Source organism: Xiphophorus hellerii, chromosome 6, assembly GCF_003331165.1.
Source record: "Xiphophorus hellerii strain 12219 chromosome 6, Xiphophorus_hellerii-4.1, whole genome shotgun sequence".
NCBI lineage: Eukaryota > Metazoa > Chordata > Actinopteri > Cyprinodontiformes > Poeciliidae > Xiphophorus > Xiphophorus hellerii.
Genome location: NC_045677.1, coordinates 21,540,950 through 21,792,206, shown reverse-complemented (window position 1 = coordinate 21,792,206; position 251,257 = coordinate 21,540,950). Strand labels below are relative to the sequence as shown.

General features: G+C 39.5%; 3 protein-coding genes and 1 long non-coding RNA gene across 4 annotated transcripts; 3 read left to right on the top strand and 1 right to left on the bottom strand.

Moving 5' to 3' along the window:
* Positions 1-26,449: 26,449 nt before the first annotated feature.
* On the top strand, positions 26,450-211,055 carry LOC116722020 (receptor-type tyrosine-protein phosphatase F-like). Its single transcript, XM_032566101.1, has 35 exons — positions 26,450-26,797; positions 55,942-56,118; positions 68,823-68,968; positions 69,873-70,014; positions 103,405-103,593; positions 105,962-105,979; positions 110,737-110,847; positions 122,653-122,922; positions 125,953-126,534; positions 127,272-127,405; positions 127,875-128,019; positions 133,067-133,372; positions 134,497-134,690; positions 140,963-140,989; positions 145,926-146,043; positions 147,041-147,613; positions 148,993-149,093; positions 149,201-149,425; positions 150,635-150,663; positions 152,226-152,304; positions 154,310-154,534; positions 166,610-166,764; positions 172,361-172,473; positions 178,316-178,413; positions 183,472-183,595; positions 183,750-183,925; positions 191,299-191,418; positions 192,501-192,655; positions 194,064-194,349; positions 196,617-196,795; positions 202,933-203,059; positions 204,628-204,753; positions 205,514-205,668; positions 206,673-206,808; positions 209,243-211,055. The coding sequence occupies exons 2-35, from the start codon at positions 56,019-56,021 to the stop codon at positions 209,309-209,311; spliced, it is 5,733 nt and encodes a 1,910-aa protein (XP_032421992.1). The 5' UTR covers positions 26,450-26,797; positions 55,942-56,018; the 3' UTR covers positions 209,312-211,055.
* On the bottom strand, positions 30,139-30,529 carry LOC116722023 (uncharacterized). Its single transcript, XR_004339707.1, has 2 exons — positions 30,302-30,529; positions 30,139-30,226 (listed from the first exon to the last, which is right to left on the bottom strand). It is a non-coding gene; the product is annotated as an uncharacterized LOC116722023 (long non-coding RNA).
* A 3,843-nt stretch (positions 211,056-214,898) lies between the features above and the next one.
* On the top strand, positions 214,899-216,690 carry LOC116722266 (la-related protein 6-like). Its single transcript, XM_032566474.1, is given in 3 exon segments — positions 214,899-215,584; positions 215,686-215,775; positions 215,777-216,690. Coding segments are annotated over 3 exon segments (1,122 nt in total). The 5' UTR covers positions 214,899-215,356; the 3' UTR covers positions 216,581-216,690.
* Positions 216,691-220,658: 3,968 nt separating this feature from the next.
* Positions 220,659-236,325, top strand: LOC116722341 (neurturin-like). Its single transcript, XM_032566578.1, has 4 exons — positions 220,659-220,799; positions 220,950-221,392; positions 231,965-232,250; positions 232,759-236,325. Exons 3-4 carry the CDS (start codon positions 231,992-231,994, stop codon positions 233,190-233,192), a joined length of 693 nt encoding a protein of 230 aa, XP_032422469.1. The 5' UTR covers positions 220,659-220,799; positions 220,950-221,392; positions 231,965-231,991; the 3' UTR covers positions 233,193-236,325.
* Positions 236,326-251,257: the final 14,932 nt, after the last annotated feature.

Genomic DNA, 251,257 nt, shown 5'->3' with positions numbered 1-251,257 from the left:
CCCCTGTGGCGAAAATGCCAAGCCACTAAGCAAAATGTCTCAACTAATTAGGAGCTGTAGAGGAAAGCTGTAGAAATACATCATATGACTAACTTTCTTTCTTTCCTTTTCCCAGAACTTCCATTTTAGCTGCACATGTTCAGCAAGCAAAACTAAGCAGTTTGTATTCCTGCCTCCCAGATGAACTCCCGTCCTACTACTGGGATATTTGATATGGTTAATATCATGGCGGTTTGGTAATAAACCAGGTCCTTGTTTAAGCTTTCAATGGAAAAATGTCATACAAATTTGATTATCATTATAGTTAAGTTAATTTCTATCACATTCATTGTTCTTTTCGTCGCGTCTCTTATGAAATCCCACCGAGGCTCGTACACTGTTGCAGCTAATAGAATTTCTACGCTCTTCAAGGTCTGTTTCAGCTCCTGACAGACATTTTCCTGGTTCATGATGTCGGTGCTCCCGCTCCCAGATGCTCCGTGGATCTGATCTGGGTTTCAAAGCTGCTTTTTTTTTTTTCTTTCTTTCTTTCTCTCCCTGCTGTCACTTGATCTCCTTCTTTTTTAATATTGAAAGAACTTTCAATTAACTGTGGGCTTTTTTTCATGCCTTTTGGGAGGTGGTCCTTTTGTCTCCCAGTTAACATCTTTTGTTGAGCAAAACAAAGCCACCTAGATTCTGCATAAAACCCACAGAGGCCGGGGGAGGCTGTATCGTTTTCATCATGATGCATGGCCTATCAGAAAGATTTTCAAGTTTTGCTCATTTTACAGTACAGACTGATCTCTCTCTGTCTCTCTCTCTCTCTTTATATATATATATATTGAATTCAATGAGAAGGTGTGTCCAAACTTTTGGTTTGTACTGTATATAGATATATATATAGATATATATACAGATATATATATATCTATATATATATCTATATATATATATATATACAGCACCTTTTAATTCAATGAGCTTCCTTTATTTTCATGACTATTGACATTGTAGATTCACACTGAAGGCATCAAAACTATGAATAACACATGTGGAAATATGCACTAAACAAAAAAGTGTAAAACCACTGAAAATACCCCTTATATTCTAGTTTCTTCAAAGTAGCAACCTTTGCTGTGATTACTGCTTTGCACACACTCTGCATTTTCTTGATGAGCTTCAAGAGGTAGTCACCTGAAATGGTTTTCACTTCATAGGTGTGCCCTGTCAGGTTAATAAGTGGGATTTATTGCCTTATAAATAGTCATGAAAATAAAGAAAACCCATTGAATTAGAAGGTGTGTCCAAACTTTTGGTCTGTACTGTATATGATAGATAGATGGGTATCTATCATACCCTGTATGACAGATGGGATTTATCTTAAGGTCAGAAAACAGATTTTGTAACCAGATTCATACTTGGACTTTGGATTTCTGACATTTTTTGAATTGTCTTTTTATTATACATGTAGTATTAGTACTACATGGTTCATACACATTGTGAATTTTTTTTTTGCCTACAAGTGAGGTAAACAGGTTCTTGGTGGCGCTACATTAAGAACTGCTGAAGGAAACAACATGGAAATTTCAGAAGAAGACCAGCTCAGCTTCCTTCTTCACAAAATGTTAATAAAAATGGAATAGTGTCAAATAATTGGGTTGCTCAGTTTCAGTTAGTAATGAAGGGAAAAGAAAGAAATTAAATTTTTTGAAAAATGCTAGATTCATGAAGAGAATTTGCTGAAAGGAAATGATGAGTATTAAATCCAAGAGAGTAATGCAACATTGATGGATTCAAGTTGTTGTTGAGCAGACAAAGAAGTAGCATCAGATTTTAATGCCCACAAGTCATTCCTCCCTGTAGTTCCACACGCATGCGGGGTTTTTTTTGTTCTATTGGCCCGAACATCAGAGTTTGATACCACATTCATACCTTTCCAAATGAACCAGACTTTCTAGACAAAGTAACTGCAGTTTGATTGACTCCATCTGTCTGTCCATCCGTCCATCTCTTTCTTATCCACCCATCTATCTAACAATCCATCCGTTAGAAATCCACACATTGTAAATCTGCACCAAACTCGTAAACGTGCTCTTCGTCACAATCCTCTCAACTCTGCTGTTGCTTTAGCACTATTTTATTTCACAGGTTTTCCTTCCTCTCAACTTTCTATTAAATTGCTTGGCTGCAACTCTCTGTTATCATCCAATTTAATTAATAATTACCTTTTGGGGCTCACCCTCACTCATTGAGGGTGTCAATGGCTTTGTGTAGTGAAGCTACAAAATATACAAGATTAACTTTTCTAATTGAATTACAGAAAAAAAATACCCTTTTTGTTGGTATTGTCAGTTACCGACATCTTGGTGAACTTTACCCTCTTGCAACAGGGGAACATATTATTTCTTCATTGCCATCCTTATGGGTGTGATCCTTCAGTCTTCTTCGCACCTTTTGCCATTTGCATAGAGGTTTGACAAACGTGACACCAGGAGATAGATTTCCCAGCCAGCCTGGCTCTGAAGTAATGGGAATCTGGAGCGTAACAAATGGTGGTGCCAGTACAGGCCTGGCTCTGCAGGATGTGCAGGTGGTCCCTCCATTCCCCTTGTCAGCTCCCCCACTGCTGGCCATGGAGACTTGAGCAAGATTATTTTGGAGTTCAGGTTACAAACCAGCTCTTTCACAACCCATTAGTCACACTCCAATTTCTGTGATGGGAATTTTTTTTACTGTCTTCTCACATTTTGTAAATGTACACAGAGCCTTTCCCCTTCATACATGAAAGGTCACAGCATGTTTTTGTAATTTCTTGTCTGCTCTGATTACTTTCATCTTAACTGTTGGTGGTGGTTTGTGGCGGTGGTGGTGGTGGGGGGTGTCCGTGGAAAACTGATGTCATTTAGCCTTTTCTGCTGGAAATTACAGCGTACTCTCCATTTGACATGAATTATGAATAAAGGGTTTGAAGTGGAGTTAACAGGAAATGTTCGCTTCACATCTCAAAGAGTTCAAAGGATTTTCCCTTAAGACGGGTTCTTTGTTTCCTTTTAAATCCCGGCCCTCACTGAGCCAATCATGTGTATTGATTGGATTTTACTGCTGTGTTTGCTAATGGATGCCATTGTTATTCGATCTAAAAAAAAAAAGACAAAAAACCCCACAATAATTCTTGCGATTTGTAAAGTTAATTAGCTCCATTAGATGAGATAAGAAAAAACATGAGCTAAAAGCATTTCTGAGCAAGTGTACAATCAAACAACTTTCCAAATTTGTTAATAAATCTCAGCTGTCTGGCTTGTGGAAGATGTTGAGCCACTGTCGGATCTAATTGTTAAGATGTGACATGGCAAACTAAGTTGCTGCTGGAAATTTTAGTCATATTTTGCCTCAGGGACTAACTTTACTCCCTGGCTTGTTGGTTAGTGTGTAGCTACTTGATTTAAATTGGCAATTTAGTTTAGGCTTTTTGACATGTAGACTAATTTTCATAGTCACCTAAGGGACAGGGGATGGTTTAATTCAGCAGTGAACATATTTAGGTGCACGGTAGCTTGTCCGCCCACTAGTCCTGGCCATCTGCTGACAAATTTGCTCCTCGGGAAAATTTGTATGAGGATTTTTCTGAATACTTATTTGTCCCCTAAGAAGATTTTATTGCCATTCGAATGCACAAGGTAGACGAAACATGCAGAAACACCTGTGTAGTGTAACGGTAAATCCAACATGAATGCAGTCTGTATGAGGTTTTTTTTTTACTGCGGCTTTTCAAATTTGCTCATCTGTGTGCATTCCTCTTATGTCAAGGAGAACTCAAACTGCAAATTTACTGACGACCTGATATGACACATTTCTTTCATACCCTTTCTTTATAAACATTGAAGTTACTTTTTATTAGAAGTACATAAATCAAATCGCAGTCATCACCACAATATCAATGTGCAACATCATGGAGTGTTTGGACACAATATTCAGGAGTTACTATATATTACAGAGACCGTTGACTGGACCGACATCTACATATTTGTAAAAAACACAGCATGTGTATGAGTTCTGTCAGTCACACTTGTGTATGCGCTGCTCAATGTGCTGATGGTGGAGAATTCTCAGGACTAACCAGCCTAAGTATTCATGATGGACTCTGTTGGGGTGAACCGGTCATAATGTGGCAGAGAGCAAGAGAGGAGGGTGAGGAGCAGCGTGAATGCAAGCGTGATTGACTGCGCTAAGACACTCCTCCTGGCTCTGATTGGTTGTTTCTGATCGAACGGTCAAGTTTTTTCAGATGGCAGTAAGATCACAGGGAGGAGGCAGAGGAGCTCAGTTATCTGTCTCATGGTTTACTGTTGAGACATAGTGACCGTTTAAAGAAGTATGTAAAAAAAAAAGAGAACATGATTGTTTATACTGCAGCTTTAAGGCTCTGGATATTAAAGGCATTTTTTTTTTTTTTAAGAGATTGTGATATTATGCTCTTTTCTGGGAACTCTGGTAGTAAAACAGAACCACAACATGACAGACATTCTGCTGTATTTAACAGTGAACATGAACGACTTCACCACTTTACCGTCCTTTTATTTACACCCAGGCGATCAAGCATTGTTGGTTCTGACCGTGGCCTGTGGCTATGTCACTATAGTATTAAACTCCACATGTTTATGTGATGGTAGGATGAAATACAACTAATGGTTGCTATGGAGACCTGGTCACTCTGCTTCAGTTCTCCAACAGTGAACTTAAGATGCTAATTTTAATTACAGCTCTCATCATTCTGCTCTCTATTTTGTGGTAGATGGATAAACTTTGGTCCTTACTCAGTCATGTCTAATTTACACCCCAGAGAAATAAAATTAATTTAATGTTCCTGCATGCTTTGATCACCTTACAAAAGTTGAGTATGAATAAAAAACAAAAATTGGGGATTTTTTTCACCAGTGATTTTTATTATGAATTAAGTGTTTCACAGGTATTTTTCCCAACTGCATAACTATACGCTAATTAAAAATAATTTTTTTCTAAAATTTTCACTCTAAGATTACAATATTCAAAAAAGATTCATTTAAGTCAAGGCTTTTTCCACAGGGATGCCATTATCATCTATAACTACTGCTGTAAAAAAATAAACTGCCAGTTTATCACAAAAAACCCAAATAGGAATGTTAATTCAGTTTTAATATTTCTATTACTACTGTGTTACGTCCTATTTGACTTACTAATTCTTGAATTGCTAGTTTTCTAGTATTAAATAAATCTTTAGAAATATGCAGATTTTTACAAACATTATCGCTGGAAATCACACTCGGCTCATGTAGAACTTTTCATCCCGTCTGATCTTATTAACAGCTGGAATAAACTGATTACATTTCATATGTTGGATGTGATTTATATGTAAAGAACATGTTAAAAATGCAAATCTTGCTATAGATCTGTACGCAGAGATGAAATTTAAAAGTGAAATGAGGAAGCATCCGCGCGGCCAGGTGTTTTAAGCTCAGCAACAAAGGTCACATCAACAAGAAAAGTGAAATCCGGGTCTTTGTCACGGTGACAAAGAGAAGCTGTTTGTGCATCACTGTTGTCAGAGATGTAGTGAAACTTCGGATGGAGATCCAAAGAATCTGAAGATCTTTCTGCTGGGAAACAACTCTTGAAGTTCAATTTGGGCACAGTACATCAGGAGATGGCAGGAAAAAAGAAAATAGGATCAGTTAAAAGATCAGAACATGTAAAAGTCTCTTCTATAACCCTTACAGCAGGCAAACCTTAAACCACACTGTACCTCTCTGATCTGAGGCTGTGATGGCACGCTGTGTTTACTGGGAAGCAAGGCACGGCGTGTGACCTTCGGCATGGATTTGACCTTCTTGCTGAAATATTTGATTTCACGCAGGAGGAAGAGGGTCCTTCAGTGTGACCAACATGGTGGCCCACTATATACCATGCTGGTGTGTCAGACAGTTGGGAGCCGTAAAGGAACTCAGTACCTCTAGGAATGCGGCTCCATTTGCCAGACCTATTATGAACACCATGATGGGAAACCTCTTAATAAACAAAGAGCTGTCAAATAAAATAGTAGAAGTATCTGATCTTGACCTCCAGGAACCCTCTAAAATGCTATTATGGGGTTAGGGTTACACCATTAATGTCTAATTCCTCTTAAATTCTTTTCAAATTTGTGTTGGAGCCACAAACAATCAATTCAATGTGACAGAAAAGCTCCTACTACTAAAAAGGAATGAAGTGGAAGCAAAACATTTTTTAAACGAATATAAATCTGAAAACTATGCTCCACCCATCCATCCATTTTTTTCCGCTTTATCTGGGGTCGGGTCGCAGGGGTAGCAGCTTCAGAAGGGAGGCCCAGACTTCCCTCTCCCCAGCCACTTGTTCCAGCTCCTCCGGGGGAATCCTATGCTTTGTAAGCTATGCTTTGAATTTAAATTCAGCTCAATTGTACTAAGATCCCCTAAATAAGATCCGTTGTAGCAAACCACATTCAAAAGTCTTCTAATTAGACTCTACTTGTGGGTAATTTAATTTTTATATATTCATCTGTTCTCTGAAGGCCTCAGATGTTTGCTATAGAACATTAGGGATCAAATAGCATTTATGAAGACCAACGAACACAGCAGACAGGTCAGGCAGGAAGGGCAAAAGTTAAGCTTAAAAAATTACATCCTAACCTTTGATTATCTAACATTTTTAAGCGATATGGCAGCAGTCTTAACTAAACATGGTTGCTTGCCTAAAATAGGCTGGACAAGGCTGTCAAGATGCCCAAGTTAGCTGTGGAGGAGCAGCAGAAATCCACAGCTCAAGTGGGAACATCTGTTGACAGCATGAATCGTGCGCTCCGTAAATCTGGTTGGAGTTGGAGCTAAAAACCTGTTAGAGGCTTTAAAAGACGTGCGACTGGGTGAAAGATTCATTTACACAAGAGCAGCAACAAAATGTGAAAACGTTCAAGCAGTATGAATTCTTTATCAAGGCACTGTAAGTGGAAGCCAATTAGGACTTATGATACAGTTTTTTCCTTTTGTTTTTGAGCTGTACATAAAAAGCGTTTTAAGTAGTTCTTGTGAACTTTGTGTTATTTGTGAGATTAATCAATCCACGTTTAGCTAAAGCTAAAGGGAAACAAAAGCTTCAAAAGTATAAATAAATGGTTTTGCATCTCTTGCTTTGGATGTAGAATAAAAGAAAAGTGTTGCTGTCCTTTTTATCTCTGCTTTGCGCTGCTGTCTGATCCCTTTTCCCACATGAACATTTGTCTGTTGATTCAACTGCAAGCATCTCAGAGGTCCTACAAAGCTTTGACGTCACAAAAGCAACAATTTTTGGGTTGTTATTTCATCTTTCAAACAGCTCACATACTTTTTGAAATCTTCAAAAATGACTAAAAGTTAGTTTGTTCATTATTACCTCTAATAATTTGTGTGCTTTTTTTTTTTTAAGAATATGTACAACTTAAAGATTTTTTGTTGTTGTTTGACTTTCTCCTTGACTTTTCCCTTGCACTTTAATACTTGATTGCTTGGCAAAAAAAATACCCCTTCCAGAGGTAAAAGCAAAGTTTTCTCGACATTTATAAAATTGCACCCTCTCCCTTGAGCACTTAAGCTAAGATCTTTGTCAGTACAAGCTGCCTCCTTTAGGACATTAAATCGTATTTTATGACGAAACCGACCAATGCTGTAAACTCTGTCCAGCTTGTGTGCCAGACACCAGAAATCTCACAGATGAGCATTGGAAGGTATGGCTCTTAGAAATAAAGTTAAATTGGAACATAGAGAGTGCCTTTCTTCTCCATTAGCACTCAGATTAATCCACTCATTTGTTCTCTGCAAATTTATGAAGTGCTGGTGCTATAATAAGGAGTTTTATGTTGAATATTTCATTGCCTTAATTATTTTGGGATGTCGTTTTAGCCAGTGGAAGTCCATTTGTTTCTCCCTGATTTGAATGGATAATGAAGAGCAAAGCACTGACATTTCTTGAAAACTGTGCTATAGGTTTTTGTGGAATCTAGGTTTTGAAGTTAAGTATAATTAATTTATAATGCCAAATTTGACACTATTGGTGTGAGAAAGGTGTTTTTCCCATCTCTTTCCACCTCCAGATGAAGTTCTAGATGCCAGAGACTAATTTTAACACAAAAGACCAACATATATTTTGTGTCTGGAAGCTATAGAGTGATGATGTTGCCATTGTTTTGGTCAACAGTGGGCCCTTATCTTTCCTTGTCAGTCAAGCCATTGTTAAAGAGAGGAGACCCTGCAAATGCAAAATGGCACAAGTGATGGATTACGCTTTCATTTGACAGCCTTTTCATCTGTTGAAAGGGGGTGCGTATGTGTGTGTGGTGCTGATGGAAAGGAGTGTTCTCATGCCTGTTATGTATCAGTTTTAGGATATTTTTGATGTGCATCTTTCTGGTTTTCAGTAGAGTTAGAAGAGAACATCTAATGTTGACTTAGCCAAGACCTAAATCTCTCACTCTATAGGTTGTACTTTACATACATTACATTTTACATTGCATCTTTCCTCACGATGAGACATCGTGAGGAAAGATGTAATGTAAAAATTTACAACAAATAGGAAAACCTTCTTGTCTCTTTATACGCAAGCAAAAGTAGACATTAATACTCAGTACCATGAAAAAGAATTTGCCCCTTTTATAATTTAAAAAAAAAACTTTTTTACACATTTTAAATGCCAGTTAGATGTCAAACAAACCATAAAATCATAAAAAGATCACCTTAGTATATACAAAAAGCAGTTTTCAGCTGCACCAACCTGGCCTTATATAAAAATATAATAGCACACTCATTTGGGTTCAGTTTCTATACTCATATCTAGTCCACACACTATTGGTTGATGTTTGCAGAGCAGCCAATCTAGAAGTGCAATTTATTTTCATCGGCACTGAAGATAGGTAGGTAGTGTTAAAGAGGAAAGTTATTATGTTAGCTTAAATTTTGGAAAAGCATGGCTCTCCTTTTCCTCCTGTTAGCCGGGTCGCGAGCGGATGTCATCACGGCTGCAAAAGTACGGCGAAACAGAATGACGTCACAGATCACAGAGTTTAATCTCATACAAAGCAATCGACAACAAAGCTGCAGAGATACAGAGATATGCATTTTCTCATGAAAATAAAAACACACAAGGGAAGACAGACGAACACAAAACATATAAGACAGACAAAGGCGCCCTCGTGGAGAAAAGATGAAAAAAAACTCTCTCAGCCCCTCTCCGGTGCTGCCCTGAAATTTTAACCAAAGAGGCGTTTCCCTATTTAATATATGCAAAGAAGGCGTTCTGCTCTTCGACCAATTAGAACTCCCTCAGGCCCCCAAAGAAAGTTGTGACTTCCTGATTTATAGCAAAGGTGTCTGTTTTTTTTATCTAAGCAAAGGCGGACCACTTCGTGCCCATCGCTGCCTGATACGGAAGATCCCTGGCGCCAAACGTCCTAAGATGAGATTTCACAGACACCTCCGTAGTCCCCACTTCCATTGGAATGCAAATTTATTGCTCTAGTGTGGGGGAGGCAAAGGGCCCTGCTCTGTCTGCTTACCGCATCTCAGACGAGACCTGTTCCAAATAAGAGTATTGTATATAACTGTTACACATGTCGTAGATTAACTGTATTAAGCGCCAACAAATAATCATTTTCCTTTACAATCCCCCTTTTGAGGTCTTTTTCAAAAGACCTCAATAAATTGAGTAAGCCTTCTAATACCGAACCAAAACTATGTATGAAAAAACGAAAAAACCGAAAAATAAAAAAACAAAAGAGTGACGTACCCTAATTACATACAATCCCCCTTTGAAACAAAACCCAAGGTGTAGAAAGACTTATCCTTACAAAAATATAAAAACATAAAACAAAATTATCACAATCCAACCAAAACACAGGACAAACAAAAACCCAAAGTGTAAAACAAAAATAAAACATAAAGCTGGGACATACATAGAAAATCAGGAAGAAATGCTCTGCAACTTAAAAGACAACATTCACCACAAAATTACAATCTATCAAATGAGAAAGACACAAAATTACAATCTGCTGTTCGTCTTTTTCTGTTTTTTTTTTTTTTTTTTCAAATGTCCATCGACAGTCTCTCAAAAAATACGAAGTCTTCGTCAGGAAATGTTCAAAAAATGCGCGCAAAAAACGAAACGAAAGTCCTTTTCAGAGTTCACAACGAACGAAAAACACGCAATAAAAAGTTAATGATGATCCTCTTGCAGCCTGATCTTCTTCGGTCGGAAACCTCAAGTTTCCACCTGAGCGTCCGTTGCTCACTGAAAATGGGATTATTAGGTCAATATTACAGAGAGATTTCAAGGAGAAAATGAAATCTCCTCGTGAGGAAACTAAATCTCGTGAAGCGACCTGTCACAGGTTATTAAACATACATTTTGTTTTCAACATGAATTTCATTAGCATCAGAAACACAATTACAACATTCTTTATTATCATCTTCATCATTGTCAGCATAATCAAACGACGGTTTCACCTAAAAAATAAATTTGTTTTGTTATCTTCCATCCAGGGAAATTATTTTAAGCCTTTTATCAAAGAACGTAGATTTTGAAGGAGATCACATCCGCAGGGCACCAGGAAACCAGACTGAAACGACAAAACAGAGATCAGATTTGTCCAAGGGCATCATTCATTTTGTGTATTCAACACAAACATCTTAAAGTCACCCCGTGTCAGAGTGAATCCTCCACCGCTCGTGACTCTGTGGCTGCTATCTTCGAAATAAGTGTGAAGCCGCTTCTCCAAGCAGCCCCACCCCCGCCTCGCATGACAACAGCTTGTGTGACAGAGTCCAAAGTCCCACCTGGAGCTCGGAGCTCCAGGGCAGTCTGCGTGTAAAACCATGAGCAACTCATCTCGTGAAGCCTTATCTCCTACTTTGTCCAGTTCTGCTCATCAAATGGTGGATGTGATCCCTTCAATGTACGTTGCTATTATTATATACTATAGCTCCAACCGATGAAAAATACCAAAACCCTGTAATCATTTGCTTCAAAAGACATGTTTCCAAAGTAACGTTTTCCCAGAATGTTAAACAAATGCAGATCTTTTCTTAAACCAATCTTGTAAAAATAGGATCAAACAAACGAAACAAAACAGACACAAAAACTTAAAAATGTAGTTGTAAAGCTTACATTTACCACCAAAATGAATAACAATGTGAATTAAACAGTCCAGTTTAAATGACTTTTATAGAACAAACTAGATCTTACTGGTTGCTTGTCTAAATCATTCTACATGCATTCCTTAAACAAAATTCAAAAGAGTTAGACCTGGAGAAATTATAATGTAACAAATCCAGACTCTTTCAAAATATACCAATTTTTACCTAGGCTTTTACTTGTCGTCGAATTTAAAGTATTATTTAAAATCGTTTTAAATGGATGTAAATCAAAAAATCAAAATCAAGTTTAGAAAAATCATTATAATCCCGCCTTATATACTTTTACTGATTAGTGATAACTTTAATCAAGAACAGATTCTTCAAAACATTTCTTAAAACATTCATGCTCCATTAAATTAATGCTCTGAAAATGGCTAACACAATAATAATTTAATTTCTATAATTATTTTCCCAAGTTAATTAACCAAACTATGCTTCATTATCACTATAAATTCATCTATTTTCTCAAAATATGTTATCCCATTATCAGAACATCCTTTAATGGAGAACAACTCAAATCCATTCAAAATAAGCACTTATCAGACATATTCTTCAAAAGTTTTGTTTAAGTAATAAGTGTTTCAGTAATCTAATTAAGTAATATAAAAATAACCCATAACATATTCTCCCTCTGTATGATACATTACTGGCTAATGTATCATCATTACCTAATATGTTAACTAACGATGTTGATGAAACAGGGTCATTCTTTTACTGAGAAATTCTACCCAATACTGCCCCGTCCTAACAGGCAAACTGTCAAAACAAACAGAACAATTTATTATAGCATGCTTTAAACCTTCAAGATTACTATTTTCAAAAAAACATTTCACATTACAGTTTTAAAGCTCATTATGCAATTTTACTCTCATGATTTTCAAATAATTAATTGTAGAAACGTCTCAAAAATTCTCAGCAGTGTTTGACAAAACGTGTTTACCAATTAAGACTATGTGAAGGTTATGCATAAACCAGCCAGAGAGACGTTGAAGAAAAAAAAATTCAAACACAGTTAACAAAGAAAATCCAAAAATAATAAATTGGGCCCCTACTGAAATCAACATAACAAAAAACAACACAGGTAGTAACAGAACGACGTAAGCACAAACTGACCTAACAAGACATGAGGGGAACTTAGATAATGGCTGATCAGACCATTAACACACTAAGGGGTAATTAAACACACAAAACCCTAACGAATACTGGTCAGTATGTCACTCAATCTACAAATGAAAGAAATTAAACTAAAAACTAAATTTCCCCCTCCCTGGGTGAACAAATGGAATGGCCCGCTAAGGAAGCTAGACCCATATAAGGACACCGATCAGCTGGAGCTCATCAGTGTGACTTTCAGGAACAGGTCCAGAGGAAACTGATAACTCAAAAGAAAGAAAGTAATTCGTTATATTTAACAAAATAGACAAAGAACTGACACAAATAGCCAAATAAAAAGTCAGACTAATGAAAAGAAATGTAAAGATTAAAATCCTAAATTACTCACTACTTAATATATAAAGTAATATGAAAGGAAAACAGAAAATCATTACCAAGAGTGTCTGTGTGTGACAGTCGACTCAGTGTTTCAATGCTACAGACTTATATTTAACATTTTCCACATTATTCCTTGCTCACTATGTATGTGCTTGTTTAAACTATCTACTTTAAAGAGAAAATGTTTCACTAAAGCTAGGAAACCAAACTGCATCAAATTCCTGTCTTATGTAATGAGAAAAGACTCTCTACTCCTTCCTATAATCTATAATGTGAAACAATACCCTAAAATTTAAACAGCCAATCCCTATGTTCCTTAGGAAAAAGAAAAATTAAATCCTTTTGTACTTTTAGATTTCACAATTTAAATTTGAAAGCCACTACACCAGTCTGAGCAATCTCCATTGTAAGACCATAAAACAAATTCCTAAGCCCACCATAAAACCCCCTTTTCACCTCTCGGAGGAACTATTTGTATGGCAGGAAAGAGAGCCAATAAGGATTTCAGGAAGAACTCCCAATTCTTCAACAACAAATCTTGTAAATTTTAGCAAACTTTTCTATATTTAACCAATTTCTATTTAACAAGAGAGTGACTTCTAATTTATCCTGTCTAATTATCCGTAAGTCCTGTAGATTTAACAATATTTTATCTATCTTAAAGTTTTGGTCAGTTTGAAAAAGACTGATTGTGAAAATATCTAGAGTCAGTTGCATATTGCAGTTTGTTGTCATCTGAGCAATTCCTCTTACAGTCAGAGCCTGTGTCTCTAAAAATCTCCGTTTATTCTTATCCTCAACTCATGAAAAAAATCCTGTTTTACTCATTGTAATTTATTCTATTTTACTACTTCCTCGTCAGCCTAAAAGGAATACTTAACATTTAAGCTAATATTTTAGTTGTCTACGCTACATACTTTTTAGTTTATTTATTTCTCTACCCAATCATGTGTGTATTTATCTATTAATTTGCCAAGACAGCATTTCTACAATCCTCTGTGACCTAATTTTCTTGGCTTATTCTTTCTTTCTTTATTTATTTATTCATTTATTTAACCGTAGAACCCATAATTTATTTTCAAGTTGTTAAGATGATTTATTTAATCAAGATTCTATCCTTTAATCACCTTCCAAACTTTTCACTGCAGGTCACACTTACTGCTGTTATTGTTTAATTTTAATAATTTAGTCCAATTTAACACAGAGGATGTTCGTAAAAACTGGAAATTTTGCACCACATAACAGCACTAAAAATTTCTCTGTATTTATAAGACATGAAATACCCAGTGATATTTTATCTCCAATCACACACACTTTCACACCAAAATGAATTGCAACACAACACAAAAACACAAAACATGTTACAGAAAACACAAAACCCACACATCTGGCCAGGTTTTATAGTCAGTCAGAATTTCATCAGTCCCCAAGTGTCAGTCTGTGGTCATTATTCTATCAAATTTTACTGTAATTTATATCAATTTTACTGAAGTTTATATGAAAATTTACTGAAGTTTCAGGAATTGTCCAATGTTTTATTAACATATTTTCATGTGTCAATTTAATTAATTTTAAACTCCAATCGTCAGGAACCTTTTAATTCCCCGTGCACGTTTAAAAAAATCTCAAAGTTATGTTAAAATCAAACCACAACCAATAATTTTGTTTGCTGGTACCAGTTTTATGTACTTAACTCCTATTTTTATTTATTTATTTATTTATTTTTTAAACTAAACGACCACGTGTTCGCCATCGTTCTACTGTCCCCGTTAAGACGAACCCCGACCATAAAATAGCGTATAGCACGTGTCGCAACTCAGTGTCCATAATAACTTTACAATAAAACGCAGCAAAAGCAACTCACGTTCACGCAAACAGCGCTTTGCAAACAACTTACCACTCTGCTCAAACACACAGCCAGCCCGAACTCGCGCACGCGCACACACACGGCCACACAGATACACACGCAGATACACGCATGCACACATACACACACCCAGACACACACCCAGAGCTCTGGAGCACACAGCCTCGTGTCGCGGCAACAAGCACAGATCGCGACACACAGAGAAACACAAAGACGGTGTCGGACAAACGGAAGAGACAACGGGGAAAAAGAAAAATAAAATGCCGGCTTTAAAAATGCATTTCTATTCGTCACCACGGGCGACGCAACCCAGCTCAGTCACTTCGTCTTACTGAAGACAAACGATTTGCCTTGCTAAGGCACTACGTCTGACTGAAGACAGGCGATTCAGCCTTGTTAAGCCAATTGTAAGTCTACTGGAGATGAGTCAGTCTCCGGGCCAATACAAGCCCAAACTACCAAATTGATACACAATTACCAAATTCTTTTTAAATTTAGAGGTACAAGAATAAACCCTCCGGGGAAAAGAACCAAAAACTAAGAAAACCCCAGCCTTCTGACAATAGGGTAAGCTAGCCCTACGTCTGGACCCGCTACGGTCCTCTTGTGTCGTGTATTTATAATCCAATCACTCAACCATCGACTCTTTTATAAACACAATCTCTGTACCTGTGCAGCTCCGTGAACTCCGCGTGGCTGGATACAGCCGCAACAATCTAGCTCGCCTTTTTCCAGCACACGGCGGTGCAAACAACAAAAAATAATCAAAAGTATCTCACCTCACCGAGCCGAACCAGGCCAACGCGTGACAGCTCCACCCGCTCAGAATCCGTAACCGAACGAGCCCCCAAATTGTTAAAGAGGAAAGTTATTATGTTAGCTTAAATTTTGGAAAAGCATGGCTCTCCTTTTCCTCCTGTTAGCCGGGTCGCGAGCGGATGTCATCACGGCTGCAAAAGTACGGCGAAACAGAATGACGTCACAGATCACAGAGTTTAATCTCATACAAAGCAATCGACAACAAAGCTGCAGAGATACAGAGATATGCATTTTCTCATGAAAATAAAAACACACAAGGGAAGACAGACGAACACAAAACATATAAGACAGACAAAGGCGCCCTCGTGGAGAAAAGATGAAAAAAAACTCTCTCAGCCCCTCTCCGGTGCTGCCCTGAAATTTTAACCAAAGAGGCGTTTCCCTATTTAATATATGCATAGAAGGCGTTCTGCTCTTCGACCAATTAGAACTCCCTCAGGCCCCCAAAGAAAGTTGTGACTTCCTGATTTATAGCAAAGGTGTCTGTTTTTTTTATCTAAGCAAAGGCGGACCACTTCGTGCCCATCGCTGCCTGATACGGAAGATCCCTGGCGCCAAACGTCCTAAGATGAGATTTCACAGACACCTCCGTAGTCCCCACTTCCATTGGAATGCAAATTTATTGCTCTAGTGTGGGGGAGGCAAAGGGCCCTGCTCTGTCTGCTTACCGCATCTCAGACGAGACCTGTTCCAAATAAGAGTATTGTATATAACTGTTACACATGTCGTAGATTAACTGTATTAAGCGCCAACAAATAATCATTTTCCTTTACAGTAGGTAGATATGTTTTTCCTTTGAACTATTAAAATATGCAGTTAGGAGTGGTTTTTTGAGGGGGGTTATCAAGCACTGTCGCATTATAGCTATTCGTGGGTGGTTGTAGTGTATAACACTTATATACAAAGGATGCACTGCATTACAATTTGTAAAGGATTACAAAGCCATGTTTAAGTCTTTTGAGTAAAATTAACCATAGTGAGACATATTAAAAACTGGGTAAATGTGGAAGAGTGCACCTATCAAAATAACTCCAAGAGCTCATTGACTGATCCAGAACACTGCAGGTTTCTCTTGCTTCACCTAATGTCAGGATTCATGTTCCAACAAAAACAGCCAAACTGCATCCATGGGAGAGTTTCAAGGCTAAAACAAAGAATGCAAAGATCCGTTTAATGATCTTATCTCCAAGAATTTGGAAAAAATATTGTACAAAACAAATATGAACTTTTTGGAAACTGTGATTCCCATCACATCTGGTGGAATACTAGCTCATTTCAGATGAAGAGATAAAGTGGTAACCTGAGGAACTGGAGTTGCTTCAAGGCTACAATAATTTCATGTGACTGATTGATTGTGAACTCTACTCTCTAGCAAAAGTACCTGAAAGAGAATGTCTGGCCATTGGTTTGTGACTTTTAAGCTCAACTGGCCTTGGGCTAATGATCTAATGTGCACCAGTAAGTCTTCCCCTAAGTTGCTGAAAAAACTCAAAACAAAGGTTTTGGAGTGATCTAGTTAAAGTCCAGACGTATATCTGATTTAGATTGAGTGACATAACCTTAAACATACTGCTCATGTTCAAAAATGAATGTGATTAAATTAAAACACTTCTACAAATAAGAGTTATCCAACATTACTCCCCTGGGATGTAAAACTTATTGCCAGTTATCTCAAACAGCCTTTGTTGCTGCCAAGGGCTGAACAAGTTATTAGATCTAGGGGATTGTTATATTTTCCTTTGGGCCAAGTTGGCTTGGAAAGATATTTTTCCTTTAATAAGTGAAATCCTCATTTGAAATCTGCATTTTGTATTTACTCAGCCCTTTCTATTCAATAAGTGTATTGAACCAAAAGAAAATTATTACTAAAATGTTTTATTTCAAATCTGCTGTTTGAAATCCTATAAAATGATGAACCATGCAGAACCATTGGTGCATATTGACATTTCTTTGAGTGCACAAGAAAAGTAATTGACACTTTTCCCTTTATCCAGTGAAGCTACTTATTTTCCTGAGTGTTACTGTAACACCTTTTTCTTCCTTTCATCTGGAACAGAAATGGATTGAGGAAAAGCATCTGGAAGCTTGTCCTGTCAGAGACAAAGTGGAGCCTCCCCTGGTTATGAGAGACTGCTCTGTGGGGCTTTTATGAGAAAACTCACAGAAAGCTTTTTAGATTTGTCATCGTCATTCTCATACATGTTATACCTGCTCCATCAGGGGGACTGAAGGTACACTTTTCATACACCACGTATTTTCAATGCTTGTTTTGATTATCATTGTATTTCAGTATTTTATTTTGAAAGGAATATGAGCTTTATGTAATTGCCCTTTAAACCAAACACTCAATTGCTATTTGCTTGAAGTCTCAGAACATGTATGTAGATTAAAATGTCAGGAACTAATGTCACTCACTTGTGCATACAGACAAAGAATACAAAAAACATGTTACTTTTTGTAGTCTCTTCAAAAATAAATAAATTAATCAGATTAATTATCTAAAGCACTCCACACCAAATTAATGCAAGGATGGGAAGTAAAAATGTGTCATAGAACGGTGAAAACACGAGTAGTTCTTCTAAATCCATTGTTCAGAGTTTAGATTTCTGGTGATACTGAAGAATTGGATACTGATCAGTGTTTTATATGACATTTATAGGTGTTATGATACAAGATCTCATTATATTGAAATGCAGCATTAATGCTTGTCAAAGTGAGGTCTGTATTGCTAAGAGCAATGTAGTTATCAGAATCTGACTTAGTGTGATGAAGCAAGAGCATGCTACTATGATTGGTTGCCATGTTTTGCTAAAAAAGTTGGTTAATAGACTTGTTTTTAGGCTGGCTGGCAACACGCTAGTGTAATAGCCCTAAAAAAGCTCAGTTCGGTTAAGTTATCTGGGAGAATTTGGTGTTCTGTGTTGAAATAAGAAACAGCAAAAGAGAGTGAAAGACGAGATATAAAGGCAACTAACAACTGCTCTACCAACAAATTAATGTTCTTTAATGGAGAGGAATATGGTTTTAAATATAAGTATTCAAATTTGGCTGTATGAAAACTAAAAGCTTAAAGTTGTTGTGTTGTCAGACCAGCATATGTGTTTTAAATAGACGTTAGAAATATATTAATTTGATTCATTCTCTTGTGCAATTGAATAAAAAGGGCATAAAAGTAATAAAAAATCCAGGAAGACTTTGAGCTTTCTTTTTTACCAGCTTGATTTGTTGACGTTACGGTTGCTAGGTGACAGAACGTACACAGCAGTAATGGCGGGAATAAAAGTGAAGGCCAGAGCGTCCAGTTTCATAGCTGCTTATCTTCCGGTCTTCATGGTAAACCAAGAACTCAACCAGACACTGAATTTGGAAACACCCAGTGACTTAAGTGTACTTTTACCCCTCCTTCTGGTATAAACATTTCTACATTCTAGTAACGTAAAATGTAAATTATTTACTTTGCATAATAAACCCATTCCAACAAATGCTTTAGGCATTTAACAGACGAAATTATCTATGTAGTACTTATATGTAGAGGAAATATTCTCTAGAAACAGACCTTTATATCTAGAGATGGAGTTTTTTCTCTGACAATAGCCGTAGAAACAGGAGGCATTGTAGAAAGGCCTTGCATCTTTGCGTTTCTGTTGACTACAGCCTGTGAAATGTAACACTACTGAACAGCTGCTCGGAGCATACCACATTGTTGCTCTGCCTTTTTCGCCTGCTTCTGAGAATGAAATGGGCTGCTTTGGCTAGAACTCTCATTCCTCCTACACAGAAGGTGAGACATCATGAGATATCCTAGTCTTGTAACCTTTTAACATACTTGAAGGAGTCTGATGAATGGGATTTTTGTGTGTCTGCCAGCGCAGAGATATCTTTTTGAAAAATGCTCTTGACTGTAATCTCAGCGGGATGATCATTGATCAAGAAGACAAATAGTGGACTGAAAATTAAACCGGTGGGAGTCATACACAAGTGGGGAGAGGAGTATGAGGAAGTGGATGACATTAAAGGTCACCAGCTAAAGTATATCTGAATACGTGGAGGGTATTTCCATATCGATTGCCAGCTTCCCCTTGAACTTGGAGAGATGTATTGAGCTCCTTTTCTTGCTTGCAGGTCCTGACCTTGTAATATAGCTTTGAGCGTCTTGTTACTAAAGCAGTCAGTTTTACTCCCAAAGAGCATTGTGCAAAATTTGGCCATTCCATTTGAAGACATATGTCACTTGGGCTCATTATTTCCTCCCACAAACATTACTGCCTTCCATATTCCATATTTCACCTCAAAGCAACTTCTCTGAGCCACCTGCTTCTTTACTTCCTCTGTCACCCCAAAACCCACCACAACATAGTATCACTTAGTTTAGTTCGCAAAGGAAAAAAAAACTCGTAGGGTGTTTCCCCCCCTCCCCCCTCGAGGGCAGGAAGGGGGCAAGATATTGTAAAGTGCTTCGATGTTGCTTCATTTCCCCATTTTAATTGGGCTATCTAAATGCATCCTCGGTTTGTCAATACCCGCCGGGGTCCCAGATAAAAATGATTTGTCCCTTGCATTCGGCGGCATGCTCGGCTGTTCCCCTTCGAGAGCGTGCCCTGCCAGTTGACAGCAACAGAGTGTAATGGAGAGCGCTCATTGTTTTTGATTTTCAATGAGAACCAGGAATAGAGGTCCCTTCCTCTGTCCCTTCAACCTATGTTGTTGTGGCCCTTTTTTTTCTCTTCTCATGCTGCCTGTAACCATACGTCCATATAGACATTGCAGGAACGTCTAGAAAGCAAGGTACTGGGGCTTCAAAGGACAATTAATAAACTAATTCCGAATAATCTATATAAATTTCAATGACCTAAATCAAAGTCTCTAGAAATGTGAGCAAAGAACAGCCCAAAAATCCAGACAAAAGTAGCTAAAAAAAATAACTTTACATTTGGAGCACAGTATAATGGCTACCACCCCAAAAAAGTAACTAAAGCTAAGTATCCGGATCCAAATTGAGTTAATAAATTTGTGAATTATCTCATGAGGAGGAGACTTTGAGATAGTACCTGTACAGATTATAGCTCATCGTCCATATTTGGTAGTGAATATCTAGTTTTAAAGATTTACCTCTTTATGCTTCAGAAATTGCTTTTTGAAATTATTTTTACTTTCAAGGATTTTGGCTCTGAAATATGGCCTTTGGGCTTTATATTTGCTACCTCCACATATGTTGATACATACAGCATCTTTACAGGCCAGTACGCATGCCTGCTCCCACTGAAGGTCAGAACCATTAAATCACTATCTTATCTGTGTTTTTATGTGCTCTTTTTTTCCCATGTCCTTTGTATTTTTTATGCCTCCTGTCGCTTTGTACCATCACCTTCCCCCTCAATGCAGGAGCCAGTGTTATCTGCAGACAGTCCTGGGAAGAAAAAACAAATCACAGCCATAATCGTGTCCTTGACAAATGTTGAGCAAAAGTACAATGTTCAAAAGCTTTTTTTCCCATTGCGAAAGAATTCAGTTTTGCATTCTTGTAGACCATTTTATATTTAACTAGCTCCTCTATGCAGATTCTGCATGTTTTAATGTGAATTAATGAATTCTAATTTGGTGCCTTGCATCAAGAAAATTACATGTGATTAGACATAATTAGATATTTACTCATGCTTGCTGCTTTGCCTGAACTAGCCCACTAACCCATCTCATTCTGCATCTCAGAGTGAGGTTAAATGTTACACTAACAAACTGCAAATATGCCCAACTCATATTTGTAAGCAACAGTGTGGTCTGTGCATTCTATATAAATCCCCCCCCAGTTTCAGCCTGGAAGCAAATTAGCCAACAAAACCAGTGGCAGTAGCCAACCCTGAGTACATTGCAAATTGCCTGGGAATGTTAAACTAACAGGTGCTGCCCAGCTGTGCTTCTGGACATGATGACATAGTGCTAGTCTAAAGAGCCCATCAGCAGCAGCACACTGACTTTCACAGCTCAGTGTTTATGACACGGGTCAGCATTTTTTCACTGGCGTGCAGCCAGTATTGTGTTTGACAACGTCCCCTGGTGAATGAGGAAGTTATGCACAACTGTTTGCATTCCTTTTAAAAGATTAACAGAATTGCATTACTTTAGATAATGCAGCAGATTTATAGCTACAGCGACTTGCAGAGGAATTCATGCTGTTTGAACAAACTTCAGTGTATTCAGTCCAAGCCAACTTTTTATAAAGCACTACAGCCACAGTGGAGCCACAGTACTGTATAGAAAGGTAAGCACAAAAAAAGAATAGAATAAAAGAATGCATTAAAAGATATAAAGCAGATATGTATTTACAATAGTTAGAACTCAATAAAACAAAGTGTAAACGGCTGCAGTAGCTCTGAGAAGTAACTTGGAACCATTTAGAAATTTAGAAGTAAATAAAAGAATTTTAAAACTTAGCCCAAAATGTGTTGGGAGTCGGGGAAGTGAGACTAAAATAGGGGAACTGTGAAGCCCAGATCTACAGGAGGGGGCTCAGTGGTACCACCCAAAACCATCACCACTATCTTGTTAAAATTTACAAAGTTCATAGCCATCCAGTCTTTTATCACATCATAACCCCTAAGTAGTTATGTGACGAAATACATAATTGTCTATTTTGAGTGGGACATAAATCTAACCGTCATCCGCATAACAGTGTACGGAAACACAATAAAATCTCTAAAAACGATAGAAAATATAAATTTTCTTCCAATTCACTATTATTTAGTGCTTTATATTAGTTTATTACATGCAATTAAAAATAAATATGCAGAATTTTGTGGTTGTAATATAACCAAATGTGAAAAAGCTGAAGGGGAGCGGACGGCTCCCCTTCAGCACTGCTTGACTTATAGATGATGATCAGTTCCAACAATGAAGCCGAGTTTATTTCTGCGGTGCGAGTGTCATTCATTCAGATCACTCCGTAAATCTCTGCTGAACTGGCAGCGAGAAACCTGTTTCCCTACCTCCAAGCTTAACCTTGTTAAGTGTTTCTGTAGACTTGTTGTAGACAGGAAAATTGATAAAACCCAGGGCCAGTGTGATTCATCCCCTCCCGCAGTAGCCTGAGTTTTTGGTAGGTTGATTCATGAATGCTTCAACCCTTGAGCCACACAACAAGCTTTGCACAACCTTACCAGAAAACAATACATACTAAACTACTCTTCAATTGTTAAGTGGGGTTTGGTAGTAAAGAGAGGCTGGCTGCTTCAGTTTTGAAAGGTTGTCAACTTCCCTTAAGTCTGATGAAACAAGTGGGGGGATGGATGGTTGTTGTAGTGTTATAAATTGTCTGTCTTGGTAAAGCGGGGGGGTTTCCAACTCTATTCAAGCTCTTGAGAGAGGGGGGTGGGGCTCGATAGAAGCCTTTAAACTGCTTGAACTACCAAACGTCCCTTTGGGCAACAGTTTAAAACTTTCATTGAGGGTTACAACTCAAGAGCCATCTGTGTGCTTTTACATTGCACCCAAATGGGATTACACTCAAAATGAAATGGCTTACGTCGTGCATTTAATAAATTTACCTCCCACTCCGAGGTTCAGTTTGTTCCGGCGATTTTCATTTCAGATTCATGTGACATTTGATTTGGCACAAACATTTTACACCCACAAATATACTACTTTTTTCCTCTCCTTATGGATGTGTGGGTGGACTCATTATCCTCCAGAAGATTCCCCTCAAACTCTTGCGAGCTTGTAATGAAATGAGATGTTTACAGGCTGTCCAGATTGGCTGTTCTTTCTCCTGCAGATAGTTATGGAGTAGATTTTGACAAGTTTCTGTTCACTGTGCATGCCTCATTTCACAAATTTATGTACTATTGTTGCAGCACGGGGAGCTGAAACATATTGTTTATTTTTACAGTTGAAATATTACGTTTTAATAAGGTAACCTAAGTTTCCATGAGATGCAGATTTGAATCATTATTTAGGACAGAAAACATCTTTATTTTTTGGAGTTGCATTTACAGACATGCAGTGTCCAGAGCAGCCACGCTGGACTGCCTGATCTCCACCTTTTGCTGAACACTGCAAATCAGTAGGCTGAAAGAAGGTTTCTACACTTTTCCCTCGTTTATAAGAAAGACAAAGTCTGTTGTTTGGTAATGGCAGGCACATAAAATATATTACCCACACTATTATGAATAATAAACTGGTTTGGATGCTGTGCAGCTTAATGGAGTTCAGTTTTTTGTTTTTTTTTGCTTTAGGACAGTTATTGTGCATAGAAATGTCGACAAGGTATTGTTTTTACAATTGGGAACTGCTGATTAGCATCTCAAAAGCTCAAATAATACCTGAACTCCAATCCCAAATCCAAGAGGAGTTAAAAAGGAGGCTGAACTAATGTAGAACAGGACCAAAAGAACCGAGAGAGAAGGAGAAAGTTCAAACCATCTCTTCCATCGATTATAAAATCCCCAATTCCAACGTATCTCTGTCCGACTTTCTAAGTGTTGGAAAAAGATTCTCTTTCATTTTAGCAAGAAAATGAAAATTCTTACCTGAACTTTGAGGTTTCTAGAAGGCTATCAATGTTTCAGAAACCTTTATGTTCCACAACAAACAGGTGGAAAGCTCAGTTCAACCTTTTCATCATTTGATGAAATTCTTGCTCTCCCTCACTCTCACAGCCTTGATACATCATACATACATGTGGACAGAGAGGTCTGTTTAAAAAAAGCTTTGAGCATTGCACAAGCAAACTCATCAAATTTATTTTCAAATGAAATACAGATATACTGTAAGTTTAGACATTGTGCTCAATTGTGGGTAGTTTTTTATTGCAGTTTTGCTTCAAGGTCCATTCAACCTTGAATAGGATTTTATTCCTAAACAAGAGAAATTAAAAAATCTGAATATATTCAACAAACCTGAAGGATTTTTATTTTATACTTTTATATTCATATCTGTTTTTAAATGTCTTTTGTTGTGCTAATGTATTGAAATCAGTTCCATTTCACAGTCATTATGAATTGCAATAGTCAAGAGCAACGAAATTCTTAAACTGATATTTATTCACTACATCTTGTTTGCACCTGGTGATGTAGATGTGTTGTTTTATCATCAAGGCAACACAATGTTATGCATTGCTTCATCTAAAAATATTTATCACAGTCCTGCTTGCAGTATCAGCAGTGTCACAGACTTATATAACAAACATCATTACGTGGAGGGTGAAACACAGTTGAAGCATCGCTGGATGAGTAACATCGCACCAAGTATTATTGGGGATAAATGAGCAAAACTCCCCCCGAGGTCCCGAGTCTCTGTGATCTATTAAGGCGCACTCGTCTCGGATGGTAGTTTTGGCGGGGGGAGAGAATTGTTGTGCTGACATCCTCTCTTGGTGCAATCCCTTGTCCTTGTAGGACGGGAAAGAAAAACGGCACCAGGGGCTGACTTGGCTGTTCCTCTGAGCTCCGTCATAAATCCGACTGAACATTTCTGAACATCTGTTGTGGATGATTAGCTCCATGGCTAGCGGAGTTTGACCAAAGGGAATGGGGAAACTGTGTGTTTGTGAAAATTATGCATGTGTGTACTCGAAGCCTTGCAGATTTAAGAATGGGGATTTTGCATATTTATCCTCCCGTAACATTATTCTTTCCTCCCTTCTTATGATAAAGAAAGAAGGGCGAATTATTTTCGAAGCCGTTTTATTATCCAACAAACATGTAAGTGGACATATATTATCAGAGTCTCCTGGGGATGTTTGTATATTTCAAGGTTATGCTTTGTTAGTCCTCTAAGTTTTAGCAGCTTATCGAATTGGAAATGCGTCCTGGAATTCCATTTAAAACGGCCAGTGGGAATTATTTATGGTTTATTAACCTGCAAGAGCAAACCCACCTTGAAAGTTAAAGAAAAATGATATTCAACCCAATAACTATTTAAAAATGACTACTATTTTATATGTATACCAAAGTCTGAATCAAAACTAATGGATAGGTTACACTGAAAAACAAAATTTTCAAATGTACTTTTCACCTCATCAAATACATTGTTTTAGACAAAGATGGCAACAGTAAAATCAAAGCCATCAAGTCCATCAATGACTGATCCAGGAGGTCATAGATTAGCACTGTACAATATCTAAAGTAATGGAGTATTCAAGCACTTCAGCCAACATCCATCTTCTTAATTAAACAATAAGAAAGAGACTGAATTCTCCATGGGAGAATACTGAGTTAAAAAACAAGACAGAAAGACCCAACTCCTATTTATCCCCCCAATAAAACATCTTGATGATCCACAAGACTTTGGGGAAAAATATTAAAACTGTAGATGTTTTTGGAAGGTATGTATTCTTATTATATTACATATGGTGTAAAACATAATACCAACTTGTATATTTCTATCAGAGAGTGCTGAAGGAGAATGTCTGTCCATCTGTTTGTGACATACTTGAGTTATGCAGCAGGACATTAAAGGTTTTATAGTGGTCTAGTCAAAGTCTGAATTTAAATGTGATTGAGATGCTCTCTTATGACTTAAAGGCTATTTAGACCTGGAGCCCCTCCAAGGTGAATTAAGTCTCTCAGTCCATTATCGCACTTGCATTTGATGCACTTGATTAGATTTAGGGGTAATTACTTTTTAAAATAGAGCAAGGATGATCTGGATAGTTTTTCCCTTAATAAAAGAAATCATCATTTGAAAATGTTTTTTATATTTATTTCGATTATCTATGTCTGATTTTTTTTTATTATCAAGTGTGATTTTTTTAAAAAAAAAAAGCAAAAACAAAACAATATGGATTGGAATTACAAATTGCAGAGTTTCGTTTAAGATCAACAGTGAGTTTATGATTAACCTCTGTTCATCATTAAACTCTGTTTCTAAGGCGAACAATAGATAATGGAGTCTCTAAGATACACATAAGAACATGTGCTCTTCCAGACTTTTTTTTCTCTACATTCAGGTGTAGCTCAGGTTTGTGTCCCATTAGTCAGTCCTTAGAAAAGGTAAGCCCCTCTTGCAGCCTCCTCCCTCCTAATGCCTGAAATCTGACACTGGTGACATCACACGGGTGGGTTTGGCTTGTCCCGGGCAGTCCCTGAACGCCCAGCTCAGTGTGTGAACAAGCTTTGACTCTGAAGGATCTCTCCTCGCAGCCACAGCTGGAAACCTATTGCCGGGGAAGCCGAGGAGCTGAGTTCCTCCGGTCTAATGAAAACGCTGTGAACGGAATAACTGAGGAGGAACTGGGGACTACTTTCTCTCTCTTTCTTTGTTTTTCTAAAGACATCACTCAGGGATAATCTTTTTCTTTTTGTGGATACTGCTGGAGTTTCTTTCGCTGGATTTGGATTCCGACTTTCCTTCGCTCTCTTGCTGGAATAAGTTCCTCAGAATAAGGAGGAATGAAAAGGATTTTTTTATAAGTGGACGTACTGGACATGCATGGGTGAGTTGGGAGTTTTGAGCATTTTGAGATGAAGTTTTTGCACTTGGAGATAAATGAGGCACAGGTGCATTTTGTGAAACATGCTGACCTCTTTGTGGTGGATTGAACTTTATCCTCAAGAAATCCCTAACATGCCGTTCACAGATTGCCTTTTTTATGATAAAAGTAGCAAAATAAGTTGATGTGTTCCACTTGAGTGGTCAGGTATTTTCTTACCGCTCTTTTGTCTCCTTTACTTTTTGTCCCTGCTCATTCTTGCTTGTGAAGCCAAAACAATAGTTTAACCTCGTCTTGGCTTAGCTCTATTGGCTGGTTCTCTGGCAAATTGCCCTGTCTGGTGCGAGCCCTCCCCTATGTATTCAGAGGACTTTGAATAGGAGGGCCATAGACCGTCCCCTAGCTACCACTGCTAAAGGTGAGACACCCTGCCATTTCCACCGCATTACGCCCTGCATTCTGAGGTCAAACAACCTGTTTTTCCAGTTGCCTTTACCTCCATGGGCAATCTTTGGGGGTAACATTTCAGCGACACAAATTCCAGTGAGGTGGAGACACTGAAAAGCTTTGAAATCCCAGATAATTGTAGAGGAGAACTTTTGGAAGTCATAAATTATGACTTTGTCTCGACTAACTATATCCTGTAATGAATGTTTGTGTGATTTACAGGTTTATTTTCTATCATTGTTGGCACTTTTTGAAAAACTTTACTTGTTCACAAGTAATTTGCCAATTGTTGCACAGGAATACTGTTGCTCAACACAAGCCCTGGATATCTGTGAGAAAATACCCTTTTTGTGTCTTGCCCTTTCCCACAAAAGCTGCCTCAAGCTTTCCAAAAACACAATTCTGACATGTTTTCTGTTTTGTTTGGCCTTTAAGAGACATATTCTTCCCTGTAGGTCGGTTGTTCTGCAATAAGAACCTTTTTCTTCGATCTTGTGAGACTGTTTTTTGGTTATTGTTCTCTTTTAGTTAAAGATTCAACAGAGCAACCCTTTCTCACCCCTCGTTTGTTTTAACACAGAGTGGCATAAACCCCCTGAAAACCTAGTTTGAAACTCAAGATGGTTGAAATGTCTGTTCAGCTGCTGGGCAGCAAAAACGAACATGGCTAAAAGCTGTCCGCTGTGACCATTTGTGCAAACGGAGCCAATCCGAGTCTGCATGTCGTGACCTGAAGTTTGTCTTCCTTCAGCTCAACCATGCCGTCCGCTGAACCATCATTCCAGTTCCAGACAGGGCCTTGGCCACTTTTCAGTAGTCAGGTTCCAGTCAAATATGTGATTTGGATTGAAATTCAGGAAGCACTTTGGATTAAATGACTAAATGTGCAGCACATTCACACACCCTGACTTTTAGTCATGTTACAACCATAAACCTCTGTAGTGTCCTGGCATTTTATGTGATAGACGAACACAAAAAAATGTAAGTAATGAAAACAAATTTTTAGTCATAAACCTTGCCATTTAATTTGGTATCAACTTTCACAATGCCACTTCAGCAAATGAACTGATATAAATCCTTTCATTGTACCTCTGGCTGTATATTTAGGATTGTTTTCATGATAAAACTCCTCCATGTTTCACAGTTATGATGTGCAATGTTAGTTTTCTTCTCATCCTTCAGTCTCTTGTCTGAAGACAAGCATTCCCGTACCCTGACTCCCTAAACACCATGCTGTTCTCAGTTTAGGTGGTATTTTTTGCAGTTGGAATGTATTTTTTTCCATTTTCAGATGAGCTACTGGAGATGTTAAAACCTTGGGATTTGTTTTGTCTCTGACTTGTCTGCTGTGTTCGTTGGTCTTCACCATGCTGTTTGTTCACAGATGGCCTTCACAGAGGACTTAACTCACTAATAGCAAATGTTGTTGTTTTTTTATTTAGGCATGTAAAGAAGGCAGAGTACAAAAGCGTTTTTTAAAAATGCATAATTTTTCTTCCACCTCACAAGCATACCCTACTTTGTGTTTTTCTGCTGCATAAAGTCCCAATAAAATACAACAACATTGTCTCTGAAAAGTTTATCCTAAAAGGAACAGTCAGTCAGTCAACTGCCTTACACTTACTTTTCAAAAGTATTTATTGGTCCAAGCATATAGATCTTTCCAAAGAACTTGATTTCTTCAGTGAGCTGGATGATGTGTAATGGGCCATTGACGCATAATGAATCTTTTCAGTAACTCCCTTTCGAGTCTGAACATGCAAGATGCTCACGATCATAGATCATTGCCAGTGGCGGCGACTCTGTCAGTTATCCATGACACATGCTGTAAGTAAAAACCTGCTTGCTTTTATTGAATTATTAAAGCTCAGCTTTGATGCAGATTTCGAGGTGTCAACTTTAAAATGTCAGCAGTGGGTGTTTTTTTTTGTTTTTTTTTCGTGCATGTGTCAGAGATTGTTCCTCGATGCTGACAGGGTCATGGGTTGTTTCATGATGACAACGCCTAATTGTCAATCCGGCGTTGGGTACCAAATAACATGTTTACACAGCTCTACTTTTGCAAGACTGTCGTATACACGAGCATAATGTGTGTTGTCAATCAGCGGCCACCGCCGTGTGATGTGTCGGTGGTTGCTGATAGTCACTTTCTGGTTTCAGTTGTGACACTTCTTTCTTTCTTCCGGCCTTTCATTCATTTCGACAGGTGCTGACGGGAAGGTTTAGAAAAAAAAGGCCATCTTTACCACTGCAGTCATTGATGTTTTGACAAGACTTCTTTTCTCAGCTGCCCCTAGCATTGAGCTCATTTGAAAGAACTAGGTCTGCACCTCTCCTTTGACTTCTGGATAGTTTGATAAACACTGTATTAGGATTTTGATGAAAGATCAGATCTAAATTAGAAAACATGTTTATTTTAGGTAAAGTGGTGTTATTTTTGTTGCTTATGAGCAGAGGAGCTTTAGCTCAATGTCTCTTTAAAGCGACTTCACGTCTTCTTTCTATGCCTTGTGTTTTGCATTATATATTGTGTGTTTTGTTCCAATTGCATCCTTTGTGGCCAGTGTTTTTTTTTTTTTGCTCGTGGCCTTGCACATTTCATTTAAACCGTAACTCTGAGTTTCCCAAAGGGGGAAAACAAACACACTTTGTCAGTCAGGACATTTCCCTCTTTGCAGAAAACACATTTAAATTCCACATCATCCAATTATACCTCCATGTTGATTGATTGAAATGCCTCTATTTCCAAGGGCAGCTGAATTTTTTTGGGTACACTTCATATGTGATAAGTCTGGACTTGTGTTTCTTTATATATGACCTGTGCCTTGGTGCCAACTGTGTCATATCTGCTTTAACACTACGAACCCACATGCAGAACACAACTCGGGACGCGAAAGATCAGTTAAAGTGATTTATTTACAAAAGATTTCCAGGGTAGGCTCTCAGTCATCGAAGGGACGGCGACAGACAGGTAAGTCAGGACTTCTGGGAACAACAACAGATCGGGAGGTGAGTTCAGGGACCGTGGGGATTTTCCAGAGCTCTAAAGTGTATGCTTACTCGGGGAGGAGAATAAACAACGGCGTGGCCAGGTGTGGAGGCGCTGGAGGTGGAGGTTGTGCTGCGGTGGAGGGCGGACAGGTAATAGGGTCCAGACGGCGTCGCAAGGGAAACTCGGGACTACAGCCAGACTTGACGTTGCAGGAACAGCTGAAAAAAATCCAAACAACAGATGGCGTTAGCTCAGAATCGACAGGAAGCTCGACTAGGTCGCTGGAGAGGGCTCTGGGTTACCATTACAGGCTAACACTCAAGCGTTGGTATGCTGGCAGTCGCCGTCTCTTGAAGTCCCGCTGACGAGTGGATTGGGAACCGGTGTGACGGTGACGTCAGCCATTCAGTCCTCCTATCCTAGCCTCCATGGTGCCATCTGGTGGCGATGGCAAGCCATAGGAATGAAAAAAAACAAAAAAGGCAAAACAAAAAAACCCCAACTCCTGACAGTACCCCCCCCCTAACGGTCGCCACCTGGCGGCCGAGACGACCTGGCAGGCAAAGAAGAGCGATAATCAGCGATCAAATCCAAATCCAAAATGAACGAACCAGGGACCCAGAGGCGCTCCTCCGGGCCATAGCCCTCCCAATCAACAAGGTACTGCCACCCCCGACCCCGCCGACGGGAGTCCACAATCCTGCGAACAGTGTAAGCGGGGTGCCCGTCAATGATACGGGCGGGAGGAGGGGGTTCAGGTGGAGGGCACAAGGTGCTGGTCTGGAGAGGCTTAACTTGAGACACATGAAAAGTGGGATGGATCCGTAGCGAGTCTGGGAGACGGAGACGGACAGCTGACGGATTGATTATGGATTCCACCTCAAAAGGTCCAATGAACCTAGGGGACAGCTTCTTTGACATAGATTTTAACTGAATGTTCTGAGTGGATAGCCAAACCTTCTGACCAGGAGAGTACACCGGAGCCGGAATCCTTCTGCGATCAGCGAAACGCTTGTTCTGAGTTGAAGTTCTATTGAGGGCGTTGATGGTTGATCTCCAGACGTTCTTGCAGCGCCGGATGTGGTGTTGGACAGAAGTAACGGAGATCAGATCCTCCTCAGCGGCAAGAAGTGGGGGCTGGTATCCTAGGGAAACCTCAAAAGGAGATAAACCAGTAGCGGCAGAAACATGGCTATTGTGTGCATACTGAACCCATGGCAGGAAAGTACTCCAGTCAGATGGATTGGTGGATGAGAAACAGCGGAGGACCGACTCAAGTTCTTGATTCATTCTTTCCACTTGACCATTGGTCTGAGGATGATAACCAGAAGTTAGAACTACTTTGGCCTTGAGAGCAGCACAAAAATGTCTCCAAACTTGGGACACAAACTGTGGACCCCGATCCGAAAGTATCTCAACTGGGATGCCATGTAAACAGAAGACATGTTTAATCATCAACTGAGCGGTCTGAAAAGCACTGGGGAGCTTGCGAAGGGGAACTAAATGACAAGCCTTGGAAAAACGGTCTACGATGGTGAGTATAGTCGTCATCCCTTTAGAGGGAGGTAACCCAGTGACAAAATCAATGGCAATGTGAGACCACGGACGCTTGGGAACAGGTAGTGGTTGAAGGAGTCCTGATGGGGGCTGATGAGAGGACTTGTTCCGGGAGCAAACAACACAGGCTCGCACATAGTCCTTAACATCCTTATGGATGGATGGCCACCAAAACCTGCGGTTTATTAGAGAAATGGTGCGACTCGTACCTGGGTGCCCTGAAAACTTAGAGGCGTGGATCCAATGTAGAAATCTGGCTCGGACAGCTGAGGGAACAAAAAGTTTATTAGCTGGGCAATCAACAGGTGTAGATTCAGAGGACTGAGCCTGCTTTATGAGATCCTCAATCTCCCAGGTGACAACACCCACGGTGCAGCTGGGGGGCAAGATGGTCGCAGGAGTCTTGTCTGAGTTATCAGCAGCATATTGCCGGGACAGAGCATCTGGTTTCAGGTTGCGTGAGCCTGGGCGGTAGGAAATGGACAGGTTAAATCTTGAAAAGAACAGAGACCAACGGGATTGACGTGGATTGAGGCGTTTTGCGGATTGAAGGTAGGAGAGGTTCTTATGGTCAGTCCAAACTAGCACTGGATGTTCGGCACCCTCCAACCAATGTCGCCACTCCTCCAGGGCCAACTTGATGGCCAGAAGTTCCCGGTCGCCCACATCGTAATTCCGTTCAGCAGGGGATAACCTACGGGAAAAGAAGGCACAAGGATGTGTCTTATTATCAGTGCTAGATACTTGGGACAGAACGGCTCCCACTCCTGTATCGGACGCATCAACCTCCACAATAAATTGTCTGGACGGGTCGGGCTGAATCAGGACAGGGGCAGCAGAAAAAAGAGACTTGAGTTTTTTAAACGCTGCTTCAGCTGTGGGTGTCCACAGGAATGGAGACTTTGTGGAGGTTAGAGCGGTTAAAGGAAGAGCTGTTTGACTGTAGTTGCGAATGAATCTTCGGTAGAAGTTTGCAAAACCTAAAAATCTTTGGAGCTGTTTACGTGTATCAGGGGTCGGCCATTCCACAACTGCTTTAATTTTGTCCTCCGTAGGGCGAACCTGTCCGCCCTCAAGTATAAAGCCCAAGAAGGACACTGATGATTTGTGGAATTCGCATTTCTCTGCTTTCACATAGAGTTTATTCTCAAGTAGTCGTTGCAGAACCCGGCGGACATGGTGTTTATGTTCAGTTAAATTCTTGGAGTAAATGAGTATATCATCCAGATATACAAACACGAATATATTCAAAAAGTCTCTTAAAACATCATTTACCAAAGCCTGAAAGCAAGCTGGAGCATTGGACAGGCCGAACGGCATAACTAAATATTCAAAGTGTCCCAGAGGTGTCTTAAAGGCCGTTTTCCACTCATCACCCCTTTGAATGCGAAGCAAATGGTAAGCATTTCTTAAGTCTAGTTTGGAAAAGACCGTGGCACCATGGACAGGCTCAAACGCAGACGACAACAGAGGTAAAGGATATTTATTTTTAACTGTGATTTGGTTTAGCCCACGGTAATCTATGCAAGGTCTCAGTGTTCCATCCTTCTTGCCAACAAAAAAAAATCCAGCCCCCAGAGGAGAAGAAGAAGGTCGAATTATACCTGCTGCCGAAGAGTCCTTAATATACTTCTCCATAGTCTCCCGCTCGGGCCGTGAGATGTTATACAGTCGACTTGAGGGTAACGGGGCCCCTGGGAGGAGATCTATGGAGCAATCATAAGGTCTGTGAGGAGGAAGAGAAAGAGCTTTAGCCTTACTAAAGACAGGAGCCAAATCGTGGTAGTCAACAGGGATGGACGATAAATCCAAAGGATCCACTTCTTGTTGCTCTGCCGGTGGCGGACCTGGGGGAACAGCAGACCGGAGGCAGGTGGAGTGACAGTTAGTGGACCATGAAACAATGTTCTTATCTGACCAGTTTATGTGAGGGTTATGTAGTTCCAGCCAATCAAAACCTAGGACGACAGATGATGTGGCTGTGGGAAAAACAAAAAAAGAAATCAATTCGTTGTGGTTACCTGAACTAACCAGGAGAAGCGGTTTGGTTTTGTGAGTTATGGGTGGAAGTGATTTTCCATCTAGAGCAGAAACTCTAAGAGGAACTGGTAACTCGACAGTCTCAATTGACATCTGTTTAACCAATTCAGAGTCAATTAAGGTTCGTTCACAACCAGAATCAATCAGGGCTGTCAAAGGAATGGTCTGGTTATTGTAACTAAGGTTTGAAATTATCGAAAAGCGAGGAGAAGCTTGAACATGTCGGTCCACCAGATCTCCCCCCTCTACTGGCGGACTAGGGGGTTTAACCGAACCGGACAGCTAGCAATGAAATGTCCGGGCGCGCCACAGTATAGACAAAGGCGAGACCTCATCCGGTTTTGTCTCTCTTCGGGGGATAACCGTGTACGTCCAAGTTGCATTGGTTCTGGTTCAGGTGAGTTGAGTGAGGAAAGGGTTGGGGTCACAGGAGCAGAAGTCTGTACGTTTCTGGTAGATGAAGTTCTGCGGCTCCTCTCCCTGTTACGGGATCTGATCCGGTTATCTAACCGAATAGTTAATTTTATCAGATCTTCTAAGGAATCAGGCTCATCGAGCGTTGCCAACTCATCCTTTATCGAGTCACTGAGAGCGTGAAAGTAAGCGCTCTTTAAAGCTGCCGGGTTCCAAGCCGAGGCTGCAGCCACTATTCTGAAGTCAATTGCAAAGTCTGCTACAGATCTTTGTCCTTGTTTTAATGACCATAACTCTCGGGAGTTAGCGGTCTTGTCAGGGTCACAAGTGAAAACCTGTTTGAAGTCCGCCAAGAACTCTGTGAATGTACAGGCAAAATTAGTGGGGTCAGGAAACTTCGCCTCAGCCCAGCTAAGAGCTCTACCTGACAGGTGAGCAATTATAAATGCAATCTTGGCCCCATCGTTAAGAAAGCTCTGAGGAGAATGATTGAAAATCAATGAACACTGCATTATGAAACCCTTACATTTGTTAGAGTCACCATCAAACCTTTCTGGCGAGGGTGGGCGGATCTCCGAATACATGGCGCGGCTCACTGGAGCAGGATCGGGAGTAGGGTCCGGAGCGGCGACTGGAGGCTGTTGGGATGAAGTCTGCAGAAAGTTAGCTATTTCTTCAAGCCGACGGTTCGTTTCTGCTTGACTGGCGCTAAGATCGCGAAGGACCTTTTCATGTGACTGAATCGCTGATTGTTGTTCAGCTAAAGCCCTTCTGATTGTGTCTGCTGGGTTCGGTTGTTGGCTTGAGTGTTCTGTCATATCTGCTTTAACACTACGAACCCACATGCAGAACACAACTCGGGACGCGAAAGATCAGTTAAAGTGATTTATTTACAAAAGATTTCCAGGGTAGGCTCTCAGTCATCGAAGGGACGGCGACAGACAGGTAAGTCAGGACTTCTGGGAACAACAACAGATCGGGAGGTGAGTTCAGGGACCGTGGGGATTTTCCAGAGCTCTAAAGTGTATGCTTACTCGGGGAGGAGAATAAACAACGGCGTGGCCAGGTGTGGAGGCGCTGGAGGTGGAGGTTGTGCTGCGGTGGAGGGCGGACAGGTAATAGGGTCCAGACGGCGTCGCAAGGGAAACTCGGGACTACAGCCAGACTTGACGTTGCAGGAACAGCTGAAAAAAATCCAAACAACAGATGGCGTTAGCTCAGAATCGACAGGAAGCTCGACTAGGTCGCTGGAGAGGGCTCTGGGTTACCATTACAGGCTAACACTCAAGCGTTGGTATGCTGGCAGTCGCCGTCTCTTGAAGTCCCGCTGACGAGTGGATTGGGAACCGGTGTGACGGTGACGTCAGCCATTCAGTCCTCCTATCCTAGCCTCCATGGTGCCATCTGGTGGCGATGGCAAGCCATAGGAATGAAAAAAAACAAAAAAGGCAAAACAAAAAAACCCCAACTCCTGACAAACTGGGAATATATTGGCTATGAAAAAAGGATGTTGCTGTAAATTATTCTATTCTGTGAAAACTGAAATGATAAATCTCTTTCTTTGTTTCTGGGTACCTTTCTGAATAACTTTTAATAAAATAATATTAATTATCTTTTAAAGAGAAACTTTATTATAAAGTAATAATAAATGTCTGAGTTCAGTATCTTGGAGACCTAGCAAACTGGCATCCTATAAAGTTACTTCAAATCGTTGTTGAAATCTTCCATTAATGTAATACAGTGTTGAACAACCAGTTGTGACAGAAACTGTAGCTTGAAACAATAACTAGTGTGATACTATTAGTATTCAGATTAAAGGGATTACTGCACCAGTTCTGACCAGCTTTTTTATCTTGATGTCCACAGGCAGCAGAATAGCTTATATTATGCAACTGTAGTGCAAGTGACACTTTCCTCCATGTAATCTGTCCACTGTTTACCTCCAAGAGCTTGAATGCACTACAGTGGACCCCCACCTATTAGCAGTTTAGTATTCGCACATTTTTCTGTGGAATATGATTCCAAATTATTTGCAGAAAAATAGGCAGTTCTCGCAAATACTTGAGAGTGCGTCTCAAGTATTTGCGGATTTTAGCTATTCACAAGCAACTGTGGTCCCTAACCCGGGGGTTCGCTGTGCTGCTGTGTTATAGTTAAAATATTGTTTCAGTAACCCCTTCAAACCCTCAGAATAACGTCAGGCTAAAGCTGCATATGGAGTGGATGGGAGAAAAGTTAAGATAATGATACACAAACAGACTTCAGCTTAAACTGCACTCAGAGATTCTCTCCTTTATTTGGTTCTGATGCAGAAAAAATTAAGTCGCAGCTAAAGCTAAAGAGCTAATGCATGAAGGAGGAATATTTAGTGATCGGTTATTGATTTAATGCAATCAGCATTTTGTTCTGACAAAAGAAACATAAAATATAAATAAGCAATGTTAAACATTTTCTTACCTACTAAACTTTTCCTTAAGCATTTAGGTTAAGTTTAATATTCCACTTGTATAAAAATCATAGGGTGAAAGTGTTTTGAACAGAGAAACTGGTTTTAACAGGCTGTGTTACAAATACGCAACATCACATGTATTCAACATGTCCCCGTCAAAAATGTTCTTATAATCATCAAACTGTCCTTGTAACCATGTAGTGTATTGCTTCAGAGTGTGATGATATTTACCCTTTAATGATTAAACACTGTGAATTTGGTTGATTCAGGCTTACTTTCATTGAGAATTTAAGCTTGCAGCTTTGCTTTGTGGAGCATGATGGGTAACTGTAATGCTTAGCAGCAGTGAAACAAATACAACTGAAGCTTTGCTGGATTTATTCATAGATCTGTACTCAAAAGTATAATCAAGTATCTGATATACGTATCTCACCACTTTCACCAGCACCCTTGTTTGCTCAGACTCCCAATTTAAAAAAAAAATGCCATGCTTAAACCTGACATTCCACTTCATTACTTCACCAGCCCTCCTGTCCCTTCCTTTATCAGCCCACACATGTCACTTCTAATGGAATAATAAGCCTTCACACTCATTCCTAGGCTTGCATCTGAGCATGTAGCTTTTGTATTCTCGACTGTGTGCTTTATCCTCAAACATAGGGCAATGTCTCTTCTTCCTGCAGAATTCTCAATTCCCCGGCTTGTTTTGTGAAGATGGATGGAGATTCATTTGGTTTCATTATAACGCCTGACTTATTTATGGCCTGCCTGTGCAGCGCCTCTTGGCCCACTGTGGCCTGGTAAAGATGCTGGGGGCTGTGGCGTTGATGAAACATTCCTGTGTCCAGGGGTGGGGGTGTGAGAGGATGGGGGTGTTTCTCCAAGGGAAGCGCTGCTTGTTGAAGGGAGGGCGGAGAGGTGACAGAACAAGAACCACGGACAAGGCCACCAGAATCTAATTCCACTAACTCTGCCTAGCTACAGGAGTCCTCTTTTAAAGCCTTTAAAGTCTTGCACTGCTTGGCACTCGGCTGTTAAGCGAAACCACACAATGCGGTCAGGCCCTATTAAAGCATTTGCAATAAAAGGTAAACCACCCTTTGGAGAAAGTCACCCTTAAACTCGCTTTTTAGTGCATAACTTGTGCACTGTTTTGAGTTCTGCCGCAGCAATCCCGAACCTTTATCTGGAGACCCCCCTCCACCCTTTCCAAGGCGCTCCAGCCTTGGAGATTATTGCTTCACAACCCTAGAGCAGGGATGCTGTCTGCCTGGTAATTTAATAGCTAATCCCCTGCCTCTTCCCTACAAATCTCTTCCCTGATAAAGGGGTTGCTTCTGCATTAGTAAACATGGGAGTCTTGGCTTCCCTGGCTTAAAATAAGACAAGAGAACCAGTTTGGGAAGACAGCTAACCAGTCTCTTTTACAGACTTAGCATTTTGTGTTGTCACCTTCAGCGTTTATTTATGCCATTGAAATGCCTTTAAATTTGCTTAAATTATGTGTCATGCTTTTTTTTTTTGCACTTATTGGTAAGGAGATTCCTAATTCCCCTGGCTCAGTGTCTCATGGGGTTAGCAGTTTTATGGTTTGATGTTGAGGCTGTTACTGCCTCAGAGTGCCATGCATTAAAGGGAGATCCCAGTTCATTGTTAATTTACATTTATTAGCTTTCTGACCCAAATAAGTTATTCTAATGATTTCTATGACTAGACATGATGCCTCACTTAAAAGGAATTTGCTTTCTCAGATCTTCCTTTGCAAGCTGATTCTGTGTGCTGTAGAGAAAACTGCTAAAGAGACCAAGCATGACAAGAAAGTAGGCTGCAGTCCTCATGGGAGCTTTAGGAGGTTATTAGCTTAGGCCATCTGCATAATTTCTGCCTCTTGGTTGGCGGTTCACCTCCTGTGATTGACTAAGAGCTAAGCCTGAAGTTTTAAAATCCGTAAAAAACTAGCTCAGCCAAGTTTAACAGACCCTTGAAAGACGGCATTTAACCAGCCTGTGGAATGACTGCAATGGGACGTCAATTGTTGACCTGACAGAGACACTTTCCACATCAGGGTGGATCTGATGAGGTGAGCGACGGGCTCCTGTACCGACTTGTCTTCCTGTGTGTGGAACAGCCTGGTGTTCAGTATAATTGGTCTCAGAAACTAAGACGACATGTCAGGAGGAGTTTGAACAAGTCTTTCTTTTTGAGTGCGTTGAAAAACTCGTCTATCACATAGAATTGAAATAAAACACACTGAGGTCTGGGACTGTAACATGTCAAAATGCAATCCAATACAAAATGGAGTGTAATTTTTAAATGAAGAGGATTGAATTTGGCTTTTGACTTTTGTTTACAAATTAAAACCTGTGTTGCATGCAGATATATGCACCCTGTTTTAATACAATACCTTTAAATAAATCCAGTTGAAACAATGGCTTTCAGAAGTTATTTATGTATTAAATAGAGCCTTCCTGTATCTAATGTATTTCAACCAGAGAGTGAGGTATGAGATGGGCATCAATATTCAATGTTAACTTGCATACTGGACACTCCTGGTAGAGAATCTGTTATAGGCTCCAAAAATCTTGACCGCAGTGGAGGTTGACTGTCCGTTAAGACAACAGCAGCTAAAGACATGCAGCTAAAGCTACAATGGAATGGTTTGTATTCTTTATGTTGTTAGTGTGGGGAAGTGAGTCACAATTATACACTACGTTGTGGTAGTCTTTCCTTTAAAAAAAACAATAAAGTTAATTGAAGCTTGAGGTTGCAAGAGGACAATAAGTGAAATCTTTTAACAGGTTTGGAAACTGTGATGAGGCACTATTGCTCCCATGTTTGTGCTATTCTATCAATATATTCAACTTGCCCAAGGGTTTTGCAAATCTGCTTTTATTTTAAAGTTTTATCTTAATTAATATGGGCTTTTGCCACATCTAAAGTAACATTTTTGTAACAGTCTTTTCATGAATTGTGATGATTAATTTAATAAAAATTACATCCTTGGTGTCTCTTTTATAATAATAAATTAAAAAATTAAGAAGGCTCACTCAGATCTAAATGCCGGCTTTGCTTGATTGGACGTGTTTGCGCTGAATATCTGGAGGAGCTCTTGCCAAGATTTTTTTTTATGAAGTGATTTGTCAAGCAAAGTATTTGATGAGTCATTCAAATCTCAAGAGCTCAAAATTAACCCAGATTTTCTTTGGGTATATTTTTGAACATGTGTGTCTAAGAAAGTGTATGTGTCTGGTTAGTGAAGGCACTGAATAATGCCTCTTTGTGGGTGGTAATTGATAGTCTGGGGGCAGATATGATTTATCTGAATAAATATAAATAGGTATACAGAGGACAAGCATAACAAGGAGGAAAGAAAGTGGGTGAGCTGTTGAACATGGTGGCGACTTTAAAAGAGGTAGAGGCCTTTGTAAAAAAAAATTAGTTTCTTTTCGATAATTCGATTAAATGTACAGTTCTGCTGCCGTTTCTTTTAGAAAAGCAGTCCTTGTCTTTAGTCTGTTTCTGTTACAAGGCTAGTGCATTAAATATAGTGCTGCTTTTGCCTCTTTTTAAGCTCGTCTATGAGATTGATGGAGTGAATTTCAGTTGTATGCCTTGGCCAGAGAGACCATAGAGAGGATAGAGCAAGAGTGGGGAGAGGGCCAGAGAGATTGGTCCCAGAGAGAGATTCATAGGTAGTAATGAGGACGTTGGTGATGTGCAGGTCAGTGTGTTGTGGCTGCGGCCTGTCAGTATAATGGACCTTGCCAGTCAGTTGGCAATCGATTGCACCGCTCACAACCTCGTCGGCCCGTTGTTCTGCAGTCCTCCTGTCTGTCATGCTGCCATGCAGAGATTGAGGACAAAGCAGAATCTTCCTTCAGACGACAGATGCACTGTCCAGATACTTTCTCATTACCTGAGAGGTGGACTAAGGTGAGGTGTTGAGAAAAACGTGGGTCTGACTTCACAATTTCTGCTAACGTAAGCTCAAGAGACATCCGGACTTATCCAATTTACTCTTGCCTGTGGTAGTTAAACACAAGTAAGCATTCAGTGGGTTATGTATGTTTATCAATGTGGTATGAGGCTATTTTTGTGGTATGAGGCTATTTTTGGGGATATATCTATATCTTGAGGGGAAAGATCTCAAGAAAAGCATGATGTAGTCACATCCAGTGCTTTAGGTTTGACACCTGTTTAAATCTATGCTGAAACCTCTACTTTTAATATTGACTGTGCTTGACTTAACCTGCTGTATTAAAGGGATTTGACTAATGGCTGACAATATCCAGCAACATTTGCAATGAAGAAGTCCCAAATACTTTTAAATCACTTGTGTGGCAGCATTTCATATAGCTAATAGAAAAGTAGGTGACAGGTGATTTGTAAGTAATGTAAGAATATGTTTCCATTCACTGTCACAGACTCACATACTGTTGAGGTGACAAGTTGATGTAAGACTGATTTGTAAGCACTCTTGGAATATTATGGATACCTAACCCTTATTTGCAATAACATCAAATTTAACATCTGTTGAAGAACTTCCTATCAACACGAAAGTGAAGTTTTACTCCATGGTTTTAACAGAGTTGTGTCATACATATGGGGTCTGAGCAAAGCACTATTTTATAGCAAGAATAGAGCAACTGATGAACTAATCATCAATAGCAATACTAAAGAGAGAGATGGCTATCTTATTGTGGGAATACTGCAATAGGTTGACTGTTACCTACTACTTAAGTTACCATTTGCTTCAAAGCTTTTTTGTGTTGAACTAAAAGTTTGGTCACAGTATTTTGAGGCATTTTAACAGATTTAATCTAAGTGGGAATAAGATAAGATAAAATCTTTATTGTCATTGTCACAAGAACAACGAAATTTAAAAGGTGCCATCAGTCAATGCATATTAAAAACAAAAAATAACTGTCTCACAATTCACACACAATGTAAGAATTAACAAATAACTGGTAAAAAAAACAACAAAAAAAACAAATAAATAAGAACAGCCACATTCTCACATACATCATTCATGATGATTAATGGTTGTTTTTGATTGCATTTAGTTTTGTTAGTCATCATAAAGTTGTCAGTTTAATTCCATTCTCCCTTTAAATTTGTGAATATGCCCATGTACCTGGCACTTCAACCCAAGTTTTCTGCTTATCTGACCATTAGTTGAGTGAATACATAAGCTCTAGGAGTGCAGCAGGGGAATGTGACTCATAGTTCACTTTGAGTGGTTGGCATGGCTTGAAAAGTACAGTGTAAGTTTAGTTCATTTAGTTGTATTTTAAAACCAAAAACCCTTGGAGTGGACAAAACTGAACTGGAATGTTCCAGACTGAACAGAGATTCTTTAAAACATTGTTACATTCATGAAGCCTTTATTTTATTTGTTACACAAAAACTAAATCTTGTTTGTTCTGAATTTGTTGCTACAGCCCTAATAATTGAAACTTCTAGTAGCTGACTTTTAGGAGCTTCGGTTTAAGGAGACAGAGCTGATGTATAAGATAGTGTGGTCAAGGATCCACAAGGTGAACAAAAACAAACAGCACTAGTTCCAGACTCTTCCGATTAATTTTATTTGCTTCTGTACTCTGACAACCATCCTTCCCCCCCTTGAGCTTCCCAAAAACACTGTTTTTATAGCCAATTGGCAACACACCTGCACATGAGTGGACCAAGCCACAATTAAACAGGTAAAAAAACAAAGTCTAAACTGAAACAAGAATAATATTATTAATCTAATTTACAAATTCATCAACATAATGAAATAGTCTGCAAAATAAACCCTGTAATACAAGATAACTCAAAAGTTACTTTAAAGAAAAACAAACAAAGCAATACTACAAAGAAAACCCTGTAATTGGTAGAACCCAGCAAGGTAATCAGTGACATCATCCAGCCATTTAAGCAGGAAATACTGGGCCGGCCCGTCCCATACTCCTGACCTGCTGCAGATCTACAAGGGACAAACAATGGTAAGCAAAAAGAAACACAAATACCATGAATATACTTTGAAACAAAATAAACAAGTTCAACCAATACTCCAGAAGTAGTAGCTTTAAACTAAACATATAAATAGATGGAAACTGCAACATAATGCTAACACAAACAAACCCGGGATAGTAAGTGAAGCAAAGTTGCAAACTAATGTTTAAATTTAAGCATTATGACCAGCTACAGAAAGTAAATGTATCAGAAATAAGAATAAGGGACAAGTGGTGAACACAAACTGAACCACTTTGTCACATGATGTATAGGGAAAAATTTGAACCTGACTTAAAGCGTCCAATGACTTTATGGATTTTTTTTCTACCTGGCTTCAAATGTGTTTGTTTACATCTCATCAATTGGGTATTTTGGCATTAGGATTGAACACCTTAATTAGCCTACTATAGGCACAAGGCCTAAATTTTCAGCTTAAAACTTCATGATAGAAAAAGTAAAATGTTATATTATGATGCTTTCTGACTTATCCACCTAAATTGTTTATCAAATCTTGATATTTAGGGCACAATAAAAGGCCTGATTTAACACCATAGAGACACTCACCGGGTTAGTTTAAAGCTGGGATCTTTATAATTTATTGCCCTGTTACAGTGAGATTGATCTAGTTTTATGAACATGGCCTAAGCTCAGAGTTCCTACTTTTCTTGCTTTTTTCATCCTCTGGCCTTTGCCAAATTCAAACTCATCTCTTTTACATTTTAAATCCGTATTCCTCTGGAGAGCAGTGGGGATATATGCTTCCATCTGCTCCAACAGGCTGGCTCATGGCTTAGACAGGGTAAAAGACAGAGGAGGAGACTTGGTCAGGGAGGAAAAGAGAGAGGGGAAGAAGCCAGAGGATGGAGGGAAACACAGACTGACAGAAAGACAGAATAGCTTATTAGGATCTGCCTCTTTTCACTAGTTAGACAGGGACTGAGAGGGCATCCGTCTGGAATAGAAGCCACAGACATGGACAGGAGTTGGATTAGGACCTCTGGGATCCTCTTTGCAATAACAGCTAATGCATGCTGAATATGTTAGGTTTTAACTGTTTCCACAAGGACAAGCAGTCTTGGTTTTCTTTGTGCAAATAATGGACCTTTTGGGGAAAAAGATGGATCTCTCTGTGGCATGTGCTGTTTTAAATTTCCACAAGCCCGTTTCTCTTGAGGAGGTCATCCTTTTTAAACAGAGCCTTATGCATTGCGCCACACACCATAAGGTATGGTGTTTCTGTTTCCCACCTCAAATGCCAGGTTTTACAGGAGGGGCTTTTCCCAGCCCTCCCTGAGTTTGTCTAACCCTTCCTTCAGTCAATATTAAGCTTGTTCCTCTGTAGCTCAGACCACAATGGACTTCTTTTCCATGTGCATTTTACATGCCCTGTTGCAAAGTGAAATAACGCTTTGTGTCAACATACTGCTTCTTCTGAGCTCCGGCACCGACTAAAGACAAGCATTCAATATGGCGTGAGACATATTGTATATCCTGTGTCATAAACTGAACATAGTCCACAGCTAACTCTCCTCGCGTCTGTGTATGTGTTTTTTTATTACCTGAGAGAATATTGTGGCTGACAAAGCGGATTTCTCAGGAGCAAATTTGCATTTAACAGATGCAGTGAGATAAGAAACTGCTTGTTGGATTGCAGTCCGACAACCACAGACCGTCATAGATGAGCGTGTCTGTTTTTAAGAGTAATGCGAGTAAGTTTCACTATTTTGTAAAAAGACTATTTTAAATATCACAATAGTGACTTTGATTCTTAATTCTGAACATTTATTCTGAATAAATGTCATAACTGCACACAAATTACTTAAAACACATCTTGATGTTTATAAAGCTTAAAAATAGAGAACAATTTTATTGCTCAATGAGACCTTGTGGCTGGCTAATGATTAGCGGCTAATGATGCTAAAGTTAGTATCTATTGCTTGCTGTCAGTGTTTGTGTTTGTTTAATGAGACTGGCCCATATTTGATCATCTCTAGTTCAAAATCTTTAATTTTATAGACTGATCTAAGCTTGAATTGGATTCTTCTTGAAGCAGTTTGTAATTTTTGATAACTTAAGTCTATTTTGTCTTGTTCTTGCGAACCCACAACCATATAGGGATTTGTCTTGTGAGTCTGATGCATCGTACATTTCTAGTGTAAGAGCATAAACATTTAACTGTTAGAATATTTGAGCTAAACATCTGTAAATCAAGGCAAACTATTGTACGGAAAATTATCCTTTCTCCAACTAGGTTCTTGATGTATGAGAGGAATAGTCAGTGAGTTGAATACATGAATTCCATTTACTAATACTAAAATACACCTGGTCCATTGTTCATGCTATCCTTATGGGCTAGCAGAGCAAAATGGCATCAAACAACAATTTGTAACTCCAACTCCCTATGTTTGCCCCTATCTAGGCTATGCCGTAAAGAAAGCGTTCCTTTAGCCTTAGCTTTGCACACATGTGCTCTCTCTGTGAGTGCATGTCTGTATATACGAGCATGAGAATAGCTAAAAGAGATGGAGCAAAACACAGAATTATTTATTCTCAACACTATCCACCTTGTAGGAAAAAGTGAAGTGATAATGCCAATCTTACACATTCTTTAATTAGAAGTTATAAAGCTCTGGTAATTTATAGGATCGAATCATCTAGTTTGAGATTACATCTCTATAAAATTCAAACTTTGTGACGATTGTTGCAAACAATGAGCAGAATTGCTTCCCTACAGCAGAACATGGAGGCTGTAGCTTCTTTCTCATGTCCGCCTCTGAGGGGTCCACAACACTCCTCGCTCTTTACAGTTACTAATCTGGCCTGACACCAAGCTGATTTACAATACCCCCCCTCACTCTAAGCATTGACTGACTGGAGGTAATTGATTTAGAACAGTGGGGGCACTGGATGAAAGGCATGGGGCCCTTAAGAACCCTTCTCTTACAAACTTTAGTGCAGAATTACCACCTCAGAGCCAGTTGTTGTGAATGAATGCAATGCAGCCCGAACTCAAACCCAGAGATCGTTCTTTAAATATCCCTGCTCTCGTTTGTATTTCTCTCTCTGGTTCCTAAAATCCATCCATGAAATATCCATGGACTGAGCTCAGTCGGAACAACTGCCTCCGTTTGGCGAGCTATTGATCTACGGAGCTGTGTGTTTGCCAGTCTTTTTGCTCACATGCCTTCACTCTGTTTGTCTTTTACTGGTGGAGGCAAGGCTTTCTGCCTCAGAGGTGGTGGGGGGCAGAGGAGACCAAGTCCTCTGCGTGGTGAGAATGGGGGGCGCGGGGTTGTCCGTGCCTTCTGTGCTGTCTGCCTAGTCATTTTACGGCACCATCTGTCCACAAGCAAACCGTCAAGTGGTGACGTCTCAGCTCATCTCTCTTGCTTGGCAGCTTGAATTTCTTTTTTGATGTTTCCAGGCATCTGTTGTTGAGAATAGATCTAAGTTTATTGGGCTAAATTAATGTTTAACTATAACTCAGAAACAAGCTTATTTATTCATTTTCCGTGGTAAAATTTTGACACAAAGAAATAATGAAACTTCTTTAAATCTTTATGCTGCAGGAAGGCTGTTGACTTAATAGATTTTCAGACTTTAGTCCCAGTCCCATTCTCTAAAAGTTTCTATCCATCCAACCAGCTGGCTATATATCTATTTCCTCACAGTAATGATATCACTGATTCCATCTCTGAAACCTTATTTCTGCAGAAATATCTTCACAGTCAAATTCTATTTATGCTTTAAAATTGAGTAATAATTGTGTAATTTTGTTTCCATTGTTTAGGCCTCAACATGTGGGAGATTAAATGTCATATGGACAACAGACATAAAAAGCAGTAGAAAACGAATTAGGAGCATAATGACTACATAATGAAATCTGAAATTATGATGAGATCAGTCAGATCAAATTTTAGGAGAATTAGTAGAATCAGCCAATTTTGGGGGAATAATAGTCTAAGTCATTGGGAAAATACATTTTAAATGTTTATTACTTGAACTATGCAATTTTATACCACAAATTCTAAGACTAAAGTGAAGCAACTGATTCAGAATTTAGTGCAAGGTCAGACTCGACGCCATGTAATTCTGTCAGTTGACAAGAGATGCTTAAAATAGATTTTTAGGCCTGGTTTGTTTTGAAAGTTTGAATAGATTTAAATACGTATAGGGAAATTTCCACATACCAAAGTTAATTGTGCTTTGAACATGGAAAATTCCCTTTTTGGTGAATATGATTTGTATAAATTTGCCTTGAAAATCTAAATTTTTAAATAGTCCACTGGACACCCAACTATACTTTTCTATACTCCGTAAACACTGGGGGAAAAAAATAAAAGAAAGAAAACTGCTTCCGACTCTTTATTGGTTCAGGTATACACAGCGTTTCTCTCGTTTGATGGATGTCTGTTTTACATTGGGCCTGCTTTTTGATTTATTTGCAAGCCCCCTTTTTCACAGCACTTTGCACTGCAAGCCATTTTTTACCTCGCTCCGCCATGCAACATCGTCAATAATCACTCCTCGATAAATTCAAATGGAAGTGGCACTCTGGTGTGTCTCTTCGAGTCCTTGTAATACATATTGGTGTAAAACATATCGCCCTTCATTCTAGAATGATTTGATGCTGAGAAGATTGCTGGCCTCGTATTAAGGACCCCTCCCCTCCTAACAGACTTGTGGAAATTTATGGTGATGCTTAAATTTTGTTAAATGATCATTCAGCCATACTAAATGTCGATTGACGCTGTATAATGAACTCAATACACAGTTGTCTTTCCAGCATGTTCTGTGGGAAGTAGGCAGAGGGCCATTAGAGATTACATCCTATATGTTTTGCATTCAAGACCATTTGTTTTATTTTTTATATGTTTTCTTGAGTGACAACAATAAACCTGAGTGAATATTACTGGAGTTTTATGCGACAGACCAGGTCAAAGCAAAGCATATTTGTGAAGTGGAGGGCAAGGCATACAAGGTTGTCAAACATTTTACTTCTACATCAGAATCTGAATCTGTATGCTAATGACTACCTAGCAACAGTGAAACATAGTGGTGGCTCCATTATGCTGTGGGGAGAATTTTCTTAAGGAGACTGGAAAGTTGGTTATACTGTAGTTAACAGGATGGAACTAAATACAAAACAATCCTGGAGGAAAACACTTTTCTCTTAACTTTTGATGTTAGAAGTATTTTTTAGCTGCAAATGTATCCTTTGTTAGAAATGGTCAAGCATTCACTAAAGGAATGCTATTTTAAGACACTTTAGGCAAGAAAATGTGCATTTCCTTACTTAAAAAAGGAACTGAATTACTTGTTTATATTTTTTTATGTATTTATAATATTGTGTAAAATAAGATCAAGTGGTTAAATGGAAAATCTGTCAAATATTTTATCAGATTAATCCGTTAATCATCATTTTTATTTTATTAAAATATTTTACATTGAGCAATCAGAGTAAAGGGGGCAAAATACAAATTTGAGATTTTTGATAAAATTCATTTTCCTTCCGCTTAGAAATTATGCACTACTCAGATAAAATCTCAATACCATAATATGTGAAAAAAAAATGTTTGAGGAGCCTTACTTTTGCATGGCACTATTGTCTGTGCAATCCATTGCATATATTTGACCTGTCTGGTAATTAAGACACTGTGTGACATCACTGCATTCCTTAAGGCCATCCACACAGACAGAAACTTCACTCATGTTTAATTATTACTGGAGTTCAGCATAACCAGTGCCGCCTACTTTCTATTGCTCAACTCAAGAAAATGTGCACATCTGTTAGAGGTGCCTGTCAGTCTCAGTGTCCCGGTCGGCAGTAAAGTGTTAACAATTAACTTTGTGGAATCAGCTTGTAAACAGAGGAGCTGTAAAACTCAATAGGTCACAGGACATTACCCTTTGTTGGGTGAAATTCAATGCAGGGTCTTGTTGGGCCCCTAAAAAAGATCTAAAAAAGACACGCATTGTCAAGTCTTTGGACATAGCAAGGTTTTCTAATTTGGAGGAGAGAACTCCATTTGGTTATTTTACACTTTCATTTTACAGTGCTGGCTTGCTGGCTTGCAGTAATACTCCTGGGATCTTGTGGTCGGTGATCACCGCTGAGGAAAAAAAAAGAAGGTGAGGGTGAGACTTCTGAGGCATGGAAAACTAATCAAGAGCCAAAAACACTGCTGTTGAAATTCAGCTTGTAACCGTGTTTATGGAGCTGTTGCAGGCTTCACAAATTCAAACCTCTCTGGTCTGGGTTTATCACCCCCAGAGACGGCCGTGATTAGCTCTCCACGCCGTTGGCCCATATATCTCAGCTGTCCCACCTCCTCGCGCCCGGTATTACCCATTAAATAAGAGACGCAGAAATGGAGGGAACATGAGTGGGAGGGTGGGGGAAACGACAGAGAGCAGAAACGCTACCTGTAGTTAGCGTAATGGTGGTGTTTACTCAGCCGCCGCCTCTCTGTCCCTCTGTCTCCCTCTGCGCAGCTGCGTCTTGCATTGCTTGTCTGTCGACGGCCATTTCTATACGGGTGGCCACTCCCTTGCCACACACATTTACAGGGGGGTAATAAGTTGTTTGCCTCCCTGATGTGGGAGGCAAACAGGATAGGTGTGCTTCAGGTGTGTGCTAAACCTCCCAAGTGAGCTGACTCAAATGCCCTATTGTCCTCCACAGTTTCCTGGTTTAGATGTTCCAATTGTTGCCTTGTTAATTACCTCTCTAAATCCCTTAGTCCTCCACCTATTGCACACTTTATATACCGTATACGCTGTTTGTCACGCTCTATATTCTCAAGAAGTCCCCGAACACTTAAGAATCCGAAGCATCTTTGTTAAGAATTAAGAGCCGATGCCCTGGCAAGTGATTGAAGGTTCAGACAGGCTCAATTCAGCAAACTTGTCTTCTCTGTGTGTTTAGACATAATGTTACCACAACAGAATCATCTCTCCCTAATAGGCCACGCAATCTTGACATATTGACAAATTGGGGACCCGGTGCTGCACGATAAATTGTGTTCAGCCTCTGAATCACCGCCCACATCTTGAATTTGTTGAGTGAGTTGCAAAAAAAAGTCTGGAAAAGGTTGTTCTGGCACAGGAACTCTCACAGCCTACCAAGTTTCAGACTTGAATAAACACGTCACCCCCCTAAGCTGCAATTATCTGAAGCATGCCCTTGTTTTAGTTAATAATTAGTTTTTTTGGCTGTGCTTTATTTAATATTTCCCAAAGAACACTTTCTGTGGAAACCCTTATGTCTTTTAGCCCGTTTAATATGATTGCAGACTGCTGCATCGTATTAATAGTAGTATGGACTGGTATCACATTCATGTAGTATAACTATAGGTGAAAAATTGATGTGTTACATGACCTAATTGCTTTTTTCCATATTGCTCCAAAATTCTTACTTTTTCATTAAAACTAAACTGTTTTCATGAAACTTCCAAGTCATCTTAAGAAACATAAACCTTATGTGCATCACAGGAATTTAAAATCCTTTAAAAAAGATTTCTTTCTATTCTTCTTTCCATCTTTTTCATTTTCACTCATTGTGACCATTGACTGGTTACTTATCTGTCCGATCAATGTGCCTTGTTCTTCATTACTCAATCTGACTGGGCCGCCATATCTGGGATATCTGCTGGCTGTTACAGTCTTCTTTTATTTTAGAGTGATGGGCGCTGCTGAAACTTTTATTGCTTTAATTGCTGCAAAGGTTTTTTTTGTCCTCAATCGGTTTCAAGATATGAGGCTTAATTGTCTCATAAGTGTACAGACAGTTCCTTTCCAATTTATGATTAGGATTTTTTTCCCCCTCTTAACAGCTGCTATGAACTGGGAAATCTTCCAAAATATTTCCTGTGACGAAAGTTAGGTGCAGGTTGGTTTTGCAGAGAGCCTAAATGCAAGGAGTCTACAAATACCGATCAACGGTACAGTCAGTTGATATATTAAATGGGTCATTTTGTTAGTACTGGTTGTGTAACCCTGCATCAATGTTTGACTCCTTTGGCCAAAACTCCACAGGAACAGAGAAATTTGTTCTTTAACCCAAGGCTACAAAAACCAAGTTCATTCTGGCCAGGAAATTTCATACTTTAAAACAGTGGTCCCCAACCACCGGGCCGGGCTGCGGACCAATTGGTACCGGGCCAATGAAAATCCTAAACCGTATTTTACTGGTTACATCTTGCGCGTCAAAATTGAGCCAACTTGCAGCAGAATGAGTAACAAAACAACATCGGAGTACTGCGTGCGCACCCCCCCCCCCACCCCACCCCCACCCCACCCCCGCGCTTTAAAGGAGCTAGCATAGATCTCCTGGGAAGTCCCCTACTGCAGCATACAATCTTAATATTTTTTAGACACCACACAAAACAAAAAAAACGTTCTGCCCAGAAAATGGTGCAAGAACAGAATAATGCCATTTTGTTTTTGCAGCTTATCTGGACTTTCCATTGTAAGAGGTAACTTTTTTGTTTACTTGGCTAATAATCCTCAAAATTAACAAAGTAAAACTTTTCATTGGTCATCAACAGCTTTCTGTAACATTATTGTTAAAACCATGAGTTTTTAAAAACAACTTAAGGTAGTTAGAAAAAAAGAAATGCTGTCAAAAGACGAATACAGATGACTTACTAGTACCATGACAAAAACCGCTAGCCGCTAATGATGATAGCATCTGCTTCAGAAATTCCCATCAGGGCTAAACAGGGTTAACAGTTCTTTTAGATAAGCTTAGACTGCATTTTATCAAACTTGGATTTGAATATTTTACGCCCACTTCAGATTTTTTGAATGCAGTTCAACAAAACAAAGCAAAACGTTTCTCAAATCTCGTCGCGTACTGTTTGGACTCATGAACAGACTATTGTGTTTAGGTTTATCCAGTGAGCGGGATGATGGTTAATTATTCAAGAGACTATAAATGATATATAAGTGATTTGTAGGCATTACTAAAAAAAACACAACTGGCTAATCTTTTACCTTGAATGATACTAAAGTTTCTGGTTCAATTGTCCCCAACAAATTTTAACTTAATCAGACTACATTTAATTATGTAAAATTCTTAGTGATCAAATCTGAACTGGATAATTTTACAATGAGCAGAGAATCCTTTATTAATACAAGTATAGCAAGGAAGCAGCTTCATTGATTTATTTATTTATTTTTGGAATTAAAAACTTAAAGTTTGTGATATATAGACAAGTATAAAACAAACTGAATTTACACAAATTATGATTTGGGATTTGTAAAGCCTTGTCAAAGAAGGGGGGATTCTAACTTTTCCTAATTTGAATCTTCTCTCATTTAATGTTTGTGACGATATCATTCATCATGTCTTTTTGTGAGCAGGATATGTTGCTGCAGCCTGATTTACAGTCATTTGATTTATTTTAAGAGTATTTTGATTATGGGATTACAAATCACAAACTTATTTTGTGCACTGTGTATAACCCTTGTAGCTGTTTAAACATTTTGCAGTTTCTCAGTTACTATTGAAAAAATCTGGCTGAGCATTTTAGCAATAATTATCCACTTGCTCACTTGTTTGTCTCGTTCACTCAGTCTTACCAGACTTTGGAGGGAAATCATTACAGAAGGATTCATTTATTCTCCCAAGGGCATTTATCCACACCTACATCTTCACACTGTTTTGCCATTGCTTCTCACAAATACTTGCACACAATAGCAACAATATCTTCTTGTTTGCTGAGCCATTTTGGTTGGATTTTGGATCACACCGTGCTCCATTTCCAGGTTGACGCCCTGTCCTTTTCCAAGCCGCAACACAAACTCGCATAGTTGGAAAGAGTTGTCCCAAAGTATTTCTGTACAGCTGGGAGGGACTGTGCTTTTCTGTAGTAAATAAGTAGCTGAAAAAAAAAATATAGAGAATAAGCCTTCGCTTGAGGAATTTGTCTCATTGAAGATGAAAAGCATCTGCCTCTTTCTGGCATCTGTTGCAGAAGATATTCCCCCACCGCCACGGGTTTGGAGCACGACGAGTAGCCAACTCTATAGGCCTCACTCACTTCCTTTCTCCGCGACGTGAACAAGAGCGGCACTGGCGTACATTAAAATGAGTGTCATAACAAATTAGTCAGCCACTCAAATTGATGTGAGTTGCGCTCACTTTGCAATGCTAACTTGGGGTATTAACTTAAAATAAAAAACGGGGTCTAAATGTTTTTAATTCCCTGTGCAGAGTTGGAGGAGTGATCCAGCATTTTGGCATCCTCAGCAGCATATTTGTGCTTCTTTTTTCTTTCTTTTCCTGACTTCAACAGCTTAACACTCAAATATTAAACCTCTTTTCCAGTAACAGTGAGGAGGAAAGCCTCCTTTTTATTTTTTTTTCCTTGGGGTTTAAAATGACTTCAGCTGCAGTTAGGGGTATTTCTTCAAAGTGTACGTCCAGGGAGGAGCCTATTAGAGTTCGATACGATCTCAGCTCAAACCTTCACGTACGATAGATGATGTTGACTTTATCGTCTCTGGAAATTTCTTAGACGCAAGGCGTGTTTGGTATCGGATATTGGGCTTGCAGAAATCGACGCCTCGAGGCGCATACCTGTGCAACGACAAAGACTTGGCTGTCAACTTTAAATGTCTGGGTCTGTGCCCATGTCAGGCACCAGCCTGGGCTTATACACTGCATTCCTTCTTATTGTCTTACTAAGTCAAGCATGTCTTTTTCTCTCTGCAAATAACTTCAGAAAGTAGGTAAAAATGGTCCAGAAATGAAAAAAAAAAAAACAGATGTGAAATGTGTTGATATTTTCATGTACTAAAGTACCTGCATGGAAGAATGTTTATCAAAGAAGGTGGCCATTGTTGTAAACGTGGCCCCTTGTGCGCATTTTTCTCTGTTTTCACCAGCATTGAAAGAGCCACATGAGTAATGACCTCCACAGGCTTAAGAAAGCTTTTTTTTCTCTTCACAAGATACTGGAGGCATTATGTTCCTGACACTCTAACTTATTTAGCTGAATTGAATAGAATAAAGCTGACTGGCCACCCAGCAAGCCTCAAGATATTCAGCGTCTTGAACTTTTGTCTTTTTTTTTTTTTCTTAACATAAATTGTTCCTAGAGTTGGGAGTAAGGTTTAAAAATTAAACATATCAAAGGGTTGGTTTGACATTTTAGGTCATTTTCTACAGAAATCGGTTTGACAGGGGGCTTTAAATCCATTTAGAGAGATTTTTATCCTGGCTACGCTGTGATGTTCTTTACATTATTATAGCTACTCAGAGATGGCTGCAGGCAAGAGTGTGGGCATTAGAAATGTAGTTAACTCAATTCAAAGGGATTACTTTTACTTTGCTTATAATGGCAAGAGACAATTAAACTGGAGGCTGTAACAAACTTAACGTTAGTTTACTGAGTTGTTTTTTACATTAAATTTGATTCTTTAAGAGACAAACTATTAGAGGTCATTACAGGTAGCTGGTATAGCAAAGTTACCATGTTAGAATTATACTTTTTACAGTAAAACCATAACTGTATCGTGATCTTCCATGTAAAAATGTAATGTTCAAAGAAAAACAAAAGGAACAGAGCACTTAGGCCAATTAAATCTTTCGTATTCCCTGCATTGCATTTTAAAGTCTTTTAAATGAAATATTAGAGAAAGTGGAATGACCAAAGTTCTTCCTGCTGTATGGATTATTGTATAAATCAGTGCTAACTCTTTCCCCAACTTTGTTCTTGTTTAGGAAAAAAAAAAGATTGTTTCTCTTTAAGTTGAAAAATAAAGGAGAGCCACGCATCCTTTTTATTAAGTTTTTTAAAAAACTTTTTAGCAACAGGGGTAACTGATGCTTTTCTTTCATTTAAATTAAACAAGTTAGGTCATGTTATTGATTTTTCCATAAACGTTTTGTGTAAATAACAATCTTGAACTTTTATGAACTACTAACCTTTAATTAGCACATGTTTAAAGCATCCTCTGTCTCAAACTGTTTTATCTGTCTGAAAAGTGCACAATTATGTCATTATTATTTGCATATTGGCAGAAAAATGTAGTCCTTCACAATGCAGTGTTACTATAGTCCCTCTCCTACTGTGTTTAATTAGTGATGCATCTACTTTTATTTGTTGTTGACCAACTCCTGACAGTACCCTCCCCTCTGGGGTGCCTCTCATTTTCGCTCTTCACCATTTTGTGCCTTCGCAGCTTTGGTCTTTTCATTCCTGACCTTTTCGGGTATGAAACGGTTCTGTCCTCTGCCAGGGGTCTCTTAGCAACAGTGAGCCAATTTGCACCCGCCAGGGGGACGTTTCATACCCTCTTTGCGAAGCAATGTTTTTAAGCCATTTTCTATCATCTACTCAGACTGTTGAATGGAAATGTGGTTATATGACCCCAGCAGGAAGTCATTTAGGAGTTATTTTGGTTGGATCAAGGATATCTTTATTATTTTATGAGCCAATTGGCAAAGACAGTTACCAGAGCCAAAATAAATGGTAATAGTGTTATAATAATGTAGAATTTCACTATTTGTGCATTAGCCTACTGTATATATGTATTTCCATACATTTCTGGACTTAACTGCAACAAAATGCTCAGTTACATTGTACATTATAAGAATATAAGATATAATTTACAGGTTTGGGATGGAAGTAGGAAGGAACGGCACAAATTGGCAAAAGGACAACTTTACATGAAGCCGTTGTGTTATAGGTTAATTTATGTAGTCATGTTGTCTTTCTATGAGATCATTCCACTTTCTGTGATTTGAAACCAACTGGATGGCTCAGTTTCAATTTCCTAATGGGAGGCATTAAGTGGGCTGTGGTCCTCTGGGACTGCTGTTTAGGAGGTCCTTTGGGTTTTTAACTGAACCCCCTCTGTTGGAGGGAGGGTGGCTGAGTAAATTGATCCTACATCCACATCTCCCTTTGAATATCTTTCCTTTTTGTAGAACTGTTCTGCATTGCTGCCTCCCCTCTTCTTCTGATGTACTTACATCAATTTCACCGGTTTTGTCCCCCTCCTGAAGCAGGATTTGTTTTGGGTATTAGATGCCTTGTTGATCGCGAACAAAGATCTTCCAGTGTCGTTGTTTTTTTTTAACATGTATACTTAAATTCTTTCACGTTTAGTTCTGCTCTGCGACTTGCTTTTGATATTTCTGCCTAACTGTGTTATTCTGCTCATTCAAATCTATGCAAATGCAGAGTGAGTTTGAATACTAATGTCCCCGCACCTCTGTTCTGCATTTCTTTGCTCTCTCAGGTGTTAGTCTTTGATCCTGTCAGAGTGGGACGCGTCTAGCAGCGGGGACTGAGGAGGGAGCAGTGCCATCTTGGAACATGGTGCCTAACGTTCACCTGGCAGGGCCCCTCCGGCCCAGAGGGGCGTTGCTGTTGCTGCTTCTACTCGGCTCCTGGGTGATCTCCTCTCTGGCAGACAGTAAGTAACCTCGTTCTCCTGGGACATCCTAAAAGCATGAGGGACTTTCTACTTCAGACTCTTAACAGATTCCAGAAAACAGACACAAATGTTTGCCTAATGCATGCGCTCTCATATAGGTAGAGCATTAGCACCTGAGCTAAAAATAAGCATACAGTGGAGGCAGTTGAGATCCGTCCGCCTCTGTGCCTCGCTGTCTGTTTGAGTGACAGTTTTGGCTGGGAAAAGACATTCTGAGAGATCTGTCTCTGCCGCCGGACCTTTTGGGTCTCCGGGGGCCGCTCCCCCACCAAAGACAAGGTCAGGAACAGAATTAATTCAACACACGACCTCACCTACAGTGCTGTCATTGGGTCACTGTAATTCAATTACGCCCCGACACCCCTCTGCCTCCCTCTGACCAACTGATCTGTCCTTTCAGACATGCATCAAAGAGGATTAGTTTTTTTTCCGTAGCCTTTGCCTTTTGTCTCTCAGGGCCTTGTTCTCATGGTGTGTCGTCTTTTCTTTTGTTTCACTGTAAACTTGACCTTCCAGGGAGGTTTTTGCAGTCCTGACAATTTTGTTGTGGTCCTGCGGGTCTGCCTTTGCCTCTGCTTATAATTTAAATAGACCAAAGTAATGCATTATTTTGGCTGATTCTTTTTCTCTGAGATAATAAAATATACCATAGGTGCAAAACAGGCTTCTTGGCCCAGTGGTGGCACAAGGGTAAAGTGTGTGACCCATGTAGAGAGGCCTTAGTCCTCATGGATTCGAGACTTTTACCGCATGTCTTCCCTCTCTCAGTTTTGTGTCTGTCAAATAAAGGCTGCTAGTCAAAATAGTAAAAAAATAACATAAAAAAGGTAATTATTTATGCAGATGTATTACCAAAAAGACAGTAATTGCTGAACAGGATTATTAAATACTCATTAAATTCAAATTTTTTATCATTGCTTGTACTGTAATTAATGCAACAAACTATTGTGGTGAAAATATTTGGTTAATATCTCTCATCTCAAATCGCTCTATGCTGAAATAAATCTGAAAAAATGTGCAGTAGTACTACTGATGGGGCCTGTATTGTTTATTTGTATTGGCTTTTTCAAGGACTAAAACGAGAACAAATATTTCAGTAAAAATATAATGGGCAGATCTAAAAAATACAGAAATGATCAGATCACAATCCAAATAGATCCTGGATCTGAGCTTCTCTTCCTGACTGTAGCCATACTGTGAAATTCAAATATTTATTAATCCCAATAAGACGAACAACCACTGAGCTATTGCTGCATGTAGGGAACAAATGATCAACTCAAAATATTAAAGTACAATGCTACTTGAATTAAGCAAATTACATCTGCAGAAAAGTGAATTTAATTACAGGTTGAGTGTTTATCTTGCTGTTGTGTTTGTGTGATTTTTCTGTCCCAAAACTAGCAAAAGAAGTTAAATTCAATGGCATCCACTTTTTTTTGAAGAACCCAAAAAACTCCCATCCCATCCAATTACATTATAAGAATATTGTTTAAATATGCTGACTCTTTAAGATGCTCAGAGTAGAGTTAGGATGAGGCCTTGATTATTATTACGCCGTTCTGCTTTTGCGCTGTCTTTAATCTTGGTTTTGCAGATAGGTACAAGCAAAAGTGAATTATAAGCACAAAATGCTGGATTGCAAATATTTTTCCTCTTGTGAGTTGCTGCCTTTATTGCATCCATTTACCGTTTCGACACGCTTCACTGGGGATTTTTAGGATGCTCACAGTTTTTTTTTTTCTTTGCGTTGTGCCTCCAGTGAGAGTTAGACTGCCCTAGTCTCTAATTTCAGTGATCATATCATTTACGGATTAAAACTACTGTGTCAGCCATTTTAATTAACTGACAAAGACAGTTTGATGCCACAAGTTGCTACATGATAAATATGTATGTGTATTTATTATGGGTGCACCCAAACACTTCTATGTGAATAAAAGGTGGAGTTAAAAAACAAAAGGAAGTTGAGACAAAAAAGATTTGCTAGGAAAAATTGTCCTTGGTGCGGGGTTTATTTATGTGTAGTGTAAGCAGTCACAGAAAGAGGCCCAAAGCTGCTATTATCCACCCTGTAAAGCAAAAAACACATAGAATTAAGATAAGACAGCTGGGGGGGTCAAAAATAACACCTACCACTAATCACAGGGTTGTGTTTGTTTGGTGCCTTTAATTTGTATGGAACTTAGTTATGTGAGCTTGATATTTCTGGTTTGGATCTGCTGTATTACAGGGCAGCCTGTAGACAGATATTATGGCCGAGGTGCCTGGCAAGTTTCTCATTACACGGGCTAAGTCTGTTGCCCCCGTCACCCCCCTTGAAAAGCTAAGCAGCCAAGCAAACCACAGGAAGAAAACATGTTAGCTTTTCCTTCATAGCTGTGTGTTTATTCTAAGGCAGACACATTTTAAAGGTTGTCATCATATGTTTACTTTCATTCATATTCTAATGCCAGAATAGATAAATACAGTACACCCCCCCCACCCCCCTCCGTTCGGAAATCAAAAGTTGTGGAAAATTAATATGAGAATCCCACAAGAAAAATCCAAATTGAGTTTTTATATGGTGATTTAGTTTACTAAGGGACTAAAGTCGTCAAACTGTTTTGGTCTAACATGAAGAAATACTTGTTTTGATTTTTAAATCATAAATTAAATGTGATTAACTACAGTTTGGGCTGCTGAGATCAGTTTCACTAAACTGATCTCAGCCAAGTCAATTTTAGATAATAGTTCTCTAATCCCCTTTAATAAATAGCATATCATGCCCCAATCTAAGGAATCTCCAGAGAAATAAAATCTGGATAGGATGCAACCTGTTTTTGTGGTTATCTTTGTATGATGTCAAATATATTTAAGTGTGAATTAAAGCTAGCACAGCGCTGCAGGTATAAATAAAAGCTGCCTGTTAGTCCTATCAATGTTATGGCTTTGTGAGATCATTCATCTCATGTCATCACTGAGCAGCCAAACAATACAGTGTGATTACTCTGAGTGCTGGTCATTGATCCCTCGGGAGCTCAGTCCGTCTCTAAATGGCCTCCTCAAACACAATAGGTTACCAGAAGGTCATCCTCAAGGTCAGACATACGCTTCTCTTAAACATAGCGGTTATTTCAGAGGCGCTGCCTGTCTGACTTATTTCACTGACTTTAATCAGCTTTTGATGCACCCCGTCTCCTGTGGTTCCTCACTGGTTCTGATCTTGGGTGAGCTGTTCTATGAGGTGCCAGAAGGCCAGCCCAGTCTGACGGCGGATTAGACCAGCTCAATGATTAACTCAAGTTTAATCACTTTTTATATCAAGGCACTATGCCATGCAGTAATTCTTTTATTGTCCTGTTTGTGATCCTTGATGCTCCATGGCAAAGTAATTGCACTTTATTGCCACTTTCAACATTTTTTTTGCTGTTATTGTGCCAATGACTCGATCATAAAGAAGAGTTCTCACAGGAGGGGGCTTTTGCTAATCATAAAACTACACTCAGCATGAGTATCACATGAATTATGGGCTTTTAATGATTATTTGAGCCATTCCATTTAGTGGGTGGAAAGTTAATTAAATGCACAACTTAAAGGATTTTAAAAACAGGATTGGGGTGGATTCAGTTTGAATTCATTATGCATTTTCTCTAGTCCCTCAACCCGTACACCTCCACTGATATTTTGAATAAATGTCTCTTTGCAAGTTGTGGAAAATAAGATTCTTTGCTTGATTTCAGCTGGATATTTGAGCACGGAGTTGTATCTAAGTGATTTCCTGCTTTAGATGATTGTCCAAACGGGTTGAATGTCAGGGCCGTTCCTGAAGCTTGCTTCATTCAAAAACCTGTTTTGATTTGTGCTTGGGATCATTGTCGTGTGGCAGGAGTCGGCAACCTTTAAAACTCACTCCTGCAAAATAAAATCACTCTGGAGCTGCAAAACCTACATGCACCTTTGAGGGTAGGTAGTTCATTGAATTTTATGGCTGCCTTCAGTGTAAAATTTGGGTGTGTATTGGTTTAATGAAAGAACTGATATTTCTATTCATACTTTTTGGGTTTAATTTAATGAAAAACATTTTCTTTTGAATGAAAATGACACATTGTGAAAAAAAGATGCTTCCTGCTGGTCTGTTATGGGGTTTTATGCTAAATAAAGGCAAAATTAAATTTCTCCACCCATGTAAATTCAGTGCTGCTCAGTTTTATATCATTTTAGTCAGAGATTTAAAGAGCCACAACAGCAGAGCCAAACATCGGCAGGCTCCTGAGATCTTTTCTTTTAGGAAACCCACCAAAAAATCTGAAGAATTTGTTGGTACTTCTATTATTTTCTGCACTTCTTGACTGAATCAGTACCAGGAACAGTGATAAAGACTCTTGAGCTCATGCTACCACCACTGTGCCTGACAGGAGAATTTTTTTTTGTTTATTACGGCGTCTGAAAATGTTCTTTTATTTTGGAGTGTCCTCTCGGTCAATGAGGATTCTCTCTTTTGTGAAAGTGACACCGGTTTCTATCAGTTTCCACATCACGGATGGTTGCATTCTGTTTTAATAGGTTTTTTCCAAAATACTAGAATCTTTTTTGGGTAATACGACTTTGACACAGCTGGGCATTAAAAAGGAGAATGATCCAAACACACATCAAAACTGGTTTTCGAATGGTTGCATTAAGCTTCCAGATTGGCCTTGTCAAAGCCCCTGACCTCAGCACAATTTGAAAATCTGTGGACTGTAATTAAAAGCCAGGAACACAACCAAGTTAAATGAACTCTACCAGTTTTGGCTTAGAGGACTGGTCGAATATGCATGTTGCTGATTACAAAAAGCTTGTAGTCAAAAACTCAATCATTGCCCATCATTAAAAAGCCCAAAATGAATCTGACTTTCATGCCAAATTGGGTTTAACAGATTTTATTATGAGTTCAAGCATGTTTGGAATGATTTTAAACACTCCCTAACCTGTTTTGTCACCACTTCTACCTACAACTTAACCATTGGAAATTGAATTGGCAGTTTCTGATGCTCAGACAAAGGAGTGATGCGATGCCAAAGTGGTTTAGGAGATGGGTGGCCAGATGGGGTCTTGGGTGGGGGCCCTGCAAATTGGATTGTATTTTTAAGTGCCCATATGGCCACCCAGTTCAAACACTGACAGGGACAACAATTGATTCTCTTTTAATTAAAAGTAACCATATCCACCTTAGAGAGGCAGTCTGAGAGTAATGCAGTTAGCACACAGCTGTGGTCCACATATATACAAACAGCTATACCCAAAATGCAACCTGGGTACAAAGGAGCTGGGAAAAACAAAGCGATGTTAAAGCTAAGAACAGCGAAGATAACGTGGGAATATGGAGCAGATTTGAAGGGAAGTTGTTTTCATGTGCCGATGCAGCAGTGTCAGAATTCAGGGAGGAACGTGTCATCGGAGGTTAATGATGTGAGATTAATAGTTTAATTAGAGAGCTCAGTCGCAGGGCTGGAGGCAGTCACCCAAACTCTCTGCTGTGGCCCAGTGTTGGCGCTGGCGCAGGATGACAGGAAATGTCAGTCTTTGACAGACAGGGAGACATTTCAATTATTATTTCATTGACAGTACTAGCTTCACTTCCTTTCTGCCAGTTGTTTTCCTTCCTGTTTTTCACACTGATCTTTGGTGTGCATTCATGGTTGAATGGCTATCGAAAGTGTCACAATCAGGAGGATGGCGAGTGAGCTGGAATCTCCTTGTTGTGTCATTTTTTTCTCTTATTACATAATTTAATTTCCTCTCTTTACTCAGCTGCTGGAAAGTTGAATCTCTTAAGACTCCTGGGGCTTGTGGATGAGATGATGAGAACAAAGGTCTTTATGGTCTCGGAGGGAAGGCCAATCAAAGTCTGACAAATTAATGAGGTTAGTGAGGTTGTGGTGATGAATTGGTAGCTAACCCCCAAAATGGGGTTTTGTGAAAAAACCTGTGGCCATCTCATCATCTGAGCCCCCCTGCCCTTATCCCTCCAAGGATTACTTAACACACTTAGCATTTTTCCCACTTGGGCTACTAATGTCAAGGTCCGAGCCAAGGCGTCCTACAAAGGTGCCTGAATTTCCCTCTCAGGAACTACAGCAGCACTAGATGCTGGCTTTAATTAATACTGGGTTCCTATACAGTTTCCCTTTTAAAATGTCTTATTTTTCTAGAGATTTCCAATAATTTTTTTTTGATATTTCCTTTGAAGATATTTCTACAGTGGACATACTGTAGATGTGAACTTACATGGATGGAAGGATGTATGTATGTATTGATGTGCAAAAGTGTAGATGGATGGATTGGTGGATGGATTTAAGGAGACAACTTTTAGAATCAGGCAAAGGGAAATAAGCTTTGGAAATTTTCCCACACTTTTTCTTTTCCATATATTTAAATTTCCTGCTTTTCCAGACTGTGGCGGAACCCTGAAGATATCTATACACCATTATATATTCAAGCTGCATACACAATGCTCCATTTTCCTCATTCTGTTTTGTTTTGCATGCATGTGTCCCCAGGTTGACACCCACACAAGCCTTCAAACATTCAGACGTCCTTCGTCGTGTCAAATTGGGGGAAAAAAATGTTTTTATGACATTCATTGTAAATGAGCAAATTTCACCGAGTGAACTCTGTGAACATGGGAGGTGATGTTGCCCCTGGGTTGTGTAAATGAGCTGTGTGGTCCATGCAACACATTAGCAAGCTCATCTTATAGGTCAGGACTGCATGCGTTTAGAGGCTGTTAATGGAAAAAAGGGAGTGATGTTTCCCTTCTTCTGCATTGTGCTGCGAACAATACATCAGCCGTTATAAAAGCTGCAAACTCCTTTATTCTTGCACTGATTTATTGCCTAATTCTGTTGCAGAGGTGTACAAATATAAAAGCAGAAATAGTTTTAACTTAAGTAGACGGATGTGGAGTTTCTGTTTTTATCCTGTGTCTTTTTCCCACAAGGTAGCAAGTGGGTTGAAAGAAGTCAGAGATTGAGAGTCATCTTAGACTAGATCTTCTAGGTTGGGGCGTCGGTTTAAATACCACAGGTAATGTAACACCTCAGACTCCCAGCCGAGTAATACCTGTAACATCTACTGTCTTACCATCTTTAGGTACATAGCAAAGCTTTTATCGTTCCATATTATGAAACAATCATTTTAAATGCTCACTTGGAGTGTTTTTTTCCTTTTTTATTTCAAATGTCATTGAGCATGTTTCACTGACAATGAAAAAGCAAGAGAGCAGACTTGAGAGATGCCTCCCTGCCTTATAATCAGCTTGAGAAGATGAAAGCCATTACAGTAATGTTGTTCACACTGGAAAGAGATGAGTGAAGGGTAATTGCACTCAGACTTCTCCTTCTTCTCCACTGTCTTGAATAATTCAGGTCGAACTGGAAGGCCTGATAGAAAGCCTGTCTTCATCTGTCCACGGGGGTTTTGAAAGTTTGATGTTTTTCTTTTCTCTTCTCTAGGTTTAAACATTTTAAGTACAGTAGCTCAGTAAAGATAAAGCACATTACTCTTGTGATTTCACTACAGCTCTGGTAGCATTTACGAAGAGCCATCTTTCTTTGGCCACTGAACTTTGTATAAAAGAAAAAAGAATCTCTGGTTTTTGTCTTATCAGAAGTGAATGTAATCTGAGCTGAATATTGAAACTGAGACATCCAGCAAGCACCTGGAAAGGCATTTGTTCTTCAGGTACTTTGGAGTATGAAATACCAATAAGATAAACGTGGCAATGCCTGCTGGTTCTCATTTGCTTCATGTCACATTGTCCGAATATACTGGAGTAAGGGAAGATGTAGAACTGGGTTGTCTGATATATCGCCATCAACATTGGTATTATTAATAGTTGTTCATGAGGTTATTAGCAATGTGGAATTTAGTCCAAGAGCATAAACAAGGAAAACTGTAGATGTTAGCTTTGGCAGTAGAGCAGAGATAGTTTTAACTGTGCCTATAAGTGCATGTTAAGGTATAATTGGTGTTTGTAACCGTACATTGAGCAAACAGACTCACAATGACTTATATCCTTGTGAAATTTGTTAAAAGGTCTTTGCACATGTGCCATTTTCAATACCAAATAACCCAGTGTTCCTTCAGATTCACCCATAAAACAGAAGCGCAGATAGAAAACATGATGTTTATTGGTTTAAACAAACAGCCCGAAGTGCAGTTGACTCTGTCAGGGTAAATAACTTGCAGGGAAGACAGCTTTATATGGAATTAATTGCAAACAAGTTGCCTGCTAATGGTCTGAAAAGGGCCTTAATGGAAGTGTTCCATTAAAACAACCAGTGCTGATGCCATCAGACAAATTCCCACTAAGTGTTGTCCCATGAAAATGATAACTTGCTAATCCATTATTAATAAGAATTAATGGTTTTCTCTCTGCTGTGTGTGTATCGATCCCTGATACTCTACCCTGCAGAGTAGCTCTCTCATTGGGCACCCTGGCAGGCTAGGGAATACACTAATTGTTAGCCACATAAGAGCCATTTACGCAGCTCTCCCTGCTGCTGCTGCTGCATTTATTACAAGCTTGCTGGGAGGCTTTCAGCAAGAAGAGGGGGAAAAAAAACTTTTTACTATCATGAACAATTGCGCATAAAATCTTATTTTTTGCTATCTGTTTTACAGTTTCCCATCTGCTTTTTTATTCTGTACTTAAAGCCTTTCATTTTGTTTTTTTCTTTGGTGAGATTTTACCTCCTCTGATCAGCCACCCTTACCACTAGAGATCAATCCAGTGAAATATAAGAGAGCTGTAGCACTCCCACCAACACCTTTCAAGCTTTTAAATGCCCCATACCCCACAAATACAGCTGCAGGCATGAAGCTAACTGACAGAAGCATTTTAATCCCCAAAACCCAAAGCAGTCAGCAGCTTTTAGATTCCTTCAGTCCATCCTAAAACCAGGATCTCTGTGTAGACTTGTCAATATCCTGCAACCTGTGTCAGGTTTAAGTTTCATATCTTCATGGCACCAATATGAATCTTTCACTGCTAAACATGGGCTCTGCAGTATACCAGCTAAACATAATAAATTAGTTATAATGACGACGATTAGAAAGTGCCAGCACTTTGTGTTAAGCTTTTGGCCTCAAAGCACTAAAAAGCTTTAAATTCATTTCCTTAATGACTCTATAATTTGTTCAGACTGTTTTTCCACTAAATGTGGTGGGGGGTTTTTTCAATTTATAAATTCATGTATTCACTTTCTTAGTTATATAACTAAAGTTTTTTTTTTGCTCTTGGAAAGGTAAAATATTTTTTTCCAGCCCCAGTCACGTATCCATTTCAGTACAGCAGTACTGTTTTGAAGAGATACCGCTTTCATTAGTTTAGTGTCTGTAGGTGTTTGATGGTTACCATGGAAACGTATTTTAAAAAAAAAAATTTAAATTACCCTTTGTAAAATACTGTTTGATGTTTTTCAAAGTGCCAAACAAGCGACCAGTGTTCTTCCACTCTAGATACAGAGCGATGCAGTTCTCCCCGTCCCCCGCTTGTTTCTGCAAATTGTGACACTGTAAGCTAGCTAGAAGGAGCTTACAACATAGACAGACAAAATGGAGAATAGACCAACTTATCATTTAACATATGATATTTTGTTGCAGAAATTCCCCCCCCCCCCAAAGTTCTCCAATCTAATATTTGCAGAAGTTGGAACAATTGTAGCTTTCCTTGTATAATAAAAGTTATCTAAAGTGTAACTAAACCGCCCACAGACGATTTTTTAAAAACATTCCACCAAAGTGGGCGTAGTTAAAAGACACAAAGGGGTGTGGCCAAGTATCAGGATGAATAGACATCAACCAAGCTGTGCCAGTTTAACCAATAGGAAAATTCAACTGCAGCAGCGACCGTTCAACCCGAAGAGGGCAGCACTGGGACGGTTTTTGGCAAAAATATTTCAGAATTAAAGTAATTTACAAAATATTTTGCAATTGGCTTAGAAACAATAGATAGCATCCATAACAACCAATTTATACAGCTTATCTGTAAAAAAATAAAAATAAAAATGTTGATTTGGGGTTTAGTTGGGCTTTAATACCACGAAACTGCTGTGTTAAGTTGTGGGAGTCTCCTCACTTGAAAAACTTAAACAGTATAAATGTACAAACTTGTTGCCAAACTATTCTGGACAATTAATCCAGAAACTTCTGTGCATTGTAGTTTTGAATGTGATGTATCAAAGAACTGAAGGAGTGCATCTCGGAGCTTGCAGTCATGGCTGAGAGAAGGATTTGCATAGGTAGGTTCGTGTGTTTTCCACCTTGTCCTTTTTATTGTTTTCATGTGACAACTGCCTGACAGGCAGAAAAATGGGACACAGGCAAGGAAGAAAAGGTTGAGTCTGGATTCTGTTTCCTTTAGAAAAGAACTGACAAACCCACCAGTTTTATATTCTCACTCGCCTGCAGTGGCAACAGCGATGGAGGAACACAAAATATCTCTGAGTCGAGAAGTAAACGCTCCTGGCTGTTTGTTGGAGAGTGCTTGGACCACTATTAACCCCAGCTGTAAGTCAGGGATGTAGGGTCACCAGAGGGCTTCTCGAGAGTTTTGTGACTGAATCTGAGATCTGGATTAACGATGAACAGCTCCAAATTTGAAACAGATTGGCCTTTGAGTTACAGGTCAACCATGGAAGCATGTTTGAGAGGATTAATGCAGGAAAAACACGGCTGTGAGGCCAGTTTACTCTGGTCCTCCGTTTTACCGACACTTGACTTAAATGTTTGTAGCAGCATATATTTTTGACATTCTTTATTTAAAGTAAAGGGGGCAAGTGTTTACTTTTATTTATTTATTTATTTTTTAAGCTGTTTGATCCTCCCTGGAAATCACAAACTGGAAAGATGGCAATTTAAATGAAACCGCTATGGACAGATGTCAGCAGCGGCTCTTGGAAGTCAGATTGGTGATAATCGCTTCTTTGGGATTCCAGCTCAGCAGCCATGCACGCAGTGATGCATGCTCAGACACACGTCCTTAATGCTTATCGAGTTGTAATCTTAAACATAGCTCACCCGCTGCTACCTGCATGTTTGTCAGTAAGTCACTCTGCAGCAATAGAAAAGGATTTACTGCTGGACTATGATACCATAAACGGTAATCCTAAGAGATAGAGGGAACAAAAAATGAAATTTAACAGGATGGATGGATGATTGGCTGGTTGATTGATGGATGGATGGGTGATCGACCAATTAAAGGATGGGTTGATTGACCTATTAAATAATGGATGGATGGGTTTGCTGATTAAAGGATGGATAAATGGATGGATGAGTGGATCAGATGAATGATGGATGGATGGATCCATCCGAGTGATGCAATGTATGGATGGATGGATCAAATGACGAAAGACCAGAATAAAATAAATGTGTTCCTTAAGTTTGTTTCAGGGATAATAAATTGTTTTTTTCTGTCATACTTTTGCTTTTGATCAACTCAGCATCATCATATATAAACAGATAGTTTAATTGACGACATTTGCATCGTTCAAAAACATAGGTGCATTTCCTTTAGCTAAACAGGAAATATTTGAAACCTGCAGATTTCCTGGCTGGTGTTTCACCTAATGATGGCCCCTGTCTCTGACCAGCTGTATTTAGAGGTGTACAAAACCATCCAGAGTGACGTGAAGGTGTTACGCATTTTCTCGCACTTCAGCGCCTGCAGACCTGCAGTATGTATTTTCTTTACATCATCGGTGTGTCGTCCCTCGAGGTGGGAAAGTGATCCCAAGCAACGACAGTTTGCAACATTTCTTCTTCTTGTTCAACAATGCAAAGATAGAGACTGGTGACTTGATAGATGGACCTGAAGAAGCTGATCACTGCAGGCTCCCTCCAAGTCTGAATGCGGTGCAGAGTTATGCTAACTGGATATTGACCCGCCCCTTTCCCATATTTTTCCACAATCTCACTGAGGGAAAGCTAGCAGCTCCTATTTATACACGGCATAATGATTTACTTCCATTGTGCATGCCTCCGTCTGTGGTTCAGGTGATCCCCTCGCCCCCACCTGCCTCTTTAACGACTCCACAGATGAAACATGAGCTGACGGAGGCCTTAATGAGGACAATGGCTCACGTTCTCGAAGCCGGGATTATGCATGTCTGCACGGGGAGGCTGTATCATGGAGCTCAAGGTGTGCTCATTGTAGCGTCATGTCAGTTTTGACAGCCTGTCAATGAATTGCAGTCCTCATTGTTTTGGACACAATGATTCTGGGTGTGGTGCCCAGTAGAAACCCCTGAAGGCAGAGAGAGGAAAACAGTTGGAGGAGCTCTCCATGGCAGGGCACAGTGTTGTTGTAAACACATATAATCTGGGAAGTCTGAAGGATGAACAGAGTCTGAACACAGTAGTTTGCCGTGTTTGGATTGTGGGGGATGGCAGCTGGTTTAGGTGTATCATCCTAAAAGAGGAAAGAAAAACACATAAATGTTAGAAATTCAACATGATGCAGTGACAGGCAGGCACAAAAGGCTGGATTTTTTTTCCCATGACTAAGCTGCAGGTGTTCACAGCAACAATCCCCGTGTGAGTTGTCTCATGCCTGCTATTGTGAGGGGAAAGTGATATCTGAGGTTTTGCCATGTTTTAAAATGCAGGTGGAATAAAAAAAAAACTACTCTCACCTTTCCCCCCTTCTGTTCTGCTTTCCTTCCCAGGCAAGCCGAGTTTTATCAAAACCCCCGAGGACCAGACTGGCATCTCGGGCGGGGTTGCATCGTTTGTGTGCCGGTCCACAGGAGAGCCGAGGCCGAGGATCACCTGGATGAAGAAGGGCAAGAAAGTCAGCTCCCAGCGCTTCGAGGTGGGTAATAGAGGAATGCAAATTCAAAAACAGCTGCAACCTATTATGCTTCCTTGTACAGGTTTGGATTGATCTATGGGAAATATTAAATATTTTCATTACAGTTTTTGCACAAAATCATTATTATATAATGAGATTTTAGTCTGGTCGATTTTTGCACCTTAAACCTGGAGAGGATTTTCACCTCAGTAACATCAGCATAGTTACTGATGTGTTTGATAGGCCTAGTCAAAGTCCAGACCCAAATGATTGAACATTTACATCTGGGGATTCTCTGTATCCAGTCTCACTGAGCTTGATCAGTTTTGCAAAGAAGAATGACAAAATATTTCCATCTTTAGATGTGCAAAGCTTATAGAGACGAGCACCAGCAGAATTACAGCAAAACACGATTCTAAAAACCCGGACTTAATGTGAAAAAGTTCAAGCAGTGGGAATAATTTTGCAAGGCTGGTGTGCCACCTCCAATTTTTGGAAGTCAAATCAACTCTCTTTTTCTCCAAGTGAAAACCTAAAAACTTCACTTCCTTTTAATCTGGCTCCTTCTTGATTTTTTTTTTTTTTTCCCAGTCGCCCTTCATCCTCTCCTGCGTTTTTGCTCCTTCATCCTCCTTCTCCTCTTCCTGAGCTTCACCCAATCTGGTCATGCACTCCCTTAAAGTATTCCCCTCCTTCTTTTAAGTACCTATGAACACAAGGGGAACATCTTCGGTGGGAGTTCTCACTGTTTTTGGATCGCACCTGCTGAAAACTTTCAAACTTTAGCAGGAGGGGCAGCATGTGAGAGCACATGAAAAAGTTTGTGGAAGATCAAACAACAATCTCCTCCAAACTGGTTATATATGCAATAAATGTTTGGAAAAGAAAGCCAACTTTACTCTCCTTGTGCTTTTTCCACCCGCAGGTGATTGAATTCGATGACGGCGCGAGCTCCGTGCTGCGGATCCAGCCTCTGCGCACCCACAGAGACGAAGCCATTTACGAGTGTACCGCCACTAACAGCGTTGGCGAGATCAACGCCAATGCCAAGCTCACAGTGCTGGAAGGTAAGACGAGGCTTTTTCCTCTCTTGGTTTTTCTCTTCCTCTCACGTTTTTTCTTTAAACTCTTCCCTCCCTTCTTCCCCTCAGCCGCTAGTAGTTGTGGAAGATTTTATTCTATATTACATCCAAAAGCAAATAGCAGTGTTTGCCTCAATAATTCATACATAAGCATTTGCTAAAGCTATGGATTCCTGGTATTGGCAGTGCAATGGAGGAGCATGTCTTAATCTAAAGTCCAGAAGGTGAAAGGACCTGCAAGGGAAACACAAATTAAACGTAGCTCAGCTATTCAATAAATTTGGTATATAACCTGGGAGGTAGTTAGTTGTATTTTAAAGAATAGTTTTTTCTAAATAGCTTTAAGGGAATATAAACAACTGAATTATTGAGATTTTTCACTTTGTTTATCTTTTTGGATCACTAATTTCCTCTATAATACCTGTATTTTAAGAAATATCTTTAACGTAGATTTTAGCTCAGGGATGTTACAGATTTCTTCTGTTTTTCTTTTTTTTTTGATGCATCTAAATGTTTCAGATCACCAAGTATTTTACAAATATATTCTGAGGAAAATACAAAATGCAGTTTTCAAATAATGATTTTGTTCTTTAATGGGATAAGGCTACAAACCAACCTGTCCATATGTGATAACCCTAATATTGAGAGGTGGGACTATTTTACATCTCTGCAGAGGAAATTTGTCCCATTTTCTTTGGAAACTTGTTTTAATTTAGCCACATTGGAGAGTTTTCCAGCCTGTTCACTAAATTAAATTTAATCCTGATCTTTGACGGTGCCAGGCCAAAATCCTCATAAAGTTTGAAAAGTTTAAATGTGACAAAAAACTTGGATATGAAGAACTTGCAAGGGTGCAAATACTTTTTCTCTAATCTGTACATTATTAAAGCGATTTGAGTAGGAATGGAGTAGTTTGGAAGCAGGAATCTCCGGAGCTGTGCAGCGGGCAGATTATTTCTGTCCATTTCTGTTACAGTGACGTTAAAATCAGATCGTCTCTCATTCAAACAGAGTTTGCATTCTCTGCTTTAATTTCATCTTTCTTACACCCACACTTCCCTTTTTTCTGCGCTGTCCATGCCGATTTGATGATATCATCTCAGCTTGCATAATCCTCCTTAAAGGAACTTTTCTTCACTACAAAGAAAGTTTTTTTTATTTATTTTTCATTTACCCCCTTCCCTGTTTACAGCATCATAAAGAATGTTTTTGGCTGCTAAGGCAAACAGGGCTTGACGTGACCTGAAGCTCTTGTGAATGTGATGAGATTAATCACAGTTTTAGTGTTGGAGGGCCAAATAGGACACCGAGGTTGGTTTGCCTCTGTTAGAGGAACGCGGACTGTCAAGATTAATAGTCGGCAGTGGGGAAACTGTTCTTATCATCAGCCTTGCTCTCATGTTGGGTTCTCTCCCTGATCATGCACTTACATAGCAAACAGAAACATTCTGCATGTTTTTACTCCAGGGGTCTGCTTATGTGTGTGGGATGCATACATTTTTACATTTCTTTAAAAAGTCAGTATACAGCACATGGTCGATTGTTCACCCTGGACAGATCGCAAATCCATCAAAGGTCAACAGAGAGACTCACACTCACACCCAAAGGCAATTTAGAGACACCACTTAACCTAGCAGTCATGTTTTTAGACTCTGGGAGAAACCCGGAGCACCCAGAGAAAAGCTACACACACACACACTGAGAACAGGTAGAAAGACCCCAGGTTGGGATTTGAACCCAGGACCTTCTTGCATCATGGCCACCAACTGCTTCCCCATGCAGCCCAACACTAAAACATATGCTAAATTCTGTTTATTTTTGCTTCATGTCCAGAATTGGTCTATTTTTTTAGAAAGTGAAGTATAATTTTTCTTTCATATTATAATTATCCACAAATCCCAATAAAATCGGTAGTTGTAATGTGAAAATATTTTGAAAAATAGCGCTGCAACTAGTCATTATTTTAGTTATCGATTATTTTGAACATTTTATAAAAATATCAGGCATGTTCTGCAGATTTTTTATTTAAGCCTCTTTTACACCATTTTAAAAATGTATATAAAAAAATGCATATAAACAAATAATTCAATTCCTTTATAAATAAGATACATTTCATTGCCTACAATGTAACAACTCAGCAATCCTCTAGTGTATGCTTGATCGTTTTTTGCAAAGGATGAATCTGAAGCGAAAAAACACCATTGACTATCATGTGATTTATCAATACAGTGTAGGGCTGATCTGTTTATTTTTTGGATTAACTGATTAATGGACAGCAAAACGTGCTTAATAATATTTTTTTCACAGAATTTGATCTGGGTGAATTTAAAATTATTCTACTTGAGGAGTTTTGTGTAGAACACATTTACGGACAGAAATTTTCTTTTTTTTAAATGAAAAATGCATGTATTTTGTTCTGAGTGTGTTCTGAGTTTGTATACTCCTGGTAACTGTTAATCAATTACTAAATTAGTTGACAATTATTTTGGTGATCGACTAATCTCGTTAACCATTTCAGCCCTCATGGAAAAAGTTGCATTTTCGCAAGTTGCTGTATGAATGTCTACTGCAGGCTGCATTCAGTTTCGTACTCATGGTTATATTCCAAACCAAACAAAGATGTTGCTAGAAGTGGTGGGTCTTCTCTTTCTCAACACCTGAGGCTCGTTCAGCTCTTTGTTTTGGTCGCACATACCAAAACAGTGAAGCCTCATAAAACCTGTGGACAGCTGTTCTCAGCTTACAAACTCAGGCAGGTATCTTCTGAGTTTCCTGCCCAGAGCAAAGTGGCAGACAGCCAGAGTAAACTGGTGAAGATGATGTCTTTGTCAGCTCTGTGGAGGAGAAGGTGCACGCACAAACACATTTGTGTGTGAATCTGGTCTACAATAGGACATCTCAGGCTTGTTTGTTTACACTGAATGTGTGTGAGAGCTTAGAAGTGATCAAATGACTGTATGTAAAGGCATGTAGCTGTGATGTTATTGAGTGCTTCTGAGGTTTCACGCTTGTTATCTGAACCGGTGAGATCATGTGGTGTTCAAGCCATGCCTCAAACCTTCTGCAGTTGTGATGATTGGCTAATGTGGACCTCAGACATCTACTCACTTATAAACCTGGAGCTGGACTTAGTTTGATCCAAACAAGAACAACTTTCTGGTAAATAAATGGCCCTGTGTGAAATTCTCACCATTGGTTGATCTTCAGTGAAAACGTCACAATTCAGAAACTTAATTTATCTCAAATGGAGATTATAAATGTTGTTGTAACTTTTGTCACCCAAATTTCTTCAAAGAGTCATTGTGGATGGTGCAAAGTCACCATTAATATTTACAATTAATAGTCTAAGATTTAGATTTAAAGTTTGTTTCTGATAGGAAACAAGACATACCTTACCGTACTAAAATGTGTAAAAGAAGTGCACATTTTGGGGGAAAAGGCTTTATTTACATCTTGTTTTAGAAATGACATGTCGTAGAATATGCATACCTTTCTAAACATGGTTATTGGCATAAGAGAGATCAACTTGTGTAACTTCTAAAAGTTTTCTGCATGTCTTCAGGTCGGGCACCCTTGCCATCACCCTAATTTAACTTCTCTTTAACTTCCTTCCAGATTCAAGCTGAGACTTTGATTGTTCCTCTCTGAAACATGAATCTCACTTTCACTCAGAAGAAACATGTTGAAAAAGTAAAAGACTACTTGAAATATGAATTATTCAGCGGTTTGAATAATTCTGGGCTGAAATTAAGAGTTTGAAATGTTGGTTTCCAAAGTGCTTAGGCTCAGCTCTCGTTGTTTGAAATGAAACAGTTCTTTTAAGAAGTCATTTAAATACTATTATTATGTACGTTTTAAACCATTCTTGTCTGTTTTCATCATTTCTGACACAATAAACATATAGTGCTAGAAATAATTGCAAGCTTACAGGAAATTCATACATTCCTACTTCTATTGTGTATCTGTAAAGGTATTATTTTGTGTCTGACACTTGATGTCAGTTTTTATTGTTTTAGTAATTACAAAATATTATAAATTATGAAGATAGTCAGAAAACCCCTAATATCCTACATGTAGTTTAGTTTAAAGCATTATATTCCCATTTACTTTGCTTTCAGTTTGACTAATATCTTTCTTATTGAGTTTATTTCTGAGTCTATCTGTACCTTTCCTTACAGTAAAATATGAGTGGATTATAGAATATTACTTTGGAGATGTCAGAGAAGGCTCAAAGGGTCCCACTGGCATGGAGAGATGAATAAACGACTGTTGTGAAACTTGTTGGAAAGCCGGATCTGAAGGGACCAAAGTGTCAAAATGACCAACATCTTCTCAAAAGTCATCCACCACCTCCAGCTTAGCAAATCTCTTGAGTTTAAGCATCAGTTTCCAGTTTATTTTTAATGCCCCTTCTTAACTCTGATAACATGCGACTCAGTTGGATTATAAATGTGGTGAAAGGATAAACAGTGTAAAGTGTTGCTCCTTTACTGTCAGCATCATTTATCTTTTCTTTCCACTTAATACACGCAGAGGCTGGGGACGAAACACAACAAACATCATGTTCAATGAAAGCAACTCCATGAATCTACTCTGTGAAAACCCAGAGGATGAGCTGAGTTTATGTCCACACATGAACTTAACAACACACAGGCATGCATATTATATCCACAGTCATTCGGTACCAACATGCACTGTCTTACGGAGCAAAGACGTCAGCCAGGCTCTATTTTTAGACCATTGTTTGTAGCTCGGTGATACATCAAGTTCGTACCGCCAGCCCAATGCAGGAAAACACCGGGGCAGCACCCAACTGATGGAGACTAATGATGCTGCTCTTTAATGGACCTGCGTTAGCTTGAAGCTCTGAGAAGCTTGTGTCACATGTCAGAGGTGGCTTTTTCACTCCAGTGGACCAGATGATAGAACATGGTGACCAATAGGACTGATTCAGATCCTTTAAAAATTCATACAGTTATTCAAAAATGAATGCATGAAAAGAAAGGAAGCCGAGCGCAGCTGAAAATCACGTCACATCTCGGTCAAAGTTGGGGGAGGGGAGAATGGTTTTTTTTTTTTAAGCAAAAATGCCTTACTTTCTTTAAGATCCTCCTCATGTGGACGTAAGAACATGTGATTTTGCAAACACAGGAGGTTTTCCTTGCACACAGGGCAACGCCGTCAACCAGAGATTCAACGAGAGCGGTGAAGTCATTACAGCACTAAGTCGATTTGGATTATAGGTTTTAGCAGAGCAGAGTAAGGTCGAGCATTAATTATGATTTTTTTCTTATACTGGCTCTTTATTTTCTTTTGCCAATCCTGCAAAATATGGATTATGACAGTCACACTGGTGCAGATTTACTTCGTAAAAATGTTCAGGGTTCAAAAGTACATATCTGGATTGTGGTGTTAGGTTCTTTTTCTGATTCTGTGGGTCAGTGCTGCCAAAGAAATACTTTAGTTTCTTTTGAAACTTAAGTTGTTTTAATTGCTGTCAGTATTGATTTAAAAGAGCATTTGAACATTTTACTTGATTTTTTTTAAATTGGAATTTATTTTGAGTGCCAAATTTTGTAGATTTTGTTCTCGTTTTATTTATTTTTATTTAAAACTGAAATGGTTCTGATTCACCAAGGGCTTTTTGATTTTAAATATCCCTCTGTGAATATTAATATCTTCAAATTTGAGTATTTTTGTAGTGACTTTTTTTTTTACTTCATTTTTGTAGATTTGTAAATTAATTTTTTCTTTGATTTTTATAAAATCAACAAATATCTTTTGATTTTTATATTTTATTTATTTTATTTTTTATTTTTTTTACCCCTCCAGGGGGTCTTTTGTGGGCTCTAGTGTCCCTTATATGACAGTAGGCTGACAGGAAACGGGGAAGGAGAGGGGGGAAGACATGCGGCAAATATCGTCGGGTCCGGGAGTCGAACCCGCGACGGCCGCGTCGAGGACTCAAGGCCTCCAAATACGGGTCGCGCTAACCGCTACGCCACCACGGCACGCCCGATTTTTATATTTTAACATCCAATTGTTATCGATATTGATTTATTTTTGCTCAAAATGTGTATTTTTCTTTTAGTTAAAGACACTCTTGTGTTCATAGATGAAAGTTTACAAAAAATTAAAAATAAAATCCAGTGTCACAAATTTACATGAAAGCTAAAACACCATTGATTCAACGTCTTGAATAAAACCTAACTTGACTTAATGCAGGAACAGTCAGAGATACATTTGTATCATTTGTCGTGTCCTTTAACCTACAACCTTTAACCTCCTCTCCAAATACGCATGAACATATTGTGCAGTAAGCTTAAAAGAGTGCGGCCTTCACTGGAACAGTCTACATATCAAATATACATCTCAGCACATTAACTTTTGTATGCAAGTATAAAAATACACAGAAAAACACTCACCCATTCCAAATAAAAGTCTTTAAAAGCACAAAAACACAAACCAGACAGGCAAGACAGCAAGGACTCATAAAACCGATAATTCAATAAATGTGAGCATTTCATATAGTTGCATATTTATGTCCAAAGGAGTTAAAACTTTGTTTGTTTGTTTTTTGGCTGGTGCTAGTTGTTGCCAATCTGGATCTGTCCTAATGATCTTTTATAGAAAATCTAGCTCATACTGTTAAAAAATAAAATAAAAACTTATAGGTGTTTTGTTCAAACTTTCTTAAAGGAGCAATTTTTCACAGTTGATTTTGAAATACCTGTTTCAAGTGTTAATATTTCTTATATTTTAATGTATTTTCTCAGTTTAATTTAACTTTATTATAATGCAAATCAGTTTCTGAAGCGAGTGAGTTTAGCAGAATTTCCGTTTTTTCACAGAGATGAACGACTCCGCTGCGGTTTTGATGGCCGCTCACCTGACGGGGCGCTCCAAAGCCTCATTTTCACACCAGTCAAGTTGAGCTTTAGCAATTTTGTGAACACAAGCCCTGAGTCATTCTGTAATTCTGTCACGCTGTAACAGCCTCACTCTTTGTTCGTCGCCTTTCTCACGCCCCCTCTCTAGAGGTCACACCACTGAGACTTGCATACGGGCCCTAAAGACCGCTCAGCCGTTCCTCGTTCTTCACACGCAAACAGAAAAGATTTTTGCGTCTTTGTCATTATCAGCCTATAAGGAAACTTCATTGAGTCAGTTCTGTATTTCAGACATTTTTATGCAATTAAGAAATCTCTCTGCCCTTCTCCCTCACCCGCTCTTTTGATTCTACCCTCTTGTCTCTGAATGTTGATCTCTTTGTATCTGCCCCATGTTGGTGGTGGTGGACAGTGTGGTGGTGCATTTCTGCCATTGCGGCAGCTCCATGTGGAGCGATGACCGGGTGGTGGTGGAGGGTGGGGGACAATGACTCATTACCTGGATAACGATGCCAATGTTCTGACCTTGAGCTACCCCCCCTTGAATTGAACTGCCTCAGTAAATGTCCAGGTAAATGGTGCTTGTCTCTGTGATGTATGAAGTAAACCACTGCGGTGCAGGAAAGACATCTCGGCTCACAACATCAGTCTTCAATGCAGTGCACCGCCACCGCGCCGTGTCACGGCCATATTTCACACTATGAACGGCGTTAACATTTGATGAGCATGTAAAATGTAAAATGCAATGAGTCAGATCTAGAAATGACTTAGGTAGATGTCAAAAGCGTGTCACACATCAGTAATGGTGATAATAAAACACATGCGACTCAGCTATAAAGGCAAGTTTACTCCAAAACCACTAAGAAAAATTTCATCTGGGTGACATAAGCAAAGTACGTGGGTTTAGTTGGGTTTTATCAGCAACCTGGAGGAAAAATAAATCCTATATCTGTGGAGAGCATCTTAGAAATATGTATGTATTCTAAATAAGCATGAACTGAAGATTCAGCAAAAATATTTAACTGAAGCTCCTTACATCTGAGAACAAAAACAAAAAAGGAAGAAAAACGGTTTGTGTAAGATTATAAACTAATCAACAGTTGTGAGCTAATGCACTAATAGCACAGCTAACTTTTTGTGTAGCGCCTTTTGCTAACTTTGAAAACATTTAGTGCACCTAGGTCCCCTTAAACTATAAATATGTACATTCTAAAGCACTAATTTACACAGCTGTTATGTAAACTTTCAGTTGAATAAAGTTCAACATCTGTGTTGAAGTTTTGATTATCAACTGTTAATTAATCTTCAACCAGTTAAACGTTCATTCATGCTCTTGTTTTGACGTTTTCGAAGACGCAGCAGTTCCATTTCCTCTCCAGAAGGATATACTGTAAAATTTAATACAATATCCGAGAGCATTATAGAACATGTAAATTAAGTCAGAATCATATTGGTCCTCAAAAGTTGAAGTCTTTCAAGGGCAAATATAATTTGAATTGAAGTTAATGCTTTAGCATTAGCTTCTGCTAAAAACAGTGCTGTTGTAGGGCTTTCGCGTTAGCGGAACTAATGCTTGATTAGTGCTTTATGGGTTAGTATAACTGACTTTTTAGTTAGCATTTATTCTTCAGCACTTGCCGTTTGGAGTCAAATCCATGGTTATATGAAGTAGTGCATGTGTTGTTGTTCCTTCATGTTGTCTGACAGGTTCTATTGTACTGATTTCTTGACTCTACAGGTCTGAACGTAGTCAGTCCTGGGAATAAATGGTGAGAATTAAGGTGTGGGAATCAAGTTTGGTTTTCATATATTCTGAATTTCCAGACCAAGATTGCAAGGAAGTGTTGAATATTAGACACATTAACTACAGTGAATATCCTTGTACTCATTTGTATTTATTGAATATCAGATTCTTGTAGATAAAATATTCATACATTTCTGTCACTTCAGTAAGTTTCTCTGGGGTTTTTTTTATTCTCACTCCATTAAAGCTAAATCTAGTAAAAAAATAAAATGAAATAAAAAAAAGTCAAAGTTGTAGCTCCCTATTACTTAGAAGTTTTTCTAAATATGGGAAGGAATTTTGGCCTTCTCAGTGACTTTTCAGGCTTTGTTATAGCTATATAATGGAAAACATTCCCTTGTCCCTTGGGAGACAGCGGACCTATCTCTAGATAGGAGGAATCTTATCTAACAGTAGCAGATCAAAAGGCCTTTCATTACCAGGATCCTCCACTGTCAAGGCGTGAATGAGAAAATGTCTCCTTTAGATTAAGACTAGATATTATGAACTCTCCCTCCAACTTTTCTTTTTACCTTGTTCTATATAGAGGACTCTGTTTCTAAAGACACAAAGTATAAAATAAGCTGTTTTAAATAAGGCATGGCTGTAATGATGTTCTGAATTTCTAAAAGTTGTTTGACCTATTCCTGGTTTAGTATAACTAGGTACATAATGATGTTGTCAATCGCTATACTGTCTTTGGATCTGGTCACGGGGTCAATATTTGCTTGTAAGAGGAAGGAGGATGTCAATTCACTCTATTTTTTTTATTTTTTACAAGCACCACATTATCCTTTCAAGATGTTTGATAAACAATCAACCCAAACAGAATTGCTGTTTTCAGTTAAGTGCTGTATCCTTTTGTTGATCGAATTAACCATGATTAATCGCTTTTTGAAATAATAGTCAACAAATTTAGTAACAGACTCATCGTTAGCTAGTGTACAGAGTCTAAATATGACTATTCTTGGAATGTACAGCACAGTCAGAGCAGTTGTTGAGTGAAAACTGTACGAAGAATATATTTATATTTGCATATAAGATGAAAAACCATATTTGTCCATAAACATGTTCTAACCAGAACTCCTCAAGTGGCATTTTTAGCTGCACCTGGTTCAAATTTTGTAAAGACAATCTCAAATGTAGTACTTTTGCCTGAATATCAATTAATCCAAAAAATAGTCAGATTATTAAAAGTGGGTTTTTTTAGCTGCAGATGCTTCTTTTGCTACAAACAATTTAGCTTTCGTTAAAGGAATGCTATACAATGTTTTTCTTTTTATAAAAAGTAGTAATTATTTGCTTATTTACAACTTTTCATGTATTTCTGATATTGTGTTAAATAAAATCTTCAAAAAATTGCAAAATGTGCCAATTTTTTTATCCGTTTGTCAAAATAATCAATAGAATAATCAATGACTGAAATAATTCATGGTAGCCCTAATATTAACAGACTTTATTCCCAGTTACAGTCTCTAAATGTCTTATCCATCAGTCGGTTTATTCAGCCATCTGTCCATTCGTGTATCCATCCCTTTACTCATCCACCCATCCATCTGTTTGCAATATATCTGTCCATACGTTTATTCATCTATCCATCCATTCATTCTTTGGTTTCGGTTGTAAACTTAAGGTGAACTTTTGTACTTAGAGATACATAAATACTGTAGATAAAAATGGTTTGATATCTCTGAGATTTAAAGTGTGGAAAGGTTTGAGATTAAATCTTTGGAAAAAATTCATCAAAACTCTGATTGCAGAGATTGCAGATGAACGCCCTCATTATGCATTCACTGGTGAGAATCGTTTCCGGCTTGACTGTGCTAACTGTGTTTAGTGGAGCTGTGCTTTGGTGGCAGTAAGCAAATTACAGCCTCGCCAGTAAGAAAAGACCTTTATTTGTTCGCCATGCATTATAGTCCCCCTGGTGCAGAGGCAGAAAATGACTGTGACACAATGCCAGAAATAAATATCTCAGGGCCCAGGCAAGTCTGGACAACAAACCTGACTGGATAAACAGCATAGAAATCTCACTGCGCCTCATCCCAGGAAAGATAAATAGATGCAGAAGCTTTATGGGGATGATTTAATACCGAAGCCCGCTCCTCTGACAACTTAATCCTATCCTTTCCTTGGTGCTATTCAGATCAGCTATAATGGCCAAAATAAGGTTTGTAGTTTAACTTCTTTTCCCCCAATGTTACTTCTTCTCTTTTCTTGGCCTTCAAATCATGTTGCACGCTTGTTTCTTTGTATTTCTGAAGAACGTAAATAATACCACATATGCTCGTGTTCTGAGACGTTTTCTTAATCAGTCGTGTTTTTCAGCACCTGCTGAAGTAATTTAAGCCCGACTGTGGGCACAAAACAACTAAGGGACAAACTTCCTCAAACAGACACATCCACAGGTGTATTTTTAAACTCCATTGTGATGGTCTATGTCACAGATTTAATTTCCCCCACCATCTGCTGGCTGCAGGCCCAGCGTTGTAGATCATATCCAAGCCTGACAGATACAAACTGCATCTGTCTATGCATGCTTCTCCCAAGGACTCTGGCAATATGGCGAGGTGGAATCGCTCTCCTGGCCACACAATCTGCATCCTTGTATCCCAGCTTCCAAGGACTTGGGCATTGTAAGTAGGACAGGTGGATTTTTTGGAGTCTTTGGGAGTATATCAAACTTTCACCTGTGCAATTAGAGAAACCGCTCCGTTTTGAATAAATCTGCACAAAACATGATGTTCTTTCTTTTCACTCGGCTCAAATAATCAGACTCATGTTTTTTGTCCAAGAAGAGAAAGTGTGTATGTTGGTTGTGGTGCAAAAACTTCTGCAAACTGGAGCAAGTCTAAAGCTCAATCTTCATTCTTTCACAGATATTTTAACAGCGCATAGCTATTACATTGAATGACTTAAATCTGCAGTCAGCATCCTGCTTAAGCGCATATGAATGAAATGTGAAAAAGGAAAATCCAATAAGACTCTGTTTCAGTTCAGAATATTGGAATATGATCATTAAATAACCTTCCATTACAGTCTGAAATTGACTTACTTTTACTGGTGTGTCTCATTAGATTTATCTGGCACCAGTCCGCTTTATTTATAATCTGTAAAATATCCGGATGGAGTCATTTTTGCTTTGAGGCAACATTTTATTATCTGTACTTGTCCATCAATAGCTTAGTGCTTTGAGCAAGCTGTAAGTGCAATGTCTGGTATGTCTGCGCCGTCAGTTCTGATCATGTCTTTTGCCTCGAGGGATGGAGAGGGAAAAAAGGGGCAGGGAGGAACACAACAGAACTGGTTTCTAGATTTTAAGGATTGGGTCCATTTTAAAAATGTAGGGTCTTTTGATGTTTTAGATAAATCACAGACAGGAGACTTGTTTAAATCCATTTCTGTTTCAATTATTTACTATTTATCAGTAATTAGTTTAGTTGAACTTGATCAAAAGGAAGATCATACTTTTCCCCAACATTCTTTATATTTTATTTCAAAATACATCTTTAAGTCCTAATATTTTAAAACAAAAATTTCTGCAGATCTTAACTATTTGATTTTTTAACAAAGAGAAATCAGACTATAAATAACCAGCAAAGACCCAAGACTTTGGATGGATTCAGTGGTGGTTTTTGATATTAATATCAAAAACCATCTATGCCTTTAGGTAACAATCTCTAGTCAGATCAGTCATTTATGTCCCAAATTACTCATCTACTCCTCTTTTGCTGTTCAGTCAGTTTGAAGCCATTGTTTCCCTGAGTTGTGCATTAATTCAGAACCACAACTTGCTATCAGAGTTATCAAAAACTAATTAAATGGATGTTTTTGTTTTATTTTTGTAAGAAGTTTGCCTTTGTTTAAGTCTAATTAAATTGGTAAATTGTGCCTATTATTTGTTAAATCTATTCTTTCAGTGGAGCGATGGATGCATTAGATGCTCACCTAGTTATAATTTTTTGAGTACCTTATCTGAAATATTCGAAATAAAATGGAGCTTGGAAACTGAGATGCCTAGATGTTTCTTGACTTGTTTGTAAGTCAACCAATCCAGAAGTGTTATTTATTTTTCTTGCTGCTGATTGGCTGTACCATCGAGAGCGGAAATGAGGAAAACTGCAGATACTAGCTCAAAGACGGTTTTCACTGTGTATTAATGCATAATATAAGGTATACTTGCTGTTTGCACTAGTAAAATAGGAAGTTATATGCGTTTTTAAGGGATGTCTTAAGTATTCGCAAATATTGTTTGGGGCCTACTGTACCACATTTAAACAAGGGAATGGAGAATTAAGCCAAATATTTTTCCAATTTCTATTTATATACAAACAATTTAAGAACACACACATTAAACTTTGTAGCACAGCTAAAATGTACCTCCTACAATGAATATAATCTCATTTGGAAACATACAGAGGGACAAAAACAGGAGTCTAAAATGTTTTAAGGATACACTTATCTCCAAGTTACAATTATTAAATAACATTAAAATAAAAATAATTTCCTTTACTGTAACATTTGTCAGCTAATGAATGACTGTTCATTACATGTGCAGAGAAACTTTGTTGCTCCTGGCTTCTGTCGCTTTTCCTGAAACAGTAGCTGCAGGCTTGTCCCTGTCCTAACCTTGCACTCATGGCCTCTGTTAACACTCACAACTTTATTTCTCTTCCTATCCAGACATTGTCTCTGGATTTAAGCAGAAAGCTGAGATATGGCGAGACTTGTGCATCTGTTAATATCTGTGCACTCACTCGTCCGAAACAGATGGATATCAGTGAATCGACATCTTCTGTTAAGTATCTGACACAAACAGGTGCAACGGGTTTTTATCGTTCAGTGGCAGATTTGACAGGCGACTTGTTTTTGAGATCACGACTGATTTGAAATCTTTTTCTTATTCTTAGAAAGTTTCTCTTAGATTGTATGACTAAGGATATTGCGTTGTCATGTCTCTGTCAACCAGCATAGACCTGAAGATGGAGTGAGGCATCAAAATGAAAAGATCCGATGATCAGATTTGTGAGGAATATAAGCCTTCCCATTGAATTTATGCTCAGACGGTGATGAAAACTGTCACTCACACAGGTGCCCCTGAATCACAATTTTGAATGACCAGAGCTACTTTATCACTCTTGACAATAACAAACATCAAACCAGTTTTTATTTAAAAAGCACTATGATCAGTGTTGGTGTTTCAACGTGCTAGAGAGTAAAAGTTTCTTTTTTCAACCAAATTTAAATTCAGCAAGTGAAGGTTGCTTGTTGAGTTGTACCTGGTAAAAGTTAAGTGGCAGCTTTTGGCACCAGTCATAGGAGACAAATTGCAGCCTGGCTACTTCCAAAGAGATTCACATTCATACTCAAGTTAGCACTTACAAAGACTAGAGTTTAAACCTGACGAATGAAGCAACTGGAAAAGCAGGTTTTCGCTGCTTTCATTTACATGACGGTTGAGTTTAGAAATAGGACCCAGAGTTTCCTCAAAAGATTTCATCTTGGAGGGGCAGATCATGCAAAGAGAAACGTTTAAACAAATAATGTTTCCATTGCTCTTTTTAATAACTCCAATCACTCTGTAGAGCACTTGATCACAGCAGTCACGCACATTTATTTCTATACATATCTTATTTATCTGTCTCTCTTCATTACTTACTCATTCTGTCATCTTGTATCTGCTTCTGTTTTTTAGTCTCTATTTACTGTTTTTTTTTATCGTCTCTCTGTAACTGTCACATATGTATTTTTTTTTTTTACGAAACTCAATCAGAGGGAGTGTTTGTCCTCCGTCAGCCAAGCCAGGTCAAAACCTTTTACTTAGTGATGACTGGATTTTTGCTGCTTGTCAGGAGAAAGGCATTAATCACATTGGCTATTTTGTATTCTTGTACCTTTGCCATATGTACCAGAAGTAGGAGAGTTACTCTTTCTGCTACTTTCAGGAGAACAAGTGCTGCCTTCCAAATAAAATTGTGCACGTTTAAAAACCTTACATATTCTGGCCGGCTTTGTAGGTTTGCAACATGTTTTTCTGTGACTTTCTCTCTGTTGGACAAGCGTTTGAAACATCCTCTAAAGCTAGTGCCTTTTTGTCTAGCAAGGTTCAGCTTCAGTTTTTTCTCATTTAAAAAATGTTTTGTCATTCATCTCAAAGTCAAAGAATTTACATAACATAAAGCAAAGGGGACATAAAGCAAAGAGTCATGTGCATAAAAATTACAGACAATACTAAAAAGAAAAATGCAGTTATGAGCAGGTACAGTGGAAAAAGAGAGAATTGAAAATGGAGCCTTGTGGTACTCCCCTAAAGGAGTTAAAACCTTTGTTAAAAGAGATGTGAGTGAAACTTTTGAAGAACTGAACCTCGGAGGCCTAAACTTTACTTCAGTCTAGAGATGAGGATCTCCACCATGCATCCAGCTACATTGTTACAGCTTTAAGTTTCACTTCTTAAAACATTGTTACCATTATTCTTTTTTTTTTTATTACTTGTCATTGAAGAAGTCTATCACACTTTATATCCTCTCCATAGAACAAAGTGACTGTATAATTTGAAAATACAGTATAGACATTAATGACTGTTATAAATCACAGAAACCTTGGAGGAAAATAACTTTTTTTTAATGTGACAGATTTCTAATAAATGCTGCATGAAGCAATCCCTGTTCCTGCTCGCTCAATCTAGTGGTTTGGTTTTGTGGGAGTGATTTTATTCAAACACTTTGATGTTGGTATCAGTGAAAGCTGCCTTAGTCAGCGCCTCCATAGCAGAGAGAAATAATCCCCACATAATGGTAAAAATTAACAGTCTTGTATATATATATATAAAACATCCGAACAGTTTTAAATATGAGGAACATTTTAGGCTCTATTCTTTGGGGGTCTATTGTTTTGACTGCCTTCTTTTACCATTTTACACAAAAAGAAACTTTTTGGGCGAAAAAAAGGAACAAATGAAGTTAAACTAAGTCCATCAAACAAATACTTGACATGTTTCTTTTCTTTAACTTCTATTAAATCAACAGCCCGAGGCCTTTTTATTGCAGGTAAAAGCACAAAGTCCACCTCGTAGCTTTGGAGGCCAATGAGTCAACTGCTCCCCAGGCCCTGACTGGCCATGGATGGATGGGCCTGTTGCATGTCAGGAGGCTTCTAATACCTACACTCAATGAGCTGGCTAATGGGAGTCCTTTCACCCTGACCCCCTTTTTTCCACTCACACATTTACACACCAAGACCTCTCGGGTTCGTTCCATGTGCCACGCGAGGCAGCGGAGGGCGGCTCTTCTCACAGTCAGCCTGTCCCCATTAAGCCTCTCATTTTTCTCCTGGTTAAAGAAATATGGAGGCATTTGTCTCTAAGCTGCTAAGCAATGTCTTTGTATGATTGGTCTGTTTACAGCTGAGTTTCTATGCATCACGTCTCTATATACTTTCACCTGCATGCAACGTACGGGTGACTTAGCAGGCATCCTGTAATTCAGGTCTGCATTTCCTAACACTCATGAGCTCCTTTCAGAGAGCCTCACTCCTTTTCCATTAGCGGACGTCATCACGTCAATAGGACATCTGAATAATTGCCCTGTTTAACAAAAAGGCACCGCAGTAATCTCATGTTTTTGGTGCCACTTTCACCTTAAATGGATGACTTTAAACTACTGCAGTGGCATTAAAGGCAAGGAGAGTTGGAATTAATGCTGAATTTACAGTAGAACCTTGTTTTCATCAAAACATCAAATCGGAAATAAAGAGTCCTGTTCAGATGTTTCTGCTGTAAGGTTTGTCATACTGTTTCATGGTTTAGGCAAATTTTCACTCCGATTACAGCGGACGAAGCGGAAAACCTTGTTTAGCCTCTTGTGGAAACAGGTGGTGTTGTAGACAGTGAACACAAGTTAAAGCAAATGAAATTGGTCTTTTTATGCTTGACTGGAGCTGTATTTGCTATTGTAAATGAATGAAAAGAACAAGGCCAAAATGAGTCCTGTAACATGCTTGACTGATCAAATATGGGGACAAATATTGTTTTCTACCAGCCATGGGGCGTTATGACAATCTCTCTGTTTTATGCATGACATGAAATACCATGATTACTGGATATCAAGATGTTTATTCAAAAATGTAAAACAAAAACTGATGTAACTTGGTCTAATTCCCTTTATGAAACAAGAATGTTCTGAGTTTGAATTCTGGCCTTTCTGCTTGGTGTTTCCTCAAGGTACTCCTCAATCTTCCTACAGTTCAAAAGCACACTTTAGTTCAACTTGTTTCACCAAATTTCCCTTAAGTTGCCTTAAAGTCCATTCATCCATGAGTGCCTGAGTTCAGTTGAATTAAAAAAAATTACCCAAAGAGAAATTAAATGTTGTTGTAACTCATGTCATGACCACCAGTGATCTCTGGTAGTCAGTCTTGCAACAAACATAAAGAGGCCTCTGACTGAAGACTGATTCCATGTAACTGTATTATGACTGTCGTGATATAATAGCAGCTCTCCGGGCAGCAGAGATAATATATCACATCAACATTTCCTGGATGACACCATCAGTTGATGGCAAGCTCTGCTAATCCACCTAATTTATTTTTGCTGCTCCTCTTAAAACCTCTGTCTGGCTGTATGGATAGAGAGAAGCTGGCGTCTGGGATCTGACTCTTGATCAATGGAGGAGATTGTTTGAAGAGAAGAAATGTTGAAATAGAAGAAAGTTGCGACTCAGACAACGGTTTGAGCAAACAAACATTTCCACCAAGCTGGTTAAAGTACAAGAGGACAATGACAACACAAGGATCAAGAGCCAATATGTTTATCTACACTTAACATGAAAATGAAAGGAAATGAAAAGGTATCTGGTTAATTATCTCTTGCTTAGTCAATCATTGGAAAGTTATTTTTCCTTTCCTTTTTTCCACATTTGTTAGTGGGTTGAGCAGTCAAGTTTTTAGCCATTTTTCAAACTCAGGTTCACGTTGCCTCAGGTAACCAAATTAGGCTTCGTTTCAATGCATCTCTCTCACATTTCTCACTGTCAAAGACGTAGTCGTATCTGAATGTAGTTGAGATTAAGTTTCAAGTAGAAGTTTTTCACTTCCATCTAGAAAGGGCTTCAGAATCAGGTTGTACTTGTGGCAGACCTTTAGGAGGACCTCAGTTTTATATGCCTGGTTTGACTCCATTCCAGGAGAAGTCTTCCTGCAGATTGAAGCCATTTAAACAAGAGAAAGTGGTGAATGAATTCTTTGGCTCATAATAAGTAGAATAATATTTGTTCTCACTATGGTAACAGTAATGTTTGTCCAGTCAGTGTCCATACATTCACAGCGCAGCTGCCAGGCGTCAAACAGTTTACAGCAAATGATTGTTTGCCTTCCCTCTCTGCTACTGATGACTATTGATGAAATTATTGCATTTTACCTCCTGTGAGGTGAGCAAGAGGGTCTGTGATGTGTTTGAGCACCCATCAGTTCAGCAAACCTCCACGTAATCAGAGTTGAGCCCGTCAACATTGACTTGCAGCCTCTGTGTATTATTCATTATCTCTGACTGAGAGAATAAGGAAAGGCTGTCACAGGAGCCCAGTCAGCGAGGATTTAATTAACAGAACCTGCCACATTCCACTACATGGACTGCCTTTCCCAGAACTCATAAAAGCCATCCCTATCTGCCGTAATTACACTAAACATGTCACAATAAACCTCTGCCGATGATTAATTTGAGCTGTGGAGAGGATCAATTAATTCATTTATTTGCAAACCACTCCTTCTCTAGTTTTTTTTTTTCCACCTGTTCATTCCCTGTCACGCTCCCTGATTTTTAGCCCAATCCTTGCTCCTTCTCCCAGGACACCTGGAGGAGTAGCCTGTCTGATTAGAAACATTCAGTTATAATCTCAACTATTAATGCAAATTCACTCATTGTTCACCGATTTTGCAGAGACTTGCAATTTTTAATTGCAGTTAATAATTATTTGCAAAAAACACCTCAAAATGTCTTTTGGAAAAGACATTTTGAGGTGTAGGATTTGCTTATGCTGTGTTTATATTTCACGTTTACTTGAATGACCAACATGGAGTTCTTCTTTTGCATTTTGATAACTACTTAATGACATGATTTTTTTTATATGTATATTTTTATCTGGAGTTCCATATCGAGGCTGTTCTCAAAAATATCAGTTGCACTTTAATTATTAGTTATGTTAAAGTGCTGTCTTTTTTGCAGGGGAAGGTTATATCCGGCAGTTTGAACTATTTTGTAAAATCATTCTATGACAGAAATAAAGCTTAACCAAATATGCAACTTTTACTGCAACCTTTTCTTTTATAAAAGGTGATGCAAAATCAGTAATTTTACGCTGCAGCAATCACAAAAAAAGCAACAAAAAAACATTGCAACATCCTGGAGGAACTGCTCAGAAATTAAGCATTTCCTATCATAGAGGCAGTAACATTAAAATGAACAGTAAACCACAAGCGTGTACCATGTAACACCATAATCTCAAGGGTCTTCAATCAGGCTCCTGTTAGCGTGACCACAAGGCAAGAGAGCCGAATCCACAGCGAGAGCTGCTCATACAGGGCCAGTTAATGGAGGGTGTGATTCTGTGCCGCGGCACTTGTCCCACAAGGTGACTCCGTCAGCATAACCATGCAAAATTCAGAGGACCACCCCTGGGTCGCAGTAAGGGGTTAGAGGCCAGGGTGATGTACTAACGGGCGCGGCGCAGCATAAATAACAGGCATGGGGGCATCTGGCAGGGCTGTAGATCATCCTGACGATGGAGGAAGTGTGATATCAGATGTGAGAAAGAAGGAGAAGATAAGATAAATCTAAGAAATTATAAAAAAAAGGAAAAGGAATGGAAGGAGGTGTCTTCGAGGGGGGATTTAGATGACTGTTATTGATTATGTGCCTGTAGGCGAGGAAGCAAGGCCAAATGTTCTGCTCATCTAGACAAAAGGAGTATATTATTTCAAAGGTCATGGCATGCATTACAGCCCCTTTTTCTGGATAAACAGAGGCATCGGCGGGCAGCGATACCACCACAAGCACGCGGGTTTGTATTAACAACAGCATTAGGAGTGTTTTTGTTATGACTGTGTCTTTTGTGATGGTCCGTTGCATGCAGGTGTGTCTGTGCACGCAGCTCATATTTCCCGGGGCCTATTTGTTTGAATCACGGCTATCACCATGGCAACTGCAAAAACACCCCGGCCTCGGAGAGGTGGCGTGCCAGACAAAGCCGACTTGACAAGATGTTCGTCGTTCATTTGAATGCGCGTCGTATAGTTGCATTCTGTTACCTGATCCTAGCCGTTGTGAGCAGACTCATAAGGCTGCCGTTTAATCACCCCACCGACTCAGCTGTGAAGATAATTATCTCAGTCGGTATTTGCATCTCGTCTTTTACTTTATTCTCCGTAGAGAGTGTCTGGATATTCTTTTTCTTTTTCCATGTCATTACAACAGCATTACATCAATGATCTCCTCGTTTGGGGTCTTTGATGTCGGGGCGAGTCGCGTCGTCCCCGCTGAGGAGACCTCGGCAGCGGGAAGCCCGGCTCACATGCCCTCCGTGGCAAACATGTGAGGAAACTCTGATGCTTTGCAAGTCAAAATGCATAGAGGCAGTTACGTGACTACCAGTAGGGTCAGTCTGCCTTTCTGAAGAGCCTATTACTTTGTGTTTTGGGCCATATGCCTGTATAAGCACGCACAGAAAAAATAGCCAGAGGCTCTGTCAAGCACATACAGAAAATATTAAAAAAAAGTCTACCATGCAAACCATGCAAAATTATCTCTGGTAAAATATTGTGTTTTTGTAGTGTAAAAAAATATACCTTATTTCTGAAATTTTCATCATCTTAACATAATGTGACATTTTTCCTGTGCAATCAAATCTGTTTGAGTGGAAAATATAAAGAATAAAAAAGTGCACACCCTTGAACTAATACTTTGTTGAAGCATCCTTTGATTCAGTTTCAGCTTTCAGTTGTCTTTGATAGGACTCCATCAGAAGATCACATTTTAACTTGATGATATTTGCCCATTCTACTTGGTAAAAGTTCTCCACATCTGTCAGATTTTGAAATCTTCTTCAAGTGACCTGACTGATTTTGAACACTGGCCTTTCCAGAACTTTAATTTTTCTTTGATGAAGCCTTTCTGTTGTTGTTTTGAATGCTACTGTCATGCTTAAAAAGGAAATCCATCTTCACCTTCAACTTTCTACACACAAGATTGAATGGTATTTATTTAGCGTTAGTTGCGTTTGGGACACATTTTGAAGAAAAGGCTTATGCTTAGCCCAGAAATATGCAGGAAACAACAGATTGTGTTCGTTTATACAACATAACCAGTACTAACTAGAGTTGCTGTCAGGCTCTTGGTGTCCCCACTGACCAGTTTCTAGTTTATGTTGAAGAACTGTCTAGTTTTAGTAATCCATCTGCTCTCACGTGGGTTCTTGAATTATTGATGTGCGTCTTAACTGCATCATGGTATGTGTAAAAGGTGAGGATTTGTTTTTATTTACTTCTCTGGACTGATCTGAGGCCTGTAAAATTTCAAATGGGTTCAAGGTTCAACTGGGGACCAAAAATGAAACATTTGTTACATTTTCAGCTGGTACAGTTCACTTTCTCACTACACTGTGTCAAACAATCCAAACCAATTGAAAAACATGTTCCTTCACTCACCTGTGGTGGCAGTGCAACAAAAACCATTGAAGGGAACAACACAAGCCACTGAAGATGACATGAACTCTACTACCTGCTTCATGAAATGTAAACAAAAATGGGTGGTGTCAGATTTTAGCGGTTGTAGGATTTCTCTTTTGTCTTTTGCAAAACACAGCAACCGATTCCTCCCTTTAACAAACAGGTTTGTTTTGGTTGTATTCACCCAGAATGCCCTGAGCTATAGTCCACTTTCTGCTTTTGTAGCAATCTTGGGTCGAGTTATTACTGTACTTCCATTTCTTCTTTAGGTTTCCTTTTCCTCCTAACACAAGGATATCAAACTCTAGTCCTTGAGAACAGTTGTCCTTTCAGCCTTTAGACATGTTTCTGGTCCAACACAGCTAATCAAATGGCTAATGTGCAGTGACGCATCTAAAAGTGGCAGGCCCTCACATTTGTTTGAACAGATTTGTTTGGCTTTCACTTGATGAATCTTTAATGACCACTGTCATATTAAAGGTGGAAAAACCTTGACTCAGAGCTGGACCTTTTTCCACTGTAGCGAGGGAAAGCTGAGAGAAACTAAAGAACAGGTTGATAAGTAACAGCTTTAACTGTGTGCTGTTAATGTGTCTGAAAGTGTTCCCAGATTTTTTGCAATTGCTACTGTTTTTAACGTAATGTAACATCTCCAGCGCCTTTTGTACTTGTCCTAGTGAACTTGCTGACGCGCTGCCAGTAAGCCCAGCCGTTACAGGGGCCTTTTTCAGCTTCGTGTTAGCTTTGGCTGTTCTGTTTGCACCTCCTGCCACCCCACTGACACCTCTCAAACACTTCCGCATCTCAGGCAGATGCAAATGTCTGTCTCGACAAAGTTCTGGCTCAGAAACAGCTGCAGGCCATGTGTTTTGTTTGATGCACCCTGCTCCCATGCTTTGCTGTGCCAGCTCGACTCAAGGCCAGCGGAGACAGACCAGATTTAATGCGCTATATTTAGTTTGCCTCAAAGGTTGGACTTCAATAAAGGAGAACAATTAAAAATTCATCAGTTAAACAAATTGGAAGTGCTGAAGTAGTTTTAGTTCTTAAGCATAACAAATGTAGAATGATGGATCCATTTTTAAAACATTAGGAGCAGAATGGCCTTCATAGTCTTTGAGAGAGTTGTTTTCAATAGGCACTGCAGTGATGTACGTTTAAAAGTAGATTTTAGAGCAGTAATATTTCATGAGGTTCTGCCATTGTGGGTTTTTTTGGTTCATACGATCAAAGGAGACCAGCTCAGAGGGAAACATTCATATACCCTGAGCTTCTTCACATTTTGTTTTGTTACAACTGCAGCCGTTTCTTTTGGGGTTTTATGTGATAGGCCAACACAAAGTAGTGCATACATTTTCTCTGAAGTGTGTTTTGGTAGCTTTAAAAAATCCTGTGACGTGTCCTTCTCTGTGTAGTTTAATGTCAGTGTGAATCCAGGTGTTTTGTAAGAACATTAATGAATAAACAGCATCATGAAGACAAACGTTGTGAAGAAGTTTAATAGACATATCCCCCAAAAACTTGGAGTTATTGGTTGTTTTGCAAGGTATTGACTGAGGAGATGAAAATGAAGATGGTGTTTTGTAGAACTGCACTACTAATGGTGGCAGGATGTTGGAGTAGCTCTTATACTTGGAATACAACTCTGAGTAACATAAGGTATCTATCATTTCATTTTAAGAAATGTGACAAATATAAAGCAGTCCAAATAACTTTTATATGTTAGGCCAAACATGATGTTATATCAGGTTAACTATTGATGTGCAACGATGCGAGTCCTCATGAAGTCGTAACAGCGTTTCCTCATTAATATTCCAAGCCATATGCTCCCCCTCCACGTTTCATTACTTTAATTTTCTCTGCAACATCCTTACTTAAAAGATTCATGGCAGCACATGACATTCACCCTCTCCTCATACTCAAGACTATAAGGAGGAAGGCAGATATGGAGATGAGGCAGGCGAGAGTTGTATCATCTGCCACCGTGTCAGGGCTCCCCTGTTAGAGAGGAAGTGGGGTGTCTGGAGTGTTTGCCCTCGTTCAGATGAGTGTGTTTGGGTTGTGGGTGGCTGGGGTGGGGGACGCTGGCTGACGTTAGTGCGGGATTGAGCTCCAGCAGCCTCCCACTGGGACAGGAGGTGCGGGGATGGGTCTCTTTCAGCAGGGCTCTGATTAGACCCATCGCCCTTGCTGCCACGCTCCACTCACACTGGTAATTGGAGCTGGCAGGAGGTTGGCATGCACCCGTCCTCTTCTCCTCCCTTCCTCTCTTCTTTTTACTTGTTTTACTCTCCCCTCTTATCTAAATCTACCTGCCTGTGTCTGTCACAGAGGCTTTGACACAGCGATTTATGAATACTTGTTAAATTTACCCAATTAAGGTTTCATTAGGACATTTTTATCCTAATAAAATATTTTGCCAATGTCCCCGTGTCCTCTGTGTAATTAAGACCCGCCACCGGTACCCTAATTAATCAGCGCTAGAATAAAATCCCACTAAGCCCGACCCTTTTCTTTTCTTTTTTTCTGCTACAACCAGCGTAAACTCAGAGTTTGCAGAATGACTCTTTGCGTGATACATGTCTGCTGAGAGAACAATGGCCCTATTTTTCCCTGACATGGAAGAACCAGTTTATGTGCGCCTAACTGATGGTTGTTGTTTTTTTGTTTTTTTTTACTGACTCTGCTACTGGCATTACTCATTTGCAAACCCAGGCCATTTATTAAATGAGTCTGGTTAAAAACATGCCAACCTTGTTACCAAAACTCATATTCAGCACTTCATGAGGTCATTGGCAGGATTGGGCAGTTTCCATGCAGCAGATAGTTAGTAGGTTTGTAAGGTTGTTAAAACAGCAATATATTTTTCATCAAAACAAATGAAATCACTGCCAGTTCTGTGGAAAAGTGTTTGTCCTTGTACAGACTTCACACCGTCTTTCCAGAAATGTTTTAATTCAGCCACGCTGGAGATTTTTATCAAGCATGAACGGCTTGTTTAAGGTCACACCACTCCGTCTCAGTTGGAATTAAACACTGTTGGGTAGTAACTAGTTACATTCACTTGAGTAACTTTTTGAAAACATTTACTCTTAAGAGTATTTTTACTATGCTTTATGTTTTACTTTTAATTGAGTAATGTTATTATGAAGTATCGCTACTCTCACTTGAGTAGAATTTTTGTATATTCTGCAAGAATGTCCAAGAACAGCAACAATTTACCAGACACAAACACACACCTGCAGTTTTTGTTAAACTTTCATAAGTTTTATATTTACATAAATTGATTTGGAGAAAAAAAAACCTCCTTCACCTGATTTTGTTATTTTGTACCTCTGTTATTTATAAGAACTATTTTCATTTTGGTCATTAAAATACCAACATTTCTATAGAATTTAATATTTTGGTCCATCTGATGATGTCATTATTAAATATTAAATGACTGATGTTTTGATAAATTACTCACTGGTCAAAAAGTAGACTTTTTACCAAACATGTTTCTATTCTTACTTGAGTAGTTTCTTAGCTGGCTACTTTTACTTTTACTTGGGTATAATTTTTGGGTACTCTACCCACTTCTAGAATTAATCCAGGAATTTGACTAGGCCACTCCAAATCCTTTGTTTTTTCTTTGAGGACTACTTTTTGTTTTCACTCACATGATCTTTTTCTGATATTCAAATTGAATTGATGATGTGAAGTCATGTGAGTGTGACAAAAAAGTAAAGGTTGAAGGGAACAGGTACTTTTTTCACAGCATACTTAGATAATCAAACCTAAACTGGACAGATATTCTTCAGCTTTTTTATATTTTTGCTCTTTGTTAAAATATGTTTTAAAGCTTTTAGAAAGAGACAAGCAATAGAAATCACATTTTCTTGGCCAAACTGAATTCTTCTGCACTGATTACATAGTCTTTAAAACATTTTTTAACCATTTCTCTATTTGTAAAGACAAAAAATGGGTACTCTTAGCTTTCCTAAAATCTTATTTTTTATGACACAGTATCATCTCGTCTAGTGAGCCGAATGTATTATTACACACATGCCAGACTGCTATAAATATACCTGCAAGAATGGGTATTTGATATATTTTTTGCTGCAGAAATTGTGTATCTTACCAAAGAGCCTATTTGACATCAAATGATTTTGTCTTTCTTACCTGCGGTAGACAAAGAAGTGGAGCTTTATATTATTAATTATTTTTTTATAAATCACTCGCCCTAAGACGTGTCTTATCAAAAATTCCCTCTATCTTGCCAAACATCAACCCGCATTGCTCGCACTATTTTCCTGTTTTTCTCTCCAAATTTTACTCATTCCTTATCTTCTCCCTTTTAAGAGTTTAGAACAAAGGCTCGTTTTTGTCTGCTCAGGATGGAAAATTAGCTGACAAGACCAGACACAGAAGTTCCAGTTGTACACGCAGACAGACGGGGCACCACAAATATTTCCTGGTAACTTGACATGATCTTTGAATAAAACAAAAGAGCTTTTGGATTTTCTTTTTTTAACTAAAAACCAAGGACACAGACTTTGTCCAATGTCTCTATAAACCTTTAGATTCTCACTTTTTGCTGTGACTTTAACCTGATAAATACATTTAAAAATGTCTAAACATTTGCAAATAAGCTGCAAAAGTCACATTTTTATGAATATTTACTAAAACTTTCTTTTATAGTTGGATTATTTGTATATTTCTTCTGCTTTAGCAAAGGTCCTCCAGTTAAGGTGTTTAAAAAACTCATGATATACAGTACAGACCAAAAGTTTGGACACACCTTTCTAATTCAATGGGTTTTCTTTATTTTCATGACTATTTATAAGGCAAGAAATCCCACTTATTAACCAGACAGGGCACACCTATGAAGTGAAAACCATTTCAGGTGACTACCTCTTGAAGCTCATCAAGAAAATGCAGAGTGTGTGCAAAGCAGTAATCACAGCAAAAGGTTGCTACTTTGAAGAAACTAGAATATAAGGGGTATTTTCAGTTGTTTTACACTTTTTTGTTTAGTGCATATTTCCACATGTGTTATTCATAGTTTTGATGCCTTCAGTGTGAATCTACAATGTCAACAGTCATGAAAATAAAGGAAATTCATTGAATTAAAAGGTGTGTCCAAACTTTTGGTCTGTACTGTAGATGTGGAAATTATACATTTAGACAGTTTTTTGTTGGATTCAAAGATCATGTCAATATTTTCCTTTTAATCCTCAACATTTGTAAGAAGTTAAACAAATATGCATAAACTCCTTTGTGCCACAAAATAAATGAAAGAAATCTTTTAATTTGAGTAGCATGACAACCCACATCACATTTATTGACACCTCCTACTAGAATAAAATAAAAAGTGAAGCTTTTTGCTAATTTATGCTTTAATTATTTTACTTAGTCTTTAATGTTTTAATTAGAAATGGTTATCTGATGTGACTTTTGGCACCTTGGCAAGATAAAGTAACATAACATACCTTTCAAGGGAAGGCAATATGTTATCTTCATGTGAAAGGAGATGGCTACCAGAATCTGGCTCCTGACCAAACCTCAGCCCATATCTGTGGTCCAATTATGTGTAGTTCTGCTGGTGGAGAACAAAGGTCCTGCGGGCAAAGCGATAAAAAACAGACACCCCCATTATAGTTTATAGCAAAACATCTGAGCATACAATAAAAAAAATTTCCCGGAGGTTTTTTTTATCTATACGTTCAATATGTTGTGGTGTAATTCAGTTATAGTCACTTATTTGGGTTGTGTTGTAGAAATGTAATCCAACCCTGAAAATCTTTCAACCTTTAATTTGATCATTTGTTCAGAGTGGAGAAAATCCAATATTTTGCTAAGCAGTAAAAATAACACACTAATCAAACAATTCCTTTAAAATGGGGTGCAGCTGTTATATTTTTATAGTTTCTGCTTAAATTTTTCTAATATGACACAGATGAACTTTTCTCTTAGCCTCTCAAAATGGGAAAAACAAGAAAACCTGCAAATTAAACAAAGATTATTTGTCTTGATAAAACAAGACATTGTCATAAGAAATTAACTACTTGTCTAAACTGCAATTAGAATATTGATTAAAATATTGAAAGCAACCAAAGGACGTTTTAGTTGAAGAAATCTTCATACCACACTGTTAGAGAAAAGCAGCAGGGCAATGCATCTAGAGGTCACCTGGTGATCATAATAATTTATTTTAAGGCTTTTTGTACATTTTTAACAGAGGTTTAAGTTGTTGTGGAGGATGGTGTGTGTTTGCTGCTACGGTTATTGCAAAGCTCATTAATGCCGTTTCCCCTTTAGGCATAAATACTCTAGTCTGTAGTTTAACTTATTAGAGGGGTCGAAACACCTCGGTCACCTTCTCCTAATCATACACACTGTAAGAAAAACTTGTGTTTTTAATGTTTCACCTGCGATGCAGACATTAAGCAGAAGTCAAGGACACAGAACTGTGTAATCTGTGCAGCAGCTTTTAAATTATTCCCTGTTTGTGCTTCCTGATATGACAGAGCCGCTGACTCGTGTAATAACTCCTTTGGGGTCTCTAACCCCGTTTTAACATCGGTTTGCATTTTTCACAGCTCACCAACATTTGCCAATAATGTTAATCATAAATTTTTCCATGCAACAATACAAGTAGGTCAGGTGGGATGTGTCTTCCCATTTCATTCTGTGGAGGAAAAAAGGCCTCATCCCCCAAATAACGATAGTATAAGTAGCTTTTTCTCCCAGTAGGGGAAAGCTTTTATTTCATCTGGGAAGTGTGTTGCAAACTTAAATACCGCTGTAGGTATGAGCGCGTAAGGAGGGAATAGATGAAAGTTCACTTCAAAGAAGGCATGATAGACTTTTCAGTCCTCCCAAGGTAACACGCTTGGTGTAATTGACAGCAATTTTCCATCTGAGATTGAATCAAAATTAGGTTGATGTGTCAAGTAGATTTGTTCTGTTTTTACTTCCCTTACTGTTGAGCTCTTCAGATAATCGAGCATGACTCTATAGGTCAACTAGATCCATTGAAAGAAACTGTCTGACAGCAGGAAGTAGGCTAAAGGATCTTAAAAAACCAGGAAACTAAATCATTGACATCTATCAGTCTGGAAAGGGTTATAATGCCGTTCTAGAGCTTTGAGACTCAGGTGAAACACAATAGTTATCCACAAATAGAGAAAACATGGAATGGAGTTGAATCTTTCCAGGGAAGCAGTGTGATGAAAAATTCATAATAATTCAACTGCAGTCAAACATGGGTTATGTTCACACAGCAGGCAACCCAAATTGGCTTTTTGTTTGCCCATATTTGACCAATATCTCACTTTTTTTTTTATTGCTGTCTGAACCGTCCAATTTCACATCCCCAAAAATCTGATTTGTACAGTTTCCATGTGTTACTAAATTGGATACGTGTCTGATAGTTTAAGCGCCTGCAGTCTGAACGGTTATGTCACATTTTTACGACCTTTGCGGCGTGAATGTGAGATGTGTGTCATAATTCTGCCCTAAAAGAAGCCAAAGTAACAATAACTGAAGAAATCAGTCCCATTGAAAAACCCTTCAGTTTGATACAATTAAAACGATACTGTAAAGAAAGAAGAGTAGGCCAACATTCCTCCACAGTGATGTGTATGACTAAATGCTGGATGGTAGATGTTTCTGCAAAGAATAATTATATCCTGTTATTAAACAAAAACTTTCTAAATAAAACCTGCTCTCCAAAAACGTCACTTTTCATTTCCTACACTTATTTTTGTCTGATATTTAACTTTGTTTGATTTGAATAGTCTGTGTGACAAAAAATAGCACAAAAAGAATAAATCCATGAAGTGCAAATACCTTTTGTAGCACTGTCAACTAACGTTAAATTTCTAGATTTCTTTTTTTTTTCTCGCTTCCTATTATGATAATTTCACATTAGGATTATTCTTGTCTATTAAAATATGAAATTGCAGTCTTCATCAATTAATTAGCGGTACAATACTCCTAATAGCATGCAAAAGCAATCTTTTAAATATATCAACGCATTAGACTCCCCAAATTGAGTGGGGGATAAAGTTGCTGTATCACTACGCAATCAATCTTAGAGTATTGTCAAGAACACAACCACCAGCAGACCCCACAGATGTTGCCCACTGAAAGCATACATGAGGAAACTGGGTCCAGCCTCAGAGGGTTTTCCTCCGAGGTGATACATGATGAAAATATTCAAAGCGTTTTGTAAGTAGGTGAGAGTGGAGTTCATCCCCCTCAAGGTTTAGCATAATTCAGTGGTTTTCTCACTCTTTTTCTCAGAAGTAGAACAGCTCAGGGATCTGTTATCCTTTTCCACAGAAATGTGCATTTTAACGTTTCCTCTTGGATATGCTCTGATTCGAAAAATTGTATTCATAAGATTATGTAAGTTGTATTGCTCTCTCCTCCCCTTTCTGACTGCATCCATCTCACTCCAGTGTTGTCCTTCCCTTTTCTTTTTTTTTCAAACGTGAGAGAGAGAGAGAGAGCAAACCACAGAGGAACATGGGGAGCATCAATACTCCTACCACTACTCATTCAATAACAAACTCTACGGCCAAGTAGACTATATTATAGCGGTATCCTCTTCTGTAGAGGTATCGTTTGGGATGTCTGGAAACTAATTCTGTACAGTTGCAAAGGAAGTAAGCCTCCGATCAAAGATCTCTCATATTCACCTGGGTCTGAACATGAGACGGTCTGGGCTACTGGCCAAACACAAGGGTGAAAGGAGAAACAACTGTTCTACTGACGAGGAGAACAAAACAATACCCATCCACCTTTTATGCTCAGGTCATATAGGTTTACATATGGATCTCTGGCTCAGACAAGATGGAGGAATTGCTGGACTTGTGGATCTACTTAATAAAATATAAGAGATTATGATGTATTCAAAGCATTCCTGCAAAGACTGAATGTGTGTGAATTTCTTTTTATGGCTATTTAACAGTGGCCCGTCCTTGTCTTTAATTAGCCCATAAAAAGGCTTTGAAAATGAGAATTCTCTAGCCTGTGGGTCCTTTCCAAATTTAGACTGAATAAAGATGTTTAGAGAAAGGCTTTGTTAGCCCATTTGAAAAAATAAACGGCTAACATGTAGGTGACTTTTGCACTTTGTCGTTCCAACCACACTTGTTCAGGCTGAAGGTAGTGTTGACCTTTCATTTTCTGTTAAGCTAATTGTTTATTTATGTACATAGGAGATGGATGGCAGAATACTCCTTACTGTTGTAGAGCTGGCCAAAATCAATATTATTTCACACTGAAATAAACAAATCATCAGAGGAGACAAAACAAACATGCCTCACCATTGTCATCTACTAAAGAAAAACACCCAAAAAAGACGCCTTAGTGGAATTATTAAATACAGAAGGACATTTATCAGAACTAAAGTATGGTTTTTGTGCTACATGTAAGTACAATAAATTTTAATGAAGAAGGATTTTTTTAAATTTGTTATGTTGATTATCAGTTGACACTACATATTTATAATCACAGTTTGTATGTCAAAGTTAAGAATTGAGCTGTATCCTGAAATAACATGCTGGCAGCTTATTTCTGATTTTTCTCTTCACCTACTTTCCTTGAAGGTCATGTTTAGTGAACCAGTCTGTTAATGGCCCATCAGCATAACTTTTAGCTCATTAATTTCTTGCTCCATGACAGATTAGCAACCTGTCCAGCGTTCACCTTGCCTGTTACCTGATGTGACCTCGGACAGGTTCCAGGAACTCTTATGCCTTTAAAGGATAAGTGGGCATAGATAATTGATTGATAGATGAATTCATGAGCCAACTTTGTTGCTTTAACTTTCACACTATTACTCACACGTTGTATAAATATTGTCATCCACCAGAGCAGCTCTTTATTTGTCTGTTGTTGCATAATCTTTTGCTATGTGTACTTTAACCCCAGGCAGAAGTCCTAATAATTAACACTTGATGTATGTTGGCACTTTGGCCCCAGTGAAACAAATGAGGAGACAGCTCTACATTTTGTCTTGTTAAAGAGCAACCTCATAATCAGTCTTTACAAGGGCCATCATGTATACCATATTTGACGGTTTTATTTATTTGAAGTGGAGTCTATAATTGTGGTTTTTCAGCCCAATTAGGTTATGTCACTATTCTCTTTTTCTTTTGATAAGTTTAGGATTATTGTTTGTACATCGACACATTGAGATAAAATGCTTTTGTCTTAATGCAGAAGGAGCAAAAAGCTAAATATTTGCACAATAACTCATTATTTGCATGGCTTTACCAGGCTGAAAAGATCTGATCACAATGCAGTGAAACAATTAATCACAGCCACACTTGTACACTGGTGGTTGGCAAGTGAAAACTTTCACCTTTAATACTACAAAATTTAAAAAATGCCAGGCAGCTGATTTGGCCCCAATGACTCAGCTGTTTGTTTGGGTGCATTGTAATGGATGTGTGCTCTATTCTGATGTGCAGTTACACAATCCAGAATTTGGTCAGATGCAATCAGATATGAAAGTAACATCAAACTTTTCGCCTTAGAATCTGTTTGATTTAGTTTGGCTTTCTACTGCAGATCTGAAAGTACTTCAAAGAAATGAATGTGACAGTTATCATCACACCCACAGCCCAACTCTCTTTGCCTGACATTGATCTGTTTGTAGCCAGGCATCTGTTTGACATGGCATATTGTCAATTAAGCTGACAGCTTGTCTACATTTGAATCAATGAAGAGAAATAATTGAAGAGATTCATTTTGTTGTTAACATATTAATGCTTTCCCCTCGCTACTCTCCGAACCAACTTAATACGGAGTTTTTCTTTCTATCCTGTTGTTCTATTAAACCGAACTCTGTCTTTGTTTCTAATAGCTCCTCAAAAGTTCTGCGTTCCTTTTAATTATAGGGTTATGTGGTTTTGATAATCACTGACACAATTTTGTGTTTACTACGACACCTCAAAATTGGTTGTATGATTTAGATAATGAGCAACAAAGAATACAAAAAACAGCTGATGTTTTCCAAGAACATATTTGTCACTGTCACAGACCTTAATGATTTCTTTTCAGCAATCACCTTGTGACTTTTATGAGGCACACTGGTTACTTTACAAGAATTTACCAGCTACTCTGAAGGAAATTTAAAGATATTTTCCAGAACTCACTGTGTACTTTTCTGCAAGTAATTAGACGCTGCCCATCATTTTTAGATCTTCCAGAACTTATAAAATATTTTCTGGTATTGACTTGGCACTTTTCTGGAAGTCTCATGAAATGTACTAGTTACTTTCTCTGACAGGCAGTGGCAAAGATTGTTTTGGGCAATAGGTCACTTCCTTGACATTTACGTCACTTCCTTGACATTTTTGTTAGTTAGACTGAGGCCTGGAAAAGATAAAACAAGTATCTATGAGGTCAGGCTAACACCTAAAACAGGGTTCAGACTGAAAAACAACTTTCTGCTAATAGAATGCCAAATTCTGGATTGAGGATCACTTCATGGATATTCCATTACATTCATTATGTCGAGCTGGATTATTCAAATTGGTTTATTTAGTTTTCTAAGCCTGAGGCGTCTCGTCTATGCTTGAGTGCCCAGAGGTAGATTGCAACCATCACTTCTCTGTCTGAACCTGAGACTCCCCTCTCTGGGTAATAAGCCTGCTATGATAATCAGCTACTAACAGGATTGTTTTTTTTTTTTGTTGTTATCTAATCCAAATCAGCCCCAGATCTGTTTTTTCTCTGTAGTGCCTTGTGCCCTCACACTAATATTAGCTGTTCGTGAGCATGTGCTGAGATTACTGTTTGGCCTGTGGCACCTGAAGTGTTTTTGCTCTTCTTTCATCTTCATCTCTGACCTTGCCAGCCGAAGAGCTCTGATGAACTCCTCTTACATCCTTTGAAAGACAACTGTGTCTATTTCTAAACACACATTTTCCTCTTTATTCTCCTTATTTGTTCTTTAATAGAAATCTGTATCTTACACGTTTTCAGAGAACCAGATCCCGCCCGGCTTCCCCACCATTGACATGGGGCCTCAACTGAAAGTGGTGGAAAAGACCCGGACCGCCACGATGCTGTGCGCCGCAGGTGGGAACCCGGACCCGGAGATCTCATGGTACAAGGACATGCTCCCTGTAGACATCAACAGCAGCAACGGGCGCATCAAACAGCTCCGCTCAGGTACAAATTTATCTGATCTCATGGCTCAGCATGACTTATTGCAAATGTAAACACAAGAAAGCCGAGCTGTAAGGTTCGAGATGTCACTGCATACCTGCAGACATCCTGTTAAGACATGAGACCAATGAGAGAAAAACAAAAGGCCTTTGTTGTCACCGATGATTTCATTCTTTGCTTTCATCACAAAGGATAGAAAAGTTTTACTCGGCTCGTCATTGTCACCTTGATTACTTTGCTGAGTTCTTATACTTTTATTCTTCACAACCACACAGTCCTCACTTACACAGTTACTGAAGTTGAAATGACACTGTCTCCTGTCTCTGTGTTCCTGCAGTCTTTGACAGTGACGCATGAACTTTTAAAGCCTTTTGAAGTATGGCGCGAGAAAATTTCACCCTATTAAATAATCCCTAATCCCCTTTTAAACATGCAGCTGGGTCACAATGAGGCCAGCAGATGATGTATTAGCTAGGATTTCAACCTTAACCTAATGAGGTACTCTTTGTTCACACTAACAGTCTCACTGATATATAAACAGCCTTATTTGACCTGGGTTTGATGGGAAGTGTGCGTGGTAGATAGATTAGTGGGTTTTGGAGCAGGTTCAGTCATTGACTTTCCACTAAGCCTAGCCTTACTTTGTGTGGTTGTAAAAGCCCCACTGTATAAGAGGCAGGTTTTACTTTGTGAGGCTTCTGTAATGGAAGAGCAGCTTATGAAGTGTCAGACTTGACTGCAGGTCTGAGGAGCAAAAAGGTCAAAGATAATAGATACTTAAGGGGCATATATCATTATTTTTTCCCCCACTTTTTTTAGTCATGTTGAGACTTGCAGCTCAAGGTAGTTATTTAAATGAGAACGTTGAGAAAAAAACACAAGGCAGCAGAGAAAGGGAAAAAAAACAAGCTAAAAGGTAGAGATGTTTAGTTTGAATGTTTGTATCAAGGCAGAACACAATATCCACCTTAACAACAGTAATGATAAAGTTTACCACTCAAGTTTGAGTGAAAAATAAAGATTTACATCTAAAATAAGGATGAGAAACGTTATCTGAGAGTATTTTAGTGACTTAACAACCCTGGGAGGAGTTTGAATAATTACCACCAAGATAACCTACTTTACATAATCAAGGAAATGCAATTCTCACTTTTCTCCACATAAATCCATGTTTCAATTGCAACTATTTTGAGGACGCCATCTGTAATGTCACTCAGTCTCTGCTCCATCTACAACAACCCTTTGTGGCCTAAAAAGTCGGGTCAGGTTAATCCTACACAGCTGAAAATGAATGCAAAAAAGAATACAGGAAAATTTGATGACATAGCCACTTAAGGAAAAGCTGGAAATGTATTAGGGCAGTCCATGTTATTGGCACTGTAAAATCATAACATAGTAGAAGCTGCATACTAACTCAGCTACTTAATTGTTTGATATTTTTAGTGCAAGGATAAAATTGTGCAGAAAAAGAGAAAAGATTTTTTTTTCCCTTTTCACTTCCAGCAACAACTTTTAATTAGTTTTCTTTTCCACATACATTTGGAGTGCCTGAAAATGTGCTGATATGCCATGCCCCCAGACTAACATTTCTTTTTATCCACCACCGTTTTCCTGACATCTGCTGCTGCATCAGGATTTACATTACTGAATATGACACAAAATTAGGCCAATTCTGCATTGGCAGAAAAGAAGCACATTAATTTGTTGCCAGGGCTGAACAAAAAAGGCACACAAAGTTGTTATTATTATTATTATTATTATTATTATTATTATTATTATTATTATTATTATTATTATTGTTGTTAATATAACACTTGTTATTTTATTTCTTTTTAAGGCTAACTGATTCATCGTATACTGCAAAGATACTAATTCTTTTTCTGTAAAAAGGTCAACATAAATACTTCTTGTCCATCGCCCTATTTACTTTGCCTTCTTTTCAGTAATTACCCATGTCCTTTTTACTAACAGCAAAAGAGAATGAAGGCCATCTTCAATCAGAAAGCATAATTAAAACATTTTCTGTATGAATTTAAAGCTGCTGTGGAGTGAAGTAAGCGTACTCAGGGCTGTTTCCTGCTTAAGCGAAATGGGGAATATTATATTTCAAGGGGTTCGTCTGACAGAAGGGATCCTTCTCAAAGGTTTTGCTGTTTTTCTGTCGTACTCTCCAACATTCATACCTGCTTTATTTTGTAGCATTGATTAAGTGAGTTGAGTTTTGTTTGTTAAATCACATTTAGGTGGCCTCTACTCTGTCATTTTCTTTATTTGTTGTTTTTCAGAAGACATGTTTTTTTTCTCCCGCTGTTGTAAGTGAATTACTAACTAATCTCTCAACCCTGTTTTCATCTAAATTACTCCCCCATAGGTGGTACACCAATTAGAGGTAAGAATGACAAATGGTATATTGGAAAAACATAACGTCCACGCCATACCCTCCCGCCCACATCTGCCCCCGTTATACTCCCACCCCCCATCGTCATGTCGCCGGGTTCATCTTCACTGTTGGCGAATCAGCCCACCCTGTTTCCACTGTGTCCTGGTCGCACCCCCAACATCTTCTGTCTGCTGTCTGATCCTTTACAAACAAATTATCACCAACCTCGCCGTGCGAAGGGAAGTGCACCAAACCACTGTGCATGAGGGTGTGAAATCTGAGCCACTTTAATAAGATATCAGGTACAGAGTCTTAAAAAAGTTCTCACAGGTCTTGAATTTTTTCACATTTTGTCATATTATATCCACAAACTTCAGTGTATTTTAATGGGGTTTTATGTCGCAAGCCAACAAAAAGTAGTGCATAATTTCAAAGTGGTAGGGAAACTTAAAATGTGGCTTTCGATTGTAGTATCTACTCTGCTACCCCTAAATAAAATCTGGTCAACTGTTCATCATGCTCCCAAAAAAGCCATTTTGACAAGAGTGGTAAAAAGACATTTCTGTAGGCTCAAATGGTCAGATTAAGTCAAAATTAAATTTTTTGTGGCTCACATATGGTGGAAAGCTACCACTCTGAAACATGGTGGTGGCAGCATCATGATGTGGGGATTCTGGAATGCAGGGAAGCCGATTAGAGTTGATGTAGATAAATGCAGGGCAATTCTGGACAAAAGTCAGAGGAAGCAAAAGACTGGAGGAGAATGTTGCTAGAAGTCAAAACAGCATTTGGAGTAGTCTAGTCAAAGTCCAGTCTGTAATCAAGTTTGGAATCTGTGGCAAGAAATGAAAGCTGCTAGTCAGTCCTTGGCTATATGTTGCTCGCAATTTAGTAGCAAAATGACTTTTGGAGGCAATTGGCAACTCTGAATTTTATGTCAAACTGTCAGAGTAAACATGGTAGAACACTGCAAAAACACAACATTTTACCAAGCATATTTTATCTAGTTTCTAGAGCAAATATGTTAGTACAGCTGAGTCAAATTCTGAATTACCTTTACAATTTGTTCAGGTGTGTTTGATCCAAAAGATGCTAAGCAGTTTTACTGGAGGACTGGTGTCACAGACTCCTGGACTATCAAATAAAATTGTAGTGAAATAACATTACAAAGTGTGAAAAGGATCCTTATGAACAGAACCTCTTCTCTCTGGGTTTTTAGCTGAGGGAGCAAAGACTCTCGAAGGAGTCTTACCTGCCTCATTAATGCAGCCTTAATGGGAGATTGAAGTGACTACATTTGCATAGAACCTTAGCTGAGTTGCCCCCTTGAATGGAAACAGGAGTTTAATTTTTAATTTTTTGGAAGTCCTTTGCCATATTTCTACTTAAGAACGCTGCATTTAATGTTGGAAATCTGTAACAAGCTGAATTAAATTTCCAAATGTCCATCCCTGCATATGGTTGACTTTAAAGCAGCTGATGTCTTTTAGGTAGAAATGAAACTACAAATATCCAAGCGCTTGGAAGCCGTTTTGCTAGTGTTGCATCTCAACAAAACGCAGAACCTTCTACTTTTTTTTTTTTTTTTTCTGGGCTCAAACTGCTTTCTCCTGCAGGAGAGCTGGCAGATTGACAGATTGGTGACACTGACATTAGTATGCAGGTTCATGTCAGCGCTGAACCAGACACCGATGAGCTCAGCAAGCCAAACAAACACCTCGGAGGGATGTGTTGTCATGAGATCTGAAGTCGCACACCCGACATGTCACCGCTCCGCCCCTGTTTTACTTCTGTTGTTTCGGTCTTGTCTTGCGTCGAATCCCCTATGGTTGGTGAACCTGTTTGTTACATTCATCTCATGCTTCATGATGTGAAAATGCATCGTATTCTGAGTATTTTTTATTTATTTATTTGTCACATTACAAGCTGCATGGTGGCTCGCCGCCTTTTGTGGGAGCACCATGCTGCTTTGGAGACATGATAACTTTTATCACCCCACTGCATATATTCTACTGAGAGAACCAGCTTTTCTCTGTGTTTTTATTCATTTACTTTTAATGGCGGGGCAGGTAAGTTCACTACTGCTTTTCCTAATTTGTCAAAAAAAAAGACTTGCTTCATCTGTCTTCCATTTGCAAGTCAATAGCAAATTATTAACTGTTGGCTGTTCATGGGGAGTGGGAAAAACCCTCCCCTGGACTGGTCTCCGGGGTTTTCATACTTTGTTTGAAGCAGCATGTTGGCCTTCGTTCAGTTGCCTGCAACAACTTGGATTTGTGGATACAAATCAAAGTCATCTGGCAGAGGAGAGACTCCCCTTGGTGAAACGTGGTCAATAATTTTCTCACTGTTAACTGAACTGGTAGTTGTTTCACTACCGGCTGCTAGGAGCTGAGAAGCAAATCATTGCTTTAACCTGTTCAGTGATTTTGTGGCCTGGCCAAAAAAAAAGAAAGAGAAAGTCAGAGGTCTGATATATTGTTTCACCACTTGTAGCCTTGATCCTGCCTGTCTTTCACCATGGCCTCATTTCTACAAGCTTATGTCATACATTTACCCGGCGTTCCTTCACATTCACATGGGAAAGTCTGGAGGAGCCGTCAGTTTTGTGTTTTTATGTCCAGATAAAAAGGAAAAGTCAATTATGTAATGGGAAATACTTTCAGATTCTATTCCATAAATCTCTCAGTCCATCCATCCATCTAAATATCCATCCATCCATTCATCCTTCCATCTAAATATCCATCCATCCATCCATCTAAATATCCATCCATCCATTCATCCTTCCATCTAAATATCCATCTATCCATCCATCTAAATATCCATCCATCTATTCATCCATCCACCCATCCATCCATCCATACATACATCCAATAAATATCCTTCCATCATTCACCCATGCATCCATCTAAATATCCATCCATCTATTCATTCATCCATTTTCAGATTTATTTTTTTAAGTCCAACAACTTTTGAAGTATCTTCCAGAAATCCATCTCTCTTTTTTAGCTAGAAAAGGTTGATTTCAGCCTTTTTCAGGTAAGATTAGCTGAAAAAGACCCAATAGTTCTGGGTACTGCAGTCTGAAAAAGAATGAAACCTTGTTTACTTCCAACTAGAGTAGCAGTACTGGTTTTGCTAATATGTTGCATCCGTGATGAGAGAATCAAACCACTGCACAAAGTATCTCCTGTACATACCAAAGATGGTCAGCATTATGGTCTGGACTGCTTTGTGACTATCCATGTGAGAAAGTGCTGCCTTGTGCATCATTTCATCCATCAGTCTTTTTATTCTGATGTGGGATGAAAGAGGTCAGACAAGTCCACATTCACTTAGATTTTCCAATGCTCTCTAGCTTTATACTCCCTAACAAATGAAAGCCCATTTTTGCCTTTCCCCCCCTTCAGCAGAGCTGATAAGTGCTTTTGCTAAGGCAACACAGCTGTTTGGTCCCAATACACCAGGTTCTCATTATATTCAAATCCTTCCACAGTTTATTCCATTAATCATTTGGATATTTTTCCTTCCACATGTTTTCTGGAATATGTTTCACCACTACATTCCCACGTTTGAACAAAGTGTTGGACAAGTCTTTAGGCATTTTTAGTAGATTCATCAACCTCACGTCAAGCATGAGTTAATCGCAAGTTGCCAACTGAAACATAGTGATCACTGCACTGCCCTTCCTCACAGAGCTGTGATTACTTTTTTTGGGCAGGTTGTTACAAATCAGTAACATTTCTTCTTCGGGATTTAAGAGTATTGCTGTGTGTTATGGATATGTAAAATGCATATTTATGTCATAGTAACAAAATCTCACACTGGCAAACAAAGGCTGCGGTTCTCCAACAGTCAACATTTTACTGCGTTATTGTCATTTGTTGACTGGAGGAACCATTGAAAATAAAGGTTTAAGTTCAGCTTATCATGGAAAAAGAAGGATTTTGCATTGAGGGACTAAATCAGAAAGGAATATTAATTAGGCTAAGTAAATACTGGGATGAGAAACAGGTGAGACTAAATATCAGGTGAAAGCAGGGTGAGACAAGTGTGGAAATAAAAAAACCCCAGAAAAATAAACAATCACAACCCCACAGAAAGACTGAATATAACAAACCAACAAATGATGAAACACTAAGAAGCAGGAGTGAAGGGAAAATAGTAAGCAACTTGAACACATTGCACAGGAAATGAAGTCTAGAAGGAGAAAAACTCAAGACCGCAGCTTTAAGTGGAAATGTTAAGTAAAGACTTTTCCAAATATATTTATTTTATAGAAATTTCCAGTGATTGTGACACCAAAGATGAAAAACATTTTTCACAAATTCAATGTACTAAAATTTAAAGGCTGGATCTTCAGTGTTGGATTATGTTACAGCAACAACATATGAATATTATTTAAGGATTTTTACTCATCTTCTTCCATTTGGGACCAATAAATGTAGAAGGGCTGTCACATTTTTCTGACTTGAGTTGTTCAGGCAGTGATGGTTCTAACATGTTATTTAAATGAACCGTCAGACGTGCTGCGCTTTCATTCATAACACAACTGGGCCAAATATTTAATCACCAGCTTTCCTTAAACTCACCAGAACATCTAATTGTTTGTGTCGCATCACTGCAAAACCCTGTCCATCATGTCTGAGCGTGAACTGGGTCAGTCTGACTGACCTCGGGCTCTCTATTGAATGATTCTGTTTAAATTAATGTGCACTGGTTCTGTCGTCTGTCCAGAAGGCTAAACTTGCTAATCCTCCTTTTAGGAGCGCTGCAAATTGAGAACAGCGACGAGTCGGACCAGGGGAAATACGAATGTGTAGCCATGAACGACGCCGGCACTCGCTACTCTGCTCCTGCCAATCTCTACGTCAGAGGTAAAGTCGAACGTCTCTCACCTTTATTTATCAGTGTTATTTCAGCTGTTTAAAATACTGCTCTGTGAAAAAGCATACAAATATCTCTACTTTTGGCTTTTTGTTGCACATAAATGTTTCAGTTCAAAGCTAACTTTGAGGTAAATTTAATAAATAAAAGAGTTCTATTTTTACCTGTAGAATCAAATTATTCAAATAGGGGAAATCTAAAAGAGATGAGATCTATTAGTCATTTTTCACCCAATCCATTAAGTCATTCCTAAGGCTTTGGGACTTTCTCAAACCACAGTGAGAAATATTATCCACAAATGGAGAAATCATAGCCCCCAAGTGAGGGTTAGTGATCACAACCACCCACTGCTGGCAGCAAATATACCTTAATATGCATCAAACTAAATATACAAAATAAGATATTACATGAATAGGGTTTCTACCAGCAACATTACAAGGAGATGAGCATTTAGTAGGCCTCTTATGGCACGATTAAAAAAGGTCTTGAAAAGCACGTCTCCATAAGAGACAACCAATAGCATGTCTAGTACTATTGTGCTAAAGTATTTCAGCTCCACAAGTGGTATTTTTTTGTCTGATTTTGATATGCTCAGTGAAAAAATTAACAAATAGACTAATTTTCCTTGAATATTTTGGAGTTTCACAGAAGAATAGGTGAACACTGAACCACGAATAGGTGGGGTCTGCTGTAAAAATGCTTCACTGACTCATCCAGGAGGTCTCATGAACCCCAGAACTCAGAATACAAAATACATTAAGATCTAAAACTCTGCAGGCTTCTAAAGCTTCAACTGATGTCCATGTTTCAACAAGGAAACCGAGGCGAAACCATTGCTTAACAAGAATAAAACAAAGCAAAACACTTGGTAATAAACCAACAATTAAGCATTGTAGTAGTGTGGTGGATGAATTGCTGTAATTGATGGAATCATGAATTCTTCTCTCTACCAGAAAATCCTGGAGGAAAGTTTCTGCCCATCCGTTTACAACCTTTAGCTCAAGATAACTTGGGTTTTAAGGCAGAGAGAAGTTATCCAAAGGACACTTGCAAATCCAGCTCTGAAAGGCTTTAAAAGAAACCAACATGAAGGTTTTGCAGTGGCCTAGAGAACGTCTGGACTTAAATTCAATTTGTGATTCTGTGGTATGACCTTAAGAAAGATATTCGTGCTGCAAAACCCTCCATTGTGGCTGCATTAAATCTGTTCTGCCACAAAAAAAAAAAAAAACGTTTAATGGTAGTTGTTACTGCCAAGAGTAACACAACCAGCTTATTAGGTTTAGGGGCAATAACTTTTCCACACTGGACCAAGTTGGTTTGGATAGCTTCTTAAGAAAGTGCTTTTTTGGGTTTATCCAGGCTAATTTTGTCTGACGTTAAAATGAATGATGATCTGAAACATTTAAGTGACCAAAAAAAAAGGGAACATAGAAGCAATCTGAAAGGAGGGCAAATGCTTTTTCTCAGAATTGTTCCCTGTGGGAAACATTTGGATTTCCTCTAACTGTTGTGCAACTTCCAACATTTCCACCATTTTTTTTTTTTTTCTGAGTCCATTTCTGTGTTCGTCTCCGTCTTCACCGCACTTTTCTCATTCCTTCTGTTCCAATGAACTGAGCTAACCTCAGCCTCCAGTTTGGCTGCAGACTCAACCAGGTGCAGCCCCCGAGAAAACAGCTGCATTGAAATCGTTTCCTCTGCTGGCACCGACGCCAGGGCCTCCTTTCTTTTTTTTATATCGACTGTATCGAAAGGGGCCATTATTCCCCTCCGCACAAACCCGGAGCTTCTAAAGACGAGGACGGGGGTCTAGGGTTTCCCGAGTTTGTTTATGCTGTAACATCTCCGTGAGCAGACTAATGCAGGCACAGGGTTGGGGCCATGCGGGAAAAAGCTTCTATAGGAGGGGAGTGAGTAGTCGAGGTCAGCCCCTGTGGATAACACCAGCATGGCTGATGTACATGAAACACAATAGCTGCTCCAGTTGTTAGTGTGCGAAAGTGTCACGGTAAGAAAGGGACACGCTTGGATATCATTTTATAATTTCATTAAAAGCGTACAGAACTGGAGCATGCAGCCTGTTTTATGGATGAGTAAGTCTTTTGTGTCCTTTCTTGTTATCAAGATAAAGTAAGTAAATTACCGCTTACTGTGTCCCATATATCCAGAAAAGAGAAAAAGAGAGCGAGGGAAATGATTTTTGTTGCATTTATTATCTCACATGAGCAGACTAGCAGTATAAACGTCTGGTCGAACACAAAACTTCCCTCTGAATCAAAGGTGGAATCCTGTTTCAAGGTTGGAGAAGGATCACATCTGCAGATTAAACATCACTTAAAAAGTTCACATCTTTCATGTCAACAGAGGTAGAAGGTAGTCAGCCAGACGGCGGAGCCGAGGAAGGGATGTAAGTCTCGACTATTAATCAGTACATGTCTGTCACAGGTGCAGACACCGGCTTTTTTCCCCCCTCAGAGGTAATTACAGTAGTTGTGTGGCGTGGCGCCAGCAGGGCCTGGGGGCCCTTCTGCTCCGTAACACCACCCAGGTAGCTGTCAACCCACTGGCCCTAATACCCGGCTTTTTTTCCGCCAGCCTCGCCACACCAGAGGAGAGATAGAAATCAAACCAAGCGTAACCTTTTAGACGTATTTTCGACTGGAATGGAGAACAAAAGGCTACAGCCGTGTTTTCGCTTTGTCTTTGTTGCCGGCGCTGGAGCTGGGGAGACGAGACCCGGGGCTGCGCAATCACTCTGCTGCTAGATTGGGTGACTTAAGACGAGTGGCCTTTGACATGCCTGTCTTCCTCTGCTGCTGGTTTTGCTTGGGTGTTTTTTTTTTGTTTTTTGTTTTTTTTACACTGAAAGTCATTAGCTTTGATGCAGTTAGCATCTGTTTACTATGTGTTTTTTCTCAAGCTCTTGCAAAAGTATTCATACCACTTTATCTTTGTTCATTTTGTTTTGTTACACACAACCACACACTTTAATGAACTTCTTTGGGATTTCATGTGATCAACACAAAGGCGTAAATGATTTTGAACTTTTCAAAAGAGCGTCATGCATTTGAATTCATTCCCCTTTACTGTGATACCCCTAAATAAAGCATCTTCAGACTTCACCAGAGTCTGTTAACTAACAGACTCCAACTGTTAGTAAACAGAAATACACGGTATTTGTGTGATAACAAATAGCTTTACTATGGACAGAAGACACTCGCTGTAAAACATGGTGTTGGCAGTACCATGCTGCGAGGAGGCTTTTCTTCAGCAGAGAAACTTGAAGAGAGAGTCTCTTACAGGGAGAGTATCTTTATTGGCTTTCAGCTAGGACTTTGACTAGACCATTTTAACACTTCATTCTGGACATGTCAGTTCTTCCATGAAACATGGTGGTGGTGGTATCATACTGTGGGAGCTGGAATGATTAAGATGGTTGTCCTGGTAGGTCAAACCTTAACCCTCTTTACACATTTATCCCCACGACATGATGCTGCCTCCACCACCGTTCCTTTGTAGTTGTGACTGAGTGTTAACGGTAGAGGTTTAGGAGAAATGTTGAGAACCATGAATTAGTTTCCTTGTAGCTCACAGCTAGGCTATGTTACGGTGTTGGTCTTTATCGCTAAATCCTAAAAACACATTAAAGTTTGTGGTTGTAACATTTCAAAATGTAAAAAGCTTGAAGAGTTGCGTATACTTTTGCAAGCAGCTCCATTTGACATTCATTTTACTGCATGATGCTGTTACCTAAGACTTGATCAACTAATTCATGTTACAGATAAAAAACGTTCTATCTTTTTTTTTTTTATGTTTGTATACAACACAAAGTGGGGATTTTTCAAGGTGGCGTGCAGCAAACCACAAGAGAAACTCAACCACACACACACACACATAAACACACACCTGTCAGACATGCATTAAATGTTCTCGTTAGGGTGTTTTGTATCCTAGGATGTGTTTTTTTCCCCTTCCTGCTCTGTCACCACCTGATCCGATTCCTTTCTGTGGGTACACAAACACGCCGCCTGCTCCACCGGCACCACCCTTGTCTTGACATTTTAGAGCCACCAGAGTGATGTCCTCATATTAGCGTGTGGGAGGAGTAAGACTAAAGGAGACGACGACGGTGGGGGTTGTTTGAGGACGAAGAGTGTGCTCCTCTATTGTTTTTCCAGTTGTGTTTGTATCAATTTACAGTATGTCCTTTTCCTCGTTATCCATTAAGGACTGTGACTGTGTTTGAAGGTTTGCAGCTGCGGGTCACTCTCTGTGACCCTCCTCTAAAAAGGGAGGACTCCATCAACGTGGGCTGAAGCACACAGCGCGCTGTGATCGTGCTTGAGCGCTCATTTGTCAAGCGTTTATCCCACAACGGAGGAGGGATGTCAGCTTCTGTCTGCTGGCACTCTTTCATATATCCATGTGACATGTCAATATGTCACCAAGGATAAAGTACTGCAGCTGGGTTTTTTTTTTCTTCACCAAAATATCTCCATGCTGTTTTATGTGTGTGTGTATGTGTGTGTCACGGAGGGAAACTTGGAATGTGATCAATTCAGGTCAGATTTATGAGAGGGGGAGAAGAAGAACAAGAGCATATTTAGTAACACTGACATCAGCATATGTTCATGAAGAAAAAAAGGTACAAATTCGTTGTGAATCATAAGACGATTGTACTTTGAAGGGGGAATTTTTGATAAGTTTGATTTAAGACATCTGAACGTATTATTTCAAATCACAATTTAGCTAAGAAATATGGGTTTACTAAAAGGATTGTTTTTCTCCTTGATTCTGGATTTAGACCCCTTAATTTATTCCCATTTTGTGATGTTACAACCACAAACATCAGTGAGTTTTATAGGGATTTTAACTAACAAAGCTTCACAAAATAATGCATAGTTTGCAGAAGGTTAATAAAACAGGAGTTTTAACAAGTAAAAATGTAAAAAGTCTTTACTCTGATCCCCTGACTCAAATCCAGACATGGCAAAACATGTTCATATCTGCAAGCTAAACACACCAGTCAAAAATTGTGGTGGCAGCATTATCCTGTGTAGATGCTTTTCTTTTATTTATGGGGTATCGGAGTAAATTGTGTTGAATATGATGCTACATTTGTAAAAGTTTGAAAGCCAAACTCTTTTCCATCCACTTACATATCATGCACCAAGTTTGTGTTTGTGACATGATAAGATGGAAAAGCGTTTAAGGGATGTGAATTGTCTTGCAAAGCGATGTCTCTCTGTACCATGTCACTAACCTCCTCTGTGTATTAAAAGCACCTGTCTGTTTCACTGTTTTGTCTTCCTCTTCACTTTGCATCTTTCTCATTCCATCGGTCATCTTCATCAAATCACTTCACCCGCAAAAAGATCAGCGCGGAGGTTGGTCATTTTCACTTTCTTTCACTTCCTCCCCATTAGTGCAGATTTTTCAGAGAAAGGTCCACTCCATCCCTCCCTCCCTCCCTATCCATCTCCTGTGGTGAAAGCACAGGTATCCTTTTCCCCTAGAGATGAATACATTATTAATAACTCTCCCTAATCCTCGCAGTTCAATTGTGTACTGTTGTCTACGTATTTGCATGGCTCCCTTTTCAGCTCTTGCATGCTTTCCATTGCCACTCCTCCAAAGTGTGTTTCAATTAGTCTTGCCAAAACATATAAAGGAGTCCCCGAGCAGTTAGCTTAAGTCATTATTAGCCCTGCGTTGTATTAGCATTCTACCTCAGCGCGCCCGCCCATGTTCTTCCTGTTAACTGTATCCACCAACAGCTACAGCAGCTTTCACTGTTAGACTTTCCATTCGCCTGTGTAGGGCCATCAGAGGTGTGTGATGGATTACTTGGGTATTCAGGTGGCAACCGGATTTGTCAGGTATTTAGGCAGCAACACCCCGGCTCTCCCACTGAGGGACATGGGTGTTGGAGCTGACAAAGCCTTTCTCTGGGGATTACGTCTGTTTTACCAGGGTGGGCAGCTTCCACCTGGAGACTGAAGGATGTCGTGGTCACATTATGGACTAATGAAAGGAGAAAAACATCTTCCAGTCTTTCTGTGACTCACAGGTGTAGTGATACATTTAGCTCACAATGTTTTGTTCATGAGAATGAGGCAAGGTTCCAGGAATATTTTTGGGAATAGTAAAAATGACAATTTATTTGTGTATACAATTAAACGCTTCACAAACTGTTTTCAAGAATCTCTAATCAGTGTACAAAATCTTATTTTAGATTTAACTTGTCCTTATATGTTGGTTCCTGTACCCAAAAATCATAGAAAATTGCCTCTTTAATAAGTAGAATAGTGGTTTTATCTACTCAAAATATGTTTTATAGATTTTCTAACCCAGGATGTTGATTTATTTACGCAATGCATGTCGCTCCCAAAATTATAGCTATTGAATTAAATGTAGTTCCCATTGGAAAACCCTTGAAATACATTGTTTAACTCTCATAACTAAAGATCAAAATGTTAACTTTAGCATTGGCAGCTAACTCTTAGCAAGTATTGGTATTCTTATAGTTGTTACAACCTGGCCTTAATGTGGATATTAATTCTTTTCCTGTTTTATTTCTTTTTCTGAATTTCTGCTCTTTAAACACTATTTAAAAGTGTTGCCAGTTTTTACACTCAAAAATAGACTTTTTGTTTTTCAAATAATACGATCTTGCCACAATAGTATTTCTAGGTAATTTATTGTAACAGAGATATTTGCAGTCATCATAAAGTTATCCATTTAAGGCTTTCTGAACAAAATTATTGTAGGTTTTGAACAAGAGATAATTAAGTACAATCCAGACTCATTTTAAAAAACTGAAAAACAGGCATTAAGTGCTGACTTGACGTTGTGAAGCAGATGCTAATGTTAGCATGATTAACAGCTAATAGTTAGCTAGCCACAATATTTTCACAGTGCTCAGAAATCGGTGTGATCTGTTACATCACCATTTTTTTTTACAGAGTGCCCAATATTATACAAGTGGCGAGTTTTATAACGCGAATATTTGACACTAATATGATATATTTGTGTTGCACAAATTCAATTTATACATCTATATATTGGAGAACAGGGGAAACTTTGCATTGAAATTGCTTCCATTTTATGTTGTTGCTAAAATAATTTAAATTCAAAACAATGTTATTAAATAATCTGTATTCAGTGGAGAATCCAACAGCTCAGGTTTTACAAGTCAAAGTATTTTAGATATTAAAATAGACACTATAGAAAAGCTAAAATACATCTTTTGTTCATACATGATGCTCGAAAGCACCTGTCTGTGTCGCTGTTTGTCTTCCTCCTCACTTCGTATCTTTCATTTCATCAGCCCACATCAACAAATCACTTGACCCGAAAACAGGTCAGTACAAAGGTTGGTCATTTTCACTTTCTGTCACTTCCTCCCCGTTAGAGCAGATTTTTCAGAGAAAGGTCCACTCCATCCCTCCCTCCCTCCCTATCCATCTCCTGTGGTGAAAGCACAGGTATCCTTTTCCCCTAGAGATGAATACATTATTAATAACTCTCCCTAATCCTCGCAGTTCAATTGTGCACTGTTGTCTACGTATTTGCATGGATCCCTTTTCAGCTCTTGCATGCTTTCCATTGCCACTCCTCCAAAGTGTGTTTCAATTAGTCTTGCCAAAACATATAAAGGAGTCCCCGAGCAGTTAGCTTAAGTCATTATTAGCCCTGCGTTGTATTAGCATTCTACCTCAGCGCGCCCGCCCATGTTCTTCCTGTTAACTGTATCCACCAACAGCTACAGCAGCTTTCACTGTTAGACTTTCCATTCGCCTGTGTAGGGCCATCAGAGGTGTGTGATGGATTACTTGGGTATTCAGGTGGCAACCGGATTTGTCAGGTATTTAGGCAGCAACACCCCGGCTCTCCCACTGAGGGACATGGGTGTTGGAGCTGACAAAGCCTTTCTCTGGGGATTACGTCTGTTTTACCAGCGTGGGCAGCTTCCACCTGGAGACTGAAGGATGTCGTGGTCACATTATGGACTAATGAAAGGAGAAAAACATCTTCCAGTCTTTCTGGGATTTATTTACTAGTGTAAGTGTAAAGATAAGTCTAGCTCATGAGATTCTGTTCATGAGAATGAGGCAAGATGTCAGTAATGTTTTGAGGAAAAAAAGAATCTCCATGTTTATCTTCAAAAATAAGGTCTTGACAAATCATAAGCTCTAATCAATGTACAAACATGTTAATTTTTATATGCTTTTATGATTTTAAGTTTGTCCTTATACCCAAAAAACAAAACATTAAAAATGCCCCTTTTGACAAATTTTTTAATGGTTTTATGAAGTGGCTACCAGTTTGCCATTTTACTCAACCTTTAGTCATAACACAACAGAGCTAGTCAATTAATTACGTCATTGTTTCAAAATCTTTATTTCTGGACCAATTAAGAATATCTTCCCAAATCATTTAACCTAATTGACAAGAAATATCAGACTTTGTTGTTACACCCCTAATTACAGCTGATTCATGATGCAACAAACTGGACTCTGCATTAAAATTTATACCATTCACTGTATTCAAGACGGAGGTGATTCTCAGGAATTTTTCCCTCCTTGGCTTCCATTTGCACATCTCTGCCTCACAAACAGCTGACCTGTAGAATATTTAAGAATGAGCTGCCAGAGTGCTGACAAGGGGATGATCAGCCATCATGGCTGCCCAGAGACGCTGCTGCCAGGAAGACTCGCAGCCTGCTGACTCTGTGCCAGTTTGTGCCAGATATTGATTGACTGGACAGGTTCTGCTATCCTTGGGCACTTTGTCAGGGCAGTTAAATTTATAGGTATCCAGCAAGCAGGCAGGCAGAGTGGAGACAGGGCTTATTTTGTGGTTTTGATAGAGTCCCGGAGCCCATCTCTCCGAGCGGCTCTCGACAGGGGAGAGGCTTCTGGGGAATCGATAACAATTACCTGCCCTCTAGTCATTTTGTTCCACAGCACCTCTCCAAACTTAACCGCGCATCTTGAATTATTCACAACATTAAGTGTTCAATATACACAAGCCCCCATTGACTGACTGCTCATAGTACTCTTAAGTCTATGGAATCGCAAAAGAACAACTGCTGCTTTGAGCTAAATGGATTCATGGTATTATATTTGGCCTACATCTGTCTGCTTGTTCTGAGAATTAAAATGAAAAAAAGAGATATTACTGTAAAAAGACACACGTGGCTTCCAATATGAACTCTAAAAAGCTCTAAAGTGTCTCAACTTCAAGTCCTTCAGTCAATTATTAAAGAAATTTGAACAGAAAGGTCAGATTTTTCCCCTTACTCATACTTTTTCATTGTCTTGAAATCAGCAATTTCTGATCTCCAACTTTAGCTAAGCTTTGACTTACTAAAGGACTATAATAGAAGAGGAAATAAGAACAGTAATCAAAATACTTGAATTAACTTCTTGACGCAAGTGGTTGCTAATTCATTATATTTTGAGAAACACTGTGTGTGTTAGAGAGTAGTTGTAAAACATGTTTTTTTCTTTCATAATGCTTTTTGTGTTGACTTTTAAACTGTCTTTTGCATCTCACAACATAGTTTGTGATTAGCGCTGCTGAGACAGCAGTATCTTAAAGTTTCTTTCTTTGGTACCCAAACTTTGAGATTTCAACAAGAATAAAATCGTTATTTTGAATTAGAAACGGATAGATGAAAACTTCGAAAAATAAAACAGCCTTGCTGTTGTTGACCAAAGTTTTGCTGAAGTCTCTCTGTCTTGCAGCCTGATTTAACTCAAACCTTTTTCGATGTCTTCTTAAAAACAGGTATTTAGCTTGTTAGATTTATCTGCTTTCTTTGACACCATTCTCAAAATCGAATATGGCATTGATGCCATAGAGTACTGTAACTATAACCTGGATGTGCTTAGGTAAGGTGCGTTTACTGATTGAAAAAAGATTGCCAGTTGAAAAAAAACACTAAAAAAAAATCCTGTCGGGACCAAACAAGCTGAAACTCAGCCCGGCAATTTTTAAGGTATCTCTTGTTTGCTCCAAACCCTCCAGCTCCCATGCATGCTTTAGTTCAGACCAGCATCTCTATCTGCTTTGAGAGCTGGCAGCTCAACTATCCAATCTTTACATGGCAAAAAAAAAAAAAAAAACATTTTTCATGTATTTCATAAAAGTTGACATGTCATGACATCCACTCATCATGAAACTCCATTTTAAATACTTAATTAAATGTCGAGGAAAATCAACTTTAGTTTTACCCAACTTTGGCCGTTTCTGTTGTTGGGAATTGTGTGACAGAATCTCATGAAGCCAAATTCCAAAAGTAAAGCTGCCAAAATGTTCTGCGGCTGAAACTTGGGATATTAATTATTTTTTGATACTGAGCCAAGTAGCTTCATCCCACATGAATCTGCTGATTAAAACGGCAGAAAGTCTGCACGCAGAACCTCAATTATTATGGGAAAATTCAGATGAATGTGAACCTGGTTTCCACCCCCCCACTTATTACGGCCAGAGAATCAGCCTTTTTCCCTGACTGGAATCTCAAAAGGTGCTTTTGTGTTTTTCCATTTCACCACATAATGAGGGGAATAACAAGCACGGCTGTAACGACGTTCCGGTTCAAATTAGATCCTGGAGAGGGGGGGTGAAGGGTTTTGACGGTGGGGACTGGAGGCAGACTCATATTTGAAAATCCATTTTCATGTAGACCCGAGCATAAGAGCAATTATAGTCGAGGGTTTTTTTGTTAGTTTTTTTTTTTCTGAGACACACGGAGATACTGTAGTGCATTAGGGGAGACAAGCAGTGCGAATTCTGCAGGGAGAGTATTTTCTTTTTATTTTGCTGTTAGTGTCTCGGAAACATATGAACAGCAGAGGTGGAATAGAAATAATGGGTTCTCAGCGGGAAGCTAAATGTTTGGCGAAGCTTCACTTTCCTCATAGTCGAGGATAAAGAAGCTAGAGCCTCTAACTCTTAGATTGAGTGCACACTACTGGAACATGTCATAAATTTAACAGGTGTGACACTAATGGATCTTCACAAAGTGTTGTCAGGTTTTTTTCCCCCCCCGCAGTGTCATATGGATAACTTACTTGCCAAAAGTTCCCAGAGAAGAGATCTAAAATGTCTAAATATGAGAGGCATTTGGTATGCATCTTCATGGAGACAGAAAGTCATATGTAAATGCTGGCTGCCTGTTTATCCTGGGCTAGCTTTTCAGTACACCATAGACCCTCTGAATTGGTGTTTGCCTTGTCCCAAGCGACGTCAACGGGCCCTTCTTGTCTCCATGGGAACCTCTATTTAATGTCAGCCTATCTGCATATCAGAACTGCACATAGAGAGTGAAAAAGACAGAGGGAGAGAGCTGAAGGATCCAGAGAGAAAGAGAAAGGAAGAGAGAGGGAGACAGAGGAAAAATCAAACAATAGCATCTCCACAGGGTCCCTCAATGATGCAACTACCGCTACTGTTTGACACTTTGACAAAAGAGGTCCGGACATAGTCTCCTGCAAAACTGGACTATTTTTGGTAATATGCTCTCTTATTGTGGGGAAGGGGATAAAAAAAAGGATTTCTTCTGAATATCCAGAGCCATTTTGTGACGATCCTTTTATTCCCTTTGTGCTCGCCCGCACATTTGGACAAAAGCGATCAGCTCCTCTTTTCTATTAAACTCTGAAAATTTCTTTTTCTTTGTGATGTTGCACAGAGAAAGAACGTTCACGAGTTTACACAAGGAAGGATTGTATTTACCTTGCGTACCCTTACACTCATTTCCTTTCATTTTCTTTTCCTCTCAGTGCGAAGAGTCCCACCTAGATTCTCTATTCCACCCAACAACCAAGAGGTGATGCCGGGCGGCAGCGTCAACCTGACGTGCGTTGCGGTGGGCTCACCGATGCCCTTCGTCAAATGGACCATGGGTCAGGTGGAGCTGACCAAGGAGGAGGAGATGCCACTGGGCCGCAACGTGCTGGAGGTCACCAGCATCCGAGAGTCGGCCAACTACACCTGTGTGGCCATCTCTTCTCTGGGGATGATCGAAGCCACGGCACAGGTTACCGTCAAAGGTGAGGCGCAGATTGTAAGAGAAAAGAACAATGTTGAGGTAGACTTAGAATTTTATCACGATATTTTGTAGTACTGTTGTGATAATGATAAAAATGATCATATTAAACTGTTTATTACTTTTTTTTTAGGTCATTGTATGGCTTTGGCTACCTATTTGAAATCCGGTTTATAAAAAAGTTGTACAGAGAAACTTAATTTAATCATACTTTTAAATGAACTGATATTTATTGTTGCTCTCATAATAAAAAGCTTTGCAGAAATTAGTAAAATAACATTTCAGTCAGTTTTTTTAGAACATGAATTGACATTTACTGTAGCAACAATAAATCAAAATTCTTGAGAAATTTTTCACAATAACTGCTAAACAATACAATAAATCCCCACCCCTACGTTGATGCAAGTAATTGAAATAGTCCTTTTTGTCACCATACAGGCAAAAACTTTGTGTGACAGTCCAACACAAAGCAGTGCAGGATTGTGGATTTGAACAGTTTCAACTCCTTTACGTTAAATAAAATCCAGTTCAACATTTTATGAAGGACTGTTCAATCCACAATCTGAAAAGAAAAACATTCTGACGCAACTTAAACTATCAATACATGGTTTTTGGTATTGTCCTCTGCACTTTAAATGTTATTTTTTAAAACTATTCTTTCTTTTTCACAACGTTTTGCACCTTTGTGTTGATCTGTTACTTAAAATCCCACTGAAACACATTAAAGTTTGTGTGTTTATCATGGCAATCTGTACAAAAAGCTCAAAGGAGTGTTAATATCTTTTGAAGGCTTTGTAGATCATAAAAAATAATCTAATTAAAACACCTTCATATGCCCTTTGAAACTAATTTTAAACATTTTACAGTTACAAATTAAAAAACATCAAGGGTTTGGAGTTTCCTCGTCGATGCATTGATCTCTCTGGCTTGTATTTTTCTCTCTGCCTGCTTCTACATCCAAGCGTGTACGTGACTTTAAAGGGGTGTTGTCTACCTATCACGGCCTCTGGTATCAGTATTTGTCCGTATTGATTTGGCTTTCCACTCAAGCTGATCGATACACAAAATGTCACAGTCATTAGAGGGACCACAGCACAACAGACCTGTTTCCCTGAGGAGGCCTTAATACACACCCTCTGTTTGGCTTGCATTTGCAACAGCAGCAACCACTCTTGCAATTTTCTTGTATTGTCAGTAATCGTTGGACTATTAAGCAAAAGTGTGTCTTCACTTAAGGTTTGCTGTTCTTTTTGGGTTGATTATTGCTGACAGTATTGTAGGGGATGGCTTACAGGCGAGCAGCTCAGGCCTGTTAATGTGACATGAGCTGTAATAAGCTTTGTTTATCTGCTCTTTAGAAATGTTTTATCAAAATTGTCAGATTTGTAATTCTTCCTGGAATTACCTGAAAAGCGCATAATTTATACAGTGATTCTGGAAAAATATGTCATTTACTTTATGATCATTTCCAGGTCTGAGTAGGTACGGAAAAACTAGAATTGAATATTGAAAAAAGTTTTTTCCTATACTTGATAAATGCAGAGGATTCTACATTGATTTATATTTAAATGTGCCTTGTCACAATCAGATTTTAAAGCTATACGATAAGTACAGTATTTTGGTTTTCCTTCTATTTTCAAAACATACACTGATTAATTAAAAAAAACGTCCCACATGTGCTTATTTGGACTTTAAATTCAGGTTACATCTCAGCAGAAGTTCTTAAACTGGCTCTGGTTAACAAAACATTAAAACTGCATTCCTCTGTATCTATCAATGTTCACAAGCCATCTCCATTCACTGTTTGCAAGAGTGATAGAATATAAATTTTTTTGTCCAGATGCCAAAACAGCAGAGAAATTACCCTACTTAATGAATCTGCAACCTTTACATCCAGAAGTTCTTTTGTCCAGCCAGTATAATCTATATTGCTTCAATATTTTTTATCGTTTCCTACAAAATTTGGCTTTATCTTGATTTTTTCTTAAAATAAATAAATAAAAAAATATATAAAACAATCATAAGCTTATGCATTCAATTTCTTCAAAGGAACATTACTTCTATTAATATAAAGACACCCGTCAAATCATACTTTTAAATGAAAAAATCCTTTATTTGGAACGTCTTAACCAAGAAACAAATGGCTTAAGAAAATTATTACTAGGTGTCTTTTTGTTTTAAAAAAAAATGGATCTAAAAACTACTACTAAAAATGAGCATTTGAATTACTTTGCATTGTATTATTTATGACCAAACCTATTTACAGTCACAAAGGTCACAGATTGCTGCTCTATACAATACTGCAAAAATCAAAAAACATTGTTAAAGATGGTTTTGTTTCCAGATTTGATTAACTTAATGATAGGGTGTCATTAAAGGGTTATGATTTGTACTCTGAGGTCCAGATTGTTCAAACCCCCATCAATGAAACACGTCTGACCATTTTAGTTTACAATTTATGCCAAAATATGCCTGAAGTCTCTAAATAGCTACAATCTGTTGCATACGTCATATTCATATTACCAATCTAGTCCTGTCAGAATAACAAATTTTGCTGGATGATAAATTGTCCCAGAAGTTATTGCAACAAACCGTAATTATGTCATTTTGAGACCATTTTCATATAATATAATGACTAGGGAATATTAATGCAAATACACCTTCCCAATGATCAATAAACTTTAATTTTAAGGAACATTAAACACTGGAACTAGAAGACATTTTAAATATTCAAAATAAATAAACAATTTATTTATTGCAAAACTGATCATATCCCATTTTGCAAGCAACAAATAAAATGAATACAAATGTAAAACTGGCTTTCAAAATAAAAGCTGGTTGAGATCAATGCATCCAGTGGGCCTTTTGTCATCTAGAGAGAAAGACTTGAAAAAAACAAAACAATCATGTAAATGAAAATTGTCCAGTTTCTTTTTATCATGTGATTAATCGATTTGTTACATATTGCGACAGGCATCAGCTTGATGGCAAAACAAAAAAAGTCAAAGCTGATGATTTGTTTCTCCGTCTTCAGCCTTACCGAAACCCCCGACCTCCCTGACTGTGACGGAGACCACCGCCACCAGCGTGACGCTAACGTGGGACTCCGGAAACCCAGAACCCGTTTCCTACTACATGATCCAATACCGAGCCAAGTCGTCGGACAACGGCTTCCAGGAGGTGGAGGGTGTGGCAACCACACGCTACAGCATCGGTGGACTCAGCCCGTACTCTGAGTACGAGTTCCGCGTCATGGCCATCAACAACATCGGCCGCGGGCCGCCCAGCGACCCCGTGGAGACGCGCACTGGCGAGCAGGCGCCCTCGTCGCCGCCCCTCCATGTTCAGGCTCGCATGCTGAGCGCCAGCACCATGCTGGTCCAGTGGGAGCCGCCAGAGGAGCCCAACGGACAGATAAGAGGCTACCGGGTTTACTACAGCTCCGACATGACGGCCCCGCTCAGCGCCTGGCAGAAGCACAACACGGACGACAGCAGCCTGACAACCATCTCTGGCCTGACGCCTGACATCACCTACAGCCTCAGGGTGCTGGGCTTCACCTCCGTAGGTGACGGACCACCCTCTGACATCCTGCAAGTCAAAACACAGCAGGGAGGTGAGCAGCAGCCACTATGAGAGGCTCTGGAGTTCTTCATGTGTGTAAGAAGTAGGAATGCATTGTTAGAGGAAGGCATTTAATCTGACTGTTTGCGCAATTGCTCATAAACACACGTATGTGTTTGAGATAAAATCATTCAGCAGAGATATTTAACTTGATGTTCTTTCTTATTGCAGTGCTTTATCTGGTACTATTTCACATTCAGTCTTAGTCCAACTTCATTGGGATTTCATGTGATAGACTAACATAGACACTTAATTATTATGTAGAATTAAAACAATTCTTCTTTTTTTGGTGTGTATTCAAGCAGAGCCCCACTTTATTCTGTTGCCCCTAAATAAAACCCGGGATGGGGCTGAAACAATTAATCAGATTCATCATGATGAATCGATTCCTGAAATAATCATCAATGAATTAATCGCACAGTTAACTACTCCCTTGAGTATGTTGTTCTTTTAGCAAATTAGCCTTTTTTGAATCTGTACACTACAATTAACGATTAACACATTAGTTAATGATTATTTAACAAAATAATTAATCACAATTAATCTGATGAATCGTTTCAGCACTATATTTAATTATTCTTTGCCATTCAAGATTTAGCACTGATTGTACTTGTGCGTTACATAAATTCCCTGTGAAATCCATTAAAAATTAATGTTCCATGTGACAAAATGAAACCTTTTGTAAGCCTGTTTGCCTCCATGCTTTAACCCGTGTTCTCCCTGCGCCAGTTCCCGCGCAGCCGTCCAGTTTCGAGGCCGAAGCCGAGCTCGACACCCGGATCTCGCTGACGTGGCTGTGGCCTGTGCAGGACCAAATCACCAAGTACGAGCTGCAGTACTGGGAGGCCGGCTCAGACAGCAAGGTTAGCATCAGAACACGACGTTCAGACCGCTTCATGTCGAAAATTATCTCTCCTGCACAGCAGCTCGCCCTATCGCTCTCTCCGTCTGCTGCTGAATTTGTCTCGTTTTCCACAGTGAAACTGCAGACGACTCTTACTCTTCATGATGCAACCCCTCTGAGTGGGGAGGCTGTGTTATTGTAGTAATGTAGTCGGCTCCCCAGCTGATGAGAAAAACCTAGTGTGGACACAATCTGCTCTGTTACTCTCTTCTGCTGTGGCCGTTTGTTGGAACTCTGGTGGACCGAACCAGTTGGAAGCTGGAGGCCAACTTGTTTTTGGAACAAGCTGCTTCTGCTCCCTTTGGCAGTCATATATGACTGTTTGCAGTGCAGTTGAAGATTGTATCATTTTGTTATTGTAGAGCACATGAACTAACTCGGGCAGCACCACTGATTGTTGTTTTCTTTTTTATTATTTTTCTCTCCAGAAACACGTGACGTTCGGCCCGGCGGGCTCCCACTCTGTGGATGGTTTAAAGCCTGACACCATGTACTATTTCTCCCTGGCAGCCCGCTCTGAAATGGGTTTGGGTGTCTACACCCAGCCCATCCAAGCCCGCACTGCTCAGTCCAGTAAGTGCTCCATTTTTCTTTCCCCAGCGCTGCCTCTGTCCTCTGTCTTTTCTGCTTGTTAGCCACTAACCCAGTGATTTCAGAGAGTCACCTCCAGGCGGCTGAAGCAGGTTCAGGTCGTTCCCCTCAGTGAGTGAAACAGAGAGAGAGAGAGAGAGTGAGGGGCAAAATGTGAGTTTTATAGACCTTAAAACAGAGAGTGTGAGCAACTTGAATGTCAAATCAATCTGAGAGCAGCACATAATGCTGACAGAGCAGCCATCCCGGTCAGCTTCCCCGCTTCCACCACCTCCCCTCTGTCGCCAGCACTAACCCCCCTGTCCGTCTAGCAGAGGGCAGGCCCTGTGTCAAAGGTACGTTTAATGTGTCTTGTTCCCACATTTCTGAGCTGTGCTGTGTTGCCTTGCCTCATATCATTATGTGCTTTTACAGTGCCAGCATTCAAAATGTCACTCGTTTGATTTTATTTTTTTATTTGCTGTGTAGGCACAATGCTTGTGCCACCTCACCCGGAAGGGTTGCTTCACCACACGCTTTCTTTGCACATAGCTGTGAGGGGGAAATAATAGATGCTCATGATTGGTTATTGTGATCATTTGAATAACAATGTCTTGCAAAACTGATCATATCCCATTTTGCTGCATTACTACCACCAAATTTTGTGTGGTTTTGGGATTTTATATGATCACGTTACCCATTAATCTTTCAATAGTTTTAAATTCATTTATCTTTAAATATCTTGAATCAATCAAAGTTGGCCTTAAATACATTAATCATCTTACTGTTGTAGAAATTTTTAATCTTGTATATTTTTGTTGTTGTTTATTTTTCTCTGACTTTTCTGTCAGGCAAATGTTTGAGTCACATGCAGACAAATTCATTGCGTTCTGTGACTCAAGGCAGTTGAGGCAACAGCTAACTAGTGCTAATACATTCTAGCTAACTAGCTAGCTGGCTCACTTTTGTTGCCAACCCGTACGATGCTAGGTTCATTTTGTGCAGAAAAAACCTTTAAACTTGGCACTATGGGGGGTTTGCGATGCTTGATTGTAATAAAGAAAAACCTCCCACCATCCCCTATTATATTTATAGTTTTTTTGGTCATAAATTTAATTCAAGGTTGCATTGAAAAGGTCTTCAACAGTCTTAAATTTGACTTGCTGAAACCTGCAGATACCCTGAGTATGTTGTGCAGCTGTGATTTATAGGGGCAATAAATCTCACATGGATGGACTGCGTTTCTTTATTATGTCATCTGTGGGTAGGTGGTTTGGTGTCAGAGTAACAGGGAATGAATACTGAGGGACACCACACTTTTAGACTTTTATTTGTTAAAAAAAAAAAAAAACAGTTGCCAACTACAGTAGATGTCATTTTGCTTCCACTTCAAAATGATGCACTATTTTGCGTCCTTTAACATGAAATTCTCATGAAAGGCTTGTAATGGAGAAACATTTGCAACGTTTTTTAAATGCTTCAGTAAGATACTGAACAAACTGACTAGAGGACGTTTTGGAGTCATATGAGGTGGTTCCAAAAGCTGACTGAGTGTGATGGACCGGAACGAGGACACGTCGCTCTGTTGGAGGTGGAACAATGGAAACAAACACAGAGATGCTACAATGTGGAGCTTGTTTCTTCACAAAAGACGAAGGCCGTCCGAGCAAAGACTCCGGCTTCCGGGAAGCAAACAAACACAAAAGCGGACCTGTTTAATTGTGGAACGTGATCAAATTGTGGTGATTAATAAAAGTTAATCATGAAGTTGGTGTCAATTAGCGGCAGCTGATTTGTGGGCATTCGCACCGGTGTGCACGTTTAGAGTCGCTGTTTGGCTACGTTTGAAGGATCTTATACATCTGTAGAGTACAGTAACTGGATTACATTGCAGATTTCCTTTTTGCTTTTTTTTGTCATACCTAAATATCTCAGATCATCAAACAAATAACATCAAATAAAGATGACCAGAGTAAATACAAAAAGCAGTTTCTGAGGAAAGCTTTCCCCACACCTTCGTTCATTCATACATAAATTGTGATTAGATTAATTTTTTTGGTTGGATTTCACTCACATACACAGGGATGATTGCAGTCTGACATGTGACATTTGACTCCAACACAAAGTAGGCTTAAATACCTCAAAAGAGAACTGCAAATCTCAAACAGATAAAAAAAACTGAAGGAAAAAAAAAGAAAGTTAGCAACATCTATCTGGGAAGGGCCACAAAGTCGTTTCTAATGCTTTGTGACTTCAGTGAACCATGAAATGGTGGTGAACCTTCCCAGGAGTGGCCAGTCTACTAAATTTACGATAAAAGTGCATCGTAGTCTCCTCAAGAAGCTCATAAAAGATCCCAGAACAACATCTAAAGCACAGCAGGGCCTCCCTCATCTCAGTTAGATTCAGTCTTCATGATTCAACAATAAGAAACAATGAGCCAAAAGAAAGAGACAGGAGCTCCTTCACCACTGCAAAGATCTCACATTTCTCCAAAAAAAAAGCGACTTGCAAGCTGCATTTTGTATTTGTTCTGTTTCATTGAAATTAGATTTTTTTAAAACATTAAAATCTGGCCAAAAAACATAACATAACGAATTTTCACAGCAGTTAGAAATTCTAATGTGTAAATTTTAATGGAAATAAGCTAATAAATGAGTTAAGTTTTACCAAAATCATGCATAAATCTTGTTGTTGAGGCATGATAATTAAACAAACAGAATCAGAATAACAGCGAGTCCACAAAACTCAGAGAAACAAATCTGAGTTGCATGCTGTGGTGCGATTCAACGCCTGCCAGCAGCCTTGGGAAGGTTCTGCAGTGAACAGGCGGTTCGAAATTATTCCTTTCTCCAGGGCTGCATTTCAATGTTCAGCACTATTTTTTAGGAGTCAGAGCAAGCATCAGAAGTAAGCTCCATTTACCTTTTATTTCTGTGCTTCACCAAGCTCAGCTGAGGGCTTGACACAGCTGCAAGATACTTGACCTAAAATTGAATGGGAAGGCATTGATGTGCGAGTGATTAAGATGGGTGAAAATCAATAGGTCGAGGTGCGGTGAATGTTCAGATTTTCTCGCTTTGCCAAAAATTAAAGCCGAGGATTTTTCCAGCAGTTCATGTACAAAGGTTGATGCTGAGTGTGTAGGTTGTTGGAGTTTTGTTTACACCATTAATGTTGGGGAAAAATGGTGAACAAATATTCGCATTTGATTTGTTTTAAAAGCAGATCAAATTCCGATTGCTGAAAGTTTAAATATATCTGGATTTGAGTTGCAGTCAGTCGCCATAATTGCAAGTTTTCTCTGTTTCCCTTTGGTGTTGTCCTCCCCAGGTCCACCTTCACTTTGATCTTCCTGATTTTTGATCTGGAGCTCAATAGCAGAATCATCAGTCTGCCACTTTTTTTCCTCAATACACAAGTTGCTGCAAAGTCTTTGTAGATCTTCTGCTCTCTCACTTGTGGATCAGACACATCTGCACATCTGATTATGATTTATTTTATTTTTAAAGGTGAAGTTTTGTGTGTTGGCATTGGTTTGTTAGATTTCATCTGCATGCTTGAACAAAAAATTCTCCTATTTTGTTTAAATATCTTATTTTTATCAAGTTGAACATATTCATGATACATTTAGCTGCATGAAATATTTGAATGCTGTCGTATTTTATTTTCAGTTTTGTTCTGCTTCTTGAAAGTGTTTGGTTTCTGTTTTTTTCCTCCAGACTCGAGAGTTTAAACATTTATACTTCAGCAGATTATTAAACTAATTATTTTAGATAATTTTGGTTATTTTCATTTTGTTGAAGTTGAATATTAACTCAGAGTGAGGAGGACTTTAAAATGTAAGATTTTAAAATACGTACCACACGAACTTTTTCACATTTTTTATTTTTGTATCCCCACACAATGATGCTGCCTCCACTGTGTTTCACAGTGAAAATAATGTGTTCATGTTGTGCCATCTCCCACATGTTTGATTTGCCCAAACATGGTTGTAGTAGCATTATGCTGTGGGATTTTTGTATATTAGCAATAAAGTGCAGTATTGTCTATACAGAGAAGAGAAACTTCTTCTACATTTCTATTTGTGTCGATCTATTACATAAAATCAAACTAAATACATTCAAGTTTATTATAAAATGAGTAACAGTTCCAGTGGTAAAAATGTGCAGTTTTTACACCTTAATAATGTAGTTACTTAACTTTTAGTTCAGTTGTTTATCTGTGGGTTAATGACAGAGCATCATATAGTGGATTATACCTCAGTATTTCCTTTTTTATCTGCAGAAATTGCAGTGGTAACAAACCAGATGTTACCCGAAGCCATCTTAAGTGTTATTGATCGTAAAAGCCAAGGCCGTATGCTGTCTTTAACTGCCCATCTCAGCTGCAGCCAAGCTCTCTAACGAAGCCCAGAGCTTCTGCATCACTGTGTTAACACCAGTCCACAAAGTCACGCACTTGTTCACAATCTCACACATCCGTGGCCCGTTTATTGCTCCCACCGCGCGCTGCAAGAGGCAGCACGGGGGGCGGTTAGGGACAAATTACGTCTTCATAAAACACACGGCCTTGTAAACTTTTTGGCACATCTTATATTCTGTCCGCCTCACCCTGTGATTTCATTGCCTCCTGCATAAACGTGGCACCAAACATGGCTTAAGCTTTGGACCGATAAGGTTTTTTTTTTTGCATCCAAATCTCTCAGTCTGGAGGTAGCATCCTGTTTAGTATGGAAGCTTTTTGCATTCAAACTTGAGCAATTTTGTGTTTTGGAAGAGTGCAGGAATGAGAATGCACATTAACAGTCATAAATAAACATTACACCTACATCTCTTCAAACTGATATATAGATTTCCTACATTATATATTATATTAACACAATTTAACACAATTTAGCATTTTTCAGAATGGAAATGCAAATGATTCAAGTTGAATACTCAGCAAAAAGCTTCCTTAGTTTTGTCATGTTTTGTGTGCATTTTTAGTTTATTTTTTGTTTGCTTGATCCGTGGCCTTCCTTCGTGTGGTTTTGCTCCCCCCCCTGCAGCTCCCTCCGCTCCACCTCAGGAAGTTCACGTGGTCAGCCTGACCTCCACAAGCCTCAAGGTGAGTTGGGTGGCGCCGCCTGCCGACAGCCGCCACGGTGCCATCGTGCGCTACACAGTCAGCTACCAGGCTCCGGCGGGAGAGAACACGGAGCGGCGCGATGTGTCCGACATCGGTGCAGACGCCACCAGCCATGTGCTGGTAGACCTGGAGAAGTGGACTGAGTATGAGGTGTGGGTGAGGGCGCACACTGATGTGGGCCCAGGCCCTGAAAGTGCCCCGGTCAAGATGAGAACCAAGGAGGATGGTAGGTTTTCTGCAGTCGCTCGCTTGAAGCAGCCTGTCACTGATTTCCTTCACCCTCCTCTTGCTCGCTGGCGGTGGTAGCTGATTGGGATCACCGTCTTTTTCCTCCTGTCTCCATCTTGAAGCTCATCACTCCCTGGGGTTCAGTGCTGTGTCACTTTCCTCTGCTTGTGCTGTGTGAATACTGTCTTTTTCTCCCCACACTAAAGAACAGAAGTGGAACTGATCTCGCCTCTCTTTTCTATCACTCTTCTCTCTCTCTTTTTTTTTCCCAACACGTTTCTCATTTTGTTTGCAGTGTGATAGAGGGCGGCTTCTCCTAAGAGAGAGTCGTCTATAATTAATGTGTTTGAAGTTTGCTGCAACACGGCTAATTTCTTACTAGAATTAAGGGCACTACAGACATGACTAGACTACATGCTGTTGGGTATGTGGTGTTTTGGGGGAAGCAGGAGCCTTAGAACATCTGAAGTGAGTGATCAGATTTATAACTGTTTCTAATATCACTCAAAGTTATTTCTGATAGTTTTTTGGTTTGTCAAGAGAAGATAACCCAAGTAAGAGAAGAAAAAGGAGGAATTTGTTAAATGAATAATAGCAAAAAAGTATAACCAATGATGTTTATGGGATAAAAGCAGTAACTACTAATGATTTCAGTCTTTAGGTATCAACAATTTCTGCACATATTTTGGCTTAAACAAAACTTTTTTCCCCATGAAGTTGGAGGAAATTCTGACCCTTTCACTCATTTACATCATGTACAACAAATGTGTCAAAATCCTTTTCATTTTTGGCTACATCAAGATCATAAATGTCTGGTTGTGGCAGAATATATTGCCTACTAATTTTGTTAAAATATGGCTTTCTCTGAATTTGACTTGTACTTCTAGAAGTAAAATTTTAGGATCCTTTAACATTGAAATAATTTGGCACTCACGGAAAAAAACTAATTTGATTTGACTGATGAAATATTTCACTGTTACTTGAGGGACTCCGCCTGTGATTTGTGTGGAAGATCACCACTGGAGCATATATTTTGACTGTGATCTCTCTTTTCCTTCCTGGTGTCTTTAATCTCTTCATGTCACTGTTTTGCACTTCCCTCCCTCAATGTTTGGTTTGCAGTGCCCGGAGCCCCTCCCAAGAAGCTGGAGGTTGAGGCCATAAACTCCACCGCCATCCGCGTTACTTGGAAGCCTCCTATACAGGTGAAGCAGCATGGACAAATCAGGGGCTACCAAGTCATCTTTTCCCGACTGGAAAACGGCGAACCACGAGGCCAGCCGAACATCATGGATGTTGCTTTGCCAGAGGCGCAGGTAATGGATAGTTTTTTTCTAGTGCAGCTTTTCTTTGTCCCTTCTTGACTCTCCTGTCCACATTTCATGACTCTGTCTCTCTGCTGTCCTCTCCTCTTCACACTTTGCTTCTCCTACACCGGGCGAGACACATTGAAGTTTCTTTCTGTCGACTGCAGTATCCTCCCTTTTTTCGGTTCTCGTAATCTTTTTCCACATGTGACATTTGACTCTAAATTGGTACCCAGCTCCCACAGCTTTGGATTAGCTGTCAGAATGAAATCCACTTAAATTCTACAGTAATAGCTGTTGGATATATTTTCTGTTCGTAACATCAGGATGTGGCTTAGTGAAATCAATGCAGCCCCCCTTACGGTTTTAACACCAATACATATGCACTGCCTTGTTACCATGCTTATAAATTAAAGTTATTTCCCTGACACTGCCCCTTTACACGGTAATGCGAAGTGCACTGAATCGCCCAAAGCCGCTGCAACACCATGAGATGGATGAGATTGTAATCCTTAAATGGGTCTCAGAGATTCATGAATATCCTTAAGCCATGAAAACCCAACTCTCAGCCTCCTGAATTTGCAAATAAAAGAAACCCGCTTATAAACCTCCTGCTGGTGTTTGTTAGTCATAACATTAGTGTTTATGTACTTTAACCTTCTGTCGCCTTTAACAGAAGCATGTGATTAATATTAGTATCCACTGCATTCACACCAACCTATTCAATCCAACTTGATCTATTTAATCTGTTAAAATATATTTAGCCCAATATATTCAATACAGTTGATTCCCATGCAGTCTTAAATTTTATTGTCAGATTCAGGACCAATTATTTGAAGTTCCATTCGATCCAAATAGTAGCATAACACAACACAATCAAATTCAAGTGATCATTTAATGACAAAAAATTAATACCTTGCAGCAATTCTTCAACCAGATCAAGCATTTGGAGACAGTGGAAAGGAAAATGCTGCCTTCTTAAAAGGAAGAAAGCACCAGACAAGCCTGGTTCAGTATGAGGTGCCATTAAAAAAAAAAAATTAAATACACAGATAAATGGGAAGTTATCCTCTCTACTGGTGTTTGTTCTTGACACCAGTTTGCAGTAACTCAGTGTTTTTATTTAACAGAACAGCACACATTTAACCTTGTTTTTGCTTTCTATGGGAAAGAAAAACAAAGGCTGTGCAAAGTTAATGGAAGCAAGACCTCCGTTATTGGCTTCATTGAGGAAAGAGACACAACTAAACACAAAGGTACCTGGCCAGGGATACTTTCTTTGTACAAACAAAGATTATGCTGTTTCAGTGTCAAAATCTCAGTCACTCTTTTTGACAAGACAAAGGAATCAGCTAGACACAATAACAGTAGTCCACTAGTACTATAAATGGCACTTAAAAACAGAGTACACAAAAGTAATGGTCACAATAGCCCCATCATCCATTGAGTCCAAGAATGGGACATGGTTAAACCCAACTCTGAGCCAGAGGTTATTTTTGCGGAAAAGATAAATGTTAAAACAAAAAGAGTATTCAAAGTTCATGTCAGCAATAGCTCAGTTAGTGAGTGCCCTGTGCCTAAAAGTATAAAGAGCTAAGCAAAGAAGCGCTAGACGAGTGGTACTTTCTTTGGGTAAGAAAAGCCAAAAGTGCACGCAAAGCTAAAAATAAGCTCTCTGTCTGCAAAGGAAATGACTGTTACGGTCTTTACTCAATTCTGATAACTTTTATTCATTTTTAGAAACATTTAATTTCACCACAGGACTGTTGTAATGAGGCTAATGCGGACCCTTTGGATTTCAATCTTGTGTAAACAGATTTTCTATAGTTTTCACACAATGAAATTAAATCCATTAGGTTTGACTGGAGATAGCAGAGAATATGTGGATAAAAACCTGACTGGCACACAACATATTGTCCGTGTCTCTACACCTGGTCAAAAAGTGAGCCCTGATCTCCCAAACACAGCGCAGCCTTTGTTTAAGAGCAGTTGTTTCTGGCAGCTGCTGCTGACACTTCATTGTTATCTGACTGTGTGTAGGGGAGTGCTCGAACAGCCGGGACAGCTCCGTTTGGTATGGAAACTGGGAAAAACATGGTGGTTGCTCATCTTCTTTAGAGTGTTTTTCTCCGTGGCAGCACGTTCCGCATGAATTTGTTTTGAGTTGTGAAAACTGAACTGAACATGACCCTACTTGTTATGCAAACAATACTCCCTGCCATGTCTCATTTGGGGCGTACAATAAATATGAAAGCTTGCTGTAATTTGGCGCACTTTATAGCTCACGTGTTCCAGTCTCTTGCTTGGGACACCTTTATCTGCCCCCTCCGTGGCAGACCTTGGAGTTTTCTTCATTTTTCTCCTTTCTTTCCCAAGTTTGGCCTCCTTTTACCCCTGTTCTGCATGAAAGTTGGTTGAGTAATTACCAGGTCCTCGCGTGCAGGTCGGCTACCCTTGGTTGAGTCATCTCAACAGACTCATCATTGAGTAGTCAACCTGCAAGGACTTGCCCGGACGTCATTAGAAGACCACACAGTCAGACAACAATCTCTTATCCTTTATCGTTCAACTGGTTTTAAAACAATCCCTCCCTTTTCACACATTTTCCCGTTTTCGTACCTCAACAACAGAGATAACATGAGCCAGCATGCTTCCTGCAAAGATCAGCCCTGTAGTAGGCGTTCCAGCTGGTCGGAAAGAGTTCGTGACTCATCCTGAGAGTCATACAAATCCTGCAAACGTACACCTGTAATTGATAATGAATCAATGGAAGAAAACAATTTTCCTATCTGTTGGCACATCCCAAAGTGTTTCTCCAAAGAAATTCCCTTAATGTCTTGTGAAATCAGTTTTATAGCCGCCCTTTCACCTGGATTTGATGCGCAGCGAGACTGCCAGAAGGAAAAGCAAATACCACATTTTCCAGGTCTCTGAAAGCATACCGCAACCTCACCTCAGACTTCAATCACAACCTTAAGCCATGTGATTGAATTGCAGATCCTGTCACCACCACTACCACCTCCCCCTGCTTGGCCCTTCTCTTTGTCTCCATGTTTCTGGATCCTTTTTAGCCTTTCTCAGGGTTAGCTGAAACGCTGGAAGAGCTCGCCTGAGCGTGGGCGCTTTAAGCGCTTCTTTTCTTTTCAAGCAGGATCCCACACATCGCCCTCATTTCCCTGCTAAATTTAAACCAAAGGCCAAGTTAACAGTATGATGTTATCAACCCTTTGCAGCCGCTCTCCTGTTGGAGGAGTGACCCAAACCTGAGCTGGCAACCCAACGCCAGCTCCATTGTAGTGCCCTCGCAGCTACATCCAGGCTCATTCTCACATACAACATACTGGAAATTTCACTGGAAATGGTTGAATATTTGAAGCCTTTAGCGTCACTCCATTCTTCCACCCAAGTTTCCCTTTCTGCCCGAGTTTGCCTCCATTCAGCACCACTTTCCAGGTTCATTTGGTTTGACCACTCATGCATTTTTGTAGTTTATGCGAGCGAGGTGATGCTTCACTGCCTCTACGGCCTTCGCTGCCCCAGACTGGAGTTGAATGGAAATTGGTGGTTGGGTTTGGATGGGAGGAGGGGGGACAGGAGAAAAGAAGCACCTCAGCTCGTTTCACTCCATCAATCATGACAGCTCCTTCTCTTCCACATCACTCGTTCTCTCCTCGTTCCCATTTTTATAGCCACACATCTCAGCCCATGTCATCACATTTGCATTCACCCGCCTGCAAATTATACCGCTCCGTTTCCACAAACGACGCTTATCAGCAGTGATGTGTTTTCAGCTTGCGTTGGTATTCAAAATATAAATGGAGGATAATTTATAATTCTCCTGTGGATTTAGGCAGAAAGCAAAAGCAGTTGCAGCTGAAAGGGGATTAAGCCCAAGATGCAATAGGAACTTGTGAACCTTAATGTGTTTGCTGTTCTGTTGACATACTGAGCTGAATTGACGGCAAACAAATTAAGCAATTAGGAACATCGCAAATTGTTAGATGTGGAGTTAAGCAGCAGCTGCTCTTAAACGCTACTTTTAGTGCCCCGCTATGTCAGGGGAGCACAGGGATGCAGATTTTGATGTGCCATGTGTTTGGGCTCGATACAACCGGGACATCAACCAGACTTAGCTCTTATGTCTCTTAACAGTTTGGTAATAAAAACCATCCGCTGAGAACCGGGTGGAGACTATTTAGTCTTTTATATGAATTATGATCATTGTCTCTGCAGTTTATGACTCACTGGTGTGTTATTGTTAAAGTCGGGAAAAACAAGAACTTTAAATTTCTACTGAGTAAACTTTATGAGTTGTTCGCTTTAGTTTACAAAAACTTGATGGTTAATGACTCAGAGTTTTTCAAGAAATACACAAAAGTTCTGAGTCTTGATTTTGGCTACAAGGGACAGTAGGTAGGTCCCTCTGAGGGGTGGCTGGGATGTGCCTTAAAGAGAGGTTAATCTGGAATTACAGTAGCTCCCTAAGGAGATCCTTCAGGCATGTTCCTGTGGGATAGGCCTCACAGAACTAGATATTTTTTCTGGGCTGGGATAACCTTGGAATCCCTTAAAAAGAGGTAGGGACAGGATGTCTGTGTTTTACTCCCAGATCCTGTTGGATAAGCCAAGGCAGATAGATAAGTTAGATAAAAATCAAAAGAGAAACCTATTTTTCAAAATTACTTCATATTGTTCTTATGTATTTTTTGTATTTTATTTATATATTTGAAGGCTCAAATTGTCATTTTGTCAATTTGTATCTGCATTTTGTAGCCTTGCTTTGACATTTGTCCTTTCCTACATGTAAACTGCTGTAGTCAAATATTTTCATAAAAATAAATAGTAAAAAAAAAAAATCACGTAATACAATTTAATTTACATATATTTTGTGAAAACTTTATTCTGTTTTATCCTGGTGAGTTGATCTTTACTCCCGACCCCACTAGGGACAAGGTGTTGGAAAATGGATGGATGGATGGAGTTGATCTTTACGAAATATGGTAATATTAATGTAATAGCATAGGTTCTACATTTTACCCCAAGAAGTTTAGTCAGTAAAGTTGTGATGAATTGAAATATAAAACAGCTAGAAATGTACCTTGAAATCATCCAAAACTCAAAAATCCAACCTCTTTCCTACCAGACTGCACCATACCAGACAGTCCTTTGTCTGGAAGCTGTCACTCAATGAAGACTGGGCAATTAGTGAATAATAAAACCATTCAAAATAATCAGTATTTCCAACAAAATGTCACTGGCATTGCAGTTCATTCAGGCTGCAAAGGGCGAGAGAGAGCAAAACTATAAATTTCTTATCCCATGTATTCTAGTTCAATTAATTAAACCCAAATACATTAAATCAGACATGAAACTATAATTATGTATCTGTAAATTTAGGTGATACAAATGGTAGTTTGGCCCTTTAACAGTTATTTATTCCTGATGTGTTGATGCTATTTTGACCTTACCAGTCCCCTCCTCCGTTTGCCTCTGCTCTGCTACTTCTCCCCCAGTGCTGTTACAATAGTCGCCCACGCATCCTCACCTCCACCCTGGCCCGTTTTCTCCTCTCTACTTTGTCCCTCATCAGTGTCACCAGTGTCATCTCTCCTGCCCCCGTTGTCAGCCAGGCCACCCATCAGTGAACTCCTCTGCAGTGACTGAGCTGGTGAACACCAGCCGTTGCGTTCTGCATCAGCGGGGTTTGATGTCACAGGGCTAACACAGCGGCACTGGTAATAGGATTTCATGCTCGACGCTGACGGAGCCCCGCGGCACCGAAATGGGCTTTCACTTCCCCCCCGGGAATTACTCGGTCGAGCACAGCGAGCAGGGAGAACATTTTGGAAACATATATTGAAATGTAATGAATAAAGGCTCTTCCTTCCGCCTCCGTTAGGGGAAAGAGAAACGCTTCACAGACTCTGCATAGTTTATGTCCACAATGAGGCAGCCATCATAACCAACAGAGGTTGCTTTAAATTTCCATGGATTCAAAAGGTGAATGGGGAAACAAGGCAGTGCATTGCAAACAATGATTTCACAACCATTCCTCTTCGCTTTTCTCCAATTTATTTCATGCCACTCAGCTTTCCGTCATTTCTTTATTTCCTTCTCTCCATCTCTTCCATCACAGTGTTTTTTTTCCCGCAGCATGACTCTATTGACACCTACATTCATCTGCCAGTGAAAAAAAGACGAGTGCTTTTTTTCCCTTGCCTGTTGTGTTTCTGACTCATTTGTTTCCCCGCCCTGTTGTCCTGTGTCTTCTCTCCCATCAGTGGAATATTGAAGAGTCCACCGAGCATGTGAGTAGCCCTCATGTGTGCTGCTGGGGTTTGTCTTTCAGGGCAGGTTCTTCTCCCCTCTGCAGTGTTTGGGGTGCTTGTGTGTTTTGGATCACGAGTCTTTGTATGTGTGTGTTTGTTTCTGTGTAAGCCATGCCTGTAATCCACTCAGTGTGAATCCTCATGAAAGATCATAACCCCATCACAACCGCAGCCAGTAACGTCTGCCCAAGTGTTTTGGCGTGTGCGTGTGTGTGTTTGCATGCTCATTTTTATTTTTTATCAGCACAACTGCAACTGCAGAGCATGAGTGTTATTCCACTAAGAAATGTGTTCAGGTCAACATTTTATAATAAGACAAACTAGTAACAGCTGTGCACTTGCAAATGTGGAGGCCTGTGGTGCAGTGTGCATGAAGTGCTAGCAACCACTGAGTGTACACTGCAGTCAAAAGGGTGGGTGTCACCATCTCAGTGTGACGCTGACATTAATCAGGCTCGCCTAACCTGCTGTCTCCCCCCACCGATCAAGATGACATGTCTATCTGAAGGGAGGTGCTGCGGGGTTTTATCAGCTCCGCACATCTCCGAGGTTTCCACCAGTCTTTCATGTTCTTTTCATTTGCCCGGATGGCAGCTCTCTGCTCCATGGCTGTCATGCAGCTCTTTGTTATGGCTTATTACCTCCTAGAAGTCGTATGGCACAACTGTAAATGCAGAGCCACTTACTATTCGTAGTCAGGAATTGAAGAGAAATGTGGGAAGGTGCAAGGTTTGGAAAGGGGGATACTGATATGATGAGACGATATACAATATGTGGAACTCAAGAAGGTGGAAAATGAGATTTCAGCAATATTTTGTTTCTACTCACAAATAAAGATTTCATAAATCAGAATCAGAAGAAATGTAAAATTAAATACCCCTTTAGTGTAGGACTAATAGGAAGCTAATAACTTTATCACAGTTGGCGACAAAAGTTTAGTTGCTTCCAGTATTCTTTCAGTGCTTACAAATGATTTGTATCTCATCTCATACTCTGTCCCAAATGTTATTTTATTTCTTTTGGAGAGATATAAGAATGCATTCAGCTCACAAAATTAGATTATACTCAATATTGTATTTGCAAAAAATAGTGGGATTAAGCTATATTTTGGGTCAAACAAAGGATTGTATGTTTTACAAATCAAGTGGAGAAATTTTCAATCACAAATTGTGTTGTAAAGAATTGGTAAAATAAAAAAATAATTTTAGTTTAGTTCTGATAGGAAGCTACAAAAGCTCATTTTAACGGTAGCCTATTGTCATTAGCCGCAAACAGTTAGCCAGTTGCTGTATTCTTATAATGCTTACTAATAATTTGTAACTTGTCTGTTCAAGTTTGTTTTATTTCCTACCAGTAAAAACTGCAAAGTACTGATTTAACAGAACTTGTGTTAGAAATGAATAAGTGTGTTAAAATACTACTGGCTTACAAAATATGATTTTACCCACAGGCTTCAGGTGAACAAAAGGAAATTAGCTTTTAACAGCTTTTTATGAAATACCAAGGCTCAATTTTTAATCACACAGTGAGTAAAGGTCTTCTGAATCACTAATTGTGATTTAAAAGACACCAGATAACAAAATAACTTTTTAGCTTAGAGCTGTTAGCCTCATTAGTAGCTAAGAGTTAGCCAAAACTCACATTGCTTCCTAATCTTTTGTATTTTCTCTGTTGGTATTTTTTTTTTCTGCTTGCTATCACACAAAACAATTCAGATTTTCTTTAATAATGGTGCTCTGTAATTTAAGAAAGTATACATAATTTTCTGACTTGGAATGTGAAAAATAACAGCCTCAAAACTCTACACTACTATATTATACAGAAAAAATCTGAGCACTTTGAACATAACAGGTGTTATTTATATTATTACAAATACAATTATATTTCTTTATAACAGTATAGCTTTCTGTCTTATTTATTCAGAAATTTGATGTTAAGAGGTGTAACCTATTTTCACTATAAATGCATATTTGTTTTCGCAATAGTGTGAATGAATAATTCATAAGTTTGTAATGAAAGGCTTTGAAAAAGTTAAATGTTCATGAGTGAAATTAAGCCCAAGGATAAAACAGTGCCTGATTTGAATTCATAACCTACAGCAATGCAGTGCCATTGGCAGACTAGAAGGTGTGCAACTGATGAGAGAATATTTATATCATTAGAGACTTCGAGTTTTGGCTTGGGGGTAAAAAAAAAATGACCTGTGAACATCCATGGCTCTACCCGAGACGATTACTGCAGTCTTTAATTAGAAACTGCAACTGCGACAGTTTCAGCCTGTCAAACTGGTAAAAAGGCTCCAACACCAGCGCTTTAATCTGTCCCTTTAATAACTGAGGCAGCAGGGTGTGTGCAGCTGTTTGGTTCTATGCGATAACGCTAAGCTGCAGAAACCTGGTCACAGATTCCCCCTGCAGCCACATGCCCAGAGTCAGACTTGGCTCGTGTCCCTCTGCCTTTAATGCGTTGATTAACACCTGTCAGACAGCGAGCCGGATGCCGTCAGAGGATGTCTCCCGTTTCACACGTCTCTGTTGTTTGCTTAGCGTTCTGTTTGCCAGGTAGCTAATGCAGTGGGACACGCCACAGACAGATGTCAGCAGCAGAAACATCAACATGTCGGTCTGACCCTTGCTTAGCAAGGAGTTAGATTATAAAGCTATTTTTAAAAATGTTAGTGAATCATGACACAAATATTGTAAAATGAGTATCATAGATAATATCAAATATTGCCTTTTGGCTAAAAGAAGCAATTTTATTCCTATCTGCGTCACTAATTGTCTCTTGACACTTTCCATTCTTGTGAGGATTGTGGCAGGGAGTTTCATAGAAAAGACTCCATTTCTATAACTTGATAATCTTTGTAATGCCCTTTGGTGCTGCTCTAAGCATTTGCTCTGAAGGAAAACTTTGAAGCTTTGCTTTCTCTACTTTGTGCTGAGTTTCAAAAGTGTTACCAGACCTGGGTCGACCTTGTCAGTGCAGAAGGAGGGGCCATCTCTACTGCTGCCATCACAGAGATTGTTAAAGCCATTTTGTATGAATAAAGTAATGAGACTTCCTCCATAAAGTTAAAATGGTTTTATTATACAGTAATTTAGCATTTTTCTCCCATCTCTCTCAAAGGTTAGCATAGGAGTGCTGAATGTCCCTGAAAGAGGAAGATGGTAAAAAGAACAGTTGAACAGAGCTAGCTTATATAGCCTGTTAAATATTCTTCTGTGTTAAGGAAATTAAAATTTCGTTAGCTACAGAAACAGTAATAGGGAGAAGCTATATGAAATTTTAAGTATCTGGAGTTTAAGTGGAGTTACAGCAGGAAGGCTTATAGGCATCTGTGTACTTGTCCTCTCAGTGGCTCCAGCTAGAACCAGATAACTCGAGCGTGTGTACTTAAGCCGCAGGCATTCATTTATTCCTGAGTCTGAGCTAATCAGCACTGTTTTCTCTCTATATGTATACTTTTCTTAGACTAGAGAGATTTGCTTATAATTTTAAAATTCAGTTTTCCAAGGTCTTTCAAAGTTTTTCACTGGTTGCTTCTTATTCATTCACAGTCAGCAAAAGCCATTAGAGGACATTTTACAAACACAAATCCAGTTTTATGAAGCCGGAGTCAACAAAATCTTCCACAATTTTAGATTCAAATCCAGAGACAGACATTAAAGTTAAAGTCAGTTTACATTATCAAGTATTTGATTAAGTAGTATAGATTTTGTTTTACAATGTTTAAATTGGGTGAAGTTAAAACTTTTCAACTTGAGAAGTTTTTGATAGGTGTTCTTGTCTATCAGTTTTAGCTTAATTTCTGCTCTGAGTTGTTTTCATCAGATTGGCTTTTTTTTGAGTCGTTATATTCAAGTAAGGTTAGCTGATGATTATTTCAAGACTCAATGAATGATGATTAAACTTATCAATCTATTCAGCCCTACTTCTGTATATTGTGGTACAAATGTTAAACAACTTAGTGAAAAAAAAACATTTCAAGCAGCATATTTAGGGAATTTTTTAACTACTGTTGAGTGTAACAGGAAGATTATCACAAAAACAGCTTTTGTCACTTTTGGAAGCAAAATATAAAGAAATCAAAAGTGACCTAAGCCATTTGCACAGGCCTGTATCTGCTGGTGAGTATGTGTAGTCAGGTGTGTGTGTTTGTCTGTTTGTTGGTTTACATATTGGCTTCGTTCAAGCGCACCGTGTTTAATTCCAGAGTGTGGGTGTGTTTTTATTCCGACTGATGCAGACTGGTGTAGTGAGTGCCAGCACTGCAGCAGGTTACACATAACAGTTGTTTCTCTCTGTTTGTTCCTGACTGCTGAGTTACTGATTTGTTCAATCACTTTAAGTGTGTCTGTGTTTTGTGCATAACACTGCATGGACGTGCAGCCAGAGGAGCGAAAATTCTAGCTTCATAAATCAAAGGTCTACTATTTGTTTACCAAAATGGGTTGAATTTCATAGTTTTCCGACTGTCGGAAGTGAAGATTTTTGTTGGGTTTTAAGAAACTGCAGTGCAGTGATGATCCTAAGCTCCTCTGGGTATAATCCCATGCTTATCCATGCGGCAGGCATGAACACTGACACACTGGTGATGTTCTGGTTCATTTGGTTTGTTGGTTAATGGGTGCAGCGTGTGCCTTACAGTTGGGCGTAGGAGTTTTTCTTACCCAAGAAAAATTTCTGCTCCTGTTTGTCTGCATTTTTTAATGTTTAATTTCTGTTTTAGGAAATTTCATCAAGGAATAGAAATAAATGGAGGAGGGGGTTTAATCTCATTCCGGTTTCTTTTGGTGCTGTGTGTTCTTTGAGGGGATGTGAGCTCGTTGACGGGGATTTTATTATGATTTTCATCAATAAGAAGGTTTTATTTTTATCAGGTTAATTGATTTCTTGTTATTTCACCGTATTACAGGAAGCTGTTATTGGTGGACTGCTGGCTGAAACGACCTACTCCGTCACTGTGGCTGCTTACACCACCAAGGGCGACGGAGCTCGGAGCAAAGCTAAGGTCGTCACCACGACTGGAGCAGGTTCGCAGCAGTTTTATCGACACTTTCATGCAAAACAGAGAACATGCACAGATCAGATGTTACAGTGACATCTTTGGGGCTTTCTGTGTTTGCCTGGGACCTATTAGTTAGATTATTTATAGAAACCCCACAGTAATATCTCTTTATGAATATACATTTAAGAAAGGAGTGGAGAAACCTCAGTAAGTCAAAATAGTTTTATATTTAAAGAAAAAACTTCATTATGCATTATTTTGTGTAATTTTTATCCGGTCCAGTTTATTAGAAAGCCGGGATAAAATATTTGAACTCTGTGGTAATTTGAGTTACTATTGATTAGTTGTGTTTTTGTACTTGTATGAAGGACAACATGCAGGTGTCCAGAATAATACTGCTTTGTAACGCTAGTATTGTTGCAGTGTTAGTACTGTTTTTGTAGATTCATATGTACATTCATAAAATAACTATTCAAATCTTTGGTTTATTCACCTTTACCCATAGTAAATTGTAAAATCTTTTAAGTGCAGCCTAATTTAAAATGTAGAAAAATAATCTGATTCATTGAAGGTTAAAATATAGCAATGTTGATACGACCGGGAAAAAAAACTCATCGTAGAGCAAAAACGTTTTATCAAAAAACATGTTTGTTTTTATAAATTGGTGTGTTTCCATTTAGTGAATTTATTTTCATATTTTCAATTTGCACAATTACATGATCAATGCAAATAGAGTTAGTGTAAAGATGACTTTGTGGAAAAGCACCACATCCTGTGGTCCTATTACAAAGATCCTGAGGACTAGAAATTTTAAATGCCAATTTAGAATTATAAAAGAAAAAATATGACTACAAGAAGATAGCTGCTCACCAGAGTTGACCATGTAAGCAACCCATGTTTGTTTTGAAGAGGATGACAAGGAAGGTGGTAAATAAAATCTCATTTTGGGGTCACTGAGCCTAAATTTAGCAGTGATTTTAAACATTTTGGAGTGTGGATTTCATTTTTTTTTGTCTTTTCAGTGCCAGGCAAACCCACTATGATGATCAGCACCACCATGGGAAACACGGCACTCATCCAGTGGCAGCCGCCTAAGGAAATGGTGGGTGAGCTGATGGGCTACCAGCTGCAGTACAAGCGCACCGACGAAGAGACCTTCACCTCACTGGAGCTGAGCAAAACTAAAGACCACCACACCGTCACCGAGCTGCACAAAGGAGCAACCTACATCTTCCGGCTCAGCGCCCGGAACCGCGCCGGCGCCGGTGAGGCTTATGTGAAGGAGATCAGCACGCCTGAAGACCTGCCCACAGGCTTCCCGCTCAACCTCAAGGTGACGGGTCTCACCCAGTCGAGCACGCAGCTCACCTGGGAGCCTCCGAACCTGAAGGAACGGAACGGCAAGATAACTTACTACAGGGTGGTGTACAAAGACATAAACAATCACCAAGACAACAGCAGCAACACCACGGAAACACACTTGACCATCGAGGGACTGAACCCAGACACCACCTATGACATCCGCGTTCAGGCTTTCACCAGCAAGGGGGGCGGCCCTCTGAGCCCCAGCATCCAGAGCAGGACCATGTCGAACGGTAGGGCGTTTATTCATACACACCTCACCAATGTTTGCTTTGAAAACACGACATCAGGGCTTTAAGCCCTCATGTGATCATACTTCATCATTCGTCCGTCAACAAGTCCATGTGTTTCATAACATTAGCTGGCGCCTTAACTTCTTCAGAGAACCAGTTTTGTCTCCATCTGTGCCACGTCTGTCTCATCTTTTTCTCAGTGTACCACAGCTCTGTTTATTGATTTACAGAGTGCTAATCTCATTATACGCTACAGTCACATTACCACGCATCCTCATCCTCCATCCCATTACACATAAATCTAAAGCGTACCAAACACATACCTCCTTGTGTGTTTTATAATCTTATAAACCTAAGATTTCTTATTAATTAGTGGATTGGTGCCTATTTTAAGACACAGGTTGCCTTCTCTACCTATCACTTATATTCCAGTGATCTCTGAGATCTCAGTCTGTTGGAAAACTATTCATACCACTTCAACTTTTTAAAGTTGAAAGAAAAGAATATATGGTATTACATTTTTGCAACACCTCACTTAAAATATGTTTTTTACATCACCCCCTCACACCCTCCCCACTCAAAAAATAGTGACCTATTATGCTTCCTTGAAGAAATTAGTATATGATATAGATTATGTCTATGGTCTATAAAAAACATATTCATCACATTTTTGCACAAAATAATTTTTAGATAGTGAGATTTTAGTCTGGTCAGTTCTGTTTATTTTGAGCTTCTTTCAGAATGAGCTGCTTTAGGGCGTCTTGTCACTTTAAATGCAAATCAGCTGCTGCTGGCCACACCTCCAACTCAATGTTTACACTCGCAGTGAAAATGACAGCACAGATGCGCAATTATACAACTGTACATCTTTGAAAAGCAAAAGTAGAGCCTCCTGCACAACCAACAAGAATGCAGAAAGTGGTTTCAGGATGGTGGGTCAGCAGCAAAATACTTGTCTTTTCCAGCAGCCATTGTACAGTGCATACAGTGGTAAAACCAGCTGACCAAACGTGCTGGAACTCATCAGGTTGCTAGGTGACGATGCGGTGCCCCTCGTTTGTGACATAATAGTCTAACAGCTCTTTTTCCAGGCAAAATCATTAATTTATTGCCAATAGGTGGTTGGGTATGCTTGGGCTATACTTTCAGACACAGCTGGAAGTATGAAAATGTGCAAATAGTAAAATTTGTATAATAGTCCCCCTTTAAATCAAAGCCCTAACCTTCCTCCTCAACTACGCTTTCCAATTTATTCAAATCCCAAATTAGGTTCATATTTGGTCTTCTGGTATTTTTCCAATAGTACACCCAAGCCAATAAATATTTGTTGATATATATTTTTTACTTAAGATAATAATTTTGAACAAATGTCTTTGCAGATTTCCCAACCCTTAACTTTGGTGTCAAGGCAGTCACAAAAACCTCTGTGTTACTCACCTGGGACCTGCCCGAAAACTACAAATCCCAGGCTCCATTCAAGGTACGTGTCAGTCAAAATTATCCGAAATATCACGGGAAAACTTGGCTTCTTATCACTTCCTTACATATGAGTGGAAACTCAAGTTTTCTCCCTTTTTGTTCTTGCAGATCTTGTACAACCAACAGAGTGTGGAGGTGGAGGGAAACCAAAAGAGGAAGCTGATCACACATCTGCAGCCAGACACCGACTACTCGTTTGTGCTCACAAGCAGGGGCATCATTGCCGGCGGTCTCCAGCAGCAGGTGTCCATCCGCACGGCCCCTGACCTGATTAAAGCCAAACCCGTCTCACAAACGCCTCAGGATGGCAAAATGACCATCAACTTGCCAAAAGTCCAGACGACCACCTCGCGTCAGGTCAGTTATTTATGTAGCACCATTCACACCTCCAAATGCCACAAACTTTCAATAGCATAATCATTGTCAGTATAATAAAAAAATGCAAACTGCTGTAGTTTGCTGGTGTGAGCATGATGTCTCCATTCAGAGGTTTTCCATCCCACTGGGGCCGGACCCTGAGGCTCACCCAGAACGCACTGGAGGGATTTTAGGGACTTTATATCCATTCTGGTCTGGAAATGCCGCCGGACGCCCTAGAATGAACTGGAGAATAAACGATCCGGTTCATGAATAATAGTAGCATTGTGGCTGTAAAGGCATCAATTACAGTTGCATCTTAATAAATAAAAATAGCATAATAAAGTTGATTAATTTCAGTAGTTCAGTTCAAAAAGGTTAACTCAATATTGATACATGACAGGTTTGCACAGATGCATGAAATCCTTGAAAATGCTTGAATTTCTATTAGGCATTTTCAAGGTTTTGAAAGTGCTTGATTTCTGTATAAAGTATTTGAATGTGTGTGATATTCAAACTGCACAGTTTTGTAATAAAGTGCAATTTAATGTTTGATTAAAAGCCTAAATTTGGAAAGCGTTACAGTTGAAACCACATATTTTTATACACCTAATAGAAAGACTGACAGCTTTTTCACAGTCTGACTAAACTTATCTTGTTTTTGGCTGATTAGAATTACCAAAAAGTATTTAATGGGACGTTGTTAGTTAGTTTACCTTGTCCCTGCTGTAGAATGTCAAATACTATCACAAGATATTATACTAGATATTAACAAGATATTAACAACAGTGATAAATTATATGTAATAGTAAATTGCAACTGTCGAATTTAGTTCACCATTGCCAAAGTGTGGCGCTGGAAAAGTTTGAAAACTTACCTTGAAAAGTAAGTTTAAAGTAAGTCAATTTTACTGTGGTGAAAGTGAATGAACCCTGGTATGGTGTGAAAAGGAATTGGGCTCTTCAGACTGTCACATATGTGAAAATAATCCGATTCTCAAAGCACCAGCCATAATCCAGATGATGATGGTGCCATCTTCTGTATGCATTATCATACAGAATCATGATATATATCATTAATCATGATATCTTACACTATGATGTCATACAGAAAATATGATATGAAATCTTCTACCACAATTTTTCCTTCCACTCAACTTATTTTCCATTTGGAAGGGTTGTGCAGATCCTTGCTGATCCAAATCTTAAAAACGGGTTTTGCTCATTTGCCGTATTAAAAGAAATGCATCCAGTTAATTTCTTTTTTTTTTTTTTTTAACCCCTCCAGGGGGTCTTTTTGTGGGCTCTAGTGTCCCTTATATGACAGTAGGCTGACAGGAAACGGGGAAGGAGAGGGGGGAAGACATGCGGCAAATGTCATCGGGTGCAGGGAGTCGAACCCTGCGACGGCCGCGTCGAGGACTCAAGGCCTCTCCCGCTCATTTATTAACCAGGCTGGCAATACGGGTCGCGCTAACCGCTACGCCACCACGGCACGCCCGCATCCAGTTCATTTCTAAGCAGTAAGAACAGGATTTGGGTCAGTCTTTCTTTGAGAGTTCTGGCTGCATTTTGACAATTTCAGTAAATTAACTAAAAGCTGACTTTGATCCACCAAAGTCAGCTTCAGAGTAAAACCCATTGGCTAGATGAGGTCATATTAAAGAAAATTGAAAAGGTGTATTTATAAAGGATCAATACTTTGTACTTTAATTGTAAAAAGATTTTAATCTAAATTAAAATAAAACGTTTCCATCTGTGTTGGTTACTCTGAAAAGTAAGAAGCTTCTCAAGATGAGCTGCAGGAAAAATATCAGCATCTGATCGATAGCGAAGCACTGCTCCAACTCTTAAACTGCAGCTTTTACTCTCAGAAAACTGATGATAATTTAGACTTAACATCAGGCTGAGCTGTTTTCTTTTGACATAAATTGTTAAGAGCTGCTAAGAGCCGGGTAAAGCCTTCACCTTTATGTACACACACTCACACAAATACGGACATGTCAGAGTAGCGCGGCGAGTTGATTGGTGTAAAGATTACTGTGCTGTCAAGTCCGGGCCAGGTCCAGCTCAGACTGACGGACGGAGCGGGTTGGCGATGGGGGGATGGAGGAGTCGAGGGGTGTCTTAGCTTGTGTTGGTGAGGAGCCGCCTTGTTATACACGTCTTCTTTCACTCCCAGACTTGAGTGACTGTTGAATCACAGATGCGAAGCAGAGAAGAGGAGGAGGAGGAGAGGCAGCTGCTTTCACTGTCAGCAGCAGCTCGTTTTACAAAATGCCGCAGTGGAGAGAAAACTTTGAGCCGAGAGAAAACAGTCGGGGCTTGACAGCGAGATGGAGCCAACGCAAATATAAACACAGAAACATGAGTGCTTTGTGTGCTCTCGCATGTATGCTCGTTGAGTTGGTACCTAACCTCCTCAGTTTGACCCTCCCCAATGATGTCCTTCATTTCCATCCATCTGGTTCTTGATAACAGCAGCACAGAAACTCATATTTGCTCTTATTAACCTCAGGAATCCTACAGGGATCTTCATTAGCTGAAGGCTCCCCTCCACTGAATGGTGTTTGTTCCGGTCCGTGTGGCAGATGTTCTTAGCGTTTAGCCATTAATTGGGGAACGCAGCGCCAATCTGCTGGAGTTCGACCTTGGGTGGACTCACTTGTGCGGTGGCGTCGTTCCAACAAAAGCATCTCCAAGTCTCCAAATGTGTCGACTGAGTCATGCTTTGTTTACTGAGGTCTTTTTTTTTTTCTTTTTTCATTCCTCATCAGATGGTTTTACATCGTGGTGGTGCCACAAACCCAATCGATGCAGCGGTGGAAGAACCCAGACGAGGTGGACCTGGAAGAGGTGAGTGCCAGGCGGGGGGCTGATTGGCTAATGTTCCCAGGTTACAGGGGTCACGGATAGCATTTTCCGCTCCAACTGGGTGGGGAGTCAGCCGGTTGTAGCCAATTATCTCTACCCTCCTGAGCTCAGGGAGGAAGAGATATTAAACTGTGAGTCACTCAGGTAGGAGGGGAGTCTCCTGATTGGATGCCAGGTCTGCAAACAGCAGCCATCTGTCGAATAAAACCGTTTGCACGTTCAGATCATAGTATTAGTGTGTAACAAGTGATGTAGGGCTTAATTTGATCTCTCTTATATCCCTTTGCAAGCAATACCTACAAATTTCTCTACCTTTGCATCTATTGGCGCCTCTGGTAAGGATATGTAAATTAATTAATATGTTATGACAGTAACATTCTGAGACGAAAACTTTTTTTAAAATCTAAGCTTTTGAGCACATTATAAGTAAATATTTCAAGTAAACATCTTGTGGACCCATGGTTAAAAACAATTGGGTCATTTCGTCAGGATTTAGATCCCAAACATCCAATACAATCTGCAATGAAATGATTTACCAGATATAAAATCAATCCTTCTTCCACAAATATCAGTACAGAGTCCACAAAAAAGACAACAAAAGTGCAAGATGACTAAAAGGAAATAGTGTAAGCCAGAATGTTAGTGTTGTCCTATTGGCCTGTCACAATAACAAATATTGCTTTACGATAAATTGTTCCAGTCATTATTGCGATGAACTATCACATTGTTGTTTTGAGGACATTTTCAATTCATCTATTGGTAATGGCATAACATTGTAAGTTCACCCGTTTCAAGGACTAATAAACTTTAACTTATGAAAGAGCACTTAGCATTGGAACTGTAAGACTCTTAAAATATCCAAAATAAAAACAAAAATGATAAATAAAAGAGAAATAAAAATCCACTTATAACTGAAACAATAAATAAAAAATCATTTATGAGGTCTCTAAACAAATGAAAACAGAAATTATTGAGCTTATTTTACTTCATCATCTGATAATTTACCTATTGTGACAGGCTTAGCAACAGGTGTATAATGCAGATGCACTCTGGTCGAGGCTTCCTATCTTCTCATAAACTTTTATATGACTGTCTAATTTATTTATTTGTTGTTGAATAATGATGCTATTTAGTGATGGGGGAGTTTAGGGCTACATGCCTGAATAATAATGGCAGGAGGTTTAAGTAAACTTGGAGATCTGAATCACCATTGCTCAAGGTCTCCCCTTAGGAATAATGGAGGAGACATAGAGGGAAAGAGATGGGACTCCCTGAGTCATTAAACACGGAGCAGGCCATTGTCTCCTCCCTCCAACATAATGATTTAATAAAGCTACATCTGGAGCGGCACACGAGACATCAGTGACAGGAAACAAAATGCTGCTGAAAAACACAATGCCGCAGTGCTGTACACTCCCGCTCATTTATTAACCAGGCTGGCAGTCATGCTGAGATTGTGTGCTCCACTAAGTGCTAATTGCTCACTTCGTAGCTTGGCTGCATTGTTTGCTGTTGTGCCAGCGTGCAAAGGGCATTTTAGCACTGTGGAGTCATTATCTTTTACTGAGCAGCACAACCAAACCTGGACATACACTGTCAATGCAAAGGCTTTGTTTTTCTGAGATTCCAGGAGTTCAGACGCTTTGATTTGTCTCACATACTCTAGTTTAGGGTTTTTAATGATGAGCCACAGTCTTTCATCTTTTAGATGTGTCGCTGCTCCATCACACCTGATTAAAATGATTGCATTACCTCTTCGGCATGCTGTCAAGTCCTGCAGGAACCTGTTAATCACCTGCAGGACTGTGCACCTCTGAGAGCCACGGCTAACAAACCCGGCATTAGTTTCTGCTAAATCGTAAACCTGAGCTGATGCTACAGCCTGAATGCTGTACTTTGGCAGGTTGTCAGGTCTCAGGGGTCATCTCACTTGGGCTCTGTTGCTAATTTTAAACCATAACCTTTCCACTTTGCCTCCTTCCCCCAGCTGCTCAGGTCCAGAGAAGGTCCGGTGCTGAGGCGCAGACGCCACGTGGAGTCCCCCAGGGCATATGTTGCAGCCAAACTGACTCATCTGCCGCCAACCTTTATGCTGGGTGATGGCCAGGACTACATGGGTTTCAAAAACAAGCCCCTAACTAACATGCAGGAGTTCCAATGGTTTGTTGTTGCGGTACTACGAAACGAGGGGACGGATGGCACAGCTAATTATGTAAGTCACATCCTTCTTCTCTTCTTGGACCAGGGCAGATGGTTGGACCTCGCATTGTTCTCTCTAGACCAGCAGTTCTCAAAAATCAGACTCAGACTGAGTAGTACGTCTATCTAATACCATATTTCTAGGAGACCCAGCTACTATAGCAGTGGTTGGTAATAATATGAAAAGCAAAGCACTTTATTTATGGAAGTAGGAGGACAAAACTTTCTGTAAATTTTGCTCACACTCTTATGAGCTGAATTATCAACAAGTCCTATCAAAACGGAAACTAAGCAAGTTAACATTAGCCTAGCAGCTGCACTAATATCCTGGGGTGAGAAAGATGTTTTATGTTTTATAAAGGATATGTAGGTCTTTAAACATATAGATCTATATAATAGATGTGTATATTTAAAGGGGCTTCTGCTTAAACCCCTTAAAGAAGTCTTTAATATGTCCAGATTTTCCATTCGTCATTTATTTACGGTGCTGTTAGCAAGTATTTACCTTGCTATATATTTGTTATGGTTTTTGGATTTTGGCCACACTTATGTTTTTCACACTATTGAATACATTTTAATTTCAGATAATTTCATAGCTCGGTTTCAATGATGTTTAAGGAAAAATAAAGACTTTTAGTTCACTTTGGTGGAATTTTAGCCCACTCTTCTTTGCAGAATTTTGATTCAGCCACAGGGAAGATCTTTGAACATGAATGGTTTGTTTATTATATGCCACAGCATTTAAATCAGATTTAAATAAGGATTTTTACCAAAACAGGCTGCATAAGCCAAGTGCACCTGAGGTTAAGGTCATATAAATCAAAGCTGCACATTATTCTTTTGAATCTCTTGCGAAAGTGACGATACAGCAACGATGGTTTTACGTTGACTCAACGTAAAACCATCATGTTTGATTATTGTCTGAAAAGTTGTTTCATGTCAGATGTAACAATACGGCAGACGTTTCAAAATGTTCCACAGAATATTTTCCTCAAATTAAGTCTGGTAGATCATCAAAGTAATGTAAAGCAAATGTATCCTCCCAGGGATTTTTTGCCTCGTTTTTTTTTAGTGTTGAATCATGAACACTGACCTGTAATTGAGGCAAGTGAGGCATGCGGTGCTTTAGATCTTGTTCTGGTCCTTTTGTGACTTCCTGGATGGTTCTTTGATGCTCTCTGGAAGTAATTGTGGTTGGCCTGGAAATCTGACTTGATCATGCAGGTGCGATACTAATTAGATACTTGGTGTTGCTTGTGAAATTGAATAGAAAAAGGTAACACATTTTCAAATAGATTTACACAAATTATCTTTCTGACATTAAAGGTGACCTATTATGCTTCCTTGAACAAGTTTGGCTAAGTCTAAAGCCTGTACACAACATGTTTATTATATTTATTGTACATAATCATTCTTAGATAATGAGATTTTGGTCTGGTCAGGTCTGCCTATTTTGATCTCCCTTCAGAATGAGCTGCTTTAATTTCAAATAAGCTGCTGCTCCAACTCAGTGTTTACACTATCATATGAAAATGACTGCAAACAACCCCCATTTACATAACTTTGAAAAGCAGAAGCAGAGCCTCCTGCACAACCAACAAAAATGCAGCCAGTGGTTTCTGAATGGTTAGTCAACAAAGCACTTCTCTTCTGTAACAGCCATTGTACAGCACATACAGCTGTAAACCAGCTGACCAAATGTCCTGGAACTCAGCTTGGGTTGCTAGGTAACAGACTGGGCTTGGCTGACGTTGCTAGGTGACGGGCACTGCCTGCTGATTTGTAACATTTTGAAACGGCTTATTTTACAGACACCAAAAAGCATTCATTTATTGTCAAAAGCGTTTTAAGCGTGTTGGCTGTTTTAAGAAGCACTAAGTAAGTAAATGGAAGTACACAAACTTTAGAATTCAATATACTTTTTCCTTCTGTATGTTATAATCATTCCTGGGTATCATCTAGCTCTCATCTTACTTGTTTCAACAGTGTCATGGTGGTTTGCTCTACATGTTTCTCCTTGTGTGTAGAGAAATGAACTTTATTTGTTGGGGCATGAATGGTAATTACCATTATCAAGGATGAATTGCCTTCTTAAAATTAAAGTGGCCATTATCCTTCACTGTCTAAAATAAGTAACAAACAGTTTTCAATGTAAGTTGTCATTTTCTTTTTGCTTGCTCATCCAGGTTAATTAATTTCAGGTTAACTTTATCACCCATCATCAAACTCTCAACACTTTCCAGCCTCAAGCATTTGGAAAACAGCTGCAATCAGACAAAGTGGTTGTTTGTTTTGTTTCCTCTACTTAGCCTTTATTGTAGCAGCCTCTAAGAGAAATTACAGCTTGTCCTGATAACTCCCTTATCGGTTGACAATGACATCAGAGATCCAGCTCTGCCTTCCCTGCAGCCAGCGGGGGCCCCATCCAGATGTCTTACCAATGCTAATACAGGCCTCTTGGCTTGCTAAGTGGCGGCACTGTGCACTTGTCGAGCAGTGCTAACACGGAGGCCCGCGTCTCTGTGGGATGGTCTGGGCTAAACTTCACTGCAGGAGGAATGAGAGTCTGCGATTGCTCTGGGCTCCTCTGCTACCCCAGACATGCATATTCAGCAGCTGGGCCCTCGACGACCAGAGAGGGAGAGTCCTTCATGTCTTAAACTGAATCTCAGACTTTTTACCTATTTCTTTCTTTCTTTCCTTCCACTCCCTCCTTTGAGCTCTTTTTCTCATCCGCTCTCCACCGTGAAGACGGCAGAGGAGATCGATTAGTGCGGTTGGAGTTAAGAGGGAGACGAGGACCCGGTCACAGGGCCGAGACGGTCCGTAAGGCAGGCCTGATTCCCTTGAAGCGCTGCTTTACATGTCCCTAAAGCCCCCCGCGTGCCCCATGTAATCCCTCCACTCTGAGAAGGCCACAGACGTGCAAGGGAGGCAGTCCTGGCCAGCTATGATATATCTGACTTCAAAGAAAATCCTCAAATCCCATCGTTGCACAGGACTCTCGCCACACCTGCACGGCACAGCAAGTTGGATCAGAACAGCTCAAAAACGCTTTCTTTCCTCAAACTGACAGGAAGTTACTCACCTTTTAAACTGGACCACTTAGATTTATTGGGCTCCACTCACAGGGTGGGTCAATTAGTAATTTGCAATAAACTTAATGCAAATTACAAGTAGTGGTGAGCATTAATTATGTCTTTTATCATTTATTGTGATAAATTTCTTACCATAAAAATTATTTATTGTTGGCACGATAAATTCCATTTAACGTTTAAAAACCTCCAAAACCGTCCGTATTGTTAGTTTAACTATTTTCTCCACTGTTTATTCAGTAAAATCATCAAAAAATACAAAGGAGAGCATCAATGAATATAATTCAATTTGAAAATATGATTAAATGCAGTTCTTGTGTGCAACTCAGTGATATAAATCATACTTTTTAAATAATTGGTATTCTGAAGAAACCTAACTGAAATAGGAATGTTTTTCAAGAGCAAAAACATTGTGGCAGTATGAATACATTTACAGCCATACAGTTACATAGAAAAGAAGCTATAACTAATTTATCATCATTTTTATCAATCACTATCACAATTTCACCACATAATATCTTGATAAAACTACAAGTTCATATCGCCAACCCCTAATTACATGTTGTCATTTCCCAAATAATACATTGTTGAGACATGTGTTCTGTTTTTGTTGACACCAAAGATGAACTTAACATTTCCAGAGTTCTGCTAAACAAGCTCCTTTCTGACAGTATTTTGGAAAAGATCCTTTTTCTGCTTTTTTCCGTTTGTTAGAGCATTGAGCTGTAACAGATCATGAATAAATACTTAAAGTTCTCCAAATATGCCAAAAAGGGTGGCTGTAATTAAAACTAATGAATGAAATCTAATTATTTCTTAGTTTGAACTGTACATATGCTGTCTGCCAACAGCTATTCAAAACGTGTCATCCTGGGGAATTGGTTATCATCCAATACAAAGTGGATTTTTAACACGTTTCACATCTCAACCACACACTTTATTAAATTTTATAGATATTTTATGTGTTTAAGTTAAAGTTTCACCAATCTGACTGAGCTGGAACTATTTTGTAAAGAACAATTGGCAGCTTTGTGTGCTAAACTGATTGAGATCGACGTTAACGTACTTGCATCTCCAGTTGCACTATTTTGTGTTTGTCTATCACATAAAATCCTAATAACATACATTGAAGTTTGCACTTGTAATGTCACTAAACATGAACAATTACACAGAGTATGCAGATTTTGGTACAATACACTGTAGTTTTGAAATAACGAGCCCGCTCCAGAGCATCCATTGTTTGTGTAGTCTGTCACTGATTGCAGCACGGATCCTGTCAGTCAGACGCCGCAGCGGTGTTTGTTTTTGTTGGCCCCCACGCGGCATTTGCAGACGTTTTATTACCAAAGGCGCTGGGTAGAAGAAGAAGAAGAAGAAGAAGGTGAAGCGTGCAGCAGGCAGACGCTGCCTGGAGCAGGATCTTCACCAGACCCAGGAGAATAAAACAACAAGTAGTGGAATAAATGACTTGTGTCTTTACTAGGCTTCCACAAACTCCCCTAGTGTGGATCAAACGGGACCGCCAGGGTTTAATAAGCCCTCGTATATCAATGGCCACAAGCAGCCGCTAGTGGTTGAAGAGAGTCTGAGAATGGAGGGGGAGCGCGAGAAAGAAAGGAGAGGAGAATACGCCTTCATGTCTCCCCAGCACCAAAGGCGGATAAACAAGCCGGGGGAAGTGTGAAATAAGATGATAGATGCTGGGTGTGTATAAACAGTATCATTTAATGTGAAAAGAGACTGAGGGAGGAAGGAGAATGAACTACTGTGTGATCTGAGGCAGAGAGGAGGGGTGGTGCTGGAGAGCAAAAGAGAGGACGGGATGTTTTCCTCCTTTTTCCCCATTTCTGCCTTGTGTCCAGTCCAGCCTGTGAAGCTCTGATGAGACGAAGCGAACCGACAGCAGAGGAGGTGATTGTTTCACCGTGTGCTGTCCTCGTGATAAGAGAAAAGTCAGGTTTTGGCAGAGAGAGGAACCCAAACCGAGCGATCAGATTTGCTCTTTGGAGTTTTATCCAAGCATTTGTATTCTCCTCACTCTCATGGAAAGTGTGCTTTGTAGCGCTAATTCTGTTGCTTCAAGCTCCAAACACCCCGAACATTGAAGACAAGCTGCTTTTAAAATTTAAAAGGCTCAAACGAACAGAATCACGAGGGAATTATGAAAACAAGATGCTTTTTGGGGTTTTTGTTGTTATTTTTGAATATGGCTGAAACAATTAGTCATATTAATTGTGTTTAATCGATTATGGAACTAATTTAGTAAACGATTATAGGATAGAAAGAAGAGTGGAATTGACGAGGGAACTATGAAAACACAATATTTGGGGTGTTTTTGTAGTTTTTTGCAGAGGGCTGAAAAGATTAATCGTATTAATTGTGATTAATCGATTACTGGCATTATCGTCAACTAATTCAGTTATCTGTCAATTTGAGTATGCCGACAATAAAAAACTGCAACTTGCTGAAAGGACAACACAAAAATGTACAATATACACATTTTGCATATAATATAAAAAAAAACTTTCTTCGTCTGTAAATATGTTCAAGTACATTTTTAATTTCATTCAGTTCGTATTTACTAAAATAAATCTACTATTTAGCACTTTTTCCTGTCCAGCTATTAATTGGTTACCCCAAAAAACAATCAACAGATCAGCCCTACACTGTACTGATGTTAAGTCACGCAGAAAAGGCTGAGCTTTTCAATATGTTGATGTTAGAATCATTGTTTTAGCTGCAGATGCGTATTTTGCTACAGATGATCAAGCATACAGTAAAGGAATCCTATGTTATTGTATTTTAGGCAACAAAATGTTCATTTTCTTATTTAAAAAAGGAATTTCATTTTGTTTATTTGCATTAAAGCTTAAGTATTTATCTGAAAATCTTCAGAATGTGGCCTTTTGTTAATCCGATTAATCGATTCTCAGAATAATCTATAGAGTCGATTACTAAAATAATCGTTAGGTGCATCTCTAGTTTTGAGCGTCTTCTGGTGCAGGTTTTTGAGGGTGGCAACTAGCATTGTTTATCTAGCGGGTAGCATCTTTTCCCAGAGGCGGCGCCTCCAGTTATCTGGATGCTTTTTATTTATTGATACTCTAGTTTATTTATAAAGGACAAGCTGAAGAAAAAAATAACTAGAATTACCAAGTGGCGTCCAATGCATTTTACGTTTGTAGACACCAATCAGGCTTAAAGTCGAAGCCCCTGATGGATGAAGAGGGAAACATTGATCTTCTTGTTGTAAAGGGTTGCAGAGACTCATTCTGAGCAAACGTTGATGTGTTTTATTGGAATTTGGAGACAGAAAAAGATGAATAGCAAGTCCACAGTTTCATTTGGGTTTAATTCTGGACTTTAACTCAGTCTGGAAAAAAAAAACAAGAATTTGGAAAAATTCCAGACCTAAGTCCCTTTCCTGATGTCTAAACGTTGTCTCTGCTTCTTTCTTTCCTTCCATCCTTTTTGTCCCACTGCCATTCTTTCTGTTCTTTGTGTTCCACCACCATTATATCCTTGATGTGTCCTCCCACTCTTTTTACTGTTCTTTGTGTCTTAAATCTATTTGTTCCTTTCTTCCTTTGTCACACTTTCTTCCATGTATTTATCCCTTTCTGCATATAGTCGAATCTGCTGCCTTATTTAATTTCCATCCTTCCTTCTTTTTTCCAAGTTCTATATTTCAAATCTGTCCACTGCAGAAATATCTGCCTTAAGTTAATTTGTGATCTTCAGTATTTTATATGTAAAGTGAGTGTAAAACACTGAGCACTCATGGAAATTATGATGCTATATTTCTTAAATTACTTTCCACGGCGTACTTGGGCCACGCCGAACGTCTTTTGTGGGTTTTTATATAACTATTAGATGTAATTCAGCATTTTCCATCCCGTATTTTGGGATTTCAGGGGATTTATTGCAAACTCTGTCTATAACTGTGTTTGAAATGAAGACTTGGCATTCAGACAGCTCAAGAGCAAGGAAGAAGTGCCCTTTCTGCTGCTGAATGACTGGCGGGACATGCAAGGACGAAACTGAATGAAGGAAAAAAGCACAAAGGAGAAACTGCAGGACAAGACAAAGGGTAGACGGTACCCTGTAGCCACGTTTCTGCTTCTCATAGATAAAGACAGATATCTTATATTTCTCCTACTTTTTGTCACTAAAATCTTGTTGCCCGCCCTCTCTATGTCTTTCACTTTGTCATGCAGTGTGAAGGGACTGTGTGGGCTCCTCGGGACCCCTGGGGTGGCGGCGGGAGCTGTGGATACATAGCAGGCGTCTGTGCATGTTTGTTTGTTTGTCCTGTCTGGCGCTTGCCCTGCAGCTTATTTAAGCCATTTTATGGGAGGCAAGGGAGCCAGGGGGGTCAGCAGCGAGTCGCAACAAATGCGCACATGCTGCATGTGGCAGATCTACGGAAGAAGATTGAGGCAACTGGAAAAGACAGAAAAGATTCAGACTTTTAACTAAGAATTCTTACTTTTCTCAAAATGTTTACTTTTTTTCTGCAAAATTCTGACTCTCTTCATAATTTGACTCTTTTTCTCAGAATCAGAATTGTTTTAATTGTTTATGTCCCATCAGGCAAAAAACTCCAACCTGTAAAATAAATTTGGGATGAGCTTTCAGTATGGATAAAATGCAGGTTTACGAATCCTATAACAAGGAAGAAATAGTTATGTGATTATTTTCACACACTAGCAACATATTTGACACACACCTAAGGATATTTGTTTATTCATTTGGATTTTGACATAAATTGACAGAATTAGATCTCAAGATTTTGACTTTTTTCTCATAATCAAAATTGTTTATGCACCATCAGGCAAATCTAGTCTTAAAACTCAAATTTTGGGACAAGCTCTCAGTACAAATGAGATGCAGGTTTACAATTAATACAACAAGAAAGAAATAGCTACATGATTTTTTTTTCATGAACTAACAACATATTCCGGTTTATGTCTTAAGTGACATACACCTAAGATTTTTATTTCATTTTTTTTGGTGGCCCTAATATTCTTCCATACATAATTCTTCCTCAAAGGGTCTGGGGTGGCGAAGGAGGGCGCCGCGTAGCCCACGGGCCAAGCTAGCCACCATGACACCTCTGTGTGTGTCTCATTTTTCCGTGCCGTCTCTCATCGCCTCATCCCTCTCTCCTGTTCACTCACTGCGCCTCAGATAAACTCAGAAATCACACACGCTCTCGCTCTCACTGCGGCTGCGACCTAGACAAACACACTCACTTGTAGAGGCTCAAAGGAGTTAGACAAAAGGCTTTGAAAAACTGATGTTACACATACCCTCACTAACAGATGCACACAAATAACCAAATACTCCTTCTAGAGACTAAAGCATCCATGCTTTCTACTGGCTGCTCCTTCTGCCGTAGGATTTAGCAGAAACGTATTAAATCTTTATCCAATATCTCATTTTCGTTCTCAATTTTGTCTCATAACATCAGTCTAGGAGCAACTCTGTAATCACTTTTAGTCTTATAGAGTAAGCACTTGAGTTAAATTAGCTGAAAATGACTTCTGAGAAGCATATAATGTGAAAAAGGGATTAAATGTGACTAACAAAGTGAAATAAATTACTGCTACTTCTTACACTCGAGTTCCTAAGTACTCAAACAAAGCTTATTGACAGCTGGAGACTCCGGATCACCAGATAGGGTTTTGATAACGCTACAATACGGGACAAATCCCTGTTCAAGGTTTCTGTGTCGATCAATTTTTCCATTGAAGAGGAGTGAAAAGCTTCAATTTAGAGGCGAGTATGTTTGTAATTCCCATGAATTCCAAATATGTGATTGGGAATGGCAACTGGGATTCAAAAAGTGAGGTCTTTTCCATCCATATATTGTCTCTAGATGCTTACATTTGCATTCATAATTCAGCCATTGTGGTAGCGGTCATCACCTAACTGCCATCTCAGCGTCTTATTCAGGCATTGGAGCAACAAACCCTTTCTACTTGGGAGCGGCTACTTATGCTGCACTTTGGGGAAATTGTAGACAGCGATTTTACAGAAGCGCTATGGAGTCAACACGTTTGAATGACACAAAACTTTTTATGAACCTTGAGAGCTGTGGTGGAGCCAGCTGCACATTGAAGAGAAACAAAAACAAACCATTTTCCTCCTACTACTTCCTGTTAACTTCTTCATGGTTTTCACCAGGAGTAACGTCCGGCTGTTGATCACGTGACTCGTGATGTGAAAAAAAGAGGTTTCCATTGCAGTTTTAAAAAATATATTTATTCTGTAAGGCCAAAAAACCACCTCATCCTCGAGCTGACATTTTTTCTTTTTAATGGAAAAATGAGTTTTTCCATTAAGCAAGTTTATTTTAAAAAATGTTGAATTGTGGAATTTAATGCTCAGAGGAAATGCAGCTAGTGAGTGAACCCTGAACCCTCCGTTGTCCGACTGCAGACAGAATTACTCATCTATTCTGAGCTGTGAGAGACAACTTGAAGTCTCTGACCGTCTCTGACTCACCGTCAGCCTCACACATTCCTTCACAGCCTCATCCTGTCTTTGTGAGGCTCAGAGAGGCCAAGAGCGTTATTAGCTGCGTGACTGAGCTTTTATCAGATATTAGGGCTGTTCAAATGGATGATCCCACTACACGGCCGTGACCAACAGACAAAAAGCCCTCTCTTTTTGTTCTGCTCCTGTCTGAAGCCACAGCTGCAGTTATTTGTTACTGCAGCAAAAAAAAGGGGGATATTTTCCCAGGATTCCCTGCAGGGCTGCGTCCTTAAGCCTCTTTCTGGGCCATCCCCATACAACAGGAAGCCCGGAGGTGTCGTCACACAGGCGGCGTCCCGCAGCGGCTCCGTTCTCCCTTCGTCTTTAGATAATGGGCGCTCCCACGGGCGCTCGGAGCCGCAGTGAATCCGCCTCACCGTGTGTGCGTCTGTTTGTGAAAAATGACAAAATGAAAGACGTTGCTATGCGATCCGACGCCGTTTTTATGAAAATGTGAATCTTTTCACTTTTCCTTCTTCAGCTATCTCGCATGTGTGCCGAACATCGGCGCGCGATTGAGACATGCTGCAGCGCGCGCACACGCATAATGTGAATTTTTCCGGCAGTTGCCCAAGAGTAAGAGATAACAGAACTATATGACAGAGGCGCAAGACTGTTTGAGCTCATCTCAGCTTATCTTTCCAATTAATATCTGCCTGTGTGCCAAAGAGCGGGCTGCTGCGCGGCTAATGATGCGGATTACCGCTGCCTGCTGCCCTGCCGCTCCCGCCGCACGCTGGGAGCCCAATTCCCTCCGAGGTCTGCGATCTGTCACCCCCTTCTCCCTCCACCTGCACATCCCAGGAACACTCAATAGGTGGCACGCTGAGCTCTAACGACATACGCCTCCCTCTTTCTCGTCTGTCAGCTTGTTTTTCTCAGTTATTCTCTCTCTTCTCTTTTTTCCCTCCTTTAAACACTGCATCGCTTTGTCTGCTCGCGCTCCCTCAGAAACACTCTCACACACACCCACATGCCTCCCCACTTGCCCTCCCCCACGCCGTAATTTGGAGACGTTAAGTGGAAAGATGTCTCATTTACAAGCAAGGTGGAAACGCACCCTCACCGTCACCTTCCTCCTCCTCCTCCTCCGCCTCCTCCTCCTCTGTCTCCGTCACGGTGTGATCACTAATGAAGAAGAGATGAGTCCTCGTGCCCCCATTTATCTCAGGGAACCAAGGGACGCGCGTGCTCATCCCCACCTCTCTGCCTTTCCCCTCGTACCCCCTCTGCTGTCATCCAGCATCTCGGTTTGTTCAAACAGAAATACTCTTATAAAAAGAAATTAAATTAATCCAGTTGGTTTGTTCACAAGAAAAAGTGTCATGTAGGTTTCATCTTAACCACGTGTCAAACTCGAGGCCCGGGAGCCAAATTTGGACCGCCATAGCCTTTTATGTGGCTGTGACTCCAAATGCCAAATTGCATCAATCAATCCGGAACAACCAAATCAAGAGATCCCCATAGCTTTTTTGCACTAATACATAATTGTGAGTTTTCCAGCAAATTCTGCGTAAAAATGATCAAAAACATCAGATCTAAGTGATGCTAACTCCCACTGCAGCATTTCTCACGTCTGCTACTCTGCTGCCTCAGCCGTACTTGTTGTAAAGTCATAGTCTGTGATCGATACAGTGAGTGAGTCACATTTATCGTCTTACCTAAGTGGAAATATAGCAAAATTCCTTGCAAATATTTATAAATTCGCACCACAAATCGCAAAATCCTGGAATGATTGATCTGTGTAGATATTCAATATTATTTAATTTTATGAAGTACTTACCGTATGCAGAGCTATTTGTTGATGAAGGAAATCTGTAGTAGCAGATTTGAATATCATATAAAATCAGAGCCACTTAATATTTGAAAAAAAAACAAAAACAATATTAATGCTGCATATTGCCCTTTTTTTTAACTTTAGCATCTTGATCGCTGAAATCTAGATAATATCTGGGATCCAACGGCAGGGACGGTCCACTAATTCACCAGATATATGATTAGAGGCTCAGAGAGAATGCAGGTAATCTCAACTATTGCATCGCAGCAGTCTGTTGAGTTTCAATTCTAAGCATATTGATATTGTGATTCAATATATTGTTCAGCTCTACATAGACCAATAAAAGAAACAAATATGAGAAAGACTGCTGACTTCACAGTTGCTAAACGATGGGAAGCCACAAAGGTTCACTGCTGAGAAGCTGAATGTTAACAGAATTTAAAGTTGGGTGGAAGGAAAAAGTGTGGAAGAAAAATAACTTAGTTAATTAAAAATCCTTTCTAATCTGTATCTAATGGATCCATGTAGTATAATATTACACATTAATAATTAATTGAGAAGGCATCTGTATTAATAATAAGACCATCTGCCCTGATCACAGGTAGTTGTTCATAAATCTTCAGTTTTCTACGGTCAGTACTGAAGTAAACCCTGTTTGTTTTTCTCCCGACAGATGACCTTTTCGTCCAGCCCCTACTCTGACCCAGTCCAGATCCCAAAGCAGTTGTCCCAAATTGGGGATCAGCCTGAGATGTTGTGGGTCATGGGCCCCGTGCTGGCGGTGGTCGTCATCATCATCATCGTCATCGCCATCCTTCTGTTTAAAAAGTAAGTCGCCTTTGGCTTCCACTCCTGTGCTTTTCTTTAAGTGAAACGGCAGCAAAGTCGGTGATTAAAGGTTTCTGTTGGATTCATTAGTAATGGTCATAAAAAAAATTCTTGAACTGCTCACAAGCGAAACAATAAGATCCAATTTCTCCCAAATTGTTGTAGAATTCGAACATGGAGAGAGGGAGACGAGATTGATTTGTGTCTCAGACAAAGAAATTTCGGCCCACTTGGCAGTTGTCAACAATGCCGTGTTAAGTGTCAGATGAACTGGCAGCTGACATACCTGCTTTAATAAAATCGCAGCCTGGCTGTCAAACGCGCTTAGGGTAGAAGTGAAAAATGTGTTTTGGCAACACCATTGGTCACTTCAGAAAAAGAAACAGGCGGCAGCAGCAGAGGGCTTAGCTAAAAGCTCAGTCAATATCTCTTTAAAGCGCTTGAGCTGCCCCTGTGCAGAGCACCATGATTAGAAACAGGTGCTGTGGAGAATCGTACTCCTCTCACTGTCTCTGTTGTTCTTCTTCTTGAGCTCTAATTGCGCCTTTTCAGTCGTTCATGTGTTAATATATGATTTTTAAGTATTTTCAGTTAGTTTCTAGTGCAAATATCTTAGAATACTTAAAACAAGACAAGTCTAACAAAGCAACTTTTCAGCCTGTTTTAAGTCAATGATTTCTTAATATTAATTTTAAAAGTACTAGTTCCACTGGAAGATTATTTCACTCGTAATAAGACATTTTTCCCATGTTATTAGTGAAATAATCGGCCTGTGGAACCAGTAATTTGCTATCGGAAATTATTGACTTAAAACAAGCTCAAAAGTTAGTTTTGTCTTATTTCAAATGTTCTAAGATTTTGTATTTTTGCAGTCCAGGAAGAGTTGCGAAAATATTTTTACAACCTGAGCTATTTCACACACCAACTGGGACATTATTGTGAAGTGGAAGGCAAAGAATGATGGTTTTAATATTTTGTAAACAAATACAAATCTGAAAAGTGTGGTGTGTATTTCTACTTTGCCTCCTTTACTACACACCTTCTAAATAAAAAAAAGAGTAGTAAATAGAGTCCAGATGTAAGATTACTTGAAGCTTTTTTGTGAGTAATATTTATCTAAAGGCAATTCTGATGATTAATTGATTAATCTGATAAAAACTGTATTTTTTGCACATTTATTTAACCCCTTAAGCATATTTAAACAATAAATCCAATACTTTCAAAATGCAAATAAACAAATCATTCAATAATGTGTTTAAATCAGAAAATAAACATTCCTTTTGTAGCAAAGGATGCAACTGCATCCTCAGATCTCAGATCTTTCTGCTTGGCAAGTCGACAGGGTATTTTTCAGATTAGCAAATTAATAATTGGATAAGAAAAGTTGGTTAGCAACAGTTTCTCTTTTTTAACAGAACTTGAACCAGGTGAAGCTAAAACTATGCTTCTTGAGGTGTTTTGAGTAGAAAATATTAAACAAATAAGGTTTTTTATTCTAAGTACAGAATTTGTATATATTTTTTATACAGTTTTGGCTTAATTACTTCTTATAGTCTGTTGTTCTTTCAGTAAATGGCCTTTTTTAGAGTCATTATGCTCCATCTAACGGTTAATCAATTACTAAATTAGCTAACGATTTATTCTGTAATTGATTAATGACGATTGATTGTTCCGGCCCTAATATTAACATAATAAAAAATGCAGTTAAAATAGTGATGTGGACATTTGTAGGGATCCCATTTGAACCTGAAGTTCCTTATTTACCTCCCTTCCCTTCCTGCTGATTAAGTCCCTCGTTCTTCCTCGTCCTGGCAGCTCCATTACGGATTCTGCGTCTCGCATCATACCTGCCTCCCCGAGCTGCCATCGGCAGCCTGTGCAGCAGCTGTCTCCGGCAGACTTAAAGAGCCGCCGGTTAATAATAGGCCTTGAGACAGCTCGCTGCTGAGTAGCACATCCTCTTGTGTGGAAGTCCCTTTCTCTGTGTGGATGCTGATTGACAGCAGGGACTGTGGGGAGGTGGCTGTGTGGCCTTTTCACTGTGGACTGGTGGTAAATGTGCATAGGAATAATCACACTGTAGCTCTGGTTGTTATTGCTTCCTGCAGAGCACAGCAGCAAACAGTGATGAGCCTGTTCTACAAAAGCCTCCTGCAACTGTTATTCTCTTTTTTCTCCTCTCTCTTTCCTTGTGCTTTCAAGTTGTTGATATTTTTAGTTCATGAATAGCTATTACACATTAACTCCTCCCCCTCTATCTTTTGTTTCTTGCCCCTGTGAATGCAGCAAGCAGGAAAGGTGGGTACTCTGAGCGTTGCATCATAACTTCATGCACCACTACTTGTTCTTATTTGTTTCATGAGCTCAGTAGGGGTGCAAAGTTAGCTGCTGAAAGCACAAAAAAGGACATTTAAGCAGAACAGGAGTAAAACGAAATCAAGCGGTTATCTGCTCCAATTTGGTGAGGTTTACAAGACGAAGCAGCTGACTCTACACCCCCTGACAGCTGAGGTTGAGGGAACCCCCGGGTCACGTCCGTGTACCAGTGCATGTTCCACATCTAGAGCCAGCGTTCCTCCTCAGATTGTCCTGTCTGCCATGGTTTGTCTCCATGCTGTGTTTCATTATCCAGCAAGTCACAGTGTGCCCCTCCAAGATTGGGCCCATCTGAATATGCCAAGGCATCACCTGCTGCTGAATGGGCCATTGTGAAGTAAATGCCAGACATTGGAGGTGGGGGTTTTGGAGGGGGTAGACTGCTCAAAAAAACACGTCCTCATTTTTTAGGCTGACATTTTCCACTGAGACACTTTTCCTCCACTTTTAGCCCTTTTTTTTGCATCTCTCTGCTTCCTGGTGGCAGGAGTCTCAACAAAGGGCCCGGTTCTACCCTCATTAAGACTCCTCGGTACCTCACACTCTGCGTACTCGTGTTTTCACTTGTCCTCAGTCTCATTTTGAGCCAGAGATGGAAAACCCCACATGGATTTTCTGACATGTTTACTATGCAGCAGCACCAAAGCATCACCTGGGTCAGAGGGTGCAGAGCACTGCAAAACTATTCATATCTCCACATTCTGTCACGTTATAAGTACAAACCTGAACTCCAAAATTATACAGAAATAATAGTTATTTATGTAGATAAATGGTGTTAGAAAAGATAGTGTTAGAAGGTTTGCTGTTTCTAGCAAATCCTGCAGAAATTCCACAACAGAATAACTAATTTTAGTTGGGGGTTTTTTTCATTACGCAAAAGTTAAAAGTTTGACTTTACATACAGCATTCTTAAACCTAAAAATGGAAATAAAAATATGGTTCTTTATGGTTTTCATAGAACAGATGGACATAAATTAAATTAAATCTAAGACCTTTTTAAGACCATTATGAGTGAAATTTAAGACCTTTATCACCACAGAAAAGAGAGATCCTTAACATCTATAGTGTCAAGCATTTTTGCACAGAATGAATGCAACAGAAATGATCCAGTGGCAAAAGCGAACATTGTCCAGCCAACTAGCCATAAATTTGCACTTAAACCATGACAGACGCAAAAAAGCTAGCTAGCTAGCTCACTTTTTGAGCCAGCTAGCTAGTTTTTCCCCTCCCCCCGTTTCCACTGCAGGAGTCAGAACTGAGGGTTTTTGTTAATAAAGCTGCTAATATACCTTTTCTTACTAAACAAGGACTTATTAGCAGCTAGCCACCAGTAGCCTCAACCGCCACATAAGAAGCTACGGTGGGCCACATTTGGCCCCCGGACCTTGAGTTTGACCTCTGCGTTACATCATAGATCAAGGGCATGTAAAGTGTGAGCGGGGGGCCATTTGTAGCCATTGGGTCAATTTTAGACTGCCCTTGAGCACAGTTCAAGAATAGCTTCCATTTGGTTTGCCAGTTCAGACACTTAATGCAGATACACATTTAAAAACAAGGTTATGGTGAAATTTTCCCTGATGCCAAGCCTTTAGGAAAATATGCAATTAGAAGCTTAAAATAGAAAATGTAAGGTGCAACAGAAAGTATTCATCCAGGTTTTTGCTTTTAATTTCAATTTATTAGTAATGGTGATCTAAAGCATCCAGGAGCTTTAAGTGAAATGGAGACATTTAATAAGCTTGGCAAAATAAAGCAAGAGCGAGCAAAATCCTATTCTTGTTGCTTAAAAGACACATCTAGAAAAAGATATTCAACCTGAAAGATTGTCTACAGAAATCTAAGTGCTTTGCTTATTTCCAATAAATACTGTTTAGTTTGTTGTTTATTTAGCAGATAAACCTCAAAAAAGTAAAATAGTTTTTGCAATTATAAAAAAAAAGAAAAATACTTGACATTTTTTGGCCCCCATGCCAAAAAGTTTGGACACCTCATAGACCCTCACAACCCACCCCCGCTCCTCAGTCTTGCGCGGCACCAGCAGCGATCTCCGGGTAAAACTGGACACGGTCTGGCTCAGCTCTCGGCTGGAAAGGAGGAGATGCTTGTCAGAGATTAGCTGTCATGCCTGCAGCATTAGCTTAAGCCCCTACAGCAAGAGATAACAGGTGGCGGTGAGGTCCGAGGCCCGGCAGCAGAGCGGAGGGGGGTGGAGGAGGAGAGGACCAGGTTAAGGCTTGCCGTGCATCGCAGACTTTGTGTATTCTCGCCACGACGAGCCTCGACAGAAGGCCCCCGCTCCTTCTTAAAACCATGCTCGCCACTTGCAAATGGAGTGCAATGAGATGTGAAATTTCCACGGGGCGCCCTGATGCTTCTTTCTGCCCATTTCCATTTGCTGTCAGGAGGTTTGCGAGTCTGCAGCTGTACGTGTGTGGGTGAGCGTGTGTGTGTGCATCTGTTTGCCTGTTTGCGTGTCAACAGATGCTGGGTGTCTGAATACAGGCAAGGCTGCGTTTGCTGTTACTTTCCTCTGCCTGATGGACGAACCTATGGTTGGCTGCGCTAAGCCGGTCCAAGCGACGCTGCTCTGTTCTGCTGGATGCGGCGCGGCCGGGCCTGGCAGCACAGGTGCTGCAGAACTGGTCTAATTATCCAGTGTTGTGCCACCCAGCTGATGAGCTAATTACAGCAGCCGCCTGTTTTCCTCTCAATCTGGGAAACCAGTAAACACAATGTGTTGTTAGCACACACACACGCGCACGCCTGCAAGCAGCAGCAGCCACCGCAGCACACATTTAAATCTCTGCAAACACATACTCACGTTTCCACACAGCAGCTGTCACCGATCCAGCAACAAACGCAACCTAGCCCACTCCTGCAAAATTATGGTGCTTCTTCAAACATATTAAATTCAAGTTTCCTTTCAAACTAATGGGAATGAGACCCATGGCCCCCACTGTCTCTTGAGTTTCCTGTCCTTAGAAGTAGCTTCAAGAGCCATTAAATGCACCATTAACCTCATCAAGCGTGCAAATGAGTCAAAGTGTGTGCATATAGTAATTATTAATGTCATTTTAAATCATCCTGTCATTTCTGCTTAAGAGTTTTCCTGCAAAACCGATGACTAAATTAGAGCTTTTTTCATATATTTATTTATTTCAGACAAGACAATACTAGCAGGGTGAATTCATCGCCTTGTTTTCTCCTTTTGCTTCTGCAGAAAGCGGGCGTCACCTTTACCGAAAGATGAGCACTCAGGCGGCGTGAAGGACTCGCTGCTGGGCAACTCCTCCGACCCCGTAGAGATGAGACGACTCAACTACCAAACCCCAGGTGATTAATAACCCCACAACAATCCCGTCTCAGTCAAGTTGGGTTTTACAAATAATTTGTCTAATAGCCTAAAACTTTCCTACATTTGTCACATTTTAACTACAAACTTCAGTGGATTTTATTGGGATTTTGTCAACACAAAGTAGAGCATCACCAACGATATAGGAGCTTGTTGTAAGTCAATAATTCTTTAATATTAATAAAAAAGAACTAGTTCTACTGGTTGATTTTTTTCACTTATAACAAGACATTTTTCCCATGTTATAAGAGAAATAATCTCCCAGTTGAACTAGTACTTTTTCATTAACATTAAAGAATATATATCTTGTATGCCTTGCTCTAAAGTTACTTGTAAGTTAGCTTTGTCTTATTTCAAGTGTACTGAGATATTTGCAGTAGAAACTAGTCAAAAAATGCATGGTAAGGTTTTGTATTTTTGCAGTGTTCTGCATTTAGTCCTTCATAAGCTGTGAAAAAGATACACACAAAGCTTCCATGCTATTCCTCGATGTCGATATAATTTCTCCTTTTTTTACGTTCAAACTGGATTCTTATTACTGTATATCTTCTATTCATCTGTTGATTATTTTTTGACCTTGACATGACCTGCTTATTTTAGGTTGTTAGTTTCACAGATTCAGGTGGGAAAAGAAACAAAAGCTCATTCTTTGTGAAGCTGAGATTAATTTTTTGTGGCTATCATGGCCAGCTGACAGTTCGAGTCAAGTCAGGATGAGGAGATTCAGATTCTGTCCACACGCATGCAGCAGTGAAGTGGAGGATGGAGGAGGAAGGTGGGGGAGACTTCTGCAGCATCAGCCTTCCTCCTGTTTCCTCCTGGTCTTCCTCCTCCTCCTCCCCTGGTGCTCGCTCATCTCTCCCCCCAGCTGGTAATGAGTCCTGCTGCCTCTGATGTCAAGGTGAGCCGGGCCCAGGGAACAATAGAGCTGAGGGAAAATGTCAGCCCCGGTGCACGCGTCTGACTGTGCGTCCCTTGGTGTGTGTGTGTGTGTGTAGTCCTTTCTCACGGGTTATTAAAGATCCCATTTGCCATACACACACACACACACAGCCCTTTGAACCCCTGCAGTGGAATTAAGCAGTGCCGCCACTTTGAAAGAGCCCCGTTCTGCCGTCCTCCCACTCCACCTCTTTCGCCTTTTGTCTTCCATTTCCCCCTGTAGGGTAATCTCTTTTCTTTTCCTCTCGTTCTCTCCCCTCTCACTCTCTCTGTACGTCAACACTTATTTCCTTCTATTCCTCCCTCACCGCCTCTATGTGTAGCTTCAAGTGTGGTGATTATCGAAAACCACCGAGGCTCCGTCTAGATGGTGAAATCGTATGAGACTCGGAGCCGGGTGAATATTGAACAGCCGCAGCCTTCATCCTCTCTCTCTCTCTTCCTGCCTTTAATTCGTTCCCAGCAGGTGAACGTTCCCTCTCTGATTCTGATTGTTGTTGGATCGGCGTTGCTTATTTCTGACAGATGTCTTCTGCTCCTTTTGGTGCAGCAGGAGGTACTGACCTGCTTCATCATTGACGAACCTTGTTCAGATTCTACCTTTGAAAGCCTGATGAAGGATTTAGAGACAACTTGCAGAGGGACAGTAGAATGAGATTAAGGAAATAATTTCATACACGGTTTTCATGTAAAGAAACCAAAGTTTTCCAACCCAACTTTCCAGAACTGAGTTCTTTATGTTCACAAAATATAAAACAATGAAAAGGAAGTAAGAGTGGTAGGAAAGAAGGATGCAAGGGGAAAAGGATGTAAAGCACAATAAAAGAAAATGTTGCAAGGAAGGGATGAAGGACACAAAGAAGGATGCAAGAACAGAGGTAGTGATCAAAGAAGGAGGCAAGGAAGGGACGTAGGACATGAAGAAAGGAAAGACACAAAAAAGGATGCGAGGAAGGGATGTAAGGACATACAGAAGGATGCAACCAGAGAAGGAGGACACAAAAAAGGATCCATGGAAGAAATGTAGGGCAAAAAGAAGGATGCAAGGAGAGAGGAGGGACAAAAAGGTGTTTGCTACCAGAGAAATAGGGCACAAAGAAGGATACAAGGAAGGAATGTAGGACAAAAAGAAGGATGCAAGGAAAGGGGTGGAGACAAAGAATGATGTATGGGAGTAAGGACACAAAGAAGGATTCTAGGCAAGGATGTAAGGACATACAGAAGGATGCAAGGGAGGAACGACACAAAAGAGGATGCATGTAAGAGAGGAGGACCCAAAGGAGGATGCAAGGGAAGATAGTAGTTCAAAATGAGGATACAAGGACAGAAGTAGTTCTCAAAGAAGAGTGCAAGGAAGGGATGTAGGACACAAAAAAGGGTACAAGGAGAGGCAGTACACAAAGAAGGGAGGTAGGACACTAAAAAGGAAAGAAAAGAAAGGAGGATTAATATAAGCCCCCTGTCTCTTAAATTTGGATGATATTTTTTTATCGACACAAACATATTTCCATTTAGGATGTTAATAAATGAAGCATCTGCTGAACATCTGCTATTTGATTACATTTTGTTCTGCAAAGCAATGTTTGCAACTGAAAGGATTCATAATAATTTTAATTTAACTTGATCATTATATCTGTAATAAAGTCCTTGCACAAAACAGCGAGCAAATGTGTTTTTCTGGTTGAAATAAAAACGATCCCTGTGTACATGGGCTGGTCATCAGTGACTGTTTTAGCTGGAAGAGTTAAAATTAGAGTTGGTGCAAATTGAGGAGGATTGAGGCAGCGAGTTGAGAAACAGAGAGGGTGAATTTCAGCTTATGAAATTACCTCTTTTCTGCACAAAGCAGGTGTCATTTTGGTGAGCGTTCTACGCTTTATTGCCACAATTTGGAAAAGAACAAACACAACCCACTGAGTCTTTTCAGAAAGGTACAATTTCTGTTAAATCTCAGTCAAAGACTTCTCTTTTAATGATGCCTTTTAGGATGTTTTCAAGCTCTTATAATAAAGCAAATTAGCCTGTCTTTTTTATCATTGTTTGCCTCCTTTTTGCAGTTTTCAACTTCAGTATTAGTCTGACTGCAAACACTCGTACCTGTCTGTATTTTTTATTCAAATGCAATATAAATGTTCTTTTCTGACTGCTTTGTGGGTTTAAAATAAGATCAAAGTCCAGACCTAATTATATCAATCGTTTGCAGCAGAAATTGTGGTTCCTCTCCATGAAGTCTGAGCTTGAGTTGTTTTACAAAGCAGAGCGGACAAATTGGATGTTGAGAGTTGGCAGAGACACATTCAGGAAGACCTGCAACTAGGGCTGGACAATAAATCTATAACAATTTTGCGATAGACACGTGATCAATATCTATAGAAAATAAGTCTGATAGAATGTTCAGTAGTTTCACTGAACTCCGATCCAGAGTTTTAGCCGCTCAACCTCTCACTGTTGGCTAATAAAACCTGGTGGCATCAACTAACTTTCTCACTGTTTGGTTACCAAGCAAGATCCTGTGAAGTAACTTGTGGTTACCTGGCAACAATCTGTTGAATTCCAGGTTTTGCCAATTGCCTCATAACTGCTTAAATAAACAACGCCATTGAGTGAAAACTGCAGCATAAAACAAGAAAGTTATGCCACTAGTTTGGCAGTATTTCACAGGCTTAAAATAAAAAACTAATAAACAATTATTATTATTGACTAATATAAAATGCTTATACCGTGATACATTTTTCAGCCATGTCATCCAGCCCTACTTGCAGCTGTAGTTGTAGCAAAAAGTGGTTCTAGAAAGTACTGACACATCCAGCTATGTGTTGGTTTACCACATAAAATCCAAATAAAGCAGGTTGTGGAAAGCTTTAAAAGGTCTAAACATTTGTAGAAATACTGTATCTCCATTTAGTCAGTGGTTCATGACTCTATACATGACGTCACAGGAGAGTTTCTTTAGGTTGAGCTCTGTTTCACTTGTATTCAGCTGGCCAAATTGCCCAGAGATGGGTCATCACCATCTGCTGTTCCGAGTTAACTAGCTCCATAGGTTATGTGCAGATCCAGCCTGGCCAGAGTGTGATCCTGAACCTCCTCCATTGATCAAGTCTTCTACTTCCTCCCTGCTTTTACTGTCCTCTCTCAACAGGTCCCAGCACTCATCGCTGCCCCAACACTCCAAGTTAGTCTGTTTTCTCACCTAAAGCATACTTCCCACACATGCAGTCTTTTTCTTCTTCACTCGCTCGCTCCTGAACCCATTCCCCCGATGCAATCCTGACAGACATCACAAGCTTACAAGCTTGTTGCCTCTGGCACTCCAAGGATGCGCCAATGGCCTTCCACTGGCTGTGAACTTTCCCACATCACCTTTAAGATGCGGCAGCAGAGGCCTGCATGGTTTCATGGATAGTTGAGCAGTGCGGACAGTTGCACTTGTTGTACATTAGCCTTGTTATCAATGGCTTCACCCTCCATTTAACCAAAAACGTAGCCGTAAAAGACGCGCACAACCACGCACACACTGATGGTAATGCGCTCAGTGGCCCCTCGGTGAGATAAGATTAAATTTGCGTAATGGGTCAGGCCTCATCTTGTAAAGTGGCCATCAGCCATTAGCATTAATGCAATAAAAAGCTTGCAAAGGTCTGTCACCTGAAAGCCTGACCCTTGACCTCACAGATGCGCTCAGCTAAAGACCCTTTTAAAGTGTCTGCACTGTGTGAGGTTAACAATAATCCATGGTTTAACCTCACAGGTTGTCCATGTGTTGTATTCATTTAAATATACAGGTACAAAATGCCTGTCAGAGGTTTACATACAGCCATCATCAATCAGCTTGAAGGGCATTTATATATTCCAATGTTTTACGCAGCTCTTCTTTTAAGGATGATACCACAAATATATTCAATGAACAGGCAAAACAAGTTTTTATTTATTGAGGTTTTTCTCTAATTTGGAGTTACATAAGCATATAAATTTACTCTGAATTGTTACTTATGGAGTTAACTTTTCAATAGAATTTTCAGAGTCATTCTAGATGCTTAATTTTATCCATCTTTATTCGTTCCACTACAGTTCTTGTGAGGTTTGGGTTGTTCTCCTATTTGAGTCCTGGCATAAGTTCAAACTTGTGAACCCAATTTCTGTTATTAAAATTAATCAAAGTTGTATCATCATCCTGAAAAAGAGCTGTCCAAATTTTATCAGTAAAAGCCCAAAATTTGGTAATATCCATGCCGGAGATGAGTGCATGTAAATGTAAGGCCTGAACTGCGAGTTCCTTTAAGTGCCTCTCCAAGTTCAGAAGCACAGGATGAATTTGTGTCGGTAGATTAGCAATAAATCATCCAATAACCCAACGATGAGGAAGCTAGAGAGCAGCAGGGGGGTTGTTTGAAATTAATCCAGCCCAAGCGCTCCAGGCAGGGCCGAAAGACAGCCTATTGTAGGGAAAAGGGATTTCAAAGAAATGAGTTTTGGCTGGTGACCAGTCAGTTTCTTGCCTTCTCATGGTACGGAGTGACAGTGTGTCTGATCTGTAGAGGCTTGTGGGTCCCTGCTGCGGCTCCACCACCACCTCTACCACTGGCCGGAGAGATGTCTGCTTCACGCTTCCTTCAAGAAGCATGCTTACCCACTCCACTCATGTGCATCTCCGTGCCAGTCCCACTTCTGTCCCCCACATTTGGCATGACGACATCACCAAAATGTCACCAGCCTGTTTTCCTGTCTCCTCATGCGTTGTTGAAAATCTTGCACTCTCCTCACTGTCACAGCCACCTCATGGTCCCACCGGCAGCCTCACTCACCTTGCGGTCTGACCGTTTGTTTCTGTGCAGGTTGGATGCCATTTCTCATTCTTTCTCTCTCTGCTCCTTCCTCCAGGAATGAGGGAACATCCACCAATTCCTGTCATTGACCTGGCTGACCACATAGAGAGACTTAAGGCCAACGACGGCCTCCGCTTCTCCCAGGAGTATGAGGTAAGAGCAAAGCTTTCCTGATTCCTCCTCTTTCAAGTATATAAATGGGTTTCCTTGTATGATCAGCAAGGCCCCTTTTTTTTCCCCCTTTTTGATCTCATATGCATGTATTCTAATGGGTTATGGGAGACTTCTTACATAGATGTTCTTCAGTCATTTTCACAACTCTATTACCAAACCCACTAGGAAACCAACACTTACATTAAATGCTGCTAGATGCTTTTTCACAAACCTAGCAGGTGGCAAGTCGCTTAAGCAATCTGTGTTCGTCTTGCTGCGTCCCAGAAGAATGGGGATTTTTCTGAGAGGGTTGGGGAGGTGTGCAGGAGGTCTCTCTGCTGCAACTCGGTGAGGGATTATCTGTTGTCAGTGTTCTTCTTCACCGGAAAGAATAAAAAAAATGAAGAAGAAGAGGGGGGAGGGAGCAAATTTGCATTTAAAGTGCTACATAGTTGGTTTGGGGTTCTGAGCATGGCTAGATGAAGAAGAGAGGCATCCTTGAATACAGAAAAACACGATTTGTCTTTTATTTATTTGCTCCGATTGTTGGATCTGTCTGCTCTAATCAGGGCTGCTCAAATGTTGGTTCCAACAAGGCGGTCGGAAAGGTTGTGGATCTTGGCTTTTATCTAGAAGCTCGTGTTCTTCCCTATATCACTGCTTGTGACCGATGTTTCTAAGTCTAGAAAAGTTGTGTTGCAGTCTAATATTTCTAGGAATGACATTAACAGCATTGGCCACAATTATTGGAGTAAATTTATGTTTTATTGCAATTACATAATCTAATTGAAAAGCATAGGTAAAATCCAGACTTTAATTTAAGTACACTTGCGCTCATACTTTCGTCACACTGCTAATACTCCTTTAAAAATAAAGCAGACAAAATCTGGTCACTAGCCTAGCCAGCTAGCCGCAGATGCTTTGGACGAGGCGAAAAACTCAGAGGTAGGATCGCTGCACCTTTCACTTTAGGATGGGCATTTATCGTGCAAGATTTCTTATAAGAATTTTCATTTATCGCTGTCATGATAAATTTTAGTTAAAGATATTACGTACTTTAAAAAAAAACAACAATATTATTGGACAACAATCCTTGTCTATTCTGATCCAGGAGAACACTGAATACCACATTTTGATTACAAAACACATGCGCAGCTACAAAAAGCTACAAATATGCTACAGATATTTTCTGTTGCAGTAATTTCCAACAAAATGCTGAAAGGTTTTTCAAAATCATACTTTGTTTTTTAGTTGATTAGCATTTCATCTCGCAAAGCCCCAGTTCTCTTTCAAGAAAGACTTTTCCTGCCTTTTGGTCTAAAGAAAGTAGCAGTACTATTAAACATGTTGTCACAAAGATTAAGTAAGAAATTAATTTGTAAAGTTGCCCAAATGAGCCCAAAACTGTTGCTACTATTGAAGCTAACGAATCTAATTAGGTTGACTTGTTCAGCTGAACATCGAAGGTTTCCTAAATGTGTGCAGAAATAGTTTTTCTTAGTTTTTTTGCATCGCTGTAAATATGCTGTCTGCCAACAGTAACTTAGAATCTTGTCCTTGCTTAAACACTCAAGCAGGATTGCAAAAGACTAATGACTAATTATCGTCCAAAACAGGCCATGCGGCCAAATTTGTTTGGCTCTGCTGGTCAAGTTGTGTAAAAAGAGTTAAAATATGTACATCTTTTCTTGCAGTAACACAAAATTATGCAAAATTCAAACTTTAATATAAAGTCTAATAATAATATGACTTAATTTATTCATTGGGCAAAAAATTCCAACATAGAAACTAATTATTAACTAAGTCCCTGTTTTGTTTTGTTTTGAAATAAATGTAATTGAAGCAAATTTCAACTCGGAAAACTTGCCAAAGATCATCATTTAGGCTTCTATCACAATGATAATGGTTTTGAAATGGTTCACAAAATCAACCGCCACCCTGGTGTCCAGTTCTAAAACCCATAGAAAACTTTTATCTTGAGCTGAAAAGAGGAGACCACAAATTCAGACCTGGTTGTGTAAAAGTATTGATAGCAGTGAAACCAATAAACAATCATTTCTAAACAAGGGATTTGTAGCACACATTACTACAACTGATATTGTTTAATGCAAGAACTCTAAATTTGGATCTGTCACTTTGCTGTTATAATTAGTTGTTTTTGAATACCAGTGGAAATTCATTTTGTTTCTGTAGCGCCAATTAACAGTAAACTGTCATCTCAAAGCACTTTACAAGAAAAACATCCAATAATATGAAATAAACCGAAGCATACACCAAACCCTAATTGGTTTAATGTGTATAATGTGGGACAAACTATGCAAAGATTATTTAGACCAAGTAAATTTTTAATTCTAGTGTATATTTTCCCCCTTTTTTTTTCTTTCATTCTTGTGATCTGCTGTAAATTTAACAGCCAGCTAGAGAGGTTATTAGGCCATGGTAAACCTCTGCACTCAATTAACCGGTTTATGTGTTGCCTCTCCAGGCCGTCGCCCTCCCGGCCCGTTGAGTTAGTTTAAATGAACCTAACCACAGAAAGGAGCCTGAATGAGTGTGGGCAATCAGCCCGGCTCTCATCCCATCCCTGCAAAAAGGGAAGACCCCCTCCGTGGCCCGGCAGATGGCCCTTCGTCTCCGCGCCAACCGAGGCGCCGTGGCAGAACTCTGGCGCTTTGTCACAGTCACGTTCGCCGGCTGCTCCCATCGAGCCGTACCCTAAGGCGCAAAATTTGTAGAGGCTTCGCCACTTCCTCTCCCCCGACACTTTAGGCAGCCTGACACTTGGTTTCCGCGGCGCCGACTCCAGTCCACAACACGCTGAGCAATGAACACGCTGGGTAATGAGCAGAATTTGTCAATCAGGCATGGTGCAAGTTCCCAGTCAGTCTCTTTTAGATTGCCAGGAGCAACTTCACGCCACAGTCGTCATAGAGCCATCATTACGTTCCTTTAAAAGTATTTTCAGTTTTTTACTGGGAGCACCTTAGGCATCTGCTCCTCACCTTTTCTACCCAACTTGTTTGCTAGTTGTCAACCTCTCTTGTGTGCCCGGCTGTCTCCACCAGGCTCTCAAATGAGTATGACACATTTTGACAGCAAATGAAATCTTTTTCTTCATGGTGCCGAGCCCAGGCACAGAAATTGCCAATGCTGAGCTCATCAGCAGCAACGGGTCTCGACCCCCACCACTCACACGGCTGAGTAATTTGTAGATGTGACTGAAGGATTTGTAGCGTATAAACTCTTCACATTTTATATGTTGACGTAGACGTTGACTTCAGAAGGGATGAAGCAGTTTTCAAGGCATTTTGCTGCATTTGTTGCTGCAATTTGAATACAAAAGTCAACAGAGAGAAGCTGACTACCTTCTTCTTCATCTTTAAAAATAAACAGAGCCAGAAAAATTTCCCTCAATTTAAAATGGAACATTTGTATATTACACAGATTTGTTAAGCACAGTGTGATATATTTCAAGTCATTTCAGTTCATTTTTAATATCACAACTTACAGCGAATGAAAATTCACAGCAAAAAGGTTCTTTTAGTGGGAAATACTGTTGGCTGGAGTGTTGTATGTAAGCAAACTGATGGAAAGTTGAGTGGAAAGCAAAGTGGAGATGGCTGCAGACTTAAGTCAGTTGTGGATTGTGAAGCAAAGCATGAATGGTTGAAATCTAAAACATGAGGCACATATCCTCAAGTTGCTTACCGAGTACTGATGTGCGATTATGTGGTGCTTCTAGACACATCAGGAATATATTAACATGGAAAAAAAGGGCTTCAGTTATTCCCATTGCTTATGCACCTTTTTTTCTGCCATAGTTTTTCCTTCCACTCAACTTTCCATGAATATGTTTGAGTACATCGCTCTCGGCGTGCAGCCAGCTTCTTTAGCAATCATTTTGTGGCTTATCGTCCGTCTAGAGGGTTTCAGCAACTGTCTGCTGGACCTGTCATGTCAGCAGTCTTCCCCATGACCGTTAGACCAGAACATGGTCATAACATAACTATTAAGTGTTAAAAGCCCATTTTATTGGTCTTATATAACACCATAATTTTCTGGCAATGTGAGTTTTAGGGTTTTAGAAGCTATAAGCCACAATAAAGAGAGAAAAGTTCTTGAAATATATCACTCCGAGTGGAATGACTCTAAATGATATGAGTTTAACTTTTTTGTATTGAAATACTGAACAAATTAGCCTTTTAATGGTATTATAATTCAAAGATATGCACCTCTGAGGTTAATGTGATCAAACTGGGATCTTTTTACATCAAGTTCACCTGTTCTCCCAGCATGCATAGCATATGATTTTGCAATATTTTACTCCTGCGTCGTTCAAAGCTGTTGGGAGTTGGGATTTGCTGTGGAAACACCAGACAAGGTTGTGGTGTGAGGAGGAAGAGTTGGGATCGATGCTGCATAGCGAGAGACATTGTGACATTATCCAACAAGGGATTGGAGGCCATCACATATCTCCCCAGGATCAATAAGTATGCAGTCCACCGTCCCTCTTCTGCAGGAGTCAAATGACGCAAGGAGAGAATTGCCTGAAACGGGAGAACGGGCGGAACAACAATACATGAAAGGCGACAGAAATAGAAAGATTAGACGAGAAGAAGCAATGAAATTGTTAGATTTCAGGCTGTAGGTGATGGCCTTTTTGGAACCGATTTAAATCAGCACAATTGGAGGTTTCTCTTCATTAATATGCATCAATAACGTCAAATGTCAAGCAAGCCTTTAACCTGATAATCCAGGAGAAGCAGCTGCAGGATAAGCAGCATTATGTCGGTTTTTCCAGCTAGATGATGAATCTTCAAAGACATGTTGAGGGTAAACAGTATTTTCTGGTAAAAAGGTTTTTGCAGTCCGGAGCTCACCTCTGCTAGCTGAGCGACAGCAGAGCAATTTTCCCTCCATTTCTCGGCCGACGTAAAACTCAAGTATCCTTTTGTGCTTCTGCCCCCCTTCCCACCTCTCCGTCTCTTTCTCATCATCATTCTGTCTCTGTCTCCCTGCTGTTTGCTTTCTGCTCCTCTTTCTCCTGTCCTCGCTCAGTCCATCGATCCGGGCCAGCAGTTTACCTGGGAGAACTCCAACATGGAAGTGAACAAGCCAAAGAATCGCTATGCAAACGTCATCGCTTATGACCACTCCAGAGTGGTCCTCACCTCTGTGGATGGTAAGAGCTCGTGGAGGCACTTAAACCCTCACCAGTTGCTGTTGAGCGAGGCGGTTGTTTATTTAGACTCTACTTCACGTGCGTTAAGAGGTATTTCAGTCTGATTTCTCATAACTTTTTTATTATATTGGCACTTTTTCCATCTGTGCTGCAGCTGTTCCAGGCAGCGACTACATCAACGCCAACTACATTGACGGCTACAGGAAGCAGAACGCCTACATCGCCACTCAGGGGCCTCTGCCGGAGACACTGAGCGACTTCTGGAGAATGGTGTGGGAGCAGAGGTCCAACACCATCGTCATGATGACCAGACTGGAGGAGAAGTCGAGGGTAAGGAGAAGCACCGTAAAGAGCATCATCACTTCCCTCATTGTTCAGTTATACACTGACTGGTTAGAGGTTTGATTTTACCCATTTAAACAAAATGCTCACCAGTTCACAGTTTAGTTTAGATGACACTTTTATCCATAAACAGCAATCTCCCTTTGTATTCCAACAAGAAAGCAGATCTTAACCCTACACTGTAAAAATACAAAATCTCACCAAGTATTTTTAGTTTAATTTCTAGACCAAATATCTTAGTACACTTGAAATAAGCCAAAGCTAGCTTAGAAGTAACTTTTCACCAAGATATGTGAGTTCTTAATATTGCTGAAAAAGTACTGATTCCCCTGCAGATTATTTCAGTTGTAGCATGGGAAAAATGTCTTCTTATGAGTGAAATAATCTGCCAGTGGAACCAGTACTTTTTTAGCAAGGGTAAAGAATTAATAACTTAAATGAGCTTTTATATCTTAATGAAAAGTTACCTGTTAATTTTGTCTTATTTATTTACTACAATATTTGCTCTAGAAACTAGACACAGTATACTTGGTAAGATTTTGCGTTTTTGCAGTGTTCTGCCATGTTTACTCTGACATTCCTAAATATAATCCAGAATTGCCAATTGCCTCCAAAAGTCATGCAGCTTGTTGACATTAAAGAAGTGGAGGAACCCTTTAAGTTGGCCTTGATAAAAGAAAACCTGCGTTTAGACCACAAAACCTAATCAGAGGCAAGCTTCACTATTCTGTTGAATCAAGGTTGTGGAGCCATGCAGATAACTAAACCATAACTAAGGGACAGACATTCAGAATCACAGTGGACCCTCTTTATTTGACTCCTCTAAAAACACTTATAACTGCCTGTTGTATTAGTTCAAACACCAAATATGCGGTTTTCACTGCTGTAGAAGCTAATATATGTCTAGCTTACTGCTGTTTTTGCCCACAGCCAATCAACACCAATGAAAATGAATGGACTAAATCGACCTGCAGTAGTTGCATTGTAAACATCAGCCAATATTATGTCAAGTAGCATTGTGCCCAGGTATTGCAGTTTTCCAAATAGCATTTCCTTTTGAATATTTAGCGGGGGGAAAAAGTACCATTACTGAACTGGGGGTAGACTGCAGTCCACTGTAAACAAAAACTCCCTTGACTTTTTGAAATTTCAGTCTGTAAAGGAACTGAACTTCATAACAGAAAATTTGTATGAAGTCTGGATTTGAGACTAGAGGGAAAGCCCAACAGAACAGGTTGTTCCCCAGAGAACCTGAAAGCTTTCCAGCCATATTGGTGTACACTAACTCAGTTCTGCAGAGGGACTCTTAACACCTGAGAAAGTTTGCAGGCAGACAGACACCCGGTCCCTGTTTAAGGCTGGATTTGTCAACCAGATCAAAGTCAGCAGACCTTCAAAGTCCACTTTGTCTGGTCGGTGTCGCTCCTCAGTCTTCTGTATAAAATCTCACTCAATGTGAAGAAACGTTGAGCTGCAGCTCTGAACTGCTGCTGCTCCATTCTCCCTCCTGTTTGTTTGCCACTTAAGAAGGTAGAGATGCAACTTTGTACATAAGAGCAACACTCTCTACTGAACGGAAGCACATTTTCAGCCAAATTACAGCGCGCACAAGCACATTGTGGTTATTTTTAGACTTTCATTATAGCACCGGCTCCGTCGTTATTTAGAAACGGCTCCAGGAGTTCGACTCTCGATTGCCGCCTGCTTATTTTTGTAACACTACACCGAAGGCGTCGCGGAGTCTCGTTTGTGTTGCTCTTTCTGAATTTGGTCCTCCAAAGTCGAAGAGCTCTAATCAGATTTCTAAAGTTGAAGCTTAAAGAGGATTGTGGCCCCACAGCGTTAAACACGTCCCCGCCTAATAAAAGCAAGAAACAAATGAGCGCATGACAACTTGAGGTTTCAAACTGGAACGGATTTATTTAATTACCATCGGAAAATAACGCTCACCAATTCCATGGGGGGAAAACAGACAGCGTGAAGTCCTGCCAGTACGTGGTGCTTTATTAGTGTGTGCACAGCCCCCTAATGAAGGAGTCCCCAGAGTAGAAAAATAACTGCAAGTAACAGAAAATGTAAATGAAAAAAGCTAATTTTGAAAAACTCTATATGTGGGTTTCCAGGAGAGTATCATCACCTGGAGTTCGTCTAGACAGAGGCTACAGGAAAGTAATTGTTTTGTCAAAGTAGATACCTAAATTGTTTCCCATCCTCCTAAAAAAATCCATCATCTGTTTTAATTCAGCGCTATCAGTGCAATCAATCATTTAGGTAAATTATGACCACACTCCAGCTCCACGGAGCAGAGCTCATTTTATTTGGACCTTGGAGGATATCTTCGGGGCGGATGTGTTTGATTAGAAGATTTTTATTACACATTGGCTTCATGGTGAGCACACAGGCGGATTCACAAATGCCTTTCTATATATGAAGTGTGTCTGAAAGGCAATTTACAGACAGGCTGTCTCTCTTTGATCCCAGGATTAGTCAAATTTAAACAAACATGAGACAAGTCCTGCATATTTTAGATGTTTCTGCTCCAAAACAACTAAACCAAATGAGTTTCATCATCTTCTCTGGCTATTTAGGTCCAAATCTCCCACAATGCAATGCTTGAATTACATGTCAAACAAATATATTTATATTGTAAGTAAAACTGAAAGCACATACATGAAATAAATACTATTTTATCAATAATTCTCTAAATTTTTAAATGGTATATTGAATACATCGTTAAAATGAATAAAAATAGATAGAACTTGAATTCATTGTATGTTTGGATTTATTTTATTGAATTAATTTATTGTTCTGTGCTGTATTAAAGTCAAAATATGCCACAATTAAATACATAAATAACTCTTAAAATATTTCTAGATGTAAAAATTTCACAAGAATAAAAATGAATCCAATAAATAAATCAACATTAGAATCTAAAAAATTAAATACAAGAATAATTTATTAAAATTTGTCTTAAGAATACGTTAAAAACATTGGTAATTATCTAACTACAACATTTTATTAAAAAAAAATACTCAAAAATTTACTTGGGGATTTATTAAAATGACATATTTTAATATTTGCAAACATATTTATTTAATACATTTAAATTCCTACATATGTACTATTTATTGAATTATACCACTTTTACAGGAAGGGAATATCTAAATATTATACGATAAATAAAAAAAATTATCTGTGCTATGAGAAAGACAAAAATATTAAATGTTTCAGTCACAAAATATGGATAGAAATAATTTTTCTACATCAAACAAAAACTAAAAGTCTCACATTTTGAAAATAGTGATCAGATTCTTTTCCAAAATATACGTCTGTGGCTAATCCCAGTTTCAAACAGATGTTGCAAAAAGCCATATTGTTCAGCTTTTTAATACATTATTTAGATCATGTTACTCTGTAAACAGCTGTGCCTATGAATCACAATTAAAGCCGTCACTCTAATGAAGAGAAAATGTTTAGTGAAATAACAATTAAATATTTGTTGCGAGCCTTAAAGACTTTCCAGAGTGAGACCGCCAACACTGTGCCAACAGCCGATTAGGCTGATTAAATTGCATCGGCACAGAAAACGTTACTTAATATGTGGAACCGTCTTAACAAATCACATTGCAAATAAACAGTGTTCGGAAAGTAGCTAATAAAATTAAACGTCTTATAATTTCATAACGAGACAGGCAGTTGCATTCTTAGTTCTTTTAGTTTTTGTTGTAGCTTATGTCACATCTGGTGCCTTCCACAATGATTGGCACTCCTGCTAAAGATCTGTTTTTACCTCATGGAGGCTTGTTTTGGCCTTTTTAGTGATTCTACTCACGGTAAATATGATCTATTTCAGATGAGTAGATATTTTTGTAGCAATTTACAGATCTTCTCTTGTCTTTCCCATTTTGAACAGTGGCTACAAGAAGTTGTATTACTCTGAATGTAGATGTGTGTAAGTTTAGACGAGCTGCTAGTCTTTGCAGTCAAGTTTAAAGATCTGCTTCATGCCCCATAAAAAAAGGTAAGCATAGATTACTAATTAAAAATCTCTTGATCACTTGATTAAAATTAAAGAAAGGTTGGATTTTTCTAAATTTTTCAGAGTGAAGTTCTTTAACTGAAGTCAAAAAAAATATTATTTTAAGGGTTGAAATAAACATAAAAAGTTCAGTGTTATCCATTATTTGACTTCACAATGTTAACAAAAGGTTGTTTGAGCAGCTACCAGAGGAGATGTTTATTTTTCAACTTCCTTTCCATAAATTACTCATAGTTTGCTCACTTCTCTGTGCAAAAATGCCCTCGGACGCATACTGTGAGCGAATGAGTCAACCCTCCAGCGACCAGCAAGACTTAATGCTTTATGCCAAATACTGCTGGAGCTGAACAAATACGATGCGATCTGACAGCAGGCAGATTTTGGCTTCCTCTTGCACTGTCATTACAAGAGAGTAAAACTTTAAAAGGTCAGGGGTTGAAATCATACCAGAGGTACAAGCCACTGTGTGCACATGTGTGAGTGTGTGTAGATCAAAGGTCTGCGGCTTCTGCAAAAGGCTGAGAAGAAGAGTTCAAAGCGAAGGTAGACGATGGCGCAGCCTGTGTGTTTCAGTATGAGCGAGTACATGCCACCGAACCTCGGACAACACAGAGATATTCATTACAGAGGTGACTGCCAATCCATATGTTTGCGGTGCAAGCAGTTCCCCATCACTCAATTGAGTTTCTCTCCTGCGAGCGCCGCCTCCGCCTCTGAATGGGAGCTGTCTCCAGGGGAGGTGAAATGTGAGCAGAAGAATTTTAGAACATTTTGTTTGTCAATTTGTAGCAGCTCGCCGAGGCAGCCAAAGTGCCTCCAAATGTCAGCTCAGCTCTGTAGCGTCAATACGATTAGTTCACCCCGTGGCACATCCCATTCCTCGCGCCGCGTCCCAATCAATGCCTTCTACGTTCTAGTCCCTGCAGTTGTGGCATTAAAAGCTTTCTGATTTGTTTATGTTTTTTTTGTTCCTGCAGCTGTTTATAATGACTCCTTATTCTAACACATTTACAAGCGTTTCCTGTTTTCGTAGCTACTTGTCCAGAGCGCCTTCAACGCTGGGAATTGTGACTGCTGCTTGTGCTACAAAAACACGAAACGTCGTGGAAACTTCAATAATCTCTAAAAATTGATGAAAAAGTGCTGGTCCCATTGGCAGATTATTTCACTTATAACAAGACATTTATCCCATGCTATGAGTGAAATAATCTGCCATTAAAACTGGTACTTTATCACTAATATTAAGGAATTATTGGCTTAAAACCTGCTGAAGTGTTTCTTGTAAGTTAGTTTTTGTCATATTTGAAGTGTATGAACATATTTGCAGTAGAAACTAGCAAATACCCTGTAAGATTTAGTTGTTTTTCGTCGTAAAAACACATATCTGGCAGGATAAACAAGGAATGGTTTCATATTGAAAACATCCTGAGAGGCAATGCCAATCAAACAACTTCAAATGCTGAGATAATGATGTGGCTCATCTCTTTGGTGAACTGGATTGGTGGATTGCCGTAAAACCTAACTGGAAATTGATTGTGCAGATCCATGCACTGCTTTGAGTCATAAGATGCCTTATCATTGCCTTTTGAAAACCGTTGCAACATTCCTCTAACATGCAGTAATGCGGTTCATTAATCTGAGGAGGAGGAGGTCATGTTCATGTCAAGGTGAAGATCACAGCAGCCTTCAATCTTTGCTCTAATCCTGCTGTCTCCTTGCTAAAGCAGAGAGACAAATCAAAGGTCCACTTCTGCTCATGTGTTGCCCTTAAAAAGTATTCACACCCTTTGAACTTTAATGGGATTTTATGTGGTAGACCAACAGAAAGTGGAGGATAATTGGGCAGTGGAAGCGGTGGCCTTTATTTACAGTAACTCGACTGGAGAGGGGGCAGAAAGAGCAGCTAATGGTCCCAGCAGACTTACTTACAGCCTCCATATTTGGTGTTCCTGCTCTATTCCTGAGCCACGACTATAGATCCAAAAAGTACAGAGTGCATTTGAATCCTCTCTTCCCCGATGCTCCTAAATAAAATACAGGTTGTGGCTGCAGTCAGAAGAGAGTATAGAACCTCATTAAAAAGTTCTACAAAGGACTCCACTCATGGTTAGTTGTTCACTGTTCTTGTGTTTACCGCTTAAGTCATGTGGAGGCTTTATGCCCATGTCCCATACTCCATGTTTAGCACCACTTAACAGGTCAGGTGGTAAAAACATCATTTTGGATCGTTTTCAGTGTTTCCATGTGGATGAAATCATTTCTGGAAACAGTCCCATGTGGACGCTGGTGTTTTGAAAACGACAGTCCTTTCCTCTGGTTTGGATAGGGTGTAAATTAGACACAAACTCTATTAAATAGGTAATCTCTGAAGGCAACTGGTTACACGTGATTTAATTTAGGGGTATTAGAGGGCTTCTGCAGGTTTCACCAACTCAAATTTAAGACTTTTTAAGACCAATATGTCAACAGAAATGTACGAAAGTCTTCCAGCCAACCAGACAATTTGCACGTACTCATGGTGGACACAAAAAAGCTAGTTAGGATTAGCAGCTAGTTACAAGTAGCCTCGTCCTTAGAATCACATTGTCCAATGAAGATGTTTATGTGCAACTCAAACTTTTGCCTGGCAGAAAAGTCCCACTAGAAAAAAGCATACCATACACAGAATTGAAAAAGTTGGCCTTTAATACGTTAATCACAGGTATTAAATTTTGTCCTGGCAGGACAATTTAATCTTTTAAAGAAAATAATATTTTAAGGTTTTAATTTTAGGTACATAAATTTAAGACTGACACACTGAGTTTCCTTTCACTTCAAAATTATGTAATATTTTGACATAAAATCAGAATAAATGCTTTGAGGATTGTGGTTGATCAAGGGGTGTACAATAAATCAATGTGCTGCCCCTTCATTACAGGCAGAACCAGGCATTTAGATCCACACATTCAATCCAGCCATCAGAAATCCACCCTAAAGCACGCACGACAAAGGGCTGCAAACCACCAAACAATTAGCTGATTAAAAATGATCAGAGGCCGGTTAGAGACAAAGTGGGCCTTTCTAATAATACCTATCTGAAACCCCGCTTCAAATGGAGACACACATGAGTGTGCGTGTAAAAGCCTGATTCACTGGTGTACGTTGTTTCTGTGATACAGGAGCAGACTCAGAGTTTTCAGCTTTTAATTAGACAGTGGACAGGGCCTTTGATGTGACCTCTTTAATGTTTCCTCCTTGTTAATCAGCGTGATCCCACACAGCCTCTGTCTCGCCTTGTATCGGATGTTAGCAGCCCTTTCTCTCTCTCTCTTGCTCCTGCCAGGTGAAGTGTGACCAGTACTGGCCGTCACGAGGAACAGAGACGTACGGGATGATTCAGGTCACGATGCTGGACACTGTGGAGCTGGCAACTTACAGCGTCCGAACCTTTGCCCTCTACAAGGTAAAAAACCTGCATAATCTGCATGTTTCTTGCCTCACATTTTGAAGGCTGGAGCATTTAGTGTTTTCTATAAACTGTTATTCATTTTGAACACTGAAACAGTTAAATTGTCTCATGTTATATGGGAAACTACATTATTTCTGTAGGCTATGTGAGGATGGAGATTCTTATTGGATTTAAATCAGTGCTTGATTTCTGCATGAAGTCCCTGAGTGTGTGATGTTCAAACTGGACAGTTTGGTAATAAAGTGCAGCCTAAATTTGGAAAGCGTTATTTGTAGTTGAAACCAGATATTTAAAGATATTATTTTCTCGCTGTCTGAAGTGAAATCAGATCAAATTTATCTCGTTTTAGTTCAGTGAGAATTATCAAAATTATTTGCATTTGCTAAATTCCAGAAAACTTAGCAATAACACTTTTTAGACTTTTTTTTGCAACTTTCTCAGACCAATATTTCTAAATATAAGATGTTGTTGCATTTTAGTTTACTTTGTCTCTGCTGTTGAATGTAGAATACTATAACAACATATTATTACTAGCAGTAATAAATGGTATTATATAATAGTGAATTGAAACTGTCTTCTTTAGTTCATTTGTGTTATTTTTATCTCCAACATGTGGTTCTGAAAAAGTTTGAAAACTTACCTTGAAAATTCTTGACAAGTAGTTGAATTTTACTGTAGGAAAGTCTGTGAACCCTGCATTTCAGTCAGTCCAGAACATAATTTGTTGAGCCCCCCCACAACAAAATGTAAACAAGACATGAAGTTGGCTGGAACAGTAATTGTACATGAGAGGTCTGAGCCCAGAATAGCTGCAGAATGAAGAAAGAAATAAACCAACCTACAGGAAAGAGACAAAGTTAATGGCATGCAGCAATGCTGGGTAATTTCATAGGGTGTGAGAGAAAAGACGTAAATTTGGACCAACTTGTGCTTTTCAAATCTCGACTGTACAGCTCCTTTCAAGGAAGCAGCATGACCTTTTTCATGCTAAAAGAAATGCTTCTCGGCATGAAAACTCAAAAAGCAGCCAATTAATATCCACCGGCCTAATCCCGGCCACCTCGGCTCTCCTACAGAACAGCTCCAGCGAGAAGAGAGAGGTGAGGCAGTTCCAGTTCATGGCCTGGCCTGACCACGGCGTGCCCGAGTATCCCACACCCATCCTGGCCTTCCTACGGCGAGTAAAGGCCTGCAATCCTCCAGACGCCGGACCCATGGTGGTCCACTGCAGGTGGGTGAAGCCGCCGATGATTGGTTCCAGTTCTGGAAAGAAGTGTGGTGTCCATTTGTGTTCAGCCCTGTTTACTCTGATGCTGCCAAATAAAATCCAGTTGTTGGTTCTAACATGACGAAATATGAAAAACCTCAAAGGGTAGAAATATGTCTGCAAGACACTGCATAATATTTTAAAGATTAAAGTAATAAATAAAGCAGTAATGGCAACTTATGTTTTTTTTGGTAAAATATGCATTACCTAAAAAATGTACCATAAGCAGCCGTTAAAATAAGAAAGAATTCTGTATTGTGATAAAAAGTAGTGCTTTTTCTTTTATCAATAGTGCTAGTTTAGTGAGTTTACGTCTTGCTACAGTCCCTTGCTAAAGTATTCACATCCCTTAAGCTTTTTCAAAGTTTGTCACATTACAACCACAAACTTTAATGTAATTTACAGGAATATTTTCATGTGACATACCAATTTTAAGCAGTGTGTAAAAGGATTCATGCCTTTTGAGAGTCATTTGCAGACTTTAAAAAAATAAGAAAAAAAGCATCCACACAGCATGATGCTGCCATCACCATCTGAAAAGTGCATTCATTCCCCTCTACTCTGCTCGTGCAAAATAAAATCCAGTTTGTGGTTGTAAATATAATTGCGTCATTATTTTTTTTTCACATTTAAAGTTGTGAAATGAAGCACTAAAATCCTGAAACTATTAAATATGTCACTAAATATGTTATGATTAAAACAACACATTGGAAAGAAAAACACTAAAGTCGCAACTTCAGTGTTTGTCCTTTAACTGGCCTCAACTTTGTTTTGCTGCATGCATTTGCAGCCAGCTTGATGTAAAGGTTCATTTATACTTGTTTGTGAATGCACACAGGAACAGAGCTGTGCACCACAATCCAGAAGGTCTGCATATTTTTGCATTTGCTCCATTTAGATCCTCTGAGATGATGCACGCTGGTAAAATGTGCTGCCATTTGGCATTACTGTACTGGCTTTGCTGGATATGTGATTTTCTAGAGTAAGAGGAGCAAAAGAACACAGAGAAGGTGAAGTGTCGTTGTTGTTAACTTGGGTGAGGTCTACAAAAAAAGAGGTGAAAAATGACCTAATTTCAAGCGCAGACATCCCACTTCCAATAGACATCGACAACAGCATTACTCAACAGGGAAGGGGAGGAGAGGCCAAGTTGGAAATGTTACATTTACAAACCGTAACCTTTCAGTCTGTCTTCAATATCCAGTGTCAAAGCATTGAAAAAAACGATTATACTTGGGAAATTCACCCCCACATTAGGATTATAAGTGTATCTGGTGCTTTTCTATTCATTGAATTGAACAGCTTTTTCTACCACACTATGTAGCTTCAGTGAAAATGGCATTAATTGCCACCCTCTGTCTCCCTCCAACAGTGCGGGCGTTGGTAGGACCGGCTGCTTCATCGTGATCGACGCCATGTTGGAGCGCATGAAGCACGAGAAGACTGTGGACATCTACGGCCATGTGACGTGCATGCGTGCCCAGAGGAACTACATGGTCCAGACCGAGGACCAGTACATCTTCATCCACGAATCCCTCCTGGAGGCCGCCACCTGCGGCAACACGGAGGTGCCGGCTCGCAACCTGTACGCCCACATCCAGAAGCTCACCCAGCCGCCGCCCGGGGAGACGGTCACCGCCATGGAGCTGGAGTTCAAGGTGTTTAAAATATGCATACACATATTTTCTCCTGCTGCTGCATTTAAAGTGCCTTGTAAAAGTATTCATTCCCATTTGAAGATGCTGTAATGGGATCAAATTTGAGAAGTTCGGTCTATTTTAATAAGATTCTGTGTGCTAGTCAAACACAAAGTGGTGTGTAATTGTGAAGTGGGAGGAAAAGGATACAATTTTAATTCTAAATAAAACCCAGCACCTTGAATCACCTGAATGGTGATTGGATTACAGACCTGTGTATCATTTAGGTTGCATTCGCACCAGTTTAGTCCGTTTTAATTTAACTCTAGTTCATTTGCCTAGAAAGTCCGGTTCGCTTGGGGAGATGTGATGCAGACTAAAAACCTAGGTTTTTAGGAGGACAAGCATAGTGAACGCCACGCGGACTGGAGACTGATCCAAAAGCAGGAAGTGGACTGTAGCACAGGGCATTCTGGGTAAGTACAACCAAAATAAATGCGCGAGTCTGGTGCAGGCCCGGAGAAATGGCTCGTGATCATTTGCCAAAGACGAGTCCTACAACTGGTAAAATCTCACGTCACTCAAGTTTTGTTTATATTTCATAAAGAAGGAAGTTGTGTTCATCTCTTCTTCAGAGGTTTTTGTGTCGTTCATTCAGTGGTTCTTGGTGCAGTGCCACCACAGGCGAGGGAGTTAGTAGGTTTTCCAAAGGGTTTGGTCCATTTGACGCAGTGCAGTGTGAACGTGAACTGTACCAGTTGAAAATGTCACTGAGGCCGTATCATGCTGTGGACTTGTCTTCATTCAGTAGAGACATGAAAGATGATGAAAGCTGATGAATGCAGTTAAATTCAACTCGATCCCAGAAGAAAACCTGTTGAAGGCTGGATTTACCTGTCTGGAATTTATTTAGGGGTGTCAGAGTTTAGTTTGTAAAACATCTCATAATAAAATAAGATCTGTGATTCATAAGGGTGTGAATAATTTCTCCACAATTTCTCCACAATCCACCAAATGAGCCGATGCTCAGGCATCTCCGTGACATTGGGGCTGAGACTTCAGGAGCATCTTCAGCACATCTTTTAGGATTAAATAAGCCAGAACAAAACACTTGTGAACACATCGACCCGGTGACGACTACAAAATGACTGACACTCGCGCATATACACCCCTGCTGGTTCTCAAGGTCGGCGTAACACGGCGCACATACCCTTCTTGTCAATAGCCATCGACTGTGATGTTATTACACACTTTCCTCGCAGCGCGTCCCTGCCATTAGCCCTCTTACGACCATGATCCATTCTGTTTGAAGTGATAATAGCATCTACACTCCTGCCAACAAGCGAAAATGAAAGAGTGAGAGGATGATTGTGGCGTACATGTGGGTCTACGGCCTGCATCCCCCACCCACAGTCTGGCCACAACACACTCCGTCTCCTGCAGTAGCATGACGGTCCATACACTCTCCTGTGCCGTCCATCTGCTCTCTGTCCACTGCCAGCACCGTGCTTATGACGCCTACAGTCCGGCAAGCAAACTGGGACTAAATGGGAAGAGGAGTCAGCCACACTTCCTGTCGATATCCACAGCACACACTGGGCGTTTTCACACCTGATAAGTCCAGGAGACTTTGTTCGATTGGGAACTAAAATTGCAACATTTGTTACATTTTCAGTTACTGCAGTTTGCTTTCATGCTGCACTGTGTGAAACGAACAAAACCCTTTGAAAAACTTGTTCACCCTCTCACCTGTGGTGGCGCTGCATCAAGAACCACTCAAGGAAACAATGTGAAAACCCCCGAAGAAGACATGAACACAACTTCCTTCTTTGCAAAATGTAAGCAAAAAATTGAGTGGTGTCAGATTTTAGTGGTTGTAGGAATTCTTTTTTGTCTTTTGTAAAAAACCATGAGCCATTTCTCCCACTAGCCTTAGACTCTTGCATTTGCTTTGGGTGTGGTTGCCCAGAATGCCCTGCGCTTGAAGACCACTTCCTGCTTTTGAAGCGTTCTCCTCCAATCGGACAGAGACGTATGTGTGTATTCAGACCAGAGTTCGCTTTTCTGGTATGCATCAGAGTTCGATTACACATTCACATCTACCCAAAAGAACCAGAATTTTTAGGCAATCAAACTAGTTTTTGATTAGAGTGGATTTAAGTGGGCTGATTAGTTTGCTTTTCACCTGTCAGAAAATGTTGTTTCAAATGTTCTTGTTTGTCTTCTTCATGTCATTCATTTGTTTCCCTGTCTGACATTTTCCCTCTCTCCTATGTTTTATCAAACAGAGACTGGCCAACTCCAAAGCCCACACATCACGCTTCATCAGCGCCAACTTGCCCTGCAACAAGTTCAAGAACCGGCTGGTCAACATCATGCCTTTTGAGTCTACCCGTGTCTGCCTGCAGCCCATCCGTGGTGTTGAGGGCTCCGACTACATCAACGCCAGCTTCATTGATGGCTACAGGTCAGCAAAAATTAAAAATGGCTTTTTGTCAAGGCAGGACCACTTAGTTTCATATGTTCTCGTAGGCTATATCTAGGACTTTTCTGTCAAGGAAATGTTTTGGTCAGGAATATTCATTATGTTCTTTGACTCGAGACGGTTGAGACTACTGGTAACTTGCTGCTGATATATCCTTGTAAGCTAGCTAGCTTTTTTGCATTTATCCTGGGTAAGTGTAAATTTATCATCAGTTGGCTGAATGATGTTAGTTTTTGCCACTGATGCGCTTCAGTTGCCAACCCATACGAGGCGAGGTGGATTATGGAAGTCTTAAATTTGAGTTGGGGAAACGTGCAGAGACCCCTTGGAAACATTCTGCAGGTTTCAGGGTTTAACATCAGGGACTGGCTCATACAGAGCTGCAGGCTGAGCATTGTTGCTATTGCAACTGGTCTAAGAGGTTTTGTGGCAATAATTTTATTCTGTTGCACAAACAAGAAGCTAAAAAAAAGAAAACAGACTCACTTTTTATGAGTTCAAAGCCTGTTTCAGTAACAAGAAGCTGGTGATTGATGCTTTTCAGACCTCAAAAGGAAAGAAGTTTCTGTTGAGTCATAAACTTGAGGCAGATGCTGACTGATTAGAGCTTGCAACTAAATACTTTCTACCCTCGTATCTACAAAACCAGAGCGGCCCCCCTCCTTCCTGATGATTCAGAGGCATGAATCATCTCCAGAGCTTTGTTGGCGCCCCTATCTGAAACAATCGCTCACACTTTTCCCTCTCATAACAAAACGAATGGCTACCTTCATCCTGCATACCTCAGTCAAAGGGATGAAATGTCAGCTGTGAAGTTTGTGGCTCCTTCCTTCAAGTGGTTTTTGTTTTTAAAGTTAAGATAAAGGTGCTGAGGAATGTCTGACAGGAGTCAGTCTGGCTGAAACAGCTTCCTTTGGCAATCCCAAACAGGATTTGGACATTGATCAAACTCATCTTCACAGCAGAGTTGCAATTCTTCTTTATGATGATAAGACAGGATGTAATGCAGGACTTAATTTTCTTTCTGAATCCTCTCTGCCTGCTGAGGATCAGAGTAATTTGCAAAAGTTTTGCAAGGCAGACATGTCATTCAGTTTTGATATATGACCAGAGGTTGGAACTACTGTTACAGTCAGCTTTACGTTAACCTTTCCAATTAGACTCAGCCTGGAAAAACTGCAGGGTTTTACATCATCTGAAGAGGACGAAACGAGGGTTTAATGCAGTCAGGAAAAGTCTGGAATTTTCCAGGTCTGGTTTTAGAATGAGAGTTCAAAACTGAAACAATCTCCTGACCTTCATTTCTTATTCAAAACCAAAACTTTCTGTTTTCCTTCCTTGTTTCCATGTACTACTTCTTGTCTTTCTTGCATGTGTCCTACCTCACTCTATTCTTTTTGTATTTTCTTCTTTCCATCAAATCTTTCTTCTGTACCTTTCTTTTTTGACTTGTATTCTATTACTGTTTCTTAATCTCTCTCTTGAGTCTTTAATTTCCATTATCCCACCTTCCTACCTTGTGACCTTTTCTACTTGTTTTCCTCCCTTTTATTTGTCCTTCCTTTTGCCATACCTTCCTTCCTTTCCTCTTGGAAAAGTTTAGTATTTTATATTGTAAACTGAAGAACAGAGAACTCTGAAAAAACTCAGGAAATACCACTGCTCTAAATGTTCCATCGTTTTAATTTCAAAGGGATGACCTTTACCTTTTAATTTAAAAACCAATGTCCTAAAGTATCCAGACCCAACTCAGCTTGGACCGTGCCTGTTTTCTGGTGTGAATGATTGTCTAAGGTGACAGATAAAGCCAGTATGTGAGCGGATTAAAGCGGCAGCGGGCAGCATCCAGCTGCAAGAGTCATTCCCAGCCCTGTCGATGTGGCTTTTCGTCCGCTGAGCCGCCGCCATGGTGCGTGTCCCTGTGTGCTCTGTGAGTCCAAATTGCTTCCTAGAGGGAAGAAGATGAAAAGGCAGCACTCTGTTTTATATCTCTATAAGTGCGGGGAGTGACAGACAGAGCTGGCTCTTCTGTGGTTTAAGTGAAGGGATGGATTTAGTGAGCGTGAAATGCCATTTAATCCATATGGGGTTCTGCTTCGTATTGGGCCATGACAGCGATGACACCTCCGCTCTCCACCTCCCAAGTCCCCCTCTTCTTTCTGCTGCTAATAAGAAGGTGCTCTGCAGAGGCCCACCCTCCTTTGTTGCTGTGTAAATAGTGTAATTGAAGCAGGAGTGTTTGTATTGAAGTGTTTCTTCCCTTCTCCTGCTTTTCTTCATATTCACTTTCTCCCCTTTTCCTTCTTATTTCTTCCTTATTCTCTCTCTTTCCATCTCCTATGCATCCTCCTGCTCTCCCTTCCTAATTTCCCTTCCCGACATCATAGCAGAGACAGACATCCGGGCGGGGACCTGTTGTGTGCACCAGCAGCACTGTGTAATTAAGCCGCTTTTAAAACGCGGGCATGAATAAAAACTAAACGAAGGCCTCCAGTGCCCTTCACCCCGGCGCCTTCAAGAAAAGCCAATAATATACTAAACTAATGAGAGGCGAACCATTGATTCCAGCTCTGCTACAGAGGGCGCTACAGATATGCTCTGATGCAGGCTGGAGTTTTAGCATTGTAATGAGGTTGAAATGAAACAGCATGTCCTGAAGCGCTGCAGTCGTGTGGGATGAGGCGGAGAGGGCTCATCGGGACACTGCGTGCACAGAAGTCAGGATTGTTGGATGATATTGGTATTGCTTCAGTTTTGGCTGGGGGACATTTTATGAGGAGGTGAAAGAAGTCCAGTCCCTTCAGTAAGAACTCTGGCCAATATGGCCTGGGATTGTTTCTCTGACCATCCCCATCCTCCTTATGTTCTATCAAATTCCTCTGTCCTCTTTTTTTAAGCATTCAAGTCTGCAAATGCAACAATTTTCAAGGATCTGACACATCATGGAATACTACCGTTATTGCTCAGATGCAATGAAATCAACTCAGTTGTGAACCAAATATGCTTCACTCATCTCAACCACTTGGGGGCGCTCACAGAGCATTAAAATTTCAACAACCGATGTCCAGTGTGTCGTTAAATATGTAGAAACATAACCAAACGTATGAGATCCACACCCTTGATCCCAATATGCATGCACTACTCAGAAAAGAAGTATGTCAATGCCAACAGAGGTACTTTAAAGTTGACTTTTTAGATCATTTAAATCTATATTTTTAAAATAATTAAGCCGTAAGCAAGATAAAACAAAACATCTTGGATTTGAACAGTTCCTAAAATTAATCATGAGAGGCACAAATTCTAAATGTTTGTACATTTGTAATCTTCAGTGATGCTTACAAGCATGGCAATTAATCCTACATAAGGCATTTGTGTGTCTTATGTAGAGATGAGCCAAATAAAATAAATTTTAAAACACAGTTGGATAGATTTCAGGAAATGTGAAATACATTTAGATTAAATTTGTTTCCAAAAACAAAAACTGATCCTGAGGATGCGCATAAATTTGGCAAGAATCCTACAGTAGGGTAATGGCCCAACATGTTCAACATGACCACGATTACCCAAAGTGGGTGTGGCTTATGAACAAAAGTGTAAATGTGGTGATGAAGTGAAATATAATGAAAAACATCTTGTTAAATGTTTTAAATGGACCAGAAAAGTTGATGCCCTCTATCTTCTGGTTTATTTCCAGTGTTTAGTCATCTTAGCTGTTTATACTGTAAAGTATTGGTTAAGTCAGCTTTTCTTGTGTTACAGAACACTAAATTTACATAGTGAAGACAATTAAAAGGTATTATTTACAAATTTCTTGTTTTTATTACCAGACAAATCAATGGTAGGGATTTTCGAGAATTTCTGAATGGGTGTCTACCCATGAAAGTCTACCGTGAAAGTGGAGAGTCCTTTCAGCTTGAAGGCGCATATATCTCTTTAGGAGTAAAAAAAAAGGGCATTTATATAAAAAAATCTGTGCAGCTTGAACACTACATCTGTTCAAACTGCAGTGATTTTGAAAAAGGCTCTTTTCAGACCAACATTAAGTTGCCATCAGGTAAAAGCTCAGAAACCACTTCCCTTAAGCCGTTTCTTGCTAAGTTTTGTTTGGTCAGTGATCTAGTAAGTCGGCCTGAGGGGGAGAAACAGAGGAGGTGCGCTGGGTGAGGCCTGGGTGGGGTTAGACTTCATAATGGGGACTTGGTCCCCTTTTAGAACTGCTTGCAATTAGTTTGTTTTTTTATTTGTCCTTTCTTTTCAGCTTTGGCAAAATCATATCGTGGGTCTGATTGCTCTACACAGATTTCCCTACAAAAAGGGGGAAAATTAAATATTTCTCCTTGTTGCAAAGGCAACAAAGTGACCAGTTGTGACAGTTAGGAAGGGGTAATTTCCTCCCATCTTCAGCTCTGAGACCTACATGGTCCTATGATGGCCAGCTGGAAAGAGCACTGCTCACTCCTCCAGCTCCTTCTCTCTGTGCTTTGCAGATCTTTTTTTCCCCTCCTAATTTTAATTTGATTCCGTCTCTTCCTGTATCCTCTCCTCTCTGTTCTCTCTGTATTTGTACGAGCGAGGCCCTGAGCATATTCTAATCTCCCGGTTCCATATTAGTGCCTCGCCTGCAGCACCTTCATTAGCTGTTCAGCCACGGCTCAGGGTGTGTGTGCGTGCTTCGGCGGCAGCAGCGCATCTGAATACACATGCAGAGCTGCTGCTCTGATAAATACCTACACCTGAATGCAGGTTTACATGTACGGCAAACATATGCAAGTGTGTCTGCGTGCAATTATGCATGCACTTCTGCACTGGCTTTCTTCTTGCTGGTGATAAGAACACTGCTTCCACCTGCTGGTCAACCGGAGAACTGCTCAGGCTGAGCAAAGTCACGTAGGACAGCAGCACTGTTCTGGCATCTCAGAGGATGAGCTCATCTCCAGTTTGGTGAGCATATCGAGTGCCCTCCCTCCCTAATACAGGATTGGGTTACAAAGAGGGAAAGAGAGAGAGACGGCACGATCTATACAAGCTAGAATTGCTCAAAGAGGAGAGTGACCATGAATTATTTACTATGTATATTATGAACAAGAAAAATCTTTGTCATCCTCAGTTCTACAAACCTTTGCATTTAAAGAATGAACAGAACGCTTATCTTTCTCATTCTTGCATTTATCCCCATCATATTTATATCTCCACTATTCTCTTGCAGCTTCTATATTTTGGTTTTGGAAATTTCTTTGGAGATAAAGAGCAGCGAGTCCATCCAACTGGCCAAATGTATTGCAGTTCAACAAAAACTAAATTCAGATTTATATATAAGCCAGTGAACGGAGCTTAGGTTGCTCTACAACAAGACTGATTGAACGCTTTGATCTAAAAGTGGTGGTTCTATAAATAAAGGAAATGCTTCAGTAGCCCAGTGGGTTTAGAATAACATTATAGACTTAACAAGAATATAAAAGCAGCAGCTACAACCTTTGATAGTCACTACATAATTAAATATACACATAGATAAATCTGAATGTTTTAAATATTTCTGGATCAGTCAATTTTCTGCAACTGATGTGTTTCTACCAATCTATATCATGGTTTAACAGGCCACAATCAAAGTCAATTTATTCTTTGATGCTCTGGGTCTCAAATGAAGTTAGATCCATATTGAGAAATTATGATTGCCCCATTTTATACATATGTGATGCATTCATCAAATAGTTTGACTAATGCATTATTGTAATCTACCATGCAGGTTGAACAGTTTGTTTATTTTTTGATATGGCTATAAGAAAATTCTGTGGCTGACTAATGATGCAGATGTCTGTATGTGAAGATAAAGGACTATTTCCCTTTTCTAAAGAGAATCCTTGGATTTTATTTATTATCTTAAGTTTAAAATTTAAAGAATCGTAAAAAGTTTCCAGTCAGATGACCCTACTGTGGCAAAGTGGAGGATAGTTCAGTTAGCATTTGCTAACCTTTTTACAGCAGCTCCTCTTAAAGGTTCTTCCTGTAGTTATTGCTTTGTAATACGCTTCATAATGTCTGTTGTAAAAGTGCCGTAAAGTTGATATTGATTCCCTGTAACGTTTATTGGTTTTGCTCTCTCTGTGTATTTTCACCTTCAGACAGCAGAAAGCCTACATCGCCACACAGGGACCCCTGAGTGAGACCACCGAGGATTTCTGGAGGATGCTGTGGGAGCACAACTCCACCATCGTGGTCATGCTCACCAAGCTACGAGAAATGGGCCGGGTAATACAAAAACTCTCACGCCCAAAAACACCACAGATACGCCGCCCTGTAAGGCCAGCGAAGCGTTTCAGGCAGACGATAGCCATCTCCAGCATGCCGGCTCGCCCCGGCTAAGCCGCTGAGCTGGGCTACTCAAATATTAATTCATTCCAGACCTGAACAATAACTGCGGCTCAAAGTTTACCTCCTTATCAGCGCGGCTCGGAGGGTTCAAATCGGGCCGCCTTGGTGTCAGATTTGTCAATATCTGGGTCCATTCCAAGCATGCCGATAACTCCAGTAGCCTGTGCTTTAAAATGAGACCTGTTGAAGGCAGAGTTTGTTCTTATTTGGCCGCTTTGAATGTAACATTCTGATGGAAAATCTTTGGACACTGTTCCATAATTAGGATTGAAATATTTAGGAATTCCATGGTTGTTCCCATTCTCACCGAGGTAGATAAGAGATTAGTTGTTTCATCATGGACATGTTCAGTGCCTTGCTAGAATCTTTTTCAAAGTTTTATTGGATTAGAACTTTAGGTGTTACGGTCTCTGGTCCGCTTGGCATTCACAAATGCATTCAAACCGTGCCAGTTTTTTTGGGCCGTTGAAGTGAACTCCGGTGCAGTTCGAATGCCAAGCGGGCTGGAGACCGCTCCAAAAGTAGGAAGCAGACAACAGTGCAGAGCATTCTGGGTAAGTAAAACCAAAACAATCTCCTGTGTCTGGCTCTACCGGGACCAATGGCTTGTAGTTGTCTGCCAAAGACAAAAGAGAAATCCCACAACCGCTAAAATCTGACACCACTCCATTTTTGTTTACATTTTGTGAAGTAGGAAGTTGTGTTCAGGTCTTCTTCTGATGTTTTTGGGTCATTTCCTTCAGTAGTTATATAAGCGAGGAGGTGAACAGGAGTTTGTAAGGGTTTGGTTTGTCGGTACAGCTTAAAAGTGAATCGCAGCAAATGAAAATGTAATAAATGTTGCAATTTTGATCCCCAAATGTACCAGACTATCAAGTGTGAAAACACCCTTAGTGTCACTTTCATTCAACAGGCCATAAAGGACAGTCCTGTACAAAGCACGAGTGGTATGAATACTTTTGCAAGCTGCTCTATTATGTCACCCCATGTGTAGAAGTAGACAATTAGAAGAAGTTACCTAAACGTCAATCTGCTCCTTTAAAGGCTAAATCTGCAGAAGCGTTTTGGTGCCCCATCAAATTAATTTTAGCCTGTTTCTGCTGATGATTTAGGCGATTCTGACATTACTCAGCCGCACAGCTACAGCTTTTATCACCCTCTCAACCATAAGCGGCGCTGATAGAAATAAAAGCCCTCATGATTGTAGTTAAGAACACTAACAAATTATGTAAATATTTTGCCAACGAAGATGAATCGGTTATTCTAAACCATAGATTAGTCTTTTGGGATTCTCTTTTGTGAGCAGAGACATTTCCATCGCTGAAAATGATTAATAACTTCCAGTAAGCCACATGTGATCACAAGGCAGTCATTAAGTGAGAATGAAAAAGTGGGTTTTTCTTCCATCCAGAAGGATTTTGTTGAAAATTTCTTTTTTCTTGCAGGAGAAGTGTCATCAGTACTGGCCAGCAGAGCGTTCCGCCAGGTACCAGTACTTTGTGGTGGATCCAATGGCTGAGTACAATATGCCTCAGTACATCCTCAGAGAGTTCAAAGTCACAGATGCCAGGGTACGTTGAGAGAAAAAAAAAAAAAAGAAGTGTCTGTGGGCTTCCTTCAAAATCCCCAGCAACTCTCAGAAATCCAAGCATCCAACCAGAATCTCTCCTCACTTTAGCTCTCATCAGAAACAGCAGCAGTGATCAGAACGCGTCCCGTGTTATTTTTCCTGACAGGCTGACACCCAGTGAATGCGCCGTGTTTACCCAGATTTAGAAACAGTAGGCTTGCTCTATAGATTGTCTTTGGTGTGTGTGGATGTGTGTGATTTGCTGTGAAAATACATGAAAAGCACATGCTTAGGTCCCTGAGGGGGGGCAGTACTGGAACTCCCTGTGATGCAGTAGTTTCAATGTGCTATAAATACACCTCAGTGTCATCTGAAGGCTCCCACGGCTGCCGCACTCTAATCCCACATCCACTTCTTCTTTTATATACATGTGGCTCACAGTCTTGGCTTCTAAATGTATGCTTTCACAGCACAAACATGGAGGCCATTTAAAGTGATTATATTTTAAACAAAAAGGCAAATTCTGGACAAACGGGAGAAAAAAATGCCTCTGAGCTGCAGCCTGCTGGTTTCGTCTCCCATCTTGGATGTCGGCTTTATTTAAATCACAACCCAGGTGGAAATTAGATGCACTCACATAGACCTCAACTTGGACCTCTGACTTGCTGGGGTTTTTTTGGTTTTTTTTTATTTTTTATTGCGCTATCTGCAAATAAGAGCCCGGTTCAAACGTACTGAAAATCCATATCTGTGCCCGTCAGGATGGACAATCCAGAACAATCCGCCAGTTCCAGTTCACCGACTGGCCTGAGCAGGGAGTGCCAAAAACTGGAGAGGGCTTCATCGATTTCATTGGACAAGTGCACAAAACTAAGGAGCAGTTTGGACAAGATGGACCAATCACTGTACACTGCAGGTAAGAAAGGCGCAACATTTGTAACTGATAACTCTACTTTCCGGACTAAATAACTCAAGAGTAGGACCGCAACTAATGATTAATTTAGAAATCGATTATTCTGTCGATTAATAAGATAAAAAAAATGTACACATTCTGCAGATTTTCATTTACATCTTAAGCCTTTTTATGCAATATTAGAAATACATTAAAAGATGCAAATAAATAAGTTACTTGTTTAAATAAGAACATTTTATTTTATATGCAATTACACAGCATTCATTTAGTGAACGCTTGATCATTTGCAGCAAAGGATGCATCTGGAGCTTGATGAAGTATGCTTAAAGTGTGGTTTGTGTCACTGAAATTAACCAATTTAAATGAACTCTAACCTTTTTAAAAAGAAGAGTGGCCAAAGAGAAAGCAAAGGTTATGCTAGATACAGCATGAAGTGTAGTAAAATAACACAAAGTGACTGATTCTTTGATAAAAGCCAAAAACCTGAACATGACAAGCCAGAATCTAGACGATGCTGATGAGCCGGGCCTGAACAAAGCATGAGGAGAAGAAGAAATGGAGAATAGCTGAAACTGTCAGAATTAAAATTAAAACACAACAAGCTGGTGAGTCTCAGAGAGCCTGCAGTGAGATTATCAGACAAGGATTAGAAAGGCGAACCTCTGCTTCACCTTTTAAATACAGTCATTTGTTAGCAATCTGGGCTTTAATCATGCAGTCTCTCATAGCGTCATCATTATCTCTGACAGTCTCCTACTCAAAATTCATCATTTATATTCGTGGCCTCCGTGGTAATTACTCTTAACTTTTATTTGCTTTATTGTGAGCCGTTGCTAATGTACCTGCAGTGTCTCCCCTCCGGAGTTCAGTAAACCAGAAGCAATAAAACTAAAATGACTTTTTAGAGAGTTTTTCTTTTCGCCATCTGAGAAATTTTCCAGCATCCATCATGTGAGATGTCATGGTAAATGCAGTGAATGTGTGTGTGTGTGTGTGTGTTTTCACAGTGCTGGGGTAGGCAGGACCGGAGTCTTCATCACCCTCAGCATCGTGCTGGAGCGGATGAGGTACGAGGGCGTGGTGGATCTCTTCCAGACGGTGAAGACGCTCCGCACCCAGCGGCCCGCCATGGTGCAGACTGAGGTCAGGACGACGCGCTGATGCTCAGGATGTTGTTCAGACTTTAATGCGTACTCAGACAGGATGCAGTTTGAAAGTTAATGCTGGAATCGCTGCGAGATTCAAGACTGATGCTGTCCAAAGTGTCCTCCTTTAAAGGATGGGCTGCACAACAACAAAGACTTAGTGACAAATCCTACTTTAATAGAGGCTTTAGTGGTGCAGCAGGAATCCCACAACAAACTCATGCCGCGTTATCAGATTTTTTTTTTTTATCAAATACATGAACTCTGTAGCAGACAAAGGATATTAAAACTAATCTTAGGAAGGATTTAAATGTTTTTGGTTTTTAGATTTGCCAAAACGACTCCAGACGTGTTGTTACCTCTAAACCCGGCGATATAGTTCACTGGGATTTTATGCGATAGATCAACACAAGGCAGAGCATACTGTGAAAGTGAATCAAAATATGCATGATTTTCTGAGTATTTATACAGAAATGTAGGCAAATTAGGATAACTCCCATTTTCAGGTTTTGCTACAAATCTGGGTCCTAAAACATGAACATGTTTTTATCTACAGCAGGCATCTTCAACTCCAGGTATCCTGCAACTTTTAGATGGTCCAACACACCTGAATCAAATGGACTAGATAAAACTAAAAAAATTAAATATCAAACAAATTTTTGTGTTTTTAGTTTAAATTTGCCGGTTTTGGCCTCCAAGGCAAACAGTTTGGACACCACTGCCCTCAAAAAGCTGAAATTTGAATACTTGAGACCCCCTCTAATATTGCGTACTAGTATTTACACTGCCTGGCCAAAAAAAAAGTCGCCACCTGGATTTAACTAAGCAAATAGGTACAAGCCTCCTACTGGATAAGTACTGCATAGGCGATTATCTTTCAGCTGGCAACAAGTTATTTAACCCCAGCTGATGCAATGAGTAACTCCTCATTTCTTAAACAACCATGGCAAAAGACACATCCTGTGGTCGTGGAAAAGACGTTAGTCTGTTTAAGAAGGGTCAAATCATTGGCATGCATCAAGCAGAGAAAACATCTAAGGAGATTGCAGAAACTACTAGAATTGGGTTAAGAACTGTCCAACGCATCATTAAAAACTGGAAGGATGGTGGGGAACCATCGTCTTCCAGGAAGAAATGTGGTCGGAAAAAAATCCTGAATGATCGTGATCGGCGATTACTTAAACGTTTGGTCAAATCAAATCAAAGAAAAACAACAGCAGAACTCAGGAGTATGTTTAATTGTGAACGCAAAAGCATTTCCACACGCACAATGCGAAGGGAACTCAAGGGGTTGGGATTGAACAGCTGTGTAGCCGTAAGAAAACCTCTAATCAGTAAGGCTAACCAGAAAAAAAGGCTTCAGTTTGCTATGGAGCATAAAGATTGGACTCTGGAGGAATGGAAGAGGGTCATGTGGTCTGATGAGTCCAGATTTACCCTGTTCCAGAGTGATGGGCGCATCAGGGTAAGAAGAGAGGCAGGTGAAGTGATGCACCCATCATGCCTAGTGCCTACTGTACAAGCCTGTGGGGGCAGTGCTATGATCTGGGGTTGCTGCAGTTGGTCAGGTCTAGGTTCAGCAACATTGTGTGCCCAAAGAATGAGGTCAGCTGACTACCTGAATATACTGAATGACCAGGTTATTCCATCAATGGATTTTGTCTTCCCAAATGGAATGGGCATATTCCAAGATGGCAATACCAGGATTCATCGGGCTCACATTGTGAAAGAGTGGTTCAGGGAGCATGAGACATCTTTTTTACACATGGATTGGCCACCACAGAGTCCAGACCTTAACCCCATTGAGAATCTTTGGGATGTGCTGGAGAAGGCTTTGCGCAGTGGTCAGACTCTCCCATCATCAATACAAGATCTTGGTGAAAGGATTAATGCAACACTGGATGGAAATAAATCTTGTGACACTGCAGAAGCTTATTGAAACAATGCCACAGCGAATGCGGGCTGTAATCAAAGCTAAAGGCGGTCCAACAAAATATTAGAGTGTGTGACCATTTTTTGGTGGCGACTTTTTTTTTGGCCAGGCAGTGTATTTTATTAGTTCAAATTCTGTATGTAACTTAACATGCATCAAAACAAACAGTGGAAATTGTCTTAGCAGCCGATCCTTCTTATTTCCACTCTTGTGGGAACAGCCAATCAGCACCAAGGGAAATGAATGGTGCTGCTACATCGGCTGCTTTGCAATCACCAGCCAATAGCTTGTTAAGCAGCATTGTGCCGCAGTATTTACGCCTCCCAAGCTGCATTTTCTGTCAAATAATTTTTATTTGCCTTTACTTTCTGTTGGTTTATCACAAGCTCAATAATTATGAATAATCACAAGGCAGTGTATCGTGGGATTGTGGGAACTATTAGTTGACTTAGAGGGGAATCAGAACACCTACTCACTACTTTCTCCTCCTTCCCACCAGGACCAGTACCAGCTGTGCTACAGGGCAGCACTGGAGTACCTGGGGAGCTTTGACCACTATGCAACGTAACCACTCTCCCACCGAAGCAGCTTTCCCCGGTCAGACCTCTCAGGAGTGTGCCAAGTGTCCCATTTCAGCCGCCATCCATCCACTCACTTGACCCCCCCAATCCCGCCCCGTCCCGACTCTCGACCCCCAGCTCCCGGAGAACGGGACGAGCTCGCCGCCATCCGTCAAGGGTTTTCCAACTAATTACAGAGATATACGTCGAGATCACCAACCGCCCGATATGTTTTGCTTTAAAGATGACAGAAACAGCGACGACTCTTGTACAGACGCGACAGAGCAGATTCCTGTCGAAGCCAAACCTCCCTGATTGTCAAAGGCTACTGGTAGCACAAAGAGAGCATCCTCTCTGTTTTCATCTTTTTGTTGATTTGTCAATATGATTCATTATGACAAGTTATTGTTTCAGTATACTTTTTTATGTTGTTCTTATTAATCATTTTAACATCAGACATTTCTTTTTTTGTTGTTGTTTCAAACTGCTCAGAGGAGCAAGCATTATATTCATAATCGTTTTTAGGATACGTTAGCACAGGAGGACATGTGTTTTTAACATGCCTCTCGATACTAATACAAGAGGACCACTGTTGTCCAAGCTGCTTTCAGGTTTCTTTTATCATTGTTTTGATTTTCTCATAGTTCCTTATGGTCGTTGTCAGTTCAACAACTCGAATTGCCTTTTCACTTGCCGTTACGAAAATCAACTTTGAGATTTGATTCGAGAACACAGACTTGCTGTAGTCGTCCCTCTGTAATCGCAGCAGAACGCTGAAACACAAGTCACACGAGGAGCACAGAAATGCGAAGCACATCATTTCTGTTTTTGTTTGAATTTTTCCTTTTTTTTTAGGTTTGTTTTTCATCAGAAGCCTATGGCATTGAGGCCTTCATGCTCCACAGCGGAGAACTTACCTGAAGAAAGCAGACTTTTGTACCCAAAGGGTAGGCGACAGGAAAACACAAAAACTCACGATCTCTGAATAAAGTCGAGATGCTCTTCAAGTCCCTCCCCACGTCCTCGCTTCTCGCCATCGAGCTCGATCGGGTTCGCCAAGCGGAAGAGGTTCGTTATGGGTTGGGGGAGCCGAGCCATCAGCATCGGTACTTGTACAGAATCAACCATTCCTACAGAGGGACAGAAACTCAGCCCTTTGGACTGAAACCTGATATTTTATACAGAAATAGAACTCTAAATATATATATATACACATATATATAATTATGACTGATTATATATATGTACGATTACACATAGATATATACACAGCTTCAAAAATATATTGTTAAAAAGGAATATTTCTGCTGATCTACCTAGAGACAGAGCCTGCTGTCCTAGAGTGTGTATTAATGGAGACACCATTGTATCTACTGTACTACCATTGTAACTTCAACAGCTGGTTGTCCATGTGAGGAAACAGCACAACCCCACCTCTCCCCTCAAGCATCATCAAAGCTGACAACTCTTCACTGGGCGAGCACACACCTTCTACTACACGACCCGCGGGAACAGCAGCGTCCGATCCAACCGGGTCGAGGAGAGGAAAGAGGGGGAGGACCTTAAAAACAAAAAAAATTTTCATTTCTACCTTGTGAATGCTTAGTGCTGTAGGGGTTCAATCTGTTGTACACACAGTCTGTTTTCTATCTGTTGATAAAGAACTGGAACTAAAGAATCAACTGTTGATGAAATGAAAAAGAAAAACCTTGATGTTAATAAAGTTAAATAATTGGGTTTTTGTACAAAGACCGGCTTTGAATGCTTTGATTCTTGGTTTGAATTTTTACAATGCATGCATGGTGAAAGTACTTTTTAGATCATCATCTCATAATGATTTTCAATTTTGCTTCTGCATAAAACCACCAAAGGCTTGTCTGATTTATTTGTTGATCAAAAATCTATTTTGAGTTTTAGTGTGCTTCTGTGTAATCTTTTACGGCATTAGCATTTTCTCAGACTGAATAACCAAGTACTTTTATTTAGAGAGGGAAAAGAAGAAAAAAACGTATTTTAGATAACACAATTATCACACCAACAAATACACATAAATGTAACTGAAGCATTTTTGCCGTTACACATCGGCTCTTAACTTCAAACAATGCTAACTGTACCAATATTAAAAGCTGCCTCAGATGTTCTTCAGCATGGACCACCTACAATGAAATGAAGCTAATGGAATAAGGGATTATTTTCTATTCTTTTGTGTAATTTTGTTTAAACTACAGGCTTTAAATTTTGTAAAATACTCAAATCAAGTGGCCTCATTCAATGAAACCGATTCTTGCCAAGTTAGATCTTAAGCTCAAATTTTAAAAAAAGAAATAAGATGTCACATTAAAACTCAATTTTTACAATGCATATATTTAAAAAAAACTGTAGGATAACTTTTTGGCTCTGGGAAAATGTTATGTTGGCAGCAAAGGCAAAAACTTCTGTGCTGAAAGGTTGTTGACCAGTGGTCAATAAACTTAACTAGTAGTCTACTATATCCTGTTTAACTATGGCTTCATTTTGCTGAGATTAGAGACCACAGTCACAAACACTTAACAATCCCTCCAAAAACAGCCATAGCTGCCTATTTTTAACAGTTCAAATATAAAAGTGGATCTTGATATGCATTAATACACACAATGGAAACCATTTTAGAGTTACCGCAGATGCTAACATCCTTCCTTATCTCCACTCTTGGAGGTAAAGCTAACCAGTACCAAGGAAAATGCTTTGAGTTGTAGCATCTCAGCTGCTAAAGATCAAGAATAGGCGGGATGTAAATACTTGATATTTAAGTATTTATATGTATTTATAGTATTTATTTTATGTATATATAGGCATTACACTCAAAATCCTTACCAAATAATCATTTGTGATTGCTGTATTTCATGCGATGATAATGTGATGGAAACTTGACATAATGTGCTGCTGTAGTAAGAATATTAAGGGAGGTAAGGAAATGTTTAAACTTCACTGTTAAAATGGACCAAACTTTTACTATTATTACCACTGCAATAAAAGGGAAGTTATGTTCGGGCTTTTTTAACAAAAACAACATATTGTTAACAGGGAAGCCAATAAGTGTGGAAAGCAGTCCATTCTTGGAGAAAAATACTATTATTTACCAAATAGACAAAATCATCTTAACTTTTTCAGAGTTTTCAGCCACATCTACCAGCCTGCTGCGACAAAACTGAGATTGTTCAGTTGTCATCATGACGGCTTAATCATTTCTTAAAAGAACGTCTCTCTTCACATCAGAGAGACAGCATAATTTGTGTTTTTGTCTTTGCTCCCGTCACATGTCTGGTGGGGGTGAGCTGTCCTTGGGAAAAGTGATGCTATTTGTTTCCATACACCAGTAAGAAGTGGCCAAAATCTCAATCTGATGACAGTGTTTGAAATGTTTTATCCATGGAGATTTTAAAAACACACTCAGCTCAAGAGGAACAGAGTCGCCAACCAAGATAACGCTTAGAGACAGAATTGCAATTTTAAATCTCAACCCGCTTACTATTTTCATAACAGGAGATAAAAGGATTTTCAGGTCCTTAAGTGGACCTGAAAATCCACTTTAGGATTTCTTTGTAGGTTTTCCTAATATTTCACTGTTATTCAGATTATTTTAGACATATTTTCCACATACTACAGTAATCCACAGAGTTCAGAAAACTTCAAATAGTAAGATCCTCCTGTATTTCCACTAATCAATCAGGTCTGGAAATCTTTTGTACATAGCCTTGGTTCTCAAATTGCAGTGCTTAGACTGCCTTTAATGGAACTTAGCAGAAATGTCGCTGTGCTTACTTGTAAGAGAATAAAAAACTAATAAGCAACAACAGCAAATACATTTAAAAAGCAGCTCAATCACAGTGGTGCACCTTCAGAAACAACTCAAAAGAGAAGCATAAATGAGGAAACCTTGAGCTCTCCCTTTACAAACAGTAAATCAGAAACAGATGGATTAATTATTCTGATTCATCACCTCCGGGTCTGATGCTCAATGACTAACTTTGAATATGCCAACTACTAATCCCATATAAAAAATAGTAATGTATGACTGCATTTCATAATTTCACACACCCAACGTAACTCTCCTGTTCCAAACCTTGGCTCAGGTACAATTGTGAGTTAACGTTTATGCTAGGCTACTTGCATATCAAATCTAGTAAGACATTTTTTACTTTCAAACCTTAAAGCAATATGTTAACTAACGGGGGAATACTGTACATATTACATCAAACAGGGACATTGGTCTCAATTTCAGAGGTCTGTTTCACATTTAAAAACTGGTTGGATTTGGTAGCTAATATGCTAGGCTAACTACTATTAGCATATGCATTTAATTTAGCGCCTACAGCAGCCTCATGTTAAACTCAATGAGGTTTTACAGTACTGTATATAAATGCTGTAAAAATTCAATCATACCAAACCCAACAGGTCAGCTCCATGCATAAAAACCAGATTGATAAGCAAACTACCATTAGCATTTAAAAGGTGATACTTACTGTAAATATGTCAACTAATGGAGGCTTCTGTAGCAATGTACATACTGTCAAAAAATATATTAAAAGTGATTATGTATTTCTTCCACAATGCAAAATATAACATTTTGATATCTATGCATAAAGCTGACTTCTTATCTAGAAATCAGACCTTAAGTAACAATGCTAATTTCTTCTTTAAAAACTATCATATTTCTTTATTTCATTTACACAGCCACTACTATTTTGTGTCCAATAACAATGAATCCAATCTTTTCCCCCCTCCATTTCTTTGTGTTTTCAATACATAACAATAAATGTATTTATGTATAACAATACATAACATGCGCTTCATTTAGAGCGCGTGAACCATTGCGCTCTAAATGCCTTTTCCAGTCTCTGCCTTCTCAAACCGTTCCCACAGCAGAGCAGTAGAGCTTGATTTCTGCTAAATGCACCACCTTCTGCAAACAACCTGGAATGAGAAACATGTCAGAGACAGTGAAGAACACTGTTGATTCTTAAGTGGCTGAAATCTCTGTTTGCTGCTGACGTGTAACAAATGAGTCACAAAGAGATTTTATAAGATTTTCAAGCAGCTCTGGTATTTTGCTATGAAAACACCAACTGCCATTTAAACATGACTAAAAACCCACCCACCTTAGCTTTGAGTTTCATAGAATTACCAAAATCTACTTTAGCAAAATATTTAATGTATTTTGGGTTCAGAACTCCTTACTCTCTCTTAATCTCTGCTTCCCTAAATGCTTCAAATTCTCAGTCTCCCTTTCAGCAGAATTTCATACCTCCATAGAGACCGATAGCATATAATCCGGGGGGATTGCATTCATATGGTTGGTTTGTGTTCGCATCATACATGTATCATACATAAGAACAAGGACCTTTCTTAAAGCAAATGAATGTTAAGTGATAGATTTGTTGCTCTTGGCCTGCTGACTCAGATGAATCATATCTGAAGATGTGAGAACACAAAACAGAACATAAAGCTGGATTTAAGTGACAGGTTTTGTTTACACTTAAATGCTTCTATAGACCGCACAGCATTGTGTACGTTGGAATTAAGCAGAATCATATTTCTGATTCAATTGTGCTCTCGACTCTAAACTGCACTGCAGAAACTCACACCTCTAATGGTGTTGCTGCTCTTTTGTGTCGGCGCGCTGCTGTTATCTCTGCTGTGCAGCTTAGCTTTGCCGCTAATAATATTCACTTCATGACAGCTAATAGTGTGCCCACATGAAGCTCATTTGTAGCAGAGTAAATTGTTTTGACTGCAAGTTCTCTCCGTTTTTGTGGGGCTGCATTGTGTTGGGCAGAATTCTGGCTGTGGCATTTTACAAAATGTTGTTTTGGATACCACACAAAGCAACTGGCATCACTGTGGCTGGAGAAACAAACTTTACACACTCTGTTTTATACCTCTGCAGTAGTTTTTTGTTATTCTTTTCGAATATCTGTATTTGACGTGGAAAATGCCAGAAACGGGACCATTAGGAGGCACAATGAGTGATCTGAATGGGTAAGAAAACATAAAACCATAGGCTTTACTAACCTATGCTGCTGGCTTTTACAGTATACTGTAAAATGTGTTGTAGAAATGGTGAAGAATCCAACCAGGATGCAGAAGACCATGAAGCACAGTTACTCTGCCTGAAGATTAAAGACCACTTGGAGGAAATGTTCTCTGATAGTCACCTGGCGGAGGATGGCTTCCTGCTAAAACACATGCAGAAGAACAAGCAGGGCTATGTCAGTCTCAAGCTTCTCACTTGTTTGAAAAAGGTAAATGTACTTCTCAGGTTTGTGTGCTCTCTGTCGCAGTTTGAATAGAAACAACGCAGCGAAAATGTAAACAAAGCTAAAATGTTAAATATTTGCCGCAGATAAAGGCTCTGACCACGAACTGGTACATGACTCTAGCGGCCGCAGAGTGCTCAGACCTCCTGGAGTTGAACGAGGAATGCACCAAAGTAGCGACGCAAAGAGGCTCTCCCTCAGTGGCTGATGTGCTCCCCCACCAGCAGGCTCCTCCTCATCTGGAACGCTTCAGAGGAGCAGAGCGGAGAGGACGGAGCTGACCCAGGGCAGCCTTCGCTCTTACTGAGCATCCTCCAGAGGTTTGACTCGCCAGGTGACGTCGCGTCAGTCTGGATCCTGCATCCCGGAGAGGAGCTTCCCAAAGAGCTGCAATGCTACGCCAAACGTCACAAAGAGCTCGGCCAGATTTTGTGTGCCGTGATGAAGTTTAATAGCTTGGAATCGGTCCGTAGGGCCTACAGCTCTCTCAGAGAAGAAGAGAAGATTAATGGGAGGGGCCTGTGTGTGGTGCCGCTGGGATGGCAGTCAGTGCAGAGCATCAATAAGTTTGATCCAATCGAGAACAAAGGAGACGCCACATGTTCTATGGGAGATCCTCAGAACGTCTCTCAGGTTTCGCTCCAGCAGGACCCTCCCTCACCTATCAGGTTTTCTGAAGAAACTGGAGAAGCATATCCTCCTCCAGCAGGCCAGGAGGACTCCAGCTGCAGTCAAAAGGCATTGCGAGGATTAACTAAGAGATACAGCTGGACAGACTGGTGCTCCGGAGACCGCAACACACCGTTTTCTCAGTGCCCGTGGGTACTAAAGCGCAAATCCGCAGCCAGTGCAGCAAAGCTGGAGACGGCTGAGCACCTGAACACAACCGGCTTAATACTAAAAGTCCTGCGTCAGCCCTTTGGCCCCGACGATACCAAAGGTTTTAATGCCAGAAGGCAGAAATATGACTTTCTTGAATGAAATAGCTTTAGAGGAGATCAGAAAGAAGACTGAGCTGGGAAGAAAATACTCAAAAATCTGACACAAGAACACAGAAAATTTGTTTCCATTAAAGAATTAAGTTCTGCTGATGAATGTTCAGTCATTTCTGCATGTAGTTAGGAACCACTGACAGGTGAGGGCAGCATTTACTTGTGCTAAATAGTGTTTCCTGACACTTTGTTCAGTTTATCATGCTTTTAAACAGTTGAGATTGATTGTAATTGAATGGAGTTGGATGGGCTCTCCCCCCTGTAAAAAAAAGGGGGGGGGGGGAGGGAGATGGTGTAGCCTAAGCTGCAGCAGAAGAATCTGAAGTTAAGGTGTCCAAAAGCCAAAAGGGTTCCTTGGGAAGGTTAGAGGCATCTTCACCTCTTGGCCTCTGCTCTTCTGATCATAGTAGCAAATTGCCTTGTATATTTGTTCCTCAGCCAGGAGCCATTTACCTTCTCAAGCCTCTCAGACAAAATGTGGTTGTCTGTCAACATAAAAAAAAAGTCAGACAAAGCTCTCATTATCCTTCTGCTTTCTGTGCAGAAATGTCTGTTTAGACTCAGAGTCTTTGGAAAGTAGCTTTCCACTCGCCGAGATGACAGTTTGGCAAAAGGGCCACTTGTCCAATCGTCAAACCGCAGATTGTGCAAGACGAGAGCACAAGACGAGAGCAGCAATGGTTGTGCCTGATTTCCAGTCGTTTTAATGACACCTCAACTGGAATGGTTTGTTTACAGTGTTACTGATTGAGGGCTTCCTTAAAATCTTGCCCCAAACTAAACAGAAAGCGGTTCTTCACTCATCCACGCCCAGTGGAAAAGGTTCAATCCCCAGCATATGGATCTTGATCATATAAAGATTGGAAGAATTCTTTGTTCTTGTGTGTTCAAACGCAAATGTCTTTCTGACTAATGTAATCTTTGCTGTTGAGAGAGACTTTTCAGTGTATACAAACTCGTTGTTTGACTCGTGCTGTCTCTGACTTGATTTTGCAATTAACAGCTGTTAGGCTTTAGCAAACAGTCGGGGCTGGGCTTTGAATACTTACACATCTGTGAACAATATGTATAAAGTAGAAATGTTCCTGCCTAGTGTTAGGAAATGTTTCTGTGCCGACGGATCCCTTTCAAGGCTACAAAAGCATGACCTCTCCTGCTAACTGCAAGTCGTTATATGTTTACATGTGCTGTTCTGGCCCGCAACTGAACTTCATGTCAAAGTTAGCGCGAATAATCATGTCCGCTTTGCGTTTTCAAAGTAGGGATTTGCACCTGCTGACTGCCAGAAAAAGACCCCAAGTGTTAGAAAGACGAGGAATTCTTTCTTAATCTCTTGGCACATCGCTGATCACCGTTGTACTTTAAACATTAAGACAGATAATTTTTTATAATCTCCCTTTCTAATAGGAACAATCTCAGTAAATACTTATATGTCCAAGAACCACAACACTGATAAATACAATAGGTTTGGACTTTTTCAGTTAGTTGTGTTTTTTTCATATTGAAAAAACAACATATATGGTTGAAACATTTTTGTTTGGATGTTCAAGCTGCAATTAGTGAGAAAAAAAAATTCAGGGGATATTCAGAAATATCCCCTGAATTTTATTTTGCATTTTAAGTACGAAAGCTGAAGGTTTGTCACCAACACCAGACTCAAAATCCAATATGGCTGCTACATGTAAAAAAAAAAAAAAAAAAAAAAAGGAATACCTGCAATACCTGTATATTTGTCATCTAAAAAATACATTAGGTAAAGCAGCCAATCCAGTAGCAACATTCATTTTCCTTGGTGCCTATTGGCTGTACCCTAAACAGTAGAAATGAGGAAGACCGTACATATGAGCTTCTGTGATAGTGATCAGTTTAAACTGTATTTAATAATGCATAGTTACATTTGGTGTTTGAATTATTAAAATAGGTAGCTGTAAGCATTTCTGAATGGTTTCAAGTATAATTGATACTGCAGCAATACTTAGGATATACTGATAGATTTCAACTTAAAAGAAGGCAGTTTACATTGGGTCAGTTGTCCATGTTGGAAGTTTTCTACATTATCCCCTTTAATTAGTAAAGACTGAACTAGTACAGCACTTTCCTAGTTATTTTCAAATTCAATTCAATTAAAAATATTTTATTGATCCCAAAGAGAAATTAAATGCTGTAACATTTACAACAAACGTAAATGTGGGCAGCGGGCAGATCGCCTTCTCTATCTGGCTGTGGGCAGGAAAGATCTCCTGTAGTAGTCTGTATTACAACGAATTTGAAAAAGCCTCCGACTGCAGAAACTGTTTTGCTATGAGTCTTATGAAGCCACATTCATACACAGGCACACATTCTTACACAAGCATGCAAATCTACAGTATTTGCAACTTGAGGGATTAAGTCTCTTCCTAGGCAAAACTAAAAATACTGTCAATTTTAATCAGATTTGCATGTTTTATTTATCTAGTTGTACTCAGAAGTGGAAATTTCCATGTTCTAGGTTGGGAAAAATAAACAGAAAGGTCATCTAAAGTATAAAATACAATAATTAAAATCTGAAGTTTTTCACCAACTTCAGCTTCAAAATCCAATATGGCTCCTGATGGTTGAAAACAGAAACAGCTCCAGTAGTAAACTGTTTAGTTGCACCTGTTATGATTTGTATCATCTTTTGTGTACATAGCACAGTTCAACCTCTGTTTGTCAAATTAATCCATCTATTCAAAGATAAGAAATTTTAGACAGTATTGCTTTGTCAGAATACCACTGTGCAAAGTAATTTCTAGATTGTATCTGGAAGATGGTTAAGGTGGAATTGGTGTAGTTTCTGGATCCATGGTCCAGTAGTTCTATATGCATGAAACATTGTCCTGTGAACAGCCCCATTTCATGCCCAGAAGAAACTAAAACCTTTAATGTATGAAGTGGCAGAGGGACAAAAAGACCAGCAATCTCCTCCATTACGCTTCGCTCTTCAGGAAATTCAGTTTGAAATAAAGATTCATGTGTTTAAACATGTTGAGGGGAAGCTCCATCTCTGTGACTGGTGATTATCCTTGAATGGTTAGAAATACTTTTTTCTGGGTACCACTACATGCACCAACAGCACAACCAGTTTTAGGTCCTTGGTTTTATGTCCATCTGAACTTAAAAGCCGGCAGGAAATTCCTCTGGTATTTCCATTTTGTTCCCACTCATTTCTAAAGTATCTATGAGGCATAGAACGTAAACACTGGACCACATCTTTGCCTGTAAACTATGATTTGTGTTGACACTGGGCTGAGTGTGTCCAAATGAGTCATGTTGTTAGAATAAGATAATTGTTAGCAAATAATTTGCTTCCTGTTGTGTTGCTGGTTTATGTTAAAATTTATTTATCCATTTCTGGCTTCAAACACACTTCTTGAGCTGATTTATTAAGAAGGTTTACGCTCCCTAAAAGCAACACCTGTGGAGTTTCGTGGCGTCTCCTCCGATCTCCGATCCATCGGTTAGCTCATCTCTAAACAGGTTGGATTCTGTTTAGACGTTACCGACCCCGCGCACCTGACACATTTCCTCTGGGAACAGGGTATTTATTTAGATTGCAGTCTGGACTGCCTGATACCTTCCAAAAGTACGACCATCTGCTCCTCATTTGCCGCTCGAGGGCTCACGGGCTAAAACACGGGTCCGGAGAGGAGGGAAATGTGAGATCCTCAACAAGAGTCATGGTTTTATCTCCAGCTGACTCCAGATTGAATCATGAAACACTTCTTTTGTGTTAACTTTGTTTAGATGGGTTTTAATGTTGTCTCAGAGCCTTTTAAACCAATTGTGAACTTTCCTAATTCCCCCTAAATGATTGGAAAGCACTTGCTTCAGCAGACCCTATCTGCCCAGTTGAGGCTATTACCAATTGCCTGCTTAAGATGGCAGACTCCCTTGCGGCAGAAGGTGAATGTAAGCTCCTGCTCAGGCCAAAGCATCCTTTAGTGCTCCTGGAGTTAGAGCCAGGAAGATTAACATATCAGGAGTAATCCGACTCGGCCCACAAGCACAACTATGGAGGAGGAGGAGCAACAGTTTGAGGGGGGGAGAGGCAAGCAGAGGCATCAGAAAGAAGCTCTCTGCTCCACTTAGAGTAACCACGCTCTCCCTCCTCACCCTAACCCATCCTCTCAACCCACAGAGTTCCCCCTCCTGGGAGCACAACAGAGGACCTGCTGCTGGAAAAGAGGGTAAGATGTGCATTGTCCTTCCATCAGTGAAGACAAAGTGCTCTGAGGGGACGCGAGTCCTTCAACATATGGGATAAAAGTTAAGACATCTGTGGGATCTGTTTATTGCATGCCACTGCACCTCAGCTCTGCTCTCTCCTTCTGTTTTAGGTTAAAGGCTTTTCTTTTTTGCAAAACAGAAGAGCAAGAAGTTCTGCGCGAAGAGACATGTTGACGGGCGTTTTCTGAACCGAAGCCTACAGTCCCTTCAAGCTCTTTCACCCCCCCTTCTTCTTCTTTTGAATGGATCAATCTGGATGCCACAAAGAGCATGCTTACATTCAGAGGAATGTTGATTTTGATCTTCACCACTCAGAAGAGTTCAATGGAAAAGCAAATATGATCGAAGAATAAGACATCCTGGACCTGAATCAAGTCAGGACACCTCCCGTACTCGCGAGGCGAAGGAGTTGACACAATTCATGGGAAAAAAGAAGGACTCCTGCCTATGCTCCTCACCTGTGATGAAGATGGACGTACCCAGTCAGCACTTGCCTGAGGAGGTCAGCTGAAGCCGACGCCACGCAGCTAAGTCTGGATTAGCAGGCCGAACGGTAAGGACAGCGCATCTTCTTTTGCTAGTTTAAGCTGGCAGCTTAAGTGGGAAGGCGTTAGGTGCTGCTGACAGAGATGCCTCTCTAAGTGCCTGAGTGGCAGAAAACACACGTTGGATTATCTGTATCAACAAGCGGCCCTCACTGCAACCGCATGACAGCGGTGCGCAGCAGCCAGGCTGGCACGAAATGTTTGCAGAGTAGTGGCCACTGATTACAAGGGGGCATGCCACCAAGCTGGAGCAAGCACAAAAATGACAAAAAAGTAGATAGTTATTGTAATTATTTCACTCCCACTATGCAGACACATTTGTTTTTCAGAAATGAAAAGTTTGTTTTTTTCTGTCACTCAACCAATGTGGTGGTGTGCCTCATTTTCATGCATAGTTGCTTTCTGGTTGTTCCTTGCAAAGGCATTAAGTCCTCCACTCATTTCCTGTTATAGAACTGCAGCTTTATTAGTTTATTACGCGGATTGAGATAATAAAATATTATATGTGCTGTAAAAAACAGTGAAACCTCTCTTGGATTATTTTTATCAGAGTGTTGATCCACTTTGCACTAAGCCCATATCATACGTAGAGATTACGCTGTATCTAGCTGTGCCCCAAGAGGCCTGATCGAGGTTAAGCCTAAAGTCAACTGAGGCATTCAACTTTCATAACCTGACAAATCTGATTGTGACAGGAGGGAGCTAAAACGTGAGATCAACGACGCACCAGCACAGATTCTTCTTCCCCAAAGGTCTGCTTTCCAGAACAACTGTAACGTCTTAACCCCAAAGTTGAATTAGGTGTTTAAGAGCTCTCATTAAACAAATGTCCTCAAAGAGTAAATATAAGTGGTTATTATAGGAAGAACAAGCACGACATTTTAACCACAGCACAAATCAGACAAGATAAGAAGAAAAAACAGCATCTGAGGTTGTTCTGTCCGGAACCACAATATTAACACTAAGCATGAGCCGTTTACCAGTAAGATACATCACAGTTTTTAAATCATTACTGTATGCTCCTTTTATAAAGATTGTGGACGCTTCTAGACTTTTCCCTTGTTTAGAGTGAAGTAGATGAATCCCATTCATCACTGTTAAAGTAATGCTGCTTTAAAACTACAGCTGGTTTGCAAAGTTAGGGTTAGTTAAACCTGTGACTTTGTGAGGAGCAGAAAAGCAGGAAGATACAATATTCTGCACAATGAACACTCAAAAGCTTTTACTTTATTATTATTTTGGATTAAGTCTGTATCAAAGCCAAATCAATAAATCCATAGCATAATTACAACTGAAGTAACCAATATGGTAGTAATAGGAATATCTGAAATAAAAGCAATGAGATCAATTTCTACGATTGGCATTCAATAAACAGATGGAATCGTTATAGGAGTATCATGACTTTGCTGATTTTTTGCTAGTAGGTATATTTCCAAAGAGATTAATTTGCCTCTACATTTCAAGACAAGGACACACTGGAAGCCTTCTTTCAACCAGCTGACCAACCGGCATCACTTTTTCTCTTTTAAAATTCAAAATTAAGACGAGCTTTCAAAATACATATATATTTTTTCCTATGGTCTTCATTTAATAATTAAATGTGAGGAGAATTCTAATAGTATTTTAAAATGAAACTTAGGAAATGATTAAAAGGTTTACATTTTAAGGATCTTATATTAGCAGGTAATGTTAGCATGGTTAGCATTAAGAAAATTGAAGTTTCTTCAAGTATTACTGAGAGAATGCAAATCTTTAACTCAGATTTGCAAAAGATAAATCAACATTTTCACAATAAAAACTTTTTCACACTCTTATTAGCCACTTTGGTATCTGCTTAAAGTCTTGCTCTCTCTCGCTGTCCAGATATATAGTTTGCTTTTAAATTACTTTTTACATCTCTGTGCATCTTTGGATTTCTCGTTCTAACCACCAGTTATGGTGAAGGTTGATAAAGAGTTTTTTTTATGCAGACACACCGTCCACAACAAAGAGTTTATGTGAAGAACACGGTCCTTCAGTTTTCTATCGGCTGGTTATTGATCTCGGCTGATCAAACTGATTTCCAGTGAATTCCAGTCAAAAGTCAATTTCTTGGTGCACCTCTACTTTAAACCAGGACTGTGGTGGCAGAATATTTGAGCAGTTTTGTAAAAAAAATAAATAAATAAAATAAAATAATTAAAACCTCCATACACCTTAATTTCAATAACCAGTCAATGATTAGTTTGTAAAAATCCTCAAGCAGTACCACTCTTCTGAATCCTGGAATGTTTACAGCATTACATATAGCGTTATATTCAGTTCTTTCATTGAAAGTGCTCCACATTTGAAAGTGGAGTTCATAGAGTGGCAGATGGCCACCAAACCTTCCGCGGCAGAAACATCGACCTGTTTAACAAGGGTTTAGAGTCGATGCTGTTGTGCTAAAAGAGGATCTGGCGTGGACAGATTAAGGTCCAGAATAGCAGCTCAGGGACTCTTCTTTAGAAAGTAGCCCACATAACATCCATCTCTGTAACACAAATAGTGATGAGGCAAGATTGTTTCTAATCCAGCTGTCATGAAACTTTCTCTTTATCTGTTAGATATGGAAATGTAATCAACATTTTTTCTAATATTAAATGTGCACACAGTGCCACCTGGACAGCAGGAGGATCAGTAGTGGTGCCCTGTACAAGGCTGTTTGTCAACTATTAATCTGTATTCATCCACAAATGTAAGTTTTTTTAAGTCACAAAGTAGAAAAACACAAGAATGTGTGAAATGTGTGTAAAAATGTGTCTTAAGTAATGAACAGCAGCTCTCACACTAACAAGTTCCAGGCTTTATTTTAATGATCCTTTGGTTGCTGTGTGACAGAGCTCTAGACAATTGATGTGGCTGCGCAAATAAATTGCAAAGCATTTTTTTACCTAACTTTTTTTAATTTCATCAGGAAGAACAAATGCTGATAGAACAAGAAGTCCTGCTTCAGTTCACCCAAATTATGTCGCAACCGTTTTTGAGCGCCAAAACGACAGATCCGACTCGCAAAGGTCGTCGCTTTTCTTATTCTCATTATTCCGACATTCGAGGCGTGTTTTATAGGAAGAGGCGCCGATTCTCTCTCATAGCATGCTGGCCTACCCCTTGAGTTTGAGGTGTCGGATGGATTAGCACTGACACACACACACCCCCACCAACACTGCAGCCAGGTGTTTGTCCACGTGACTGAAGATAAACCCGGCAGGCATTAGTGCTAATCCTGCCCTGATCTTTGGAATATGTCCCCATTACCTTCTCCAGGCACTGTCCCCGAGCCTCCTGATGCTCATTTAAGAGAGGAAAACACAAGACTAGGCCTCTATGGGACTCCATAAGAAAGTTGTTTCCCTGCACCGTTGCCACCGTTTGTTATGCTGCTGTTATCTTTCCAGCGCAGGTATTTACAAGGTGTGTTCAGTGTAGTGCAGAAACAGCCGGTCGCATGGGTGGAGCAAAGCATTCATGTTCTGTAGGTAGATGCCCCAGTTGTGCAGTGGCATAAATACATGTACACACAAACACAAAAAGTTAGGCCTGAGGGGGGTTCTTATTATCAAAAGGCAGTGGTATTATGTAATCTGGATAATCTGGTGTTGGGTGATGTTGCTGTAGGAACATGAAAGCAGAGAAGGGAACTCTGACGAACACCGCAGGGTTGGAAAGTTTATCTGTGCACGTCTGCGTCAGATGATCTGAGAAAAGTGAAACCACGCAACGGCAGTGTATGCGTGTTTATGGCATGTGTGTGAGTTACTGAGAGACAGAACATTCTGTATTTAGGGTGTCTATAGGAAGAAATGTTAGAGTAGTGAGGCACAAAAAGCTGGTATCTGCACAAAGAAGCTCTTCATTCAGTTCGTCTGTGATCTCTCTAGTGTTGGTCCAGATCCAAGCCGGCAGACAAGAAACCCCCCCCCTGTCTGCTGGTGTTAACCACTGATGTAACCTATGCCCACTTTGACAGTTCTCTGCTTCATCTTCGATTGGCCGTGGCATTGTGTTGAGTTTCTCCCTCTGGCAGCAGCAGGAAGGAAGGATGCTAGTGCCATGGCGCTGTAATTACATTACTGTCGGCTTAGCGGCACCACGGCCACTGACCCAATTATTTCTTGAACACGTCAATTTTATTGTGTCATTTGAGATAATACAATCTTTGAGTAGAAACAAGAGCTCAGTTAATGTTCGAGGACTGGCCTACAACTGCATATTGCTTGCGTTGATGCATGCATAATGCCTCCGGGATGGTTTCGAACATTCTTGAACACATTAATTTTCATGTGACTTAAACCTGATTAAAAATCTGTCCAGAGGAAGATGAGACACCTGAATCAACAGGTAGATGTTAAAGTAACCTGTCTTAATCCAATACCACGTCAATGCTGGTTAAAACCCCCAATTTCTTTTGTCACCCTTTTGAGACGGGACTTGCTCTCCTGTTTCAGCTGGTGGTGATCCACATTTTTGTAACTTTACGCAACAGGGTTACACCTCAAGTGTTACACTCTAAGGCCTAGTACGCCTGTAGCTGGGTCTTTATAGAAATGAATAGTCTTGCCACTCCGTTTAAGAAATATTCTACACACAGGATCGGGTTCAGAAAAGTTTTCATCCACATGAACCCGCACAAATCCAGCTCTGAGCGTTGTTTTAAACATGCCAAACCTATAGGGGGCAGTGTAGAGCAAATTTAATACATGTCAGCCAATCAGAAAACAACCGCAACCTCTTGTTAGGAATTAAAAATGGCACCAGGAGGTTCATTTGTGCAGACAGGTTTATAGGTTGAATTACTTTTACATAGTTTTTAAAGTTAATAAAACACAATACAGTGTCAATTGGGAATCATGTGCAAGCAAGTAGGCACACTGGCGCATTATTTGTCACAGACTGCCATGCGTGGGATCCCAGATCTCCATTTTCAAATGTACACAACAAATGCACACAACAAATGCAGAGTTTACTCAAATCTTCACTTTGGTCACAGTTTTAACAAATAATAATTTTTAGTGATATTAAAGACTTTTTGTGTGGATAAAAGGCCAAAACACAAAGTGTGTTTGTTTTCTCAGATAGCTGACGGCGCATAGACGAGGCCTAAAAACACCCAAAGACTAACAGTAACTAACGGTTACAGTTTTAGTAGAAAAGTGTCAAGGTTCAACTTACCTGTTTGTAAGTTGAACCTCGATTCAACTTACAAACAGGTATTGACTACATATACTGAGTAAGTGGTTCTTGTATGACAGGCACCCTAGGGAAGATGGACTAGATAGATAGGATGAGACTGGTGGAGTAGATTGATCCTGCTTATAAAAACAAAGAAACAGCTCTTTATTAAGTAGCAAATGATAATGGCACAAAGCAAGTATTTACCTCTGTCTTGTGTGGCGCCCTGGGCAAAGCCACATGCTGTACTGTGCCGTATATGGGCATACTTTTCTGTAGGTCAACATTTCAGGTGCCATTTCTTACATAAAAGTTGTGATATTGAAGGCGTTAGGCTTCCTTGGCTGGAATCAGGTCTTTTGTTCGTGAATGAAAGATTTTCTCAGTTTGTTTTGGGCCTTGCACCTTAAATCGCCCTCTGTTCCAGCACAGCAGCGTGCAGGGACACATCGCCACGTGATGCTTTTGTGAAGAGCCAGACATGTTGAGGATGTGTGGGAGCTGGTTGAGTTGTCTTTGTAGCTCATCTGTACTTTTATGTCTCTTATTGAGGATGGGTTTTCCTTCTGGTGAAAAGTCCTCTGGGGTCCCACTGTATCCTCTGTGTTACTGTTCCTCTCTGTTTGCATGGTGTCTTTCCATTTCAATTCAAAAGAAAACCCCAGTGCTTCCTTCCCTTCCTCTTCTCCTTCCTCCCTATCAGTATCCGTGTATTTATGTCCTCAGCAGTAAAGGCCAGAGGTAGATATTAAATGTCTGAGCTGATTAATTTTCCGTGACCATCTGAGCAAGCTGCCGAATGCTCCCTGGCACTTTTATTGCTGGCAATCGACTGCAGATGTGACTAATGTGTTTCTGAGTGGAGCAATTATGACAATCAAAGCGTCTTCAGGGGACGTGAGATCAGCGTACGGCGGCTCGGCTTCGTCCAGTGTCAGCCACTGACACGCCGGAGGCCTCATCTCCTCTTGACGAGGTAATTGTTTTATCGAGATGAGCCGCCGAGTTAACGAGCTGAGGACACTGACGCATCGCTGCGGTGTGAAACGGCTAACTCCCGGGGATGAGTAATCGCCCCAAACTGACCTATTAATAGAAGAAACAAACAGTGATCTCATCCTGGGCCGTTCATCATAACAAACTGACTCTATTACTATTGACAATTTATCACTCTGAACAGGAGCAAGGGGATTTTTCTGAACGTTTCTACAGTGGGCAGGTTTTAAATGAAGAACCTGAGAAAAGAAAAAAAAAAAAAACAGAAGATGGATGGATAGAGATAGAATGTATTGTAGGACAAGGAATTAAATAGAGAACAGAGGGAAAGAAAAACACAAGAAGGGTACAGGAGAGGAAATGAAGTACGAACACAAATAGAGAAGAAAGAAAGATAGGACACAAGAAAAAAACAATGAATTAAAAGATGGAAGGAAAGGGTGTTAGAATACAAAGGAAAGAAAAGAAGAAGGGGCATGACAAAAAAATGAAGGGAGATGGCACAAAAGAGATGGTAAAGTAAAGGAAGTAGGAAAAACGGACAGGAGGGGAAATATGATGCAAAGAGGGACAAGGAAGGAAGTTAAGAGCAAAAAAGAAAGATGGAAGGTCACAACGAAGGAAGCTAGAAGATCAAGAAAAAGAGAGGGATGGAAGTATGTTTAAAAAGGATGAAAAGAATGAAGGACATAAAGGGGGAGGAAGAAATGAGAAAAACATAAGGGAGATGGAGAAATCAAGAAAGGATTAAAAGAGACCGCATATGGAGGAACCACACAAAGGAGGATAATAATTTACACAATTTGATAGGGAATAAAGTCTGGAAAAAGGTATTTCTGTCTTTATCCAGGCAGGGAAAATATTGGAATCCAGTTTCATAGTGCAAAGGAACCTTGCTTTGTTTTTCATTTAATATCTACTTAAAGTTGCTGCTGTTACTTTTAGTTTTATTTAAACAGGTGAGTTGATTGAGAACAAATTCTCATTTTCAAGAACGGCCTGTTAAAAAAAAACCCATTAAATTGCATAAGACAGAAAAATATCATAAAACAGTGAGAAAATAAATTGTGTTAAACCAGCAGAAACATGGATCATCAGTTGATCTTGTCTGGTGATCAGAATGAGCAGTAAGGAGTAGATGTCAGACGTACCCTAGGGCTGCTGCTCCACGCCTGATTTACATAGACTGGACATTAAACGAGGTTGTTGGGCGACATGTTTGACTGTCAAATGAATAGTATTGCACAGAGACTCCTCAGCATCTCAGACCCATATGGAATTATGATTGATGAGTTGAGCTTTAACTGATAGACTGGTGGTCCATGTTTACACGGCGTTTATCCCTCGGCCGCTCAAGCACAGGGTTTGTTTGTGTGTGTCGTCCAAAACCCTCACATTCAGTGGTTTCTATAATTTGCCCACAGCTCGTTAAAAACAAAAAAACAACTTGAAATGCATTAAGCCCTCTTTTTACTGTACTCAGATTTACAGATCATATTTATGCTGTATTTTCATTCCTGTAGTGAACCAGGCGGCAGAAATATGTGGCTTTCTCCCCTTCACTGTAAACAACCCGGCAGCCTGTACGTATATGCTACAGGCTCCAGTCTGGCCAAACGCTTTGCGAGACTGGTCTGGATTTGCTTTTAAGTCTATGCCAGCGTACCATTTCTGAATCCGAGGAAATGCTTTGCTCACTTGTCACACGACATGAAAAATACAACAAAATGTCTTGAATACCAGAATGAGGGCTTGAGGGGGAAGGGGGAACATTAGGCTGGATTACTCTAAATTGAGTTTTTGTGGCGGCTGTGGCAGGAGGGAGGGCTGGGCCATCCGTGATAATGGGATCTAGGCAAACACATGTTCGTAAGGGCTTCATCAAACACTACTTAAGCAAATAGGTGTGGCCAAGAGATTCTTGTAATGGCAGGAATGTGTTTGCTCTCTTTAAGGAAACATTCAAATAAATTAAAGAAGTTTATATTGTCATTGAAGCAGTGAAACGGTGAAAAATCCACCCAGGCAGCATAAGTTTGACGAGGCAAACTTTAAACAGAAACTTCATTCTCAAAGACCAGGAAGTTACAAGACAGCATATTCGATTATTATAAAAAAGTTTCTGAAAAACTTTAAAAAGTTGAGGGAAACACATTAAAGAGATTCAAAATTCAGATTCTGCAACATTACAGAAGGCCAACAAAACAAGTCTGATGATAAAGAAATGTTTTGTTCTGACTCACTCATGAGGAAGCCTGCTGACTTGACAGAAGTTATACAGATAGTTGTGGACACCCTCCACAAAATAGAAAAGGAATTGCAAAAGAATCTGTATGAATTCAATCATATTAATGGGAAGATCAGTTGAAGTGACAGAAAAAGGTGTACCAGTAAAAAAAAGATAAATACAACCTAAGAGCCACTTCGAGAGTTTGGGAGAGGTTCTCAAGGCATGGAGTCAGATAAATCCAGGAACATGACTTTGACTGCTGCTTGGTGGTCCAAAGCCTCCTAATCAGAAGAAAGTAAATTTTGCATGCCGCTGGTCTACCAGGGTTTCCACAGTGCATTATAAACCTGGCGGGCCACCAGGCTTTACTTGCCCCCCATTAGGCTAAGTGTTGTTTGTTCATTTTAAATGGGGTTTTTATACACCAATGACAGTAAAGACGGATTAAGCTAGGTATAAAGTGGTATAAAGTGTACTCACTGAACTGGGTGGGAGGGGGTGCACACCAATTGCACTGTCCCTTCACATCATGATGGCTGCTTGTGCATTTCTGTATTTTTGTAATTTTAAGCATTTTATAAACACAAAAAGCTGCTAGTGGATTGCCTTAGTGTCCCTATCATTAGGCTTGACAGGTTTTGTGGGGGAAACTCTGTCAACTGTGTTTTTATCATGTCAGTGCAAACATCTACCAGGAAATGTTACAACATTTTATGTTTCCCTCTGCTGTCAAGCTCTCTTGGGAAATTTATTTGATTTTTCAGCAGAATTTTGCTTCTTCAGACACTGCCAATATCACTGTAGTTGATTGGCTGGTTTTAGATGCATCTCTGATCCAACACAGCTTAATCAAATGGTTCAATTACCTCTTCAAGATCTCATCACATTTGGCAAAGACCTGCTAATGAACCAGTCATTTGATTCAGAGCTATTAGAGCCATCTGCCTTCTTAACACCTGAGTAAAACAACATCCTGATCTCTTCCATGCTACGCTGCTATTCATGCAACATGAGCTCCAACCATGCGTTGAGCTCCTATACTCTGCAAAACATGGGAAAACTATTCAGTAGATTAACATTTCTGTATAAAAATTCAATATTTTGAGATGGAAAATTTGGAGTTCTTATTTGTAAGCGTTGATCATAAAAACTGAAATATATCATACAGTTGGTAATGAATCTGTATTATGTAAGAGTTTTACTTTTTAGATGAATTACTGAATAAAGTTACAGTTGATGATATTGAAGGTTTCTTGAATGTGAAAATGTACAACACTGGTGTCCAAACGTTTTACCCTAAGGGCCAAAATGTGAACATTTAAACTAGTGGTGGACCACAAAATTATTATTTTCTTTTTAAAAAGAAGAAGAAAAACATAGTTTGTGACAGTTTTCCTGTTCAACAATAAATCAATATGAATAAATTTGTATCTCACTATAGATCCATAACATTTAAAAGGCCTTTGGACTGTTGCCTTATTAAAAGAAAAACAGACAATTTCCAAATTTATTGGGGTCATCAATTGTTTTCTATTTTGTCGGACAGATTTTTTTTCTTTCTTTTATAAAATCATTGTTGACTTGTTGTCAGGGGCCAACCAAAATCATTTAAGGGCCTCAAATGGCTCCCCATGCCACATTTTTGACATCCCTGTTCTAAAACCTATGGCTTGATCAGTTAAAATAGTTTAGAAATTATCAAAAGCATTAATGTGACCAGAAAATATTATTTTAATTTAATTTCAAACAGGTCAGACAAAATGAATATATTTTCAACATCATTACAACCATTCTTACAAAATAATGCTTTACTTGTTTGTAAAGCACTTTTAACTGCCATGTTGCTGAACTGTGCTATACAAATAAACTTGATTTATTTATTTTTTAAGTATTTTTTTTTTCTTTAAATACTTGTGTTGCCCCCTGATGGAAGAGCACCCTAAATGCAGAGTCACGCCACTATTTTATATATCTACAGTATCTGCTCTTCCTTCAGACAAGCCGATAATAGAATGAAAAAAGTAAACGCATGCTAAAATAAAAGCCCTGATAGAGAAAGTTACAGAACTCTAACAGCATACATGGGTTATCACATTTATATCTGTTCTTCAAATTTGACAAACTATCTGAACTTTGTCCCTTTTTTGTCTCCATCTCTCTGCAGAGTTTCAATGCTCCCCCACGTTTTAAGATGAAGTTATGGAAAGGTGCTACTTTTGCTTTCGTGCTCTGTGCTGCAGCCCTGTCCACCTTCCTCATTAGAAACATGGCCTCCATCAGAGAGTTCAGAGTCCAAGCGAAACATCCGCGAGCATCTTCTTCGTCAGAACCTTCCCCCAAATCCTCTTCAATATCTTCAACTGAACCACGAGTGCTGCCCTGGCAGACCGAAGATCTTCGTCGGAAGACGCGCTCAACAGGCAACAACATGAACTCCCTGCTCTCAGAGTGTGAGAAACGCCATTTCTTTCATCTTGTTTGGTCTGGTTTAAGATAAGGAGTCATGGGAATAGGTTGCCACGGTTCAGGCAGAACACTTAGTGCCTGACTCGTTTGTTTATAGAGTAGGTTGTAACATCCTAAAACAACCTCTGCACCTCATACTTCACCGACTCTCCATAAGGGCTTCACAACCGTCAACAGAAGGGAATAAATTGGACTTTGGCTTCATACACCAGTTTATCAGCTAAATGGCTTCAGGGAAATGTAATGCTTTGTCATGCTGGTGGAGATACGATGAAGAAACAGTGCAAATGCAAGAAAAATAAGCAAATAAGAGCTCATCTGTTGGCACATGTAGTTCACTGTTTGCAGCGACTGTAACGCCCTATCTCACTCAACCATCGGTTCTATCAAATTTTATGTTTTGAATGTTTGGTTTAAAATTACAAGGAAGTCTTATGAGTCTCCCTTTGTCACCTGTCAATAACATCTGTTGATCTTTCTCATCTCTTTTAGTTTCTGTGATGCTGCAGAGCTTCACAGAGGGAGAGCTTCAGCACGTGCTGGAAACCTTGCTGGACAGGAAGAGAAGGAGAGACCAGTCCCTTGGCATGACCCAGACTCGAAGGACTAAGAGAGCTCACAAATCCAGACCTTGCTCCCTTAGGAAGCTGGAACTAACTGTGACTGAACTCGGTCTTGGCTTCGAGAGCGACGAGACGATACAGCTGCAGTACTGCAGTGGTCAATGCGATAAAAAAAAGCTGAACTATGACCTCGTCATGAAGCATATGGTCGAAAAAGGCATTCTTGGGAGGGGTCGAAAGAACAGAGTTAGCAAAGAACCCTGCTGCCGACCCACTAAATTTGAAAAGAGCCTTGGCTACTATGGAAATAAGACCCATAACATAATATCTAATGTATCAGCAAAGAGCTGTGGGTGTGTATGACCTAAAGTAATGAACTTCTCACTTCTTCAAGCTGCTCCAGGCGTCTGCTGAAAGATCCATAAAGGGAGACAAACAAGGGAATATAAACACCAGCAGAGAGGAAGAAACCATGGGGGAATGTTTGTGGCGTTTCCATGGGAACCCTTTTTGACAGAGTAACTTTGAATGAATTCGCCTGTCATCGCCAGTTGGAAGCAGATCACATGGATGGCGAGAGCCATGTTTGGATTCCACGTAAAAATGAAAAGAAAATGACAGCACAAACAAATACATGTTTATATCTTTTCTATCTGTGTAGTGACACTGTAAGCTATGGTGTTAACAGCAGTTTAGCAACATGAGGTTTGTGTCTTTGTAGTCATTTGTACATGTTTAGATTAAGAACGATGCGTCAGGGTGGATCGGATCATCGCTGTTACTGCTCTTCATTCAGATTCCTATCAAAACTTTATGGCTTATAGACGCATCATCCAACAAATTACTAGTCAGGCACATAAAAAAGAAAAAAAACATTGAAGCCATAAAATAAAATACATGTTAATTTAAAAAAAGTCACTACAGCACAACTTACACAGATATATTTTGAGATGTGTCCAAAAAGATGTTCAATTGTTTCAGTCTAAGAGGATTTGTATGTTTTATGTTCATATTGCTACTAACTGCAGCTTTATTACACAGGGAAAACAAAAGAAGTGTTACTTATAATTTATCAAGGAAAGAAATATTTTTGCTTTCGTCCCTGGTACAAGACCCATAATAACTGCATTTATTGATAGTGTAGAGGCTCTCAACATGTGTTCTTGTAAAAACTTCCTCATCCGCATTCTGAAGAACAAATCTTATATTTTCCCCTAATAATCAACCAGGCACCCCTGGTGCAGATATGCACAAAGTCTTTATTGCAATAGGATAATCTCAAGGTAATGTTTTCAACTTGAGTGCATTTATGACCATGCTAGGAAAATACTTATTTTGACATAAATCACTGTTGGCGCAACTTGCTGGTAAAGCATTGTAATGCAGAACTTGGTCTTCACAGAGCTTTACGTTCAAGGAAGTGCTAAAGAGGTTATAGTAGTCCACCAAGTTTTTAATGGGTGCATCTAAGGATCCTTGTTTACCCACAGCAAGAGCCATGCCTGCATTCTTGGCACAATGTGTAGTTTATTTCCAGCATGGATTGGACTCAACCAGAGTTGCCTCCAGTCGTCAATCCAGTTTATAGAGAAATCCGTCTTTGGTTATTGTAGATGTTGTGGTTCAATTGTCTTCAGCCTCATAAGGCTGAAAATTGTGGCCTGCAAGAGGGTCAACTAAAAGATGGAGGCCAGTCTCTGCCTCAATAAGAGGAGAAATTCAAGTATCTTGGAGCTGGGTTTGGATGGAATTGAGCCTCGTCTGCAGTAATTTCACCACTTCTCCAGATCGTCATTTGTGGAAAGAGAACAGTCAAGAAGAAAAGCTTACCATTTGATTATCCATCTAAATCCCACCCTCACTTATGGTTCATGATATACACTAGACACAGGTCTACAAGATCAGTGTTTGGAAAAACTCCTGCTCCTCCCCATTGAAAGATATCAGTTGATGTGGTTTTGGGATGTGAGCAGGATACTGCCTGAGAGCTGTGCTTAGGACGTCTTTCAAGTAAATCTTCCTTTGAAGAGACCCTACAGCATATCTCTCGAAGGGACCATGCATCACTTCTGTCCAAAGAGCCCATTGGGAACCCAATAAAACTTAGCTGGGTAGAAGAATATCAGGATTTGCCTTCTAATCTTGTTACTGATCTCAGATAAGCAGATGACAATGACAGGATAGATTATCTCTGACCAGTCCCTTTTGCACCGCGTCTCTAAATGATCCAAAGTCATGGGTCCTGTCTTATGAACCCCGTACTTCCAATAGGTTTTGACTGGATTTAGGTCTGGAGACGGTCATGGCCAGGTCGGTGTTGATTTGGCCATTTGCTTTGGATCACTATCATGTTAAATGATCTTATATGGACTCATTTTCAGTTTTCTGGCAAAGTTCACCAGAGTTTATTAAAACCACCTGGTATTTTGAAGAGTTAATCTCATGTAGTCTAGCATTCTCAGGACCTCTGAAAGGGAAACGGGCCCAAAGGATCATAGATCCTCCACTGTAATTAACAGTGGCGATGATGCGCTTTCCCACATATTCATTTTGAGTGTCGGTGGCCAAAACGCTAAATATTGATGTTAGGCTAGGGCGTTTCCTGACATGCTCCCAATAAAACAGTGATGTAGATGGTGTCTATTGCTTAGCATGGGATTTTCCCTTACTGGATAAATGTATTCAAATTTAATGTTATATTTTCCCAACTTTTTATTTAGCTTGCGATTATGCTACTGAAATAAAGCATTTTTATTTGTTGTTTTTTTACATATCTTTAACAGGAGTGCCGACCAATATGTCTGCATCTCTACATCCGCTGGAATCATTTTCACCAAAAAAATATGCCAACAATTCAGAATCCATTAAACATCTCCCTTCAAGCTTAAGATAATTTAACTTGTTCAAATTGTGACCCAGGGTGAAGTTTGTGACATTTTTCTCCAGAACCAGGTTTAACTGATTTGCAAAGATGAAAAAAGGAGAAAGTGGGAACCAGATGAATGGTTTTAGGAAGAGGTAGTGGAATGTTTTCTTTTTGCTCCGAGAAGCAGAAAGCTGAAGTTTTTACCCATCTGTAAAGCGTTTTCTGACCCATGACCCACTGTACTGTACAGCCTTTCAACTGGCCCTGAACATGCCTCTGTGTTGTGTTGCCTGGTAGACTTTTAGGAGAATAATAAGCTGTGTACATGAATAATAATGCATCCTTCTCACCCTCGGACGTCCTATTGTAGTTTGAAATAACTGCCTGAAGTACAGCTATTGTTTTGCATATTTGTTTTTCCTCATGAGAAGGTAAAAGCGAGGGGTGCTGATGCGGTGCATCTATGTTGTAGTTTATATTGTATTTATTTTGGAAATAAATTATAGATTTTCATATTTATTAAGATTATCACACATAAAGGGGACAGCTTTTTATCATCAAGCAACTGTGCCAAAAATGTTTTATCTTACACTCTATATTGACTGCTGAATAAAGATAATTTTAAACATGTGGATGCTTATTTCTCCTTTGCTGCACATTTTCTTATCTCAGGTACTTGATATGTATAGTAAAAAGCAAATGAACAGCTAAAGATGCAAGTTGTTGATCGGAAGATAAAAAAAACCCAAAATCTGTAAAGAAAGTTAAGATTTCAGCCATACCAATGATCAGATTTCAATGAATAAACCATACAGCAGATTAAAAACAGAGCAGCATTGTTCCAACACTGCATCACAATGTAAGATTCACTTTCTGAAATCATGCTTCTCAACAGCTCCACAGCCAGGGTCTTAAACAGCTGCTGGTGACAAAAGCTTAAAGCGCATGGCAGGTTGCCAGGTGGCTTGAGTTACGGTCTGCAGTTACAGGAAAGTGGATGGCTGTCATTCTAAATCTTTAACAGAGTTGGAACTTACTTTTTCTCAGTTTTTAAGATATAGATCTGCTTGTGTCAGATCTACAATCTCAAAGATCAAAACCAACCATGAATGGATTCTAGTCGCAAAGTTGTAGCGCACCTACATCAGAGATGGCGACTCGAGTTGGAGAATAAAAGACTTAAGACTCGACATAGATTTGTGTTTACGACTTTGAGTCCTGGTCTGAGACTCAAGTCATGTATGAAGAGTGAAAAGAAGTCTGTATGTGAGCTACTGACTGTTTTCCTGTGAAAGGATGTTTTGATTATTAGCCAATGAAGCTCATTGATTATGGGATGTCAATGCATCATTATCTGTTCATGTTAGCTATAACTTAATATTAATGACTGTATGAATTTCTCTCAAACTGAATGCTGTACTAAATGGCTTAGGATAATTTCTGAACAATATAAACTTAATTTACCTCAGACACTCTCACTATTGAGCTGTCATTAAAAGGATATTTACAGCTCAAAATATCAAAATAAATCACTTACTGCTCCATCTCTCAAAGACTTGACTTAGGAAAATGACTACTTCTCTAAACTACTATCAGAATGTTTCTGTTTACGCTTCTCAAAAATGATTAGAAATACCGATAAACCATTACGGTAAAATCGACGAGCATCTTCTTAAAGACATAGCAACGACTTATGGCTTAGAACTAATGAGTGTAAGAGAAATACCAAAATTAGACAGCAATGAAACAGAAGATTCCAGCTTATTAAATAAAACATTTGAGATGATCAGCATCAACCTTAAAATAGGGAAGTTGATATTTATAAATGCTTCATTTAAGCCGCTTCTCCATGAGCCTGGCATTAACCGGTTCTGCCTCAATAGGCCCCAGCCAAATTCGTCTCATTTGCAAATTCTGCATGGCTCTTTCGAGTCTTACGTAACAACCTCAGGGTAATACAAGCTGTATATCACATGTAAGAAATTTGATTGACAGCAGATGGCGTCCATTGATTGGCCAGTAATTTACATCAGTGGTTCCCAACCTTTTTATCACTGCAGACCAGTCAGGACTTGGCAATTTTACTGCGGCCCAGGAGGTGGGGGGTTACCATCAGATAAGACTTCTGCATGTTAGTATGTCTGCTAAAGCCTAGTTCAGATGGCACAATTTTAAATTTTTTGCCCTGATTTTCCCCTTAATGAACGTTCCCAGTTCTAAGATTGTCGACTAGGTTGCAATAATAGTAACCGACCATCCTGCAGTTACTATTATCTGCAGGATGATCTAAAATCGGACATATTCAACATGTTGGATTGTCTTGGCCCTTTTATCGAAGCATGTGGGGTTTTTCCTGACTGGGAGCGAGAATGCAGCCTGTTGAATGTTGAATGTGACAGGTAGCAAATCAGAAAACGCGGTGACATAAGCACGGAGGGGAATCCCAAACAGCTGATGTGGCGGAACCGAGAGTCCGGTGGACATCGGAGATGATATGTGGAAATTATCATGTGCTTAATAAACATGGATGTTTATTCAGTTAAAACTGTTAACTACAAAAAAATAACTCACCTCCAAATCATAGTGCAGCAAATAGAGCGGCTGCTCCCTCCGTCTTTTATCCAACGCCTTTTCTTTTTGTTTGGTCTTTTATCGCTTAAAAGTAGTCCGCAAACTATCACTACTGCTTCTACATAGTCATCCGTGTTTGTTTATTCTAAATTCACACTATGGTATATTGGGGTTTTAAGGTATTTTCTTCTAGAATCGGGATGTTCGTGAGTGGAATCGGTTTATGTGTGGTGTGTTGCTCCTGCCGTGTGGCTGGACACACGAACCGATCGAACCTGTTATACTTTTATTGGCTCGTTTGTGCTCACAGAGGTTTGGCAAAATCTGCCGACAATTCTTAAATCATGCCGTGTGAACCAGACTTAAGACTCACAAGCTCTACTCCTCTCCTCTCGACCACTGTCCTAACGCTCTCTAACTCTGGTCGCTATGGTGACGTTTAAACATCCCTTCAAAATAAGATACAGATGCGCAACAAAAACGAAGATTTTACTTCCGTGAAATTTTTTTACTCACGATAACGACAAATTAATGGGAGCCCTGAACTTGTTTCTTTCTCTGCAACGAGACGGTCCCATCTGGGAAACAATGACACCCAAAGTGTTGCTTATGCACAGGATGCTCATGGTCTCTACGTGGCGAAGTGGTTTGAAGGCTTCAATGCCTCATCAGCGAGCTGGTCGCCGCAAATTATTTAGAGAGGGCTTGGAATGTGGGAGTCACCTACCGGTCTGGATAAATCCATTTTCTTGTCTCTTCTCTAGGCCTTTTCCCCTTTGCAAGGAAACTTTCCAAAGACATCTGATTTATTTCTTACGCATTTTGCTGCTTGTGGACTCAATGTTGGCGAGCCAAGACGTAACCGAGAGAATCTGGTTAAAGGATTTTCAAAATAAAAGATCCTCCAGACTCAAATAACACATAAAACGGAAATATTTATTATTTCTTGTGCGGCCCGGTACCAATTGGTCCACAGACTGGTCCGCGGCCCGTGGGTTGAGGACCACTGATTTACATCACTATATTAAAAAAGGCTGAATCTCGCCAACTCTTCAAACAACAACTCAAACCCTGCAGTGTACAGGCAAACAGAAGCCATGGCTCCTGCAAGCTGATGCTCCACCCACATTCCTGTGTTCCCACCCACAATATTGAGGAACACACTGCCAGTGGAGACAGACCTAACTTGGCTCACACCGAACCAAACTAACCAACTAAAATGAGACTTGACAATGGGGAAGGGACTTTAGGTAATTAGATATTGGTAAACAATTGTGATAGGGATTTTGCAAATAAAATAAAATAAAAAATTTTTTTGGTGGATTATTCGTCCACTAGATAAATATGCTCAAATTAAAGGTTGAATTTTTCTTTAATACATTTCTGTTTCCAATTTTATTTTTACCAGGTGTAGAAAATGTGGACAGGGCTGTAGGGAATCTATTTTTTTATCCTTGGTGCAAGCCCTTAATATAAATTACTGGAAAAAAACATTTGTATTTAAAAAAATAAATAAATAAAACTATGTATAATGCTTTAAAAGTAGAGATCAAAAATCTAAAATGTAACATTTGACTGTCCATACATTTCAAGAAAATGAAAGCATAATCTGAAATTTGGTTTACAGTATAGAATAAAGTCAAAAAGTGAAGGTCACCAAAAAAGTGCTTATACAATGTCCTAAGTCTTAAGCACTTAGGACATTGTATAAGCACATTTTGTTTCGCAAATGTACAAAATTTTATTTTAGTCTCCATCCATCATGGTATGACAGAACATTTTTCTGTCCATCATGCCAGGACATATAGTTTAATGTGACTCAGAACAAATCTACAGGTCCATTTTTAACTTGTCACTCTCTGACAATAACAAGTACACCTGCTAAAAACAGTGGTGCGCTCTGACTACTAAGCTCCCACAGGTAACAGTACAGACACCTCTATGGCCTTATCTTCACCTACTGTAAGTTTAAGAGGCTTTGAGGTTTTAAAGAACTCTTAGTTATTTTGCAAAGCAGACTAGTGCACGCAGGCTAACTACTAGTGTTCTGCCCTGCAATAAGTGCTTTATGAGATGGATACAGCATCTTTGCAGTTTTCTTGTTAGGGAAAATGAAAGTTTTACTTCAACAAACTGGTGTGGTACAGCACTAAGTAAAGGGAGAGCAAAGGAGGCCTGTTTGGGGAATGTGGTTTAATCTGAAAAGCTCTTGACAACAGTTCGTGACAATGCCACTCAACAGCATGAAAGTAAACGAGGAGGAATCTGGCATTCAGTGAAACTCAGCAGGTTATTTCATGTAGAGGCTGCTCTACTGTATATACAGTGGGAGAAACCTAAGAGCAAGATTTGTTTTAAGAGAGGAAAGCATGAGGAGTGTAATGCAACTTTCAATAAAATGAGGCTTTGGATTATAGCTCTGCTTGTTTTTTGGGAAAAAACAAAATAACAAAAAACAAACAATGTGTGCTAGTCTTTAGGCTGTAATTCACCTCCAATTAAATGTTACCACCCAATTTTTACCCTCCGGGTATCTGTTGAATAAAGTTGCAGAAGCCATCACTGACATTTGCATTTAGTTCTAGTCATTCCCACATGATGCATGTTCCAGCAAATTCCAGACAACACTACTTAGACGACTTCCTGCTCAACTTCAATGAGGCAACATTACCTCTTGGAAACCAAACGTAAACTGTGACTGCAGCAATTGAAGGTAGCACAGAAGTCATGTTCAGTTTAGAGCGGGTCATACAGAATAAACTGGCTAATGTACGGTAACAGGAAACTTTTGTATATTCAAGGGCAAAGAAAAACAAAAAATCTCTTTCCCATTGGATTTTATTTGGCAAAGTTGCAGAACATGTTTCAGCTCGACTGAGACTTGTGTTTACTACAGCTGTGGGGGGGGGGAAACGATTTCAGCAGCTTGTATTTTGAGCAATGTGATGTTTTACAGCCAGCTTCAGAAATAACACAGGAGAACATGATTCCGATCATCAAAGGTAGATCACACAACAAAACATTTGGATGTAATCAAATCTAAAGCATCAAGAATTTCCCCCTGAAGTGATGAATTTCCCTCTATTACTAAAGAGGCAGTTGGCATTCCTCCAGTATTTTGAATTTACATTCTTGTCCCAGATAGTTTGTCATTCACTGGGTTCTCAAAATATGCTTAATTGCATGCTAAAATGTTTATAAGTTCAGCGAAAAAAGGAACCACTTTACCTCTGACATAAACATGCATTTCTGCAGCAAATGGACCTAGTAGAAATAACTTTGCACAAGCTCAGTGAAGAACGAGACCCGACTAATTGATAAGGTAGTGGTTCAACCAGCTGGCTCTGAATTATAACACCGGGGTGTTGGATGACAAAATTTGATTCATCAAGCACATTTTCTGCCATTTTTGGCCTGTGCTTTGACATGTACAAAGACATAATCATCACAGCTATTTATTTTTCCTTATGAACTTTTCATGGGGTGATAATAGCAGGCTAGACCCAAAGCCAGCAGGAGGTAAGGAAGTCTAATTTGGAAAAAATATATAAGTCTACTTTCCAGCGACAATCAAGTTAAAGTAAACGAAAAAGATGCTTGACAAGATTATATTAAACAATGCCACCCAAAAACGTGGGTCCGAAACAAAACTAAGCAAATGCTCAAGACCAGCAGGGGGCACACAAGAGCACAAGAACTGCTCCACAAATCATGGTTAAAAATGTTTCATGTCTTGCATATGTGGCTTAAAACAAAACCTGCTGTGCTGTCAAAAGGCATTTATTCCCTTAAAAATTAATTAGTAACTTTACTGTCCCACTTTAATTACGCACTGTGGAAATGCAAAAAGCACATTTCATATGATTTTATTTATTAGGGTACAAAGGCTATGCTAACCAAACTTCAAGTGAAAATAAAATTGTTGTTGTTGGTAAACAACTTGCTACACCAAGATTTTGCTTGGTGTAGCAAGGTGACAGGTGACGAAATCTCAGAATGAAGGAATCCCGTAAATAAAATTCAAAAACTAATCAGACACATTTCAGATTCTTTAAAGATTTGCTAAAACTTGACCAGCCCTCTTTCTGACTCAGAGAAACATTTTTGAGTTGGGAGACAAGGTCAATACATCAAGACTTTGCACTTTTGTGGAAGGAGACATCATCAGAGACTGATCAACCAATCAGAAACAGACTTGAATTAAAATGAGACGTTATTTTACAAAAAAAAGAAATTACCATATATTCCAAAACATTTTCCTTTGACGATGAAAAGACCTATGCTCCAGATATTTCTATAAATCTGTCACATTTCAATTAAAGAAACAATTGAAATTCAAGTAATTATGGATCATTTCAAAGCTGCCTAAAGTTCTAAAATGCTTTCAAAATCCTAGACCACAAACAGCAGAAGTAAGAGTCATTTTAACACCAGCTATGGTTCTACAAGAGACCAGAAGAAAAGTAAAAAAAATACTCCTTTGAGTCTTCCCCCATTCCCATTCTTGTGCTCACAAACTCAGTTGTCAGCTGTCCACATTTTGGCTAAACATATTCTCAACAAATTTTGAAGATTATTTGGGTTTGCAGAATTACAGGAAAGCTCCATAATATTCATGTCAACATCAGCGCACCGCAGGAAAATGCTGCTAATGTATAAAAGACATCTGCTGTCGGTAACAGCACTGAAAAGATCTACAATAAACAGGCCAAAAAGTTTCACAGTCCCCTCCCATGTCCAGCTGCAGCATGTTGGAGAGTTCAGACATTTTTAGAGAAAACCGTCTGAACAATAGCAACAAGCAGGTGTTTCTCCTCTTCCTCAGCTAACCCTGGACACTCTGAAAGATGGATAACACAATCAATTTCTTCTTAATATAAAAACATGGATGACCTTGGATGTTACATTTTTAATTAGATGCAGAGATTTACACAGAATGGTTTTTGGGGCTAAATGTACTATGATTAAATCATTAAACAAGAAGATGAAGTTTGGTTGTGCAAATGTAGTTGGTGACGCCTTAAAAAGAAAAGGCGTCACCAACTGCAATAAAACTTCTACTTTATTGAGATTTTTTTTCAGAGACAAATTGGAGCATAATTCTGAAGTGGACAGAAAAAAATTTAAAAATATTTTTACAACTAAAACCCTGAGAAGCCTTCAGTCAGTACTTTGTGGAAACACCTTTTTCTGCATTACTTTTGGGTTATGTATAGAAACTGATTTTGCCATGCGACATGTATCCCATGTGTCAATCAACCAACGAGTTCTCGCTGTTCAGCCTGAGAGTTTAGATTAACAACTGTGTCTTGGTGGTTTTGCTGTTTTTCTTTCCATTTTCAGATTATGAAATTACCAATACCGTTATATCTTCAAAGCTTAGGATATTATTTTCTAACAACTTTATCCCAGACTTGTCTGCTGTGTTACTTGGTCTTCATAATGCAGAAAAAACACCACAGAACAGCTGGATTTTTACAGAGATTAAATTACAAAAAATTGGACTCTACGTACTCATTTTAAAGGGTAATTTTTGCTCTGGGGGTTATTTTAGGGCATCAGAGTAAGGGTGGCTGAATACAAATGCGAACAGCACAGATTCTTACTAATAAAAGATTCAAAAAATGTTTCTTTCAGTTACCTACTATGCACTTTTTGTGTCAATTTCTCACCTAAAATCTCATTAACAAACAGTGAAATTTGTGGGTTTAGGTAGCTGTCAAAAAACTGTAAAAAAAAAACTTCAAGAACTGTTAGCACTTTTGCAAGACACCATATGTTCTGCGGTGGCTGAAGCTTGGTGCCTGAGTGGCACACAATGCTCAATTTAGTAAAGCGATCTCTAAATAGATCTCGAATGGCACCGTCTGCTGTAAGTGGTCGTTCTGTAAGCAGGCTGGCGTGCTTTTGGTTTAAACAGAGGGGTTTTGCGTTTCCTCATTGTGATTTCCTCCAGTTAGTCTTTGCAAACTCTCATTATGCGGTTCTTCTCGACATAAACGTGGCCACACAGATGCCACTGATAGTCGTTTCCTTGGAAAGTGGCCCCAATGATCTACACATTGTTTTTAGCAATCAGCACTAATGTTTTGGATAGCATAAAGCGACTACAGTACACCAGGCCACTGTAAAAAAGAAAAAGAAAAGGCTGAGAGTTAAATCAGGATTTTCCAACAGTGCGTTCTGGGCAACCTTCTGTATTTTTATTCCTGTTGGGTTACGGGATCAGGATAAGCTCCACACCTTAAAACCTTTGAACTTCAAGCAGCTCATTAGCGCCTTCTTTAAATCTGGGCGTCACAGTTCAAACGCTGCACGGCTCGGAAAGAAGAATTTTAAGTGAAAATGCTTCTGATTTGAGTCAGACACACAAAAGGAGGTGTGCGCTGGAGTGTTTATTTTCAGAAGGGGTGAGTGTGTCAGTGTTTGTAGTGAGCAGCACGTGTTTTGTTGGGGCTTCGAAAGGGGGTGATGATTGGGAGTGGCAGGATTTGATGGAATAGCGGGGATTAAAGGGAGGGGAAGAAGAAGAAATAGGGTTAGGTGTGGACTGACTAAACGGCTCCGGAGGGCCGATGCGTCATTTTTCTGTGATAATCCACAAATCTACACCAGTATAAACTGCCGTTTTGTTTTAATTAACTATGATTGTTACATGCTGATCTAAGACCAAGCAAGATTTTACCAGTACAATCAATTAAAAGGAAGGAACAAAGCTTTGGTTTGTTAGCTCAGATAGAATCCTCTCATATTTCTTCTTTTATTTATCGTCTTTGGCTTTTGAGCACTCTTTGATCATGCCATAAAATATCTTTTAAGAAACATTTCAAGCACATCCTGGATTTACAGGCGCCTTACCAATCTCATATATTTAGTACGTTAAGTATTTATGAGCTTTAAGTGGCAAATAAATCATGAATAAATCCTGACATTTAGAGTGTTTATGCATTTCAGCAACAGTAGCTTTTCCACCTCACAGCTCCACCAAGTGGGTGACTGAAGGAATGACCACAAAGTGAGGGGAAAAAAATTCACTATAAATTACATGTCTGGATTTACATTGAATATAAATGTGAGAGACATGTGGGACTAAAGGACATAAGAATGTGTTTTAAATAAAACTGGAAGAACAAATGGTGCTTCTGCACCTTTTGCTTCATATTACATTGCTGAGTAATTTATGGTGTCACATAATTTTATCAACTGGTTTAATATGGATTTTCCCCTTGTGTTTTGTCATGTCTAATATTTCAGTGTTCAAATCAACTTTTCAGCCATTTTTAACAAGAAATACTCAATTATATGAACATAAAACACATTTCTTTGTATTAAAAAGTATGAGTATTTCATTCATATTTTGTCTGATAATCCTCCTGAAAATATTATTATAACAATATATATAATATTATTAAGTGGAAGTTGAATAACATGACTTCCAAAGTTTTTTCTTAGTTTGACAGTTTGTAGAATGAGTTGCTTTCTCCTTTGTGCCATAGCTTATTTAGGATGCACTAAAGAAAACAAACATTACATTTTATTTCAGAGGAGCCAGATTTAGAACATGGAGCGAGCTACTTAACTTCCCAATATCTTACTTTTTTAGAGGGAAGAACATTTTCTCCGGGTCGAAACAAGTTGTTTTTTTTTACAAGCATAAAGGGGTTCTTACTGTAAAGGTTTACACCACAGTAAACAGAACTGATTGCTGGATGTGCAATTTTATTCTCACATGCTTCCTACCCACAGTTGGAACACAAAATGATCCATCGCTTTTCTGTTTCACAGTTAAAAGTCCAAGTTTTACAACACTGAACTACAGCAATCACATAATAACCCCTATTATTAGCTTGTTCCTCTGAATTGCTTTACATTTATGAAGTAGCTATTTTTAAATTTAATTTTTTTTAATGGCAAAGCAACTGAACTGTTAACCATGAGGGGGGAAAAAAAACAACTGGAGCGCGATGCTAGGCTTCCTCCTTGGGCAGCTTTTTGAATTTAATTGTCAGGTTGAAAAGCATTTTATGTTCCAAACTCTGTCCTGAATACCTCAATGCCTTTTTTGGAAATAAATGGAGGAGGGTAATGATCAGGGTTTCTTTATGGGGGAGAATATAACTTGTACTCTGGCTTTCATGACTGTTTTTCTATGTCACACCTGATGTTTACCTACACTGCTCAGAGTGAAGGATATAATACAACTTTGACAGATATTTACCTCTTTTCCCTGCTATCAAAACAACACTCCCCTTATTCTCATCACAATCTTTTATCGCCTTCCCCTTCTGAACTAATCTCATCAGGTACAACTGTCCTTAAAGTGCTGCCAAAACAAGGCTCTACTGCAAAAATGTTCCTCTTTACATGCAATAACAGGTCTAAAAAATGTAGCAACCCCTTCAAAGCTCTGAGTTATAATACCAAAGCCGACAGTTTGAAGATCAGAGTCAGCAGGTGAAATCTGTTCACTCGAAAACGTTGCTTGAGTAATTGCATAAGTGTTTAACTCCATTGCAATGCACATTAGCTGCTTCTCATTCTGACATCACAGCTGCATGTTTTGGCTTGAACGCTGTTCACGTCTACTGAAATTCAGAAGCTGCTGCAAATGAGAGGTATCACCTTACGGCGACCCTCGTCTGGGATGAAGTCATGTGTGTCATTTGCATCTAATGGCGAAAAAAAAACCAGAGTTTACACTGTCTTGTGATCCAAGTATAAGGGGATATTTTTACCTTAGCTGCATATCAAAGACATGTCAACAGTTCTTATCACTGCCAAATAGTTATATCAGTAGTACGTTTGGCTGGTTTACAGGAGCCGGGCTGCCTTTTGATGTCAGAGTTTATAAAAATGAAAAGAAAGAAGGAAAAAATATATATAATCTACAACTGTTAGTCAAAATAAGTTATTTTAAAGGTAAGGTAACAACATACCTTTTTAATACTTAGTACTGAGCACAGGTTACAGCTGTTCTGGCCACGAACCAAAATGTAAAGGTCTCACTGTAATCTATAAAGACATAAGAAGATAAATCTGCATTGAGTCACATTGCATAAAAGGCATTGTTAGAAAGTGGGTATCTTCATTTCACACCTACTTGCTCTGGTTAAAGTCTCCACAGTCATAGAATTATATTGTAGTTTAGTTTGCCAAAATAGAACCAAAAGATGAACTTACGGTAGCTTAAACAGAAAGTTCAACAGAGATGACGCTGCTATCAGGTGCTGATTGGACAACACCGGAACCAAATGAACGGCAGAGCTGAACTACAACCTTAAAAGGGAATGCAGTCATTTGCTTTCAGTACATTTATAAATGCAGTACCTACCAAGTAAGATTTGGTTGTCTTACGTTTTACATTAATAACGGACTTTTTCTTGAAGAAAATGTTCAACATTTATAGAAAATGAAGTGGGGGAGGGAGCACTCTTAGCAGCCTTAAATAAAATAACCTTGTACTATCTGCTAGGGAAATTATGTCCCAACATCCCATAATAGCATTGCAATAAAAGTCAAAACTCTTAAACTTTATATTTAAAGCACATTGATTAACTTGATATAATTTCGCGTTAAATTTATTAAGAATCAGAGATCCGTACAGAACAACACAAAAACTCAAAAAGCCATTGACAACAGTCTGATTCAAAGTAACAAAAAACGCAACTAAATACAAACAAAACTGGTTTTACTCACCATGAACGCTCAGATGAAACCAAACCCACACCGTCCATTTGGTCATCACTCCACGGATATGTTTTGAAAAGTGACCGTTAAACCGTTAGCATTAGCTCTTTTTTCCCCCCACGGCATCCAGGACCGAAGCAGCAAACTTTAACACCGCGACTTCTTTTATGGTTTAATCGTGGTTTTAAAAAGGCCAACAACAAAAAAGAAAATCTGCAATACATCTGTAGTTTTGGGCTATATTATCTGCGCATTGAACACTTATCAACTGTTACATCTACAGACTTTTAGAAAAATCGTTAGGTTGGCTAACAGCCTGTGGAAGGGAAAGGACCCGCCCACTGACTGCAATACAAGACGAGATTGGCTGATTTTTAGCTTGAACCACAAAAAATCTCATGAGAGGAAACAAATTCTACCTAGGAACCGCAGATAAGGATCTCCGATTGGTTTATTTTTTTGTAGCCGTTACATAAATTAAATGAGCACGTATTTTTTAGAGGAAATCTGGAAAACTCTCTTTTTTAAAAAAGAAAAATAATTTCTCTGATTTTTTTTTTTAGATTTAACTTAAATATTTTGGACAAATTTGTTAAAATTTTGAGAAATTTTGGCCTACTTCAAGTTCTTAGAAGGGTTCAATCTATGCCCTTTCTTGATTCTACAGGTCTGACATTAATCAGGGAAACTGAACCAATAACACAGATGACTAATAAAAGGTGCCAGCGACTTTGTTTTCAATTTTGGGTTGACTTCTTTGGGAAAGAAATATCGCTTATCTGCATTTGTATTTACTCTAATTACATTTGTTTATTGATCTAAAACGTTTTCATATGCCCAAAAAATAAAACAACAGGATGAATTTTACAGGGGAAAATACTTTTGTTTCTGGAGTTTCTCTAGGGCAGCCTTTTTACATTGTCCCAACAGATGATTGATCAGGTTAAGAAAACTACAATAATGTTTCACCTGAAACAGAGCTTCATCACTCTTTAATATATTTCCGATTTGACACATACTGCCAGTTTTCAACAAGCCAATGTCTTGCTCTTTCTCTGACTTATTACAGAGCTTTCAAACAGATTGTTAGTGAAAATCCAGATTCATTAGATGAATGAAGCACCATACCAAACAACGTTCAAAACAATAGATGTAAAAAGCTGCTTGTGTAAAATAAGCTACAAAATTAGCTTTTATTGATGCTTAATTGACAAGACAAAACGCTAACCTGCCCAGTTTTTTAAATATTAACAGCAGTACACATAAAAAGTTAACTAGAAATAACCAGTAGGTTTCCTACAAACACAAGACACTGTGTGCAGGGTATAATTCATTGCTATAACAAGGACAAATCAGACCCCACATTTGCATTGGAAATGCTAATAATAAATCCGTGCAGCCGGCATTGAATGTTGTCTTATCAGCTCCTCCATTCTTCATTCTGTCACTGCGTTTGACTAGCCCTAAACATGAGTGATGGTGTGTCAGTCAGTTTTAACCTTGACATGCTGAGTGCATCCCACAAAAAGAATCACCCACCCCTCTAGAAACAACACAACTAAAAGAAACAAAACCTTAGATTTATGTTTCAATCAGAATTTTACAAACATGTAAACCTGCAAACTCATTTCTCTTTTTCTTCATTTGACTTTCATTGCGTCGCTCTTAACTCAACCGTCCTTTTGCACACCAGCAAAAACAGAAAGTCCAGGAAAAGTAAATATACCTGAATTCAGCACCAGTTCTAGCTAGTCTTTGCTACATACAGTATACATGGCCTTACTTGGTTATGGTTCATAATTCAAAGCTAGCTTGACATTTTTACTCGGTTTTCTTGTTTGCCGTACAGAAAGTATGCAGTTCTTCACACCAAAGTCGACATAAATCACTTGACTGCAAATATTTAAGAGAAATTAGTGTTTCTGAACTTAAGGTCTTTCCACTGCTTAGTTCTGACAGTGACGTACTCCTGCAAAACATTTGCTTATAAATGTAATATTCTGGGAAAAAGGAGATACTTTACCAAGTTAACAGCATTATTTCATGATAGATCAAAGTAAAAAATATGACTGTGTGTAGGATTTCAAAAGTCTACCATAAATTTAATTACACAGATGAGTTCATGTACTAAACCATCCCAACACTTAAGGTCAGAATGTGCTTTGGTTTTGACTCTCCCCTCCTTCGTCGTCACAGTAATTCAAAGGAAATGCTGCAGACAAATGCTTTCCTGCCGGGTCACAGTAGAAGAGCTGATAAGGCAAAGAGTTTGCAAGCTGTGGCAGTTTTGTTTCTTGTTTGGGTGTACATGATAGGCTGGGTGATAGGTACATGCATCAAATATTCATGACCTTGTCCCTGATGAATACTGTATATAAGCAAGATTTAGTCTGACTCCTGCTTGGTGCAGTCAGAGCGGAGCGTACATCAAATTGCAGGGCCAGATCAAGCACATGAATACAAATCAGCTGAACCAGCCGCACACCATGTATTAACTTATTTCCAAGGTTGAAATCTGTTCTGCTTTCTGATACAGATGCAGGACAGTGCTGAGGCATGAAACAGTGCTCTGACATAAGGTCAAATTTACAGTGCCCTTGCAAAAGTATTTGCACCCCCCTGAATCAATCAAAACCAATCAAAACCTTCAGGGGGTGAAGAGATGATGCATGCCACACTTTCCAGATTTGTATTTGCAGAAAAAAAGTACAATAAAAACAATTACGATACCGCTTAAAACTGCAGTATGTAATGTTTATATAAAAAGTATGCTTGACATATTTGTTAAAATTATCATTATAGTTGTCACAGTATAAAGCAGATAAAAGAAATAACAAAAATCAAGCTTCTCTGCTGAGCACCTGCAGAGGAAACTCGTTTCAGCCTCTTGTAACCATGATCTTGTTCTTTTTCTGTATAATGTAATTGAACCTTTATTTAACCAAGTGAGTTAAGAACAAATTCTTATTTACCTGGCAGGGAGGGAAGTAAACCTAGGCAGATCAAGCAGCACACTTTTACAGTAAACAAACATTAACAACACTGTTGAAGTCATAAAACAATAAAAACAATACTGAGACAAAGGCAAATGATAAAACTGGCATTAATTATTTAACATGTTCTAGACAGCATCTTCTTTAAAATATTTTTGAAGGTTACTATTCGTGCCACCCAGTGGTGCAAATTAGAGGGTATGCACTGTATGCAACGCATAGGTACGCTGCGCTAAACAGTGCGGCAAAACAATTGCGTAAAAATGACTTCTAGTCAGAATTTTCGGTATTTAACAGTTGTTTGCTAATAT

What these genes read in the sequence shown, in the direction of transcription:
- LOC116722020 (XM_032566101.1), top strand. Translation starts at nt 56,019, where the DNA reads ATGGTGCCTAACGTTCACCTGGCAGGGCCCCTCCGGCCCAGAGGGGCG. An exon ending in TGCCAATCTCTACGTCAGAG is followed by an intron (nt 110,848 to 122,652) that starts GTAAAGTCGAAC and finishes TTTTCCTCTCAG; the next exon opens with TGCGAAGAGTCCCACCTAGA. An exon ending in GACTGGAGGAGAAGTCGAGG is followed by an intron (nt 183,926 to 191,298) that starts GTAAGGAGAAGC and finishes TGCTCCTGCCAG; the next exon opens with GTGAAGTGTGACCAGTACTG.
- LOC116722341 (XM_032566578.1), top strand. Translation starts at nt 231,992, where the DNA reads ATGAAGTTATGGAAAGGTGCTACTTTTGCTTTCGTGCTCTGTGCTGCA. An exon ending in GAACTCCCTGCTCTCAGAGT is followed by an intron (nt 232,251 to 232,758) that starts GTGAGAAACGCC and finishes CATCTCTTTTAG; the next exon opens with TTTCTGTGATGCTGCAGAGC.